At 39.5% G+C, this 288,358-nt stretch overlaps 1 protein-coding gene, 1 non-coding gene and 3 pseudogenes across 3 annotated transcripts; 1 reads left to right on the plus strand and 4 right to left on the minus strand.

The window, feature by feature from the left end:
* Vmn2r-ps10 (vomeronasal 2, receptor, pseudogene 10) lies at positions 13,115-13,853 on the plus strand (annotated as a pseudogene).
* On the minus strand, positions 22,724-234,604 carry Vmn2r-ps11 (vomeronasal 2, receptor, pseudogene 11; annotated as a pseudogene). The gene is made up of 9 exons (NR_003962.1): positions 234,363-234,604; positions 160,147-160,200; positions 114,653-114,706; positions 45,242-45,533; positions 41,595-42,464; positions 33,518-33,748; positions 24,095-24,218; positions 23,251-23,416; positions 22,724-22,951 (listed from the first exon to the last, which is right to left on the minus strand). The product of NR_003962.1 is annotated as a vomeronasal 2, receptor, pseudogene 11 (transcript).
* Vmn2r7 (vomeronasal 2, receptor 7) lies at positions 80,521-109,463 on the minus strand. The gene is made up of 5 exons (NM_175674.3): positions 109,188-109,463; positions 105,622-106,491; positions 96,885-97,115; positions 82,845-82,968; positions 80,521-81,503 (listed from the first exon to the last, which is right to left on the minus strand). The coding sequence occupies exons 1-5, from the start codon at positions 109,452-109,454 to the stop codon at positions 80,521-80,523; spliced, it is 2,475 nt and encodes an 824-aa protein (NP_783605.2). The 5' UTR covers positions 109,455-109,463.
* Vmn2r-ps12 (vomeronasal 2, receptor, pseudogene 12) lies at positions 134,694-135,478 on the minus strand (annotated as a pseudogene).
* Positions 234,605-284,331: 49,727 nt separating the features above from the next.
* On the minus strand, positions 284,332-284,457 carry Gm25222. Its single transcript, XR_003954821.1, has one exon. It is a non-coding gene; the product is annotated as a small nucleolar RNA SNORA17 (small nucleolar RNA).
* Positions 284,458-288,358: the final 3,901 nt, after the last annotated feature.

Genomic DNA, 288,358 nt, shown 5'->3' on the forward strand with positions numbered 1-288,358 from the left:
CACATAAAACCAGAGACACTGAAACTTATAGAGGAGAAAGTGGGGAAAAGCTTTGAAGATATGGGCACAGGGGAAAAATTCCTGAACAGAACAGCAATGGCTTGTGCTGTAAGATCGAGAATTGACAAATGGGACCTAATGAAACTCCAAAAGTTTCTGCAAGGCAAAAGACACTGTCAATAAGACAAAAAGACCACCAACAGATTGGGAAAGGATCTTTACCTATCCTAAATCAGATAGGGGACTAATATCCAACATATATAAAGAACTCAAAAAGGTGGACTTCAGAAAATCAAATAACCCCATTAAAAAATGGGACTCAGAACTGAACAAAGAATTCTCACCTGAGGAATACTGAATGGCAGAGAAGCACCTGAAAAAATGTTCAACATCCTTAATCATCAGGGAAATGCAAATCAAAACAACCCTGAGATTCCACCTCACACCAGTCAGAATGGCTAAGATCAAAAATTCAGGTGACAGCAGATGCTGGCGTGGATGTGGAGAAAGAGGAACACTCCTCCATTGTTGGTGGGATTGCAGGCTTGTACAACCACTCTGGAAATCACTCTGGCGGTTCCTCAGAAAACTGGATATAGTACTACCGGAGGATCCAGCAATACCTCTCCTGGGCATATATCCAGAAGATGTCCCAACAGGTAAGAAGGACACTTGCTCCACTATGTTCATAGCAGCCTCATTTATAATAGCCAGAAGCTAGAAAGAACCCAGATGCCCCGCAACAGAGGAATGGATACAGAAAATGTGGTACATCTACACAATGGAGTACTACTCAGCTATTAAAAAGAATGAATTTATGAAATTCCTAGCCAAATGGATGGACCTGGAGGGCATCATCCTGAGTGAGGTAACACATTCACAAAGGAACTCACACAATATGTACTCACTGATAAGTGGATATTAGCCCAAAACCTAGTATACCCAAGATATAAGATACAATTTCCTAAACACATGAAACTCAAGAAAAATGAAGACTGAAGTGTGGACACTATGCCCCTCCTTAGAAGTGGGAACAAAACACCCTTGGAAGGAGTTACAGAGACAAAGTTTGGAGCTGAGATGAAAGGATGGACCATGTAGAGACTGCCATATCCAGGGATCCATCCCATAATCAGCATCCAAACGCTGACACCATTGCATACACTAGCAAGATCTTATCGAAAGGACCCAGATGTAGCTGTCTCTTGTGAGACTATGCCGGGGCCTAGCAAACACAGAAGTGGATGCTCACAGTCAGCTAATGGATGGATCACAGGGCTCCCAATGGAGGAGCTAGAGAAAGTAGCCAAGGAGCTAAAGGGATCTGCAACCCTATAGGTGGAACAACATTATGAACTAACCAGTACCCCAGAACTCTTGACTCTAGCTGCATATGTATCAAAAGATGGCCTAGGCGGCCATCACTGGAAAGAGAGGCCCATTGGACACACAAATTTTATATGCCCCAGTAGAGGGGAACGCCAGGGCCAAAAAGGGGGAGTGGGTGGGTAGGGGAGTGGGGGTGGGTGGGTATGGGGGACTTTTGGTATAGCATTGGAAATGTAAATGAGCTAAATACCTAATAAAAAATTAAAAAAAAAAGAAATAAACAACTGGATTGTTGAAGTAAAAAAACAAACAAAAAAAAACAACAAAAAAAAAGCTATCATCCTTCCTGACCAAGTAGGTTTTATTCCAGGGATGCAGGGATCGTTTAATATATGGAAATCCATCAACATAATCCATTATATAAACAAACTCAAAGAAAAAAAACTACATGATCATCTAGTTAGATGCAGAAAAATCATTGGAAAAGATCCAACATTCATTTATGATAAAAGTCTTGGAAAGATCAGGAATTCAAGACCCGTTTCTAAACAGGAATAAAGCCATCTACAGAAAACCAGTCGCCAACATCAAAGTAAATGGTGAGAAGCTGGAAGAAATCCCACTAAAATCAGGGACTAGAGAAGGCTGCCCACTTTCTCCCTACCTATTCAACATAGTACTTGAAGTCCTAGCCAGAGCAATTCGACAACAAAAGGAGATCAAGGGGATACAAATTGGAAAGGAAGAAGTCAAAATATCACTTTTAGCAGATGATATGATAGTATATATAAGTGACCCTAAAAATTCCATCAGAGAACTCCTAAACCTGATCAATAGCTTTGGAGAAGTAGCTGGATATAAAATTAACTCAAACAAGTCAATGGCCTTTCTCTACACAAAGAATAAACAGGCTGAGAAAGAAATTAGGGAAACAACACCCTTCTCAACAGTCACAATTAATATAAAATATCTTGGCGTGACTCTAACTAAGAAAGTGAAAGATCTGTATGATAAGAACTACAAGTCTCTGAATAAAGAAATTAAAGAAGATCTCAGAAGATGGAAAGATCTCCCATGCTCATGGATTGGCATGATCAACATTGTAAAAATGGCTATCCTGCCAAAAGCAATCTACAGATTCAATGCAATCCCCATCAAAATTCCAACTCAGTTCTTTAATTGAGGAAAATACGTAATAAAAAAAAATCCATGGAATGAGTTTCAAAGACAAAGTTTGAAACTGAGACGAATGGAAGGACCATCCATAGTCTGCCCACTTAGGGATCCATCACATAAACAAACACCAAACTCAGTCACTATTGCATATGCCAGAAGGGTTTTGCTGACAGGACCTTGATATAGCTATCTCTTGCGTGGCTCTGCCAGTGCTTGACGAATACAAAAGTGGGTGCTCACAGTCATCTATTGGATGGAACACAGGGCCCCCAATGAAAGGGCCAGAGGACGTGCCCAAGGAGCTAAAGGGGTCTGAAACCATATAAGAGGAACAACAATATGAACTAACCAGTACCCCCCAGAGCTTGTGTCTTTAGCTGCATATGTAGCAGAAGATGGCCTACTCAGCCATCATTTGGGAGGAAAGACCCTTGGTCTTTTTGAAGATTATATGCCCCAGTACAAGGGAATGCCATGGTCAGGAAGCAGATGTGGGTTGGTTGGGGTGCAGGGCTGGGGGAGGGTTTAGTGGACTTTCGGGATAGCATTTGAAATGTAAATGAAGAAAGTATTTAGTAAAATACATTTTTTTTAAAAACCAGTCATTTTCTTATTACATTCATTATAGTAATTATAATTGGTCCTAAAACTCCACTTGTAAGGAGCCATATAATTTCTCCCAAGTAGATTATATTTATAAAGGGAAGATGATAGGGATCAATAATGTTCTTTGATATTTACTTTCAGCTCTATAGGAAACGTGGTCTGTGTTAAACTTCTAATGCCACCATGTGGCAAGAAACTGCCATAGATGTGTAAATGACTGGGTATGGCCATTCTCCAGTGAGAATTCTTTGGATTATCAGTTGTGGTGAAGAATTATTCTTTGGAGTGAGAAAGAATGATCATTTCTTTTAAACCCAGCAGTGGATTGGTTCTTCTAAGCCTGTGGCCATCAGGCCAAATACATTCAAAATTCCTATCAGAAATGTTAATAGTAAAGTGTGGCAAATATCATAATCACCAGGCTACACCCTTAAACAGAATACTGGACTCAATCTCTAGCATTGCAGAATCAGTAGGTGTAGGTAGAGGTCTGGATCTTTGCCTTTCTCACAGGTTCTAGGATGATAGAAAGCTACAACCTCAGGGCCACATTTTCAGGAACATTAATTATTTTTCTGTACATTGGTTATGAGGAGGGGCCTTGTGGTCCTAAGATCACAAAGCAGAGTTTGGGGAGGTAGTTCTGCTTGTTTCTCCAGTTGAATTCTTTCTGTGGTCATGGCAGCACAGTTAGAATAGAAAATTTGTTCATTATCTGAAGTTGGGGACATAGCAGTGCAAAATGAAGGACAATATATTCTATAAGGATGATTCAAGTGTTTTGATTTTTCTGGGGAATTTATCCACATGTTGAAGTTGTTTAATAGAGCTAAAGGCATTTGTGTCATTTGCATGGCAGGATAAGAATGAATTGTATTGTCTAATCTTGTTCTGGCATACTCCACTATGTTGGACAGGCCGGAAAAGAAAATGGTCTGGAGGGTCCTTTAGGATTTCCCTGACAACAGTTTGGAAAAGCTTTGGAAATGGAGCATTAGAACCTCTTGTGTCAGGATAAAAATCTCAATATTTGAATATCCTTGGACTTGTAACTATGGCGAACTCTTGCATTTTGGGGATGCTAGGAGTAACAGGATGTTTTCTGGGCTATGCAACCACCCCTCCATGGTTGTGTGAATTCCTGGTTTAAAGTCTATTAAGTCCAATGAGGTATGTAGTAAGGAACTGGTAGGGTGGGAATTTGAAGTAAGGCAGATTGAAGTAGAAGCTAAGCCTTTTGTTTTACCTGTTAATTAGTTTGGTTGTTACTCAGAGAAATGCTCCAGTGGTCTTTTTGGTGTTACTTGAAATGAATACTGGCCACCTGATTTGGAAGCCTGACTAGCCTGGTTCCACAAACATAGGGTTAATATAAGTACTACAAGCTGGACCTTTGTGTTAATAAATTTGGTCATTAGAAGGGGAAATGTTATATCCATGTGCCACTAAGTTTTGAAGAATTAGAATAATATTCTGAGATGGAGTACATTTGTCTGGGCCACAGAAAGATTAATAATGCATCAAGACACTGAAGTGGCCTACTCCCTTTGGGGAGTTTAAGAGAGGGTAGGTTTTTGAGTAAGACTTACCTAAAGAGGTAGTGGAACTCAAGTTCCTTGAGGTAACTTAGCAAGCTGTTGGATAACTTATGTGGAGAGATCTATCATTGATGCCGACCATTCTGACTGCAGTGAAACAGACTCTCATTCCTTGGAACTTTTATTTGGTGATGGCTAAGGATTTTGAACATTTTTAAAAATCAGTATGTACTAGATATTAATATATTTTCTTCTAAATGAATTTAAAATTATTATTTTACTACTTTTCTGTGTATGAATGTATATCCACTTGTGTGCAAGTGCCCACATAGCTATGCATGTTATGGCGTATATATGGAGATAGGAAGGACACTCTGTGGAATCAGTTTTCTTCTCCTTTGTGTGGGTTCTGAGGGTTGAACTCAGGTTGCACAGTTTGAGTGATTAGTACCTTTATCACCCAGCTGTCTCTCTGATCTACTGTGCCTTCCATTCTGCATATTCAGTTCATTGTCCTACTTAAGGATGGATGCTTGTGTAGTGTTTGTGTTTAATTGTGTGGCTCTTTGCACACCGTATACAGTGAGATATTCCTCCCTCTTTCTTTCTTTCTTCCTTCCTTCCTTTCTTACTTTCTTTCTTTCTTTCTTTCCCCTCCTTCTTTTCTTCCCTCCCTCCCTCCCTCCCTCCTTCCTTACTTCCTTCTTTCCTTCCTTCCTTACTTCCTTCCTTTCTTTTTCTCTGACTTTTTTGTATCTCTTTCTTTCATTCTGTCTGACTTTCATTTTTTAATTTTTTATTTTTGATAATGTTTCTCTGTGTATCCCTCACCTCTCTGAACTAGTCTGCGCTTGGACTCAGAGATTCACTTGTCTTTGCCTTAGTGACTAGGATAAAGGGGTGTTTTATCAATGCCCCGCAAACCCTATTTTATTTCTGTTAATTTAAATTACTGCATGACCATATTTTATTTCATTTAAGTTAAACAGATATATTTACTATTATAATATGTACATGTAATATGTTACATTTTGACATTTTTATGCATGTCCAATAATATTCACCTGGTTATCTTCTCTTGTCCCTCCTCCTTATTTTATATTTGATGTCTTTGCTGTGTGTTTGTGGGTGTGTTTGTGTGTGTGTGTTCGTGTGTAGATGTGTGTGTCTGTTCCACTGATAGATTACTGAAGACTATGCCTCTTTTCCCTACTCCCCTACCAACCACCAACAGTATATACCTCTCTGGGAGGGACTGGGGTTTCATGATCCATGATCCTCTTTCCTTTTCATTATAGGGGGTGACATTTTTATTGCATATATATATATATACATATATATATATATATATAGAGAGAGAGAGAGAGAGAGAGTGCAAATAATATGTGAATTAAAGGGTCTAATTAGCTACTTTGAGCCTGGAAATCAGCATTCCATACCACTCCCCAGAGAACCATCTCATAGGTTTTGTGTTGTGGTTTGAATATGTCTTCTGATTTTATTTCAGAAGCCTTTCATTGTCAGAGGTTTTGATGAAGCTTTGTCCTCAGTACCACTCAGTAAGGAGAATTTTTTCTGTTGTAACAACAATAAACTCATGAAAATTCTAGAAATAATGCATGACAGCGATTGCAACCGAGTTATCCATCATCGTTGGCCATTAAACTAAAAACAGAAAAGCTACTAAGAAGTATGCTATAAGTTAAAAACAATATTTAGCATAGGTGTAATAATTGTAAATGGATAGGGTATATGAATTTTGGCTGCTGGGAGGAGCCTCTCAGAAGACTGTTATGGTAGGCTCTGTCTGAAAGCATAACAGAGTATCATTAATAGGGTCAGGGATTTGTTCTTACCCATGGGATGAATCTCAATTTGGGGCAGTCATTGATTGCCCATTTCCACCAGCTCTGTTGCATCTTTGCCTTTGCATAACTTGTAGACAGGACACATTTTTAGTCGAAAGATTTGTGGGTGGGTTGCTGTCCTTATCTCTCCACTGGGAGTCCTGCCTGGTTAGAAAGTGGCCACTTCAGTATCCATAAGCCCCATTGCTAGGAGTCTCAGCTAGGGTCACACCCATAGACACCCTTGGCGTCCCCCATCTCATCCTGGGTTTCTGGCACATCCTAGAGATCCCCTTCTGTGAATTTCCATTCTCTTTCTCCTGCTCTCCCTACACCTGATTCCCCCACCTCGCTGCTCCCCTCCTTATCCCCTCTCCTACCCAGTTAGTTCCCTCTCTCTACTACCTCCAATAACTATTTTATTTTCTTTTTAAGAAAGGTTTCAACCATCCTTCCTTTGGCCCTCCTTGGTATTTGGCTTCTTTGGCTCTGAAGATTGTACCTTAGTTATCCTGTACTTTATGGCTAATATCCCCTTAGCCATATCAGTGAGTACATATCAGCATGGCCTTTTGGGTCTAGGTTTACTCACTCAGGATGATATTTTCTAGTTCTATCCACTTGCCTGCCAAGTTCATGATGTCCTTGTTTTAAAAAAATGACTAGTATTCCATTGTGTAAATGAACCACATTTCCTTTATCCATTCTTCTGTTAAGAAACGTCTAGGTTGTTTCCAGTTTCTAGCTATTATGAATAAAGCTGCAATGAACATAGTTAAACAAGTGTCTTTGTGGGATGGTGAAGAATCTTTTGGATATAAGCCCAGGATGGTCTAGCTAGGTCTTGAGGTTCAGAACTATTCTCAATTTTCCAAGAAACCACTAAACTGATTTCCAGAATTCTTGTACAAGCTTGCACTCCTAGCTGCAATGTGGGAGTGTTTCCCTTGCTCTACATCCTTGACACCATGTGCTATCATTGAGTTTTTGTTCTTAGCCTTTCTGATTGGTGTAAGGTAGAATCTAAGAGTTGTTTTGATTTGTTTCTCCCTGATGACTAAGGACATTCAGCATTTCTTTAAGTGTTTCTCCTCCATTAGAGATTCCTCTATTGAGAATTCTCTGTTTTGCTCTGTACCCCATTTAAAAAAATTTATTAGATATTTTCTTTATTTACATTTTAAGTGTTCCCCTTTACTAGTTTCTCCTCCGAAAATCCTCTATCCCCTCCCCCCTCCCTCTGCTCCCCAACACACCCACTTCCATTCCTAGACCTGGCCTTCCCCAATACTGGGGCATAGACCCTTCACAGGACCTAGGGTCTCTCCTCCCATTAATGACCAACTAGGTCATCCTCAGCTACATATACAGCTGGGGCAACATATCCCACCATTTCTTTTCTTTGATTGGTGGTTTTGTTCCAAGGAGCTCTGTGGGTAATGGTTAGTTCATTTTGATGATCCTCCTATGGGATTTCAGACTCCTTCAGCTCCTTGGGTACTTTCTCTGTCTCCTTCATTGGGTATCTTGTGCTCCATCCAATGGATGATTGTGAGCATCCACTTCTGTTTTTTGCCAGGCACTGGCAAAGGCCCTCAGAAGACAGTTATATCAGGCTCCTGTCAGCAGGCTCTTGTTGGCATCTGCCATATGTCTGGGTTTGCTTATTGTTTATGGGATGGATCCCCAAGAGGGACAGTCTATGAATGGTCATTCCTTCAGTCTCTGCTCTGAACTTTGTCTCTGTCCTTCCATGGTTATTTTGTTCCCCCTTATAAGAAGGATTCTAAGCTTCTGGGATAATATTCACTTGTCAGTCAGTGCATATCATGTGTGTTCTTTTGTGATTGAGTTCCCCCACTCAAGATCATATCCTCCAGATCAATCCATTTGTCTAAGAACTTCATAAACTCATTGTTGTTAATAGCTGCATAGTACCCCATTGTGTAAATGTACCACATTTTCTGAATCCATTCTTCTGTTGAGGGACATCAGCGTTATTTCCAGCTTCTACCTATTATAAATAAGACTGCTATGAACATAGTGGAGCATGTGTCCTTATTACATGTTGAAGCATCTTGTGGGTATATGCCCAGGAGAGATATTGCTGATTCTTCTGGTAGAACTATGTCCAATTTTCTGAGGAACCACCAGACTGATTTACAGACTGATTTCCACCAGGTTGTACAAGCTTACAATCCCACCAACAATGGAGGAGTGTCCCTCTTTCTCATCCTTGCCAGCAGCAGCTGTCACCTGAATTTTTGATCTTAGATATTCTGACTGCTGTGAGGTGGAATCTCAGGGTTGGTTTGATTTGCACTTCCCTAATGATTAAGGATGTTGAACATTTTTTTAAGTGCTTCTCAGCCATTTGGTATTCTGCAGTGGAGAATTCTTTGTTTAGCTCTGTACCCCATTTTTAATAGGGTTATTTGGTTTTCTGGAGTACAACTTCTTGAGTTCTTTATATATATTGCATATTAGCCCGCTTTCAGATTTAGGATTGTTTAAGCTCTTTTCCCAATCTGTAGTTTACCTTTTGGTCTTATTGACAGTGTCCTTTGCCTTTCATAAGCTTTGCAATTTTATGAGGTCCCATTTGTCGATTCTTGATCTTACAGCACAAGCCATTAGTGTTCTGTTCAAGAATCTTTAGCCTGTGCCCATACCTTTCAGGCTTTTCCCCACGTTCTCCTCTATAAGTTTCAGTGTCTCTGGTTTTATGTGGAGTTCTTTGACCAATTAGATTTGAGCTTTGTACAAGGAGATAAGGATGGATCAATTCACATTCTTGTACATGAAAACTTCCAGTTGACCCAGCACCGGTTGTTGAAGATGCTGTCTTCTTTCCCCTGGATGGTTTTAACACCTTTGTCAAAAATCAAGTGACCATAGGTGTGTGTGTTCATTTCTGGGTCTTCAATTCTATTCTATTGATCTACCTGTCTGTCGTTGTAGTAAAAATAGTAAAAATGTCTATCTTCCCAAAAGCAATCTACAGATTCAATGCAATCGCCATCAAAATTCCAACTCAATTCTTCAACGATTTAGAAAGGGCAATTGGCAAATTCATCTGGAATAACAAAAAACCTAGGAGAGTAAAAACTCTTCTCAAGGATAAAAGAACCTCTGGTGGAATCACCATGCCTGACCTAAAGCTGTACTACAAAGCAATTGTGATAAAAACTGCATGGTACTGGTATAGCGACAGACAAGTTGACCAATGAAAAAGAATTGAAGACCCAGAGATGAACCCACACACCTATGGTCACTTAATCTTTGACAAGGGAGCTAAAACCATCCAGTGGAAAAAAGACAGCATTTTCAACAAATGGTGCTGGCACAACTGTCCGTTATCATGTAAAAGAATGCAAATTGATCTATTCCTATCTCCTTGTACTGAGGTCAAATCTAAGTGGATTAAGGAATTCCACATAAAACCAGAGACACTGAAACTTATAGAGGAGAGTGTAGGAAAAAGCCTCAAAGATATGGGTACAGGGGAAACATTCCTGACTAGAACAGCAATGGCTTGTGCTGCAAGATCGAGAATCTGTAAATGGGACCTCATAAAGTTGCAAAGCTTCTGCAAGGCAAAAGACACCGTCAATAAGACAAAAAGACCACCAACAGATTGGGAAAGGATCTTTACCTATCCTAAATCATATAGGGGACTAATATCCAATACATATAAAGAACTCAAGAAGGTAGACTCCAAAAAATCAAAATACCCCATTAAAAAAAGGGGGCTCAGAGCTGAATAAAGAATTCTCACCTGAGGAATACCGAATGGCAGAGAAGCATCTCAAAAAATGTTCAACATCCTTAATCATCAGGGAAATGCAACTCAAAACAACCCTGAGATTCCACCTCACACCAGTCAGAATGGCTAAGATCAAAAATTAAGGAGACAGCAGATGCTGGCGAGGATGTGGAGAAAGAGGAACACTCCTTCGTTGTTGGTGAGATTGCAAGCTTGTACAACCACTCTGGAAATCAGTTTGGGGGTTCCTCAGAAAATTGGACATAATACTAACAGAGGATCCAGCAATACCTCTCCTGGGCATATATCCAGAAGATGTTCCAACCGGTAAGAAGGACACATGCTCCACTATGTTCATAGCAGCCTTATTTATAATAGCCAGAAGCTGGAAAGAACCCAGATGCCCCTCAACAGAGGAATGGATACAGAAAATGTGGTATATTTACACAATGGAGTACTACTCAGCTATTAAAAAGAATGAATTTAAAATTGCTAGGCAAATGGATCGACCAGGCTTGCATCATCCTGAGTGAGGTAACCCAATCACAAAGGAACTCACACAATATGTACTCACTGATAAGTGGATATTAGCCCAGAAACTTAGGATAGCTAAGATATAAGATACAATTTGCTAAATGCATGAAACTCAAGAAGAACGAAGACCAAAGTGTGGAAACTTTGCCCCTTCTTAGAATTGGGAACAAAACACCCATGGAAGGAGTGACAGAGGCAATGTTTGGAGCTGTGATGAAAGGATGGACGATCTAGAGACTGCCATATCCAGGGATTCATCCCATAATCAGCTTCCAAATGCTGACACCATTGCATACACTAACAAAATTTTGCTGAAAGGACCCAGATATGGCTGTCTCTTGTGAGACGATGCTGGGGCCTACCAAACACCGAAGTGGATGCTCACAGTCAGCTATTGGATGGATCACAGGGCCCCCAATGGAGGAGCTAGAGAAAGTACCCAAGGAGCTAAAGGGATCTGCAACCCTATAGGTGGAACAATATTATGAACAAACCAGTGACCTGGAGCTCTTGACTCTAGCTGCATATGTATCAAAATTGCCCTAGTAGGCCATCACTGGAAAGAGAGGCCCATTGTTCTTGCAAACTTTATATGCCTCAGTACAGGGGAACGTCAGGGCCAAAAATTGGGAATGGGTGTGTAGGGGAGAAGGGGGGGGGTAGGGTATAGGGGACTTTTGGGATAGCATTGGAAATGTAATTGAGGAAAATACCTAGTAAAATATCTTTAAAAAATCTACTACTTTTATATTTGCTAGCATCCTGATTAATGCTGAACACAGCTGTGTCCTCCAGGTACACAGAAAGGGGTTCACCAGGGACAATGAATATACTGCTTTGATTATATCCCATGTGTTGATGGATATATGTCAGAGAAACCAGGTAGAGATGGCCATTTTGCATTGGGAGTAATACAATTAAATTAAAATGGGTGTCAAGAGAATAACTTATGAATCTTTAGAAGCCAACTATAACAAAAATTCATGAAACTCATAAAATTTTCCTGAGTGCAGTATGACCAAAAGAAAATATGAGTTTTCACTTCTGATATAAGACAAGACCTACCACTATGAAGTTCATAAATAAACACCAAACAAAATAAATAAAATGTGAAATATAAATAAATTAATAAAATCTTCAAATTACTTGCTTTTTAATAGATTCAGCACTAGTTGGGAAAAGATCACCCAATTGTCTTAAGGTTCTAAGCACTAAAAGTTCAGCATTGCACAGTAGCTGTGGAATGAGCTGATATGATAACCTGTTCAGTTGCAAATCTCTGGAGGTGACTTAGGCAGCCTTGGTTTTGTGTAAGGTGTTGGATCAGCTTTATTTACATTTCTGTTTGATTTTTGGTTGAAGAACTGAAAATGTGCTTGTCCTTTGTTACATAGCCCCTCAAGAGTAATCATGTAAAAATGATAAAATGGTCTGTGATAGTATAAGCAGCCTGTAACCTGCACACCTCCCTGGCAACAGTTCCCCCAGGCCCCACACAGATATCTACTCAGAGGTGTTTAGACCACAGGTTAGAGTGGTTGAAAGCAAACACAACTATTGACCTTATTTTTAAAATTAACACTAAATGGAACCATTCCATCATCTACCATAACCTCAATTCAACTAGTTTTTCCTTATTCACCAATGCTTGCTTTTAGAGCCTTCCTCCAGTCTTAACCTTCTTAGTGCCAGGGACCATGACTGGTGGTTTTGTTTTCCTTCCCATCATCATCCTCATCACTCATTCAAATGGGCATTGAGAGGTGGGGCCATTTGGATGGGCATATGCTTTATTCTCCTCCATGAAGGGATATCTTATGAGAGACTGAATAAACAAAGAGTTTGCCCAGCTGTGTCCCAGTCATTTTGATTGTTTCATATCAGAAGCGGTGATTTTCTCATTCCTCTGCTGTGCTGGAGTTGATAAAGACACAGACATCTTTCTTCAATAAACAGTTGGAGGAGAATAATAGGAGCTTATCAATAGAAAAGACCAGTTCAAGGAACAGTGTGTTGAAAAGAAAATTTCAAGTCCTGAAGTTGAAAACAACCCTCAAACTCTCTCTACATATATAGACACCAAGAATATGTTCCCACTATTAAATATAAGGTATTATATCTATTGTATAACATATTTCCAGAAAATTTTGTTCACGTTTTTAAGTTCCCTAGACTGTAGACCGTTAAAGGTGATGACTCGGTACCCCGAAGTCAATTCTCTGTTTTGTTTTTTTTGTGTGTGTGTGGTTGTTGTTTTTTGTTTTTTGTTACTCTTTTCCTCAATAGGCCAAAGGGAATATGATACATGCAGTGAAGATATCACAGTACTGTCATCCATGCTGTTCATAGGCAAGCCATGCAACTGGTCCAGCATGGCCCTCTAGATCACTCTGGAACTGGGCTTTTGCTTTGTTTGTCTTCCATTCTTGGAAAGACTATTTTACTCATTTTGCCTATAGGATTTCTGTATCCAAAAACTGTCCTGTATCTATGCACCCCATTTTTCAAAAATTGATTGTACTGATCTGTGTTGTAGGGGAGATTTAATGTATGTGCAGTATACTTGGTGTTGGACTTTCCAAGGATGTTCAAGAACATTGAAATTCAAAATGCAAAGATCATCTTTGAATGCAGTAAAGGTTCTACACAGTTTCTGTGCTCCATATTTGGGTTTGATGTTCTCCTGGCTCTGCTGTGTTTTCTTACAACTTTTGTGGCTTGACAGCTGCCAGACCAGATAACTATTATGAAGGTAAATGTATCACTTTTGGAATGCTGGTCTTTTTCATTGTCTGGATCTCTTTTGTCCCTGCTTACTTGAGCACTAAAGGCAAATTCAAAGTGGCTGTGGAAATATTTGCCATTTTAGCATCCAGCTATGGCTTGTTAGGCTGTCTATTTCTTCCCAAGTGCTTAATTATCTTGCTGAGGCCAAAGAGGAACACTGATGAAAGAGTTGGTGAAAGAGTCCCCACTGTTGACAAGAACATCCAGCTGACTTCAGCTTCAGTGAACAGTGAGTGTGACAACATCAAAGAGTCCAATTTTCTGGATGAGTAGAGCTGTGAACTCCATGTGACAGGCAATGATGTCACCTTGGAGGACATTCAGGCTCAACCTTCCCTTTTATGTTTCATCTGAAGTAGCTGCTGATGTTGTAGGCTAATATTGGTTGTAAGTATGTTGATGTAACTTTAACCTGGTGAATGATACCTTGTTCTGTGTCATGCCATTCAGCATAGATTAGAATATCACTTTTTATTGAAATTGGACACCATTTTATTAGGATTTAAGACAGAGCATTTTTTAGGTGTGTCTCAGCCATTCAGTATTCATCAGTTGAGAATTATGTGTTTAGCTCTGTACCCCATTGTTTTGATAGGTATATTTGATTTTCTAGAGTCCATCTTCTTGAGTTCTTTATATATATTGGATATTAGTCCCCTATCTGATTTAGAATTGGTAAAAATCCTTTCCCAATCTGTTGGTGGCCTTTTTGTCTTATTGACACTGTTTTTTCCCTTACAGAAGCTTTGCAATTTTACAAGATCCCATTTGTTGATTCTCAATCTTACAGCACAAGCCATTGCTGTTCTGTTCAGAAATTTTTCCCCTGTGCCCATATCTTCGAGGCTTTTCCCCACTTTCTCCTCTGTAAGTTTCAGTGTCTCTGGCTTTATGTGGAGTTCCTTGATCCACTTGGACTTGAGCTTTGTACAAGGAAATAAGAACATATCAATTTGTGGAGTCCTTTCAGCCAACGCTTGCTAGTGTATGCAGTGGTGTCATCATTTGGAGGCTAATTATGGGATGTATCTCTGGATATGGCAGTCTCTAGATGGTAAATCCTTTTGTCTCACCTCCAAAATTTGTCTCTGTAACTCCTTGCATGGGTGATTGTTTCCAATTCTAAGAAGGGGCAAAGTGTCCACACTTTGGTCTTTGTTCTTCTTCAGTTTCATGTGTTTTGCAAATTGTATCTTATATCTCAGGTATACTAAGTTTCTGGGCTAATATCCACTTATAAGTGAGTACATATCATTTGCTTTATTTTGTGATTGTGTTACCTCACTCAGGCTTGTGAGACTAGGCCGGGGCCTAGCAAACACATAAGTAGATGCTCACTGTCAGCTATTGGATAGAGCACAGGGCCCACAATGGAAGAGCTAGAGAAAGTATCCAAGGAGCTAAAGGGATTTGCAACCCTGTAGGTGCAACATTATGAACTAACCAGTACCCTGGAGCTCTTGACTCTAGCTGCATATGTATCAAAAATGGCCTAGTCGGCCATCACTGGAAAGAGAGGCCCATTGGACACGCAAACTTTATATGCCCCAGTACAGGGGAATGCCAGGGCCAAAAAATGGGAATGGGTGGGTAGGGAATTGAGGGGAAGGGTATGGGGGACTTTTGGGATAGCATTCTAAATGTAATTGAGGAAAATACGTAATAATTTAAAAAATAATAAAATAATAAAATAGTAATATACACAAAAAATTATTATTTTTAAATACAGTCTTTGAAATACTAAGGCCACAGAGACCCTAAAGAGTGAGGCATCATGGTACTGAAGCACTATGAGGGATGAATCAAGAGGATTGTGCATTCCTTGCCAAACTGGGCTGTATAGAAAGACTCTGTATTGAAAAAATGATGAGAAATGATGAAGGGCCTAAGTGTCAATGGGATTAGAATACTATCAACAACAAAAAAAAAAAGCTAACGGCTGAAAATCATTGAGATGGGAAGTGTTCAGGGTGAAAGTAGAAGGTATCACAGACAAAGAATATGGGCAAAAATGTACAAACTATAATAAGCTTAAAAGTCAGATACTAGAGGAGAAGAGAGGGAAAAGTTAAGAGGAGCTGCTCAGACATGGTATCAAGGCAATAAAAGAAGCTACTATTTTTTTAAAGATTCATTCTACTTTTGTCTATGTGAATGTGTCTCTGTGAGTACAATCAGATGCCCTCAGAGGCCAGAAAAAAAAAGAATATATCAATTTGTATTCTTCTACATGATAACTACCAGTTGTGCCTGCACCATTTGTTGAAAATGCTGTCTTTTTCCCACTGGATTGTTTTAGCTCCCTTGTCAAAGATCAAGTGAATATAGTTGTGTGGGTTCATTTCTGAGTCTTCAATGCTACTCCATGGATTTATCTGTCTATCGCTGTACAAGTACCATACAGTTTTTATCACAATTGCTCTGTAGTACAGCTTGAGGTCAAGCATGGTGATTCCACCATAGGTTCTTTCATTGTTGAGAATAGTTTTTTGTTGTTCCAGATGAATTTGCAAATTTCCCTTTCTAAGTCGGTGAAGAACTGAGATGAAATTTTGATGGGGATTGCATTGAATCTGTAGATTGCTTTCCACAAGATAGCCATTTTGACTATGTTAATCCTGCCAATCCATGAGCATGGGAGATCTTTCCAGCAACATCATTCCTTAATCATCAGGGAAATGCAAATCAAAACAACCCTGAGATTCAACTTCACACCAGTCAGAATGGCTAAGATAAAGAATTCAGGTTACAGCAGATGCTGGCAAGGATGTGGAGGAAGAGGAATACTCCTCCATTGTTGGTGGGATTGCAAACTGGTACAACCACCCTGGAAATCAGTCTGGAGGTTCTTCAGAAAATTGGACATATTTCTACAGGAAGATCCAGCAATACCTCTCCTGGGTTATACCCAGAAGATGTTCCAACTTGTAATAAGGATGCATGCTCTACTATGTTCATAGCAGCCTTATTCATAATAGCCAGAAGCTGGAAAGAACCCAGATGCCCCTCAACAGAGGAATGGATACAGAAAATGTGGTACATTTACACAATGGAGTACTACTCAGCTATTTAAAAGAATGAATTTATAAAATTCCTAGGCAAATTAATGGATATGGAGGATATCATCCTGAGAGAAGTAATCCAATTACAAAAGAACACATATGAAATGTACTCACCAATAAGTGGATATTAACCCAGAAACTTAGACTATCCAAGATACAACTTGTAAAACACATAAAAATCAAGAAGAAGAAAGACTAAAATGTGGATACTTTGTTCCTTGTTAAAATGGGGAACAAACTACCTATGGAAGGAGTTATAGAGACAAAGTTCAGAGCTGAGACAGAAGAAAGGACCATCCAGAGACTTCCCCATCCAGGGATCTATGCCATATACAACCACCAAACCCAGACACTATTGCATATGCTAGCATGATTTTTGCTAACAGGACCCTGATATAGCTATCTCTTATGAGGCTATGCCATTGCCTGGCAAATACAGAAATGAATGCTCACAGTCATCTATTGGGTGGAACACAGGGCCCCCCAAAGAAGGAGCTAGAGAACGTACCCAAGGAGCTAAAGGGGTCATCAACCCTATAGGAGGATCAACAACGATTCTTCTTAAAGACATATATTTTATACACATGAGTATACTGTCACTGTCTTCAGACACACCAGAAGAGGGCATGGCATCTCATTACAGATGATTGTGAGCTCCCATGTGGTTGCTGAGAATTGAACTCAGAATCACTGGAAGAGCGGGCAGTGCTCATAACCTCCGAGCCATCTTTCCCACCCCAGTATGCAAGACTTCTTAAAAATAGTTTTTAATGTCATACAATGAGAGATAACTGCCTCTGACCATACCATTACTGTAACTTTACTTCCCATAAGTAAATGTTATAGATATGTATTCAGTCTCCTTGACATGAAACATAAAAATGACCTATATATTTCTATAAGTATGTGAGTCAAATATGTGGCAAATAGAACTTATAGAACTGTGGACAGTATAAACTGAAAGTGTACATTTGGCTATAGAAGTATAAGAAGATCAGAGTGTGATATGTTTTCAAAAGAGCTGAATATTTGGGATTTTTAGTTTTTTGTTCTTTGCAGAGATTCCTTCTGCAGGTGTGTCACAGCAGAAAGTGAAACCATGATGACTAGCTAAGCAGGGAAAGTCAGGAATTATTTACTGATTTAACAAGAAAGATTATTCTAGACCAGATATAGGTAATGACCTTCCCAAAATTTAAATGAGAACTTTATATAAAGCCTTAGTAAAATTCAAAGTGATCACATTTTATCAGAAGATGGCCTAGTCAGCCAGGGCCAAGAAGTGGGAGTGGGTGGGTGGGGGAGTGGGTGGGGGAGGGTGGGGGAGACTTTTGGGATAGCATTGGAAACGTAAATTAAATAAATACCTAATTTAAAAAAAGAAATAAATAGGTCAAAACTCTCAAAAAAAAGTGATCACATTTGCTTGAGGGACACTGCATACCACTATTTTCTATATGGGCATCTACTCAACTATTTATTGCACAATTCTTTCCTTGCTCATTAATATTGTTAATTAATGTGTGACTACTTAATTTGTGTTAATAATATCCTAATTATAAACCTTAATGTGCTTTTTGCTTAAGTGGAAGGGTGTCCTAGAACTCAGAAGCTCATGCAACCTCTGAAGGAAAAGTGGAAGGGCATCCTGAGACACAGGTGCCCAGGAACCACACATCTCTGGGGTGGGACAGTGTCCCAGTGGAAGAGCATCATGAGAAGGAGCACAGGAACCACACTGCTGAGAGGAAAACTCCTCAGCAGAGGCATTGTAACTCCCAAGGTAGTACATCCCCAGCCGAGCTCAGGAGCTCAGGAGCCTCAGCCATGCTCCTGCTTTGCTCCTTCTCTTTATGACTTCTTTTCTTCTTCAGATGAGAGAGTCACACCAGGCAGAAAATCTCATCAAAGAGATTTATTGGAGGGGCCAAAGTTTGGAGATACACATCCAGGGATGGATGTCTTCTACTCTCTGGAGTGTATGGCAGGGAATTAGACAAAGGGCTGCATTTACATAACACTTCTTAGCAGGCAGTCCTTTTCAGGGTAGAGATTTCCAGAGTGCAGATGGTTGTGATTCACGTCCTGTCCTGTGCTCCTTACCAACTTGATCACCAAATTGAGTCACTTGAAAGAGGGCACTTCACCAAAGGAATTGCTTCAATCAAATTGGGCATATCTGTGGGGGCATTTTCTTGATTAATATGGGAGAGCCTAGCCTACTGTGGGTGGTGGTACCATGGACATGAGGTCTTGGGTTGTATATGATAGCAAGCTGAGCAAGGTTTTGAAGGAAGCCATTAAGCAGATTTTTTTTTCATGGCTTCTGTATCACTTCTTGACTCTAGATTACTGTTGTGAGTTCCTGTTCCGATTTTTTCCATGATGGACTGTGACTTGGGAGTTGTTAGATGAAAAACAAAACAACAACAACAACAACAAAAACGAAACAAAAAACCCACCCTGTCCACCCAAAGTTAGTTTGGGCCACTGTTCTGTAACTGCAACAGAGAAGCAAACTAGGAAATAAGTAAATGTTAGGAGAGTCTGGAGTTGCAGAAGTGGGGCTGAGTTGTGCTACATGGTTGTGGGTTTGAAGGAGTTAACTGCTAAAACATGGAAGCAGTTTGGAGGGTGTTTAACTGTTCAGTTATGTCATCTGCATTCTGATATCTCTATTTATGTTGGAGACCCACTATGAGGTGAGAAGCAGAGAAGAGATGAGACTAGGGAAGTTTCAAGGAGGTTCATCTGAGATGAATCACCCCATCTTAGTATATTTGTTTCCTTTTGGGAATTTTCATGCAAGAAATAACTACCAAAAATTAGCCTAGAAAATTATTCAACATGAAATTAGCCTTGTCTGTGTTTAAGTAGCTCAAACACACACACACACAAAAACAAACAGTTAAACCCTATCCTGCATATATTTGGTCAGCTCTAATGAAGATGCTTTGTGCTTCATTTGTCATACAATTAATCTTCCTACTACTTCTCAGACAAGAACCACATAATTTTGATGCAACATGCTGAAATTAATACTAAAGTATTCCCCAATGCAATGACCAAGTGCTCACCCATAGCAAAAAAAAAAAAAAAAAAAAAAATTCATACCCAAATTCTGAGATACTTTTATGAGAAAATATTTAGATAGAATGCTTTGCCAAAGAGAAAATTATCTTTCAATGATTCAAGACATATTTAATATTTGATAAACCATTGACTCTAAAGGATAAAATTATATTATAAATTAGGCTATCATTTTTATAAGAAGATATGTTTAGTTGTAATAAGCTTCTTTTATAAAAATGCATATGAGCTTAATCAACAAAGGGTAGCTAAATATTTACATAAAATTGTATTTTAGAACTATAAAGTTGTGCTGGGTGTGGTGGTGCACACCTTTAATCCCAGCACTCGGGAGGCAGAGGCAGGCAGATTTCGAGGATTTTGAGTTTGAGGCCAGCCTGGTCTACAAAGTGAGTTCCAGGACAGCCAGAGCTATACAGAGAAACCCTGTCTTGAAAAACCAAAACAACAACAACAACCTAAAAAAAAAAAAAGCCAACAAAAAACAAAAGGAAAACAAAAACAAAGAAACACAAAAAACTATAATGTTGCACAAGAAAAAAATTTCATTATATGTTGGAGTATAATTGACATTTTGTTGTAGAGCCCATTGTTAATAAAAATAGAAGTGTGAAAAACTTGTGTCAGACAAGAGAGTTTTGCTGCATTGTGGTATGAAGTGGTAATGGAGTCTCTGATATAAAAATGATAGACTTATGGAATGCTTTGTTTATACATCATAAGTACAATTATCAACCTATCAGAAAAGAAATGAACACTGAAACATTCTGATGAATCATGAGTATTTATACCCTCTACTTACTTTATTTATTTATTTATTTATAATTTTTCATTTCAAATATTTTCTTTATTAACATTTCAAATGTTATCCCCTTTCCTAGTTTACACTACAGAGATCTCCCTTGCTCTCCCCCCAACCTTTCCTCACCAGCAACCCCACCCCCACTTCCTGGTCTTGGCATTCCTCTACCATGGGACATCAAGGCTTCACAGAACAAAGGGCCTCTCCTCCCATTGATGTCCAACTAGGCCACCCTCTGCTATATATGCAGCTGGAGCCATAGGTCCCTCCATGTGTAATCTTTGGTAGGTGGTTTAGTCCCTGGGAGCTTTGGGAGTACTGGTTGATTCATATTGTTGTTCCCCCTATGGGGATGTTAACCCCTTCATCTCCTTGGGTACTTTCTCTAGCTCCTCTTTTGGGGACCCTGTGCTCAGTCTAACGGTTGACTGAGAGCATCTACCTCCATATTTTTCAGTCACTGGGAGAGCCTCTAAGGAGACAGGTATATCCGGCTCCTGTCAGCAAGCACTTGTTGGCATCCACAATAGTGTCTGTGTTTGGTGACTTTATATGAGATTGAAGCCCAAGTAAAACAGTTTCAGGATGGCATTTCCTTCAGTCTCTGTTCCACACTTTGTCTCTTCATCTATTCCCATGGATATTTTTCCCTGTCTAAGAAGGACAGAAGTTTCCACAATTTGGTCTTCCTTCTTCTTGAGCTTCATGTGGCCTGTGAATTGTATCATGGGTATTACAAAATTCTGGGCTAATATCCACATATCAATGAGCACATACCACGGGTGTTCTTTCGTGGTTGGGTAACCTCACTGAGAATAATATTTTCTTGTTCCATTCATTTGCCTCAGGATTTCATAAATTCATTGTTTTTAATAGCTGAGTAGTACTCCATAATGTAAATGCACAATTTCTGTATCCATTTTTATGTTGATGGAATCTGGGTTTTTTACAAGCTTCTGGCTATTATATATAAGGCTGCTACTATCATAAAGGAGGATGTGTCCTTATTATATGTTGTATCATTTTCGGGGTATATGCAGAGGAGTGGTATTGGTGGGTCCTCAGGTAGTATATGGCCAAATTTCTGAGGAACTGTTAAACTGATTTCCAGAATGGTTGTACCAGCTTGCAATCTCACCAGCAATGGAGGAGTGTTCCTCTTTCTCCACATCCTCACCAGCATCTGCTGTCACTTGAGGTTTTTATCTTAGCCATTCTGACTGGTATGAGGTGGAATCTCAGAGTTATTTTGACTTGCATTTCTCTGATGACTAAGGATGTTGGACATTTCTTTAGGTGTGTCTCACCACTTGGTATTCCTCAGTTGAGAATTTTTTGTTTAGTTCTATAACCAATTTTAATAGGGTTATTTGGTTCTCCAGAGTCTAACTTGTTGAGTACTTTGTATGAATTGGATATTAGCCCGCTAACAGATGTGGAGTTGGTAAACATCTTTTCCCAATCTGTTGGTTGCAGTTTTGTCCTATTGACACTGTCCTTTGCCTTAAAATTGCTTTGCAATTTTACAAGGTCTCACTTGTCAATTCTTGATCTTAGAGCATAAGCTATTGGTGTTCTGTCAGGAAATTTCCCCCTGTGCCAATGTGCTTAAGTCTCTTCCCCACTTTCTTTTCTATTTTTTTTTTTAGTTATGCCCTCTACTTTAAAATCTCAATGATATGCTTTCTAATTTAAATCATAAGTGATACTCCATTCAATGCAGAGTGACATGTCACAGAACAAGATATCATTCACCATGTTAAACTTACATAAACACAACCACAACCAATATTACACTAAAACAACAGAAGCTACTTAAGATTAAACATAAAAGGGAAGGTTGAGCCAGGATATCATCTAAGGAGACATCCTTGCATGTCACATGGATCTCACTGCTCTACTCATCCAGAACAGTGGACACTGTAGTGCTGTTAAGCTCACTGCTCACAGAAGCTGAGGTGAGCTGGATGCTCCTGTCAACAGTGGGGACTCTTCCACTAACAGTTTCATCAGTGTTCCTCTTTGGCCTCAGCAAGATAATGAAGCACTTGGGAAGAAATAGACAGCCTAACAAGCCATAGCTGGATGCCAAAATGGCAAATATTTCCACAGCCACTTTGAATTTGCCTTTGGTGCTCAAGTAAGCAGGGACAAAGAGATCCAGACAATGAAAAAAACCAGAATTCCAAAAGTGATACATTTACCTTCATAATAGTTATCTGGCAGCTGGCGAGCCACAAAAGTTGTAAGAAAACACAGCAGAGCCAGGAGAACATCAAACCCAAATATGGAGCACAGAAACTCTATAGAACCTTCACTGCATTCAAAGATGATCTTTACATTTTGAATTTCAATGTTCTTGAACATCCTTGGAGGCTCCAACACCAAGTACACTGCACATACACAAATCTCCCCTAAAACACAGATCAGTACAATTAATTTTCGAAAAATGGGATGCATAGATATAAGGCGGGTTTTGGATATGGAAATTCTGTAGGCATAAAAGAGTGAAATAGTCTTTCCAAGAATGGAAGACAGACAAAGGCAAAAGCCCAGTGCCAGCGTGATCTGGCGGGCCATGCAGGACCAGTTGCATGGCTTGCCTATGAACAGCATGGATGACAGCACTGTGATTCCCAGAGACATCTGAATGAGGAAGCTTAGCTCTCGGTCATTGGCTTTCACCAATGGAGTGTGTCTGTGGACTACGTACACAGCAGTGACTGCCAAGACCACAAGTGCCCCAAAGATTGACAGGATGACAAGAGTGAACCCCAGTGCCTCTTCGTAAGCGAGGAATTCCACAAGCTTTGGCACACACTTGCTCTTCTCTGCATTGGACCAGTCATCTTCACCGCATGGATCACATTCTCTTTGTCCTATTGACAAAAAACAGAGACTCACTCTGACTCCTGGTCTTGACATCTCTGTGTACAATTCTGTGTGGAGTCTTGGGGAGCTGGTCCAAGGGAGTTGTGTAGTTTACACTGTGCTTGTTTTCCATCCCAGACCATTTTCTTATATTTTACACAATTACTATCTGTCAAATGAAAAGCTAATCTTTGGTTCTTCAACCAAAAGTCAAATGGAAATATAAATAAACCTGGTCCAACACTGGACACAAAACCAAGCCTGCTTAAGTCACCTCCAGAGATGAGCAACTGAGCAGGAGTTCTTTCTGCAGCAAGTGAGCAAAGCATGTGCTTTTAGTGCTTAGAACCTTAAGACAATTGGTGACTTTTCTCCAACTTCAATAGGTGCTGAATATGACCAAAAAAGCAAGTAATTTGAAGATTTTATGAATGTATTTGTATTTCACATTTTATTTATTTTCTTTGGTGTTTCTTTACAAACTTTAAAGTGGTAGATCTTGTCTTGTATCAGAAGTGAAAACTAATATTTTCCTTTGGTCAAACTGCACAGTGTTAAATTGTATTGGTTTCTTGAGTTTTGTTATAGGCTGCTTATATCTTTTTATAAAGACTTATAAGAAGCTCCCTGACCCCCCTTGGTTAATTTAACCATATTACTACCAATGCAAAAGTCCCTATCATTACCTGGTTTCTCTGACACATATCCATCAGCACATGGAATACAAGCAAAGCAGCATAGGGGTTGTCCAGGTCGAATCCCCTTTCGGGTCCCTGGAGCACACAGTTTTGTGCAGACTGAATCTGGAAGCTAACAAAGACAATATTAGAATTATACACTCTGGGCAGTGGTGGCACACATCTTTAATCCCAGCACTTGGGAGGCAGAGGCAGGCAGATTTCTGAGTTCACGGCCAGCCTGTTTACAGATAGAGTTTCAGGATAGGCAGGGCCACACAGAGAAACCCTATCTTGACCACCCCCCCACTCCAAAAAAAGCAAAAAACAAGAAAATAATTAAACAAAGCAAAAAGGAATTACATCCAGCTTTTCAGTGGTGACTCTAAATGGCAAAGGTGTCTGGATGTGTGTACTCAGCAAAACTTTCAATCACCATAAATATAGAAAACAAAATATTCCGTGACAAAGTAAATTGTATACAGGATATCTCTTTAAATTAAACCCTATAACAGGTACTAGGAGGAAATCTCCAACCTAAGGAGATTAAATATACCGATGAAAACACTGGAAATAAATACTATTGTATTGACAAAATCAAAATAAGGGAAACACACACACAAATACACACACACGTACACTCATTTTCACACAACCACCACCACAATCAAAATAACAGGAATTAACAACAATTTGCCATTAATGTCTCTCAATATCAATGGACTCAATTTTCCAATAAAAAAGATACTGGTTAAGAGAATTGATGTTAAAACAGGATCCATTCTTCTACTGCATACAAGAAACATACCCCATCATCAACAATAGACATTACTTCATAGTAAAGTGTTGGGAAAAGATTTTTCTACTCAAACGGATCCACAGAGAAATCTGATATAGTGATTTTAATAAAACCAGATACACTGACTGAATCTTATAGAAGAGAAAGTTGGGGAAAACCTTGAACACATGAGTACAGGGGAAATTTTCCTGAACAGAACATCAAAAGTTTATGCTATAAGATCAAGAATTGAGGGTTCCAGGACTCAGCAGAACTTAGGAAATTAGTCTGAACAGGTTAGAGGGTGCGCCAGAGAACCGGACAGCTTCTGGGACAGGCAGAAGCACAGAGCCGCTGAGGCAGCACCCTTGGCGGGCCGCAGACAGCCGGCCACCGTCCGTACCAGAGGACAGGTGTCCGCCTGGCTTGGGAGGTGGCCTCAGCCTCAGCAGCAGCGGTCTCCATCTTGGTTCCAGGACTCCCTGGAACTTAGGAATTTAGTCTGCACAGGTGAGAGTCTGCACCACAGAAGCTGACAGCTTCTGGGAACTGCCAAAGCAACACACCTTCTGAGAGAGGCCCTGTTTTGGGCCTTCTTCTTCGATCAGGAGGAGGTCCAAAAACAAGATATCTGCGCACCTTCCCTGTAAGAGAGCTTGCCAGCAGAGAGTGCTCTGAGCACTGAAACTCAGAGGACAGAATCTGTCTTCCAGGTCTGCTGATAGACAGTAACAGAATCACCAGAAGAACAATCTCTAAACAGAGTCAACTATAACTACTAACTCCAGAGATTACCAGATGGTGAAAGGTAAACGTAGGAATCCTACTAACAGGAACCAAGACCACTCACCATCATCAGAACCCAGCACTCCCACTTCGCCCAGTCCAGGGCACCCCAACACACCTGAAAACCTAGACCTAGATTTAAAAGCATATCTCATGATGATGGTAGAGGACATCAAGAAGGACTTTAATAAATCACTTAAAGAAATACAGGAGAACAATGCTAAAGAGTTACAAGTCCTTAAAGAAAAACAGGAAAACACAATCAAACAGGTAGAAGTCCTTACAGAAAAAGAGGAAAAAACATACAAACAGGTGATGGAAATGAACAAAACCATACTAGACCTAAAAAGGGAAGTAGACACAATAAAGAAAACTCAAAGTGAGGCAACACTGGAGATAGAAACCCTAGGAAAGAAATCTGGAACCATAGATTTGAGCATCAGCAACAGAATACAAGAGATGGAAGAGAGAATCTCAGGTGCAGAAGATTCCATAGAGAACATCGGCACAACAATCAAAGAAAATGGAAAATGCAAAAAGATCCTAACTCAAAATATCCAGGAAATCCAGGACACAATGAGAAGACCAAACCTACGGATAATAGGAGTGGATGAGAATGAAGATTTTCAACTCAAAGGACCAGCAAACATCTTCAACAAAATTATTAAAGAAAACTTCCCAAATATAAAGATAGAGATACCTATAAACATACAAGAAGCCTACAGAACTCCAAATAGACTGGACCAGAAAAGAAATTCCTCCCGACACATAATAATCAGAACAACAAATGCACTAAATAAAGATAGAATTCTAAAAGCAGTAAGGGAAAAAGGTCAAGTAACATACAAAGGCAAGCCTATCAGAATTACACCAGATTTTTCACCAGAGACTATGAAAGCCAGAAGAGCCTGGACAGATGTTATACAGACACTAAGAGAACACAAATTCCAGCCCAGGCTACTATACCCAGCCAAACTCTCAATTACCATAGATGGAGAAACCAAAGTATTCCACGACAAAACCAAATTCACACATTATCTCTCCAAGAATCCAGCCCTTCAAAGGTTAATAACAGAAAAAAACCAATACAAGGACGGGAACAATGCCCTAGAAAAAACAAGAAGGTAATCCCACAACAAACTTAAAAGAAGACAGCCACAAGAACAGAATGCCAAATTTAACAACAAAAATAACAGGAAGCAACAATTACTTTTCCTTAATATCTCTTAACATCAATGGTCTCAACTCCCCAATAAAAAGACATAGACTAACAAACTGGCTACACAAACAAGAACCAACATTTTGCTGTTTACAGGAGACACATCTCAGAGAAAAAGATAGACACTACCTCAGAATGAAAGGCTGGAAAACAATTTTCCAAGCAAATGGTATGAAGAAACAAGCAGGAGTAGCCATCCTAATATCTGATAAGATTGACTTCCAACCCAAAGTCATCAAAAAAGGCAAGGAGGGGCACTTCGTTCTCATCAAAGGTAAAATCCTCCAAGAGGAACTCTCAATTCTGAATATCTATGCTCCAAATACAAGGGCAGCCACATTCATTAGAGAAACTTTAGTAAAGCTCAAAGCACACATTGCACCTCACACAATAATAGTGGGAGACTTCAACACACCACTTTCACCAATGGACAGATCATGGAAACAGAAACTAAACAGGGACACACTGAAACTAACAGAAGTGATGAAACAAATGGATCTGACAGATATCTACAGAACATTTTATCCTAAAACAAAAGGATATACCTTCTTCTCAGCACCTCATGGTACCTTCTCCAAAATTGACCACATAATAGGTCACAAAACAGGCCTCAACAGATTCAAAAATATTGAAATTGTCCCATGTATCTTATCAGATCACCATGCACTAAGGCTGAACTTCAATAACAAAAAATTAACAGAAATCCAACACTCACGTGGAAACTGAACAACACTCTTCTCAATGATACCCTGGTCAAGGAAGGAATAAAGAAAGAAATTAAAGACTTTTGAGAGTTTAATGAAAATGAAGACACAACGTACCCAAACCTTTGGGACACAATGAAAGCATTTCTAAGAGGGAAACTCATAGCTCTGAGTACCTCCAAAAAGAAACGGGAGAGAGCACATACTAGCAGCTTGACAACACATCTAAAAGCTCTAGAAAAAAAGGAAGCAAATTCACCCAAGAGGAGTAGATGGCAGGAAATAATCAAACTCAGGGGTGAAATCAACCAAGTGGAAACAAGAAGAACTATTCAAAGAATTAACCAAAGGAGGAGTTGGTTCTTTCAGAAAATCAACAAGATAGATAAACCCTTAGCTAGACTCACTAGAGGGCACAGAGACAAAATCCTAATTAACAAAATCAGAACTGAAAAGGGAGACATAACAACAGATCCTGAAGAAATCCAAAACACCATCAGATCCTACTACAAAAGGCTATACTCAACAAAACTGGAAAACCTGGACGAAATGGACAAATTTCTGGACAGAAACCAGGTACCAAAATTGAATCAGGATCAAGTTGACCTTCTAAACAGTCCCATATCCCCTAAAGAAATAGAAGCAATTATAAATAGTCTCCCAGCCAAAAAAAGCCCAGGACCAGACAGGTTTAGTGCAGAGTTCTATCAGACCTTCAAAGAAGATCTAATTCCAGTTCTGCACAAACATTTTCACAAGATAGAAGGTACTCTACCCAACTCATTTTATGAAGCCACTATTACTCTGATACCTAAACCACAGAAAGATCCAACAAAGATAGAGAACTTCAGACCAATTTCTCTTATGAATATCAATGCAAAAATCCTCAATAAAATTCTCGATAACCGAATCCAAGAACACATTAAAGCAATCATCCATCCTGACCAAGTAGGTTTTATTCCAGGGATGCAGGGATGGTTTAATATACGAAAATCCATCAATGTAATCCACTATATAAACAAACTCAAAGACAAAAACCACATGATCATCTCGTTAGATGCAGAAAAAGCATTTGACAAGATCCAACACCCATTCATGATAAAAGTTCTGGAAAGATCAGGAATTCAAGGCCCATACCTAAACATGATAAAAGCAATCTACAGCAAACCAGTACCCAACATCAAAGTAAATGGAGAGAAGCTGGAAGCAATCCCACTAAAATCAGGGACTAGACAAGGCTGCCCACTTTCTCCCTACCTTTTCAACATAGTACTTGAAGTATTAGCCAGAGCAATTCGACAACAAAAGGAGATCAAGGGGATACAAATTGGAAAGGAGGAAGTCAAAATATCACTTTTTGCAGATGATATGATAGTATATATATAAGTGACCCTAAAAATTCCACCAGAGAACTCCTAAACCTGATAAACAGCTTCGGTGAAGTAGCTGGATATAAAATTAACTCAAACAAGTCAATGGCCTTTCTCTACACAAAGAATAAACAGGCTGAGAAAGAAATTAGGGAAACAACACCCTTCTCAATAGTCACAAATAATATAAAATATCTCGGTGTGACTCTAACTAAGGAAGTGAAAGATCTGTATGATAAAAACTTCAAGTCTCTGAAGAAAGAAATTAAAGAAGAACTCAGAAGATGGAAAGATCTCCCATGCTCATGGATTGGCAGGATCAACATTGTAAAAATGGCTATCCTGCCAAAAGCAATCTACAGATTCAATGCAATCCCCATCAAAATTCCAACTCAATTCTTCAACGAATTAGAAGGAGCAATTTGCAAATTCATCTGGATAACAAAAAACCTAGGATAGCAAAAACTCTTCTCAAGGATAAAAGAACCTCTGGTGGAATCACCATGCCTAACCTAAAGCTTTACTACAGAGCAATTGTGGTAAAAACTGCATGGTACTGGTATAGAGACAGACAAGTAGACTAATGGAATAGAATTGAAGACCCAGAAATGAACCCACACACCTATGGTCACTTAATCTTTGACAAGGGAGCTAAAACCATCCAGTGGAAGAAAGACAGCATTTTCAACAATTGGTGCTGGCACAACTGGTTGTTATCATGTAGAAGAATGCGAATTGATCCATACTTATCTCCTTGTACTAAGGTCAAATCTAAGTGGATCAAAGAACTTCACATAAAACCAGAGACACTGAAACTTATAGAGGAGAAAGTGGGGAAAAGCCTTGAAGATATGGGCACAGGGGAAAAATTCCTGAACAGAACAGCAATGGCTTGTGCTGTAAGATCGAGAATTGACAAATGGGACCTAATGAAACTCCAAAGTTTCTGCAAGGCAAAAGACACAGTCAATAAGACAAAGAGACCACCAACAGATTGGGAAAGGATCTTTACCTATCCTAAATCAGATAGGGGACCAATATCCAACATATATAAAGAACTCAAAAAGGTGGACTTCAGAAAATCAAATAACCCCATTAAAAAATGGGGCTCAGAACTGAACAAAGAATTCTCACCTGAGGAATACCGAATGGCAGAGAAGCACCTGAAAAAATGTTCAACATCCTTAATCATCAGGGAAATGCAAATCAAAACAACCCTGAGATTCCACCTCACACCAGTCAGAATGGCTAAGATCAGAAATTCAGGTGACAGCAGATGCTGGCGAGGATGTGGAGAAAGAGGAACACTCCTCCATTGTTGGTGGGATTGCAGGCTTGTACAACCACTCTGGAAATCAGTCTGGCAGTTCCTCAGAAAATTGTACATAGTACTATCGGAGGATCCAGCAATACCTCTCCTGGGCATATATCCAGAAGATGCCCCAACTGGTAAGAAGGACACATGCTCCACTATGTTCATAGCAGCCTTATTTATAATAGCCAGAAGCTGGAAAGAACCCAGATGCCCCTCAACAGAGGAATGGATACAGAAAATGTGGTACATCTACACAATGGAGTACTACTCAGCTATTAAAAAGAATGAATTTATGAAATTCCTAGCCAAATGGATGGACCTGGAGGGCATCATCCTGAGTGAGGTAACACATTCACAAAGGAACTCACACAATATGTACTCACTGATAAGTGGATTTTAGCCCAAAACCTAGGATACCCAAGATATAAGATACAATTTTCTAAACACATGAAACTCAAGAAAAATGAAGACAAGTGTGGACACTATGCCCCTCCTTAGAAGTGGGAACAAAACACCCTTGGAAGGAGTTACAGAGACAAAGTTTGGAGCTGAGATGAAAGGATGGACCATGTAGAGACTGCCATATCCAGGGATCCACCCCATAATCAGCATCCAAACGCTGACACCATTGCATACACTAGCAAGATCTTATTGAAAGGACCCAGATGTAGCTGTCTCTTGTGAGACTATGCCGGGGCCTAGCAAACACAGAAGTGGATGCTCACAGTCAGCTAATGGATGGATCACAGGGCTCCCAATGGAGGAGCTAGAGAAAGTACCCAAGGAGCTAAAGGGATCTGCAACCCTATAGGTGGAACAACATTATGAACTAACCAGTACCCCAGAACTCTTGACTCTAGCTGCATATGTATCAAAAGATGGCCTAGGCGGCCATCACTGGAAAGAGAGGCCCATTGGACATGCAAACTTTATATGCCCCAGAACAGGGGAACGCCAGGGCCAAAAAGGGGGAGTGGGCGGGTAGGGGAGTGGAGGTGGGTGGGTATCAGGGACTTTTGGTATAGCATTGGAAATGTAAATGAGCTAAATACCTAATAAAAAATGGGAAAAAAAAGAATTGACAAATGGGACCTCATAAAATTGCAAAGTTTCTGTAAGACAAAGGACACTGTCAATAGGACAAAACTACAACCAAAGGACTGGAAAAAGATCTTTACCAATCCTGCATCTGGTAGAGGGCTAATATCTAATATATACAAAGAATTCAACAAGTTAGACTCCAGAGAACCACATAACCCTATTAAAATGGGGTAGAGAGCTAAAGAGAGCATTCTCAACTGAGCAAACTTGAATGGTCAAGAAGCACCTAAAGAAATGTTCAACATCCTTAGTCATCAGAAAATGCAAATCAAAATGACACTAGGATTCCACCTTATACCTGTCAGAATGGCTAAGATCAAAAACTCAGGTGGCAGCAGGTGCTGGGAGAATGTGAAAAAAGAGGAACTCTCCTCCATTGCAGGAGAGATTGCAAGCTGGTACAACCATTCTGGAAATCAGTTTGGTGGTTCCTCAGAAAATTGAGCATTGTACTACCTGAGGAACAAGGTATACAACTCCTCGGCATATACCCAGAAGATCCTCCAACATGTAGTCAGGACACATGCTCCACTATTTTTCTATCTTTTTTTTCATTATTTTTTTAAATTAGGTATTTTCTTCATTTACATTTCCAATGCTACCCCAAAAATCCCCCAAGTCCCCCCCACTCCCCTCCCCCTTCTTGGCCCTGGCATTCCCCTGTACTGAGGCATATAAAGTTTGTAAGACCAATAGGCCTCTCTTTCCACTGATGGCTGACTAAGCCATCTTCTGATACATATGCAGCTAAAGACAGGAGCTCCGGGGTAATTGTTAGTTCATATTGTTGTTCCACCTATAGGGTTGCAGACCCCTTTAACTCCTTGGGTACTTTCTCTAGCTCCTCTATTGGGAGCCCTGTGAACCATCCAATAGCTGACTGTGAGCATCCACTTCTGTGTCAATTAAAACTTGAGTAGAGATCTAAACAGAGAGTTCTCAAAAGAGGAATCTCAAATGCCAATAACCACTTAAATGTTTGACTTCTTTAGCCATCATGAACTACAAATCAAAATGACTTTGAAATTTCATCTTACACTTTTATAATGGATAAGGTCACAACCACAAGTGACAGCTCATGTTGGCAATGATGTCGAGCAAAGGGAATGTTCCTCCATTGCTGGTAAGAGTGAAAATTTGAACAGCCACATTGAAAATCAATATGGCAGTTTCCAAGAAAGTTGGAAAACAACCTACCTGAAGACTCAGCTGTAACACTCCTGAGCATGTACCTAAAGGACACTTCATTATACCACAAGGACACTTGCTCAATTATGTTCATAGTAGCGTAATCATAATAGCTCGAAGCTAGAAACAACCTACAAGTCCCTCTACTATAAAATGTATAAAAATGTGGCACATTTACATAATGTATTACTCGGCTGTTAAAAACAAGTATATTATGAAAATTAGAGGCAAATAGATAGAACTAGAAAAAAATCGAGTGTTGTAACCCTGACCCAGAAATCAAACATCATGTGTACTTATGAGGGGGCATTAGCTGTACAGTAAATGATAACCCTATTACTATCCACATACCCAGAGAGACTAAGTAACAAGGAGAGCACAAGGGAGGGAGGATGCATGGATCTCTCTGGGAAGGAGAAATAAAATAGACATCCTGGGTGCAGGATGGTGTGAAAAATAGGAACAGGAGGAAACAAATGGGGGAGGATGGAGAGAGAGAATTCTGAAACAGCTAACTGGAATTGGAAATCATCTAGGGGACAAGCTAGTAACCCAGTGTAATGGAAACTCCCAGGAATATAAGAGAATGATTCTAGCTAAGGCTCCTAGCAGTGGAGGATGTAAAGCCTTAAATGGCTATTTCCTTTAACCAAGCAATTGAAGGGATTAGGTACCAACACAGCCACATAATATTTCAACTACAAAATTTGTCCTGCCTTCAAGATGCGCTGGGTTAAAAGTTACTCAGAAATTTTGGGAGTAGCCATATATATTAAAATTTTAGCAAAATATTTTAGTAAAGCATGGATTCTTTAAATTATAACTAGAACAAAGAACAACATGAAAAACATATGGTACACTAAGGAAATTCATTTGGAATATGAAAAAAATTTTAGTTTTGCATTTATTTAGTGCCCAAAAAAATAGAGTTTTCTGTCTACATATAAACAAAATATGTCAGACCAACTAACCCTTGAAGATTCAGTGTTCCAAAACAACGATGAGTTCTTTGGAAGAACAAGTTCATATTTTGTAGAATTAAATATGTATTCTCCAACCTTGACAAAGGTGATTTCTCCAGCATCACCCATGTGCCAATTGAGGATATCATAATACCCACTGTCTACATCTCCATTGCCATTAAGTTCTATTTCTGCTCCATCATGGGTAGTAATTTTCAGTTTCTTAAAGTAAGGCAATAGCTAATAAGGAAGAGGAAGAAAAAATTAAATGAAGATCTCATTAATAATATCACATTATTATTTTAATATCATGACAAAATACTAAATTATGGCAACATAATAAGTAGCATTATAGACATACTGGGTTAAATAATTTGTACAATCTAAGTTTACATATTTTCTGTAACTTTTGACAGTGGACAATCTCAATTTACATTTTCCCCTATTTATTTATTTATTTATTTATTCATTCATTCATTCATTCATTCACTTATACCACAATTTCACCCCCTGTCTATTTCCAGTTCCCTCTTAATACTGCTCCTTCCTGACTCACCCTCTCCTTTTTCTCTGAGAAGGGGGAGTCTCCAACTCTCTTGGAAATCATACCTGGCACATCAATTTACTGTGCAACCTCTCTCACTGAGGGCAAACAAGGGAGCCCAGTTAAGGGAATGTGATACATAGGCAGGCAACAGATTCAGAGACAGCCCTTATTCAAGTTGTTGGGGTACCAGCATGAAGACTAAGCTGTACATCTGATAAATATGTGCAGGTATTGGGACAGGCTAAATCCAGCCCATGCTTGCTCTTTGGTTGGTGGTTAAGTCCCTGGGAACATCCAAGGTTTTAGATTGGTTGACTCTTGGTCTTCCTGTGGAGACTCTATCTCTTTTCAGTCACTCAGTCTATCTTCCAACTTTTCTACAAGATTCTTGAACTCCATCTATTGTTTGTGTGTCTCTGGGTCTGTTTTTATTAGTTGTTGGGTGGAGTCTTTCTGAGGAAAGTTGACACAGTAACAGAGTATTAGTAGTGTCAGATATTGGTTCTTGTGTGTTGGATGGGTTTCAATTTGAGCAAGTCATTGGTCGATTATTCCCTCAGTCTCTGCTCCATCTTTTTCCTGCACTTCTTGTAGGCAGTACACATTTTAGGTGAAAAGTTTTGTGGGTAGCTTGTTGTGCTTATCCCTGTACTGTGAGTCCTGTCTGACTATAGGTGGTAGCCACTTTGGGTTCCATATTTCCTACACTTCTAGGAGTCTAAAGTCAATTCCATGGACTTCTTGGGGCCTCCTTCTTTAAATATAAAAAAATACAGAGAATACAATCAAACAAGGGAAAGAAATGAATAAAACTGTTCAAGACCTGAAAGTAGAAACAGAAACAACTAAGAAAACAAAATATGAAACAATTCTGGAAGTGGAAAACCTAGGAATGAAAACAGGAAGTAGACATGAGCATTGCCAACAGAATACAGAGATGGAATGGAGAATCTCAGGTGTAGAAGATACTATTAAAGAAATTGATTCATTGGTCAAAGAAAATGCTAACACTAAACTGTTTTTAAAATAAAACATCCAGGAAATTTGGGACATTAGTTTACTTTTGACATATACTCAAATTGTATGTTTTTCTTAGCATAGTATAAGTTTATACTAAGGATTATCAGTAGAATAACTCCTTATCAAGAAACAGGAGATGTTTATATTTTCATTTGTCTCACCCACTTTCCCTGTGTAAGGATAGAGATGTTGACAACTATTTCCTTCTTTTGAAGACCTCAGTATAGTAGAGAGACTGGACAATCAAATGCTAAAACATAAATTCAACAAGTTTATGTTGCTGCTCTGTCACAGTTTCCTCCCATATTCAAACAGTTCATCCTTTCTGGAAAGACCATCAAGTAGTAATGTAAGTATTTCAAGTTAGCTTTAGGAAGTCCCTGAAACTGAGCAGATTTACTAGATAACGCCCTGCCAGAGTAAGCAAGGAAAGTTGAGAGTGCTTCTCAGAATGTGTTAAAAGTGCAAAGAAGAATCAGACAAGACAAGGTGCAAAGAAGACTCTTGAGGCCAATCTGTCTGCTGGGGGGAAGGAGAAATTAGCTGAGTTTCCAGGAAGTTATTTACACCAACTTAGGAAGGATTCTCCTTAGAGCTACCTGAAGGTCATGTTCCAAGTTCCCAGTGTTTGGGAGATTTCACCCAGCTTAAGTATACTTGGTGTTGCATCTCCTGCTGGTGTTTCTGCTTCTGTAACTAACCCTCACCCATATTCCTTTATGTAACCACTATACAATTATTGATTTACTGAGTTCATTTTTCATGCTGTTTGAATGTGGTATGTTTAGGGATACCTATCTAGGGTGAAGGAGATGAGTCTGTTGCATCTACACAGGTAAATTTTTGTCACATCACAGTTGTTATTGTAGAAAGATGTTTAAAAAGGGCATAGTGGAGGCAATGGGTGACTTACTTAGGAAACTAGAAATTCTTCATTTCTCAGTATCTTATTTAGGATTTTACTGTGGTGAAGAGTCACCATTTTGAAGCAGCCTTATAAAGAACAATGTGTAGTTGGGGATGTTTACAGGTTTTGAAGTTTAGTCCATTAGAATCAAGACAGGAAGCATGGCAGTGTCTGCGCAGGCATGGTTCTGGGTGAGCTGAGAGTTCTACGTATTCTCCCAAAGGAAATCAGGAACAGGCCAGCTCCCACTTGGCTAGAAGGAGGTTCTCATATACCACCCCTACATTAAGACAATTTCTCCAACAATGTGACACCTGCTCCCAAAAGATCATACCACCTAATAATTCTACTTCATGGACCCAACCATAAACAACCCACCACACTCAGAGACAGTCCACTTTAGCTCAACTTTTAGCATTACCAGGAGATTTCCTTGAGAGTATGCCTCTGCATTCTAAGCTTCCACTGTGCAGAAATGGCCAAGCCCAGTGGTATAATTGTTCATGGAATTAACATTAAATTTCTAGGATCAGAGACATTGAGAAGAATCCTTTATTCTCAATGAGAAAACAAACTTTGTCTAACTCATTCCTCACCTAATTAACTTTAGGTAGGTAAGAGGATGTTTTCTTTAGCATAAAGGAAATATATTACACAGGGCATATCCTTGATCTTCATCTGCACTACATGCTGCACTTGGATATCTCAACCAAAGGACCTAGTGTGGTCACAATCACTCCATAGATCAGCAAGACTGTATTGTTCTTCCTAATATTTGTCATAGGGATTAAGGCTATGCTGTAAAAGAATTTACTCAGTGAATATATTAAGATAGTATTTTAGTCACCATTTATCCCTGGGGTTACTTTGTGTAACCCGGCCTCTTGTTTTTCTTCTAACGATTTTCCTGTCTATTCTTCTCTATTATAATGAAATGTATGTCAGAAATCATGAAAACTTAAATTTTATGCTAAGTCCATGAAATGTTCTCCCCACTCCTTATTAAGAGTCAAGCAAATAAATGGTCAAAACTTCTACAATTTGTCTGTTTCATAGATCGGCCTTCCTAAAGTTTCACTTGCTTGAAAGTTTTAGATGATAGCACACATTTTTCTAACATCTCAAGAATTTAGAAATGCCAGGTGAGTATTGGGCATGACCCTAATCCTATAGATTGATACAAGGTACACAGCATAAATTTGCCTCAGGAGGAGAAGAAGGGGAAGGAACAGGCAAAGTAATATAAAAAGAAGACAAAAAAGGAGGGTAATTTAGAAATGTTCAAGTAAGTAACAGAATTTGAAAAGATTTCTAGCCTATCGGTACGATAAGCTTGAAACATAAGTAAAGGCTGTGTATTTATTTTGAGTTCTGTTAAACAAATGCTTTACATTGATAAATTTACCAGGCTTATCTGTTTATATGTTATTCTTCAATGTAAGGAGTTAATTTTTTTATTGTGTTGACATAGGTGTTATATGAAGAACAACAACCATTGATGTGGACAGTGACTAACTTTAATCTTGATAATATGTAGTCCCTACCCCATCTTTGAAACCTTTACACCTGCAATAATTGCTTCTTTTTGAAAATTTAAATTTAATATTTTAGTGTTCATCTATAGGACCATTTTAGTGTTTAGCTATAGGATCATTGTTAAGTATTCAAAAGTGTTCTTTATCATGACAGAAACATTCAAAGGACTTCTAGGGAAAATTATATCTTTGACAACTAAAAAGTGTTTAATTTATCATTTCTAGGCAATAATGAGTTTCCATATCAGTCCTGGGTATCAAGTGTTGTCATCTAAAATATCAAAAAAGTGCTATAAATATCTGAGAGATTTCTCCAACCTTAATTGTGTCCTTTTTAAATATTTCATATCAGGGGTCAAATGATATAATTACCTTTCAGGTGTAGGTATTAGAACTTTCTTAGTACCCGTGAACATATCTGTCCTAGTTCTGTCCTGTTTCTATGATAAATACCTTGACCAAAAGCAATCTGGGGGAAGAAAGAGTTGTTTGGTTTACACTTCAAGGTCACAGACCACCGTTGATGGAAATCAGGCTAAGAATCGATAGGTGTAACCACAGAGAATTTCTGCTTACTAATCTATCACAATAAATCTCTCAAAATAAATATGATGAGCTATCTTTCTTATAAAGTCCAGTCACATCTGCCTAGAGAGAAGGTGGTACACGAAGATTAAGCCCTCTCACATCAATCATGATCAATGACAAGCTCTTACAGACATAAGGCAATGTGATCTAGGAAATGCTTCAATTGAGATTTCCTCTTTCCAGGTGATTCTAGGTTGGATAAAGTTTCTAATAAAACTCTAATTAGCATCCTTAGCATTCAGACCTTGCATCATTTCTAAGTTCCATGTTAGTGACTGGAAACAGCATATTTTACATAAATAGCTGACTTTAAATCTCGACCAGAGAAAGTACAGAATGAAGCTGCATTGTTGAGATGTTTCAAAATAGGTAGTCCTTAGAAACAACAGAGAGAAATTCAGTAAAAAGGACCTTGCCCCTACTCAAAATGCCTTATAATACTTAGGAAGTTTTGGGGAGGTAAATAAATAAATAAATAATGGATTAACACCCATAGAAGAAAAAAAAAATGTTCCTGGATTCTATCTTGATAGCCAGAATTAGTAGAGGAAAAGTAGAAGTTCAGATAACATGTGACTGGAATGAGAAAATGGCAAAAGAATCATTTTTCAAAAAGCAAAGGTATCATATGTATTTAGCACAAGATTAATTTTCAATGGTCACAAAAATTGGAGGGGCAAAGGATAATGAAAGCAAGATAGTTTAACAGCTGCACAATATTGTCTAGAAGGATAATTGCTGTTTACATTTTGATTTGAGTTTATAGAGAAGGCTTTACCCTGTATCTCTAGTGGGCCTGGAACTCACAATGTAGCTGAAGTTAGCTATGAATCCCTGGCAATAATGTCTCAGCTAGGAAGAAGTCATGAGTCACACGAGTGGTGGCAAAGAGTGGGTAGAGGCATGAGTGACTACCACAAGGTAATTATTAGTACTGTAGAGAAATATAATACTTTCTGATGACAAAAATGATGGCATTACTTAACAGTAATAATGAAAGGTAATTATATTATTTGACCCCTGATATGAAATATTTAAAAAGGACACAATTAAGGTTGGAGAAATTGCTCAGATATTTATAGCACTTTTTTTTGTAGATGACAAGACTTGATACCCAGGACTGATACGGAAACTCATTATTGCCTAGAACTACAGTTTCAGAGGATTTAATGCCCTTTTCTGATCTCCATTGGCATCAGGCATGCATGTGGCCCAAGTAAGTAATTGTAGACAAAACATTTACATGCATAAAAGAAATTACATCTAGAAAGAGACACAACATCATCGCCAAATAATGTATATGCATAGTTTAGTCATAGTAAATAATTAGATAAACCTAAATCAAAAATCAGTCTAAAAATACTATAGGAAGGGACCATTGATTAGGAACATTTGCTGCTCTTGCAGAGAATTCAGGTTTGATTCCAAATGCCCAAGGTGGTGCTTCCCAACCATCTACAAGTATCGTCCAGGGGATCTGAGCTCCCTCTTTAGATCACTGTTGGTATATTCATACTTACGGTGCACAAAAATGCACAAAAGGAATCATTAACGAATATTAAGTAAGATAAAATCAAAAGAAAATAAAACTTTAAAAGAAAGTATCAAGGATAAGAAGACACTAAAAAAATAGTAAATAAAACATGTTGTCAGAATATATGGTAAGGTGGCAGGCTAACAGAATGAGGAATGTTACCTGCATTACTAAGAAGAGCCAGCACTGAGTGTTGTGTGGGTCAATACCTTGGTCTTGCAAACTTTATATGCCCCAATACAGGGGAACACCAGGGCCAAGAAGTGGGAGTGAGTGGGTAGAGGAGAAGGGCAAGGGTAGGGTATAGGGGACTTTTGGGATAGCATTTAAAATGTACATGTAGAAAATAGCTAATTAATTTTTTTAAAAGAAAGAAAGAAAGAAAGAAAGAAAGAAAGAAAGAAAGAAAGAAAGAAAGAGAGAGAGGGGGGACAGAGGAAGGAAGGAAGGAAGAAAGGAAGAGAGAGAGAGAGAAAGAGAGAGAAAGAGAGAGGGGGACAGAGGAAGGAAGGAAGGAAGGAAGGAAGGAAGGAAGGAAGGAAGGAAGGAAGGAAGGAAGGGAGAGAGAAAGAGAGAGAAAGAGAGAGGGGGATAGAGGAAGGAAGGAAGGAAGGAAGGAAGGAAGGAAGGAAGAGAGAGAGAGAAAGAGAGAGAGAAAGAGAGAAAGAGAGAGGGGGACAGAGGAAGGAAGGAAGGAAGGAAGAGAGAGAGAGAGAGAGAGAGAGAGAGAGAGAGAGAGAGAGAGAGAAAGAGAGAGAAAGAGAGAGGGGGACAGAGGAAGGAAGGAAGGAAAGAAGAGAGAGAGAGAGAGAGAGAGAGAGAGAGAGAGAGAGAGAGAGAGAAAGGAAGGAAGGAAGGAAGGAAGGAAGGAAGGAAGGAAGGAAGGAAGGAAGGAAGGAAGAAAGAAAGGAAGGAAGGAAGAAAGAAAATTAAGTTGTAATGCAAGGTTCCCAGCCAATGTGGCCTCTGGTATGACAGGTTGTCATGTAAGTGTAAATAGATAATGATATACAGGGAAGAAGTGACACATTAGTGATGCTAAGTGAACGGGGCTGACAGGACCAAGGCAGGGATGCTTAAGTTTTATATTTCTTATAAGAGGGAGGTATGAACAGAAACAATCAGGAAATTGTGGATGAGAATATTCTTGGAAAGACCACTCAGGCTACAGAGCAACAACATGAATCCTTTGACTGCAGATCAACGACAGGCACAGTGGATGTGAATGTCCCAGAAAACCATTATAATCTTTACCCCCTGACATCCATACTTTTGTGTGACTCCTACTATATTGTATGAAGAAATCACCCTCTAGTCTTTCCTTCAAGATAAATATGAATAATTGTTAAGACAAAACTTAACTCTGACTTATGTTTGGATATTTATAATGCAATACAGTGCTTAAGTATGATTTCTAGTATGGGATATAAATGTGATAAATATGTAATGTATGTAATATCAAATGAAATTTAATAATTTTAAAAATTAAAAAACTTCTGGAGTTTAAGGGAAATTATATATAATATCCAGGACTTATCCTAAACTGGAGGGACATACAAATCTTTTCCTAACATGAACATGATGTATATGAAACACAAATAGTTACTTAGATAACAAGTTGCATATTGGATATGGGAAACAGACCCCGGGAAGTAACTAGAGTCACTACTCATGCTTAACTCTTAGATACTTTTAGGTTTCATATCTGTGAAGAAAAAAAAGCATATTTTGTAAAAGGCATTATTTTTTCTTTTGTGAGATTTCTTATTATTGACAACAAACCTAGTGATTTGGTAAAAAAAAAAAAATGGGAATGTAAAGTGAACAATCAAGTCATCCAGACAAATTTTGATGTTCTAAAATCATATGAAAGCAAATCAGCAATTTCAAAGGTATGTAATTGTCAGCAAACCTTGGTTTTACCCCATGCTGTATAATAGGGTCAAATAACGTACCTCTTTGGGCTCAAAGTCAGGTATATGTGAACATGCTGTATTATTCCTCTGTTCTTCCAATAAGTCACAAGTGCTTAAATGATCCAGGGCATGAGCCATAAGATACACAGCTTGTCTGACATTGTTTGTGATTCTTAGCTGAGATGTATCCAGATAGGTATTTTTCAGATCTTCCAGTTTCTTCTCTCCAGTGCAGAGCTGATCAGACATGTCATACAGTCTGTCTTCTTTACCAGTCATATTCACTCTGTGGTCCACATTGTAAGGCACACTGCTGTTGGGCCAGGTACAGTTAAAAGCAGTTTGCCAGAATTCAATGGTCAAGACATCATTTGGATCCTTGCTAGGGTGTACATCATAAAGAAATTCTTTTAATCCTGGTATAACACTTCTTGGGATTGCAAACCCAATAGTTCCACCAAAATAGGGAAAGTACTCAGGCTTTGCAATGAGAGCTGAGGTAATCCAGGCTTCGCTGGCTATCCATGTCCTGTGAGTTATGTTATGATGAATCACTTCCAGCACAAACGGGCTGAGGTCAATGTCAGAAGTATATAGAACAATGACTTTGGCACTGGAACTCTTTATTGCCTTAACAGCTTTTTGCATTCTCTCATTGGAGTAGACTTTTGGAATGGTTTCAGAGAAAGCAACACAGAGGTTGGCAGTCTCCATTTTTTCCCTAAAGGATTTTACTCCATATTTTCCATAATCATCCTCAGATGCAATAGCACCTACCCAGACCCAACCAAAGTGTATGATGAGAGTCACCATGGCCTCAATCTGGATCTTATCACTGGGTATTGAGCGATAAAATGATGGAAACTGGAATTTGTCACTAAGAATTGCGCTGGATGAAGTATAGCCTACCTAAAATCAAAAAATATTTTTAGTTACTAGGAAACAGGAACCAACTTTTAAAATATATCTTCAGAATATTGAAAGGACCTGACCAGTCCTTTCTGTAGACAATGACTTTCTTTCTTTCTTTTTTTAAAATATTTTTTATTAGGTATTTTCTTCAATTACATTTCCAATGCTATCCCAAAAGTCCCCCATACCCTCCCCCACACATCCCTACCCAACCACTTCCACTTCTTGGCCCTGGCGTTCCTCTGTACTGGGGCATATAAAGTTTGCATGTCCAATGGGCCTGTCTTTCCACTGATGGCTGACTAGGCCATCTTTTGATACATATGCAGCTAGAGTCAAGAGCTCCGGGGTACTGGTTAGTTCATAATGTTGTTGCACCTATAGGGTTGCAGAAACCTTTAGCTCCTTGGATACGTTCTCTATCTCCTCCATTGGGGGCCCTGTGATACATGCAATAGCTGACTGTGAGCAACCACTTCTGTGTTTGCTAGGTCCTGGTATAGTCTCACAAGAGACAGCTATATTCTACTGGTGTTTCTACTTGTTGGATCAGGGATGCCATCTGTTAAGATGACATTCAATATCACTAATTTTCATGGATAAGGCCATAACAGTGTCTGGAAAGTAACTGATATTTTCCTTCACCATCCTGGACATTTTTGACTCCCCTGAGTCAGGATATCCAGTCTCTTCATCAGCTTTAGCATCTCATGTGCACAGATGATGGACTTAGTCCAAGTCTCAATCTCCTCAGTAGCATGAATTTGCCTCTTATGTGCTCTACTGGTCTCACCTCTACTCCCTTATTCCTACTCTGCTCGCTCTTCTTTTAGTTTCCTGCTGTCAGGACTCCTGAGTATGTATGTCCTAAAACTTGACTTGAGAGAGAAGATAGACTGGATTACTGCAACCAGAAGCCTAAACATTATTCTCCTACAAGGTTACCAGAAAAGTACTTAGGCAGATAAATGAGAAGCAAGACTTCCTCTCCTGCTCAGTAGACATGTTTTATACTTAGCATTTAGGGAAACCTAGGCATGGAGATAAGGTGAGCATGTATTACTGACATTCTTTCTGTCTCTTTGCTGTAGTGTATCCTCTATTTACTAACTTGCCTCCCCATAAAACATGTTACTCTCTCTCCCATCCAATCTCATGTACTAAGACTTGACTTCCAGTGTCATGGTCCATAACTCTTTAGCTATTACCCCTCTATGAATACTGCATTATTTCTGGGTTATATTTTCTTCTCTCCCCTTTCCTGTTCTTATTCCACTGGCTAATATTTATATTCTCCTTTCTGATCACACAAACAGCAGAATCATGGAAGGAATTCCTTTAATAAGAAATGATATCAGATTTCTGAGATTTGGCCAATTATTTGTCATATAAAATCTTGTTATTTTTACTTCTTGAGTCTTTCATTACACCACAAGAAAATTAAAATAATGATGTTATATTTTTGGTTTTTAATATAAAGGCATTAAACAGAAGATTTAAGAAATTTTCCAGATTTATTAAAAACTATGGAAAAATGTATCTAGAAGTTCTAGGCTGTGCTTCAGTTCATTAGAGTTTACTGGAAGACAGAGCTCATAGCAGGTATCATTTGGATGAGGCACATGAAACCCATCACTAACATTTATGCCAACTCACCTAACTTTAAGTTAAATACTGTGTTGGGCTGGGGCTATGGGTCATTAATGCAGCATTTGTCTACAAAAAAACAAGTTCTTGAATTTTATCTCATGTATCACAAGGGAAAAGGAAAGAAAGCGAGAGAGTGAAAGAATGAATGAAAGAGGAAAGAAGAAAGAAAAGTTGAGAAGACAGAGTAGAAAACAGAAGGAGAGGTGAGTGAAATACTGCCATTAAGTCAATATCACCAGTAATCTTTTCATCATTCAAATCAATACATCCTGACCCTTTAATGACACGGCCTTTGAAGTAATTCTAGATTTCTTTATGTTCCTAATAATTCTTGCTTTGCAATTACTTTTTCTTGTATTGAAATATGCTACTTTCTTTAGGTTTAAAATAACCTATTAACTTAGCTAATGTGAAATCCCAATCTCATTTAAGCATGTCAGTGTGATGATTTTGCTCATGACTCACAAGCATCAACAGAGACCCAGAGAAAAACCTGTGCTTTATTCCAGCCACCAGTCAACCACCAAGTATTTATGGATGACTTTACATTGTTCTACACAGTGCATGAAGCACAGTGACTACTGAGATGTTAATATCCTCATTACTACACCACCAGTTAATCAATGCAAGCCGAATGCATGAATACTAGATCACAAGTCAGTGTAAATAGGCCACAGTGTGCACTGTTTGAGTTTGGTGGAGCAAAGTAACTGGGAGAACCTGGCCCTGTTTCATGTTATCTCTGTAGGTCAATTCATCCTCTCTGGACCACACTGCTATTTGCAATAATTTCTACATGCTGTTTGTATCTTCTCTCTACTTTTTTCTATTCCTTCTGTCCTTCCTTCCTTCCTTCCTTCCTTCCTTCCTTCCTTCCTTCCTCCCTCCCTCCCTCCCTTCCTTCCTTCCTTTTTATTTTCCTTTTTTTTCTGTTTGACACAGGATTTCTGTGTGTAATAGCTCTGACTGTCTTGGAACTAACATTGTATACCAGGCTTACCTAAAAAGCCACAGAGATTCACCTGCCTCTTCTTCCAAAGTTCTGTAACTAAAGGCCCGTGCCACCCCTCCTGGCACAGCATTTGTAAATTTTTCGAAATACATATCACAGTATTCCAAGTTACCTGAGGCATGTAATACAACCCGAAAATTCTTGCAGCAGTAACTGACAAGGATGAGCCTCCTGATCCAATGATTCCTACGAGATATTTTCCCGTGCTGTTTCTATAATTGGGTTTCTTTTCTTCCTGTCCTGTAAGAAGTGTCATAGCAGTCTCCATTGCTTTGGAGACAGAGAAACAGGTGTCGAAGATCTGGTAGCCCAGAGTGTGGTTGGGCAAAATGTCCTTCCTCTCATTAATCTCCTTGATGGTGTGGATCATGGTTTTCATCCAGCGGAAACCCCGGAAATTAAACCTGGAAAGGAAAAGCATCTGTGAGCCAGTGGCCACTAAGGGGGTTAGGAAAACTGGAAGCTTTTTAGGGAAGATGCTTCAGTTAAGGGAGTGATTAGAGCATTTGCTGAAGCAGCAGCCGGTACCTCAGTTTTCTGCATGTGTCAAATTTACAAATGACAGTACAAGATTCAAATAGTAGTCATATCCAGCCTTTATCTGTGTCTGGATTACATTTTCTTAACCTATATATCTCTTATATGCTACAATATTTTGAAATTTCTGGTTATTTCTTTTCAAAATTGATCTTCTAGTCATACTCCTCTTCACTAAATGCACCTGAGCATCCCTTAGAGCAGGCTTTCTCACTTAACTGTTTGTCCCTAGGGACATGATTGTTCTCTCATTCTTGGCTTATTTTCCACAGAATGTTTATTATGACAATAAAAGAACTTTAATATATTAAATACTTATGGCAGATGCTATTACAGTCAGCATGTAAATTTCTGTATCCTATGTTTCAACTACCCCAAGCATCTTACTTTTGAGAGAACTTTAACTGGTTTTCTTCTTGCTGTTCTCATGATAAAACATAAATATTAGCCTCTTATTTTTTCTGTATTCATTAAAAATGGGCATATTTCCTCTGTAGTCCATCACCATATTGTTTTCAAGACTTTCTAAAGAAACAACACCAAAACCTCTTCTTTGTGTCCTCTTTTCCTCCTGAATTCTAACCATACTTTAACAAAAATTGTGAAAAACAGTTTTTTAAATAACTGTTCTATTGATATCCTCTGTATCTAGCTATACTACTTAATTTTATACCATCAGTTTAACAAGTACTTTAAATTCTAGACCTAAATGTAACTATCTTCATTCACAGTTTGGAATTTCCCTTCTTGTCTGTGTGGGTGCACATTCTGTTATGTGTGGAGAAGAGATACTAATGACAAGTCCTCAGTCTCTCTCCACCTTATTGTCTGAGACAGGGTTCCTCATTGATCCTGGATCTTGACTTGGCTACTCCAGTCTGCCAGGAAGTCCTACTGGTCTTCCAGTCTCTGCTATTCTATACTATGTACACAGTCATAATTTTTTCCAAAATGACCCAAAATTGGATATAAAAAATAAAAATAAAATGCTTGATGATGGTAATGGAATTTGTGGGATATTGTTTTGTTTTCTTTTAATTTCTGGCATTCTATTCACATGTAAACTCCCCACACTTTTTTCTCTGTATATATAAGATACATATATTAACAGACATCTATTCTATCCCAATTTTGTTTTTCTCACAAAAAACTGCTGAATGTGAGTATTAGGTATTCCATTTTTTTTTCCGGTATGACATCTTGCAGGAAGCAGCAGTAGGGAAAGAAATTTCCCTGCAGGTCAGAATCCTGTTGTGAAAATTTTCTCAGAAACAAAGCAGAGCTCCCAGACTGCACACTTGAACTTGAGCTTGTAACAATTAAGAGTGAAGCTGCAGCACCTGTGCTTCTCAAACCTCAGTGTTCACACACACCAACAGAGGTCTTCTGAACATGTAGATTCTCTTCTGCAGATGTGGTATGCAAGCCCAGGTTCTATATTTCTAACAAGCTTTTAGATTCTGCTGCTGGTGGTCAGCAGAGAACACTTTTAGGAGTAACTTTCTGAGAACCAATCACAGAAAACCTCTCCCTCTATAAACTTTGACAAAGTCAGATAAAGCCAGATTTGAAGAACTTAAACTGGAATACAGGTCCCATGATAACCAGTCCTTTCAGGCCACCCAGATTAATGTGAAGGAAGAAAAATGATTTCTCAATGACTTACCCTTCACACATGGCTGATTCGAATTCCAGTTCCGTGTCAGAGTTATTTATTGGGATGGTTCTAGTATGAATAGGAAATAGTCCTCCTGTTGGGAGCCGCGCCCACATTCGCCGTTACAAGATGGCGCTGACAGCTGTGTTCTAAGTGGTAAACAAATAATCTGCGCATGTGCCAAGGGTATCTTATGACTACTTGTGCTCTGCCTTCCCCGTGACGTCAACTCGGCCGATGGGCTGCAGCCAATCAAGGAGTGACACGTCCGAGGCGAAGGAGAATGCTCCTTAAGAGGGACGGGGTTTCGTTTTCTCTCTCTCTTGCTTTTCTCTCTCTCTTGCTTCTTGCTCTCTTGCTTCTTACACTCTTGCTCCTGAAGATGTAAGAAATAAAGCTTTGCCGCAGAAGATTCTGGTCTGTGGTGTTCTTCCTGGCCGGTCGTGAGAACGCGTCTAATAACAATTGGTGCCGAATTCCGGGACGAGAAAAAAACTCGGGACCGGTGCAAGGAAGATCCCTCATTCCAGAACCAGAACTGCGGGTCGCGGTAATAAAGGTTCCCGTAAAGCAGACTGTTAAGAAGGATTCAACTGTATGAATTCAGAACTTTTCAGCTGGGGAACGAGAGTACCAGTGAGTACAGCTTTACGAGGTAAGTCTGATCTTGAACTTTCTAACGAAATTCAAGACAGTCTATCAGAAGTAAAGTGGAATATGTTTGGCCTTGAATTTTTTCTGGTGTTAGGAGCCCTTTTGTTCCTTTTCACATGTTATCAAGTGGTTAAGATAGGGAGGATTCTAGAGGAAATTCAGGACAAGCTATCAGAAGTAAAGCGGGGAGAGAGAGTAGGAGCAAAGAGAAAATATGGTACACAAAATAAGTATACAGGCCTTTCCAAGGGTCTTGAACCCGAGGAAAAGTTAAGGTTAGGTAGGAATACCTGGAGAGAGATTAGAAGAAAAAGAGGAAAAAGGGAAAAGAAGAAAGATCAATTAGCGGAGGTCTCTAGGAAAAGGAGCCTGTGCTCATCGCTGGATGGGCTCGGGAAGCCAGCTCTTAGTAGCTCTGAAGCAGGTGAAGAATCCTCCTCTGAGGAAACAGACTGGGAGGAAGAAGCAGCCCATTACCAGCCAGCTAATTGGTCAAGAAAAAAGCCAAAAGCGGCTGGCGAAGGCCAGTTTGCTGATTGGCCTCAGGGCAGTCGGCTTCAAGGTCCGCCCTATGCGGAGTCCCCGCCCTGCGTAGTGCGTCAGCAATGCGCAGAGAGGCAGTGCGCAGAGAGGCAGTGCGCAGACTCATTCATTCCCAGAGAGGAACAAAGGAAAATACAACAGGCATTTCCGGTCTTTGAAGGAGCCGAGGGTGGGCGTGTCCACGCTCCGGTAGAATTCTTACAAATTAAAGAAATTGCCGAGTCGGTTCGTAAATACGGAACCAATGCTAATTTTACCTTGGTGCAGTTAGACAGGCTCGCTGGCATGGCACTAACTCCTGCCGACTGGCAAACGGTTGTAAAAGCCGCTCTCCCTAGTATGGGCAAATATATGGAATGGAGAGCGCTTTGGCACGAAGCTGCGCAAGCGCAGGCCCGAGCAAACGCAGCTGCTTTGACTCCAGAGCAGAGAGATTGGACTTTTGACTTGTTAACGGGTCAGGGAGCTTATTCTGCTGATCAGACAAACTACCATTGGGGAGCTTATGCCCAAGTTTCTTCCACGGCTATTAGGGCCTGGAAGGCGCTCTCTCGAGCAGGTGAAACCACTGGTCAGTTAACAAAGATAATCCAGGGACCTCAGGAATCCTTCTCAGATTTTGTGGCCAGAATGACAGAGGCAGCAGAGCGTATTTTTGGAGAGTCAGAGCAAGCCGCGCCTCTGATAAAACAGCTAATCTATGAGCAAGCCACAAAGGAGTGCCGAGCGGCCATAGCCCCAAGAAAGAACAAAGGCTTACAAGACTGGCTCAGGGTCTGTCGAGAGCTTGGGGGACCTCTCAGCAATGCAGGCTTAGCGGCTGCCATCCTTCAATCCCAAAAATGCTCCATGGGCAGAAATGATCGGAGGACATGTTTTAACTGCAGGAAGCCTGGGCATTTTAAGAAAGATTGCAGAGCTCCAGATAAACAGGGAGGGACTCTCACTCTTTGCTCTAAGTGTGGCAAGGGTTATCATAGAGCTGACCAGTGTCGCTCTGTGAGGGATATAAAGGGCAGAATTCTTCCCCCACCTGATAGTCAATCAACTGATGTGCCAAAAAACGGGTCATCGGGCCCTCGGTCCCAGGGCCCTCAAAGATATGGGAACCGGTTTGTCAGGACCCAGGAAGCAGTCAGAGAGGCGACCCAGGAAGACCCACAAGGGTGGACCTGCGTGCCGCCTCCGACTTCCTATTAATGCCTCAAATGAGTATTCAGCCGGTGCCAGTGGAGCCTATACCATCCTTGCCCCCGGGAACCATGGGCCTTATTCTCGGCCGAGGTTCACTCACCTTGCAGGGCTTAGTAGTCCACCCTGGAGTTATGGATTGTCAACATTCCCCTGAAATACAGGTCCTGTGCTCAAGCCCTAAGGGCGTTTTTTCTATTAGTAAAGGAGATAGGATAGCTCAGCTGCTGCTCCTCCCTGATAATACCAGGGAGAAATCTGCAGGACCTGAGATAAAGAAAATGGGCTCCTCAGGAAATGATTCTGCCTATTTGGTTGTATCTTTAAATGATAGACCTAAGCTCCGCCTTAAGATCAATGGAAAAGAGTTTGAAGGCATCCTTGATACCGGAGCAGATAAAAGTATAATTTCTACACATTGGTGGCCCAAAGCATGGCCCACCACAGAGTCATCTCATTCATTACAGGGCCTAGGTTATCAATCATGTCCCACTATAAGCTCCGTTGCCTTGACGTGGGAATCCTCTGAAGGACAGCAAGGGAAATTCATACCTTATGTGCTCCCACTCCCGGTTAACCTCTGGGGAAGGGATATTATGCAGCATTTGGGCCTTATTTTGTCCAATGAAAACGCCCCATCGGGAGGGTATTCAGCTAAAGCAAAAAATATCATGGCAAAGATGGGTTATAAAGAAGGAAAAGGGTTAGGACATCAAGAACAGGGAAGGATAGAGCCCATCTCACCTAATGGAAACCAAGACAGACAGGGTCTGGGTTTTCCTTAGCGGCCATTGGGGCAGCACGACCCATACCATGGAAAACAGGGGACCCAGTGTGGGTTCCTCAATGGCACCTATCCTCTGAAAAACTAGAAGCTGTGATTCAACTGGTAGAGGAACAATTAAAATTAGGCCATATTGAACCCTCTACCTCACCTTGGAATACTCCAATTTTTGTAATTAAGAAAAAGTCAGGAAAGTGGAGACTGCTCCATGACCTCAGAGCCATTAATGAGCAAATGAACTTATTTGGCCCAGTACAGAGAGGTCTCATGCTGGTTAATCAACTCATAGATCTTGTCCAGATACAACTAGATGTATTATGACAAATAACTCAGCAGGGATGTGAACAAAAGTTTCCGGGATTGTGTGTTATTTCCATTCAGTATGTTAAATTTACTAGGGCAGCTAAATTGTCAAAAAGTCTTTTTCAGTATATGTTACAGAATTGGATGGCTGAATTTGAACAGATCCTTCGGGAATTGAGACTTCAGGTCAACTCCACGCGCTTGGACCTGTCCCTGACCAAAGGATTACCCAATTGGATCTCCTCAGCATTTTCTTTCTTTAAAAAATGGGTGGGATTAATATTATTTGGAGATACACTTTGCTGTGGATTAGTGTTGCTTCTTTGATTGGTCTGTAAGCTTAAGGCCCAAACTAGGAGAGACAAGGTGGTTATTGCCCAGGCGCTTGCAGGACTAGAACATGGAGCTTCCCCTGATATATCTATGCTTAGGCAATAGGTCGCTGGCCACTCAGCTCTTATATCCCATGAGGCTAGACTCATTGCACGGGATAGAGTGAGTGTGCTTCAGCAGCCCGAGAGAGTTGCAAGGCTAAGCACTGCAATGGAAAGGCTCTGCGGCATATATGAGCCTATTCTAGGGAGACATGTCATCTTTCATGAAGGTTCAGTGTCCTAGTTCCCTTCCCCCAGGCAAAACGACACGGGAGCAGGTCAGGGTTGCTCTGGGTAAAAGCCTGTGAGCCTAAGAGCTAATCCTGTACATGGCTCCTTTACCTACACACTGGGGATTTGACCTCTATCTCCACTCTCATTAATATGGGTGGCCTATTTGCTCTTATTAAAAGGATAGGGGGAGATGTTGGGAGCCGCGCCCACATTCGCCGTTACAAGATGGCGCTGACAGCTGTGTTCTAAGTGGTAAACAAATAATCTGCGCATGTGCCAAGGGTATCTTATGACTACTTGTGCTCTGCCTTCCCCGTGACGTCAACTCGGCCGATGGGCTGCAGCCAATCAAGGAGTGACACGTCCGAGGCGAAGGAGAATGCTCCTTAAGAGGGACGGGGTTTCGTTTTCTCTCTCTCTTGCTTTTCTCTCTCTCTTGCTTCTTGCTCTCTTGCTTCTTACACTCTTGCTCCTGAAGATGTAAGAAATAAAGCTTTGCCGCAGAAGATTCTGGTCTGTGGTGTTCTTCCTGGCCGGTCGTGAGAACGCGTCTAATAACATCCTCCAATAATCATAGAATGGTTTTCTGCTTCTACATATCCAGTCAAATTAAACTTGCGCAGCAACCTGCATGTATCAATGTAACTTTGAGCATGTACTCCAACCCATAAAAATACAGTTAATCCCAGAATCAAGCACTTGTTTCTGCTAGTCATGCTTATGTGGTGAGCTTGAGGGTAATGGAAGTGTTGAAGTGACACAGGTTTGAAGGAAGCACCTTGATGGAGTGTAGAAGTGTGTATGAGTCTAACCCAGTGATCCGTTTGCTACTCCTGACTAAATAATTTCATGTTGTAGACACAGATATCACAATCAGTTGCAATTTATGGATCTGGAATAGGAGCTGAACAGTCATCTGAGTAGAGACACCTGGATATTCTGTATACTTTGCATTGATGAATAATGACAGAAGCATGGGGTTCAGTTTGAAAGTTATTTTAAGTTGTAGAAACTGTCCTCTCTTGTTTGCCATTGTCAAGATTATCAAGTGTTACTTCAGCCAACTCTGCAGTCTTCTTTACTCCAGGAAGAGTAAAGGTATCACGGTTCTCCAAAATATCAAAAGAAGCAATGGCAGGCCAGGCTTTGTCTTCCAGGCACAGAAACTACTGAATGAGAAACTGTAAGAACTGGAACAGAAGACAACGCCTAAAATCCGTGTTCTGCCATTTTTAATAGAATATTGGTAAGATGGTCATACAGTATCTGTGCCACATTAACCTCTCAATGGCTAACTACCATAGAAAATTCTTGTATATTCCCAGGACTTTGTGCATGCCAGGCAGGCACTCCACTATGGAGCAATATCTCCAGCCATTTCTGCTCCCTTGCTTGCTAGGCCTCAGAGACAAATTTCTTGTTTCCAAATTAATTTATCATGATTCCAAGTCTCTCAGTCGTCCCCCATTGCTCATTCTCAAACATTGCCCTTCCCATCCTTAGAATAAAGTTCATAGAATGTAGTCAGAATAAAATTCAGCACAAGTTTCTGGATCATGGAAAATGTGTGCAGCAGTTGATAACATGGTTTTTGCTTCCATGAACATTTTAAGGAACCAGTAGATATCTAAAACAACATTGCTGTATAAGTTTTACTTATTACATTAAAATTCATAACAAAGTAGAAACACTGTTAAGGGTATTTGGAATCAGCAATAATCTTGTCACCCGTGTTTCTGTATTCATTTCCAGTTACAATCAATGTTCCCACAACACACTAGAGTGCTCTCTCTTGTGTAAGTTTTAACTTTTTCATATTTCTCTATATTGTCTAATTGAACATGAGAACATGGTTTCTATTCTCTAACAAATAAATATATACTACTGAAAGAAATCCCCTCTCAATTAAAAAAATTCTTTCATGAGTACTCTTCTAACTTAACTCCCAATGTGCATATTTTTTTTACATGATATGGTTAGAATCACCAGTCACCCCAGCTATACCTCACTATGATGCACATTGACAAACTTTACCTCAACCTCATTGTAAGATTCCTAAGCTGTTGGTTAACCACTGTCCATCTCCCACTGACTCCAAAGAAAAGATTTATTTTCTAACTCACTAGTGAACTAGGAGTCCAAGCTCACTTCCCCACAACTGGCTCTACATTTCTAAGTCACCCTGCAGTGACACTCCTGCCTTGAACAAGTGCTATTGGTATACCATGTCTCTACAGAGTCTTCATTTTCCAAAGTGTGTGTGCCTTATATAATATCTGTTATATTTTCAAAGTGTTGCTGACCAGTCTCAATGAACAATCTAGTTCTCGGGGGCTCTCTCCCCACATGCACTTCAGAGATTAGCTTCATCTAATAAAATGTCTCCCTGGTTAGAGACCACTCCTCAGTGCTAATAATAGGAAAATCCCTACTGAGCTTCTGAGTTTAGTCCACAACTATCCAGAGTACCTTGTAATCATGTTTCACTCAAACTTGTCCTCCCTTTCTTCCCAGATGGCAGCTGTTTTAGGATAATTACTATTTGGTTGCCAAGGATACCTCTTGGCAAATGTTTATCACCCACAGTGATTTGTCCTAATCCTCACAGGAAATGGTATTGTAGAGAATATAAAAATTTTAAGACATATTAATTTAAGTTATATTGTTATTTTAAAATCAGTTAATTATACTTTAAAATGGTATCTTCATGACTTAATCTTTGTCACAACATAAGTTATACTAAGTTTGAGAAGGCTTGTGATTTGTGTAGCATCATTTGGTATCCAGTTTGGGACCCTTCAGAATACTGGGCTATTGTTATCAGGGGGAAAGTGATTTCATCTTCTAAATGCCATAGAGGTCAACAAAGATGAAGCAAAGGTGACAAAAGTCTTCCACTGTACTCTCACTGGGAGGGATCTTGTGAAATGCACATCTATGGGAGCTCAATGCCTTATTTCCAAGCACACCACCTCAGGCGACTGATTTGGTTATCTTTTCATAAATGAGTAGACATCTGTTCTCAGGGAGAATGCAAGTGAGAATCGGGACACAAAAGCCTGTGTTCTTTTTTAATCCCATATAAAGAAAGGATATGAATGAAATCTGGGAGCTTACATTCTAGCACTAGTCTCTTCACTAGTTGGATTTTTCTTCCTTTCTTTGGGGCCCTGCTCTCCCTTTTTTTACTCTGAGTGCCTTAAATTCTCTGGTTGTGGGTGCATATATTCCAGAGTCAACTAAATGCCATACCCACACGAATGCTGCCAGAGTTAGCAGAGGGAAACTTGTGTGATTGCCTATCAAGGTGAAATTGTTTCTCTCAAAGTATTTTGAACTTAGGTTTAAGAATCCCTGTCTCAGGGAAATGATGCCATATGGGTGTTGATACAAGTAACCACAGTGTTTAATTGTAAGTGGACACAAACAGTCTCCTGGGTCTGAGATGTGACTGTAGGTTCCTCCATTGTCCCTTGCTGTGTTTCATCCTTGTAGATCTCTAAGGACCCTGGCAATAGTCAGGCTGTCCTCTAGGAATAGGGACAGATTCTGTCCAGACATGTATTTGCCTTTAAGCAAGGAGAACACCTGAGTTCACCATACTCTCCTTGTCCTAGTCAGGGTTTCTATTCCTGCACAAACATTATGACCAAGAAGCAAGTTGGGGAAGAAAGGGTTGATTCAGCTTACATTTCCACATTGCTGTTGATCACCAAAGGAAGTCAGGACTGGAACTCAAGCAGGTCAGGAAGCAGAAGCTGATGCAGAGGTCATGGAGGGATGTCACTTACTTGCTTCCTTCTCTTGGCTTGCTCAGCTTGATTTCATATAGAACCCAGGACTACCAGCCCAAGGATAGTACCACATACAATGAGCCCTCCAGTATTGATGGCTAACTGAGAAAAAGCCTTACAGCTGGATCTCATAGAGGCATTTTCTCAAATGAAGCTCCTTTCTCTGTGATAACTCCAACCTGTGTCAAGTTCACACACAAAACCAGCCAGTACACTCCTCAACACAGATAAAGAATATTCCAAGGTTGTTTCATTTTAGGGAAACTGCATGACACACAGGCATACTGCTTATATTCTCTGTTGGGTATTCTGAGAAGACAGAGATTCATATCCACTATTGGGAACACACAGGGGATCACAGGCTTTGGGTAGACACAGCTTATCAGATGTTACAAACCTATTACATTTTCCAACATCTTTATTTAGGCTTTTGAACAGTTTGAATCCCAGTTACTGTTTGCCATGACAGTATATGCATGGACACAGTAATCATCATCTTTTTCTACGCAGAGCTCTCTGAACCAGTGGTAAATCAACACTGTAATTAGTTTCATGTTTCCCAGGTGCTCTTTTTATTTATAAAGACGTTGAGATCAGGTTTCCTTATGCTCTAAGTCACTCCATATTCTGGAAAACAATTTTTTTCAGACCTTGTTTTGCCTCATGGTACTTCCTTTTAGTGGAAGCCTTTACTTTTATTTTACAGTGGAACATGACTGTGTGCTTGGGTCAATGTTGCAAGAAAAGAGGTTATGCCATTGGTTTGTTTGGAAATATAGGTAACATGAATTTACTCTTTAGAAATTCACTTCCTTGGGACAGTGCGTCTTGCAACACTGGGAGGCAAAACAGGCCTTGGGGGGAAAATAACAGTACACAGGGTGAATGTCATACTTTAGACATCATGTTTAGGACTTAAAGTGAAAGAGACTCTTCCTTTTAAAGCAAGGGAGGAGCTTCATTACAGGAAATACTTTCAGTAAAAGAATGATGGCCATCATAGACAGGTGTATGCTGGGGAATTTTTGCCACCTTGAAAAAAACTATTGACACCCGGGAGGGGGGAATAACAATCAAGAAATTGCCTCCATCAGATTGTCTTTGGCAATATCTTGATATTTATTTGATATAGGAGAACCCAGCCTACCATGAAAGAAGACAGTCATATACAAGTGGGTGTGGAACAATTGAATTGGTAGCTGAGTAATTCAGGGAGAACAAACCAGTAAGGGGCATTCCCCATGGTCTCTGATTTATTCTGTATCTTTTTTTTTAATTACATATTTTCTTCAATTACATTTCCAATGCTATCCCCAAAGTCCCCCACCCTTCCCCCCCACCACTCCCCTACCCACCCATTCCCATTTTTTGGCCCTGGCGTTCCTCTGTACTGGGGCATATAACCTTTGCCTGACCAATGGGCCTCTCTTTCCAGTGATGGCTGACTAGGTCATCTTTTGATACATATGCAGCTAGAGTCAAGAGCTCTGGGGTACTGGTTAGTTCATAATGTTGTTCCGATAGGGTTGCAGATCTCTTTAGCTCCTTGGATACTTTCTCTAGCTCCTCCATTGGGGGCCCTGTGATCCATCCAATAGTTGACTGTGAGCATCCACTTCTGTGTTTGCTAGTCTCACAAGGGACTAGCTATATCACCGTCCTTGCAACAAAGGCTTGCTAGTGTATGCTATGGTGTCATCGCTTGGAGGCTAATTATGGGATGGATCTCTGGATATGGCAGTCTCTAGATGGACCATCCTTTTGTCTCAGCTCCAAACTTTGTCTCTGTAACTCCTTCCATGGGTGATTGTTTCCAATTCTAAGAATGAAATATTGCTACATAGGCTTATCTCAGTGAAAACCTGTAACATGTAAGCCAAATAAACCTTTTTTTTTTCATTTGCCCTTTGTCATAGTGTTTACTACTACAATAAAAAAAATAAACTACAACAGGACAACAAGGGTATGGTGGAATGAATGTAGTCTTTGGATAAGTTTCAAGTGAATCCATCTTTCTTCCTTTTCAGCAGACACCCTCAACCTCTTCTCATAGCCCATTTCTGTTTCTTTGTTTTAAATGCCAATACCTAAATCATTCTTTTCCTGGAAATTCAGTACCCACTCCAAGTCTGAAAGTCAGATAAGTCATACATATATCATTGAGTATGAAAAAGTCAAGCTGGTGCCTCTCTAGAGCCTTTACTCCTACTGGTATTATAATGTACACTGCGTACTAAACAGGGGAAAGGGGGAAACACCAATCCAGTTTCAAAAACTTCTTTCTACATTGGTTACCTGCCTGCATGATATTCCAGTGCAACAGTGTCCCAAACATTTGGGAGTAACCATGCACTCCATGGTTGTTAGGGTCTATTCCATGAGGTAGAACCAATGCAGACACTGCTTGTGTGGTCAAGAACCTGAGAGTAGATAGGGGAAGACAAACTATTCTGTTAAAGGAAAGTTTGTAAACTGGTTTCTAGTTAGACTCTACTGTACGCATAGGTCAGTATCTGACTAAGAGAACCTTCCTCCTGAAAGTTCAAGGGAAATCAGACAATGATCCACAACTGGAAAATGTCTGGAAAGTGAGAGACTTGGGAACACTCAGTCCTAAGTGGGATGTTTCCATAAAATCTCTCCCCTTTGTGATATGGGAAGTATGTGAACTATAAGTCCAGAAAATTGTAGGAGCCAGTGGGGATGGAAGACACCAGGAAAAGAGTGCCTTGATCATTTTGGAAGGCACAGTTGTAACTTCACAAGTGTCTGTATAGAGAGTCACAGAGAGGGCTACTTCACAGCAGATAACCTAATTAAACAGGACTGGTTTGTGGTGGCTGATGCAGCCACTAAGTTAAACCAACTAATTGACTGCTCAAGCCTCTAACAAACAACTTATCTAGCACTTTGGCCTTAACTCTGTGAAGCCATTACACTAATGCTTTTCAGACCCAATTCAGAGTAAGTTGAAAGAAAGTAAATAGAAGGGTTTTTATAGTGGCAAACAGTAAGACAGTGATGAATGGCATAAGAACTAAAATTCTAGTATAGACCTAAAACCCCCCCAGAAATTCTAAAGTAGGGAATAAGTATAAATGTCTGAAGGAATTAATTGCTGATCATACTCTCTTCTAACATTTTCTTTCCTTTTTGTTTCTTTTCCTTTGGTTTGGTTTGATCTTTTGAGACAGGTTTTCTCTGTGTAGCCCAGGCTATCCAGGAACTCATTCTGCGGCTCAGGCTGACATTGAAAACTCTTCTCTCTCTCCTCTCTCTCTCTTCTCTCTCTCTCTCTCTCTCTCTCTCTCTCTCCTCTCTCTCTCCTTCTCTCTCTCTTCTCCCCTCTCTCTCTCCTCCCCTCTCTCTTCTCTCTCTCTCTCTCCTCTCTCTCCTCTCTCTCTCCTTCTCTCTCTCTCTCTCTCATGTGTGTGTGTGCGTGTGTCTGTCTGTCTCACTCTGTCTCTCTCTCTCCCTCTTTGTAATTTCGGGTTACAGTATACAAACTCACCAATATCCTCCCACTTCTGCTTTCTGAGTGTTGGAAATAAAGGTGACTTACCTTTTCCTTAAAAGATATTATGAAAATAATATGTAGCTTATTGCCACAACAGTAAAGTATATGTGGAAATACTTTAAGACTATTTTTAATAGAATGTCTAGTGACCCTAAGGATATATGATTTTTATAGCAATAAGTTAGAAATGGCAACAAAAGAAGTTAAGTAATGAAACATCTGCACACAGAAAGGCTTGGGTATTGTAAGAATTCAAGAGGAATGACTTCTTTCTAAATTCTCTGAACATAGCCCAAGATGGATGGATCCTTCAACAGCTTTTCAATGACTTTCTTGTGTTTTTACATGCCTGAAGATTGTATATATTCATTCCTTGTTCAAACTTTTGCAGGGCTTGAGCTACTGCACATATCATAATAGAATCTCTCACACAGTAATAGATTTGTGTGTCCTTAGATGCATTTCAAATGAAAACATGACCAGAAATTGCTGGCTGATAAGAATCTAAGGCTCAGAGGGAATTTCTAATGTGAAGGTGGAGATAGTGGTCAATATTCCCCATCCAAATTGTCTTTAGGGTTATGGATATTTGCTGTTCAGAGCACAATGTAGGAGAAACCGGTGTCTAGTCTTTGTCCCAGATGTGACTTCTAACATGTGCATCATGCTCAGCCAAAAGGCATTAAAAAATATTCCAGATTCCAGAAAGCTCAAATATCCATTCCCACAGATTTGCCATTGCTTCAGTTTGGCCGGCTCGAGGACTGTGGCTGGCCGGTGTGTCAGCATTGAATTTATGTTGAAGAGCACAGCTTCATTGTCCTTAAGAAGGTATTCCTATACTTTGAAGTCTATCTCAAAGTCATGATTCAGCATACCTCAATGGGTGTATTGAATGAAACAATGTTATGGGATGACTGCCTACAAAGAAGTATCCTCTTTGGAAAGGAAGTTTTGACATAGGAATAAAGTTGAGAAAGGCATAGTAATTCAACCTGCACTCTGTAATTATTTTTTTCAACTCTTTATACTAATGTAAACTGTGTGAGAAAGATCATCATGAAAAGCCAGTTTGAAATGGTTATGCCCAACAGAAGCACAAATTCTTTATCCTTCAAGATGTTTTCAGTTTACACAATAAATGTTAAGAAGATTGGAATATGATGCTTTTATATACATAAAATTCTACTTCCCTAGAAGTTGATAAACTTCCTTCTAATATTAATTTTCAACGTCTATAGAGAGAATTTGAAATACAAAATCTGGGACTACTGTGTGTGAGAAGAATGTTATGACTTAATGAGACATGTTATTTGGTGCTGGAGACACAGCTGGCCTGTGAATATCCACTGTTTCTTGAGTTAACATTGCCTGGTACTTTGCTTTTTTCTGTCTACATGTGATCAATATAGAGAACATACCATCAAATAAAAAAAGTTCTCTGAAATTTTGGGAAAATAATTTTTAAAGAAAAGGATGAATTTTGAAAAAAAGATTCTCTCTATAAATATTTTAGCTATTTTAGGTAACTACTGGTACATAAATGGATGGACTTTGTCCCTGTACAGTTAAGTAACTGACTACTTTATACATGTCCTTTCTGTATCATGGTATATTTTCTACAGTATCTCTGAGAAATTTTGTGGTTCCCTCTTAATTGAATATTAGTAATACAGTTGTTCAGTTGGGTTTTGTCTATGAAAAGTGTGGCTGTTGTGTGTTGTCCTTCATGATGTAATTCCTGGAACACTGGCTAGTGTTGGTGAGAGAAGGAAGAATAAGCCAGATACACAGAAGTGTGTATATAAAACGAAACTAGGGTCAAGTTGGGTTCTGCACTGCACAGAGAATCTATTATTGTCAGATGTCTTTTTTAGCGAGCAGTCTCAGGCTATAAACATGTGCAAGGTGGAAGCTGGAGGTGCTAGTCTTAGCACACACAGAACAATTGTTCATAAACACACATAATTGACCTCCCTAGAAATAGTTCGCATTTCCTTTGAGACTGGGTAATTGCTTTGGCTACTGTCCCATGGCTCTAAGATCTTGGCATCCTCTACTTGGCATTGGTCTTATTAAAATATCATTCATTGCTGTACTTACTCAGCCTCTCATGGTAAAAACCTATGTAAAAAGTAAATGTAACTTCTACCTCTTATTTCTCTTCAAATTTCATAATTTAAAAATAATGCTGTATAAAATTTCAAGATCAGTACAAACATTTTAACACTTTATATATGCCTGCCTTACAGGGATGAGAAAATTGGCAAATGAAGCCAGGGAATAAATATCCACTTACAGACATTCTCCTTTTCTCAATGATCAGATGAGTGTAAATGTTTGTCCCTTCTTGTCCCTCTTTATTAGTTTATTCCAGTTTACCTTTTGTGATACACTTAGGTTTGAGTTTCAAGCTCTCTCTCTCTCTCTCTCTCTCTCTCTCTCTCTCTCTCTCTCTCTCTCTCTCGCTGTGTGTGTGTGTGTGTGTGTTTGTGTGCATGTGTATTTATGCACATATATCTCTGTGAGCACCAACTGAGTATTCACACATTCCAGGAAGTCTCTCTGAGTGTATGGAAACAAAACCTATAATCCAGCCCGATGGATCTTGAATTGGGGGCCTCTATTTTGGGAGACGAGTACCTCATTTCTTGATCTCCTTTACATGTCCTCCAATTTTGAATAATTCGAGTAAATTTATATGTTTTCTTTTTAAAAATAATTTTAGCACATTTTAAACATAATTGTTGAGGGTTTTCCTGTAGTCAATATTATGTGATGCAATTTACAGGCAACTTCTTATTTCAACTGTGTCAAGAGCTGGAAAATATTACTATCACCATGTCACTTCAGCCTGTAAGGCTGAACAGCTTGTCACAAATAGTCAGAAACCTGGCTCCCTTTAGGTGGCTACTCTCCTCACTAGCTTGCCACGTTACGCCATTTGCTCACTTCTCCCCCTTCTTTGTCTTTGATGCTAAACTTCTACTCTTCCCTGTGAGCCAAGACAGGGAAGACAATCTATTAACCATGCTCCTAGATAGGATTAATGATATCAGTTTCTGTATCTATAATCTAGCTTCACTTCTCATGGAAGTTGTTTTGTTTTTTAGATTTTCTGCCTATAATTCTGTCAGAAGTAGATTGTGAATAATTCTGTGATCATTCTTTATACCATGTACAAAGCCATGTACAATAGACACTTAAGGATACTCTTTCAGCTTATTGGAATAAGAGGTCCAACTTGCTGCTTGACCAAAGGTATTGCCAATGAGAAGTGAGACAGTTTTCAGCACAAGTAGTATGGTTCGAGGTAGAATGTGGACCACTCAAATGTATTCTTTGAAAGGATATACTTGGGTTAAAGGAATCAAGATTTTTTCTTAATTTGAAAACAAAGAAATTAATAATGAAATCACTGTTTGGCGATAGTGGTTTAACTTCAGACATGGTTCCCAACGTTGTAGAAACTGGGGAAGATCAACCTGATCTTGATGACCTCAGAACTGTTCATTTTGTGTAGACTCACTGAACCAAAGTCTTAAAGAAGCTGGAACTCAGGGTATTGATCATGGGATTAGGGTTTGCTTTGTTTTATGGTGGGGAGGAGTGTGGTTCTACGGATTCTTAAGAGGGTCAACGTCTTGATGGCAAGCTTGACATCCTAGGCTAAGGATATGATATCTGATAACTGGATTGAAATGTGTGTGTGTGTGTGTGTGTGTGTGTGTGTGTGTGTGTGTGTGTGTAGGGGTGTCTATATAAACTTCCTCTTATGTGTTGGAAGTCTGAACAGCTAAATAATAGAAGCAAGCCAAATTGGATGTATGCTGTTCCCTGAAAAAGCTGCTGGAATTGTGCAATCATGTCAAATAAGGTGTGATTATTTATTCACTTCAGGGAGAAAGATAGGGCAACTCTTGGCCTAACAAATTCAGCAGTGAATTCTACAAAGTACCAGAGGCAATGTTGACACCAGAAAATAGAGAACATTCTTGGATAATATTACAAGGTCCATTGACCTTGAGAGTAGAAAGGACAAGCACAATGTAAGAGGAGGATGGCTGGCCAGTGTCATATTGATGACAAATTATACTCAACAAAATATGAAAAGTATATTATTTCGTGACCAAATCATATTTAAGTATAGTCAAGATGATTTAACACTTAATGCAAGAAAATATTATAGAGTCCTTTTCACAGTTATACAAATTTATTCACTAATTTAGATAGGCATACATGCTAAAAACTGTTATTGATTTTGAAAGAGATAAGATATTTCCTGATTGTTGATATCATCTCAAAATTCATACAGTAAATATTTTTCTATGTGACCTGTTGAAAACTTTTCTTTTGAGACTAAGAAAAAGAAATGATTCCCTTTCAGTGTTAGATTTCCTGAATCCTTACAATAAAAAGGTATATTTCTTAGAAGAAGAAAAGAAATGATATCTCTAGGACTCTGGAAAAATTTCCTTAAGTAAGACACTACCAAATTAGTTTGGTTTGAAATCATAATACAGTGGGACACATATCCTAAGCAGGACATTAAAAAATATTATGAAGAGGCTTGACTCACTTCCTCATCAAAGTTGTCTCTCTATCAGACACTGCTGTGGAACTCCCCAGCTCTTGAAAATGCAGGAATAGACATGCCAAAGGCATCAGCAAGTACACATAAGATGTACCTGATGTAGTTTATGCAAGCAGATTCTGTGATTTTTCTACAATGGCTGAATCACCTAAGAGTACATTTCTTAGAATATATCTGTGTCATCACATGGTAATTTCAAATGATGGCTATAATTTTAAATCATGACAGGTGTGTGAAATAAGGGAGTAGCTACAGAGAACAATGACATGTTTGTGCATGAGGAATCTCCATGGTGAATATGGTAGCCTGAAAGAGAATTCCTGATACTTAAGGCATGATTCAAATGCCCTTTCCCTTTAAGAATATGAAATGTAAATGAAGAAAATATCTAATAAAAATAAATAAAAATGCAAAAATGAATATGAACTAATAAAATTTGGGAATAATATTAAAAAATTAATTTAGGGGTAGTTAAAAGTGTGTACTGCTCTTACAGAAAATCCAATTTTGATTCTTAGTATATGTTTTTGCAGTTCATAGTCACATGTAGCTCCACCTTTCATGTGAATTCAATGCCTCTGTTCTCTTAGACACCTACATTCCTGTGTATGTACACCACATATGCACATAAATTTAAAAAAATTTATTGGTGCCATGCAAACCTGGAAGAATCTTAGCATCTTGACATAAAAGGTAATCTGTCAAATTCTTTCTATTTCATTTCCAAATGAACAAATTGCTAGAAACTACCATAGCATACTCCCATTGACATCCTAGGATGTTGGTCTATCTATTCCTATGCACCTGCAAATTTCACTAAGTTTTTAGGTCTCAGACCAGAACTGGCCAGGGACATACTGCTTCTACACCTTAAACTATACTTCTGTTTCCAATTAGGGCTGTATTCATATGATTAGGGTACTAAATATTTCAAGATATTTCTGTTAGGAAAAGATAATTCCAAAGGCACTTTCATTTATTTAAAAAAAATCAAGTTCCACATTACATTTATTATAATAATTATCATTTGTTCTAAAACTCCATTTATAAGGAGTCATATAGTTTGTCACAAGTAGGTTATATTTATAGAGAAAAGAAGACAGGATCAATAGCCTTGTTTGATATTTCCTTTCAGCTTTCTAGGACATGTGGTCTGTGTTAAACATCTAATGCCACCATGTGGCAAGAAATTGCCATAGATGTGGAAATTAGTAAAAATGTCCATATTTCAATGAAAATACTTGAAAGAACAAACTTTGGGACATTTATGACTACTGGCTGTAATATTCTACTGAGTGATAAAGAGTAATCATTTCTTTTTTTTTTTTACTTTTTTAATTTTTTAGGTATTTTGTTCATTTACATTTCCAATGCTATCCCAAAGTCCACCATACCCTCCCCCCCCCCAACTCCTCTACACACCCACTCCCATTTCTTGGCCCTGGTGTTCCCCTGTACTGAAGCATATAAAGTTTGCAAGACCAGTGGGCCTCTCTTTCCAATGATGGCCGAATAGGCCATCTTCTGCTACATATGCAGCTAGAGACACGAGCTCTGGGGGGTACTGGTTAGTTCATGTTGTTGTTCCACCTATACAGTTGCAGACCCCTTTAAGTCCTAAGCTGGAAAGAACCCAGATGTCCCTAACAGAGGGATGGATACAGAAAATATGGTACATTTACATAATGGAGTACTACTCAACTATTAAAAAGAACGAATTTATGAAATTCCTAGGCAAGTAGATGAACCTGGAGGGCATCATCCTGAGTGACATAACCCAATCACAAAAGAACTCACATGATATGTACTCACTACATATTAGCCCAGAAACTTAGAATACCAAAGATACAAAATACAATTTGCAAAACACATGAAACTCAAGAACAAAGACCAAAGTGTGGACACTTTGCCCCTTCTTAGAATTGGGAGCAAAACACCCATGGAAGGAGTTACAGAGACAAAGATTGAAGCTGAGACGAAAGCATGGACCATCTAGAGACTGCCATACCCGGGGATCCATCCCATAATCAGCCTCCAAATGCTGACACCATTGCATACACCAGCAAGATTTTGCTGAAAGGACCCAGATATAGCTGTCTCTTGTGAGGCTATGCCGGGGCCTAGTAAACACAGAAGTGGATGCTCACAGTCAGCTATTGGATGGATCCCAGGACCCCCAATGGAGGAGCTAGAGAAAGTACCCAAGGAGTAATCCTTTCTTATGAACATAGCAATGGATTGGCATTTCTGAGCATTTTGACATCAGGTCAAATGCATTCAGAATGCCTATCAGAAATGTTAATAGTCAAAATGTGGCAAATATCAGAATCACCAGGCTATTCCCTTAAACAGAATACTGGACTCCATCTCTAGTATTTCAGAATCAATAGCTCTAAGTAGAGGCCTGTTACTTTGCCTTTCTCACAGGTTCTAGAATGACAGAAAGGTACAGCCTAAGAGTCATGTCTTCAGGACCATTAGTGAACAACGTTCTTTTTGTACATTGGCTCTGAGGTCTTGTGGTCCTAAGAACATAAAACAGAGTTTCAGGAGGAAGTCCTGCATGTTTCTGCAGTTGAATAATTTCTGTGATCATGGCAGCACATTGAGAAATGAAAACTGGGTTATTATCTGACTTTAGACATAGCAGTTCAAAATGAAGGACAATGTATTCTATAAGGACTATTCAAGAGTTTCGATTTTTAAAAGAACTAAATGCATTGGATTCACTTGCATAGTGGTATGTGAATGAACTGTATTGTATGATCTTCTTAGGCTATACTCTACTGTGTTGGACTGGTTGTAAAAAGAAAGTGGTTTGAAGGGTCCTTTAGGATTGCTCTGACAACAGGTTGGAAGAGCTTTACAAATAGAGCATAAGAACCTCTTGTGCCAGGATAAAAATCTCAACTAATATTTGAATGGCCTTGGACTTTGAAGTATGGCAAACTCTTCCATTGGGAGGATTCTGGGAGTAACAGGATATTTGGTGAGCTGTGTAACCATCCCTCTGTTGTGCTGTGAATTCCTGGATTAAAGTCTATTAAGTCCACTGAGGGATGTAGTGACGATTTTATAGGGTTGGAATTTGAAGTAAGGCAGACTGAAGTAGAAGCTAAGCATATTGTTTTACCTGTTAATTAGTTTTGTTTTTACTCAGAGAAATTCTCCAGTGGTCTTTTTGGTGGTTCTTGAAATGTGTACTGGCCACTGAGTTGGAAGCCTGACAAAGCCAATTCCAGATACATGGGGTCAAAACAAGTTCTACAAGCTGGAACTTTGAGTTGAGAAATTTGGGCCCTTGAAGGAGAAATTTTATGTCCATGTGCCGCTAACTTTGAAGAATTAGAATAGTATTCTGATATGGAGTACATTTGTCTGGGACACAGAAAGATTAATAAATCTACACTCAAGTGGCCTACTCCTTTTGGGGAGTTTAAGAGAGGGTAGGTTTTTGGGTAGGACTTGGCCAAAGAGGTATTAGATCTCAAGTTCCTTAAAGTAACTTAGTAAGCTGTTGAATAACTTTTGTGTAGAGATCTATGATTGGTGATAACCATTCTGACTGCAGTGAAATAGACTCTCATTTCTTGTAACTCCTGTATTTGCCTTATGGCTAAGGATTTTGTTTTGTTGTTGTTGTTGTTTTGTTTTGTTTTGTTTTGTTTTTTAATGTTAATTTTTTATTACGTATCTTCTTCATTTACATATCAAATGCTATCCCCTTTCTTAGTTTCCTCTCCCAAAGTCCCTTATACCCTCTCCCTGAGCTGCTCTCCAACCCACCCACTCCTGCTTCCTGGACCTGGCATTCCCCTGTACTGGAGCGTATAGTCTTCACAAGACCAAAGGCCTCTCTTCCCATTGATGGCTGACTAGGCTATCCCTTGATACATATGCAATTAGACACACAAGCTCTGGGGGATACTGGTTAGTTCATATTGTTGTTCCTCCTATAGGGTTGCAGACCCCTTTAGGTCCTTGGGTATTTTCTCTAGCTCCTTCATCAGAGGTCCTGTGTTCCATCCAATAAATGACTCTGAGCATCCACTTCTGTATTTGACAGGCACTGAAATAGCATCATAAGAGATAGGTAAAATGCTGTATTTTCTGGACACTAATTTTTTTTCTTTTAAATGAATTTTAAATTATTCTTTTATTAGTTTTTGTGCGTGAGTGTAGGCATCCTCTTGTGTGTAAGTGCCCACATAAGCATGCGTGCTATGGTGTACATGTGAAGATAGGAGGAAACTCTGTGGAATCAGTTCTCTTCTCCTTGAGTGGGTTCTGAAGGTTGAACTCAGGTTGCAGGGTTTGAGTGATTATTACCTTTGTCACCAAGCTGTCTTTCTGCACTACTCTGATTTCCATTATTCATATTCAGTTCATTGTCCTCTTTAAGGATGGATGCTTTCCTGATGGACAATTTTCTATATAGATACCAGGTACCAAAGATAAGTCAGGATCAGACTAACCCTCTAAATAATCCCATATCCCCTAAAGAAATAGAAAGAGTCATTAGTAGTCTCCCAATCAAAAAAAAATAATCCTAGAACCTGATGGGTTTAATGTAGAGCTCTATCAGACCTTCAAAGAAGACCTATCAGCAATACTCCTCAAATTATTCCACAAAATAAAAACAGAAGGTACTCTAACCAATTCATTCAATGAAGCCACAATTACTCTCATACCTAATCCACACACAGACCCAACAAAGGAAGAGAAGTTCAGACCAATTTCCCTTATGAATATCAATGCAAAATTACTCAATAAAATCCTCACAAACAGAATCCAAGAACATATCTACATGATCATCCATCATGATCAAGTAGGCTTCATCTCAGGGATGTAGGGATGGTTTAATATATAGAAATCCATCAATGTAATCCACTACATGAACAAGTTAAAGAAAAATAAAAAAACACATGATCATCTATTAACTGGTAAAAAAGCATTTAACAAAATCCAACAACCATTCATGATAAAATTCTTGGAAAGGTCAGGAATTCAAGGCCAATAACTAAACCTAATAATAGCACCATACAGTAAACCAGTAGGCAACATCAAACTAAATGGAGAGAAGCGTGAAGCAATCCCACTAAAATCAGGACTAGACAAGGCTGCCTACTCTCTCCCTACCTATTCAATATAGTACTTGAAATCGTACCCAGATGTAGCTATCTCTTGTGAGACTATGCCGGGGCCTAGCAAACACAGAAGTGGATGCTCACAGTCAGCTAATGGATGGATCACAGGGCTCCCAATGGAGGAGCTAGAGAAAGTACCCAAGGAGCTAAAGGGATCTGCAACCCTATAGGTGGGTCAACATTATGAACTAACCAGTACCCCGGAGCTCTTGACTCTAGCTGCATATATATCAAAAGATGGCCTAGTCGGCCATCACTGGAAAGAGAGGCCCATTGGACACGCAAACTTTATATGCCCCAGAACAGGGGAACGCCAGGGCCAAAAAGGGGGAGTGGGCGGGTAGGGGAGTGGGGGTGGGTGGGTATGGGGGACTTTTGGTATAGCATTGGAAATGTAAATGAGCTAAATACCTAATAAAAATGGAAAGAAAAAAAAAAAGAAAGAAAAACAAAAGAAAAAAAAGAATAACAACAGAATAGAGTAGACATAAAATTTCAAATAAAACCATAAATTTATATACAAAAAAAAAAGAAATCATACCCAGAGCAATTAGAAAACAAAAGGAAATCAAAGGAATACAAATTGGAAAGGAAGAAGTCAAAATATCACTATTTGCAGATGATATGATAGTATCCATAAGTGACCCCAAGAATTCCACCAGAGAACTTCTAAACCTGATAAACAACTTCAGTGAAGTAGCTAGATATAAAATTACCTCAAACAAATCATTAGTCTTTGTTTACACAAAGGATAAACAGGATGAGAAAGAAATTACAAAAGCAACACCCATTACAATAGTCACAAATAATATAAAATACCTTGGTATGACTCTATCCAAGCAAGTGAAAGATCTGTATGACAAGAACTTCAAGTCTCTGGAGAAAAAAATTGAAGAAACTCTCATAAAATGGAAAGATTTCCTTTGTGCATAGATTGGCAGGACTAATATAGTAAAAATGGCTAACTTGACAAAAGCAATCTCCAGATTCAATTCAATCCCCACAAAATTCCAACTCGATTCTCCACAGAGTTAGAAAGGAAAATTTACAAATTTATCTGGAAAAAAAAACTAGGATAGCAAAAACTATTCTCAACAATAAAAGAACCTCTAGTGGGATCACCATCTCTGACCTCAAGTTGTACTACAGAGCAATTGTGATTTAAAAAAAAAACTGCATGTTACTGGTACAACAACAGACAGGTAGATCAATGGAAAACAATTGAAGACCTAGAAATGAACCCATACACCTATGGTCACTTGATCTTTGACAAAGGAGCTAACACCATCCAGTGGGAAAAAAGTCAGCATTTTCAACAAATGGTTCTGGATCAACTGGCTGTTAATATGTGGAAAAATGAGAATTGATCATTCTTACCTCCTTATACAAAGCTCAAGTCTAAGTGGATCAAGGAACTCCACATAAAACCAGAGACACTGAAACTTATAGAGGAGAAAGTGGGGAAGAGTCTTGAACATATGGGCACAGGGAAAAATTGCTGAACAGAATATCAATGGCTTGTACTGTAAGATCAAGAATTTAAAAATGGGAGGTAATAAAATTTCAAAGCTTCTGTAAGGCAAAGGACACTGTCAATAAGACAAAAAGGCAAACAACAGAAGGAAAAGATCTTTATCAATCCTAAATCCCATAGAGGATTTATACCCAATATATACAAAAAACTCAAGTAGTTAGACTCCAGAGAGCCAAATAACCCTATTAAAAATGGGATACAGAGCTAAACAGAGAATTCTCAACTAAGGAATACTAAATTGCTGAGAAGCTCCTAAAGACACATTCAACCTCCTTAGTCATCAGGGAAGGCAATTCAAAACAACCCTGATATTCCATCTCATACCAGTCAGAATGGCTAAGATAAGTTATCAACAGATGCTGGCAAAGATGTGGAGAAAGAGAAACACTCCTCCATTGCTGGTGGGATTGTAAGGTGTTACAGCCACTCTGGAAATCAGTTTGGCAGTTCCTCAGAAAATTGGACATAGTATTACAGGAGATCCCAACACTACCACTCCTAGTCATATACCCAGAAAATGCTCCAACATGTAATAAGAACACATGCTCTACTATGTTCATAGCAGCCTTATTTATAATATCCAGAAGCTGGAAAGAACCCAGATGTTCCTCAACAGAGGAATGGATACATAAAATGTGGTACATTTATACAATGGAGTACTATGCAGCTATTAAAAACAATGAATTTATGAAATTCTTAGACAAATGGTTGGATCTGGGGGATATCATCCTGATTGAGATACCCTAATCATGAAAAGAACACACACAGGATATGCACTCATTAATAAGTGGATATTAGTCCAGAAGCTCAGAATACCCAATATACAATTCACAAAACATATGAAACTCAAGAAGAAGGAAGATCCGAGTGTGGATCCTTTTTCCTTCTTCAAATGAGCAACAAAATACACTTGGAAGGAGTTACAGAGACAAATTGTGAAGCAGATACTGAACGAATGACCATCCAGAGACTGCCCCACCTGGTGATTCATCCCATAATCAACCACCAATACTAGACACTATTGTGGATGCCATTATGAGCTTGATGACAGGAGCCCTATATAGCTGTCCTGAGGGGCTCTGCCATTGCCTGACAAATACAGAAGTGGATGCTTACAGCCATCGATTGGACATAGCAGAGGGTCCCCAATAAATGAGCTAATGAAAGTTCCCAAGGAGCTGAAGGGGTCTGCAGCCCCATAGGAAGAACACCAATATGATCTAACCAGTACCCCCAGAGCTTCCTGGGACTAAACCACCAACCAAAACAAACACATTGTGGGACTCATGGCTCTAGCTGCATATGTAGTAGAGGATGGCCTAGTCTGTCATCAATGGGAAGAGATGCCCTTTTTCCTGTGGTGAGCTAATACCTAGTTATTGTCATATATGTTTAATAATAATAGGAAATATATATTAATAGGAAGAATCTTTTCTTAAAATGTATTCCTAGGCCTTGCCTGTTGGAGCTTTGTTGGAGATATTACCTAACGTGATGTTATTTCAGGAAGATCACCTGCTAATTATTAGCTTGTAGTATGATGGCTCCTGACACATTAAATTGTGTAATTACACAAACAATTGTATCCAATTTTTGTATGTGGGAAGCCGCCCTCACATTCGCCGTTGCAAGATGGCGCTGACATCCTGTGTTCTAAGTAGTAAACAAATAATCTGCGCATGTGCCAAGGGTAGTTCTCCACCCCATGTGCTCTGCCTTCCCCATGACGACAACTCGGCCGATGGGCTGCAGCCAATCAGGTAGTGACACGTCCTAGGCGGAGGATAATTCTCCTTAAAAGGGACGGGGTTTCACCATTCTCTCTCTTGCTCTCTTGCTCTCTTGCTCTCTTGCTCTCTTGCTCTCTTGCTCTCTTGCTCTCTTGCTCTCTTGCTCTCTTGCTCTCTTGCTCTCTTGCTCTCTTGCTCTCTGGCTCCTGAAGATGTAAGCAATAAAGCTTTGCCGCAGAAGATTCCGGTTTGTTGCGTCTTTCCTGGCCGGTCGCGAAAGCGTGTAAGATTTGTATTTTTGCAATGCTCTCCATTTGATGAGAGTAACACTTATCTGTGAGCATAAAGATAGGATCAAGGATTTGGAAAGGTTTTATGCAGGTCTAGCAAAGAGGCAATAGTATATTATTTCCTAGGTCCATGATCTCACTAACCCTGAAACGTTGGCTAGATTTCTAGTGCCAGCAATCCTTTCACCCCATTGAGTGAGACTTAAGTCCAAATAGATAGCTCTTAGTTACCACCAACATGTGACTGACACTATTATACCATTAGGTATATATAGATGTGTAGTTTCTAAGTCTTTTTTTTTTTTTTTTGATTTGTATAGAAGGCTTCTGACTGCATATATACAATGATATTTTTTTCATGGTATTTCTTTAATGTGAAGATGGAGGGGAAGGTGTAGGCTTGTACATGAGTATTCCTGATGGCTTGATGTATTTTTTTCTGCTAGACACTTAAATGTTTTTATAGATATTTTTCTCCCTCCTTCATAAACAGGAATAATTTAAAATCTGCTGGAGTTGTATTTCATTTTCTTTTATATATTTTTATTAGAAAAGTGTCTAGTGTGTTAATCTGCAGAAATCAAATAGAAACACTGATTCCCCAGAGTTACATATTTAAAATATGATACAGATGATCTACAGTTTTTCACAGCAAGAAAATTAACTGGAAATAACAAATTACCCTAGTGCTGGGCAGCTATGTCTAAACCCAAGATATTAGTGAAGCTCAAAATCGTGTGCAGCCTTATTTTTATTATTATTTTATTATTGGTTACTTTATTTATTTATGTTTCTAATGTTATCCCCCTTCCAAGTTTCCCCTCTTCAACTCCCCTATCCCATCTCTCCTCCCCCTGCTTCTTTAAGGTTGTACCCCAACCATACAACCACTCCTGGTTGGCTGCCCTAGCATTCCCCTACACTGGTGCAATGAGTCTCCACAGGACCAAGGGCCTCCCCTCCCATTGATGCCAGATAAGGCAATGCTCTGCTATATATGCAGTTGGAGCCATGTGTCCCTCCATGTGTACTATTTGAACCTGGGAGGGATAGCAGAGGGGGAAGAAAAAGGGGGCAGAATCAAGTGTGGGAGGAGACAGGGGAGAAGTACAGAGAGTTAGGAAAAAGAACAGAGGTAGCAGTGAGAGATGGGAAACTGGGGTAACTAGCAGAAAGTCCCAGATCCCAGGAAAGCAAGAGAATACCAGGATTTAACAGGGATGAGTTTAGCTGAAATTCACAACAAAGAGGAGAGAGAGCCTGTAGAGACCATATCCGGAGCTTTGGCACAGCCCCTTGATGAGGGATGGGGCCACCTGCCCATCTCAGAAATATTAATCCAGAATTGCTCCTGACTAAAGAAAATGCACATATATGTAAAAATAAAGAAAAGGGGCATGAATTTGAAACAAGGACACAGTGCAGCGGTATATGAGATGTTTTTGATTGATAAAAGTGAATGTTAGAATATATTATATTCTCAACAAGTATTAAAACACTATCTTCAGGATTCTGGCACAGAGTGGCATTTTGGGGGAATTTGCTTGGTAGTTACATAAAAACAGGGTCCAATGCATTAGCATTGAGCAACCAGCAATGTATATGGAAGGCAGACAGTAAAATCAGAATCTATAAGGTGATGTTTTGTTTTGTTTTTTCCCAATAAATGTACTTACTCTTCCCATTACATACAGTTGAGATCCCCAGCAGGGAATTCTACCTTCCATGGTGGACAGAACTTCCTATCTCAGTTAATGCAGAGAGAACAATCTCTCTGTCTTTTTAAAAGTTTGTTTGTTTATTTATTTATTTATTTATTTATTTATTTATTTATTTAAAACTCCAACTTCCTATCTCAGTTAATGCAGAGAGAACAATCTCTCTCTCTTTTTAAAAGTTTATTTATTTATTTATTTATTTATTTATTTTAAACTCCAGATTTTCTTCCCCTCTTGATCCACCCTCTGAATGTTCCATATCCCATACCTCCCTTCTAGCCTTCTATCTCCATGTTGATGTCCCCACCCACATACCCCCCACACACCTCCTACTCCAACAGACCTCTAAACTCCCTAGGGCTTTAGGGTTAGGTGCATCTTTTCTGAAGACACCAAGATCTGGCATTCCTTTGCTTATGCTGAGGGCCTCATATTAGCTTGTGTATGCCACCTGGTTGGTATTCCAGTATCTGATTTATTTTTTCGTTTCTTTTATTGGATATATATATATCCAATACATATAATATATATGTATATATATATTATATTAAAGGTCGATAAATTTTCAATGTTAATTACAAAGCTTTGGTTCATAAATTAACAAATAATATGTAAATAAACATTGTGTAGTCATCTCTTAAAGGTATGCTCAGAGTTTGTTCTAGATTCTGTCACGTTGAGAACATAAACCATCATTGTGGGGGGCCAGCCCCCAGCATGTGTTTCTTTTTTCTTTTTGGTTCTTCTTATTGAGGCAACGGAGGGGAAAGAGTGTCAGCAGAGGGTAAGACTTTGTCTTATGAAATATTTATGGTTGCTGTATAATAAAAAGTTTATTTATCTAAGTCTAAGTTACTATGCTTATGTAGGTGACATGCCTTCTCTGTTCTTCTGAGTCCAGAGACTGCAGTCTCAGGCACTTAGCACCTCATCCTAAAACAGCAGCAGATTAAGTAAAGGATTAATTCTTAGAGCTTTTCCCTTTTGTTCAGATGTCTCTTGCTTGTTGGGCTAGGGGAGAGTTTGGAGCAGTAAACTTTTATTGAACCAGGAGAAGAGAATAACATTGACAGACAAAACACTTTTACATAAGCAAACATGCATGATCTCACATAAAATCATATACGGACTCATGCATGCTCATTTCCATTCAAACCAGTTAGACCCAGATTGCCTGCATTCTCACAATTACATACTTACACATACATGTGCATGCATGCTCACAAATACATACTTACACACACATTCATACTTACATATGACATGGAGCAAAAGACCAAGCACTGGTGCAGAAAGAATTCACTCATTCTAGATGAAAAATGAGTTCCAATCTTTATTGCATAGAGAAATAAAAAAGCTTCTACCCTTTTAATACTAAATGAATTAAACCCATGTTTGTAAGAAAAACATAGCTTTTTTCCATTTAATAAGACTAAGCCTGCTGTGTTATTTAAAAAGGACCTGTTCTGTCCCATGGTCAGAACTCTGCCTGCTCCTTCTGCTCTCTGTGGCTGCTTCTTTTTTCCACTCTTCCTCTATATTCTCCACATTTTTCTGTTAGCTTTTTATATTAACTATAGTTTTTAAGTTATTCCATTCTACATTCCCCTTCTAATCTTTTTCTCTCCCCCTGCTCTGAAGTCACGACAATGTTCTTACTCTCAATGCCTTTTCTCTGAAAGCTATACTTATACTTCTAAGTTCTTCTTGAGTTCAGTTCTGTCTAAAAAGTGTTCTGTCTAAAAACTTATCCTCATCTCAGTTCCCTTCCACAGCTCAGTTCTTTTCACCTTAGTCCCTCACTCTTCTCTTTGTCCTCAGTACTTAAACATCTTTCAGAATATGTGATCACAAGTTTACACAAAAAGTCAAGTCATAAATTGAAACAGAAGTTTACAACAGAGAATGTTTAAAGGATAACCGTTAGTAGTTAACATCCATCGCCTGTCTCCACTCCACAGATTCACTGGTTATTTAAAACCATAACTAAGTTATTAGTGAAATTTTGTATAGATAAACCCAGACAATATATGTATATATATTGGTTTTTTTTTTGGTTTTGGTTTGGTTTTTGTTTTGTTTTGTTTTGTTTTGTTTTGTTTTGTTTTGTTTTGTTTTGTTTTGTTTTTCGAGACAGGATTTTTCTGTATAGTCTTGGATGTCCTGGAACTCACTCTGTAGACCAGGCTGGCCTCAGACTCAGAAATCTGCCAGCCTCTGCCTCCCAAGTGCTGGGATTAAAGGCATGTGCCACCACCACCCAGCTGTAATAAGACATGTGTTTAATCAACAAAGATGAGATTGACTCTATTTTAGATAAAAAATTTTACTCTAAGACTCCAAAGTTACACATGAAAACAGTACTATCACTTATGCGATATAATAGACAGATTATTAAACACATTATCAATGTTGGTCAGTATTTACAGAAATTGTATTTTAACCACTTCTTTCTATCATCTATCAGTCCATCTACCTATCTATCTATAATTTATAAAGTATCTATATCTATATGCCATTTATCTAGAAGATTAGGAAACCGAATACATTTTATAACATTGCACAGTGCAATTAAATTCTACTTTACTCTACAAAATTTCATGTCAAATATCCCTGAATTTTTTCCTCCAAACTAGCATCATTTTTTTTGAAGAGATTAGATTTATTTCTCATTTTCAAAGTTTAGGAATATCCAATAACAAAAATTGAAATTAATTTCCTGTCATAATTTATATGAGAATTGAACAAATGTGATCAATTAAATACTTCTAGAGATTCACAATTAATCATACAGCCGTCTCAGATGATTTGGCAAGTTCCTAAGGACATGTGGCTCTCAGAGTCAATAGTCTTTGGAACATTCTAGGAGGTAAGCATATCACATCCCTCCTCCCTACCCTTCTTCTACCTGTCTTCCTGTCCCTGTACCCCTCAACTATCCATTCTTCCATTCTGCTTGTGCAAAGTCTACAAATAGTAGGTTTAATTGTGACAATTCCATGTATACAAATAACGAATTTATTTACCGTTTCTTTTTTAAATTTTTTAATTAATTAATTAATTATTTTCATTAGGTATTTTGTTCATTTACATTTCCCATGCTATCCCAAAAGTCGCCCATACCCTCCCCCCTACTCCCCTTCCCACCCACTCCCAATTCTTAGCCCAGGTGTTCCGCTGTACTGAGGCATATAAAGTTTGCAAGACCAATGGGCCTCTCTTTCCACTGATGGCCAACTAGGCCATCTTCTGATACATATGCAGCTAGAGTCAAGAGCTCCAGGGGCTACTGGTTAGTTCATATAGTTGTTCCACCTATAGGGTTGAAGATCCCTTTAGCTCTTTGGGTACTTTCTCTAGCTCCTCCATTGGGGGCCCTGTGATCCATCCAATAGCTGACTGCGAGTATCCACTTCTGTGTTTGGTAGGCCCCGGCATAGTCTCACAAGAGACAGTTTGAACAGGGTCCATACAGCAAAATCTTGCTGGTGTATGCAATGGTGTCGGCGTTTGGAGGCTGATTATGGGATGGATCCCTGGGTATGGCAGTCTCTAGATAGTTCATCCTTTTGTCTCAGCTCCAAACTTTGTCTCTGTAACTCCTTCTATGGGTGTTTTGTTCCCAATTCTAAGAAGGGGCAAAGTATCAACACGTTGGTCTTTGTTCTTCTTGAGTTTCATGTGTTTTGCAAATTGTACCTCATATCTTGGGTATTCTAAGTTTCTGGGCCTAATATCCACTTATCAGTGAGTACATATCATGTGAGTTCTTTTGTGATTGGGTTACCTCACTCAGGATGATGCCCTCCAGGTCCAAATCTCTCCTTTTGTCTCTTATAGTTCTGCTTTCCTGACATTAACCCTGGCCAAACATCACACTCATCAAACTAACATCCCCTTACTTGTTCTGGGAAAATAACTGTAAGCTTTCTTTGAAATAAAGACCTTTTCTATAGAAGAAACAACTGCTATGTTGTAATCTTATTTCCCCTTGTTTTTGTTTCTTACAAGAATGTTTTCAAACTGACACTTTTTAACATGGAAAAAAAATGGAAAACACAGGATTTCCTATAAAATTCCAGATCAGGGAGCATCCCTTTGAGAAATTTTCTATCAAGTTACCTGTTAAAGAAGGATATAAGTGTGTAAAATATCTTCCTGAAGTCCCATTTATCAATTCTTGATCTTAGAGTATGCACCATTGGCTTCTTTAAGGAAAAAGACATAGTCAATAAGACAGATCAGCAAACTACAGATTGGAAAAAAACTTCACTGACCCCACATTTAATAGAGAACTAATATCCAAAATATATAAAGAACTCAAGAAACTAACCACCAACCCCCCCCAAAAAAAAACCAATCAAAGAATGGGGTATAGAACTAAATTGAGAATTCACAATAGAGGAATCTTGAATGGCTGAGAAACACCTAAAGAAATGTTCAAAGTCCTTTGTGATCAGAGAAATGCAAATCAAAACAACCTTGAGACTCCCTCTTACACCAATCTGAACAACAAAGATAAAAATCTCAGGTGACAGCAAGGATGTGTGCAAAGAGAAACTCTACACAGTTGCTGGTGGGATGGCAAACTGGTACAATTACTCTGGAAATCAATCTGGAGTTTGTTCAGAAAATTAGAAATAGAACTACCTGAAGACCCAGGTGTTGCAGTAAATGCCCCAGTAATGAAAACAGGACTCAGTTAATATGATTACATGCTGTGCACCTAGAATGGACAAATCTACTTCTAAACTAGTATCTTCCACATCTATGAGACCCCTTAGAACTGCAGTTTCTCCAGGCCATGCGCTTCTGCTCTGCTTTTCTTCTTCCTCCTCCTCTTCCTCTGTGTCCTCTCCCTGGTCCATTTTCTCCTTCTTCCTTCTCCACACTTTCTACTTCACCTTCCTTTTTATCTGCCCAATCGTCAGCTTTCCTTTGTTTGAGAAATTAAGGTAGGAAGCAGGTTTACAGGAAGTGACCTGAGTGCTGACTCATTCCTTGTTCAAAGCCTCTCACAGGAGAACAGTATTAATATCAAATATATTTAGTCCCAGGGCTATCCCAACACCCAGAAATACCACTCTTGGGAATATACCCAAAAGATGCCTCACCATGCCACAAGGGCACATGTTCCACTATGTTCATAGTAGCCTTGTTTGATATAGCCAGGAACTCGAAATAGCCCAGATGCCCCACAACAGAAACATGGATACAGAAAATGTGGTTCATTTACACAGTGGAATACTACTCAGCTATTAAGAATGATGACATCCTGAGTTTTGAAGGCAAATGGATGGAATTAGAAAATATCATCCTGAATGAGGGTAACTCAGACCCAAAAGGAAAGTCATGGAATGTACTCACTATTAGTCGATACCCCCCCCCCAAAAAAGTACAAAATAACCAAGATAGAGTCCACAGAATTCTAAAAGTTCAACAAGCTGAAGTGTCCAAGTAAGGACACCTCAGTTCTACTTGGGAGGGAGAAGAACGCAACCAAGAGGGAGAGAGGGAAGGAGGGAGGGAACTCGGAGGCAAAGGGGATGGAGGGGAGAGGGAAGCATGATCTGGTATTTGTTGGGGGAAAAGGACTAAAGCCCTGAGGGCCAGCAGAAAGAATAGAAACAGGAAATCTAAGAAGGTGGGAGGATGGGGGACTCTCAATAATGTACCAGAGACCTGGGAGGTGAGAGACTCTCAGGACCCAAAGGGAGGGAGCTAGATAAAATGCCCAACAGTAGGCAGAGGGAACTTATAGATGCCCACCTCCAACAGGAAGACAGGGCATCAAAAGAGGGAGGGGGTTACCATCCCTGAGTCACAAATGACTCATAATTGTTCCTGTCTTAAAGAACTTCAGGGATGAAAATAGAGAGAAGACTGAAGAAAAGAAGGTTCAGCAACATGCCCAAAGTGGGATCCAGCTCAAGGGGAGGCCCCAAGACCTGACACTATTACTGAGGCTATGGGGCACTCACAAAAAGGGACTTAGCATGGCTGCACTCTGAAAGACCCAACAAGCAGCTGAAAAAGTCTGATGCAGATATTTGCACCCATCCAATGGACAAAGGTTGCTAACCCCTGTGATTGAATTAGGGGAAAGTTGGAAGGAGCTGAGGAGGAGAGAAACCCTGTAGGAAGATCAGCAGTCTCAATTAACCTGGACCCCAGGCCTATAAGACCACCAACAGGGCAGCATATATCAACTGATATGAAGCTCCCAACATATATACAGCAGGATTTCCAGGTCTGGATTTAGTCAGAGAAAATGTACCTAAACCTCAAGAGACAGGAAGCCCTAGGGAGTTTAGAGGTCTGGTGGGGTTGGGGATGGAGGGCAGGGACACCCTCGTGGAGACAGTGGTACAGGGAGGAGTTATGGGATATGGAATAGGAGGAGCATGGATAGGGAAGGGAATACAATCAGGAGTTTAAAACAAACAAACAAACAAACAAACAAAGTTTTTTTTTTAAAAAAACTAAAATAAATATCTTCTTGAATTTTATTTCTCATTTCAAGTAAGTAATATCTGTCATGTCCTCTACTATAAACTTATCATAAAATGTTCTATTGAAATGGTTTCCAATTTCATTGATGTCATATTATAATCCATGTCAAATGGCATTTAACAGAATAAGATTTTATTTACTATGCTAAGATTATATTATAAAAGTCCAAACCCCCAATATTACCCATGAGCATCCGCAGCTGCTTGAAAAACAATGTTCAGAGGAAGATTGAGCTATGCCATTATCCAGCTTTGCATGTCACATGGATCTCACTGTTCTACTCATCCAGAACAGTGGACACCGTGGTGCTGTTAAGCTCACTGCTCACAGAAGCTGAGGTCAGCTGGATGCTCCTGTCAACAGTGGGGACTCTTCCACCAACAGTTTCATCAGTGTTCCTCTTTGGCCTCAGCAAGATAATGAAACACTTGGGAAGAAATACACAGCCTAACAAGCCATAGCTGGATGCCAAAATGGCAAATATTTCCACAGCCACATTGAATTTGCCTTTGGTGCCCAAGTAAGCAGGGACAAAAGAGATCCAGACAATGAAAAAGACCAGCATTCCAAAAGTGATACATTTACCTTCATAATAATTATCTGGCAGCTGGCGAGCCACAAAGGTGGTAACAAAACACAGCAGAGCCAAAAGAACATCAAACCCAAAAATGGAGCACAGAAACTCTATAGAACCTTCATTGCATTCAAAGATGATCTTTACATTTTGAGGTTCAATGTTCTTGAACAGGCTTGGAGGCTCCAACACCAAGTAAGCTGTGCATACACCAATCTCCCCTACAACACAGATCAGCACAATGAGTTTACGAAAAATGGGGTGCATGGATATTAGCCGAGTTTTAGATATGGACATCCTGTAGGCAAAAAAGAGTGAAACAGTCTTTCCAAGAATGGAAGACAAACAAAGGCAAAAGCCCAGTGCCAGAGTGACCTGACGGGTCTTGCAGGACCAGTTGCATGGCTTGCCTATGAACAACATGGATGATAGCACTGTGATTCCCAGAGACACCTGAATGAGGAAGCTCAGCTCTCGGTCATTGGCTTTCACCAATGGAGTGTGCCTGTGGATCACATACACAACAGTGACTGCCAAGACCACAAGAGCTCCAAAGATGGAAAGGATGACAAGGGTGAACCCCAGGGCCTCCTCATAAGCAAGGAATTCCACATGCTTTGGCACACACTTGTTCTTCTCCGCATTGGACCAGTCATTTTCCCCACATGGATCACAAAGCCTTTGACCTATTGTGAAAAAATAAAACCTGCATAATTGACTATTGACTTCAAAAATTTGTCACATTTAACTGTGAACAGTCTGGTTCAGTTAAAGATCTCAACAGGATTTACTGGAAATCTATTATAAAATCTATATAATATCTTAAAATTACAATTATAAAAGGGGCCTTGGTGCAGATGATGTGACAGATTCAGAGTTGTTTTAAATATCAGAAAATGATCACACCTCAACTTGAGCTGTTCTTGAATTTTTTTTTCTATTGGTGATGTCCTTTCTTTCTTCTCTATCTGTGGAATAGTGGACTGTGTCTTTATCAAATCGAGATCAGCCCAGGAATGAGAAAGTCACAGCTTTTGATATGAAGCAATCAAAAGGACTGACACACATCGCTTTAAAACCCTAGCATTTTCATTCTCTCAGGTAATATCCCTTCATAGAGGAGACTCGTGAATTTGCCTACTCAAATGTGCCCAACTCTAGACGCTCATTCATTGAGTGATGAGGATGATGATAGAAAGGGAAACAACATCAATCCTGGCCCCTGAGTGAAGAAGGCTACATCTGGAGGGAGGCTCTAAAAGCAAGCATTGGTGAAGAAGGAAAAGCTAGTTGAGATGAAGTTATGGCAGATGATGGAATGGTTTGACTCAGTGTTAATTAAAGATTCAGGTCAAACCACATTTACTTTCAAATCCTCTGTCTCCTGGTCTGGACTGTTCTGGATAGAATTCTTTGTAGAGACTGTGGGACCTTTAGCAAGGGAGTTGTGTAGCTTATAGTGTGCTTCATTCCATCCCAGACCATCTTATCATTTTACATGATTACTCTTGTGGGTTATGTGACAAAAGACAAGTGATTTTTTAGTTTCTTCAACAAAACTGAATAGAAATGTAAACAAACCTACTCTAACATATTTCTAGAAACCAAACCTGTCTATGTCACCTCTACTGAGCAGGCTGTCACAGCAGTCCAAGTTTTAGTCACTGTGCAATGCATGTGCCTTCAGTGCTTGGAACCTTAGGACAATTTGAGGACTATCTCCTAGTTAGTTTTCAGTATAGTTCAAAAACATGTACTTAGAAGATTTTATGATTTTATTCATATTTCCCATTTTATGTGTTTTCATTGGTATTTCCTTATGCACATTGTTGTAAGTCTTTTCCAACTGCAGTAGGAAAAACTATTATTCTTCATTCAAACTGCAAATAACATTTAATAACTTGATAGATGTTAATTACTTTGCCGTGCATTGCTTATATCATTAATAAAAAAGGATTTCAAGGATGTCATTGTCAGAAAATAAATAATCTACCTGCATTACTATTTATAAATTTTACCGTCTCTACCTGGTTTCTCTGACACATATCCATCAGTACATGGGATGCAATCAAAGCAGCATATGGGCTGTCCCTGGTGAATCCCCTTCCGAGTCCCTGGAGGACACACTTTTGTGCAGACTGAATCTGGAAGCTAGAGAAGAAACAGAAGGTGGACATAACAAGGCCTTGAAACATTTCCAGTTTTGAAATGGAGAAAGTTTTGATTTGTATATCCATGGAGACATGTTTCCCATTACAAAGGATACTAAGTGCAGGATATAAGCAAAGATAGCAGACAAATCATGATAATATGGAGAGCCTGGAAAGAACTTCATCTAAAGACAGTCTTGTGATTGACTCTGGAAATGCCAAACTATCTCTAATGAGAGTTGTTCATCACCTTGGTGATCAAGACCAAACTACTATCACATGAGATGCTTTAGATAGGACAGTTTCATAAGACTGTTCCTGATTTGATGAGACCTATGACACTAATAAATGTCTTCAGTTCCTGAAGGATATTTTCTTCAGCAATTGCATCCCAAAATATTTTTATTCGTAGTTAGACATCTATCCTCAGTGGCTAGCAGAAAATGAAAAACATGAAATACCTTTTCTGTGTGAACTATTAATGAAGACAAATAATGTAAGGAAAGTTTAGCTTGGCATGTTTTGTTGCTCACTACTTTTAGAAATCTCCGAAGCAAGTATAGGCCTCTTTGTACTTTTATAGTCTACATTAATGTGCACGTGTAATTCAGAATAAACCAGGAATTTACTTATCAATCTGGGGTGATAAATATTTACAAACATATAAAATATGTTTTGTGATACATGCTTAGTGACAGCTTTAACAACTTAGTAAAACCTCAGCTCAGAAAACAAAAGCAAAACCAAAGAAACAGGAACCAAAATCAAAATCAAAACCTAGAACAGTGAAGCCTACATCACTGTAAACCATTTAAGACATAACACACATTTTTGTGCTTTTTATAAATTTTAAACTTGTTTGAATTACATATAAATCAGCTTCATTATATGAATATAGTCTCAATTGAGTCCTCTCTTGAACTCCATAGCCTGAAGACAATGGTAGAAAACGACTCCTCCTATAGAGGAGCACAAAATGCCTTGATGAAAGTAGAAAGATGCCATGCTAGTAAATTAACAGCATACATGAAAAATTCTAGCACAAAAAAAAGTAAATGAACCCAAGAGGATTAGAAGGCAGAAATAATCAATCTGAGGGCTAAAATTAATAAAACAGAAACAAAGAGATGAATACAATGAATCAACAAAATAAAGAGTTAGCTCTTTGAGAAAATACACAAGACAGACAAACCTTTATCCAAACTACCAGGCAGAGAGAAAAAAAATTTCTAAATAAACAAAATCAGAAATGAAAAGGGGAACATAATAACAGACACTGAGAAAATTCACTGATCCCTGTCATACTTTGAAAATCTGTATTCCATAGAATTGTAATATGCAAAAGAAATGCACAAATTTCTTGATAGATACCACTTATCAAAATTAAATCAAGACCAGATAAACAATGTAAATAGACCCATAGACCCTAAGGAAATATACATGCTCATTAATGTTTTCCATCTGGAGAAAAAGGAAAGGAAAGAAGGAAGGAAGGAAGGAAGGAAGGAAGGAAGGAAGGAAGGAAGAAGGAAGGGAGGGAAGGAGGGATGGAGGAAGTAAAGGAGAGAGAGTGAGAGAGAGAATGAGAGAGATAGAGATGGAAGGAAGGAAGGAAGGAAGAAAGGAAAAAAAGAAAGAAAGGAAGGAAGGAAGGAAGGAAGGAAGGAAGGAAGGAAGAAAGAAAGAAAGAAAGAAAGAAAGAAAGAAAGAAAGAAAGAAAGAAAGAAAGAAAGAAAGAAAGAAAGAAAAAAAAAAAGAAAGATTAGGTCCAAAAGATTTCAGCACAGAATCCTACTTAAGTTTCAAAGAAGAGCTAATGTTTACTCCTGAAATTATTCCACAAAATAGAAAATGGAAACCTTGATACCAAAACAAAGAAAGAAATACACACAAATATTCTTCATAGACATATGCAAAAATACATATTACATTATTTGCAAACCAAATTATTTGCCAGTCAAATACATCATTTACCATGAACAAGTAGACTTCATCCCAGGGATGAAGGAAGGTATGTTTTAACATGTGAAAATCTGTCAATATAATCTACCATGTAAACAAATTGAAAGAAAAAAAACAACATGTTCATCTAATTAGATGCTGAAATGGCCTTTGAAAGAGTCCAACACACCTTCATGATAAAAGTGTTGGAGATATTTGGGATACAGGGACATACCTAAACTACAAAAGTCAATATAGAGCCAACTAACACCTTGCATCAAATTAAATGGAGAGAAACTCAAAGCAATTCTTCTAAAATGAGGAGCAAGACAAGGCTCTCTCTACTCTCCCCATATGTATTTAATATAGAACATGAAGTTCTAACCAGAGCAATAATACAACTAAAAGAGATCAAGAGAATAAAAATTAGAAAGAAAGAAGTCAAAGTATTGTTATTTGGAGATAATATGACAGTATAAATAATTGACCCCAAAAATTCTACCAGAGAACTCCTACAGCTGATAAACACCTTATGCAAAATGTCTGAATAGAAGGCAACTTAAAAATAAAATCAGTAGCTTTCCTATATAAAAAAGACAAATGGCTGAGGAAGAAATCAGGAAATAATACACTTTATAATAGCCACAAATAATATAAAATATTTTCAGGGAACTCTAACTTGCTTTCTCTCTCTCCCTCCCTCCATCCTTCCCTTCCTCCATTCCTTTCTTTTTTTCCTACAGATGGAAAACATTAATGACTGTGCTTATTTCCTTACAGTTTATGGGTCTATTTAAATTGTTTATCTGGTCCTGATTTAACTTTGATAAGTGGTTTCTATCAAGAAATTTATGCACTTTATAGATAGATAGATCGATAGATAGATAGATAGATAGATAGATAGATAGATATCAAGAATTTGTGCACTTTCCACCATAAATCTATTGTCATTTAAAAAAATTTGAAGTCTGTGTAAAAAGAAACACAAGAAGATATCAGAAGATGGAAATTACTGCAATGTTCATCAATCAGTAGGATCAATACAGGAAAAATGGCCTTCCAAAAGGCATTCTCCATAATACTAGTACATTGCTCAATTATATTTATAGTACCTTTATTTGAAACAGCCAGAAACTGAAAACAGCATAAATGTTCCTAAACCAAAAAATGGATTACAAAAATGTGATAAGTCTAAACAATGTGATTATTGATGAACCATGGCACATTTGTAGAAGAGGACTGACTTGTCGGGATTGAATGAGAGAGTATACACTTAATCCTGTAGAAACATTATGCCCCAGGAAAGAAGGATACTGGCATGTGTGGGGTGGGTGTGTGTGGTAGGATGGGGAGCTCTCTTTCAGAAGCAAAAGTTATAGGAGATTGTGTGAAGAACTCAGGGAGAAGAACCATGGAAAGGAGCAACACTAGAATGTAAATATATAAAATAATTTAATAAAAAAACAATGACTATAAAATTTGCAAATGGATTGAACTTGAAAAAATCATCCTGTGTGTGGTAAATCTAGACAAAATGGCCCTCATGATATATATTCCCTTATTAGTGAATATTAGCTGTAAAGTAAATGATGACCATGCTATAGTCCAAAGACATAGAGAGGCTACAGAAGAAGGAGAGCTCAAAGGAGTTCCTATGAATATCCTTGGGAAGGAGAAATAAAGAACATCCCTGATGTGTGGAGGAAGGTGGGAAATGGGAACAGTAGAGTTTATGTTCAGTGAGTATGGAAGGAGAAAATACAGGGACAGAAAAATGGAAATGTGGACCATTTGGGGAACAAGCTAGAAACCCAGTGCAATAGAAATTCCTAATAATCTAAGATACTGATCCTAGCAGTTGGGATTATGAAGCCTTAACTGACAATATCCTTTAACCAGGAGAGACTTGTAGCAGAGGAATTAGGACACCAAACTAGATACATAAGCTTCAACCTACAATTTGGCCTACCTATACGATGGTCTGGGTTAAAGGGTGCACAGGAATTTGTGGGAGTGACCAAACAATTCCTAGTCCTGATTGAAACCCATGCCACAAGAGGAATCCCACACCTGATACTGCCTGAAATGCCAGGATCCAGAGGGTGGTGAGCTCAGAGACCTGGGATAAAACCAGACAAGATTGGCACCACTCCCCCTCTGAAAAAAAGTCTTGACATTTTCCTTTCCAATTTGTATGTCTTCAACTTCCTTTTGTTGTCTAATTATTCTGGCTAGAACTTCAATTATTATACTGAATAGATTGGGAGAGAGTAGGCAGCCTTGTCTAGTCCCTGATTTTAGTGAGATTGCTTCAATTTTCTCTCCATTTAGTTAGATGTTGGCTTTTGGTTTGCTGTATATTGCTTTTATTATTTTTAGGTATGAGCCTTGTATTTCTGATCTTTCCAAGACTTTTAACATGAAAGGGTGTTGTGTTTTGTCAAATGCTTATACTACTTGAAGTTCTAGCCAGAGCAGTTAGACAACAAAGTGAGGTCAAAAGGATACAAATTGGAAAGGAAGAAGTCAAGATATCACAATTTGCAGATGAAATGATAGTATACTTATGTGACCCCAAAAATTCCACTGGAGAACTCATACATATGACAAACAACTTCAGCAAAGTGGCTGCATATAAAATTAACACAAAGAAATCAATAGTCGGCTTCCTGGCCAGCGGAGTTGCCTGACACCCGCAAGGGCCCACACAGGATTCTCCACGGGATCCTAAGACCTCTAGTGAGTGGAACACAGCGCCGGCCCCAATCCAATCGCGGGGAACCGGAGACTTTGGTACATAGGGAAGCAGACTACCCGGGCCTGACCCGGGGCAAAAGCCCCTTCCGCTCCACTCGAGTCCCGGGCTTCCTTGCCAGCAGAGTCGCCTGACACCCGCAAGGGCCCACACGGGATTCCCCACGGGATCCTAAGACCTCTAGTGAGTGGAACACAACTTCTGCCAGGAGTCCGGTTCGAACACCAGATATCTGGGTACCTGCCCTGCAAGAAGAGAGCTTTCCTGCAGAGAATACTCTACCCACTGAAACCAAGGAGAGTGCTACCCTCCCAGGTCTGCTTATAGAGGCTAACAGAGTCACCTGAAGTACAAGCTCTTAACAGAGACAACTATAACAGCTAGCTTCAGAGATTACCAGATGGCGAAAGGAAAACGTAAGAATCCTACTAACAGAAATCAAGACCACTCACCATCATCAGAACGCAGCACTCCCACCCCACCTAGTCCTGGGCACCCCAACACAACCGAAAATCTAGACCCGGGTTTAAAAACATTTTTCATGATGATGATAGAGGACATCAAGAAGGACTTTCATAAGTCACTTAAAGAATTACAGGAGAGCACTGCTAAAGAGTTACAGGCCCTTAAAGAAAAGCAGGAAAACACAGCCAAACAGGTAGAAGTCCTTAAAGAAAAACAGGAAAACACATCCAAACAGGTAATGGAAATGAACAAAACCATACTAGAACTAAAAAGGGAAGTAGACACAGTAAAGAAAACCCAAAGCGAGGCAACGCTGGAGGTAGAAACCCTAGGAAAGAGATCTGGAACCATAGATGTGAGCATCAGCAACAGAATACAAGAAATGGAAGAGAGAATCTCAGGTGCAGAAGATTCCATAGAGAACATCGACACAACAGTCAAAGAAAATATAAAATGCAAAAGGATCCTAACTCAAAACATCCAGGAAATCCAGGACACAATGAGAAGACCAAACCTACGGATAATAGGAATTGATGAGAATGAAGATTTTCAACTTAAAGGGCCAGCTAATATCTTCAACAAAATAATTGAAGAAAACTTCCCTAACATAAAGAAAGAGATGCCCATGATCATACAAGAAACCTACAGAACTCCAAATAGACTGGACCAGAAAAGAAATTCCTCCCGACACATAATAATCAGAACAACAAATGCACTAAATAAAGATAGAATATTAAAAGCAGTAAGGGAGAAAGGTCAAGTAACATATAAAGGAAGGCCTATCAGAATTACACCAGACTTTTCACCAGAGACTATGAAAGCCAGAAGAGCCTGGACAGATGTTATACAGACACTAAGAGAACACAAATGCCAGCCCAGGCTACTATATCCGGCCAAACTCTCAATTACCATAGATGGGGAAACCAAAGTATTCCACGACAAAACCAAATTCACACAATATCTTTCCATGAATCCAGCCCTTCAAAGGATAATAACAGAAAAGAAGCAATACAAGGACGGAAATCACGCCCTAGAACAAACAAGAAAGTAATCCCTCAACAAACCAAAAAGAAGACAGCCACAAGAACAGAATGCCAATTCTAACAACAAAAATAAAAGGAAGCAACAATTACTTTTCCTTAATATCTCTTAATTTTAATGGACTCAATTCCCCAATAAAAAGACATAGACTAACAGACTGGCTACACAAACAGGACCCAACATTCTGCTGCTTACAGGAAACCCATCTCAGGGAAAAAGACAGACACTACCTCAGAGTGAAAGGCTGGAAAACAATTTTCCAAGCAAATGGACTGAAGAAACAAGCTGGAGTAGCCATTCTAATATTGGATAAAATCGTCTTCCAACCCAAAGTTATCAAAAAAGACACGGAGGGACACTTCTTACTCATCAAAGGTAAAATCCTCCAAGAGGAACTCTCAATTCTGAATATCTACGCTCCAAATGCAAGGGCAGCCACATTCATTAAAGACATTTTAGTAAAGCTCAAAGCAACATTGCACCTCACACAATAATAGTGGGAGACTTCAACACACCACTTTCATCAAGGGACAGGTCCTGGAAATGGAAACTAAACAGGGACACAGTGAAACTAACAGAAGTTATGAAACAAATGGACCTAACAGATATCTACAGAACATTTTATCCTAAAACAAAAGGATATACCTTCTTCTCAGCACCTCACGGGACCTTCTCCAAAATTGACCATATAATTGGTCACAAAACAGGCCTCAACAGATACAAAAATATTGAAATTGTCCCATGTATCCTATCAGACCACCATGGCCTAAGACTGATCTTCAATAACAACATAAATAATGGAAAGCCAACATTCACGTGGAAACTGAACAACACTCTTCTCAATGATACCTTGGTCAAGGAAGGAATAAAGAAAGAAATTAAAGACTTTTTAGAGTTTAATGAAAATGAAGACACAACGTACCCAAACCTTTGGGACACAATGAAAGCATTTCTAAGAGGGAAACTCATAGCTCTGAGTGCCTCCAAGAAGAAACGGGAGACAGCACATACTAGCAGCTTGACAACACATCTAAAAGCTCTAGAAAAAAAGGAAGCAAATTCACCCAAGAGGAGTAGATGGCAGGAAATAATCAAACTCAGGGGTGAAATCAACCAAGTGGAAACAAGAAGAACTATTCAAAGAATTAACCAAACGAGGAGTTGGTTCTTTGAGAAAATCAACAAGATAGATAAACCCTTAGCTAGACTTACTAAAGGGCACAGGGACAAAATCCTAATTAACAAAATCAGAAATGAAAAGGGAGACATAACAACAGATCCTGAAGAAATCCAAAACACCATCAGATCCTTCTACTGAAAGACCCCCGCAGGGAGACCCTCACTCAAGCCTCGGAACACTACAAAAGGATATACTCAACAAAACTGGAAAACCTGGACGAAATGGACAAATTTCTGGACAGATACCAGGTACCAAAGTTGAGTCAGGATCAAGTTGACCATCTAAACAGTCCCATATCACCTAAAGAAGTAGAAGCAGTTATTAATAGTCTCCCAGCCAAAAAAAGCCCAGAACCAGACGGGTTTAGTGCAGAGTTCTATCAGACCTTCAAAGAAGATCTAATTCCAGTTCTGCACAAACTATTTCACAAAATAGAAGTAGAATCTACTCTACCCAACTCATTTTATGAAGCCACTATTACTCTGATACCTAAACCAAAGAAAGATTCAACAAAGATAGAGATCTTCAGACCAATTTCTCTTATGAATATCGATGCAAAAATCCTCAATAAAATTCTTGCTAACCGAATCCAAGAACATATTAAAGCAATCATCCATCCTGACCAAGTAGGTTTTATTCCAGGAGTGCAGGGATGGTTTAATATACGAAAATCCATCAATGTAATCCATTATATAAACAAACTCAAAGACAAAAACCACATGATCATCTCGCTAGATGCAGAAAAAGCATTTGTCAAGATTCAACACCCATTCATGATAAAAGTTTTGGAAAGATGAGGAATTCAAGGCCCATACCTAAACATGATAAAAGCAATCTACAGCAAACCAGTAGCCAACTTCAAAGTAAATGGAGAGAAGCTGGAAGCAATCCCACTAAAATCAGGGACTAGACAAGGCTGCCCACTTTCTCCCTACCTTTTCAACATAGTACTTAAAGTATTAGCCAGAGCAATTCGACAACAAAAGGAGATCAAGGGGATACAAATTGGAAAAGAGGAAGTCAAAATATCACTTTTTGCAGATGATATGATAGTATATATAAGTGACCCTAAAAATTCTACCAGAGAACTCCTAAACCTGATAAGCAGCTTCGGTGAAGTAGCTGGATATAAAATAAACTCAAACAAGTCAATGGCCTTTCTCTATACAAAGAATAAACAGGCTGAGAAAGAAATTAGGGAAACAACACCCTTCTCAATAGTCACAAATAGTATAAAATATCTTGGTGTAACTCTAACTAAGGAGGTGAAAGATCTGTATGATAAAAACTTCAAATCTCTGAAGAAAGAAATTAAAGAAGATCTCAGAAGATGGAAAGATCTCCCATGCTCATGGATTGGCAGGATCAACATTGTAAAAATGGCTATCTTGCCAAAAGCAATTTACAGATTCAATGCAATCCCCATCAAAATTCCAACTCAATTCTTTAACGAATTAGAAGGAGCAATTTGCAAATTCATCTGGAATAACAAAAAACCTAGGATAGCAAAAACTCTTCTCAAGGATAAAAGAACCTCTGGTGGAATCACCATGCCTGACCTAAAGCTTGACTACAGAGCAATTGTGATAAAAACTGCATGGTACTGGTATAGAAACAGACAAGTAGACCAATGGAATAGAATTGAAGACCCAGAAATGAACCCACACACCTATGGTCACTTGATCTTCGACAAGGGAGCTAAAACCATCCAGTGGAAGAAAGACAGCATTTTCAACAATTGGTGCTGGCACAACTGGTTGTTATCATGTAGAAGAATGCGAATCGATCCATACTTATTTCCTTGTACTAAGGTCAAATCTAAGTGGATCAAAGAACTTCACATAAAACCAGAGACACTGAAACTTATAGAGGAGAAAGTGGGGAAAAGCCTTGAAGATATGGGCACAGGGGAAAAATTCCTGAACAGAACAGCAATGGCATGTGCTGTAAGATCGAGAATTGACAAATGGGACCTAATGAAACTCCAAAGTTTCTGCAAGGCAAAAGACACCGTCAATAAGACAAAAAGACCACCAACAGATTGGGAAAGGATTTTTACCTATCCTAAATCAGATAGGGGGCTAACATCCAACATATATAAAGAACTCAAGAAGGTAGAGTTCAGGAAATCGAACAACCCCATTAAAAAATGGGGCTCAGAACTAAACAAAGAATTCTCACCTGAGGAATACCGAATGGCAGAGAAGCACCTGAAAAAATGTTCAACATCCTTAATCATCAGGGAAATGCAAATCAAAACAACCCTGAGATTCCACCTCACACCAGGCAGAATGGCTAAGATCAAAAATTCAGGTGACAGCAGATGCTGGCGTGGATGTGGAGAAAGAGGAACACTCCTCCATTGTTGGTGGAATTGCAGACTTGTACAACCACTCTGGAAATCAGTCTGGTGGTTCCTCAGAAAATTGGACATAGTACTACCGGAGGATCCAGCAATACCTCTCCTGGGCATTTATCCAGAAGATGCCCCAATTGGTAAGAAGGACACATGCTCCACTATGTTCATAGCAGCCTTATTTATAATAGCCAGATGCTGGAAAGAACCCAGATGCCCCTCAACAGAGGAATGGATACAGAAAATGTGGTACATCTACACAATGGAGTACTACTCAGCTATTAAAAAGAATGAATTTATGAAATTCCTAGCCAAATGGATGGACCTGGAGAGCATCATCCTGAGTGAGGTAACACATTCACAAAGGAAATCACACAATATGTACTCACTGATAAGTGGATATTAGCCCCAAATCTAGGATTCCCAAGATATAAGGTACAATTTGCTAAACACATGAAACTCAAGAAGAAGGAAGACTGAAGTGTGGACACTATGCCCCTCCTTAGAATTGGGAACAAAACACCCATGGAAGGAGTTACAGAGACAAAGTTTGGAGCTGAGACGAAAGGATGGACCATGTAGAGACTGCCATATCCAGGGATCCACCCCATAATCAGCATCCAAACGCTGACACCATTGCATACCCTAGCAAGATTTTATTGAAAGGACCCAGATGTAGCTATCTCTTTTTTTTTTCCATTTTTTATTAGGTATTTCGCTCATTTACATTTGCAATGCTATACCAAAAGTCCCCCATAGCCACCCACCCCCTCTCCCCTACCTACCCACTCCCCTTTTATGGCCCTGGCGTTCCCCTGTACTGGGGCATATAAAGTTTGCGTGTCCAATGGGCCTCTCTTTCCAGTGATGGCCGACTAGGCCATCTTTTGATGCATATGCAGCTAGAGTCAAGAGCTCCGGGGTACTGGTTAGTTCATAATGTTGTTCCACCTATAGGGTTGCAGATCCCTTTAGCTTCTTTGGTACTTTCTCTAGCTCCTTCATTGGGGGCCATGTGATCCATCCAATAGCCGACTGTGAGCATCCACTTCTATGTTTGCTAGGCCCAGGCATACTCTGACAAGAGACAGCTATATCAGGGTCCTTTCAGCATAATCTTGCTAGTGTATGCAATGGTGTCAGCATTTGGAAGCTGATTATGGGATGGATCCCCGGATATGGTAGTGTCTACATGGTCCATCCTTTTATCTCGATGTAGCTATCTCTTGTGAGACTATGCCGGGGCCTAGCAAACACAGAAGTGGATGCTCACAGTCAGCTAATGGATGGATCACAGGGCTCCCAATAGAGGAGCTAGAGAAAGAACCCAAGGAGCTAAAGGGATCTGCAACCCTATAGGTGGAACAACATTATGAACTAACCAGTACCCCGGAGCTCTTGACTCTAGCTGCATATGTATCAAAAGATGGCCTAATCAGCCATCACTGGAAAGAGAGGCCCATTGGACACGCAAACTTTGTATGCCCCAGTACAGGGGAACGCCAGGGCCAAAAAGGGGGAGTGGGTGGGTAGGGGAGTGGGGGTGGGTGGGTATGGGGGACTTTTGGTATAGCATTGGAAATGTAAATGAGCTAAATACCTAATAAAAAATGGAAAAAAAGAGAAATCAATAGTCTTCCTCTATTCAAAGGATAAATAAGCTGAGGAAAAAATTGGGGTTACGATATGCTTCACACTAGTAACAAATAATGTAAAGTATCTTGGAGTTACTCTAACCAAGGAAGTGAAAGGTCTGTATGACAAAAACTTCAAGTTTCTGAAGAAGGGAATAGAAGACCTCAGAAGATGGAAAGACCTCCCATGCTCATGGAGTGGCAGGATTAACATAGTGAAAATGGCCATTTTACCAAAAGCAATCTACAGGTTCAATGTAATCCCTATCGAAATTCCAAATCAATTCTTCACAGAGACTGAAAAAGCAATTCTCAAATTCATCTGAAATAAAAACAACAACAACAACAACAACAAACCAACAACACTAGGGTAGCAAAAAAATATCTTCAACAATAAGAGAACTAGTGGGAAATCACTGTCCCTGACCTCAAGCTGAACTACAGAGCAATAGTGGTAAAAAAAACTGCATCATATTGGTACAGAGACAGGCAGATAGATCAAGGGAATAGAACTGAAGATCCAGAATTAAGCTCACACACTTATGGTCACCAGATCTTTAACAAAGAAGCCAAAAGCATCTAGTGAAAAAAGACAACAACATATTGAACAAATAGTGCAGACTGAAGTGGAGGTTGGCATGTAGAAGAATAACTTGATCTATTCTTATCTCCTTATACAAAGCTCAAGTCCAAGTGGATCAAGGACCTCCAGATAAAACCAGACACTCTTAATCTAATATGAGAGTATGGGGAAGTGCTTTGAATATATAGGCACAGGGAAATTTTTCCTGAACAGAAGACCAATGCCTTAAGCTCTAGGATAGACAAATGGGATTTAATAAAACTGCAAAGCTTCAGTAAAGCAAAGGACACTGTCAATTGGAGAAAACATGAACCTACAGAGTAGGAAAGATCTTTACCAACCACACATCTGAGAGAGGGCTAAATATCCAATATGTACAAAGATCTCATTCCAGAGAACCAAACAACCCTGTTAAAATGTGGAGTATAGAGTTTAAAAGGGAATTCTCAACTGAAGAGATTGGAATGGCCGAGAAGCACCTAAAGAAATGTTCAACATTCTTAGTTATCAGGGAAAGGCAATTCAAAACAACTATGACAGTCCACCTCACACCAATCAGAATGGCTTAGATCAAAAACTCAGGTGACAGTATATACTGGTTAGGATGTAGAAAAAGAGGAAAACTCTTCTATTGCTAGTGGTACTGAAAACTGGATCAACCATTCTGGAAATCAGTTTGGTGGTTTCTTAGAAAATTGGACGTAGTACAGCCTGAGGACCCAACTATATAACTCCTGGACATATACCCAAAGATGTTTCAAAATATAACAAGGACACATGCTCCAGTATGTTCATAGCAGTCTTATTTATAATAGCCAGAATCTGGAAACAACCCAGATGTCCCTCAACAGAGGAATAGATACAGAAAATGTGGTACATTTACACAATGGAGTACTACTCAGCTATTAAAAAATGAATTCATGAAATTTGCAAGCAAATGGATTGAACTACAAAATACCACAAATGAGGTAACCCAGTCAAAAAATGTACACACATAATATGTACTCAGTTATAGTTGGATATTAGACAAAAAGCTTGGAATACCCATGATACAACTCACAGACCATATGAAACTCAAGAAGATGGCAAAAGTCTGGATGCTTCAGTCCTTCTTAGAAGGAGAAACAAAATAATCATGAGAGGTAGAATGAGGGATGAATGTGGGACAGAGAGAGGAGGAGGGAAGAGTGGTACATGATCAAGTGTGGGAGGAGACAGGGGAGAGAAGTACAGAGGGTTAGGAAATTGAAAGGGGTGTAGCAGTGGGAATGATGAACTGAGGGTATCCACTAGAAAGTCCCAGATGCCAGAAAAGTAAGAGGCTACACGATGCAACAGGGATGACATTATGTGAAATACCCACCGAAGAGGAGATATAATCTGTGGAGACCTTATTCAGATGTAAGGCACAGTCCCTGATTACAGGATGTGGCCACCCACCCATCTCAAAAATATTAACCCAGAATTGCTTCTGTCTAGAGGAAATGCAGGGACAATTAGTGAAGTAGAGACTGAAGGAAAGGCCATCCAGAGACTTCCTCTCCTAGGGATCCATCTCATCTGTGGACACCAAACCCAGACACTATTGCTGATGCCAAGAAGGATTTGCTTCTTATTATTGATATATCACAAATCAATTTAAATATAAAAAGTAAAAATTAGGAAACACTATAACCAATTCTTCTTTCAAAAGATAATAAAATTACTGTGTTCCAATGAAACATTCTCAATATATCATAATAGTACTAAATTATATAAAAGTTTTCATGTATTTTAATAAAATATGGACTCTTAACATTCTAAATAAATAAACAACAATACAAAAAGACCATATGCTACATTCAGTAAAATGATTTGGAATATGGTGAAAGCATTAGGTGTTTTGCATTTATTTAGTGCCTAAAATATATATATATATTTTCTCTCTGTATGTATAAACAAAAGTATGTCAGGTCAACCAACCCTTGAAGATTCAGTGTTCCAAAATAATGTTGAGTTCTTTGGAAGAACAAATTCATATTTTGAACTTGTGAATTTGTATTCTCCAACTTTGACAAAGGTTATTTCTCCAGTATTATCCATGTGCCAATTGAGGATATCATAAGATCCATTTAATACATCTCCATTCCTGCCAAGTTCTATTTTCCTTCCATCATGGGTAATGAATTTTATTTTTGTCAAGTACAACCATAGCTAATAATGAAGAGTAAGAAAATAGTTAAAAAAGGGAAAAAAGTATTTGGTAAACATTTAAATACTTAGAAAATAAATATTTGTAAAGAAAATAGATTTCATATGTAATTTATAGTATTCTCATTTTTCTAATGCTGTTTTTGTTGCCAATTCTGATATCCTCTAGCCACAGGTGGTAGTTAAAACAAAGAATGTTTTGGTAAATTGAGATATGCTGTGCATGTAACATGTATATTGGGTTACAAAGTTTTAAAAAGAATGAAACCTATCTCATAAACAATTTAACATTTTATTTTATTATCATGACAGTATATTAAATTGTTACAACATTATAAATAGTATTTTAGACATACTGGATTAAATGCTTTGTGAAATTTAACTTTATCTTTTTCCCTTATTTTTAACCTCTGGACAATTTTAATATGACACTAATGTATACTACAATTGTATGTATTTGCTAGTGTAAATTAAGTTTATACTATGGCTTAACAGTATAATATCTCTGTATCAAGAGCCTGGAAAATGTTTAGAATAATTTCATTCCCCTTACTCCATATTCCCTATGTAAAGATACAAAAGTTCACAAGTCTTTCTTTCTTTTGAAAATCTCAGCCTAGTAGAGAGACTGGATGGTCAGGCTCTAAAAGTTAAAAATTAAAAGTTTATGTTGTGACCTTGGGCACAGAGTCATCGGACAACTCCCCCCCCCCTCCCTAGAGGACTCTCCATGCCATCTTAAGACCACCGGTAAGTGGAACACAACTTCTGTTCCATTCCAATCGTGCGGGACCAGCATTAGGGAAGCAGAAAACCTGGCCTGAGCAGGGTCACAAGTCCCTTACAGTTGGCACCAGCTCTGGGTCATCTGGGTGAGGAGTCGGAGGACACCCCCAAGGTGCCTAGAGGACAGCTTCTGAGGCATACCCTGTTTCGGCTCCAGACATCCGGGCACCTTCCCTGCAAGAGGACAGTCCAGGAGGGATTTGCCAGAGCAACTGGGGAAGCCATCTTGGTTCCCAGAACCCTCTGAGACTAGTCTGGGTAGGTGAGAGTGTGGACTACAGAAACTAACAGCTTCTGGGACAGTCCCTGTTTCAGGCCTTCATCTTCTGCCAGGAGGCAGGTCTGAATGCAAGATATCTGAGCACCTTCCCTGCAAGAGGAGAGTTGCCTGCAGAAAGTACTCAGACAACTGAAACTCAGGAGAGAGATAGAATGCAAGGTCTGCTGATAGAGGTTAATAGAATCATGAGAGGAACAAGCTCTAACCAGAGACAACTATAATAACTAACACCAGAGATTATCAGATGGCAAAAGGCAAACATAAAAATCTTACTAACAGAAACCAAGAACACTAACCATCATCAGAACACAGCACTCCCACCTCAACCAGTTCTGGGCACACAAACATACCCAAAAACCTAGACCCGGATTTAAAAGTATATCTCATGACATCAAGAGGACATCAAGAAGGACTTTAATAACTCACTTAAAGAAATACAGGAGAACACTGCTAAAGAGTTACAAGTCCTTAAAGAAAATCAGGAAAACACAACCAAACAGGTAGAAGACCTTAAAGAAAAATAGGAAAGCAAATCCAAACAGGTAATGGAAATGAACAAAACCATACTAGACCTAAAAAGGGAAATAGACACAATAAAGAAAACCCCAAGTGAGGCAACACTGGACATGGAAAACCTAGGAAAGAAATATGAAACCATAGATGCCAGCATTAGCAACAGAATACAAGACATGGAAGAGAGAATCTCAGGTGCAGAAGATTCCAGAGAACATCTGTACAACAGTCAAAGAAAATGCAAAAAGATTCTAACTCAAAACATCCAGTAAATCCAGGACACAATGAGAAGACCAAACCTACAGATAATAGGAGTAGATGAGAATGAGGGTTTTCAACTTAAAGGGCCAGCAAATATCTTCAACAAAATTTAGAAGAAAACTTCCCAAGCCTAAAGAAAGAGATGCCCATGAACATACAAGAAGCCTACAGAACTCCAAATAGACAGGAACAGAAAAGAAATTCCTCCTGACACATAATAATCAGAACAACACATGCACTAAATAAAGATAGAATATTAAAAGCCGAAAAAGAAAAAGGAAAAGGAAAATATAAAGAGAGGCCTATCAGAATACACCAGACTTTTCACCAGAGACTATGAAAGCCAGAAGATCATGGACAAATGTTATACAGACATTAAGAGAACACAAATGCCAGCCCAGGCTACTATACCCAGTCAAACTTTCAATTACTATAGATGGAGAAGCCAAAGTATTTCATGACAGAACCAAATTCACACATTATCTTTCAATGAATCCAGCCCTTCAAAGGATAATAAAAGAAAAAAACCAATACAAGGATGGAAAACACGCCCTAGAAAATGCAAGAAAGTAATCCTTCAACAAAACTAAAAGGAGACAGCCACAAGAACAGAATACCAACTCTAACAACAAATTTTATAGGAATCAACAATTACTTTTCCTTAATATCTCTTAATATCACTGGACTGAATTCCCCAATAAAAAGACATAGACTAACAGACTGGCTACACAAACAGAACCCAACATTTTGCTGCTTACAGGAAACCCATCTCAGGGAAAAAGACAGACACTACCTCAGAATGAAAGGCTGGACAACAATTTTCCAAGCAAATGGTGTGAAAAAACAAGCTGGAGTAGTCATTTTAGTATCTAATAAACTCGACTTCCAACACAAAGTTATCAAAAAAAGACAATGAGTGACACCATACTCATCAAAGGTAAAATCCTCCAAGAGGAACTCTCAATTCTGAATATCTATTCTCCAAATAGAAGGGCAGCCACATTCATCAAAGAAACATTAGTAAAGCCCAAAGCACACATTGCACCTCACACAATAATAGTGGGAGGCTTCAACACACCACTATCATCAATGGACAGATTGTGGAAACAGAAACTAAACAGGGACACAGTGAAACTAACAGAAGTTATGAAACAAATGGACTTAACAGATATCTACGGAACATTTTTATCCTAAAACAAAAGGATATACCTTCTTCTCAGCACCTCATGGTACCTTCTCCATATTGAACATATACTTAGTCGCAAAACAGGCCTCAATAGATACAAAAATAATGAAATTGTCCCATGCATCCTATCAGATCACAGTAGACTAAGGCTGATCTTCAATAACAACATAAGTAATATAAATCCAACATTCACGTGGAAACTGAACAACACTCTTCTCAATGATACCTTGGTCAAGGAAGGAATAAAGAAAGAAATTAAAGACTTTTTAGAGTTTAAGGAAAATGAAGCCACAGCATACACAAACTTATGGGACACAATGAAAGCATTTATAAGGGGAAAACTCACACCTCTGAGTGCCTCCAAAAAGAAACTAGAGAGAGCACACACTAGCAGCTTGACAACACACCTAAAAGCTCTAGAACAAATGGAAGCAAATTCACCCAAGAGAAGTAGACAGGAGGAAATAATCAAACTCAGGGGCAAAATCAACGAAATGGAAACAAGAAGAACTATTCAAAGAATCAATCAAAGGTTGCTGGTTCTTTGAGAAAATCAACAAGATAGATAAATCCTTAGCCAGACTCACTAGGGAGCACATAGACAGCATCCCAATTAACAAAATCAGAATTGAAAAGGGAGACATAACAACAGATCCTGAAGAAATCCAAAACACTATCAGATCCTTCTACAAAAGGCTATACTCAACAAAACTAGAAAACGTGGACGAAATGGACAAATTTCTAGACAGATACCAGGTAACAAAGTTAATCAGGATTAGGTTTATGATCTAAACAGTCCTATATCCCCTAAAGAAATAGAAGCAGTCATTAATAGTCTTCCAATCCAAAAAAAGCCCAGGACCAGATGGGTTTAGTGCAAAGTTCTATCAGACCTTCAAAGAAGATCTAATCCCAGTTCTTCACAAACTATTCCACAAAATGGAAACAAAAGGTATGCTACCCAACTCATTTTATGAAGACACAATTACTCTGATACCAAAATCACAAAAAGACCCAACAAAGGTAGAGAACTTTAGACCAATTTCCCTTATGAACATCTATGCAAAAATCCTCAATAAAGTTCTCACTAACTGAATCCAAGAACACATCAAAAAAAAAATCATCCATTCTGACAAAGTAGGTTTCATCCCAGGGATGCAGGGATGGTTCAATATATGGAAATCCATCAACGTAATCCAGTATATAAACAAACTCAAAGACAAAAACCACATGTTCATCTAATTAGATACAGAAAAAGCATCCGACAAGATCTAATACCCATTCATGATAAAAGTCTTGGAAAGATCAGGAATTCAAGTCCCATACCTAACCATGATAAAAGCAATCTACAGCAAACCAGTAGCCAACATCAAAGTAAATGGTGAGAAGCTGGAAACAATCCCACTAAAATCAGGGACTAGACAAGGCTGACTACTCTTTCCCTACCTATTCAACATTGTACTTGAAGTCCTAGCCAGAGCAATTCGACAACAAAAGGAGATCAAGGGGATGCAAATTGGAAAGGAAGAAGTCAAAATATCACTTTTAGCAGATGATATGATAGTATATATAAGTGACCCTAAAAATTCCACCAGAGAACACCTAAGCCTGATAAATAGCTTCAGTGAAGTAGCTGGATATAAAATTAACTCAAACAAGTCAATGGCCTTTCTGTACACAAAGGATAAACAGGCTGAGAAAGAAATTAGGGAAACATCACCCTTCTCAATAGTCACAAATAATATAAAATACCTTGGCATGACTCTAACTAAGAAAGTGAAAGATCTGTATGATAAGAACTTCAAGTCTCTGAAGAAAGAAATTAAAGATCTCAGAAGATGGAAAGATCTCCCATGCTCATGGATTGGCAGGATCAACATTGTAAAAATGGCTATCATGCCAAAAGCAATCCACAGATTCAATGCAATCCCCATCAAAATTCCAACTCAATTCTTCAACGAATTAGAAAGAGCAATCTGCAAATTCATCTGGAATAACAAAAAGCCTAGGATAGCAAAAACTCTTCTCAAGGATAAAAGAACCTCTGGTGGAAACTCCATGCCTGACCTAAAGCTGTACTACAGAGCAATTGTGATAAAAACTGCATGGTACTGGTATATCGACAGACAAGTAGACAAATGGAACCGAATTGAAGGCCTAGAAATGGACCCGCACACCTATGGTCATTTGATCTTTGACAAGGGAGCTAAAACCATCCAGTGAAAAAAGACAGCATTTTCAATAAATGGTGCTGGCACAACTGGCGGTTATCATGTAGAAGAATGCAAATTGATCCATTCCTATCTCCTTGTACTAAGGTCAAATCTAAGTGGATTAAGGAATTCCACTTAAAACCAGAGACACTGAAACTTATAGAAGAGAGTGTAGGGAAAAGCCTCAAAGATATGGGTACAGGGGGAAAGTTCCTGAATATAAAACAATGGCTTATGCAGTAAGATAGAGAATAAATAAATGGAACCTCATAAAGCTGCAAAGCTGCAAGGCAAAAGTCACCGTCAACAAGACAAAAAGACCACCAACAGATTGGAAAAGATTTTTACCTATCCTAAATCAGATAGGGGACTAATATCCAATATATATAAAGAACTCAAGATTGTGGGCTCCAGAAAATCAAGTAACCCCACTAAAAAATGGGGCTCAGAGCTGAACAAAGAATTCTCACCTGAGGAATAACGAATGGCAGAGAAGCATCTGAAAAAATGTTCAACATCCTTATTCATCAGGGAAATGCAACTCAAAACAACCCTGAGATTCCACCTCAAACCAGTCAGAATGACTAAGATCAAAAATTCAAGTGAAAGTAGAGGTTGGCAAGGATGTGGAGAAAGAGGAACACTCTTTCATTGTTGGTGGGATTGCAAGCTTGTACAACCACTCTGGAAATCAGTCTGGCGGTTCCTCAGAAAATTGGACATAGTATTACCGGAGGATCCAGCAATACCTCTCCTGGGCATTTATTCAGAAGATGCCCCAACTGGTAAGAAGGACACATGTTCCACTATGTTCATGGCAGCCTTATTTATAATAGCCAGAAACTGGAAAGAACCCAGAAGCCCCTCAACAGAGGAATGGATACAGAAAATGTGGTACATCTACACAATGGAGTACTACTCAGCTATTAAAAAGAATGAATTTATGAAATTCCTAGCCAAATGGATGGACCTGGAGGGCATCATCCTGAGTGACGTAACCCAATCACAAAGGAACTCACACAATATGTACTCACTGATAAGTGGATATTAGCCCAGAAACTTAGGATACCCAAGATATGAGATACAATTTGCTAAACACATGAAACTCAAGAAGAACAAAGACCAAAGTGTGGAAACTTTGCCCCTTCTTAGAATTGGGAACAAAACACCCATGGAAGGAGTTACAGAGACAAAGTTTGGAGCTGAGACGAAAGGATGGACCATCTAATCTAGAGACTGCCATATCTGGGGATCGATCCCATAATCAGCTTCCAAACGCTAACACCATTGCACACACTAGCAAGATTTTGCTGAAAGTGCCCAGATAGAGCTGTCTCTTGTGAGACTATGCCAGGGCCTAGCAAACACAGAAGTGGATGCTCACAGTCAGCTATTGGATTGATCACAGTGCCCCCAATGGAGGAGCTAGAGAAAGTACCAAAGAAGCTAAAGGGATCTGCAACCCTATAGGTGGAACAACATTATGAACTAACCAGTACCCCTGAGCTCTTGACTCTAGCTGCATATGTATCAAAAGATGGCCTAGTCGGCCATCAATGGAAAGAGAGGCCCATTGGACTTGCAAACTTTATATGCCCCAGTACAGGGGAATGCCAGGGTCAAAAATTGGGAGTGGGTTGGTAGGGGAGAGGGGGAGGGTTTGGGTTACTTTTGGGATAGCATTTGAAATGTAAATGAGGAAAATACCTAATAAAAATTAAAAAAAGAAAGTGTTTTCCTTGCCATTTAATACTTTATGTTACCTGGCCTCTTGTTTTCTTCTGACTCTTTTCCAGTCTATTCTCAATTCCCATGAAATATGTCAAAAATCATGAAGTTTTAACACATGCTGAGTCCATTAAATGTTCTCCCTACTCCTTATCAATAGTCAAGCAAATAAATGGTCAAAGACTTCTACAGTTTGACCCTTCACTTGATCAGCCTTCCTACCGTTTTACTTGATTGAAAGTATTGGATGGTACTACACATTTTTCCAACATCATATAATTCTCAAGAATTTTGAAATGCCATGTGGGTATTGGGCATGTTCCTAATCTCATAGACTGATGTATGGTTTACAGTGTAGACTTGTCTCAGGAGAAGTATGAAGACGAGAATGAACAGGAAAAGTAAAATAAAGAGAAGACAAAAAAGGCAGTGTAATTTAGAAATGATCAAGTAAATAACAGAATTTCTAAGCTTTTCTAGTCTTGTCTATTGGTAGGATAATCTCGAAACATAAGTAAATATGGGGTATTGCTTTGGTTTCCTTAAAAAATAATACTCTATATTGATACATTCAGTAGCTATTTAGAATCACATAATGAAGTGTGTTACTTGGGGGACTAAGAACAGCCAAAGCTGAGTGAAATGTGGGCCTACCTGAAAATGAAAGTTAATTGGAAATGCAATGGTCCCACCCAATGTGGCCTCTGGTAAATTGACAGGGTATTATATAAAAATAAAGGGATATTGATCAGGCAATGAAGAAGTAACAAATTAGTGATGTTAAGTGGACCTCCTGTGGGTCTGACAAGACCAGAGTATTGATGATCAAATTCTTTATCTTTTGTACATTGGAAGGATGGACAAAAACAAGCAGAAATTGAATGGATGAGCATGTTTCAAGACTTCTCACCTTTTGCCAACTTGAATCATTTGACAGATGATGAAGGACAGGCACAGTAGACATGACTGTCCTAGATACCAGCTATAATCTTTATTCCCTGACATCCAGCCTTTTGTGTGGCTCTTGCTATATTATATGAAGACCTCATTTTCTATTCTTTCATTTAAATAGATAAGACAAAAGACATGGAGTGTAAGGAAAATTGTATATAATATTCAGGAATCATCATTACATGAAGGGCCATAAATATCCTAGCCTAACATGAACCTGGTGTTTTGGAATCCAATTAGTGATCTTAGATTTGGAGTTGTATATTGTATATGGGGAATAGACCAAAGGAGGAAACCAGAGGCAATACCTCATGTTTTACTCCTAGACACATTATATTTCATTGCTGTGAAGAATAACAGTATATTTTGTAAAGTGTGTTAATAATTTTTATGGGAGACAGGTTTGTTATCACTGACAACAAACCTAGCAACCTAGTAAGAAATGACGATTGAAAATGAATAATCAAGTCACCCAGACATGTTTTGATGATATACAATCACAAGGAAGCAAATTAGCAGTTTCAGAGGTATGAACATGGGTGTAAACACTTGATTTTATATTATACTAAATCATATGGTCAAATAACATACCTTTACAGACTCAAAGTTAGGTTTATTTTCAAGTACTGCATTTTCCCTATATTCTTCTCTTATGTCAGCTTGGCTAAAAAGATCTATCGCATGAGCCAAAAGATACACAGCTTGTCTGACATTGTTTGTGATTCTTAGCTGAGATGTATCCAGATAGGTACTTTTCAGATCTTCCAGCTTCTCCTCTCCAGTGCAGAGCTGATCAGACATGTCATACAGTCTGTCTTCTTTACCAGTCATATTCACTCTGTGGTCCACATTGTAAGGCACAGTGCTGTTGGGCCAGGTACAGTTAAAAGCAGTTTGCCAGAATTCAATGGTCAAGACATCATTTGGATCCTTGCTAGGGTGTACATCATAAAGGAATTCTTTTAGTCCTGGTATAACACTTCTTGGTACTGCAAATCCAATAGTTCCACCAAAATAGGGGAAATACTCAGGCTTTGCAATGAGAGCTGAGGTAATCCAGGCTTCGGTGGCTATCCATGTCCTGTCAGTTATGTTATGATGAATCACTTCCAGCACAAAGGGGCTGAGGTCAATGTCAGTTGCATAAAGCACAATGACTTTGGCAGTGGAACTCTTTACTGCATCAACAGCTATTTTCATTTTCTCATTGGAGTAGACTTTTGGAATGGTTTCAGAGAAAGCAACACAAAGGTTGGCACTCTCCATTTCTTCCCTAAAGAATTTTACTCCATATTTTCCATAATCATCATCAGATGCAATAGCACCTACCCAGACCCAACCAAAGTGTCTAATTAGATTCACGATGGCCTCAGACTGGAATTTATCACTGGGTATTGTGCGTAGAATGTATGGAAATTGAATATCATTACTAAAAATTGAGGAGGAAGAAGCATATCCCACCTGGAATTTAAAATATTTATAGTTACTAGAAAGCTGTAGCCAAAATTTAAAATGAAAATGACAGCTTGTGAATATTTGAGAAGGAGGTGAACAGGGATCCCTTTGCCCTCACATCCTACTGTAGACAGTGACTTCCTGTTTAATCTACTTTCTGGGTGTAGAGGGGGACAATTTTGACAACTCTTTGGTTGCTCTATCACTAGTTTTATGGGTGGAACCACAGCAGTTTCAGGAATGTCCCTTGCACTTTCTTTCAGCATCCTTGACATTTTTCACTCCCCTGTGTCAGAACATTCAGTCTCTTCCTCAGGTGTAGCATCTGCTGTACAGAGATGATTCGCTGAGACTAAGTCTCAATCTGCTGTCACACGACTTTATCTCCTGCGTGTTCTCTCAGTCTAACCTCTGATACCTTAATTGTGTTATGCTCTTGCTTCTCTCTTATCATGTCCTGCTGTCAGGAGTCCTGAGTATGTAGGTCCCAAATCTTTTCTTGAGCGACATGAAAGAATGGAGTCCTCTAATCAGAAGAGTAAACACTCTTGTCCTACAAAGTTACCAGAAACTCTCTCTTTTTAAGGTACATGGTTATATAAATGAAAAAGATGCCTTCTTTACTTCATCAGTCGACCTCATTTGCTCTTAGCATTTAGGGAGACCTAAGCATGAAGAGCAGGTGAGCACATACCCCTGACACTCCTTCATGTATCTTTGATGTAACATACCCTGTAAGTGCTAACATCTACCCTAAATAGTTTACCTTCTCTTCAATTCAGTCTCATGCCCTTAAGATATCACTTCCAGTGTGATGTTCTATAACTCCAAATATCCAATTGATTCCTTCGTTTATTATTCCTGTCTTCTGTTTTTCCATGTCATTTTTATTCTCTTATTGCACCTTCTAATATTTATTTTCCTGTCTAACCATACAGACAGCAGATTCACTGAAGCTATTTTGTTGGAATGAACCTCTTAAGAAGGAGTGATATCAAATTTCTGAAGTCTAGTGAATTATTTATCATATAAAATTTTGTTACTTGGACCTCCTCCATCTTTGTTTCTTCCACAAGAAAATTAACATCATGAGACCTATACTTTTTAATTTCTAAATATCAGTATGTTAAACTGAAATTTTAGTTTATTCTTTTTTCTAGAGTGACTAAAAGGCTTATGAAGAAGTATATCTGAAGGTTTCTAGTCTATTTTTGAGTTCATTAGAGTTTAAGAAAAACAGAGCTCATAGCATCTGCAGTTTGGATAAACCACATGAAGCCCATATATACCTAAGATATATGCAAAGTCACTCACCTTTCCTTTCATTCTTTTCCACCTTATTTCCCTATTCTTCCAACTCACATTTTGAGCTCTCTAAATTAAATACTGTATTTGATTGGCATTGTGGGTAATTAATGGAGAATTTGTCTACCACAAACTAGTACCTGGATTTTATCTGGAGTAGCAACAAAGAAAAGGAAAGAAAGGAATTTAGGATGATAGGGAGGAAGGACTGGAAGGATGAGAAAACAAAGAGAAAGAAGGAAAGTAAGAAGGAAAGAGAGAAAGAAAGAAAGAAAGAAAGAAAGAAAGAGAGAAAGGAAGAAAGAAAGAGAGAGGGAGGGAGGAAGGGAGGGAGGGAGAGAGAGAAAGAGAGAGAGAGAGAGAAAGAAAGAAAGAAAGAAAGAAAGAAAGAAAGAAAGAAAGAAAGAAAGAAAGAAAGAAAGGAAGGAAGGAAGAAAGGAAGGAAGGAAGGAAGAGAAAGGAAGAAAGAGAAAGGAAGGAAGGAAGGAAGGAAGGAAGGAAGGAAGGAAGGAAGGAAGGAAGGAAGGAAGGGAGGGAGGGAGAGAGAGAGAGAAGAAACAGGAAAGAAAAGATAAGAGGAGGAAATACAGGATATAGGATGGATGGAGGAAAGGTGAATGAAAAACTGCCATTATTTCAGAATCACCAATAATCTTGCTCTCATTCACATCAATACATCCTGACACTTTACTGACACAGGCTTTGAAATAATTCTAGAACTTTTTATTTTCCTAATAATTAATGTTTTGTGATTACATATTTTTATATTTACATATGTCAATCTCTCTGGGTTTAAAATAACTTATTAAGTTAGCTAATGGGAAATCTCAATCTCATTTTAGAATGTCAGTATGATGATTGTGCTTATGATTCTCAAGGATCAACAAGACTCAAAGCAAAACCTGTGCCTTATTATAGCCACCAATCAACTACCGAGTATTTATAGATAAACTCCATCCTGCCCCACACAGTGCTCGGGGCCCATTGACCATATTAGTCAATGCAAAGATGATGCTCCAGCAGTTTGAGCATTATCAAGTGCCTTTTTATTAAGCACTAATTCACATTGCCAGGGCTGGGTTGAACTGAGTAACTTTAAGAACTGGAACCCATTCTATCATCTCTCTGTAGCTTAGTGCAGGATCTCTAGACCTCATAGATAATGTCTACATGTTCCTCATATTTCTCTCTTTTCTTTCTGGTCTTTTTGAGAAAGAATTTTCTTTTGCAACAGCCCTGACTGTCTTGGCACTCACTTTGTTGAATAGGCTGGCTTTGAGTGCATAGAGATTCACCTGCCTATGCCTCCCAAGTTCTGGAATTAAAGGCGTGTGCTACCCATCATGGCACAGTGTTTGTATTTCTTTCTTAGCAAGTAGTACACTTTTCCAAGATACCTGAGGTACATGATGAATCCCTACAATTCTTGAAACAGCAGCTGACATAGTTGATCCTCCTGCTCCAATAATTCCAATTAGAAATTTTCCAGTGCTGTTTCTCCAGTTAGGTTTGTATTCCTCCTGCCCTGTTAGAAACACTGAAGATGACTCCATTGCTTTGGTGATGGAGAAACAGTTGTCAAAGATCTGGTAGCCCAGAGTGTGGTTGGGCAAAATATCCTTCCTCTCATTAATCTCCTTGATGGTGTGGATCATGGTTTTCATCCAGCGGAAACCCCGGAAATTAAACCTTGGGTTGAAAACAGATGGATGAGCAAAGAAATTCCAAGACCATGTATCCTAGACTGCAACTGCTACACAAATGCTTGAAGAATGATAGAGAGCTGGGGAGAGCACAGCAGACAGACAGGTAGTGTGGGAAGTTATTACAACTAGAGAAAGACACTAGAAGTAGAAAATCATTCAAGTATAGAAAAGATCAGTAATTTAAAGAAAGAGCCAGTGAGGAAACACAATTAAGGAAAAGCAGAAAACAGAAGAAACTACACCTGAACATTGCTTATCATCTTGTTAGTTAATTTCCAAGTTCATACTGATGACAATATATATCTTCTAAATAAATACTGCAGTATTTTTTAAAAGTAAGATAGGATGGCTTACTCCAGCTTGTTTCTTGTCTCTGATTATCTGTCAGACCTTTTCAGCCCATTTATTCTGATGTAATATCTATCTTTGTTGTTGAGGTGTGTAGAGATATTAATGACTAATGATGGGAAATTTCTGCTATTTTGATGTTGGTGTTGACATAGTATCTCTCTCTCTCTCTCTCTCTCTCTCTCTCTCTCTCTCTCTCTCTCTCTCTCTCTGTGTGTGTGTGTGTGTGTGTGTGTTTCTTCTTTTGGTTTTACTGGTATGAAATTATTTCTTGGATGTAGTTAGCCTCATTGAAGTGTGGTTTTATTTCTTGTGCTTATTAAGGGGTTAATTTGGGGATAGATATTGTTTAAATTTGATTTTGTTATGGAATATATTGTTTTCTCCATCTCAGGTGATGTAAATATCTGCTGGGTATAGTAGTCTGTGCTGGCACATGTGGTCTTTTACAGTCTCTAAACATTCGATCAGACCCTTCTTCCTACTGGCCTCAGTGTGCGAGGATGTACATAGTCCTGCAGTGACTTAAGGTTCCTGGTTTCATTTGGAAATTAAAATAATACCAGATGTTCCTTAAATATTTGCCAAACCAAAACAGATGTAGAATCCCACTGTCAACTTTAGTCTGAGTAGTTGAAAAAGTGTGGTGGGGGAATGGTTGATGAACCTGGAAGGAATGTGGATTCCACAAGAAGACCAACACAATTAACTAATCTTGAAACCTGGGTAGTCCTATAGACTGAACCACCAACCAAAGCCCATTTAATGTCTGGATCTGGATCCTACACATATAGAGTTTTGACTTCACGATGGTCCCCCAAGACCTGGACCAGGGGCTGACCCTGACTGTTGCCTGCCTGTGCCTCCAGTTTCCTTAACTGGGATGCCTTGTCTGACCTCAAGGCAAGAGAATGTTTCTAGGTATGCAGTGACTTGTTGTGCCAGGGAGGGTTATTATCTGGGATTGGGGAGTTCTACATTATCAGAGGTGAGAAGATAAGTAGTGGGGGAGAAGCCTTATGAGGGGAATTCTGGGAGAAGAAGATGCATAGTGATCAGCATGTAAAGTCCATAGACAGGTAGATAGATAGGTAGATAGGTAGATAGATAGATAGATAGATAGATAGATAGATAGATAGATAGATAGATAGATAGATAGATAATGCACATACAATATTAAGATAGATTTCTTTTTGAGATCTATAAAATATCCACATGCTTTGAGCCTATAGCTAAAATTTTTAATTAGTCAAAAATTAATTAGTTCTTCCCAAAGGAATAAAAGCTATCTGCTTGAAACTGGGTATTTAGAATATTTAAAAAGCTGGAATAATCTTCAGTATCCAGTGGTAGTTTCTAAACTGTGTGGGAACATTTTCTATTTTCAAAAATCATTGAATAGAAAGATCATATAGTAGTGTAAATAGAACTGGCCTTAAAATGAACAGCAGGCCTCTTACTATGATTAAAACTGCATAGAAGGGATGGAACTACCCCCCCCCCAACGACTAACAAAGAAAATATCTCAATGTAATTAGGTGAGGTTTGGGTAGAGTTTCCTTCATTCATTACTTTCTATTATGATCCCCACAGTACTATTACACACTGTATATCCTTTTTTCCTTCAAAAAACCCCATGTTATGAATTTAACTTGTGTGTGCCTTAAACAAAGCAAGATATAAAACGCTCTCTTCTTTGTATTATTTCATTGTAATATTTTCAGAATAATCTAAATCTTCCTTATTTATTTAGTTTAACCCATGGCCACCTGAAACTAGTATCCTGCAAAAGTTGTTCATTTCCAAATGAAATTTCTCCAAACCCCATCTTGAATTCATGAAGCAGTTACTGTTTTAGTAAATGATGACAAAATGAAAGTAACATTAGATTAAATCCACTCTAGCTTCTGAATTCTATATAAAGTAGTCTTGTAAGGGGTTCTCAAACTAGGAGAATTTGCATTTCATGAAGAAAGTGTAAACTGCTTGGAGAACATTGGAACTGCATGTGACTAAGGGGACTGTGGAATGTTAATGGTGGAAATGAATCATATAGAACTAATTTTAAAGAAATATGTTAAATATATAAAACTAAAATTTATATATATGTATATATATGTGTATATATATATATATCACTTCTTATACCCTTCACTGTGAAAATGGAAACAATTGAGAGAAATGAGGAAAGTGTTAATTAGGGACTCATCATAAATCTCATTGGTCAGCAACCATACCGAAGGTTGCTCCTTCCAGTAATAACTTGGAGCATGTATAAAAGGAAAGGATTCATGACTGATATTGATATCATGTAAGAAACAGTCAAACAGCTATAAAGACCAAACAGCATAATGGAAAAGTCTGCTGTATTAGTTACTGTGTCTAAAACAATTAATACCTGTCCTACCCTCATACTATAACAATCTTAAGTTTATTTTCAAAACACTCAAAAATAGACATTAAAAAATAAAAATGCAGTTTTTATGGCTATGGAATTGGAGACTAATGTTTTGTTTTCTTTTAATTTCTGGCATTATTTTTATGTCTAATCTCTGTATGTTTGTACTTGTATAAGATACACATATTAAGAGACATTAGTCCTTTCCCAACTTTCATTTTCTGACAATAATTGTTATATTTGAGAATTGAGAATTCCATTTTTGATAGGATAACTTTCAGGAGTCAGCAGTAGCAATAGAAGTTTTCCTGCAAGTCAGAATCCTATCATGAACATTTCCTCAGACATAAGGCAGAGTACCCAGAATGCACTTAATGAGCTTGTATCAGTTAACAGTGAAGTTGCAGCACATTGTGCAGCATTTGAGCTTCTCAAACCTCAGTGTTCACACACACCAACAGATGTCTTTTGAACATGTAGATTCTCTTCTGCAGGTGTGGTATGCAACCCCTGATTCTATATCCCTAACAAGCTTTTAGATACTGCTGCTTCTGTTCCAAGAGAATTGTCTGAGGAGTGACTTTCTGAGAACCTTCCATAGAAAATTACTCCCACTGTAAAAAGAGATTGTCAGGGCCCAGCCTTGACACAGAATAGGAGTTCTCAACTGGAAGCAGGTATATATAGAAGGTACATAATAAATATACACAAACTACCTTTTGGGTACAAACTGACAGGGAATTTTTCAAGGCTTAAAGGTTCTCTCTCTTCAATCTCACTCTCTGCTCTCTTTCTCTCTTTCTTGTTCACTCACAGCTTGAGGCTGCACACACTCTGCATTCTCCTGTGCTCTCTGCTTTTCTCCTGTGTGCTTTTCTTTACTCAAACTCCCACACTCACACACACCTCTGTGCATTCACCATTAACTCTCACACACACTCTTAACACACGTCTCACACACACACACATGCCACATGCACTCTCCTTTCACTCACACACAAACACACCATATACACCTCACATTCACTCCTGACTCACTCTTCACATTCTTTCTTTACTCACTTTTCTCATGCTCTTCTCATGCTCTCTTGGCCTTTTTTTTTTTTGCCCCGGTCTTTCATTGATACTCCAAAAGGAGGTAGAAAAAATATATTGTATAATCATTGCCAAATCAAATTCAAAATAATAACCACATCCCACAAAGAATAAAGAATTACAATTGTTCCCCAAAGTTTCAAGCTTCCCTACTCCCAAGCCTTTAGCCAAAATAATAATTATGAACTTATCATTATTTAAACTTTAATTCTTAACTTGTTATACTTCAGAGCTCAGAGCTCTGAGGCCAGCTACTTGAATTTTCTAATGCTACCTGAAGCTCTAATGATAAGTGACATGGGCAGAGCTGCCAAGCAGTGGCCAGAAAGAATCAACTTAGCCATTAAGTCAGTAGTTCTACTAGCTTTCTGCTTCTGCACATTGCACACACTGACTCTCCTAAGAGTCCCAGTGTTTTGACTTTGTTTTACTAATATATGATTTTATGTGTTCTATTCTTTATTATCCAAAAACCACTATCAAATGTTGTACAAACTTCTCATAATTTCATTTCTTTTCCTTTCTTGGGATCTCTGTATTCATTTTCTAATAATTTCTTCACACTTTCTTTGCAAGTCAAACATTAATCTGGAACTACCATTGTGCAGTTCCTACATTGTTTCCAAGATGAGAACGCACAGCATGCACCTGGGCCATTAATATTGTGCTGTACTGTGCTGTGCTGTGCTGTGCTGTGCTGTGCTGTGCTGTGCTGTGCTGTGCTGTGCTGTGCTGTGCTGTGCTGTGCTGTGCCCCTATGCCTCAATTTTTTATTGTTTAAGAATCAATACATCAAGAAAAATCTAGTTTCACAGAATTCACCAGAGCAGATGGAGAAAGAACTAAGAAAGTTCAGATAAAATAGAATAATTATGCACACCAAGGCCAACTGAAAAGCAGTCATGCACAAATGATATCTATATAGCCATTGTCCAGGCTAAGTTTAGGAGAAATGGAAACAACTGTTTTTTACAAAGAGCTGCTGCAGGCTACTGAGATGTCTCCATCCTGGCTTACTGAGGGCAGTCCCTTATTTCAGATGGCAGACACACCTCTGGAGGGATGTGTCTCCTGCTTTTCAGGCTCCCAGATACCCCCATTCTTTTTCACAAGGAGCTGTCACGGGCTTCTGAGATGTCTCCATCCAGCATACTGCAGGCAGTCCCTGTCCTTGTATGCTGTCCCCATCATGAGATAAAGGCAGATAGTGCAAGAGTGAGAACTTCAATGGAAATCCAGTCTGCAAGCTACCCATTCTTTTCTAGCCACCCAAATTAATGTGAAAAAAAAAGAATAAGATTTAACAATAACTTACCCCTCACACATGGGTGATTCTATTTCCTCATCAGAGTCACTTGTTGGCATGGTCCTATAATGAACAGGAAATAGTCCTCCGATAACAACAGAATGGTTTTCAGCTTCTACATATCCAGTCAAATTAAATTTGCGCAACAACCTGCATGTAACATTCTGGTCAATATGAGGATACTGAGTGTATAATTCAACCCACAAAAACACAGTAAATCCCAGAATCAAGCACTTATTTCTGCTAGCCATTTTCATGTGGTGAGCTTGAGGGTGATGGAAGAATTGAAGTGACAGAGCTTTTAAGCAAACACCTTGAAGGAATGTTGGAGTGTGTATATGCTTAACCGGCTTGCTGCTCTTGACTAATTAATTTCATGTTGTAGACACAGATGTCACAGTCACTTGCAATTTATGGATATGGAATAGGAGCTGAGCAACACTCTTAGAGGAGGAACGTGGTTATACTGTATGTTTTGCAATGATAAATAATGACAGAATCATGGGATTCAGTTTGAAAGTTATTTTAGATTGTAGAAACTCTTCCCTCTTGTTTGGCACTGGCAGCTTCATCAAACCACATGGCATCCAACTCCTTGGATTTTGTGCAAATCAGGAAGGCACTCCACTGTGGAGCCACATCTGTAGAAATTTCTGCTCCCTTGCTTGCTAGCCCTCACTCAGTGACAAATTTCTTGTTTCCAGGTCAATGTATCGTGATTCCAAGTCTCCCAGTCTTCCTGTCTACTCGTTTCCAAACATCCCTCTTAACACCCTAAGAATAAAGTTCAGAGAATATTGTCAGAATAAAATTCAGTACACATTTTGGATCATGGAAAACATGTGGACCATTTGATCACATGGTTTTTCTCCCAACTACATTTTAAGGAACAAATAGAAACCAATAAATAAATAAAGAAATAAATAAATAAATAAATAAATAAATAAATAGACCTTGATCAATAAGTTTTACTTATAATGCTGAAATTTATAACAAACTAAAATCACTGTATCAGATGTAGCTCAGGGTGTCTTGTGGAATATTTGTGGGCAGTAGTGTGAGCTCCCAGAGACTAAATCACCAACCAAAGAGAGAGCATGGCCTGGACCTAGGTTGCCTCCTTAGCAGCAGTGCAGCTTGGTTTTCAAGTGGGTCTGCCAACATCTGAAGTGGGGGCGGACCCTGAATCTGTCACCAGCCTCTTCTCCCTGTTTCCCTAACTGAGCAACCTTGTGTGGTTTCAGTGGGAAAGGATATGCCTAATCCTGCTATGACTTGATGTGCAGTTGTGGAAATGGGGTAGGGCAAAGGGACTGGGAGGGACCTGATAAAAAGATGACTGCTGGCATTCTTCCCCTTCTCTAAGAAGGGAGCAGGGAATGGGGAGAAGATCAGTGTGAGAGGCACTGGGAAGAAAAGCCGACCATGATGTTGGGATGTAAAGTGAAGGAATAAAAGCATTTTAAAAATCCTTGCTGTACAAGTTTTATTTATAATATTAAGATTAATAACAAACTAAACGTGCTACATAGTAAACTTAGAACCAGCTATAATATAGACACATGCTGGGCTACAAGGGTCTTGTAGATCATATTCCTGAATGCATTCAATGATCCTGGCAAAATCCAAAACATTGCAAGCAAAAAAAGAAAGAAAGAAAAAGAAAGAAAACAGACATCAAAGCAACACTTAAAATTACATTCCCAATTTCTATAATTTACCTATATTTTTTACTTCTTCACCTCTCTAGTATCTTTAATAGGCAAAAAAAAAAAATTAGTTACTGGGAGAAAGAAATCAAATGAGGTGAGCTGTCCTCTTTCTCATGGTTTTACAGCCAGTCAGCTTTGTGTTTCCATATTCATGTCCAATTAAAAACAGTGCTTACATAAAACACTAAAGGGCTATATTTTGTGCAAGTTTTTAATTTTCATATTCCTCTACATTATCTCATTGAATATGAGAACATGGCTTCTAAATCTACAATGTATAAAAATATTGTAGTGAAAGAAAGTCCTTCCCATTTTAAAAACAGTTCTTTCACAAGTACTCTTCTTACTGTAACACTAACATGTGTTTGTTTTTCACATGACGTCGTTAGAATCATTAGTCACCCTGGCTACACTGCACTATGAAGTACATTAACTATCTCTACTGGATCCTCATTGAAAGATGTCTTAGCTGTTGGTAAGCATAGTCTATCTCTCATTGACTCAAGAGTTTCCCAAAGAAACTGTTTATTTCTAACTAACTGGAGAACTAGGAGTCTGCCCTCATTTCCCCATCACTGGCTCAACCTTCATAAGTTACCCTGAACTGACACTCTTGCCTTGACCAAGTGCTATCAGTGTGCCATTTGTCTCCAGAGTCTTCAACTTCCAATGCTCTGGGTCTTTTATAATCTTCCTTATAATTTCAAGGTATTGCTGACCAGTCTTAGTGAATAGCCTGAATCTTGGGGGCTCTCTCCCAACATGCTTTTCAGAGTTTGGATTCATCTAATAAAATGTCTCATTGGTTAGGGACCACTCCTCAGTGATAATAACATGAGAATCCCTACTGAGCTTCTGGGTTCAGTCCAGAACCTTTCCAGAATGCCTCAGAATGATGCCTGGCCTCCCTTTCTTCCCAGAGGGCAGCTGTTTTGAGATAATTACTATTTCGTTGCCAAGGATACCTCTTGGCAAATTATATTTACCACCCACAGTGACTTGTCCTAATTCTCAAAGGACATTGTATTCTAGAGACAATACAATTACTAAGACATAATATTCTAAGTTATATTGTTATTTTAAAATGGGTACTTTATACTTTAAAATGGTATCGTTATGACTTAATCTTTCTTGCATCATGAATTAGATTCAGATTGAGAAGGCTTCTGATTTGTGTAGTAGCATTTGGTATCCAGTTTGGGACCCTTCATAAAAACGGTCTATTTCTATCAAGGGAACAGGGATTTCATCCTTTAAATGCCATAGAAGTCAACAAAGGTCAAGAAAAGGTGACAAAAGTCCTCCTCTGTACTCTCACAGGGAGGGGTCTTGTGAAATGCACAACTGTGGGAGCTCAATGCCTCATTTCCAAGCACACAACCTCAGGTGACTCTTTTGTTTTACCTTTTATAAATGAGCAGACATGCACTACCATGGCAAATGCAAGCTTAGATAGGGATCCAAAAGCCCATATACTCTTTTAGTCCCATAAAAAGAAAGGACATGAGTGAAGTCTGTAAGGTCAGAATCTAGGTCTAGTCACTTCACTAGTTGAATCTTTCTTCCTCTCTTATGATCCTGGCACTCCACCATTTTTTACTATGAGTGCTATAAATTCTCTGGCTGAGGTGTACATCTTCCAGAGTCAAAATAAATGCAATACTACCAAGAATGCTGCCAGAGTTAGCAGTGAGAAACTTGTGTTGTGTTTTGTTTTGTTTTGTTTTGTTTTGTTTTGTTTTGTTTTGTTTTTTTGCCTACCAAGCTGAGATTGTTTCTTTCAAAGAATTTTGAACTTAGGTTTAAGAATCTCTGATTCAGACAAATGATGGTGTTGTACCCCTGGGGCCCAGGTGTAGAGAACATGACCCCCAGAAACACAGCTTGACTATAGATCACTGCAAAAACAAGAGGTTTTTATTCCTTTTTTTAAAAAAATTTTTATTAGGTATTTAGCTCATTTACATTTCCAATGCTATACCAAAAGTCCCCCATACCCACCCACCCCCAATCCCCTACCCACCCACTCCCCCTTTTTGGCCCTGGCGTTCCCCTGTACTGGGGCATATAAAATTTGCGTGTCCAATGGGCCTCTCTTTCCAGTGATGGCCGACTAGGCCATCTTTTGATACATATGCAGCTAGAGTCAAGAGCTCCGGGGTACTGGTTAGTTCATAATGTTGTTCCACCTATAGGGTTGCAGATCCCTTTAGCTCCTTGGGTACTTTCTCTAGCTCCTCCATTGGGAGCCCTGTGATCCATCCATTAGCTGACTGTGAGCATCCACTTCTGTGTTTGCTAGACCCCGGCATAGTCTCACAAGAGACAGCTACATCTGGGTCCTTTCGATAAAATCTTGCTAGTGTATGCAATGGTGTCAGCGTTTGGATGCTGATTATGGGGTGGATCCCTGGATATGGCAGTCTCTACATGGTCCATCCTTTCATCTCAGCTCCAAACTTTGTCTCTGTAACTCCTTCCATGGGTGTTTTGTTCCCACTTCTAAGGAGGGGCATAGTGTCCACATTTCAGTCTTCATTTTTCTTGAGTTTCATGTGTTTAGGAAATTGTATCTTATATCTTGGGTATACTAGGTTTTGGGCTAATATCCACTTATCAGTGAGTACATAATGTGTGAGTTCCTTTGTGAATGTGTTACCTCACTCAGGATGATGCCCTCCAGGTCCATCCATTTGGCTAGGAATTTCATAAATTCGTTCTTTTTAATAGCTGAGTAATACTCCATTGTGTAGATGTACCACATTTTCTGTATCCATTCCTCTGTTGAGGGTCATCTGGGTTCTTTCCAGCTTTTGGCTATTATAAATAGGGCTGCTATGAACATAGTGGAGCATGTGTCCTTCTTACCAGTTGGGGCATCTTCTGGATATATGCCCAGGAGAGGTATTGCTGGATCCTCTGGTAGTACTATGTCCAATTTTCTGAGGAACCGCCAGACTGATTTCCAGAGTGGTTGTACAAGCTTGCAATCCCACCAACAATGGAGGAGTGTTCCTCTTTCTCCACATCCATGCCAGCATCTGCTGTCACCTGAATTTTTGATCTTTGCCATTCTGACTGGTGTGAGGTGGAATCTCAGGGTTGTTTTGATTTGCATTTCCCTGATGATTAAGGATGTTGAACATTTTTTCAGGTGCTTCTCTGCCATTTGGTATTCCTCGGGTGAGAATTCTTTGTTCAGTTCTGAGCCCCATTTTTTAATGGGGTTATTTAATTTTCTGGAGTCCACCTTCTTGAGTTCTTTATATATATATTGGATATTAGTCCCCTATCTGATTTAGGATAGGTAAAGATCCTTTCCCAATCTGTTAGTGGTCTTTTTGTCTTATTGACGGTGTCTTTTGCCTTACAGAAGCTTTGCAGTTTCATGAGGTCCCATTTGTCAATTCTCGATCTTACAGCACAAGCCATTGCTGTTCTGTTCAGGAATTTTTCCCCTGTGCCCATATCTTCAAAGCTTTTCCCCACTTTCTCCTCTATAAGTTTCAGTGTCTCTGGTTTTATGTGAAGTTCCTTGATCCACTTAGATTTGACCTTAGTACAAGGAGATAAGTATGGAACGATTCACATTCTTCTACATGATAACAACCAGTTGTGCCAGCACCAATTGTTGAAAATGCTGTCTTTCTTCCACTGGATGGTTTTAGCTCCCTTGTCGAAGATCAAGTGACCATAGGTGTGTGGGTTCATTTCTGGGTCTTCAATTCTATTCCATTGGTCTACTTGTCTGTCTCTATACCAGTACCATGCAGTTTTTATCACAATTGCTCTGGAGTAAAGCTTTAGGTCAGGCATGGTGATTCCACCAGAGGTTCTTTTACCCTTGAGAAGAGTTTTTGCTATCCTAGGTTTTTTGTTATTTCAGATAATTTGCAAATTGCTCCTTCTAATTCATTGAAGAATTGAGTTGGAATTTTGATGGGGATTGCATTGAATCTGTAGATTGCTTTTGGCAAGATAGCCATTGGCAGCTAGGAGGAGGAAATAACAATCAAAGAATTGCCTTCATCAGATTGTCTTTGGCCATATCTTGATGGTTAATTGATATACGAGAACTCACCCCACCATAGAAGATGCCATCCTTATGCAAGTGGGTGTGAGATGGTTAACATAGGTAGCTGAGCAATTCAGTGAGAGCAAGCCAGTAAGGGGCATTCCTGCCTGATCTGTGATTTATTCTGTATCTTCATATTGATACATTGGCTTATCTCAGTGACAACTTCTTTTTTTTTATTAGATAATTTCTTCATTTGCATTTCAAATGCTATCCACCAAGCCCCCTATACCCTACCCCCACCCTGCTCCCCAACCCACCCACTCCCACTTCCTGGCCCTGGCATTCTCCTGTGCTGGGGCACATGATATTCTCAATACCAAGGGCCTCTCCTCCCATTGATGGCGACTAGGCCATCCTCTGGTACATATGCAACTAGACACACAGCTCTGAGGGGTACTAGTTAGTTCATATCGTTGTTCCTCCTATAGGGTTGTCAGTGACAACTTCTAACATGTAAGACAAATAAACCCTTTTCCTTCATTTGCCCTTTGTCATTGTGGTTACTACTACAATAAAAAAAAAGCAAAGTAGAACAGCACAACAGTATATGATGGACTAAATGAAGCCTTTGGGTAATCTTGCAGTGGCTCCATCTTTCCTCCTTCCTGCAGACATCCTTACCTCATCCTATAGCCCATTACTGTTTCTTTGTTTCAAATGCCAATACCAAAGTCATTCTTTGCCTGAAAATTCAGCACCTACTCCAAGGCTCAAAGTCCAGTAGGTCATGCATATAGCATTGAATATTAAATATCAAGATGGTGCCTAACTAGAAACTTTACTCTTACTGGTACTAGGAGGTACTCTGCACACTAAGCAGGGGAAAGGTATAGACAGCAATCCAGTTACAAACACTTCTATCTACAATGATGACCTGCATTCATGATATTGTAGTGTAACAGTGGCACAAACATTTTGAAAGTAAACAAGCACTCTATGGTGTTATTTAGGGTCAATTCTATGAGGGTAAAACCAATCCTGACACTGCTTGGGTAGTCAAGAACCTGAGAGTAGATAAGGGAAGATCAACCATTCTGCTAAAGTAAAGTAGGTGTAAAATGATTTCTAATGAGACTCTGCTGTACCCATAGATCAATGTCTGACTCAGAAGCTCCCTCCTGAAAGCTCATGTGAAGTCAGATAGTGACCCACAACTGGAAAATGTGCAGAGTGTAAGAGACTTTGGAACACACAGTCCTACATGAAAGGTTTTCATAAAATTCCTCCCCTTAGTGATATGGAAAGTATGTGGAAAATGAAGCCCCCAATTTGTAAGAGTCAGTGGGGATGGAAGACACCAGAGAAACAATGTGTTGGTCATTTTGGAGTGCACATTGATAACTTCACAGATGTCTTTACAGAGAGTAACAGAGAGGGCTGCTTCACAGGATATAACCTAAATGAGCAGGACTGGGTTGGGGTGGTCACTCCAGCCACTAAGTTAAGCCAAAGAAGTGACTCCTCAAGCTTCTAGTAAGCAGCTCAGCTAGCCCTCTGGCTGTAATTCTGTGGAGCCGAGTTACACTTATGGTTTTCAGACCAATAACAGAGTAAGTAGATAGAAAGTAAATAGAAAGGTTTTCATAGTGGTAAACAGTGATGAATGGCAAACAAAATAAAATGTGTGTATAGGTCTGAAATAACCTGGAAATTCTAAAGTAGAGATAAATGTCTCCAAGAAATTATTTCTGATCAAACTCTTTTCTTGCTATTTCTATGGTTTGGTTGGGTTGGTTTGGGTTGGGTTGGGTTTGGTTGGGTTGGGTTTGGTTTGGTTTGGTTTGGTTTGGTTTGGTTTGGTTTGGTTTGGTTTGGTTTGGTTTAGTCTTTTGACACAGGGTTTCTCTGTGTAGCCATGACTGTCCTGGAACTCATTCTGCAGTCAGGCTGGACTTAAAAATACTCCCCCTCCATAGCTTCACAAGAGACAGCTATATCAGGGTCCTTTCAGAAAAATCTTGCTAGTGTATGTGAGGCTATGCCTGGGCCTAGCAAACGCAGAAGTGGATGCTCACAGTCAGCTACTGAATGGATCATGTGGTCCCCAATGGAGGAGCTAGAGAAAGTACCCAAGGAGCTAAAGGAATCTGCAACCCTATGGGTGGAACAACATTATGAACTAACCAGTACCCCCATGAGCTTGTGTCTCTAGCTACATATGTATCAGAAGATGGCCTAGTCGGCCATCATTGGAAAGAGAGGCCCATTGGTCTTGCAAACTTTATATGCCTCAGTACAGGGGAATGCCAGGGCCAAGAAGTGGGAATGAGTGGGAAGGGGAGTGGGGGTGGAGGGTATGGAGGACTTTTGGGATAGCATTGGAAATGTAAATGAAGAAAATACCTAATTAAAAAAATAATCTTCTTTCAAAAAAAACACTCCCCCTCTCTCATTTGCTCTCTTTGTCTGTCTGTCTCGCTCTGTCTCTGTCTGTCTGTGTCTGTCTCTATCTCTCTCTTTTTGTCTTTCGTATTTAAAGACAGCATCTCAATGTATACTCTGACTATCCTGGAACTCATTAGTTAAATAAAAGCCACAAGGTCCTCCCACTTCTGCTTTCTGGGTGCTAGAAATAAAAGTGAATGATCTTTCCATAAAATGTACAGAAGTGATCTGTAAGCTATGTCAAGTCAGTAAAGCACAAATGGAAATATTTTTAAATTTTTTTTTCAACTTTTACTGATCATTATTCTTACAGCAATAAGTGAGAAATGGAAATGAAAGAAGTTAAATAATGAAATATTTGCAAATGGAAAGGCTTGGGTGTTCTAAGAATTTGAGGAGAATGACTTCTTTCTCCATTCTCTAAACACAGAACAAGGTGAACTGATATGTAAACATCTTTTCAAGGACTTTCTTATATTTTTGTATGTCTGAAGATGGTATGTATACACCTCTTCTTCACATTCTTGTTGTGCTTGAGCTACTGCATATATCATATTACAATCTCTGGTATAGTAATCATTCTGTGTGTCCTCAGATGCAGTTTATATCCCAAACTAAACACTTAGATGGTAAGAGTTTAAAATATTCTATAAATAAAATCACTGGTAAAGATGTGATATGCGATCAAATGTTCTGTTAAATAGCATGAATTTAAAAAGAATGATAGGTAGTAAGTTTGAGCACCACACACAAAAATTTGTATGGAGTTAAAATATATACATCAGTGTTATCCTGTGAGTTTAATGTATCTTAATTGATATTTATATGTAGTAATTGCATTCCTTATCTTCATTAAAGGAGAAAAGAAGACCAGAAATTACTGTCTGTTAAGAACTCAAGGCTCAGAAGGAAATTCTAATATGAAAGTGGACATTCTGGTACTGACCAATTTTCTGTCCAATTTAGCTTTAGTGGTTGTGTATATTTTCTGTTCGCAGCAGGATTTAGGGAAAACAGGTGTCTAATTTGTGTTCCGGATGTGACTTCTAATATATGTATAATACATGGCCATTATGCATTGAATAATATTCCTGATTCCAAAAGGCTCAGATGCTCACTCCCACACTTGTTCCATTGCTTCATCTTCACAGGCACTGGTTCTGTGGTGGACCAGTGTGCAAGCATTGAATTTATTTTGAAGAGCACAGCTCATTCACCTTAAAAAGCTATTCCTGTACTTTGAAGTCTATCTCAAAATCATGCTTATGTTCTCTAAATGGGTTGTATGAACCAATGTTATGGCATGACTTCCTTCAACCAAATGCTCCTCTTTGGAAATAATTCCAATGTAGGGGAGTTTTGGCACAGGAATAAAGTTGGTACGATAGCCACAATAATTCAAATTGCACTCCATTATTATTTTCTTCACTGTTTCACTCAATTGAAATCTATGTGAGAAAGATCATGATGAAACAAGTTGATGTCCAACAGATGCACCTCATTTATCCCTTCAAGGAGTTTTCAGTTTAAATAATAAATATGAAGATTAGACTATGGTTGCATTTATATACATAAATTACTAATTCCCTAGAGATTGATAATCGTCCTTGTAGTATTAATTTTCAACATGTATAGGGAGGATTTGAAGTACAAAATCTGAGACTACTCTGTGTGAGACAAGAAAGTTGATAGTTGATGATTTAATGAGACTTTATGGTATTGGATGCCGGAGACACAGCTGGCCCATGCATGGCCATTGTCTCTTGAGTTAGCATAGATTTTGAAAGAATCTCTCTCTCTCCTCTCTCCTCTCTCTCCTCTCCCCCACCCCCCCCTCTCTCTCTCTCCATATCATATTTTAGGTAACTACTTATACATAAATGGATGGACTTTGTCCATTTCCAGTTAAGTAACTGACTACCTCACACATGTTCTTTATGTATGATGGTACATTTTCTACTGTGCTTATGTAATCAGGAGAACATTTGTGGTTCTTCCCTTGATTGAATATTAGTAACATATTTTTCAGTTGGGTTTTGTCTTTGATAAGAGTGCCGGGTGTGTGTTATCTTTCATGACTTGGATCCTAGAGCACTGATTAGTGTTGGAAAGAGAGGGAAGAAGAGACAAACACACAGACATATTTATATACAGTGAATATAAGGTCAGGTTGAGTCCTGCACCAATACCTCTGCAACCCAGAGTGTCAGTATGATTACAAGCTATAGCATGGGCTCAGAGAATCTAGCATTGTAAGAAGTCTCTTTTAGTGAGCACTCTCAGGCTATAGTGCAAGATCGAAGCTACAGGTGCTAGTCTGTGCACACAGAGATCAATTATTGTCCATAAACATGCATACTTGGCCTCCTTTAAAATAATTCTCTATGCCGGGGCCTAGCAAACACAGAAGTGGATGCTCACAGTCAGCTATTGGATGGATCACAGGGCCCCCAATGGAGGAGCTAGAGAAAGTACCCAAGGAGCTAAAGGGATCTGCAATCCTATAGGTGGAACAACAATATGAACTAACCAGTACCCCCCGCCCCCGGGAGCACGTGTCTCTAGCTGCATATGAATCAGAAGATGGCCTAGTTGGCCATCAGTGGAAAGAGAGGCCCACTGGTCATGCAAACTTTATATGCCTCAGTACAGGGGAACGCCAGGGCCAAGAAGTGGGAGTGAGTGGGTGGCATAGTGGTTGGGGAATGTGGGGGTGGGACTCTTGGGATAGCATTGTAAATGTAAATGAAATAAATACCCAATAAGAAAAGAACATAAAAAGTCACACAAAAACATAATAATTCTCATTCCTTTTGAGCCTGGGTAATTGCTTTGCCTATTTATTGTACCATGGATCCAAGGACTTCACATCCTCAACATGGCCTGGCTTATATTAAAATATTCATTCATCTCAGGACTTACTCAGGACCTCTCATATAAAACCTATAAAAATAAATATCAGTTCTACATTGTTTCTCTTCAAATTTCATACTTTAAAAATAATATTTAAAAAATATGCTCTATAAAATTTTAGAATCAATACAAACATTGTAGCACCTTAATATGCCTACCTTACCAGTGATGTGAAAATTAGCAAATGAAGCCAGGAAGGGGATAAAAGTGAAGGTACAGACACTACCTTTTCTCAATAATCAGCTGAATATACGTGTTTGTCCCTTCTGGCAATATACTTATGTTTCAGTTTTCATAGCTCTCTCCCCCATCCCTCCCTCTCTCTCTCCCTCCCTCTCTCTCTTTCTCTGTCTCCCCCCTCTCCCTCCCCCTTCTCTTTCTGTGTGTGTGTGTGTGTGTGTGTGTGTGTGTGAGTGTGTGTGAGTGTGTGTGTGTGTGCATGTGTGTGTGTGTATGTTTGTGCACATATATCTCTCTGTGCACCAGCTGAGTATTCACTTATTCCAAGACATCTCCCTGAGTGTATGGATACAAACCTTATAATCTTGCTTAGTAGAGCCTGAATTGGACCCCTTTTGGGGGATAACCTAGTGGGTTACTTATTGCTCTTCTTTTCATGTCCCACAATTTTGAATAGCTTTAATTTTTATTTTTAAAAAATAAATTTTAATGTATTTTAAAGATACTTATTGAGGGTTTTCTTGTAGACAATATCACTTGATGCAAATTACAGGCAATATCTCATTTCAGCTGTGGCAAGAGCTAGAAAATATTGCTATTGCTATGTCAGAAAGGAGGCTACTTAAGCATGCAAGGATGAGCAGCTTGCCAAAAAAAACAAATAGAGTCAGGAGCTGGCTCCCTTTAGGTGGCTGCGCTCCTCACCAGCTTGCCAAGTTGCCCCATTTAATCTTTCATTTGCTGAAGTGACATCATGTCTTCCTCTTCTTTGTGTTTGATGCTAAACTTTTACTTTTCCCTGAGAGTCAAGACTAAAAGACAATCTATTAACCATGCTTCTAGATAGGATAAATTCTGTCAATTTCTGTATCTATAATCTAGATTCACCTTTCATGTGAACTGTTTTGCAGATTTTCTGCCTAGATTTCTCTCAGAAGTAGTTTGTGAATAACTCCGTGATCCTTCTTGATACTATGTGTAGAGATTTGGGTACTAGAGACTTAAGAGTATTCTTTGACTTTATTTGAATAAGAGGTCCAAGTTGCTCCTGGACCAAAGTTAGTGCCAATCAGAAGTGAGAAAGTTTTCAGCACAAGTAGTATTGTTTAAGGGAAAATATGGACCAATCAAATGTATCTTTTGAAAGGTTATACCTGGGTTTAGGGACTCAAGTTTTCATTTTTTTTTATTTGAAAAGCAGACAAATGAATAATGAAATCACTGTTCCGTAATACTGATTTATGTTCAAACAGGTGTCCCAACAGTGTAGAAACTGGGGAAGATTAATGTGAGGATGTTTGAAGACCTAAGAAGTGTTAATTATGTTTAGAATAATTGAACCAAATTCTGAAAGAACCTGGAACCGAGAGTAATTGATTTTGGGCTTAAGGTTTACTTTGTTGAATACTGTGGAATAGCCTGTTTCCCTAACAAATATAGAGGTGGAGGCTTATAGTCAACCATTGGACTGAGACGTGGTCCCCAATGGAGGACTTAAGGACTGAAGGAGCTGAAGGGGGTTGCAACCCATAGGAAGAAAATCAATATAACCAACCAGTCCTCCCAGTGCTCCTGGCAGGAGGGGGAACACCAACCAAAGAGTACACATGGAGGGACCCATGACTCCAGCAGCATATGTAGCAGAGAATGGTCTTTTCAAACATCAGTAAGGAAAGAGACCCTTGGTCCTAGGAATGCTTGATGCCCCAGTGGAGGGGAATGACAGGTGCAGGTGTGTGGGTGGGAGAGCACCCTCATAGAAGCAGGAAGATGGGGAATGGGATAGGAGGTTTCCAGTGGGGAAACTTGGAAAGGAAATTATATTTGAAATATAAATAAATAAAATGTCCCATAAAAAGATTAGTATTTTCATTGCACATTTGACATGCTTCCTAGGTTAATGGCATAAAATCTGATAACCAAATCCGTGTGTGTGTGTGTGTGTGTTTATGTGTGTCTCTGTTTGTATTTGTATACGTGTTTGTGTGTGTGTGATCTGAATAAATAAGCAACTATGGAGTAGTAATCTGAATAGCTAAATTACAGAAGCAAAGACGTATTGGATGTATGTTGTACCTTGAAAAGGCTGCTGGAATTGCTCAAACAAATCAAAGAAGATCTGATGATTTCCTCACCACAGGCAGAAGGACAGGGAATCTCTAGGACTAAGAAATTCAGCAAGGAATTTACCAAGTACAGCAGGTACTGCTGACACCAGAAAATAGAGAATATTCTTATCTCTTATTTTTTTAACAAATTTTCATTAGATATTTTCTTCATTTACAATTCAGATGCTATCTCAAAAGTCCCTTATACCTTCTGCCCGCCCTGCTCTCCAACCCACACACTCCAGGTTCCTGGCACTTGCATTCTCTTGTATTGGAGCATATAATCTTTGGAAGACCAAGGGCCTCTCCTCCCAATGATGGCCAATTAGGCCATCTTCTGCTACATATGCAGCTAGAGAAATGAGCTCAGAGGATACTGGTTAGTTCATATTGATGTTCCTCCTATAGGGTTACAAAGCCCTCCAACTCCTTGGGTACTTTCTCTAGCTCCTCCATTGGGGGTCCTGTATTCCATCCACTTCTGTATCTGCCAGGCACTGGCATAGCCTCACAAGAGACAGCTATATCAGGGTCATGTCAGCAAAATCTTGTTGGCATATGCAATAGTGTCTGCATTTGGTGGTTGATTATGGTATGGATCCCTGGGCGGGGCAGTCTCTATCTAGTCTTTCCTTCCATCTCAGCTCCGAACTTTGTCTCTATAACTCCTTCCATGGGTATTTTGTTCCCCATTCTAAGAACGAATGAAGAAGGAAGGAAGACACTTTGGTCTTCCTTCTTCTTGAGTTTCATGGCATCTCCTGTGGGGGCATGCTTGGTAGTGACATTTGTACAGACTCAAAGGCATTAGCAATGAGGAGCCAGAAATGCAGTTGAAATCAGATTGTAATGTAGGAGTCTATAACATGATGCTGGTTTTTATCATACTTGTCCGAGATTCCCCATCAAGGAATGCTACCATCTCTGATGGATAGAACTTCTTATCTCAATAAAAGCAGTAAAAAATATCTCTTACATGTATGCCCAGAGTTGATTTTAGATTCTGTCAAGGTCAGAACATTAACCATCATAAAGGCTCTGAGGTCATAAGGCAGATTGAGGAAACAGAATAGGCAGATAGAAAACAGCTACATCCTCAGTAGCTGCCTAAAAGGACACATCCAGGAGAGGACCTTGGCCAGAGGCATACACAGAGCATGAGAGGCTCATCTGTGAAGACCTGAGACCTACAGCATATTTGTTCCAGCAGTTACTCTATGGAAATATATGTGGCTTATACCAACTTTTATATTGTGACTTTTGTATCTGAATTTGTTTTCCAAAAGTGTCAGAGGATAATAACAATCTTCTGAAAATATTCAAAGCTGTATCTCACAAAGACTTTTACAGACATGGCTAGTGATTTTTATCTTAATGGTAATGTATCTGCTTTTGGATACTCCAAACACACTTTGTTCTCAATGGTTGTCTGTGAGGAGGAGAACGAAAGTTGAGAAGGGAACAGAAATTATTCCCACTTCTTCAAAGAAAAACCTGGTGGGAAAATACTTGAATGATATGAAAAACCTTTTCAAAATTCCCTCCATTTTGACTTAACCTCTGATTTTTTTCCAGTTTCTGTCTCTATCTACCTTCCCTATCTGATGTATATACTGTGCTTGCTGACCCCACTCTCTTGGAAAGGCAGTGTTTCCCCCAAAGACTCCTCCCACCCTCATCCACCCTAGCTGCTCTGTCAATACCAAAACTTTCATCCACATTTTCCTTAGAAATATTGCATCTGTGCCTTGCAAAGAGAGTGGTTGGCCCTATTGTAACTTTTCTTGATCTTTTAAAATACGGAGCATCAATACCTTTTGTGCAAGACATGTTTAAGTGATAAGGTCATAAAGATAGACTGATAGATGAATAGATAAAGTTAAGTGAGTTTCACAAAATATTTCCAAATTACAGTGATAGTATCAGCAAATGAGAGAAGACTGCTACAGTATAATGCAGAAAATGTCCAGACATATAGAAAAAAGCAGAATCCTATAAGAGCATTAAAAAATAATTGTGGGAAGCCACATGTGCTGTTGCAGGGTTGCGCTGGCTACTGCTGGCTACCACGCATACATAGGCAGTAAAGTTTTTTCTGCCAAGATGAGGTTTTGAAAATTAACCAAAATTAACCATTCAGATGAGAGAGAAGTTAACCAATCAGATGTAGGCATGCAAATGAGGTGGTAAGCATAACCCATGCACAACCAATCCGGATGTGAGACACGCCTCTCCTACGACTATATAAGCAGCACCAGTTCTGGGCTTGGGGTCACTTCGCCTCTGCAATCAAGCTCTCCCAATAAACGTGTGCGGAAGGATCCTGTTGCAGCATTGTTATTGCTGGTGAGCCAGGGCGCGGGCATGAAGTGTTGCTGAAACCAGGGAAAAGAAACATCTTCAGGCCCGAGCGAAGACCCCCTGCTATAGGGAGGATTCAGAACTGCATTGGGGGGAAGGAGCAGTTAGTAAAGTGTTCCCATAAATCAGACTGCTGAGATGGATTTGGCATGGATTCAGAACTCTTCAGCTGGGGAACGGTGGTAATGAAGTGTTCCTGCAAAACAGACTGCTGAGAAGAATCCAACTGCATGGATTCAGAACTCTTCAGCTGAGGAACGGACCAGTAAGTCTCCCAAATTGATTCCCGGGTTAAAGGGGGATAAAAAGGAAAAGAAAAGGGAGGAAAAATAAAAGGAATCAGTGATAAAGAAGAGGAAATAGTGAAGAAAAGGAAAGAGGAAAGGAAAGGAAAGGAAAGGAAAAAGGAAAGGAAAGAAAAAAGGAAAGGAAAGAAAGAAAGGATTGGGACAATAAGGTTCCCAGCTTTGGGAAAAGTTAAGGTTCATGAGTTATGCTTTTTTCTCCCATTAACCCTTTGTGGGTAGGTCTGATAGTTTTTGTCTTGTTTGTTCTGATATATGGACTCTGTTACTGTTTGAAACTGTGTGTAGAGGCAGTCAAGACAGGTCAGAAAATCCTTACAGAGCAACAAGAAAGTATGTTGGAAGAGGAGAAGGGCTTAAAAAGAAAAAAGAAAAAGAAAGGAGACACAGTGTTATCAGGTGGACAGAAAGGACAAAATAAAAGAGCCGAGGTGGAGGAGGAAGGCGAATTAGCTTCTATACCCACTCCCTATGCCTCCTCGGCAGCCACCTATAGGTGGACCTTCTGTCCGGAGGTTTGGAGGGAGGTTAGATTCTCCTTGCTGGGATGTCCTATTTTCACCAACCAAGCAGGGCAGAGATATCATGAGCCTCTAGATTTCAAAGTAATCAGAAATTTGGCTGAGTTTGTGCAGACTTACAGCTTAACTGCCTCCTATACTATGGCTCAAGTAGAGGCCTTGAATAGACACTGCATGACGCCGTCTGATTGGGCAGTCTTGGTGAAGGCATGCCTTTCACCTGGGCAGTATTTAGATTGTAAATCCTTCCTTATTGAATTTGCAAATGAACAGGCAGCAGCTAACTCTGCTGCAGGAAATCCAGCATGGGATAGGGATATGCTGCTTGGTCAAGGTCTCTTTGCACAACAACAGACAGGATATCCAGTGCAGGTGTTTGAGCAGGTGAATCAGATTGCCATAAGGGCATGGAAATCATTGCCCACCTGTGTTAACAGTGTTGATGTGGGTGAGAGTTTCTGTTTGTGTGTTTCCCCAGGATCACTGACAACAGCTGTGGGTCCCAGAACGGCTGACCAGAGCAATTCAAAACAAGCAGAGCTATGAGGATGTGGATGTTCCTGTGGCTGGGGGTGCCCCGCTAGTGAGAACTGAACAGCTCTGTGTTCCTGAAACCATGCCTTTGACGCATTCGGGTGTTTCCTCAATTCTTTACATCTAATGCCAGATTTTAAGCCTTAATGGAACTCGAATAGAACCCATCACTGTTGGCAATTTTACCTCTTGGCTTACTTCTGCTTTTTCTTACTTTAAGGAATGGGTGGGAGTGATTTTGTTTGGTGTTGCCATATGCTGTAGACTGGTGTTCATGCTCTGGTTGGTATACAAATTCAGAAACCAACAAAAACGTGACAAGGTGATTATAACTCAGGTACTTTTAGCTATTGAAAACAGCGCCTCCCCTGAAGTTTGGTTATCTATGCTCAAGTCAGCATCTGAGTTCTCTGCTCTTGCACCCCACGGATTTATGGATCTGTTGCACTGGGATGAGAGAGACTCGACAATCATTGATCAGCCCTTGCACATCACTGAGGTTTCCTCATTGCACACGATAGGCTGATCATGATTTCCCCATTAATTCATTTTTAAAAATTGACTGGCCTCTTTTGTAGAGTTCGCCCTAGGTCATTTAGCAGTTACTGTCACACGGCACTGTGGTATCCAGAGACGGGCAACTTTCCTCATGCACAGACCAACCTAAGACATGGGGCCCAGTGGCGATAGGGTTACCCTATGAGAGGTAAGGCTGTGACATTAGAGGAACAACCTAAAACAGGAACCAAGGCAGATGGACATAATTGCACAGGCCTAGACCAGCCTCATTTTATTAAAACAAAAAGGGAGAGATGTGGGAAGCCACATGTGCCATTGCAGGGTGGTGCTTGATACCACTGGCCACCATGCATACATAGTAAAGTTTTTTCTGACAAAATGAGGTTTTGAGAGTTAACCAAAATTAACCAATCAGATGAGAGAGAAGTTAACCAACCAGATGAGAGAGAAGTTAACCAATCAGATGAGAGAGAAGTTAACCAATCAGATATAGGCATGCAAATGAGGTGGTAAGCATAACCCATGCACAACCAATCCGGATGTGAGACACGTCTCTCCTAGGACTATATAAGCAGCACCAGTTCTGGGCTTAGGGTCACTTCGTCTCTGCAATCAAGCTCTCCCAATAAACGTGTGCGGAAGGATCCTGTTGCAGCGTTGTTCTTGCTGGTGAGCCAGGGCGCACGCAAGAAATAATAACAAAAGGTTGCCACTGCTGTCATTTATGATGCTAGAAGCTCTAAGCAAGTAGAACACTGTATCATCTCTACCTTCTCTCATGTGTATAATCCTTCCTGTCCCTTAGGAATATGTTCATCATATCACCCGCAAAGCCTTCTTTGGCACTGGATCATTTTGTCTCTTGTATACATTACTATTTTCATAGCCATATCACACCTAGAGGAATTTTCAGTTTATTGTTTATTACGCTAAAATATTATAAGAGACAAGAGGTGGAAGGACAGTGCCTTTTCTTTGAACATTTCCTGTGCATGATACCAAATCTGGTACACACTAAGCTTTCAAGGATTCATATGTGCATGGTTGCATATTACTAGACTATTAAAGTGTGAGCAATGTAGAACTGAGTTTAATGGTTAGTTTTTACCAAATGTGACACAAAATAAAGTCACTTAACAGAAAATAAAATCACTTGTAAGAGAGAACTTTGAAGAATTGCTTTAAGCAAATTGGCATGTGAGCATAGCTATGGGGCATTTTCTTGATGTAAGATGGTCCAGCCTACTATGGGTGGTGGCATGCTGGGCATGTGGTCCTGGGTTCTATAAAAAAGCAAGCTGAGAAAGGTATTGGAAGCAAGCAGGCCAGTAAGCAGAGTTCCTTTGTAGCCACTATAACACTTCCTTCTGTGAGTTCCTGCCATGATTTTCCTCAGTGATGGAGTGTGACCAGTGAACTGTCAGGTGATATAAATCCTGTCAAGCCAAAGTTGCTTTTGGTCACTGTTTTCTAACAATAGAGAAGCAAACTAGGAAATAAGTAAATGACAAGAGTGTAGAAGTGCAGCTGGGTTGTGTGAAATGGTTTTGGGTATAAAGAGGGAAGCTGATGAAAGCAGGAAGCAGTATGGAGGGTTTTTAATATCTGGCTATGACAGCTCATGATTCCATTGATGATAGAGAGCCATCTGGAGGTGAGAAGCAGAGAAGAAATGAAACTAGTGCTGTTTCAAGCAGTGTCATCTGAGATGTACACCTTCTGTTAGGCTATTTGATTTTTTTTTTTTTTTTGGCAATTTTCTTTCAAGAATTTACTACCATAGAATTAGACAAAAAGATTAGGTAACACAAATTTAGTCTTCTTAGTGTTTAATTAACTCAAACAAAACAAAGCAACGTAAAACAAAAAGTTTATCCTGCTTATATTTGGTCAGCCCTAAGAAAGATGTTTTCTAAATTTGTTTGTCATGTGACTAATCTTCACACTACTTCTCAAAACAACAACCACATAATTTTGATGCAATGCACTGAAATTAATTCTAATCTTCTCCCCAATGCCCAGTACAATGTCCAAGCAAGTTCTTTCTTAGAGCAAGAAATTTCACACACACACCCTCCAATTCTGTGGTTCTTTTATAAAAAAAACATGTTTACATAGTATGTTTTGCCAAAGAGAAAATATCTTTTAATGCTGCAAAACATATTTTAGAATTTGATAAATCATTAATTACACATAATAAAATAACATTATGAATTAGGCTTTCATTTTTACAAAAATATATATTCAAGTATAATTAGCCTCTTTTATAACAATATACACATACTTAATCACCAAGTGGTAGCTTGACTCTATTTTAGATAAAAATCACACTCTAAGACTATAAAGTTGTACCAATCTCCTCTACAGCACAGATCAACACAATGAGTTTTCAAAAAATGGTATGCATAGATATAAGACAGGTTTTGTATATGGAAATTCTGTAGGCAAAATAGAGTGAAATAATCTTTCTAAGATTGGAAGACAGACAAAGACAAAAGTCCAGTACCAGAGTGATCTGGAGGGCCATGCACGACCAGTTGCATGGCTTGCTTATGAACAGTATAGTTGACAGCACTGTGATAACCAGAGATATCTGAATGAGGAAGTTCAGCTCCTGATCACTGGATTTCACCAATGGAATGTGCCTATGTATTACATATACAAAAGTTACTGTCAAAACGGCAAGCACCCGAAAGATGGACAGGATAACAAGGAAGAACCCCAGGGCCTTCTCATAAGCAAGGAATTCCAGGCTTTGTCACACACTTGTTCTTCTCTTTATTGGACCAGTCATCTTTATTGCATTGACCACAGTCCCTTTAGCCTATTGAAAAATAAAATACAGAATCCACTTCAAAGGAACCAGGTGTCACTTTCAACTATGAGCAATCTGAGGGCAGTTAAAGACCTGAACAATGTTTAGTGGAATCTGCTTTTAAATAGATATAATATCTTATATTTAATAGTGAAAATGGCTTTGATGCCTACAGATGCTCTTATAGATTGAGAGTTGCTTTTAGTTTGAGAGTTGTTTTTTGTTTCACAGTAAATGTTTAATCTAATTGAATTACTAATAATGAAAAAGTGACCATCTCTACCTGGTTTCCCTGACACATACCCATCAGCACATGGGATGCAATCAAAGCAGCACCTGGGCTTTCCTGAGCGAATCCCCTTCGGGGTCCCTGGAGGACATAATTTGGTACAGAATGAATCTGGAAGGTAGGAAAGACAAAGATATTGCAAATAACAAATCCTTGAGACTTTACCACTTGTGAAATGGAGAAAGTTCTAGTTTGTATTTGCATGGAGATGTATATTATATTTATAAAGGCAATGATCCCAGGACACTAAGCAAAGAAAGCAAACAAGGTATGGTAATATAGAGGATGTAGAAAGTACTTTTGCCAAAGAACAGTCTTGTGATTGACGCTAGAAATGCTGAACTAACTCTAATGACAATTCTTTTGTCATCTTGGTGATCAAGATCTAACTAATATGACATGAGATGCTATGGATGAGATAGTGTTGCTCAGTCTGTTTCTGGTTTGATGAGACCTATGACCACAATAATCACCTTCAGATCCTGAAAGATATTTCTTTTAAACAAAGACATCTGAAAGTAGTTTTATTATACTTAGACATCTATATAAAATGGCTGGCAGAGAGGAAGAAAAATAGTCTGTTATATAAAAAGTATAAAGGTAAAATATAATATAGAGAAGGCATAACTTGGAATGATTTCTTGCTAGCCACATTTAGAATTTCAACAGTAACCACAGGCCTTCTTGTATTTTTAACTCTACATGCATGTGTACTTTGAACTCCTGAATCAACTAGTCATGTAAATATTAATCTGTAGAGATAATTATTTATAAGACCTTTAAAACTATGTTTTATGAGCCAGGCATAGTGAAAACTTGAGCTCCATAGTGAGACCTCATCTCAAAAAAACAACAAAAATTTTTGTTTAGCACTGAGCCCCATCTTTTAATGAGATTATTTGATTTTCTGGAGTCCACCTTCTTGAGTTCTTTATATATATTGGATATTAGTCCCCTATCTGATTTAGGATAGGATCCTTTCCCAATCTGTTGGTGGCCTTTTTGTCTTATTGACGGTGTCTTTTGCCTTGCAGAAACTTTACCGTTTTATGAGGTCCCATTTGTCCATTCTCGATCTTACAGCACAAGTCATTGCTGTTCTATTAAGGAATTTTCTCCCTGTACCCATATCTTTGAGGCATTTTCCTACTTTCTCCTCTATAAGTTTCAGTGTCTCTGGTTTTATGTGGAGTTCCTTAATCCACTTAGATTTGACTTTAGTACAAGGAGATAGGAATGGATCAATTTGCATTCTTCTACATGATAACTGCCAGTTGTGCCAGCACCATTTGTTGAAAATGCTGTCTTTTTTCCACTGGATGGTTTTAGCTCCCTTGTCGAAGATCAAGTGACCATAGGTGTGTGGGTTCATTTCTGGTTCTTCAATTCTATTCCATTGGTCTACTTGTCTGTCGCTATACCAGTACCATGCAGTTTTTATCACAACTGCTCTGGAGTACAGCTTTAGGTCAGGCATGGTGATTCCACCAGAGGTTCTTTTATCCTTGAGAAGAGATTTTGCTATCCTAGGTTCTTTGTTATTCCAGATGAATTTGCAGATTGCCCTTTCTAATTCGTTGAAGAATTGAAAAAATGTTCAATATCCTTAATCATCAGGGAAATGCAAATCAAAAAACCTGAGATTCCACCTTACACCAGTCAGAATGGCTAAGATCAAAAATTCAGGTGACAGCAGATGCTGGCGAGGATGTGGAGAAAGAGGAACACTCCTCTATCGTTGGTGAGATTGCAGGCTTGTACAACCACTCTGGAAATCAGTCTGGCGGTTCCTCAGAAAATTGGACATAGTACTACCGGAGGATCCCGCAATACCTCTCCTGGGCATATATCCAGAAGATGTTCCAACTGATAAGAAGGACACATGCTCCACTATGTTCATAGCATCTTTATTTATAATAGCCAGAAGCTGGAAAGAACCCAGATGCCCCTCAACAGAGGAATGGATACAGAAAAAATGGTACATTTACACAATGGAGTACTACTCAGTTATTAAAAAGAATGAATTTATGAAATTCCTAGGCAAATGGATCCTGAGTGAGGTAACCCAATCACTGAAGAAGTCACACAATATGTAGTCACTGATAAGTGGATATTAGCCCAGAAACTTAGAATACCCAAGATATAAGATACAATTTGTTAAATGCATGAAACTCAAGAAGAACAAAGACCAAAGTGTGGACACTTTGCCCCTTCTGGGAATTGAGAACAAAACACCCATGGAAGGAGTTACAGAGACAAAGTTTGGATCTGAGACAAAAGGATGGCCATCTAGAGACTGCCATATCCGGGGATCCATCCCATAATCAGCTTCAAACACTGACACCATTGTCTACACTAGCATGATTTTGCTGAAAGGACCCAGATATGGCTGTCTCTTGTGAGACTCTACCGGGGCCTGGCAAACACAGAAATGGATGCTCACAGTCAGCTATTGGATGAATCAAAGGGCCCCCAGTGGAGGAGTTAGAGAAATACCCAAGGAGCTGAAGGGATCTGCAATCCTACAGGTTGAACAACAATATGATCTAACTAATACCTCCGGAGGTCATGTCTCTTGCTTAATATGAATCAGAAGATGGTCTAGTCGGCCATCAGTGGAAAGAGAGGCCCATTGGTCGTGCAAACTTCATATGCCTCACTAAAGGAGAATGCCAGGGCCAAGAAGTGGGAGTGGGTGGGTGGGGGAGTGGGTGGGGGAGTGTCTGGGGGACTTTTGGGATAGGATTGGAAACGTAAATGAAATAAATATCCTACTTAAAAAAAAACAACAAAACAAAAAATTTTTAAAAACCCAAAGCAAAGAAATAATAAACCAAATGAACCAAAAACATAGAAAAGTTAAGCCTACAAAACCATAAATCACTAAAGACAAAACACATCTTTTCGCTATTGGTAAATTTTAAGTTTGTTTGAATTATATATAAAATAACATCATTATATACATAGAATCCCAATTTTGCCTGCCCCCAAACTGCACATACTGACCATAAATCCTGGTAGAAAATTCTTACTCTACCAGAGTCATGGTAGTATTGGGAACCTCAGGAACTAAGGTACTTGGAACCCCAGAGGCCACACCAGTATCCAGAATCCCAGAGGTCATTCCACTTACCAGAACTCCAGAAGCAACAGGAATCCAAAACCCAAAACCCCAGAGGTCACATGGGCCACCAAAATCTTGGTGGAGACAAACCCATTATTGTATATAGACTCTCTGCCCACCAGATCCACAGGCCGTTCAAGCCAAATGGTCAGAAAAGAAACAGAATGCAAAGGAAAAGCATCCATTCAACACAGGTCAGAAAATTGCACCTAAGCTCATTCTATACCAAAACACAAATGACTCGAGACCAGTGTTAGAAAACAATCAAAAACTCCCAGGACAATATGATACCACCGCATCTCACCTACTCTATTACCCCAAACCTGGATACTGCAACACAGTTGAAGCACAAGGAAAAATACATTGAGTGAAATCTTATGTTCCATACAGACCTTTAACAAGAAAATTAACACATCCCTTAAAGAAATCCAGAAAAATACAAACAATATGGTGAAAGAAATGAAAAAAAAAAATCTGTTCAAGACCTGAAAATGGAAATAGAAGCAATAAGATGGGTAATCTAAGTAACTGAATAGAAACTATAGACACAAGCATATCCAACAGAATAAAAGAGAGGAAAAAGAGAATTAGGGCACAGAAGATACAATAGAAGAAATTGATACAGCAGTAAAAGGAAATGTTAAATTTAAAATGTTCTTGACAGAAAACTTCCAGGAAAACTGGGATACTATGTAAACACCAAATCTAAGAATAATAGTACTAGAAGAAGATTTTCAATTCAAAGACCAGAAAAAATTTTTCAACAATATCATAGAAGAAAAATTTCTTCCTGCCTTCATCAGAACTTCAAATGCTAAACCATACAGATAAGATTTTCTTCCTACACCCATCTTTCCCATTCCCTGAGTCCTTAGACCAAGGCAAGCTTCCATGAGAACCCTGCTATCAGCCTTATTTACAATAGCCAGAAGCTGGAAAGAACCCAGATGTCCCTCAACAGAGGAATGGATAAAGAAAATGTGGTACATTTATACAATGGAGTACTACTCGGCTATTAAAAAGAAAGAATATATGAAATTCCTAGGCAAATAGATCGACCTAGAGGGCATCATCCTGAGTGAGGTAATACAATCATAAAAGTATTCACATGATATGTACTCACTGATAAGTGGATATTAGCCCAGAAACTTAGAATACCCAAGATACAAAATACAATCTGCAAAACACATGAAACTCAAGAAGAACAAAGACCAAAGTGTGGATATTTTGCCCCTTCTTAGAATTGGGAATAAAACAACCATGGAAGGAGTTACAGAGACAAAGTTTGGAGCTGAGACGAAAGGATGGACCATCTAGAGGCTGCCATACCTGGGGATCCATCCTATAATCAGCCTCCAAATGCTGACACCATTGCATACACTAGCAAGATTTTGCTGAAAGGACCCAGATATAGGTGTCTCTTGTGAGGCTATGCCGGGGCCTAGCAAGCACAGAAGTGGATGCTCACAATCATCTATTGGATGGATCACAGGGCCCCCAATGGAGGAGCTAGAGAAAGTACCCAAGGAGCTGAAGGGATCTGCAACCCTATAGGGAGAACAATATGAACTAACCAGTACCCCCCAGAGCTAATGTTTCTAGCTGCATATGTATCAGAAGATGGCCTAGTCAGCCATCATAGGAAAGAGAGGCCCATTGGTTTGCAAACTTTATATGCCTCAGTACAGGGGAACGCCAGGGCCAAGAAGTCGGAGTGGGTGGGTAGGGGAGTTGGGGAGGGGAGGGTATGGGGGACTTTTGGGATAGCATTGGAAATGTAAATGAAGAAAATACCTAATTTTTAAAAAAGCCTGCTATCTCAGGAGGAATACCATTCTCCCCACCACACACACACACACCTCTGCCCACCTTCCATCAGACATGTGGATCGCGAACCATATATGTAGCTATCTTCCCTGCTCAGTGAGTCCTCTGGGGAGCCCTAAGCTGTTCTGAGCAGACTGCTATCTTAAGTAGACCTCCATTCTCCCACCACCTCCTTGCCCACCATCATCACACATGTGACTCCAGAATCATACAGACCTGTAGATATGGAAATATTGAGCCCAAGGATACATATCAGAGGTAAGCCACGCCAGGATAAACAAGGTTAAATACCCTCTTCATATCGTCTACAATAGGAACATATAAAAACCAAAGCAATCCAGAAGGCTAAAGGACCTGGAAAGAACTCAATCTACAAGAGCAATACAATACCTTCAGAGCACAGCTACCCTACTACATGTTCTGGATATTCTAATGCTACCAAGCACAATAAAATGTCCTTAAATCCAATCTTATAAAGATGATAGAAGCTTTTAAAGATGAAATGAATAGATCCCTTAATGAAGTATAGGAAAACACAATCAAACAGGTAAAGGTCTTTAAAGAGGAAACAAATAAATCCCATAAAGATATACAGGAAAATACAACTAAAAAGATGAAGGAAATAAATAAAACTGTACAAGACCTGAAAGTGGAAAGAGAAGCTATAATTAAAACACAAACTGAAGGAATCCTGAAGATGGAAACTTAGTGAAAAGAACAGTAACAACAGATGCAAGCATCGCCAACAGAATACAGGACATGGGAGAAAGAAACTGAGACACAGAATATACAATAGAAGAAATTGATATATCACTCAAAGAAAATGTTAAAGCTAAAAATTCCTGACACAAAACATCCAGGAAATCTGGGATACCATGAAAAGGCCTAAACCAAGACTAATAGGAATAGAAGAAGGTGAAGAGTCACTGCTCCAATGCCCAGAAAATAGTTTCAACAAAATCATAGAAGAAAACTTTACCCACCTTAAAAAAAAGTGAGAGAGATGCCTATAAATATAAAAGAACCTTATAGAACACCAACTAGACTGGACCAGAAAAGAAGTCCTCTGAGAACATAATAATCAAAACACAAAGTATATAGAAGAAAAAAGATATTAAAAGTGTTAAGGGGAAAATGCCAGGTAATATACAAAAGCAGACCTATCAGTATTGTACGTGACTTCTCAACAGACACTTTTAAAATCTATATGGGCCTGGTCAAATGTCTTGCAATCTCCAAAAAACTAAGAGGCCGACTTACACTACTATGCCCAGCAAAAATATCTATCATTATTGAGGGAGCAAATGAGATATTTCAAGAAAAACCCAAATTCAAATAATAAGTACCCACCAATCCAGTCCTACAGGAAAAAACTAGAAGAAAAACCACATACAAGATAACAGGAATAAATAATTCCATACTAGCAAAAACAAAAGTAGCACACACACACACACACACACACACACACACGCACAGACCACCAACACCAACATAACGGTAAATACCAATCACAGATCACTAATACCTGTCAACATCAATGGATTCAATTCCCCAGTAAAACTACAAAAAGACACAGGCTAACAAAATGAATGCAAAAACAGGATTCATCATTCTGCTGGAAAAAAAAAAAAAAGAAAACACTTCAGCAATAGCGATAACCATTATCTCAGAGTAAAGGGCTAGAAAAAAGATTTCAAAGAAAAGAAAACCTAAAAAGCATGCTCCATCGAATGTCTAACAAACTAGACTTTGCACCAAAATTAATCAAAAAAGAAGGGAAAGGGTATGTCATACTAATCAAACGAAAAATCTACCACGGTGATATCTCAATTCTGAACATCTGTGCCACAAACACAAGGACACCCATAATTTTAAAGAAACATTGAGAAAGCTTAAATCACACATCAAACCACATACATTAATAGTGGGAGACCTCAACACCACACTCTCACCAATTGTCAGGTCATCCAGACAAGAGCTAAACAGAGAAATAATTAAACTAACAGACATTATGAATCAAATGAACCTAAAAGACATTTATTGAATATTTCACACAAACACAAAAGAATATACATTCATCTCAGCACCTCATGAATACTTCTTCAAAATTGACCATATAGTCAGTTACAGAACAAACATTAACAAATAGAAGAAAATTGAAATAACTCCTTGTATCTTATAAGATTACCATGAATTAAAGCTGGGTTTCAACAACAACAGAAACACCAGAAAGCCTACACACTCATGGAAATGGAACAACTCTCTACTCAATGATCTCTGGGTCAGAAAAGAAATAGAGGAAGAAGTTAAAGACTTTTTAGAATTCAAGGAAAACAAAGGCACAACATACCCAAATTTATGGGACATAATCAAAGTAGCGCTAAGAGGAAAGTTCATAGCTCTAAGTGGCTCCATAAAGAAATTAGAAAATTTTCCTATCAGCAACTTAAAAGTACACCTCGAAAGTCTAGAAAATAAAAGAAAGCACACCAAACATGAGTAGAAGATAGGAGATTATCAATATCATGGCTGAAATCATCCAGTTAGAAACAAAGAAATAAATACAAAGAATCAGTGAAACCAAGAGCTGATTCTTTAAGAAAATCAACAAGATTTACCAAACTAGCCAAAACACAGAGAGACGGTATCCAGATAAACAAAATCATAAATTAAAAGGGAGACATAACAACAGACAGTGAGGAAATTCAACAAATAATTAGGTCTTACTCCAAAAGGTTATATTGTACAAAATTGGAAAATCTACTTTTTTTTGTTTCCCTATAGCTTTTTTAAAAATTAGGCATTTTCTTCATTTACATTTCCAATGCTATCCCAAAAGTCTTCCCATACCCAACACCCCACCCCACCCCCACTCCCACTTCTTGGCCCTGGTGTTCTCCTGTACAGAGGCATATAAAGTTTGCAAGACTTATGGGCCTCTCTTTCCAATGATGGCCGACTAGGCCATCTTCTGATACATATGCAGCTAGAAACACGAGCTGGGGGCGGGGTGCGGGGAACTGGTTAGTTCATATTGTTGTTTAACAAAATGGATGATTTTCTAGACTGATACTATTTACCAAACTAAAGTCAAGATTGGGTAAACTACTTAAAAAGCCATAGAACTCCTAAAGAAGTAGAAGCATACATTAAAAGTCTTCCAAAAATAACAACAAAATAACTCCAGGGCCAGATACTTTAAGTGCAGAATTCTACCAGACTTTAAAAGAAGAGTTAATGCCAACACACTTCAAATTATTCCACAAAATAGAGGATGAAGGCACACTGCCAAGCTCATTCTACAAAGCCAAAGTTAGCCTGATACCTAAGCCACACAGATACTCTGCAAAGAAAATGAGCTTCACACCAATTTCTCTTATGAACATTGATATAAAAATAATAAAGTACTTGCACACTAAATCCAGGAACCCATCAGTAACATCATCCATCATGATAAAGTAGACTTCATTCCAGGGAAGTAGATGTGGTACAATATATGAAAAACATTCTGAATATTCTGAATACTCCAAACTCAAGGGCACCCACCTAAGGGGAGTAGATGGTAGAAAATAATCAAACTCAGGGCTGAAATCAATAAAATAGAAACAAAATGAATAATACAAAAATCAATAAAACAAAGACATATTTCAATGAAAAAAATCAACAAGGGAGACAAACTTTTATCTAAGATCACTATAGGGCAGAGAGAGAATATCCAAATTAATAAAATTAGAAATGAAAAGGGGGACATAGTAATATATACCAAGGAAATTTTAAAATTAAGTTGGTTTTTCTTCAAAAATCTGTATTCCACAAAGTTGGAAAAACCTAAAAGTATTGGAGGAAAAGCAAATTTTTTGATAATTACCACTTATCAAAGTTAAATAAAAGTCAACTAAGAAATGTAAAAAGACCCCAAAACTCTTAGTATATAGATGCAGTGATTAAAATCTTCTAAACAGCCAAAAGAAAAACAAAAACAACGATAAAAACACTTCAGGGCTAGAAGGTTTTAGTACAGAATTCTACCAGACTTTCAATGAAGAGCTAATGTCAATACTCCTCAAATTATTCCACAATACAAAAACAAAGGGAACATTGCTAAATTCATTTTATGAGACCACATTCACCCTGATAACAAAACCACAGCAAGACTCAACAAAGAAAGAGAGACACAGACCACTGTGCCTCATGAATACTGATGAAAAAATACTCAATAAAACCCATGTTTGAATAAAACAAAGATTATCCACCATGATCAACCAGGCTTCAGCCTGGAGATGCAGGGTTGAAAATATGAACATATGAAAATCTGTTAATGTAATCAACTATGAAAATAAAGTGAAAGAAAAAAATCCACATTATCACCTCATTAGATGCTGAAAAAGTCTATGGCAAAACTCAATACCCCATCATAGTAAAAGTCTTGGAGAGATCAGTGATAAAAGAACATACCTAAACATAATAAATACAATATGAAGCAAGCTGACAGCCAACATCAAACTTAATGGAGAGAATATCAAAAAAATTCTCACTAAAATAAGGAATGAAACAAGGCTGTTCAATCTCTTTGTCTATTCATATAGTACTTGAAGTTCTAGCTAGAGCAACACATGTAAAGGAGATTAAAGGAATACAAATTGGAAAGAAGGAAGTCAAAGTATCACAATTTTGAGATAATATGATAGTATACATAAGTGACCACAGATATTCTACCAGAGAACTCCTTTAGCTGATAAACATTCTCTGTAACATTGCTGGCTATAAGATTAACTCAAAAATTACAGGTATTGGGTAGGGGAACCAGGACTGAAGTCCCGAGGGCTAGCAGAAAGAATGAAAACAGGCAACCTTAGGAAATAGGAGGTAGGGGGAACCTCTAGAATGTACCAGAGACTTGGGAGGTGAGAGATTCTCAGAACTCAAATGGAGGGAACTTAGATGAAATGCCCTTCAGTGGAGAGAGGAAACATGTAGAGCCCACTTCCAGCAGAAAGTCAGGGCATCAAGTGAGGGATGGTGTTGTCATTCCACAGTCAAAATCTCTGATGCATAATTGTTCCTGCCTGAAAGAACTGCAGAGATGGAAATGGAGAGGAGCCTGAGGAAAAGAAGGTCCAGGGACAGGCCAAAATTGGTATCCAGCTCAATGGGAGGTCCCAAGGCTTTACACTACTACTGAGGCTATGGTGTGCTCACAAAAGGGGACCTATCATGACTGCCCTCTAAAAGATCCAACAAGCAGCTGAAAGAGTCAGATGCAGATATTTACACCAACCAATAGACAGAAATTGCTGATCCCTGTAGTTAAATTAAGGAAAGGATGGAAGAAGCTGAGGAGGTGTACGATCCTGTAGGAAGACCAGCAGTCTCAACTAACATGGGCTCCCAAGATCTCTCAGACACTGACCCACCAACAAGGCAGCATACACTAGATGATGAGGCCCCCAACACATATACAACAGACAACTGCTGGGTCTGGACTCAGAGAAGAAGCACCTAACCCTCAAGAGACTGGAGGCCCCAGTGAGTGGGGAAGTCTTGTAGGGTGGGCACTAGGAAGGAGTAGGGACATCCTCAAGGAGATACAAGTAGTTTGTATGGGATGTGAAACAGTCAAAGGGTGAACTGGGAGAGGGATAAAATCTGGATTGTAAAAAGATTAAATTTAAAAAAAAAACAGAAAAAAAAGAAAGAAAAATACTCTGTTGTAACCCCCGGAATTACTGATGCTCTATGTGGATATTTACCCCATTTCTTAAAAGTCTCACCAAAGAGAATTCAGTGTTGTGTACAGGCAGTTTGCTTCTGTGTTTTCCACCATAGAATCCCCCATTCTCCCTCTAGCACTTGGCAAGCAAGATATGCAGACAGCTGGTTTCTGTGCTGCATCCTTCTGCAGCAAACTCAGGGCTCCCTCCCACTCCCTGGCTGTTCCCAGGGAACCCAGACTAGAGATAGAATGGCACTACCCATAAAACTCCCCCTTAATGTAGACATCCAACGGACCCAAACCCTAGCTGGAGATATCCTCCCTACCTCTGCATCACCAAAAACTAGCACTCTTCTTGATAAATGGCCAAAGTCTCCAGGTATCTGTCCTTGAGACCTTAAAGAAATAGCAAACTCAAAGGAGATTAGGGACCCACATTTAAATCATAGAAAAAGGTAATCAGAGGGCACAGACATTTACAGCCGGCCATAAAATTAGTCCCTGATAACCCCAAAAGAGACACCCATTAATTCCCCTCCCAACTTAGTTCTGTCCCACCATATGATTACAGCCCTCCACTCCCCTTTTCTGTGAATTCAGGGAACTCCTAACTATACTGTATATAAACTCTGTACTTTGAGGACTCAGACATCGAATTCATCCTGTGAGTGTGGGGCATGTGATCCGAGTTTGAACTTGAAACAATAAATGTTCCTTTGCAAGTTGCAGAGGACTTCACAATTCTTGGGCTCATCTGGGTTTTCCATACACTCATGGCATAACACAACATAAAAAAAAACATAGGATAACTATACTATAACTTTAACTAGGCTACAATGCACAGACCCAACAATGCTAACTCTCAAGGAAAAACCAAGGGAGATGCTTAAATCTTACTCAGAAGGGGAAATAAAAGAGAAAAACCGAAATAATTGGAGAGAGGGAACTGAGTTGGGAAGGGTAAGAATGGGAACAGGGGTCATGATTAGGAGTGGGGAGAGGAGAAGGTTGAGAGAAAATGGAAATCAGTTGGGGGCATCTCTGGGAAAGGGCAGGCTTCCAGGAGTCTATGGGGGTGACCCAAGCTGAGACCCCTACCAGCCTGAAGAAACTACCTCTAGTATCCAGATAGAGCTTCCAGTGGAGGAAGGGTGCTACGAACCCACCCACAAAACTTTCCTCCCAAAATTTGTCCTGCCTACAAGAAGTACAAGAATACAGATGGAGCAGAGGTACAAGAAATGGGCAACCAATGACTGGCCCAATTTGAGACTTACACTATAAGAGAGAGCTAATCCCTGACCCAAAAAAAAAAAAAAAAAAAAAAAAAAAAGGGAAAATGAAAATAAGCTATTTCAGAGCTCTCCTAGGGACAGAAGGAAAACGGATTCCTCTCTGGTTCCTATGGAGATATTCTTAGTTCTGGTTAGGATATATGGGTCCCTTTGAGACACTAAGTTCTATTCCCTCTCTGTCTATTGTCTGCCCTTGATGCACCATTTGTCCATATGCCTGTCTATTTATGTTTGTTTTTGTTTTGTTGTTTGAATGATTGTTTCATGTGGAAAAAAAAATGGTTAAAACTTTGTCTGCTGGCTGTACATCCTTTGACTTAGTTTAAATTGTTTAAAAAGCAGTCTCAATTTGCACAGCAGAAACTGATAAGTTACACTCCACTGTGGCTAGGAGTCAAGTACAGCTGGAAAAGCCCTGCTGGGAGCTGATTGCAAACGGAGCTCTTAAAGGAGCAGGCAGCCTTTTGCTTGTAACAGAAAGTTAGCTTAAAATTGGGAATTCAGGGTTGGAGTCATTCTAAACAACATGAAGGAACCCAGGAAAACAAAGGCTTGCGTGGCACTTCTTTTGTTTCACACACTGTGACTAGGGAAATTCCTGGGACTTCAGCTCTCCCTCCATTCCTTTTAGCTAAAAGAGCCTTGTTGCACACCTAGCCGGATGATGTTCTAAATAAAGTTTAAATTCAAAGTTTATAAAAGGTCAATCAGGCTGTGGAATTTATCACGACATTGCTATTTGATTTGCCTACTTTATATAAATCTATAGTGTACAGAGTTTGCTTATATGTATATGTATATTGTTTCCTAAGTGAAAAGTATTTTAGTTACTAATACTTTTAATAAAGTTAACTTTAAATCCTTGCTCTCACACAATGAGCTTTTAAGTTCTAGGGAGTAGCTGTAACTCCAGATAAGATTCAGAGGCAATATCTTTTAATACTTAAGGTTTTTAGTTATATATTAGAAAATCATGGTACAGAAAAGCTAAGAAAGAAAAATTGATTTGCTTCAAAATTTTATTTTCAAAATTTCCAGGAGATGTTACTTGGCTAAGACCTCACCTTGAGGCCTTAAAGCGACTTAAACTTTGTTAGGTGTTATCTAGTGAGATTCAAAATTACTGGTGAGAAACAAAAGGGTTTCACAAAAAGCAGAGGAAACTTCTGTGATCAATTGTTATCAATTATAATCAATGGTAATTAAATATTACCTGCTCATTTCATTTATGTGCCCACAACAAATCTTTGGCAAGAGAAAACATTGTTGTAAAATCATCCTTCTTCACCTCAAAGTAAAGTTTTAACACCCTATAAAGCCACAGTGGTGCTAAAAAAGAATTGTAAGATAAATTCATATATTTTAGAAAAAATATAACAAAAATTGTGTCTTAAGAACCTGACTAAATGTCTGTTGCTTGTTCCAAACAGCCATTAATTTGGTTATTGCAGAATATTGATGTTTTATCTATTGCATACCATCATTTTAAATAAAATTGATAATCCTTATCCTAAAATAGTTAAAATTTGTTTTTATGCATGCTTCTATATCTTCTATAAATTCATGCATGCATGCATCCCATTTACTGTGTTTAAAAACAACCTTCAATGGGAGAAAAGTATATGTGAATTGGATCACACACATATTCTTTTGAGTTTCCTCCTGTTTCAGCACAGATAATTAAATTGTGTGCTGTAGATGGTGTTTTAAAATGTTGAACAATCAAACTTTAAGTTGTATATTAATAGTCAATACTATATCTCAGAGCTTATAATGCTTAAAGTTGTTCATCCCTTAGATGCTATTAATTCTCAAGCTTGCAGTTGCTTATGAAACTTATAAGAAAAAAATACTGTTCCTTTAAGAAGACTGGTTTTGGTCAGTTAAGGAATTGTCCTGGGTTGCCTGGAAAAGACCCCAGGATTTGCTTTTGTGTTATAGAAATTTACATAAAGCTTTAACTGATAAAGATTACAGATATCTCCTGAAAGGATACAAACTCGGGATCCTTATAATTATTTGGGTTTTAGACTTACTAATCAAGGTGTTTTTCCAAAGAAGATAGTTTTTCGCAGAGACAATTAAGGACTTTGAATGATTTTCAAAAATTGTTAGGTGATATTAATTGGTTTTGCCCCTATTTAAAGTGTACTACAAGGGAGTTAAAACCTTTGTTTGATAGTCTTAAAGGGAGTTCTGATCCAACCTCCCCTAGTCCTTTAACCTCAGTAGGATTGCTGGCCTTACAACAAGTGCAAAAAACTATTGAAGAGCAATTTGTCACTTATATAAATTACTCTTTGCCTTTACATTTGTTAATTTTTAATATGATTCATATGCCTACAAAATTGTTATGGAAAAAGTCTCCTCTAATGTGGATACATTCGAGGATTTCTCCTAAATGTAATATCTTGCCATGTTATGAAGCAGTAGCTCAGGTGGTTATCCTTGGAAAGAAGCAGCCACTAACTTATTTTGGCAAAGAGCCAGATATTGTAAACCAATGTCCTAAATGTATTACATTATCTCCAGTGCCACATTTAGGAGTTAATCCACCAGGTCTCATGCCTAATCATCTTTGGCAAATGGATGTAACTCATTATGCAGAATCTGGAAAATTAAAATATATACATGTTTGTGTTGACACTTGTTCAGGATTTCCTTTTGCTTCTCTGCATACAGGAGAGGCCTCTAAAAATGTAATTGATTATTGCCTACAAGACTTTAATGCCATGGGATTGCCTAAACTTATTAAGACAGATAATGGGGCATCCTATTCTAGCAAGAATTTTACTTCATTTTGTAAAGAATTTGACATCAAACATAAAACTGGAATTCCTTATACCCCCATGGGACAAGGAATAGTTGAACGTGCTCATCGTACTTTCACAGTCAACTATTGGATGGATCACAGAGCCCCCAGTGGAGGAGGTAGAGAAAGTATCCAAGGAGCTAAAGAGATCTGCAACCCTGTAGGTGCAACATTATGAACTAACCAGTACCCCGGAGCTCTTGACTCTAGCTGCATATGTATCAAAAGATGGCCTAGTCGGCCATCACTGGAAAGAGAGGCCCATTGGACAGGCAAACTTTATATGCCCCAGTATAGGGGAATGCCAGGGCCAAAAACTGGGAATGAGTGGGTAAGGGAGGGAGTGGGGAGGGTGTGGGGGACTTTTGGGAGAGCATTGGAAATGTAATTGAGGAAAATACTTAATAAAAAAAAAAGAAAAAAAATTGGCTAGAGGCAGGCGGGTTTCTGAGTTCGAAGCCAGCCTGGTCTACAAAGTGAGTTCCAGGACAGCCAAGGCTACAGAGAAACCCTGCCTCAAAAAGCAAAAAAAAAAAAAAAAAAACCAAAAAAACAAAAACACAAAAAAAACAAAAAAAACAAAAAAAGAAAAGAAAGAAAAAGAAAAAATGGCTATATAATCTCATTCTTTATATATTCAAAGTAATAATGGTTTAAGATAATATTTTGGTATTTTTAGAGAATGTGCATGTCAAATTGTAAAAAAATTTGCTCTGGTGTCCTCAGTTCCTACCTGTTTCCACGTAATGGTATTAATTCTTGAGGACCTATACTTAATCAATTGCTGCAAATGAATGCTCTTATGTCTGATTAATAAATAAATAAATTATACACATGTGACTATAATAACTCTTCAAACATTCTAGTTACAACCGCTCTTCAAGAGAAATAATTGAAAGTGTAATTAGTCACTGCCCATGTTATATTAAAGCTAACTATAACAGTCAAATATTTAAGTGGTTTTGTCAACAATTTAATAATTGTCAAAGACAAGGTATTGTATAACTTTAAAAACTCTATCTTCTTAGAAACAAAGAAGGGGAGAAATTATACCCCCATGCACATTATTTAAATCATACTCTTATTTTTAAAGAATTTTGAAATTTGGATGTCAAAGAACGTAATAAATGCCTTATAGTATCTTAAAACTAGACATAATCATGTCTAGGTGAGATGATAAGGATCCACTTATTGACACATGGCATGATCCTGAACAGAAAGTTAATATGGGGAAAAGGGGGCGGTGTTTCTGTTTTTTTCCACAGAATGTTACAGAAGCATGCTAGCTTTCCAGAATGATTCATGTGACAGACTGACCTGTGACTTCATGAGTGCCCTGGCAGTGATGACAAGAAAACTGTGTTGAATGCACAGAGAAAGAGGAATCAGGGAGAGCAACCACTTGCAAACAAGATGAAGAAACTTCTTATCTCCGCCATGGGCTACAACAAGGAGATCTGACCTGGTGTCAATTTGAGGACAACTATAAATGATAACCCATGAGGCGGAGAGACTGCTACAATGTATTTAACAAGATTTAATCAGAGACACTGTTTTTGGCCATTTAGGCCAACTCTCCTATAGCTGTGAAAGCTTGTGTACCTTACCTATATACTATCTTGTTAGATAATTTTAAGAGTTAAGATCACCAATATTGACAAGTCTTTTCATATTCATTGTAATTATTGTCAATTAACTAATTGTGTAGATCCTAATTTAGGTAAGGATCTGCTGTTATGATTTTGTTAAAGAGACCTGCTTATGTTTTGCTGCCTGTTAGAGTTAGGAAATGATCCTTGGTTTAAAAATCCGGGATTGCAAACTTGGAAAAGGTCAAATGAGCAATTTTAAGATTTACTGCTTTAATTTTAATTTTAACTTCAATATCTACCACAGCTTTAGATCAACAGCTACATACTGCTCATTTTGTTAATGATATGCATAAGAATACTAGCAACTTTTTGTAGATAAAAAATTGGAGGCAAAGGTTAATGTCTTAGAAGTAGTGGTCTCAATAATAAGGCAGTGTATAACAAATATTAAGGATACAAAGACAGAAATTTCAATACTAGAAGAATGTTGTTTTTATTCTGATAAGACTGGCTTAGTTCAAGATAGCATAGACAAATTTAGAATTAATTTAGAAGAGAGAAAACGTAACAGAGAGAAACAAGAATATTGGTATCAAAATTGATTTTATACTTCTCCTTGGCTCACTACCTTAGTTCCTAGTCTTTTGGGACCTTTCATGGGTATATTACTACTTTTGTCTTTTGACCCTTGGGCCTTTAATAGATTAACCAGTTTTGTTAAGTCACAGATTGAAGCTGCTTTAAGCAAGCCAGTTGTAGTTCACTACCATCAACTGGATATCCAAGACTCAGATGAAGATGCCCCACCCACCAATGCAGAAAGAGCAACTGCTGGTCTCCAGTTTTCCACCCTTGCTGCAAGGTCCCCTTGGTTCCTCGGGCCATGGAGACAATAGAGACAAGGAAGGGTGACCTCCAGCTCCTAATATAATCTAGAGCCACAAATTGTGATGTTACAATTGGTATAATTTTTGTAGAGGCCTTGCTGAATCTGAGGACGACAATTCTCCTTTAGGAGCTGCACAGGACTCAGAACTGTGCATTCTGGTTCATGATAATACGAATCCAGTATGGGCACCAGTGTGGGTACGAGGCTAAGCAATGCAGGGGAAGGTCCAACTTGACTGTTTCTGAGTTCCCTGAGAGACACACCCGGTTTGCACGGAGGTTGGTATCTAGTTCCAGTTACAACCAAAGAATCTTTCTAAGGCTCTGCCTCCCCGCCCCAAAAGATACCAAGAGCCATAAGTGTGGGTCGTGACAGCACCCATGGGAGGAATCGGGTCAATGATCCCCCAGCCATAGTTAATGCCCACTCATCCAAGGATGAGAAGATCATTTGATCACCTCAGTTAAATGTGGCTTTATTAAATTTAATTCAAAAGGGGGACATGTTGGAGACCATACCTTGAGAAAGCAAGCCTTTCACAGTCTCCCACCCTAACAAGCCAAATGGCCTTGTGCTAAGAAGTCGGTCATCACCCCCTCCTCCCTATTCCCTTCCTGGCACCCGAGGTTGTAAAAAGCTGAATTATAGTCCCCCCTTCCTTATCTCTTCCTGACTCCCAAGACTTCCAAGGACATGATTTACATGCTGAGCCCAGCCTGACACCCAAGGCTGTTAAAGGAGTATCCACATTCCAGAGATAAGACACAGAGTGCCCGCCGCCTGGAGCCTGAATTTGGCCTTCATGTCCCCCAGATGCCCACTTCTTTGTTCTTTGTTAATTCCCCCTCAACCCCTCCCTTTCCCCCTTGCTGTATGCTTAAAAGCCTGGCATTTCAGCCTAATAAACTGAGACCTTGATAGGAACCCCTTCTTGGTCTCTGGTTCTCCTTTCTCTCCCACCCATTTTCTCCCAGGTTTGCTGTCCTCCTCATACCCACGAATAACTAGGTCCTGCTGAGTGGGACAATTAATGATGCTCTGCTGTGCTTGCAGACAGGAACCTAGCAGAACTGTGTTCTGAGAAGCTTCATCCAGTAGATTCACAGCCAAACAATAAACAGAGCTTCAGGAATCTGGAAGAGTTGGAGAAAGGACTGAAAGAGCCAAAGGGATCAAAGACACTACAGAAAGACTTAAAAAGTCAAATAACCTTGGGCCATGGGGCTTCACAGGGACTGAATCACCAACCAAAAAGCATTCAGGGGCTAGACCTAGCCCCCCTACACATAAGTATCAGATGTTCTTCATGAGGGTCCCCTAACAATTCAAGTGTGTGCTATTTCTGATTCGTTTGCCTGCCGTGGAATCTCTTTCTTAAATTAGGCTGCTGTGTCTGATGTCAGTGAAAGAAGATGCACTTATTCCTGCTTTGACATGATGTAATAGGTGGGTTGGTATGCAAGGCTGGGTTCCTGTTTTCTAAGGAAAAGGAGATAGAGAAATGTGGAAGGAGTGTGAGGTGGGACTAAGAGGAGCAGAAGAGGGCTGTGATCAAGCTATAAAGTGAATAAGTGAATTAATGAGGAAAATATATAAAATTAACAATAGACATTGAGAAGAATGCTATCGGTAAACAACCTTTGTCTAACTCGCACTTTACCTTATTAACTTTAACTTTTAACTTTTAAAAAGGACACTTTCTTTAGCATAAACATAATCCACCACACAGCACATGTCCTTCATCTTCATATACACTACATGCTGCACTTGGATTTCTCAACCAAAGGACCTATTGTGGTCACAAGTTCTCCACAAAAAAAGCAAGAATGCAGAATCTGGTAAAAGGAGCTTATATGGTTGAGTCTAAAGATCTGGAGTCTCTTGATTATGTTAAAAATTGTGACAACAAGCAAGGCACACAGTTAACAAGGATCATTTGCCTGGTTTGAAAAAACCAAGACAATTATTCTTCCAATCGTTGTCATGGGGATTAAGGATATATACCTGAAAGAACATGCTAATTGAATATATTGAGAAAATGTTTCGACATGGTACTACCGGAGGATCCCGCAATATCTCTCCTGGGCATATATCCAGAAGATGTTCCAACTAGTAAGAAAGAAACATGCTCCGCTATGTTCATAGCAGGCTTATTTATAATAGCCAGAAGCTGGAAAGAACCCAGATGCCCCTCAACAGAGGAATGGATACAAAAAATGTGGTACATTTACACAATGGAGTACTACTCAGCTATTAAAAAGAATGAATTTATGAAATTCCTAGGCAAATGGTTGGACCTGGAGGGCATTATCCTGAGTGAGGGAACCCAATCACAAAAGAACTCAAATAATATGTACTCACTGATAAGTGGATATTAGCTCAGAAACTTAGAATACCCAAGATATAAGTTACAATTTGCAAAACACATGAAACTCAAGAAGAACGAAGACCAAAGTGTGGACACTTTGCCCCTTCTTAGAATTGGGAACAAAAAGCCCATGAAAGGAGTTACAGAGACAAAGTTTGGAGCTGAGACAAAAGGATGAACCATCTAGAGACTGCCATATCCAGGGATCCATCCCATATTCAGCCTCCAAACGCTGACACCATTGCACACACTAGCAAGATTGTGCTGATAGGACCCTGATATACCTGTCTCTTGTGAGACTATGCCGGGGCCTACCAAACACAGAAGTGGATACTCGCAGTCAGCTATTGGATGGATCACAGGGCCCCCAATGGAGGAGCTAGAGAAAGTACCCAAGGAGCTAAAGGGATCTGCAACCCTATAGGTGGAACAACATTATGAACTAACCAGTACCCCTGAGCTCTTGACTCTAGCTGCATATGTATCAAAAGATGGCCTAGTCGGCCATCACTGGAAAGAGAGGCCCATTGGACTTGCAAACTTTATATGCCCAAGTACAGGGGAACACCAGGGCCAAAAAGTGGGAGTGGGTGGGTAGGGGGATGGGGAGAGGGTATGGGGGATTTTTGGGATAGCATTGGAAATGTAAGTGAGGAAAATACCTAATAAAAAACAATAAAGAAAAAAAAGAAAATGTTTCAATCACCATTCATTCTTGGGCTATTTTTTTTTCACCTGATATCTCAATTTTTCTTCAGCCTCTTTTCCTGTCTATTCTTCTCTATTATACTGAAAATCTGTGCCAAAAATCATGAAAATGTAAATTTTTTGAAGTGTTATTATTTTTTCGTCCTTTTTAAATTTTTTATTAGATATTTTCTTCATTGTACTCACTGATAAGAGAATATTAGCCCAGGAACTTAGAATACCCAAGATATAAGATACAATTTGCTAAACGCATGAAACTCAAGAAGAACCAAGACCAAAGTGTGGACACTTTGCCCCTTCTTAGAATTGGGAACAAAACACCCATGGAAGGAGTTACAGAGACAAAGTTTGGAGCTGACAGGAAAGGATGGACCATCTAGAGACTGCCATATCTGGGGATCCATCCTATAATCAGCCTCCAAATGCTGACACCAATGCACACACTAGCAAGATTCTGTTGAAAGGACCCAGATATACCTGTCTCTTGTGAGACTATGCCGGGGCCTACCAAACACAGAAGTGGATACTCGCAGTCAGCTATTGGATGGATCACAGGGCCCCCAATGGAGGAGCTAGAGAAAGTACCCAAGGAGCTAAAGGGATCTGCAACCCTATAGGTGGAACAACATTATGAACTAACCAGTACCCCTGAGCTCTTGACTCTAGCTGCATATGTATCAAAAGATGGCCTAGTCGGCCATCACTGGAAAGAGAGGCCCATTGGACTTGCAAACTTTATATGCCCCAGTATAGGGGAATGCCAGGGCCAAAAAGTGGGAGTGGGTGGGTAGGGGAGTGGGGGGAAGGGTATGGGGGACTTTTGGGATAGCATTGGAAATGTAAATGAGGAAAATACCTAAGAAAAATATGTTTTTAAAAAAGAAAGAAATGTATTTGAAATGCATTTGAAATGTAAATGAAGAAAATATCTAATTGAAAATTTTAAAAATTTAAAAAATTTTTAAAAAAGGAAACAATTTGTATTTTCCTTCCTGTCTTTGTGAATGTACATTCTGTTATGTGTGGAGAAGAGCTGTCAATAATGAGTGTCTTCCCTAGTGTCTCTCCACCTTATTGTCTGAGATGGGGTTCCTCATTGATCCTGAATCCTGATGTTGCTAGCCCAACCTGCCAAGAATCCCTGGTGATCTTCCTATCACTGCCTACTGAGCACATGGTCTGTAAAATGCCAACACACCAAATTTTGTGTGCATCTTAAGAAATTAAAACAGGTCCTACCAAATGAGACACCTCAGGCCAGTCTCTTTTATTTGTGCTTTGGTTTAGATTTGCTTTTCATTTAGTATGCAGCTGTTGAGTTCCACTGATGTAATATACTATAAAAGCAGTAAAGAATATCCTGTTTTCAAATTTTTAATCTAGAGAATGTTGATCTATGTAAGGAAAAAGAACAATAATCAAACATGAGATTTTAAAGAGGACAGTGATGGGAATAGATGAATGAGCAATGAAATTTAAAGAACAGGCAGCCTAGACTATAATAGCTACACCAAGGCTTACAGGAAAACACAAAGATGGGGACAGGGCTGCAGACAGGCAGCTGGTGAGAAGTTACAACAACTGGAGAAAGTCCCTCCAACTAGAAAAACATTCAAGGATTGAAAAGATAGGTATTTATGACAACAGACTGTGAAGAGTAACACAATTAAGGAGCAGAAGAAAACAGAAGAGAGTAGAATGCGAAAAGCTTTACCATACTGTTACTTAGTTTCCAAACTCACACTGATGGCATTATACCTCAAAATAAGTACAGCAGTATTCTTTAAAGTAAGGTAGGATTTCAATACAAGAGCAAGAAAAACATCCACCTGCTTTGAGCCTATAATGCTACCTTTAAATTAGCTAAATAATTAGTTCTTCCCAAAGGAAAAAGGCTATCTGCTCCAAACTTAGTTAATTGGAATATTAGAAAAACTAGAATAACCCTGGATATTCAGCCATGGCTTATCAGCTGTGTGGGAATATTTTCTATCATTAAAAATCCTTGATTAGAGAAATGATATAGTAGTGTGAATAGACCAGGCAGTGAAATGGCAGATGGCATCTTACCATGAGGAAAACTGCACAAAAGGGATGGGGAGCCCTTAAAGATTAACAATGAAAACATCTCAGTGTAAATAGCTGAGATTTGGAGAGAGTTTTCTTCATTTGGTTTCTATTATGATTCTCACAGTAGTATTCCATTCTGTGTATCATTTTTTCTTCAAACACTTTATAAATTTAACTTGTGTGTACTTTAACCAACGAAAGATAGAAAACACTCTCTTCTTTGTATCATTTCATTGTAATATTTTCAGAATAATATAAATCTTCCTCTTTTATATAATTTAACCAATGGTCACCTGAACCTAGTATCTTGCAAAAATTGTTGATTTCAGAGTGAAATTTCTCCAAATCGCATCTTGAATTCCTGAAGCAGTCACTGTTACAGTAAATGATGACATACTGAAATTAACATTATATTAGATCCACCCTAGCTTCTGAATGCTACATTGAGTGAATCTTGTTCAGGGGCTCTCACACTAGAAAAATTTGTGTTACATGGAGAAAGTGTAAACTACTTGGAGAGCAATGCGACTGGGTACAAATAGAGGTACTGTGGAATGTTACTGGGGAAAATGAATTATATGGAATAATTGCAAAGAATTTACAAAATATAAAACTAAGGAGTATCCACTCAAATCATTACTATTAAAACTGAGGCAGATCTCTAAATAACAGTAGTGATAAAAATTAGATTTTTTTAAAGCATAGTTTTACTCCTCACATCATTTCTGTCATGGCATAAAAATTAGTTCTGTTTCATAATTTATTATATGTGCATTGGTGTTTTCCTGCATGAGAAAACAGGTTATGTGAGAGTGTTACAGACAGTTGTGAGTTTCTATGTGACTACAGGAAAATTGAACCCCTGTCCTCTGAAAGAGAGGCTAGTGCTCTTAACTCCTGGGTCATCTCTCCAGCCCCATAAAAGTATTCCTATGAGGCAAAGAATTATTTTGAAAAATTTAAAAACCTAGGATATGGTGGCACATACTTGTAACCGCAGCATAGGGCAGAATGTGGACACATCTTACAATTTCAAAGATAGCCTAGTCTACATTGTAATTCTCTGACAAGCTAGGACTAATGTTGAGGCCTATCTCTGTAATCCAAAAAGTATAACAATATTACTTAAATGTATTTACTGCCTTTTCTATCTGTCCTTTTGTAGAAAATAAACTTCCAAAGTTCCAGTAAAATTGGAGACTAAGTCAAGTATTTCAAATCATGGAAATTTAGTGTGGGGCATTATGATAGGGAGGTGACAGCTGTGACTAAGTGATGATCTGCTGCTGTGTTATCACAGGCATCACTCACTTCTCTTGCCCTTCAATGAAAAAGATGGAAATCTTTTAAAGAGAAAGTATTAATCCGGGATTCATCACAAACCTCACTTTGTCAGCAACCATACTGAAGAGTGCTCCTTCCAATAATGACTAGAATATGGAGCATGGAAATGTATAAAATGAAAAGAGTTGGTATTGGAATAGATTCAATGATGTAAGAAACTGCAGAAATACTTAAATATGCATCTATAGCTATAATGACCTCTCAGCATCATGGAAAGCCTAATGTATTAGGTACAATGTCCAATATAAATAGTGCCTGTGCTAACCTCATCCTATTTAAAATCACGAGTTTATTTTTTAAAACATGCAAAAATGGATATAAAAAAATAAAAATGCTGGGCTTTGATGGCAATGGATTTGTAGGCAATTTTTTTCTTAAACCTCTTGGCTTTCTTTTCATACCTAAACATACCTTTCTCCCTCTGTGTAGTATATCTATATTTATATCTATCAATATTTCTATTTGCATCTCTATATCTCTATTTTCCCAGATATTTTTTCTATCCCAACTATTTTTCTCACAATAATTGCTATATTTGAGTATTAGGAATCCATTTTATAGGTGATAATTTGGAGAAGACAGCAGTAGGGAAAGAAGTTTTCCTGCAAGTCGGAATCCTATCATGAACATTTCCTCAAACACAAAGCACAGTTCCCAGACTGCTCACTTGAACTTGAGCTTGTAACAATCAACAGTGAATCTGCAGCACCTGTGCTACTCAAACCTCAGTGTCCACACACTCACCAATAGAGGCCTTCTGAATGTGTGGATTCTCTTCTGCTGATGTGGTATGCATCCTCTGGTTCTATATTCCTAACAAGCTTTTAGATACTGCTGCTTCTGTTTCAACAGAATCCTCTAAGGAACAACTTTCTGAGGTACAACTATACAAAATTTCTCCCCTTATAATCTGAGATGAAGTATGATAAAAGCAGAAGCAGAATCAAAGAACTTTAACTGGAACCCAGGCTCCATGCTAACCACTCTTCTCTGGCCACCCAAATTAATGGGGAAAAAAAGAGAGATTTAACAATGGCTCACCTCTCACTTGTGGCTGATTCTGGCTCCTCATCAGAGTCACTTGTTGGGATGGTCCTATAACGAACAGGAAATAGTCCTCCAATAACCATGGAATGGTTTTCACTCTCTATGTAGTCAAATTAAACTTGCGAAGCAACCAGCATGTCACAACCTGGCTTTTATTTTGAGCATCTGATTCAACCCATAAAAATACAGTTAATTGGAGAATCGAAGCACTTCTTTCTGCTAGCCATTTTAATATAAATAATTTTGAGGATATTGAAAATTTGAGTCTGTAGATAATCAAAGTTTTGAAATTACACAGTATTTAAGAAAGCACCTTGATGAAGTGTTTAGAGTATGTATGTGTCTAATCCAGTGACCGGCTTGCTACTCCTTGCTACATAATTTCAAGTTGTAAACACAGAAGTCACAATCACTTACAATTTATGGATCTGGAATAGGAGCTGAACAATCCTCTGAGAGGAGACACCTGGTTATGCTTTATGCTTTGCAATGGCAAATAATGACACAATCATGGGTTTAAATTTGAAAGTTATTTTTAATTTATGAAACTGTCCTCTTTTATTTGCCACTGTCACCTTCAGTTAACTCATTGTCTCACTGCAGTTAACTCCATGGTCTTCTTTACCCCCACCCAAAAAAAGGAAACATATTATCCTTCATCATAAAGTATCAAAATAAGCAAGAGTAGGTTGAGCTTTGTCTTCCAGGTACAGAAACAACTGTGTGGAAAACTGTAAGAAAATTGTATTTCTATATATTATCTCATTGAGTATGAGAACATCATTTCTATTTCTTTTTTACTGGATATTTTATTTCTTTACATTTCAAGTGTTATCCCCTTTCCCAGTTTCCCTTCCAGAAATCCCCTATCTCATCCTCCCACCCCCTGCTTCAATAAGGTTGCTCCTCCACTCACCCACCCACTCCTGCCCCCCCCCACGCTGACATTCACCTACACTGGAGCATTGAGCCTTCACAGGCTCAAGGACCTTTTCTCCCATTGATGCTCAACAAAGCTATCCTCTGGTACATATGCGGCTGAAACCATAGATCCATCCATGTGTACTCCATGCTTCGCAGTTTTGTCCCTGGGAGCTCTGGGACATACTGGTTGGTTGATAATGTTGTTCTTCCTATGGGGTTGCAAACCCATTCAGCTCCTTCAGTCCCTTCTCTAACTCTTCCATTGGGGACCCATCTCGGCCCAATGGTTAACTGTGTACATCCACCTCTGTATTTGTCAGGCTCTGGCAGAGCCTCTCAGGAGACAGCTATATCAGGCTCCTGTCAGTGAGCACTTCTTGGCATCTGCAATAGTGTCTGGGTTTGGTGTCTGTATATAGGATGGATCCCCAGGTAAGGCAGTCTCTGGTTGGCCTTTATCTATATTGGCCAGTCTCTATTTCTATAATGATTAAAAATATACTAGTGAACAAAATCCCTTCTCATTTTATAAAAAACTCTTCCACACACACTCTTCTAACTGTAACCCTAACGTGCATATGTTTTTCACATGATATCGTTACAATCATGAGTTACCCTGGCTATACCTCACTATGATGCACACTGACAATCTCCACTTCATCCTCATTGTAAGATTCCTTAGTTGTTAGTTAAGTATTGTCCATATCCCACTGACTCCAAAGTTTCCCAAAGAAAGGATCTTATTTATAAGATCACTGGTGAACTAGAAGCCCAAGCTCATTTCCCCACAGCTGATTCTACCTTCATAAGTCACCCTGCAGTGACACTCCTGTCTTGATCATGTGCTATTGTTGCACAAAGTGTCTACTGAGTCTTCGTCTTCCAAATTGTGGGTGGCTCACATAATCCCACTTACATTTTCAAGATGTTGCTGACCAGGTTTAATAGTCTGATTCTCAGAGGGCATTTCCCCTAGGTGTTCTTCAGAGTTTGGCTTCATCTAATAAAATGGCTCACTGGGTTAGTGACCACTCCCCAGTGCTAACATCATGAGAATCCCTCCAGAGCTCCCAGGCTTACTCCACAGCCTTTCTGGAATGCCACAGAATGCTGCCTCATTCATGCTTGGCCTCTCTTTCTTACTAGAAGGCAGCTGTTTCTGAGCAATAACCCTTGGTTACCAAGGATACGTGTTGGCAATGATGTGTTTATTACCCACAGTGACTTGCCCTAATCCTCTTAGGAAATGTTTTTCTCCAGCTGGAAAAAAAATTATCAACATATTTTAAGTTACACTGTTATGTTAAAACTAGTGCTTTAAACAGTCTCTATTCCTTGGTCTTGCTCTAGGTCAGATTCAGGTTGAGGAGGCTTCTGATTTGTGCAACAGCATCTGGGATTCAGTTTAGGAGCCTTCAGAATATTGGTGTATTTCTATCAAGGATATAGTGATTGCATCTTCCAAATCCATAGAAGTCAACAAATTAAGCAAAAGTGACAAAAGACCACTTCTGTATTGTCACAGGGAGGGGTCTTGTGAAATGCACATCTGTGGGAGCTCAATGCCTCATTTCCTAGTACACCACCTCAGGTGACTGTTTTGCTATTTTTCATTTCATAAATGAGCAGACATGAGCTCACATGGTAAATGCGTGCTGAGATAGAGGCACCAAGGCTCATGTCCCTTTTAGACCCAAGAAAAGAAAGGACATGGCAAAGTATAAGAGCTTAGATTCCAGATCTAGTCTCTTCACCAGCTGGCTATATCTTCCTCCATTGGAATTCCAGGCTCCTTGGGATCAATCACATGGCAGAGCTCTTTATGCTAAATACCACTTCTATATGGGGTAGTTGCTTTTGTGCTTGGATTCTGAGGGTCCTTATAAATCAGGAATTCGATGGTTGTGGACAAATCTTTTAAAAACTCAAACTCAGTGGCACACTACCAACAAAATAGACATAGATACCAGTGGGAGAGTTGCTTTATTGCCTATTAAGGTGAGTTTTTTTTTTTCTCTCAAGGTGTTTTTAACTAAGGTTTAAGAATCCATGACTCAGGCAAGTGGTGTTATTTGTATACTGATACAAATACCCATGCTGTTTAATTGCATGTGAACACACACAGTGTCCTGGTTCTGAGATGTGACTGTATGTTCCTCTTTTGTCACTCGCTGTTTCATCCTTGCAGATCTCTAAGGGCACTGGCAATAGTGAGGCTCCCCTTAGGAATAGCAACAGATTCTGTCCAGATGTATGTTCTTATATTTGCTTGTAAACAAACAAACAAAAAAACACCTAAACCCACCACACCCTCATCAACACAGACAAAGAGGTAGGAATTTAGAGAAAGCTCATGCCCCAAGTTTACTATAGACAGCTCTGTTGGTTTTTTTGAGATGATAGAGCTTCATATCCGTCATGGTAAACTCATACTGTGGGCCAGGCACAGATTATCAAACATTGCATGCCTTTACATTTTCCAACATCATTTCTTCAGCCTTTTGACCAGTTTGAATTCCAGTAAATGTTTGTGACAGTATATGCATGGACACAGTAATCTTCATCTTGTGTCCTATGCAGAAGTCTCTGAATCAGTAGGGAAGTCAACACTGCTCTAAGCTACTCCCTATTGGATAAAACAATGTTTCTTCAGAATTCACTTTGTCCCAAGAGACATTATTTTACAAGTGGCTTTTGATTCCATTTGAGAATGGAAGATGTCAATGTGCCCAAGTAGACAACTGTATAAAAGAGATTTGGGGAATGGTTTGTTTGAGGAGTAGCTAACTCCTCAATTACACTTTAAAAATGAGCTTCATTAGGAGAGGGAATCTTGCAACTTTGGAAGCAATAATCCAGCCTCAAAGTGTAAGAATGTCATACTTGAGACACCATGATGAGGCATACAAAGGAAGAGAGCCCGCCCTTTTAAAGCAAGGGAGGAGCTTCATTAAGAGGAATACCTTACAGTGAAAGAATGATGGCCACCACAGACAGTTTGTATCCTGGTTACTTTTTGTCAGCTTGATACAAACTAGAATCACCTGAGAATTTCAATCAAGTTCTTGCCTCCATCAGATTGTCTTATGGCCATATCTTGATGGATAATTGATATCGTAGAGTCCATCCCACTATGGAGGATATCATCCTTATACCAGGGCATCTGGTTTAAATAAGATATGTAGTTGAGAAATTCAGGGAGAGCAACCTGGTAATCGGCATTCCCCTATGGTCTCTGCCTCATTCCTTACCTTCAGATTCCTACTTTTGTTTATCAGTAATATAAGTACTACAGTGATGACTTGCAATCTGTAAGCCAAATCAACCCTTTCATTCTATGTTGGTTTTATCTTGATGTTTACCACCATAATAGATAACCAAACTAGAGAAGGTCTACAGGGTGGGGTGGACTGAAGACTCTGCTTAACCTTGAGATAGATCTAGTTTTCCTCCTTCCTGTGGATCCTCTCAGCCTCCTCTTGTAGACCATTTCCACTTCTTTGCTCCAAATGCCAATATCTAAATCACTGTCTACCTGGCAACCCAGTGGTCACACCAAGGCCAGTAGTCAGGTAGGTGATACATAACTCATTGTGCTGGTATCTAATTAGAGCCTTCACCCATATTGGTACTAGAAGGCATTCAGTATACTATCAGATGAGAAACATAAACACCAATGTAGCTACAAACTCCTCTATTATACTGGTGGCCTGCCTACATGATAGTGTGGTGCTGCAGTGGTGAAAACATTGTAAGAGCAACCAATCACTCCTATGGTATAATTTAAAGTCTACTCTCTGTGATGGAACCCGTGTCTGACACTACTCAGGTGGTCAAGAACCTGAGAGTAGATAGGCCAGGGACCTAGGGGAAAATAAATTGCTCTTTGAAAGGAATGTAGCTCTAAATTGATTTCTAATAATTCCCTGCTACACTCATAGATCAGTGTCTCACTCAGAGAAGTTTCCTCCTCAGAGTACTAAAGAACACATACAATGACCCACAACTGGACAATGTGCAAAGATAAGTGACTTTGGAACATTTAGTCCTAAGTGGGAAGTTTCCATCAAATCCCTTCCCTTGGGGCTCATGGACTTATGAAGACAAGGAGGCAGAAATTTGTAAGATGCAGTGGGAATGGAAGACACCAAGGAAACCTTGCCTTGATCTTTTTGGAAGGCCCAGTGATATCTTCACAGGTGCCTTTATAGAGAGTAGAAAGAAGTCTACTCTATAAGAGATCACCCAAATAAGCAGGACTGGTGGACTTGAGTCACCTAGTGATGCCAATAAAGTGACTTCTCAGAGATTCTAGGAAGCAGCACAGCCAGCACTTTGGCCTTAACTCAGCCAACCTGAGTAATACTTCTGGTTTTTAGAAATATAACACAGTAAGTGGGTGCTTTTTTAAGTCACTAAATAGAAAGGTGTTTGACATGGCAAACAGACAGTTGTTAGCTGGAAACAACCTAAAACCCGACTAATAGGGGCTGAAATAACCTGAAAACTCAAAAGAAGGCGTTAATAAAAATGTCTCCAGGACAAAACTGCTGATAAAACTCTACTCTAATTTTGCTTTTCTTTCCATTTCCTTTCTCTCTTCTCTTTTCTTTGCTTTTCTTTTCTGCCTTTTTTTTCTGATTTTTTTCCCTGAGACAAGGCTGCACTGTATAGTCATGACTAGCCTGGAACTCTGCAAAGGAAACTGGCTTCAAACTCACAGAGATTGTCCCACTTCTGCTTCCTCAGTACTGGGACTAAAGGGGTATGGCACCACCACCTGGCTGATCTTTTCTTTAAAATTGTGTGCATAAAAATGATATGGATCCATCCCATAATCAGCCTCCAAATGCTTACACCATTGCATACACTAGCAAGATTTTGCTGAAAGGACCCAGATATAGCTGTCTCCTGTGAGGCTATGCCAGGATCTAGCAAACACAGAAGTGGATGCTCACAGTCAGCTATTGGATGTATCACAGGCCCCCCAATGAAGGAGCTAGAGAAAGTACCTGAGGAGCTAAAGGGATCTGCAACCCTATAGGTGGAACAACAATATGAACTAACCAGTACCCCCTGGAGCTCATGTCTCTAGCTGCATATGTATCAGAAGATGGCCTAGTCGGCCATCAGTGGAGAGAGAGGTCCATTGGTCTTGCAAACTTTATATGCCTCAGTACAGGGGGATGCCAGGGTCAAGAAGTGGGAGTGGGGGGGAGGGGAGTGAGGGGGAAGGGCACGGGGGACTTTTGAAATAGCATTGGAAATGTAAATGAAGAAAATACCTAATTTAAAAAATTATATGTCCAAGTTAATACAGTACATAATGGAAATACTTTAAAACTATTTTTATCCAATGTTTAGTGATCCTAAGGATGTATTATTTTGTAGCAGTAAGTGAGAAATGGCAGTGAAAGAAGCTAAATAATGAAACATCTGTACATAGAAAGGCTCAGGAATGTTTAGAACTCAAAAGGAGTGACTTCTTTCTAAATTTTCTAAACACAGTACAAGATGGACTGTTACTTCAACAACTTTTCAAGAAATTTCCTGTGTTATAGTATGTCTGAAGATGGTGTCTATATGCCCCTGGTTCACATTTTCCCAGTGCTCCACATATTATATTACAGCCTTTGCTATGGAAATTGTTTTTGTGTGTCCTGAAACATAATTTAAAGCCCAAACTGATTGCTTAGGTGTTAGCAATAAAAATTTAAATAAAAATCACTAGGGAGGAAGTGATATACAATCAAATGTTCTGTTGAGTACTGCATGAACTTAAAAAGAATAATAGGTAGTATGTCACAACATCACCTGCAACAGTTGGTATAGAGTTAAACTACACATATCAGTGTTTACCTGTGACTTTAAAGTATATGAATTGATAGATCTAGTAATGACATTCCTTATCTTTCTCACAGGAGAAATCATAACCAGAAATTGTTGACTGACACAAAACCAAAGCTCAAAAAGAATTTCTAATGTCAGAGTAGGCATTCTGATCTTTGTTTCTCAGCTAAGTTAGCTTTGAGGGTTGCATCTATTTGCTATTCAGAGCACAAGGTAGGAGAAACAGGTGTCCAGTCTGGGTTCCAGATGTGACTTCTAACATGTGTGTTATGCATGGCCACAGAACATTCAACAATATTCCTGATTGCAGAATTCTCAGATGTCCTTTGCAACATCTGCTCCATTGTTTCAGCTTTGCAGGCTCCAGGTCTGTTGCTGGCCTGTGTGTCAGCATTGAATTTATGTTATAAATTCATTTATAATGAAGAGCACAGCTTCATTAACCTTAAAAAGTTATTTCTATACTTTGACGTTTATCTAAAAGCCATGCTTATGTTCCCTCAGTAGGTGTGTTGAATAAAACAATGTTATGGCATGACAACCTTCAACATGAAAGGCCAGCTTGTAGCAAGTTGATGTACAGTAAATGAATAATTAATTTATCCTTTCAATGAGTTTTAAGTTTAAATAATAAATGTTAAGTTTATTGGGCTACAGTTATTTTTATGTACATAAATTCCTACTTCTCTAGAAGTTGATAGTCTTCTTTGTAGGATTAATTTTCAACATTAAAAGAAATAATTTGAAGTTTAAAACTTGAGACTACTCTGTGTGTGGGATGAAAGATAATGATTTAATGAGACTTTATAGTATTTAGTGCTAGAGACACAGCTGGCTCATGAGTGGCCACTGTCTCTTGAGTTAGCATTGCCTGGTCCTCTGCTTTCTTGAGTCTACACTTGATGAGTGTAGGCAAGATACCATTAAATAAAAAAGTTCTAATTTCTGGAGAAAGGTTTTTTTTTTTTTAATAAGGGGGGAAATTTCATTTAAAAAACTGTCTATATATTTCACAGTATTTTCAATAACTACTAGTACATAAATGGATGGACTTTGTTCCTCTACAGTTAAGTAACTGACTACCTCATAAATGTCCTTTCTGTATCATTTTAGTATGTATAGTACATTTTCTACTATACTTACATAATCAGGAGAAATTTTGTGATTCCTCTGTTAATTGAATATTAGTAACATGTTTGTTCATTTGGGTTTTGTGTATGAAAAGAGTGGCTGGTGTGTGTTGTCCTTCATGACTTGGGTCCTGGAACCCTGACTAGTGTTGGTGAGAGAAGGAAGAGGAGACACACACAGACACATGTACTTATATTGAAGCTGAGGTCAGGTTGAGTCCTGTACCACTACCTCTTCAACAGGGCAGTTAGTACGATTACTAGCTATAGCATGGACTGGGGGAATCTAGTCTTGGTAACAGATCTCTGTAAGTGAGCAGACTCAGGTTATAAATATGTAAAATGTGAAGCTGCAGTTGCTAGTCTCTGCACACATCAATTGCTCATAAACACTCATATTTGGCCTCCTGAGAAAAGGTTATCATTTCTTTTGAGCATGGGTAATTGCTTTGGCTATTGTCCCATGGGCTCAAGGCTTTGGCATCCACAACATGGCCTTGCTCATTTTAAAATATTCATTCATTTAAGGACTTATCCAGGTTTCCTCTGTTCCCTACATAATACTTCTTATGTTAAAACTTAAATGTTTGGTGAATCCTGTTCTTCTTGTCCCTCTTCAAGTCTATCCCAGCTTATCTCTTGTGATACAATTAGGTTTGAGTCTTAAGTTATGCCCCTCTCCACCCTCGTGTTTATGCACATGTCTTTGTATATACCAGCTGAGAATTAACACATTCCCAGAATTCTCCCTGAGAGTGTGGATACAAACCCTATAATCCTGCCTTGGGGAACTTGACTTTTGGGGAGGGGAGATGAGCTTTTTGTATATCTCCTTTTCATATCCTTTAAATGTTGAATTGTTCCAAATAATGATATATCTTTTTTTTTTTAAATTACTTATTGTTTTCTTGTAGTAAATATTATGTGATGCAATTTACAGGCAACATAGTATTTCAGCTGTGTCAAGAGGTATAAAATATGATTATCACTGTGTTACAGAGGAGGCTATTAACGCATGAAAGGCTGATCAGCTTAACAAAATGAGTCAGCAAGTTGGCTCCCTTTAGGTGCCTGCCCTCCTTACTATCTTGTCAAGTTGTCCTATTTACTCTTTCCTTTCCTAGGGTGACCTTATGTTCTCCTGTACTTTGTCTTTGATGCTAAACTTCTACTCCTCCCTGAGAGCCAAGACTAAAACACAATCTACTAACCACGCTTTTGGACAGGATTCATGCTGTTGGATTCTGTATCTATAATATTGCTCTCACCTTTTAAGGGACCTATTGTATTCTGTAGTTTTTTGTGCCTAGATGTTTCTCTGGCGTAGATTTTTAACAATTCTGTGATTTTTTTGTATACCTTGTATGATGAAGTCATATTAATACACTGTGAGTTTATTTGAATAGGAGGTCCAAGTTGTTCCTGAACCAAAGACTGCCATTGAAAAGTGGGGCACTTTTCAGCACAAGTAGGATTGCTGAAGGGAAAACATGGACCACTCAAATATATTCTTTGAAAAGCTATACCTGGATGTAGGAACTGAAGTCTTTTTAAATTTGAAAACAAACAAACAAACAAACAAAAATACAAAGAAATCATTGTTTAAGTTTAATCACTGTTTAAGTAGTTTAAGTGCTGACAGGTGACCCAACAGTGTAGAAACTTGGCAAGATCAAAGATCATAAGGTTGAAGACACCAAAAGGGCCACAGTTTTGTGTACACTCTTGAACCAAGATCTCAAAGAAGAGAGAACTGAGCTTAGACCAGGGTTTCATTTGTTCTGAGGCTGGGAAACATATGGCTGGTTAATTGGAGACCACAAACTTTCTGGCCCTAAATTAGAGTAGTCAGTTGTTGTTTTTAACATCTTTGTTTGCACTATCTTTTGGAAAAGTGAATATTTTCTTTTGAAGGTTTCATAAACTTTAGGAGGTTTTATTTAGTAGGAAGTAGGTAACCAGGAACATATCCATTTTCTTTTCCTATCTACCATGATCTAAACTGCTAAAATCTGCTACATTCTGTCCTCTATGATAGAGTGCCATGTGAAACATTAAGTGAAAACAAGTATGTCCTCTGCTAATGTTGCTCTGTTTAAGAATTTTTGTCACAGTGATGGCAAAAAATATAGATCATTTCCTCAATCTCACAGTAGAGATTGAGGCTTTTGACAATTTTCATGTATATCTTCATGGACACACAAAAGAGGAGCAATAGCTATTTCTTATGTTTTCCAATAAGGTTAAAGGATAACAGAATTTTTAGGACAAATTTTAAAAACAAAGAGAAGCTAAGTATAACTTTAGTATTATTTTAAAAGTATAATACGGTTTACATGATATTATGAAGAAAGAAAATCCAGGTCACTCAACACGGAGTTAACCCAGAAGACATAAGTACTTATCTAACTTGGCTGCTTTGAAAATCCAAGGTCTTGGGACTCTGCCCTTGGAGCTAAATGGGGGATGCTGTTTAAGGTCAACCTCCTAGGCTAGAACCCTGTGCAGACTCTGAAGATGCCTCTGTCTCAGTTGAATGGTTTGATGAGAACCTGAGACCCAGCCAGAGAATAGAAGGACCAAGCATGTGCAATTTCATATCATAAGATACTACTTCACCAGTATCATCATGCAGGACACAAGGATAGAGCTGTCATAGAATTGCATTGTCTCCGTGAGAAGATAAATCAGAACTTTATTTAATGAGTCTAGAAATTTCCACCTCTCACATTATTTCACAAATTCCTAAGACAACCAACTGGGAAATTTCTTAGTAGTGTTTTTCTTTCAGGCATGCATCTAGCTTCTAAATGTTATAATATTCCACTTTTTTTTTTTTTTTTTTTGGTACTCACATATCTTTACATAGTTTAAACTCACCTCCATTTTGGGCTAGAGTTCCAGCCGAGACTGTTAATATGCATGCAGTGTGGATCTGACTGGAAGAGTCAGTAAAATGAGAACCCAGGGATGGGGGTTATGAATCCTATCTTTTATGTTTCTTTTTCTCTTTTAAACTCAACAGCTATTTCAGAATCATATAACAAAAGTCAGACAATGTTCCACGCACTGTGGAGGTAAAAAGTACAAGGATATACAGAACCTCTTTGTCCTACGTACACACTGACAAAAACAAACACATTAATAAAAGAAATGAATGAGGTTATAATAGCTCTTAAGAGGAAACGACCAAATGTGATTGAAATAGAAAGATCCATGCACACATGCCAACTTGCCCCTCCACCCTACCCCCAATTCTCAAGGTAAAAGAGTGCTCTTTGGAGATAGTAACCTGTGGATATCAGAGCATGCAAATGATAGAACAGACCCTGAAGTAGCAGGGGACAGAGGTGGATTGTCAGGCAGCCTGATTCTGTAGTTTGGTAGAGGAAAAAAGAGACCAACCCCACAAGGGGCTTTTACAGTCATCCAGACAAGATTTGCTGGTTGTCAGATTAAAGTAGTGGCATTAGAACAGAGCAACAATTGAAGTGGATGCATGTTGGGGATAGGTCTGGCTTACCTTAGAATAAAATTTGGTACAAGACATTGAGAAATTGGCTCTGCTCAAGTTTCTAGCCTATGTATTTGGAGGGTAGTTATGCCACTTTCTGAGCCAAGGGATAGGTGTTGAAAGACAAAAATATGAGTATTCCTGTGTGAGGCTCGGAATACCTGCATGTGGAGTACCTGGGTCTGAAGCTAACAGGGGCAAGGGGAGGCAAGGTTGTCATTTAGTCTGATGAGACCACTGGTCATAATTCTAAACTCACTGTTGTCCTGATTGCAGAGCATTTAGTAGACACAGTCTCGGTCTGAAATGGAAACATTGGCCAGCTGCCAATTCTTTGATTTTTTTTTTTACCTTATGCCATTCTCCTTAGCCAATTTAAGCTCCCCTGATCCCATCCCTGGTAAAAGGATATTCTCATTCTTTTATTTGTTTTGTGTGTGTGTGTGTGTGTGTGTGTGTGTGTGTGTGTGTGTGTGTGGACTTTAATGTGATATTTTACTTAGTCAATATTCAGAGCAGCACTCATACATGCAAATTAGTTTCTCTGAACCTTCTATATGTTCAAAATTGTTAAAATTTAGGACATCATAATAGATTTAAAATGTAATAGAATTAGTGAAACTCGGGACTTTTAAATAGATTTGCCATTTTTATTTAAGTGTCACTTGTCAGACAATGTACTTAAGCACAGGAAGCTGGAGAGATGGCCCACCACTGTGGTGTTGTTGAATCCTGTAGAAAAACACATGCCAATCCTCCTCCCCATGTCATTAAGGGGGCCAGAGGTAAGGGTGACTGCCACTGTGGTGTTAGGGGATCACTCCACTGTACCAATGGAAGAGAGGTATTCCTGGGTAGGTAAGCCAAATGCTACATTTAGGTGAAACAAGGCCTCTGCCAGGGCCAGATGAGGGTCACATTTGGACTCATGGGAGGTAACCCAAGTCAGCAACCCCTTTAATGTCAAAGTGGACCTTTTTACTCTCTCTTGAGTTTTATGGATATAGGGAATCCCAAAAGTATGGCTAATCCTCCGTGAGGCAGCAAACTCATTGAATTGTTAAGAGGCATAGGCAGGGCCATTATCCATCTTCAAAACACAAGAAACGCCCATAACCTACACAGCAGATTTCATAGCCTTAATGACAAGGGAGGCTTTTTCTGTCAAGAGCACAGCATATACAAAAGAGGAGCAAGTATCTACAATAATACGTACATATGTAAGATTACCAAAAGAGGGATAGTGAGTCACTTCCATCTGCCAAATAGCATTGGGGAATAACACTCCTGGGTTGACACCTCCCCTATTTAGGAGCTCCAATGGCTCAAATGGGGTGCAGGTGGTGTTAGTTCTTGCAAGATTTTTGCATTGTGTCATGGATAATTCCAGCAAGAGCTTGTGTAAGTTTTGTGGGGAAAGGTGAAATTGTTGATGCAATGTTCTCATTTGTTCCAAGAGGCCCTGGTCAACAGTCATTATCATTAAGTCAGTCATCTCATTGCCCTTAGGCAAGACTCATGGGATCTGATGTGAGAAATGAACCATGGCTGTGCCCTATTCTCAAGGACTCCTTGAAAGGACTTCATAAGGACATGTATGGGACTAGTCTGATCTTCTATGTGGGGAATGATTATGTTCAAACAGCCTGAACTGCATACTGACTGTCTGAAAATATATTGACAAACTCTTTTTAAGAGGTTATGGTAGTTTTGTGGAGTGAACCCTGACTGATAGCAATAGGTCACTCAGGGTGGGCTTTTCAGTGTTATTGTTTGGTGATAGAGTTGAGATCTGGGGCTAAGGCTAGAGAATCAACAGGAACATAGAAATTAAGATGTGTGGAGCCCCAGACAGGTGTGGCATAATTTATTCACTCTAAGCAAAGGTGAGGGGGGTCCCTACAGGAGTCACACCAGGCAGGAAAATAATCTGTGAAGACTTGAGAATGAAAACTTAGCTCAAACTGGGTTAAATTTAATGAGTCTGGTACCAAGCTGGCTTATTGCCAGCATATTTCAAAATAATACAATTTGGAAATAAAAAGTTTCCTGGTGTAATACAATCCCTGGTATACAAGGCATAATTATGTCAAAACTCAACACAAAGTACAAGTGATTTCTTCCAAGGAGACAGGCTTTAGACATAGGCTACCTGGATTAGTTTAAGAGCTTAAGGAAGGAGCTGATGTGGTCTTGGTCATTCAGATAGCATAGTGATCATTTGGGTTATTATCCATCTCTGGTACTGATTGTGATACTTGGAGGATTCCCTGGCTACACAGATAACACAAGGGTCAATAAGGTTATTAACCACCTGAGGTCTTAGTTGTAAACATTGAATATTGCCTACCAGGCTACTAATCAATTCCAATTTCCAGATTTCTGGATGAAAAATATGTTATACCCCCTTCCTTTTGTAAGGACAGTACTGTGTGCTGAGCATTCCTAGTTTCTCTGGTGGGAGCAAGGGCCTTTGTGAACCCAAACGTGATACATTATCTGGCTCTTACAGCCTGGATTACCTTCATTCCACCCTGTTTAGATAGAAGGCACTTAAGTGGAAAGGGCCCATACAGATGTTTCTTGGATCCAGAGTCCAGAGCAACAGTACAGAGAATAGCAACATGTGACTAACAAACATACTATATCTACTAAGATTGTGATGATAACTTTAGGCTAGTGGAGGTATAGGCTCACCATTGCTCTAAGAGTTCTCAGACTCCTGCACCTCATCATTTGCTTCCTGTAAAGTAGCTGTTTTATTCTTTTGGTAGTCTGTCATGTATTCAAAACACTTAATGTGTAACATGGCATAAGATCCACCATGGGCCACAGTCAGCAAATTTAGCTCCATTCTGTCTTGTAATATTATTTTTTGTCTCCGTGTTTTCACAGTATGATAGAGGTAGATGAGTGCACATACTGTTTTACTAGGGCATTTACCTCTACTTATACATTAATGGATCCTACTTCAGGCAAAACACACTGATAAAGGACAAAACTGCCATGGAATGCTCTTCTCTTGATGCCACTGTATGTATGAAGCATTCCAGTTGTGGGATGACTGGTGTAGTATGGTGAGATGCACAGATGCAATATCCTATCAATCCACCTGGCATGTGTGCCAGGCATATAACCCACAAATCTACATCCACAATGTACATGGGATATTATTTTCATAGTACTATAGCACAAAATTCAGTGGTTGTTTTTCCCACTACACTGTATCTTCAATGCTATTCTAACAGTGACATACTATAGTAAACATTCTCTCCACTTCATTTAGTGTCTGCCCACATCTGTTTGGAGTAGCATATCCTCAGGTTGTGCAGTGTGTTCACTGCTGGTCCCATAGTAGGTGGTCCTTGGTAGCTCATCTGAACTTGTCCCTTCACTTTTGGTCCCAGATCGCCAGGTATGTCAAGTTTGCAAGTGTTGCAGAATGAATCTGTTTCACAAGCCATTAGCCAAGTCTTCAAGTTATGTCATTACATACCTGGGAATGGAATAAATTCATGGCTTGGACAGTTGTTTGTACACAGGAACTGATGCTATTCCCTATAGTCATTCAGGATGAAAATATAGGAGGACATGGAGAACACCATAGGCAAGCCCCTGCCCATATTCATGGCTGTATAAAAGCGTGTATTCTGCTATATAACAGACTACCACAGACTTCTATATTCTTACATACCAGAGATCTTCACATATGAGACAGTCTACAAAGCATTCTCAACAGAGGAATCTCAAATGGCCAAGAAGCACTTAAAGAAATGTTTAATATACTTAGTCCTCAGAAAATATTAATCAAAACAACTGTGTGAATCCATGTTACTACCGTCAGAAAGGCTAATATCAAAAACTCAAGAAATAGCACATGCTGGTGAGGATGAGGAACAAGGAGTTTACTCCTCCATTGCTGATGAATGAGCATGCTGAGTTATACAACCACTTTGGAACAACTTGGCAGTTTCTCAGAAAATTTGGAATAGTTCTACCTTGAGACCCAGCTAAACCAGTCCTGGGAATAGACACAAAATATGTCCCAGTATATCACAAGGACACTCATCCAAGTATGTTCATAACAGCTTTATTTATAATAGCCAGAAACTGGACAACCTAGATGTTCCCCAACTGAACAATAGATAAAGAAAATGTCATACTTCTATACAAAGCAATATTATTCTATTAAAAATAAAGATATGATGGAATTTACAGGCAAATGGATGGAATTTAAGAATATCACCCTGAAATCCAGAGCCAGAAAGATACATATGGTATGTGTTCACTTATAACTAAACATTAGACATAAAGTGCAGGATAACCATGCTACAGTCTATACATTTGTCCTATCTACAAGACGTGAGGGGTTAAAGATGGATCAGAGCCTGAGGGAATAGCCAATCAATGACTGGCCCAATGTCATAGACCCATCTCATGGGAGAGAGCCAAACCCTTTTACTATTGTTATTGTTGTTATTACTATAATTATTATTATTTTACTTTTTCACTTCATATCCTGCTCACTGCCTACCTCCCAGTCACCCTCTCCCGCAATTCTTCCCATACCCTTCCTCCCCTTCTCTGAGAGGATGGGAACCCCCTGGATATCTCCCTACCTACTTCAAATCTCTGTGAGGCTAGGCACTTCTTCCACTGAGGTCAAATAAGGCAGCCCATCAAGAAGAATATATTCTATCATCAGGTAATAGCTTTTGCAATTTCCCTTTGCTCCAGTTGTTAGGGATACACATGAAGACTAAGCTGCACATCTACTACATATATGAGTATATGAGAGGAGGCCTAGGTCTAGCCCATATATGTTCTTTGGTTGGTGATTCAGTTTCTGAGAGCCCCAAGGGTCCAAGTAAGTTGACTCTGTTGCTCTCCCTGTGGGATCCTTGTCCCCTTCAAGACCCTCTATTGTTTTCCCAACTTTTCTATAAGAGCCCTCAAACATCATCGACTTCTTGGCTGTAGGCTTCTGAATCTGAGTCAGCTGCTGGGTGGAGCCTCTCAGAAGACAGCCATGCTAGGACTCCTGTTTGCAAGCATAAGCATACAGAATATCAATAATAGTGTCAGGGATTGGTGCTTGCCCATGGGATTGTTCTCAAGTTGGGCCAGTTACTGGTTGGCCATTCCCTTGGTCTCTGCTCCATCCCCTGTTCCTTCATTTCTTGTAGACAGAATATATGTTGGAGCAAAAGTTTTGTGAGTGAGTTGGTCTCCATAATGCTACTGATAGGGGGTGGGGAGGTAGTTATCTCTAGGAAGATGCAGAGGCCTTAGATAAGGGAGGTTCCCAAGAATCAGTGGAGGTGTCCTTAGATGTGACTCAGCATTGGGAATATGTAATCTGAAGAGGCCATGGAAAAAACCCCAGGCAAAAACCCCAGTGGATCAATAGGGACACCAACCCACCCCTTACACTGTTAAATGATACTCTGCTGTACTTGCAGATAGGTACTTAACATAACTGTCTCCTGAGAGGCTTCATCTAGCAGCAGATGAAACAGAGGCAGAGACTTGAGAAATCTTGTGGAAAAGTGCAGGATAGAATTGAATGAGCTGTAGGAAGTCAGTCTGGCAGTTCCTCAGAAAATTGGATGTAAAATTACCTGAGGACCTAGCTATACCACTCCTGGCATCTATCCAAAAGATGCTCTAACATAAAAGAACGCATGTTCCACTAAATTCATAGCAGCCATATTTATAATAGCCAGAACCTGGAAACAACCCAGAAGTCCCTCAACAGAAGAATAGATACAGAAAATGTGGTACATTTCCAGAATGGAGTACTACTCTGCCATTAAAAAACAATGACTTTATGAAATTCGCAGGCAAATGGATTGAACTAGAAAATATCATCCTGAAGAACACACATGGTTTGTACTCACTGATAAGTGAATATTAGGGGGAAAAAAGCTCAGAATAACCATGATAAAACTTACAGACCATATGAAGGTCAAGAAGAAGGAAAACCAAAGTATGAATGACTCAGTCCTATTTTGAAGGGGAAACAACCCAGATGTCCCTCAACAGAGGAATGGATACAGAAAATGTGGTACATTTACAAAATGGAATACTACTCAGCTATTAAAAACAATAACTTCATGAAATTTGCAGGCAAATGGATGGAACTTGAAAATATTATCCTGAGTGAGGTAACTCAGTTACAAAAGAACAACACGGTATGCACTCACTGATAAGTGGATATTAGCCATCCCATATACAATCACCAAACCTGGGACACTATTGTGGATGCCAAGAAGTGCTTGCTGACAGGAGCCTGATATGGCTGTCTCCAGAGAAGGGGTTTGCAGCCCCAAGGAGCAAGAAACAATGTCAACAGACCAGACACCCCGGAGCTTCTGGGAAATGGACCACCAACTAAAGAGTACAGATGGAGGGACCCAAGGCTCCAGCCACTTATGTAGCAGAGGACAGCCCTGTTGGACATCAGTGGGAGGAGAGGCCCTTGGGCCTGAGGGTATTTGATGCCCCAATGTAAGGAAATTCCGGAGGGTGAGGTAGAAGCTGGTGGGAGGGTGGGGGAGCACCCTCATAGAGGCAGGGGGAGGGAAGATGGGATAAGGGGTTTCTGAAGGGGAGACCTGGAAAGGGGAAAACATTTGAAATGTAAATAGAGAAAATATCCAATTAAAAATAATATATGAAAAATAGGAAGGGGGGACAAAATAATCACAGGAAGTAGAGGGTAGGCCGGACTTGGAAGGATGAAAGGAGGGGGAGAGGAAAAGAAGAGGGAAGGATCAGGTGTGGGAGAGATGTACAGAGAGGTGTCAGAAAATTAAGCAGAAGTGTGGGGTGGGGAACTGGGGGTAGCCAACAGAATGTCCCAGGTGCCAGGAAAGCAAGAGGCTTCAGGCCCAATGGGGATGAGATTCGCTGAAAATGCCCACCAAAGGGGAAAGAAAACCTACACAGATCAGATCCAGAGATTAGGCACGGCCCCCGTTTGAGGGCTGTGGCCACCTACTCTTCTCAAAATTTTAACCCAGAATTGCTCCTGTCTAAAGAAAATACAGGGGCAAAGAGTGGAACAGAGACTGAAGGAAAGGCCATCCAGAGACTGCACCCACTGGGGATCCATCCCACATGCAGCCACCAAACCCAGACACTATTGCTGATGCCAAGAAGTGCTTGCTGAAAGGAGCCTGATATGGCTGTCTCCAGAGAGGCTCTGCCAGTGCCTGACAAATACAGATGTGGATGTTTGAAGCCAACAATAGGACTGAGCAGGGGGACCCCAATGGAGGAGTTAGTGGAAGGACTGAAGGAGCTGAAGGGGTTCACAACCCCATAGGAAAAACAACATCAACCAACCAGAACCCCCAGAGCTCCCATGGACTAAACCATCACCCAAAGAATACACATGGAGGGACCCATGGCTCCAGCTCCATATGTAGCAGAGGATGGCCTTGTCTGGCTTAATAGGAAGGGGAGGCCCTTGGTCCTGTGAAGGCTTGATACAACAGTATAGGAGAATGCTAGGGCAGTGGGGCAGGAGTGGGTGGGTGGGTGGAGGAGCACCTTCATGGAGGCAGGAGGAGGGGGGTTGATTCATCTCTTTCAAGCTCATCTGTTTCAGTTCATTACAATCAGCTGGACGTTGGCAATAACAAGCAGGTTACTGGAGAAGAGTCAGACGTGGATACCACTTCATCACCCTCTTCTCGGGGAGAGAGACTCAATTTCCATAAAATGCTTAAGTAAGATCATTCCCCTCCCCCTAAATTCGGCAATCAGTTCATACCACGAATCATTTATAGATTGCTGTAGACTGTGCTTCCGACATGGTAATATACATTCTCACCACATTGGAAACTAAACAGTCATCCCAGGCTAGACACATCGAAAAATTGGAACTTGAAGCCATCGCCCGTGAGAGTTGTAAGACTAAGCACTGCACAGAGATTAGTCTGGAAGCTGTTAGACAGTCTCTAAGAGGCATGTCTGACTGCATGAAGGTTGAGTGCCCTAGGGTCCTTCCCCCAAGAAAAACGGCACAGGAGCAGGTCAGGGTTACTCTGGGTAAAAATCTGTGGGCTTGAGAGTCAATCCTGTACATGGCCCCTAACATTGCACACTGGGGATCAGACCTCTACCTCTACCCACGGAGCTTGCTTCATTCCTAAATCCCTTGGCTAGCCCAGGTTATACCCAACAGACTGGAACCGTTAATTCAAGCCTCATAGATGACTGGTCATTGTGTCCTTCGTGGTTTTAGAGAATCACCCAGTGAGCAAACAGACATTTAGGCAGCCATTAAAAACGTGGCTACAAATTTATTATCCAATATGCCTTTATAAAAATATTAAAACGGGGGCGATGTTGGGAGCTATTAAGACAACTCTATTGTCTTGATCTCCGAATTGGGCCTCTACCCCTGAGAAGAAAAGGGGGTCAAAAGTGGGCCACCAACGCACCGTTCCAAGAACAACCACAGAATGTTCCAGCCCTAAGTCAGCACCAGATGCCCTGGCCACACCCTGATACCACCAAGTTCCTGCTTCCCCTTGTAGCTGCCAAAAGAAAAATTTCCACTGCCCCACCCCTCCTGCTGAGTACTTCCTCCTTTGCTTGTGCATTTCTACTGCGCCATTCCTCCTGCTGAGAAGTACTTCCCCTTTTGCTTGTGCATTTAAGCCTTGAGCCTTGCTGAATACAGTGAGACCTTGATGCTACTCAGACTGCTTCCCTGTCGTTCCTGCACTTGGTTTCTGTCTCTTCCTCCCCCCATTTGGTTCTTAGAAGAAGGTGCCCTCGAGACCCTCGAATAACTGGACCTACTGGACGGGTCAGTCTACAGCCTAGAGCTGGGCAGAGGAAAATAGGGAAGGTTTTGGTTCCAGGGCTTGGGGTCAGAGGTAGTCCCACAAGGGAAGAGAGAATGTGTAGAAGATGCCATGAGGAAAGCGATGGTGAGAACTGACCATGAGGGCTGCTCAGTCGGAGTAAGAACCACCCAGGAGGAACAGGGCAGGTCATATTTTGGATTTATTGATAGGGAAGTAGATAGTACTACCTTAGAGGGTAGATATCTGCCCAGCTCTAGCACATTAAAGGCTTAATATAAATATATAAAGAAAAGTTTTGTGCCTTTTATCTGGGACTGCATGATCAAAGGCAAGGAACCAAGGCTAGGCCATGACTGCCAGATCGGAAAGGTTAGGGAGAAGTGTGTGTGAAAGAACAAGTGTGGGCCCATTTCATCATTTATTTGTTTTTTGCTGTTTATGAATAAATAAAAAGTATTAGAACCTTTTCCATTGAGTTTCAAGGAATTTGCTTTCTGCCCTGTTTTACAGCAGTTCTCAACATTGGGCGTTGACAGGAGAATGCCAGCTGGAGTTTAGCAGCCACTTAGCACCATCTAGAGGCCACAGTTTAAATTGCAGGCCATTTGCCGGGCGGTAAAAATCAGAGCTGCTTTAACACCACACAGTCTTGCCTTAAATCAAACGCAATAGGTAAATATACCACGCAATAAATATTCAGATATGCTTCTAGTCTAAGAACCGCTGGCCTTGATGTCAAAATTGATGCCTCAAAGCCACTTGTGATCCTAAAGGGAATGAAAAAGAGCAGGTAGAACCACAGAGTACATTGAAAGGCCAAGAGGGGATCCCTAAACTTAGCAGGCACTTGCCTTCCTTACCATGCCTCAAAGCCAACTCTGACTCGAAAAGTGAATGAGGAAGAGTGGGTAGAGTGCAGAAAAGGATTCAGGGCGGGGCCGAAACTCACACCCCAAAAGCCAAAGAGCCAAGGGTGAGGGTAGAGATCTCCGAGCCTAATGAGAGAGTGACTGGCAAAAGACTAATGAGACGGGTACATAAATTATTTAATAAATTATTGAAAAACCCACCAGAAAGTAATGTCGCCTGGTACTTTAAAATGAAAACAGTGAAGGCACTGTACCATGTAGCCTATCCGTTAACACCAGGAGCAGACTAGAAAAACTCATCAAAGCTATGAAAAAGATAAAATTGGAGGACGAGGAGGCCTCTGCCTCAGTGGAAAGAACTTGGCAGGATACTAATTGCATAGTTAAGACTAAGACTAAATTCAAGGAAGTTAAAATTGACATCCCATTAGCAGCACCTCAGCAGGTGGAGCCTACCATAGAGAGAGCATCACAAAAAGAAATACCTAGCGTTCTCATGAAGACTATAGTCGATCTGGATGAGGATCAACTTATGGGCAAAAGGCTAACCATGAATGTCACAAAACGACTAAAGGACTCTAACCCTCTCAAAAATGCCCTAGAAACAGGACTGGTCCCATCACTACCAGTGACAGTCCCCAGGCTTCAAACACCAGGAAGGGGTTCTGGAGATTCCAGTCCCAAGGAGGTGATGATGGAAACCATAGCATATACCCCACAAGAACTTATTGAACTAAGAAAAGACTGCCCAGAATGGCATGAAGGATGCATGCTAAATTGTGAAACTGTGGGAGAAGGGAGCAGATACAATGTTATCAGACCAAAAGATGTGCAAAATTAGGAACATGGTGAAAAACCTCACAGTGTTCGATGCTTTAGAGCAAGTGTTAGGTACCTCCTGGGGAGATATGCACTCAATGCTTGATTGGATAACTGCAGCTCGGAGACATGTGGTCCCCTCCTTAGATTTAACTCAGTTTGAGGCCTCAGCAAAATGGAATAGTTTACAGGAAACAATTCAGTTAGCAAGAAAATTAGGAGTGCTCTACTTCACCTACAACCAGGTACCTACCCCATAGGCAGCACCAACGTTGGCCCAGTTCTTGAAAACCCCGTTAAAAGGAGCTCCACAACATCTCAGGATGACCCTAGCCGGACCACTGCAAGGATGTCAAACTGTGGCAGATGTCATAGACTTCTAACAATCATACAGAGAGTTAGACTCAGAGAAGGTAGTATCCCTACCCACTAAAAGTAAGAAATATAATGGAGTACAGAGACAGTTCAAAAACATAAGACCGCTTGGAAGACAGAATACCAACCTCAAAATTAGATCAGGACCAAGCCACTCATGGAATCCCACCAGACACTTGTTGGAGCAAGCTCTTCACAGACCTATTTTAGGGCAGGGGGGACCCAACGGCCGAGGATTCCCTCACCCAGGATTCAACAACCAAAGACCAAGCATAGGGGCAAGACCTATGAACAGGATGCCACCCAAGAAAAACCTAAGAGAACAACGACATCCCTTTCAACCTGAGGGACACAATATTTAAAACCCAGGGTAGCCAGTAAAGAAACCCAATAACAAATGGAGATTCAGTAGACTACAGGAACATAAATACCTATCAGAGCAGATGCCAGGACAATTGCCAGATGTAGAAGATATATTTCTGCAAATCAGGCAGGTGGCACTCACATGGTTAGCCAGAGTAGACCTAACAGACATGTTCTTCAGCATTCCCCTACATCCCAACTCTAGATAAATCACTACATTCCCATGGGAAGGAAAACAATAAAAATTTACTAGAGTTCCACAAGGATACAAAAATAGCCCAATTATAGCACACAATGCATGGAGATGAGCTTTAGAGTCATTCCACACACCAGAAGAAGTAATAATTTTTTCATATGGAGATGACCTTTTATTAATATCAAATGATAACCAAATATTAAATAAAACAGTAGCAGGCTTAATTGCACACCTAACAAATGAAGGATTGACCATTAATAAAGACAAAGTAAAGGGACCAGCAGAGGAAGTGAAGTACACTGGTCAACTAGAGGACCATCCATTCCCCCAGAAATAATTAACAAATTAAAAAAACTTACCAAGACCCCAGAATAAGACAGAATCCCAGAATTTAATAGGTTTATTTGGGTATTGGAGGCAACATATACCATACCTCTAATTGTTGGTCCAACCATTATACAGCATAGTTTAAAAAAAAAAGCATCTGATTTCACCTGGGGATCACCCCAGGAAGAAGCATTAAAAATTATATTAGAATATATAAAGCACTTTAGTAATTTAATTTATATCAATGTAGATAGCACCATGATAATAGATATCCTCTATATAAAGGGATATGGCAATTAGAATATATTAATGGTTTACTGATGACTCAGCCACCACTAAAAAAACATGGTGTGCTAGAGAGCAACAGCTTTCAGGCAGGAAGATGGAATGGTACTAATAGAGGTAGGAAAGAGCAAATCAGCACAACATGCAGAAGTAATAGCAGCCCTGTTGACAGGAAGACAGTCACATAAGGATGAAAAGGACTTACACCTTTTTACAGACTCTTGGTGCATGACCAGTTGAATAGCAATTTGGCCAGAAATAATAGAGATTAACAAAGTGGAAAATCAATGGAAAAGACTTATGTTCTAAAGAAGCTTGGATGGAGACAGCTCAATTCAGCAAATACATTAGAATTAAGGTATATCATGTAGATGCCCACCAAAACAAAGATGAGCTATGAACTAAACATAGTAACGAAGCAGACAGACTGGCAAGTATGGCAGTAAAACTTGAGGCACATTACTAAAGTGAACAGACAGGGCCTACAAAACTTAAACTTAAGAGGAAATGGACCGGAGTGACTCCCCACACACAGGCAAAGGTTACAAGAGAAGAAATAGAACAAATACACAAATTCCTCAGACATGCAGGAAGCCATGCAGCATACCAATGGTTCACTCAAAGGAACATAGCCATAACATATAATAAAATTAAGAATTCCATATAGAATTGTGAAGGATGCCCTGCAACCAAAATCAGATTTAAGCATAATTACGATGGAATAGGCACTCAGAGACTACATTTTAATAACACACTTCAAATCGATTGCATAAGACCATTAAATGAGTATAAGAAACAATACACATGCACAAGAGTAGATGTCTACACAGGATTAGGTATGGCCAGACGGGGCCCAAACCAGACCAAAAATTAACAATATTTACATTGTAGTCATGGATTTCAGCTTATGGTATACTGAGAATAATACAAAGTGATCAAGGAACCCACTTTACTGGTAAAATTACACATAGACTATCACTATCAAGTAGTATTGAAACATTCAATGGGAGACATCTTCGTTCCAGGACTCCGATGAAAGTAGTCTGCATAGGTGAGAGTGTGGACTACAGAAACTAACAGCTTCTGGGACAGGCGGGAGCCACAGAGCTTCTGAGGCAGCCCCCTTTTCAGGCTCCAGACATCTGGGCACCTTCCCAGCCAGGGATAGGTATCCGCCCTGCCCAGGAGGGCTTTGCAGGAGCACCTGGAGGAGCCATCTTGGTTCCCGGATCCCTCCGAACTAGTCTGTGCAGGTGAGAGTGTGAACAACAGAGGCTAACAGCTTCTGTGACAGGCCGAAGCAACACAGCTTCTGGGACAGGTCCTATTTCCGGCCTTCATCTTCGGCCAGGAGGGAGGTCCGAACAGCAGATATCTGTGAACTTTCCCTGTAAGAGGAGAGGTTACCTGCAGAGAGTGCTCTGACCACTGAAACTCAGAGGAGAGATATAGTCTCCCAGGTCTGCTGATAGAGGCTAACAGAATCACAAGAGGAACAATCTCTAACCAGAGACAACTATAACAACTAACTCCAGAGATTACCAGATGGCGAAAGGTAAACATAAGAATCTTACTAACAGAAACCAAGACCACTCACCATCATCAGAACCCAGCACTCCCACCTTGCCCATTCCAGGGCACCCCAACACACCTGAAAACCTAGACCAGGATTTAAAAGCATATCTCATGATGATGGTAGAGGACATCAAGAAGGACTTTCATAACTCACTTAAAGAAATACAGGAGAACACTGCTAAACAGGTAGAAGACCTTAAAGAGGAATCACAAAAATCCCTTAAAGAATTGCAGGAAAACACGACCAAACAGGTGGTGGAATTGAATAAAACCATCCAAGACCTAAAAAGGCGTGTAGAAACAATACAGAAAACGCAAAGGGAGGCAACGCTGGAGATAAAAAACCCTAGGAAAGAAATCTGGAACCATAGATGCGAGCATCAGCAACAGAATACAAGAGATGGAAGAGAGAATCTCAGGTGCAGAAGATTCCATAGAGAACATCTGCAAAACAATCAAAGAAAATGGAAAATGCAAAAAGATCCTAACTCAAAACATGGAGGAAATCCAGGACACAATGAGAAGACCAAACCAACGGATAATAGGAGTAGATGAGAATGAAGATTTTTAACTCAAAGGGCCAGCAAATATCTTCAACAAAATAATAGAAGAAAACTTCCGAAGCCTAAAGAAAAAGATGCCCATGTACATACAAGAAGCCTACAGAACTCCAAATAGAATGGACCAGAAAAGAAATTCCTCCCGACATGTAATAATCAGAACAACTAATGCACTAAATAGAGATAGAATATTAAAAGCAGTAAGGGAAAAAGGTCAAGTAACATATAAAAACAAGCCTATCAGAATTACACCAGATTTTTCACCAGAGACTATGAAAGTCAGAAAAGCCTGGACAGATGTTATACAGACATTAAGAAAACACAAATGCCATCCCAGGCTACTATAAACAGCCAAACTTTCAATTACCTTAGATGGAGAAAGGAAAGTATTCCACTACAGAACCAAATTCACACATTATCTTTCAATGAATCCCACCCTTCAAAGTATAACAACAGAAAAAAAAAAAAAAAAAACAAAACAATATAAGGACAGAAACCATGTCCTAGAAAAAGCAAGAAGGTAATCCCTCAACAAACCTAAAAGAAGACAGCCACAAGAACAGAATGCCAACTTTAGCAACAAAAATAATAGGAGGCAACAATTAATTTTCCTTAATATATCTTAATATCAATGGACTCAAATCCCCAATAAAAAGACATAGACTAACAGACTGGCTACACAAATAGGACCCAACATTTTGCTGCTTACAGGAAACTCATCTGAGGGAAAAAGATAGACACTACCTCAGAATGAAAGGCTAGAAAACAATTTTGCAAGCAAATGGTGTAATATCTAATAAAATCCACTTCCAACCCAAAGTCATCAAAAAAGACAAGGAGGGGCACTTCATACTCATCATAGGTAAAATCTTCCAAGAGGAACTCTCAACACTGAATATCTATGCTTCAAATACAAGGGCAGCCACATTCATTAAAGAAACTTTAGTAAACCTCAAAGTACACATTGCACCTCACACAATAATAGTGGGAAATTTCAACACACCACTTTCACCAATGGACAGATCATAGAAACAGAAACTAAAGAAGGACAGAGTGAAACTAACAGAAGTTATGAAACAAATGGATCTAACAGATATCTACAGAACATTTTATAATAAAACAAAAGGATATACCTTCTTCTCAGCACCTCATGGTACCTTCTCCAAAATTTACCACATAATTGGTCACAAAACAAGCATCAAAATATACAAACATATTGAAATTGTCCCATGCATCCTATCAGATCACCATGGACTAAGGCTGATCTTCAATAACAACATAAATAATAGAAAGCCAACATTCACATGGAAACTGAACAACACTCTTCTCAATGATACCTTGGTCAAGGAAGGAATAAAGAAAGAAATTAAGGACTTTTTAGAGTTTAATGAAAATGAAGCCACAACATACCCAAACTTATGGGACACAATGAAAGCATTTCTAAGAGGAAAACTCATAGCTCTGAGTGCCTCCAAAAAGAAACTGGAGAGAGAACACATAGGCATCTTGACAACACACCTAAAAGCTCTAGAACAAAAGGAAGCCAATTCACCCAAAAGGAGTAGACAGCAGGAAATAATCAAACTCAGGGGCGAAATCAACCATGTGGAAACAAGAACTATTCAAAGAATCAACCAAATGAGGAGCTGGTTCTTTGAGAAAACCAACAAGATAGATAAACCCTTAGCCAGACTCACTAGAGGGCACAGGGAAAGCATCCTAATTAACAAAATCATAAATGAAAAGGGAGACATAACAACAGATCCTGAAGAAATCCAAAGCACCATCAGATCCTTCTACAAAAGGCTACACTCAACAAAGCTGGAAAACCTGGGTGAAATGGACAAGTTTCTAGACAGATGTCAGGCGCCAAAGTTAAATCAAGTTCAGGTTAATGATATAAACACTCCTATATCCCCTAAAGAAATAGAAGCAGTCATTAATAGTCTCCCAACCAAAACAAGCACAGAACCAGATGGGTTTAGTGCAGAGTTCTATCAGACCTTCAAAGAATATCTCATCACAGTTCTTCACAAACTATTCCACAAAATAGAAACAGAAGGTTTCTACCCAAGTCATTCTATGAAGCCACAATTACTCTGATACCTAAACCACACAAAGACCCAACAAAGATAGAGAACTTCAGACCAATTTCCCTTATGAATATCGATGCAAAAATACTCAATAAAGTTCTCGCTAACTGAATCCAAGAACACATTAATAAAATCATCCATTCTGACCAAGTAGGTTTCATCCCAGGGATGCAGGGATGGTTCGATATACAGAAATCCATCAACGTAATCCATTATATAAACTAACTCAAAGACAAAAAAACACATGATCATCTCATTAGATGTGGAGAAAGTGTTTAACAAAATCCAACACCCATTCATGATAAAATGTCTTGGAAAGATCAGGAATTCAATACCCATACCTAAACATGATAAAAAGCAATCTACAGCAAACCAGTAGCCAACATCAAAGTAAATGGTGAGGAGCTGGAAGCAATCCCACTAAAATCAGGGACTAGACAAGGCTGCCCACTTTCTCCCTATCTATTCAACATTGTACTTGTAGTCCTAGCCAGAGCATTTCGACAACAAAAGATGATCAAGGGGATACAAATTGGAAAGGAAGAAGTCAAAATATCACTTTTTGCAGATGATATGATAGTATATATAAGTGGCCCTAAAAATTCTACCAGAGAACTCCTAAGCCTGATAAATAGCTTCAATTAAGTAGCTGGATATAAAATTAACTCAAACAAGTCAATGGCCTTTCTCTACACAAAGGATAAACAGGCTGAGAAAGAAATTAGGGAAACAACACCCTTCTCAATAGTCACAAATAATATAAAATATCTCGGTGTGACTCTTAACTAAGGAAGTGAAAGATCTGTATGATAAGAACTTCAAGTCTCTAAAAAAAGAAATTAAAGATCTCAGAAGATGGAAAGATCTCCCATACTCGTAGATTGGCAGGATCAATATAGTAAAAATGGCTATCTTGCCAAAAGCAATCTACAGATTCAATGCAATCCCCATCAAAATTCCAACTCAATTCTTCAATGAATTAGAAAGAGCAATCTGCAAATTCATCTGGAATAACAAAAAACCTAGGATAGCAAAAACTCTTCTTAAGGATAAAAGAACCTCTGGTAGAATCACCATGCCTGACCTAAAGCTGTACTACAGAGCAATTGTGGGGGAAAATAACCTGCATGGTACTGGTATAGCAACAGACAAGCAGACAAGTAGACCAATAGAATAGAATTGAAGACCCAGAAATGAACCCACACACCAATGGTTACTTGATCTTTGACAAGGGAGCAAAAACCATCCAGTAGAAAAAAAGAGCACTTTCAACAAATGGTGCTAGCACAACTGGAGGTTATCATGTAGAAGAATGCGAATTGATCCATTCCTATCTCCTTGTACTAAGGTCAAATCTAAGCAGAATAAGGAGCTTCACATAAAACCAGAGACACTGAAACTTATAGAGGAGAAAGAAGGGAAAAGCCTTGAAGATATGGGTACAGGGGAAAAATTCCTGAATAGAACAGCAATGGCTTTTGCTGTAAGATTGAGAATCGACAAATGGGACCTCATAAAATTGCAAAGTTTCTGCAAGTCAAAAGACACTGCCAATAAGTAAAAAGTCCACCAACAGATTGGGAAAGGATCTTTACCTATCCTAAATCAGACAGGGGACTAATATCCAATATATATAAAGAACTCAAAAAGGTGGACTCCAGAAAATCAAATAGCCCCATTAAAATATGGGGCTCAGAGCTAAAAAAAGAATTCTCACCTGAGGAATACCGAATGGCTGAGAAGCACCTGAAAAAAATGTTCAACATCCTTAATCATCAGAGAAATGCAAATCAAAACAACCCTGAGATTCCACCTCACACCAGTCAGAATGGCTAAGATGAAAAATACAGGTGACAGCAGATGCTGGCGAGGATGTGGAGAAAGAGGAACACTCCTCCATTGTTGGTGGGATTGCAAGCTTGTACAACCACTCTGGAAATCAGTCTGGTGGTTCCTCAGAAAATTGGTCATAGTACTACCGGAGGAACCTGCAGTACCTCTCCTGGGCATATATCCAGAAGAATTTCCAACAGGTAATAAGGACACATGCTCCAATATGTTCATAGCAGCCTTATTTATAATAGCCAGAAGCTGCAAAGAACCTAGATGCCCCTCAACAGAGGAAAGGATACAGAAAATGTGGTACATTTACACAACTACTCAGCTATTAAAAAGAATGAACTTATGAAATTCCTAGGCAAATGGATGAACCTGGAGGGCATCACCCTGAGTGAGGTAACCCAGTCACGAAAGAACTCACACACTATGTACTCTCTGATAAGTGGATATTAGCAAGAAACTTAGAATACCCAAGATATAAGATACAATTTGTTAAACACATGAAACTCAAGAAGAACCAAGACCAAATTGTGAACACTTTGCCCCTTCTTAGAATTGGTAACAAAACACCCATGGAAGGAGTTACAGAGACAAAGTTTGGAGCTGAGACGAAAGGATGGACCATCTAGAGACTACCATATCTGGGGATCCATCCCATAAAATTCTGACACTATTGCATACACTATCAAGATTTTGCTGAAAGGACCTAGATATGGCTGTCTCTTTTGAGACTATGCTGGGGCCTAGCAAACACCGAAGTGGATGCTCACAGTCAGCTATTGGATGGATCACAGGGCCCTCAATGGAGGAGCTAGAGAAAGTACCCAGGGAGTTAAGATGATCTTCAATCCTATAGGTGGAACAGCAATATGAACTAACCAGTACCCCCCACCCCGGATCTTGTGTCTCTAGCTACATATGAATCAAGAAGATGGCCTAATGGGCCATCAGTGGAAAGAGAGGCCCATTGTTTGTGCAAACTTTATATGCCTCAGTACAGGGGAACACCAGGGCCAATAAGTGGGAGTGGGTGCGTGGGGGAGTGGGTGGAGGAGCATGTGGGGGACTTTTGGGATAGAATTGGAAATGTAAATGAAATAAATACCCAATAAAAAAAGAATAAAAAAGAAAGATGCAATGGATTACTTGAAGTAAAATTAATGATACATAAAAATATTCCACTCTCAGAAGCTCTGGCAAAAGCTACACTCAAACTAAATAGCAGATCTAGAATCAATAGATGATCTCCAATTGAGGAAGTCCTCAGCACACTGACAAATATAGATTATCCAGATGAAAAATCTAGAAATATAATCAATCCCTATGCTACAATTCACAGACAAAAGATAAATTAACCCAGACAGAAATCATAGCACCTGCTAGGGGAAATACCATATGGACCACAGATAGCAAGGAAGGATGGCAACTAACCAAACTGGAAGGCTTGACATCATACTATCAGGCAATTTGTGTATGTGTGTGTGTGTGTGAATGTAAGGAACACTGATATGTACAGTGATCCTTATCATTATTGTCTTTCTGGGAATCGTTTCAGTAGTGGACCTCAGTGTATACTTCTGTGACCAAATACACATTCATATTACTACTAGCCTGATAGCAAGTATACCATTTGCTGGCCAAATACTGTGGCAGGAAGAAATTGGGGAAAAAAAGCATTATTGCTAACCCTATGCTCACTTACTAGTGGATTATTTGCTATTTATTTGCTTTTTGGAGCAGTTGGTATAATAGTGCAATGCAAGTTCCTAACCATGGGGCATCCACTAACTATGCTTATCATGTTCTGTGTCATATTATCATTTAATGTTAAATATCCTGGAATTGGTATACGTGGCATCATTGGCAACAGCACTGGGAGTATTATTATGCCTATTTTCACCCCCAAACTACAAATACTATGGCCCACCTATAAACCTAAAGTTCTAGACTCACTCTACAAAATACCTAGATGGTGGACAGATGATAGGATATGGGTAACATACCAACTACGAATAAACAGCTTCTGTACCAAGTATGCTTACTGCTTAAATTATCACTGGTACTAGGGCTGTGAACATTTCAGACATCAGGTAGGACCATACCACCCTAACAAAAATTACATGCTAGATCAAAAAGATAGTACAAATACAAATAGATATGAACAAAATCCCACGAAATGTCCCTATACCAAAGTGTGATCCAATGCCTCTAGTGTTTGAGCTCTTTTTTAATAATTATTGGTACAGAACATCCAATGTTAGACAGAATACATTTAATGTTAAAAGAGTCTACAAAACAATCACTACAGAAATGAAGATAGAGTCTGCATTTGATTGTGATTTAGCTATAAATTCAACCTTCCCTAAATTATATACAAATACTTTGATACACACAGGGTTAGAAGATGAAGTAGAAGGCAGATGGTTCAACCTTACAAAATTAACATGGGAAGAACTAGTATATGACTATGAATATGATTGAATATGAGCCTGGAGAGGAAGAGGGAAAAGAGACTTTCTAATCTACAACACCACCAAATACATGTAAACCCAGTCAAAATATGAACTGGAGCCAATGTACAGAATTTGCTGTACCTTACCCACATAAGAATAGTATACCCCTGCTACCTAAACCATGGGGAAATAGGTGCCCCAGGGAATTATGTGACCACCTGTATCCAGAACTCCAGAGGACATGGAACCAGACAAATTGGCTTCCCAAACCTACACTGGTTTGACAAGCTAAGCTCTTGCCCCGACTTAAGATGAGACACCAGAATAAAAGCACAACAATGGCCCACCTGGGAGGATTAAGTATCAGCCATGGCCCAGGGGATGGAACATTATAGACAACTACTAGTACTAACCAGCTTTCTACCACAACCATGGTAGACTACATTACATGAAAAAACACCAATACCCTTATGTACAATGCCAAAGGCAACAATAAATGCTTTTTGGTAGCTCAGGGATATTCATGGATGTCAGGATAAAATGTAGAATATGATATCAACAGAATGCCAGGCATTGCCTCGAGCTGCTTCGGCAGAAACTCTTGGTCTACAAGACCAGAGGAAGAAAAGCATAAAGTACTAACTGAGCATGGGGAATCAGAAGAAGGAGGACTCCACTTCAGGAAGTGAGTGTGGCTGCAGGCCCCATGAAACTCACTTGTTTACTGCCTTGCCCAAGCATGCACAGTGAGGCTGCATGCATGGGCTGCCTGCCAGGCTGGACTGTTCCTCGTGATCCAGACCTGTCAGCCTATCTGTGAACGACCTGAGCATATGCCTGGAGTGTGTGTGTGTGTGTGTGTGTGTGTGTGTGTGTGTGTGTGTGTGAATTCTGAGGTGGGGTGGAGCTAGAAGGAGGTGAGTCACTGTGAGTAGTAAGGAGTTTTGTTTTAGCCCTTGCTGTGAGTAGAAGTAGTAGAAGAGAAGCTGTTGTAATAGGAGTTGTTTTAGCCCTTGCCCTAAGTAGAAGTGAGTAGTAGTAGAAGAAGCTGTTTCAGGAGAAGGAGAAGGAGTAGAAGAGGAGGCTGCTGGGGAAGAGAGTTGTAGGGGGGAAAGCCTGAAGTAAAGAAGCTGTGGCATGAACCCACCTTGGTGTCCGTGTGTTGTTCATGTTGCAGCGGGCCAGAGACTTCGGAGAATGGAGACCGGGACAAATGGTGGCCTGTACGGGAATGGGGAACTCATTGCAACAGTAAGTAAGAAAATTTTAGTAAGCAGAGGTAAGGAAATTTTGGTAAGAGCAGCGGTAGAGAAATTTTCGTAAACAGTGGTAGGGAAATTTTGGTAAAACAGCGGTAGGAAAAAATTGGTAAACAGCGGTAGGGAAACTTTAGTAAACAGCGGTAGGAAAACTTTGGTAAACAGTGGTAGGAAATTTTTGGTAAACAGTGGTAGGAAAATTTTGGTAAACAGCATTAGGAAAGCTTTGGGAAACAGCGGTAAGAAAATTTTAGTAAGCAGTGGTAAGCAAAGTTTAGGTAAGTGGCCAATTTACAACCTCTTTAGTTAGACTGTAAGAGTCTGTGGAACTTTAGATACTTGCAAATGAGAGGTCAGAGTGATGCCATCTTATAAAGAGCGAAGGAAAATGCAGTTTCCAAATGGAGGGCATTCAGATTTAATAGACAAGTCAAATAGATAGGATGGGTGTATCCAGGCCAGATAGGAGAGGCAGAGCAGAGCAGAGGCAAATGTCCAAAGGCAGCTTTACATTTTAAAAATGGGACCTGCATAGATAGTACGGACAGGTAACCTCAGAGACTTGAGAAAAAGTATCTGCAAGGAGGGAGCTACAGTGCCTCGCAGATAATTAAATCACCAGAAGGTGGTTGAAAAAGTAAACTTATTCTGCTAGAAAGAGAAACACCTTGGTGGAAGGTTGGTGTATCTAAGCACAGTTTCTTTTTGGAGAGGTTTGAAGTGAAGGACATATTGTGTGAGTTCCTTTGTGAATGTGTTACCTCACTCAGGATGATGCCCTCCAGGTCCATCCATTTGGCTAGGAATTTCATAAATTCATTCTTTTTAATAGCTGAGTAGTACTCCATTGTGTAGATGTACCACATTTTCTGTATCCATTCCTCTGTTGAGGGGCATCTAGGTTCTTTCCAGCTTCTGGCTATTATAAATAAGGCTGCTATGAACATAGTGGAGCATGTGTCCTTCTTACCAGTTGGGGCATCTTCTGGATATATGCCCAGGAGAGGTATTGCTGGATCCTCCGGTAATTGGGGCAATGCTGCTTAGGAAATTGGAGTCATGATCTCGACACAAAGATGAAGGAATTGCGAGCATCAATTGTTGCTGTGAACAACACCCATGTGGAGATTGCAACTGCAAAGCAATGGCTAGAGATCATCCAGGGAACTGTAGGATTCTTAAAAAATGGGGAGGGATGGCCTTTTGGGCGCTCCTGCTGACTGTTGTGCGTGGAGGAATGCTTTGGTGGATGGCACATATGCGAAGGTGGGACAGGGCTGATAAACGAGCCTTAGTACAGGCTATGGCAGGCTTGGAAGCAGGAACATCCCCCCAATGTTGGCTCAACATGCTGGATCAGTAATCAATGATGGGTAAGATCCTCACATGTACATACCAACGTAAGACAGGATGGCGAAAGTGAGTTCATCACTCCCATGATGGGTAAGGATGTGGCATGGATGGAGGCAACCTAAGACAAATACTGATCCCAGAGCTACTAATAAAACTAAAAGGGGGAGATGCGGGAAGCAGGTGCAGCCACAGGCCCCGTGAAACCCACTTGTTTACTGCCTTGCCCGAGCATGAGCAGTGATGCTGCATGCGTGGGCTGCCTGCCAGGCTGGACTGTTCTTCATGATCCAGACCTGTCAGCCTATTGGTGACTGACTTAAGCTCGTGCCTGGAGCGTGTGTGAATTCTGATTGAATGAGGTAGGGTGGAGCTAGAAGGAGGTGAGTCGGTGCGAGTAGTGAGGAGTTTTTTTTTAGCCCTTGCTATGAGTAGAAGTAGTAGAAGAGAAGCTGTTGTAATAGGAGTTGTTTTAGTCCTTGCCCTAAGTAGAAGTGAGAAGTAGTAGTAGAAGCTGTTTTAGGAGAAGGAGTAGAAGAATAGGCTGCTGGGGGAAAGAGCTGTAGGAGGAAAAGCCTGAAGTAAAGAATCTGTTGCGACAAGTCCCTTCCGGTCCACTCCAGCACCGGGGTGCCTTGCCTGCGGAGTCTCCGGACACCCGCAAGGACCCACACAGGATCACCCATGGGATATCAAGACCTCTGGTGAGTGGAACACACCATCTGCTCCAATCCAATCGTGCAGGGGATCTGAGACTGCATTAACTAGGGAAGCAGATAACCCGGTCTGAACAGGGGCACAAGTCCCTTCCAGTCCACTCCAACACTGGGGTGCCTTGCCGTGGAGTCTCTGGACACCGGCAAGGACCCACACAGGAACCCCATGGGATCCTAAGACCTCTGGTGAGTGGAACACAAACTCTGCCAGGAGGCAGGTTTGAACACCAGATATCTGGGCAACTTCCATGCAAGAAAAGAGCTTGCCCTCAGAGAATACTCTGACCACTGAAGCTAAAGAGAGAGCTAGCCTCCCAGGTCTGCTGATAGAGGCTAACAGAGTCACCTGAGGAACAAGCTCTAACCAGAGACAACTGTAACAACTAGCTTCAGAGATTACCAGATGGCGAAAAGCAAACATAGAGAATAATACTAACAGAAATCAAGACCACTCACCATCATCAGACCACAGCACTCCCACCCCATCTAGTCCTGGGCACCCCAACACACCTGAAAAGCAAGACCCAGATTAAAAAGCATATCTCATGATGATGGTAGAGGACATCAAGAAGGACTTTCATAACTCACTTAAAGAAATACAAGAGAACACAGCTAAACAGGTAGAAGACCTTAAAGAGGAAACACAAAAATTCCTTAAAGAATTGCAGGAAACCATGACCAAACAGGTGATGGAATTGAATAAAACCATCCAAGATATAAAAAGGGAAGAAGACACAATAAAGAAAACCCAAAGTGAGGCAACGCTGGAGATAGAAACCCTAGGAAAGAAATCTGGAACCATATATGCGAGCATCAGCAACAGAATACAACAGATGGAAGAGATAATCTCAGATGCAGAAGATTCCATAGAGAACATCGGCACAACAATCAAAGAGAATACAAAATGCAAAAAGATCCTAACTCAAAACATGGAGGAAATCCAGGACACAATGAGAAGACCAAACCAATGGATAATAGGAGTAGATGAGAATGAAGATTTTCAACTCAAAGGGCCAGCAAATATCTTCAACAAAATAATAGAAGAAAACTTCCGAAGCCTAAAGAAAAAGATGTCCATGAACATACAAGAAGCCAACAGAACTCGAAATAGACTGGACCAGAAAAGAAATTCCTCCTGAAATGTAATAATCAGAACAACTAATGCACTAAATAGAGATAGAATATTAAAAGCAGTAAGGGAAAAAGGTCAAGTAACATATAAAGGAAGACCTATCAGAATTACACCAGACTTTTCACCAGAGACTAAGAAAGCCAGAAGAGCCTGGGAAGATGTTATACAGACACTAAGAGAACACAAATGCCAGCCCAGGCTACTATACCCAGCCAAACTCTCAATTACCATAGATGGAGAAACCAAAGTATTCCATGACAAAACCAAATTCACACATTATCTTTCCACGAATCCAGCCCTTCAAAGGATAATAACAGAAAAAAACAAATACAAGGACAGAAATCACCCCCTAGAAAAAGCAAGAAAGTAATCCCTCAACAAACCAAAAAGAAGACAGCCAGAATAACAGAATGCCAACTCTAACAACAAAAATAAAAGGAAACAACAATTACTTTTCCTTAATATCTCTTAATATCAATGGACTCAATTCCCCAATAAAAAGACATAGACTAACAGACTGGCTACACAAACAGGACCCAACATTCTGCTACTTGCAGGAAACCCATCTCAGGGAAAAGGACAGACACTACCTCAGAGTGAAAGGCTGGAAAACAAATTTCCAAGCAAATGGTCTGAAGAAACAAGCTGGAGTAGCCATTCTAATATTGAATAAAATCAACTTCCAACGCAAAGTTATCAAAAAAGACAAGGAGGGACACTTCATACTCATCAAAGATAAAATCCTGCAAGAGGAACTCTGAATTCTGAATATCTATGCTCCAAATGCAAGGGCAGCCACATTCATTAAAGACACTTTGGTAAAGCTCAAAGCACACATTGCATCTCACACAATAATAGTGGGAGACTTCAACATGCCACTTTCATCAATGGACAGATCGTGGAAACAGAAACTAAACAGGGACACAGTGAAACTAACAGAAGTTGTGAAACAAATGGACTTAACAGATATCTACAGAACATTTTATCCTAAAACAAAAGGTTATACCTTCTTCTCAGCACCTCACGGGACCTTCTCCAAAATTGACCATATAATTGGTCACAAAACAGGCCTCAACAGATACAAAAATATTGAAATTGTCTCATGCATCCTATCATATCACCATGGACTAAGGCTGACCTTCAATAACAACATAAATAATAGAAAGCCAACATTCATGTGGAAACTGAACAACACTCTTCTCAATGATACCTTGGTCAAGGAAGGAATAAAGAAAGAAATTAAAGACTTTTTAGAGTTTCATGAAAATGAAGCCACAACATGTCCAAAACTATGGGACACAATGAAAGCATTTCTAAGAGGGAAACTCATAGCTCTGAGCACCTCCAAAAAGAAGCTAGAGAGAGCACACACTAGCAGCTTAACAACACATCTAAAAAGCTCTAGAAAAAAAGCAAATTCACACAAGAGGAGTAGACAGCAGGAAATAATAAAACTCAGAGGCAATATCAACCAAATGGAAACAAGAAGATTCAAAGAATTAACCAAATGAGGAGTTGGTTCTTTGAGAAAATCAACAAGCTAGATAGACCATTAGCAAGACTCACTAGAGGGCACAGGGACAGCATCCTAATTAACAAACTCAGAAATGAAAAGGGAGACATAACAACAGATCCTGAAGAAATCCAAAACACCATCAGATCCTTCTACAAAAGGCTATACTCAACAAAACTGGAAAACCTGGACGAAATGGACAAATTTCTAGACAGATACCAGGTACCAAAGTTAAATCAGGATCAAGTTAACGATCTAAACAGTCCCATATCCCTAAAGAAATAGAAACAGTCATTAATAGTCTCCCAGCCAAAAAAAGCCCAGGACCAGATGGGTTTAGTGCAGAGTTCTATCAGACCTTCAAAGAAGATCTAATCCCAGTTCTGCACAAACTATTCCACAAAATAGAAGTAGATGGTACTCTACCAAACTCATTCTATGAAGCCACAATTACTCTGATACCTAAACCACAGAAAGATCCAACAAAGATAGAGAACTTCAGACCAATTCCCCTTATGAATATCGATGCAAATATACTCAATAAAATTCTCGCTAACAGAATCCAAGAACACATTAAAGCAATCATCCATGCTGACCAAGTAGTTTTTATTCCAGGGATGCAGGGATAGTTTAATATACGGAAATCCATCAACATAATCCATTACATAAACAAACTCAAAGACAAAAACCACATGATCATCTTCTTAGATGCAGAAAAATCATTTGACAAGATCCAACACCCATTTATGATAAAAGTCTTGGAAAGATCAGGAATTCAAGGCCCATACATAAACATGATAAAAGCAATCTACAGCAAACCAATAGCCAACATCAAAGTAAATGGTGAGAAGCTGGAAGCAATTCCACTAACATCAGGGACTAGACAAGGCTGCCCACTTTCTCCCTACCTCTTCAACATAGTACTTGAAGTCCTAGCCAGAGCATTTCGACAACAAAAGATGATCAAGGGGATACAAATTGGAAAAGAGGAAGTCAAAATATCACTTTTTGCAGATGATATGATAGTATATATAAGTGATCCTAAAAACTCCACCAGAGAACTCCTAAACCTGATAAACAGCTTTGGTGAAGTAGCTGGATATAAAATTAACTCAAACAAGTAAATAGCCTTTCTCTACACAAGAATAAACAGGCTGAGAAAGAAATTAGGGAAACAACACCCTTCTCAATAGTCACAAATAATATAAAATATCTTGGTGTGACTCTAACTAAGGAAGTGAAGATCTGTATGATAAGAACTTCAAGTCTCTGAAGAAAGAAATTAAAGAAGATCTCAGAAGATGGAAAGATCTCCCATGCTCATGGATTGGCAGGATCAACATTGTAAAAATGGCTATCTTGCCAAAAGCAATCTACAGATTCAATGCAATGCCCATCAAAATTCCAACTCAATTCTTCAATGAATTAGAAAGAGCAATTTGCAAATTCATCTGGAATAACAAAAAACCTAGGATAACAAAAACTCTTCTCAAGGATAAAAGAACATTTGGTGGAATCACCATTCCTGACCTAAAGCTTTACTACAGAGCAATTGTGATAAAAAAAAAAAAACCAAAAAAATTAAAACAAAAACTGCATGGTACTGGTATAGTGATAGACAAGTAGACCAATGGAATAGAATTGAAGACCCAGAAATGAACCCACACACCTATGGTCACTTGATCTTCGACAAGGGAGCTAAAACCATTCAGTGGAAGAAAGACAGCATTTTCAACAAATGATGCTGGCACAACTGGTGGTCATCATGTAGAAGAATGACAATTGATCCATTCCTATCTCCTTGTATTAAGGTCAAATCTTAGTGGATCAAGGAACTCCACATAAAACCAGAGACAGTGAAACTATAGAGGAGAAAGTGGGGAAAAGCCTTGAAGATATGGGCACAGGGGGAAAATTCCTGAATAGAACAACAATTGCTTGTACTGTAAGATCGAGAATTGACAAATGGGACCTCATGAAACTGCAAAGCTTCTGCAAGGCAAAAGACACTGTCAATAAGACAAAAAGGCCACCAACAGATTGGGAAAGGATCTTTACCTATCTTAAATCAGATAGGGGACTAATATCCAATATATATAAAGAACTCAAGAAGGTGGACTCCAGAAAATCAAATAACCCCATTAAAAAATGGGGCTCAGAGCTAAACAAAGAATTCTCACCTGAGGAATACAGAATGGCTGAAAAGCACCTGAAAAAATGCTCAGCATCCTTAATCATCAGAGAAATGCAAATCAAAACAACCCTGAGATTCCATCTCACACCAGTCAGAATGGCTAAGATCAAAACTTCAGGTGACAGCAGATGCTGGCGAGGATGTGGAGAAAGAGGTATACTCTTTCTTTGTTGGTGGGTTTGCAAGCTTGTACAACCACTCTGGAAATCAATCTGGCGGTTCCTCAGAAAATTGGACATAGTACTACCAGAGGATCCAGTTATACCTCTCCTGGGCATATATCCAGAAGATGTCCCAACTGGTAAGAAGGACACATGCTCTACTATGTTCATAGCAGCCGTATTTATAATAGCCAGAAGCTGGAATAAAACCAGATGCCCCTCAACAGAGGAATGGATACGAAAAATGTGGTATATTTACACAATGGAGTACTACTCAGCTATTAAAAAATGAATTTATGAAATTCCTAGGCAAATGGTTGGACCTGGAAGGCATCATCCTGGGTGAGGTAACACAATCACAAAAGAACTCAAATGTTATGTACTCACTGATAAGTAGATATTAGCCCAGAAACTTAGTATACCCGAGATATGAGAGACAATTTGTAAAACACATGAAACTGAAGAAGAACGAAGACCAAAGTGTGGACACTTTGCCCCTTCTTAGAATTGGAAACAATCACCCATGGAAGGACTTACAGAGACAAAGTTTGGAGCTGAGACAAAAGGATGTACCATCTAGAGCCTGCAATACCCAGGGATCCATCCCATAATTAGCCTCCAAACGATGACACCATGCATACACTAGCAAGCGTTTGCTGAAAGGACCCTGATATAACTGTCTCTTGTGAGACTAGGCCGGGGCCTAGCAAACACATAAGTGGATGCTCACAGTCAGCTATTGGATGGATCACAGGGCCCCCAATGGAGGAGCTAGAGAAAGTAACCAAGGATCTAAAGAGATCTGTGACCCTGTTGGTGCAACAACATAATCAACTAACCAGTTTTATTTACTATAGTCAAACTGCACATAACTTATAGACCCTTTAGCTCAGGTTCAGCCTTTGTACTTATATTCTGAGAAACCTTCAAACATGTTCCAGGAATATTACAATAGAGTATTTAAATTGTGCTACACTCATATAAGTTTGTATACCTTACCTGTAAGTTTGTATACCTTACCTATATGCTTATAAACTCATATATAAGTTTGTATACCTTACCTATATGCTTATTGTTAGATAATTTTAAGAGTTAAGATTGCCAATCTTGGCAAGTCTTTTCATATTCATTGTAATTCTTGTCAATTAACTAATTGTGTAGATCCTAATTTAGATAAGGAATCTACTGTTATGTTTTTGTAAGAGACCTGCTTATGCTTTGCTGCCTATTAGAGTTAGAAAAATGATCCTTGGTTTTAAAATCTGAAAATGCAAACTTTAAAAAGGTATCTACCACAGCTTTAGATCAGCAGCTACATACTGCCCATTTTGCTAATGATAAGCATAGGAATATTTCCATAGCTTTGTCAGAGCAACATATTATATAGATAAAAATTTAGAGACAAAAGATGTCTTAGAAGTAGTAGTCTTAGTAAGAAGACAGGATATAACATACATTAAGGCTAGAAAGGTGGAAATTTTAGACATAGCCAAGCATTGACCGGTGTTCCACTGTCCTAGAAAGTCCTTGAGCAGACCATGGGCTTAGAATTCAGGAAGAGTGTTGCCTATTCATTGACATTCAGAATTGCCTCTGGCATTACACTATCACTTTAAATAAAAGCTAGGTCACTGCCTTACACAGGAATTTAGCATCAAATAGGAAAAAGGAAGTTTAAGACCTAAAGAGGAACCAGAGTAGATACTTAGAACTGTAGATAGCTGAGTTACACCCATACACAAGTATTTACAATGGCCTAGAGGGAAGGTAGACTAGCAAAACTGGTTTTTCAACCTCCCCCTGGCTTTCGACCTTGTTGTCCTCCCTTTTGGGGCCCCTATTGGGACTCCTATTATTGATTTCCTTCGGTCCTTGGGCATTTCAGAAATTGACCTGATTTGTTAAATCTCAAATTGATTCAGCTCTTTCAAGTGCATTTGTTTCAGTTCATTACCATTGGCTGGACGTTGGTGATAACAAGCAGGTTACTGGAGAAGAGGCAGACGCGGATGCCGCTTCATCACCCTCTTCTCGGGGAGAGAGACTCAATTTCCATAAAATGCTTAAGTAAGACCATTCCCCTCCCCCTAAATTCGGCCATCAGTCTCATGCCACAAATCATTTATAGATTGCCGTAGTCTGTGCTTCCGACATGGTAATATACGTTTTCGCCACATTGGAAACTAAACAGTCATCCCAGGCTAGACACATCGAAAAATTAGAACTTGAAGCCTTCGTCCGTGAGAGTTGTAAGACTAAGTACTGCACAGAGATTAGTCTAGAAGCTGTTGGACAGTCTCTGAGAGGCATGTCTGATTGCATGAAGGTTGAGTGCCCTAGGGTCCTTTCCCCAGAAAAAACGGCATGGGAGCAGGTCGGGGTTACTCTGGGTAAAGATCTGTGGGCCTGAGAGTCAATCCTGTACATGGCCCTAACATTACACACTGGGGATCAGACCTCTACCTCTACCCATGGAGCTTGCTTCGTTCCTAAATCCCTTGGCTAGCCCAAGTTATATCCAAAAGACTGGAACCATTAATTTAAGCCTCATAGATGACTTGTCCTTGTGTCCTTCGTGGTTTTAGAGAATCACCCAGTGAGCAAACAGACGCTTAGGCGATCGTTAAAAACGCGGCTATAAAAATATTAAAATGGGGGAGATGTTGGGAGCTATTAAGACAACACTATTGTCCTGATCTCTGAATTGGGCCTCTCCCCACGAGAAGAAAAGGAGGTCAAAAGTGGGCCACCGGACACACCGCTCCAAGAAAGTCAGCGCCGGATGTCCTGACCTCAAGATGTACCCTGATACCACCAAGTTCCTGCTTCCCCTTGTAGTCGCCAAAAGAAAAATTTCCGCTGCCCCATCCCTCCTGTTGAGAAGTACTTCCTCTCTTTCTGCTGCCCCATCCCTCCTGCTGAGGTGCATTTCCTCTGCCCCATTCCTCCTGCTGAAAGGCACTTCCCCTTTTGCTTGTGTATTTAAACCTTGGGCCTGGCTAATACATTTTGGGGTCTTGATAAAACTTCAGAACGGTTTCCGTGTCGTTACTCGTACAAGACCCTCATCTCTCTCTACCCCCCATTTGGTTATTAGGAGGTGGTCCCCTCGAGATCCTCGAATAACTGGACCTGCTGGATGGGTCATTTTAGAAGTAACTATAGAAAATATGCCAAAGCCCTTCCGCTCGACTCGAGACTCGAGCCCCGGGCTACCTTGCCAGCAGAGTCTTGCCCAACACCCGCAAGGGTCCACATGGGACTCCCCACGGGACCCTAAGACCTCTGGTGAGTGGATCACAGTGCCTGCCCCAATCCAATCGCGCGGAACTTGAGACTGCGGTACATAGGGAAGCAGGCTACCCGGGCCTGATCTGGGGCACAAGTCCCTTCCGCTCGACTCGTGACTCGAGCCCCGGGCTACCTTGCCAGCAGAGTCTTGCCCAACACCCGCAAGGGTCCACACGGGACTCCCCACGGGACCCTAAGACCTCTGGTGAGTGGACCACAGTGCCTGCCCCAATCCAATCGCGCGGAACTTGAGACTGCGGTACATAGGGAAGCAGGCTACCCGGGCCTGATCTGGGGCACAAGTCCCTTCCGCTCGACTCGAGACTCGAGCCCTGGGCTACCTTGCCAGCAGAGTCTTGCCCAACACCCGCAAGGGTCCACACGGGACTCCCCACGGGACCCTAAGACCTCTGGTGAGTGGATCACAGTGCCTGCCCCAATCCAATCGCGCGGAACTTGAGACTGCAGTACATAGGGAAGCAGGCTACCCGGGCCTGATCTGGGGCACAAGTCCCTTCCGCTCGACTCGTGACTCGAGCCCCGGGCTACCTTGCCAGCAGAGTCTTGCCCAACACCCGCAAGGGTCCACACGGGACTCCCCACGGGACCCTAAGACCTCTGGTGAGTGGATCACAGTGCCTGCCCCAATCCAATCACGCGGAACTCGAGACTGCGGTACATAGGGAAGCAGGCTACCTGGGCCTGATCTGGGGCACAAGTCCCTTCCGCTCGACTCGAGACTCGAGCCCCGGGCTACCTTGCCAGCAGAGTCTTGCCCAACACCCGCAAGGGCCCACACGGGACTCCCCACGGGACCCTAAGACCTCTGGTGAGTGGAACACAGCGCCTACCCCAATCCAATCGCGTGGAACTTGAGACTGCGGTACATAGGGAAGCAGGCTACCCGGGCTTGATCTGGGGCACAAACCCCTTCCACTCCACTCGAGCCCCGGCTACCTTGCCAGCTGAGTCGCCTGACACCCGCAAGGGCCCACACAGGATTCCACACGTGATCCTAAGACCTCTAGTGAGTGGAACACAACTTCTGCCAGGAGTCTGGTTCGAACACCAGATATCTGGGTACCTGCCTTGCAAGAAGAGAGCTTGCCTGCAGAGAATACTCTGCCCACTGAAACTAAGGAGAGTGCTACCCTCCAGGTCTGCTCATAGAGGCTAACAGAGTCACCTGAAGAACAAGCTCTTAACAGTGACAACTAAAACAGCTAGCTTCAGAGATTACCAGATGGCGAAAGGCAAACGTAAGAATCCTACTAACAGAAATCAAGACCACTCACCATCATCAGAACGCAGCACTCCCACCCCACCTAGTCCTGGGCACCCCAACACAACCGAAAATCTAGACCCAGATTTAAAAACATTTCTCATGATGATGATAGAGGACATCAAGAAGGACTTTCATAAGTCACTTAAAGATTTACAGGAGAGCACTGCTAAAGAGTTACAGGCTCTTAAAGAAAAGCAGGAAAACACAGCCAAACAGGTGATGGAAATGAACAAAACCATACTAGAACTAAAAGGGGAAGTAGACACAATAAAGAAAACCCAAAGCGAGGCAACGCTGGAGATAGAAACCCTAGGAAAGAGATCTGGAACCATAGATGCGAGCATCAGCAACAGAATACAAGAAATGGAAGAGAGAATCTCAGGTGCAGAAGATTCCATAGAGAACATCGACACAACAGTCAAAGAAAATACAAAATGCAAAAGGATCCTAACTCAAAACATCCAGGTAATCCAGGACACAATGAGAAGACCAAACCTACGGATAATAGGAATTGATGAGAATGAAGATTTTCAACTTAAAGGGCCAGCTAATATCTTCAACAAAATAATAGAAGAAAACTTCCCAAACATAAAAAAAGAGATGCCCATGATCATACAAGAAGCATACAGAACTCCAAATAGACTGGACCAGAAAAGAAATTCCTCCCGACACATAATAATCAGAACAACAAATGCACTAAATAAAGATAGAATATTAAAAGCAGTAAGGGAGAAAGGTCAAGTAACATATAAAGGAAGGCCTATCAGAATTACACCAGACTTTTCACCAGAGACTATGAAAGCCAGAAGAGCCTGGACAGATGTTATACAGACACTAAGAGAACACAAATGCCAGCCCAGGCTACTATACCCGGCCAAACTCTCAATTACCATAGATGGAGAAACCAAAGTATTCCACGACAAAACCAAGTTCACACAATATCTTTCCACGAATCCAGCCCTTCAAAGGATAATAACAGAAAAGAAGCAATACAAGGACGGAAATCACGCCCTAGAACAACCAAGAAAGTAATCATTCAACAAACCAAAAAGAAGACAGCCACAAGAACAGAATGCCAACTCTAACAACAAAAATAAAAGGGAGCAACAATTACTTTTCCTTAATATCTCTTAATATCAATGGACTCAATTCCCCAATAAAAAGACATAGACTAACAGACTGGCTACACAAACAGGACCCAACATTCTGCTGCTTACAGGAAACCCATCTCAGGGAAAAAGACAGACACTACCTCAGAGTGAAAGGCTGGAAAACAATTTTCCAAGCAAATGGACTGAAGAAACAAGCTGGAGTAGCCATTTTAATATCGGATAAAATCGACTTCCAACCCAAAGTTATCAAAAAAGACAAGGAGGGACACTTCATACTAATCAAAGGTAAAATCCTCCAAGAGGAACTCTCAATTCTGAATATCTACGCACCAAATGCAAGGGCAGCCACATTCATTAGAGACACTTTAGTAAAGCTCAAAGCATACATTGCACCTCACACAATAATAGTGGGAGACTTCAACACACCACTTTCTTCAAAGGACAGATCGTGGAAACAGAAACTAAACAGGGACACAGTGAAACTAACAGAAGTTATGAAACAAATGGACCTGACAGATATCTACAGAACATTTTATCCTAAAACAAAAGGATATACCTTCTTCTCAGCACCTCACGGGACCTTCTCCAAAATTGACCATATAATTGGTCACAAAACAGGCCTCAATAGATACAAAAATATTGAAATTGTCCCATGTATCCTATCAGACCACCATGGCCTAAGACTGATCTTCAATAACAACATAAATAATGGAAAGCCAACATTCACGTGGAAACTGAACAACACTCTTCTCAATGATACCTTGGTCAAGGAAGGAATAAAGAAAGAAATTAAAGACTTTTTAGAGTTTAATGAAAATGAAGCCACAACGTACCCAAACCTATGGGACACAATGAAAGCATTTCTAAGAGGGAAACTCATAGCGCTGAGTGCCTCAAAGAAGAAACGGGAGACAGCACATACTAGCAGCTTGACAACACATCTAAAAGCCCTAGAAAAAAAGGAAGCAAATTCACCCAAGAGGAGTAGACGGCAGGAAATAATCAAACTCAGGGGTGAAATCAACCAAGTGGAAACAAGAAGAACTATTCAAAGAATTAACCAAATGAGGAGTTGGTTCTTTGAGAAAATCAACAAGATAGATAAACCCTTAGCTAGACTCACTAAAGGGCACAGGGACAAAATCCTAATTAACAAAATCAGAACTGAAAAGGGAGACATAACAACAGATCCTGAAGAAATCCAAAACACCATCAGATCCTTCTACAAAAGGCTATACTCAACAAAACTGGAAAACCTGGACGAAATGGACAAATTTCTGGACAGATACCAGGTACCAAAGTTGAATCAGGATCAAGTTGACCATCTAAACAGTCCCATATCACCTAAAGAAATAGAAGCAGTTATTAATAGTCTCCCAACCAAAAAAAGCCCAGGACCAGATGGGTTTAGTGCAGAGTTCTATCAGACCTTCAAAGAAGATCTAATTCCAATTCTGCACAAACTATTTCACAAAATAGAAGTAGAAGGTACTCTACCCAACTCATTTTATGAAGCCACTATTACTCTGATACCTAAACCACAGAAAGATCCAACAAAGATAGAGAACTTCAGACCAATTTCTCTTATGAATATCGATGCAAAAATCCTTAATAAAATTCTCGCTAACCGAATCCAAGAACACATTAAAGCAATCATCTATCCTGACCAAGTAGGTTTTATTCCAGGGATGCAGGGATGGTTTAATATACGAAAATCCATCAATGTAATCCATTATATAAACAAACTCAAAGACAAAAACCACATGATCATCTCGTTAGATGCAGAAAAAGCATTTGACAAGATCCAACACCCATTCATGATAAAAGTTTTGGAAAGATCAGGAATTCAAGGCCCATACCTAAACATGATAAAAGCAATCTACAGCAAACCAGTAGCCAACATCAAAGTAAATGGAGAGAAGCTGGAAGCAATCCCACTAAAATCAGGGACTAGACAAGGCTGCCCACTTTCTCCCTACCTTTTCAACATAGTACTTGAAGTATTAGCCAGAGCAATTCGACAACAAAAGGAGATCAAGGGGATACAAATTGGAAAAGAGGAAGTCAAAATATCACTTTTTGCAGATGATATGATAGTATATATAAGTGACCCTAAAAATTCTACCAGAGAACTCCTAAACCTGATAAGCAGCTTCGGTGAAGTAGCTGGATATAAAATAAACTCAAACAAGTCAATGGCCTTTCTCTATACAAAGAATAAACAGGCTGAGAAAGAAATTAGGGAAACAACACCCTTCTCAATAGTCACAAATAATATAAAATATCTTGGCATGACTCTAACTAAGGAGGTGAAAGATCTGTATGATAAAAACTTCAAATCTCTGAAGAAAGAAATTAAAGAAGATCTCAGAAGATGGAAAGATCTCCCATGCTCATGGATTGGCAGGATCAACATTGCAAAAATGGCTATCTTGCCAAAAGCAATCTACAGATTCAATGCAATCCCCATCAAAATTCCAACTCAATTCTTCAACGAATTGGAAGGAGCAATTTGCAAATTTGTCTGGAATAACAAAAAACCTAGGATAGCAAAAAGTCTTCTCAAGGATAAAAGAACTTCTGGTGGAATCACCATGCCAGACCTAAAGCTTTACTACAGAGCAATTGTGATAAAAACTGCATGGTACTGGTATAGAGACAGACAAGTAGACCAATGGAATAGAATTGAAGATCCAGAAATGAACCCACACACCTATGGTCACTTGATCTTCGACAAGGGAGCTAAAACCATCCAGTGGAAGAAAGACAGCATTTTCAACAATTGGTGCTGGCACAACTGGTTGTTATCGTGTAGAAGAATGCGAATCGATCCATACTTATCTCCTTGTACTAAGGTCAAATCTAAGTGGATCAAGGAACTTCACATAAAACCAGAGACACTGAAACTTATAGAGGAGAAAGTGGGGAAAAGCCTTGAAGATATGGGCACAGGGGAAAAATTCCTGAACAGAACAGCAATGGCTTGTGCTGTAAGATCGAGAATCGACAAATGGGACCTAATGAAACTCCAAAGTTTCTGCAAGGCAAAAGACACCGTCAATAAGACAAAAAGACCACCAACAGATTGGGAAAGGATCTTTACCTATCCTAAATCAGATAGGGGACTAATATCCAACATATATAAAGAACTCAAGAAGGTGGACTTCAGAAAATCAAATAACCCCATTAAAAATTGGGGCTCAGAACTGAACAAAGAATTCTCACCTGAGGAATACCGAATGGCAGAGAAGCACTTGAAAAAATGTTCAACATCCTTAATCATCAGGGAAATGCAAACCAAAACAACCCTGAGATTCCACCTCACACCAGTTAGAATGGCTAAGATCAAAAATTCAGGTGACAGCAGATGCTGGCGAGGATGTGGAGAAAGAGGAACACTCCTCCATTGTTGGTGGGAGTGCAGGCTTGTACAACCACTCTGGAAATCAGTCTGGCGGTTCCTCAGAAAACTGGACATAGTACTACCGGAGGATCCAGCAATACCTCTCCTGGGCATATATCCAGAAGATGCCCCAACAGGTAAGAAGGACACATGCTCCACTATGTTCATAGCAGCCTTATTTATAATAGCCAGAAGCTGGAAAGAACCTAGATGCCCCTCAACAGAGGAATGGATACAGAAAATGTGGTACATCTACACAATGGAGTACTACTCAGCTATTAAAAAGAATGAATTTATGAAATTCCTAGCCAAATGGATGGACCTGGAGGGCATCATCCTGAGTGAGGTAACACATTCACAAAGAAACTCACACAATATGTATTCACTGATAAGTGGATATTAGCCCCAAACCTAGGATACCCAAGATATAAGATATAATTTGCTAAACACATGAAACTCAGGGAGAATGAAGACTGAAGTGTGGACACTATGCCCCTCCTTAGATTTGGGAACAAAACACCCATGGAAGGAGTTACAGAGACGGAGTTTGGAGCTGAGATGAAAGGATGGACCATGTAGAGACTGCCATAGCCAGGTATCCACTCCATAATCAGCATCCAAACGCTGACACCATTGCATACACTAGCAAGATTTTATTGAAAGGACGCAGATGTAGCTGTCTCTTGTGAGACTATGCCGGGGCCCAGCAAACACAGAAGTGGATGCTCACAGTCAGCTAATGGATGGATCATAGGGCTCCCAATGGAGGAGCTAGAGAAAGTAGCCAAGGAGCTAAAGGGATCTGCAACCCTATAGGTGGAACAAGATTATGAGCTAACCAGTACCCCGGAGCTCTTGACTCTAGCTGCATATATATCAAAAGATGGCCTAGTCGGCCATCACTGGAAAGAGAGGCCCATTGGACTTGCAAACTTTATATGCCCCAGTACAGGGGAATACCAGGGCCAAAAAGGGGGAGTGGGTGGGCAGGGGAGTGGGGGTGGGTGGATATGGGGGACTTTTGGTATAGCATTGGAAATGTAAATGAGTTAAATACCTAATAAAAAATGGAAAAAAAAAAAAAAAAAAGATGGCCTAGTCGGACATCACTGGAAAGAGAGGCCCATTGGTCGGGCAAACGTTATATGCCCCAGTACAGGGGAACGCCAGGGACAAAAAATGGGAATGGGTGGGTAGGGGAGTGGGGGGGGGGCTTTTGGGATAGCATTGGAAATGTAATTGAAGAAAATTCGTAATAAAAAAAAAAAGAAAAAAAAAAAAAAGAAAATATGCCAAAAAGAAGACCCTCGCTCAAGAGGTCAAGAAACGACTCCTGCTTGCCAGCGGAGTCGCCCGACACCCGCAAGAGCCCACACAGGATTCCTCACAGGATCCTAAGACCTCTGGTGAGTGGAACACAGCGCCTGCCCCAATCCAATAGCGCGGAACCTCAGACTGCGGTACATAGGGAAGCAGGCTACCCGGGCCTGATCTGGGGCACAAGCCCCTTCCGCTCCACTCAAGCCCCGTGCTACCTTGCCAGCGGAGTCGCCTGACACAGGTGCATAAGATTCCATACAGAACATCGACACAACAGTCAAAGAAAATACAAAATGCAAAAGGATCCTAACTCAAAACATCCAGGTAATCCAGGACACAATGAGAAGACCAACCCTACGGATATTAGGAATTGATGAGAATGAAGATTTTCAACTTAAAGGGCCAGCTAATATCTTCAACAAAATAATAGAAGAAAACTTCCCAAACATAAAGAAAGAGATGCCCATGATCATACAAGAAGCCTACAGAACTCCAAATAGACTGGACCAGAAAAGAAACTCCTCCCGACACATAATAATCAGAACAACAAATGCACTAAATAAAGATAGAATATTAAAAGCAGTAAGGGAGAAAGGTCAAGTAACATATAAAGGAAGACCTATCAGAATTACACCAGACTTTTCACCAGAGACTATGAAAGCCAGAAGAGCCTGGACAGATGTTATACAGACACTAAGAGAACACAAATGCCAGCCCAGGCTAATATACCCAGCCAAACTCTCAATTACCATAGATGGAGAAACCAAAGTATTCCACGACAAAACCAAATTCACACATTATCTTTCCACGAATCCAGCCCTTCAAAGGATAATAACAGAAAAGAAGCAATACAAGGACGGAAATCACACCCTAGAACAAGCAAGAAAGTAATCACTCAACAAACCAAAAGGAGACAGCCACAAGAACAGAATGCCAACTCTAACAACAAAAATAAAAGGAAGCAACAATTACTTTTCCTTAATATCTCTTAATATCAATGGACTCAATTCCCCAATAAAAAGACATAGACTAACAGACTGGCTACACAAACAGGACCCAACATTCTGCTGCTTACAGGAAACCCATCTCAGGGGAAAAGACAGACACTACCTCAGAGTGAAAGGCTGGAAAACAATTTTCCAAGCAAATGGTCTGAAGAAACAAGCTGGAGTAGCCATTTTAATTTCGGATAAAATCGACTTCCAACCCAAAGTTATCAAAAAAGACAAGGAGGGACACTTCATACTCAAAAAAGGTAAATTCCTCCAAGAGGAACTCTCAATTCTGAATATCTATGCACCAAATACAAGGGCAGCCACATTCATTAAAGACACTTTAGTAAAGCTCAAAGCACACATTGCACCTCACACAATAATAGTGGGAGACTTCAACACACCACTTTCATCAATGGACAGATCGTGGAAACAAAAACTAAACAGGGACACAGTGAAACTAACAGAAGTTATGAAACAAATGGACCTGACAGATATCTACAGAACATTTTATCCTAAAACAAAAGGATATACCTTCTTCTCAGAACCTCACGGGACCCTCTCCAAAATTGACCATATAATTGGTCACAAAACAGGCTTCAACAGAAACAAAAATATTGAAATTGTCCCATGTATCCTATCAGACCACCATGGCCTAAGACTGATCTTCAATAACAACATAAATAATGGAAAGCCAACATTCACGTGGAAACTGAACAACACTCTTCTCAATGATACCTTGGTCAAGGAAGGAATAAAGAAAGAAATTAAAGCCTTTTTAGAGTTTAATGAAAATGAAGCCACAACGTACCCAAACCTATGGGACACAATGAAAGCATTTCTAAGAGGGAAACTCATAGCTCTGAGTGCCTCCAAGAAGAAATGGGAGAGAGCACATACTAGCAGCTTGACAACACATCTAAAAGCTCTAGAAAAAAAAGGAATCAAATTCACCCAAGAGGAGTAGACGGCAGGAAATAATCAAACTCAGGGGTGAAATCAACCAAGTGGAAACAAGAAGAACTATTCAAAGAATTAACCAAATGAGGAGTTGGTTCTTTGAGAAAATCAACAAGATAGATAAACCCTTAGCTAGACTCACTAGAGGGCACAGGGACAAAATCCTAATTAACAAAATCAGAACTGAAAAGGGAGACATAACAACAGATCCTGAAGAAATCCAAAACACCATCAGATCCTTCTACAAAAGGCTATACTCAACAAAACTGGAAAACCTGGACGAAATGGACAAATTTCTGGACAGATACCAGGTACCAAAGTTGAATCAGGATCAAGTTGACCATCTAAACAGTCCCATATCACCTAAAGAAATAGAAGCAGTTATTAATAGTCTCCCAGCCAAAAAAAGCCCAGGACCAGACGGGTTTAGTGCAGAGTTCTACCAGACCTTCAAAGAAGATCTAATTCCAGTTCTGCACAAACAATTTCACAAAATAGAAGTAGAAGGTACTCTACCCAACTCATTTCATGAAGCCACTATTACTCTGATACCTAAACCACAGAAAGATCCAACAAAGATAGAGAACTTCAGACCAATTTATCTTATGAATATCGATGCAAAAATCCTCAATAAAATTCTCGCTAACCCTAGTCAGCCATCACTAGAAAGAGAGGCCCATTGGACACGCAAACTTTATATGCCCCAGTACAGGGGAATGCCAGGGCCATAAAGGGGGAGTGGGTGGGTAGGGGAGTGGGGGTGGGTGGGTATGGGGGACTTTTGGTATAGCATTGGAAATGTAAATGAGCTAAATACCTAATAAAAATGGAAAAAACAAATTCTCGCTAACCGAATCCAAGAACACATTAAAGCAATCATCCATCCTGACCAAGTAGGTTTTATTCCAGGGATGCAGGGATGGTTTAATATACGAAAATCCATCAATGTAATCCATTATATAAACAAACTCAAAGACAAAAACCACATGATCATCTCGTTAGATGCAGAAAAAGCATTTGACAAGATCCAACACCCATTCATGATAAAAGTTTTGGAAAGATCAGGAATTCAAGGCCCATACATAAACATGATAAAAGCAATCTATGGTAAACCAGTAGCCAACATCAAAGTAAATGGAGAGAAGCTGGAAGCAATCCCACTAAAATCAGGGACTAGACAAGTACTTTCAACATAGTACTTGAAGTATTAGCCAGAGCAATTCGACAACAAAAGGAGATCAAGGGGATACAAATTGGAAAAGAGGAAGTCAAAATATCACTTTTTGCCGATGATATGATAGTATATATAAGTGACCCTAAGAATTCTACCAGAGAACTCCTAAACCTGATAAACAGCTTCGGTGAAGCAGCTGGATATAAAATAAACTCAAACAAGTCAATGGCCTTTCTCTATACAAAGAATAAACAGGCTGAGAAAGAAATTAGGGAAACAACACCCTTCTCAATAGTCACAAATAATATAAAATATCTTGGCGTGACTCTAACTAAGGAAGTGAAAGACACATGCTCCACTATGTTCATAGCAGCCTTATTTATAATAGCCAGAATCTGGAAAGAACCCAAACGCCCCTCAACAGAGGAATGGATACAGAAAATGTGGTACATCTACACAATGGAGTACTACTACTCAGCTATTAAAAAGAATGAATTTATGAAATTCCTAGCCAAATGGCTCGACCTGGAGGGCATCATCCTGAGTGAGGTAACACATTCACAAAGGAACTCACACAATATGTACTCACTGATAAGTGGATATTAGCCCCAAACCTAGGATACCCAAGATATAAGATACAATTTGCTAAACACATGAAACTCAAGAAAAATGAAGACTGAAGTGTGGACACTATGCCCCTCCTTAGAATTGGGAACAAAATACCCATGGAAGGAGTTACAGAGACAAAGTTTGGAGCTGAGATGAAAGGATGGACCATGTAGAGACTGCCATATCCAGGGATCCACCCCATAATCAGCATCCAAACGCTGACACCATGGCATATACTAACAAGATTTTATCGAAAGGACCCAGATGTAGCTGTCTCTTGTGAGACTATGCCGGGGCCTAGCAAACACAGAAGTGGATGCTCACAGTCAGCTAATGGATGGATCACAGGGCTCCCAATGGAGGAGCTAGAGAAAGTACCCAAGGAGCTAAAGGGATCTGCAACCCTATAGGCGGAACAACATTATGAACTAACCAGTACCCGGGAGCTCTTGACTCTAGCTGCATATGTATCAAAAGATGGCCTAGTCGGCCATCACTGGAAAGAGAGGCCCATTGGACACGCAAACTTTATATGCCCCACTACAGGGGAACGCCAGGGCCAAAAAGGGGGAGTGGGTGGGTAGGGGAGTGGGGGTGGGTGGGTATGGGGGACTTTTGGTATAGCATTGGAAATGTAAATGAGCTAAATACCTAATAAAAAATGGAAAAAAAAAAAGAAACGACTCCGGACGAAAATATTACCTCAGCAGCATGGTGAGAACTAATACATTTTTCAGAAAAATATTCTCTGATAAAGCATCATCATTTGGAATTTTGTATGATAGATTAACTAGAAATAAAAGCTATTTGAACCAGAAAATTGCATGTTTTTTTTAAGATCCTATGGTATATGCTATTTGTGGCCCAATATGAATCATAAATTACCAAATTTGTAGCATCATTGCTGTTATCATAACCATGCATCCTAGAACATGTTCTCAGACCCCATCAGGGCAACCCAAAGCTTATTGAGCAGCCTCATGGCATGCTGTGTTAGCAAAGGGCACCACTTCTGGTACCACAAAATGTTGGCAATTGGTATGGGAGTGACCCCACATAATCACAAGACACAGAACTCCTACAGGCTTACTGCCTGAGGACAATATTAAAACCAATATTAAAAGAGTGCATTTTCCAGTGGAGTGCATGGAAAAGTTTCCACAAAAATAGGCTCTGCAATATATATAATCCCTGCTTTGAAAGCTTTGTGGAGCCTTCAGAAATACCCAGATCTATAGCTCTGGTTTCCCCGAGGCTCCAGGGGATGGAATGACCATGCCTGCCAAACCAGAATGGTTAGTGAGGAGTATGTGTGTGAAAGAACAAGTGCATTGTGTGTGAAAGAATGAGTGCAGGCCAATTTCACCATTTGTTTGCTTTTTGCTGTTTATGAATAAATAAAAAGTGTTAGAACCTTTTCCACCGAGTTTTGAGGAATTTGCTTTCTGTCCGGTTTTATGGCTGTTCACTTCACTCTTGACTGAGATTAAATATTTACAACAGATGACAAGTTTCTATGCCTGGAATTCATGATTGTGTCTGTCTACAGTTGCTCTTAATTATAATCTGCATTTCTCAAAGTTCTTGAGTAGTTCAGAATTCTTCTGGTCTACCCATACTAATGTGGTTAAGATCAGCCAAAAGTCACCCTTTATTACAGAGTCAAAACTGACATGTCCCTTAAACTCTTAACTGACTGGAAGACAGAAAATAACAAATTAGAGCTCTTTTAGGAAGAAAAGGAGTGGGTATGGCTGGTAAATTACAACTACTCTGGTTTAATTTCTGTTGGTTTTACAAATAGCATGACCAAAAACAACTTTGGGTGAGAAAGAGTTTGTCTTATAAGTCCAGGTCATGATCCATCATTGAAAGAATTCAAGGAAGAAACTCAAGGCAAGAACTTGAAGGCAGTCCTGTTTGACATTTCACATGGCATTACCTCTGACAAAGGAACCCATTTCACAGTCAAGGAAGTGTGACAAGAACCACTGAATATGCTGCTTTCTCAATTAACTTTCTTATACAGTTTGAGACCCTCTGCCTAGGAAATGGAAATGCCCATAGTGATCTGGATCCTCCTACGTCAAGACAATGTCCTACAGATGAGTCCAAAAACAAATATGATCTAGTTAAAGCTGTTTCTTTTCATAGACAGCTAAGAAAACTGTACGAATTCTGGCTCCTCCCTCACTGGGTAATAGCACTCAATCTCTTGCTGACTCTAACACCCAGTACTAGAACTGGAGTAGAATAGATGCTGGAGGTGAACAAAACTCGGTAACCATGAAATGAAATTCAAAACACTAGGAAGTGTGTATGAAGTGTGGCGCATAGCAAATATCATCTGGGAAAGCATTTGTGGTCTGGTATTCATGCCACTCCAGTTTAGTCTTTTAGAAAAATCACTCCCCCACATTTTTAGATATAGCATGGGGAAAAACAAAGTTAAAAAATGGTAGGTGCTGAGGCAGGAGAATGAGTTTGTAGTTAGCCTGAAAGAAAATCTTTGTCTCAAAACAATAACTAAGATGAACTGCTGATCTTGAATTGCTTCTTTACAGTGAAATAAAGGTAGACCTGGTGGTTTGTCCTTTATGCATCTTAGAACTATGGAATGTACAAGTCCAACTGTTATTGCTCCACAGGAATGCGAAACCATGAAATAGTCTATTAACTTGGCCTTTGCTTGACTACTTTTCACAAATAAGAACTGTTTCAGCACAGTTTTGATGTTCATAGTTGGGACTGTAATTGCCAGCTGCATTATGAAGGCATGCAAAAGATCATTTTAGTGAAGGAGAGATAAAATCTATGATGATATCTTTATCATTCAGATTATCCAGTAGGACCAACATGGAGACTTATCTAACAAATTAATGTATATCGAGAACTATAGATTTTTCTCCTACAAGAACCTCCCCTTACCAGATCCTGTACTCAGGTCTGAGTCTTCCCTGGCACTTGGAGGATTAAACAGAGGAGCCTTAAAATTGATGTATCATTGACTCTCAACTTCCCTCATCTACCTTATCACCTGAGCCCTGGTGATCCAACCTCTTGCATATTTGAAATAAGCTAAGTCATTTCCAGTCTGTGTTCCAGTTCTAGGGAGAAGTTACTTTGTGGCAATTCATAATTTCATATATTGATGCAAGAAAAAAATTACTTCATAGCATCTTAATGCTGCCTTTCAGCAAAAGGGTGTGAGCCACTTAACACTGAAGGTTAGCAAAGAAAAATCCATTAGCTGTGTCCATCTCCTGCTGTCTTAGGCAGAATTTAAAATTCCAAAAGAATAACAAAATAATATAGGTTATTGTTTTGTCAGGTCATTGTGTCATTAAATTGTATATGCACCAAACAGTACAAGGGAGGAAAAAAGCACAGGCAAGTAAAAGAGAAGACATGACTATCCACAGAGTGACTTAGCTCTAATATGAATGATGCTTAGGCCCTGTGTCAAACAACAGAACCACATGTGTGCAACACTCAGTGCACATGTTATATTTTTTTCATAGAAGAAGCTGAGGTCATATCCCAGGCTCTGAGTCTCAGACAATACAGCCCACTGTATGTAGACAAATGGACTCTAGCTCTCTTGAAACCAGCAGAGCGGCACTGTCTACTGTCAAAAGCATTTTCATGCCAGCATTATCAAACATAGCTGAACATGCCATAGGTCTCTTTCTGTACTCTCATAATCTTGTCTTTGCCTGTCTCTGAGCTAACTTTAGCCATGATGTATTTAACTAGCTAAACATCAGTTTATCTTTTGAACCCATCTGCTCCATCATAGGTTTTTCTTCTAGTTATTTTATGATTCAGTAATGGTAACAATTGGGCAATTAAGAACACTTTCTTTTAAGTGATTTTAGCCCGTGATGTTGGTTTAAGTCCTTTATTTAGACTAGAACATTTTTTTTTCATCAGAGAAAATAATTGCAACCTTCATCCCACACAAACTTATGTGAGCGGATACTCATAAGCATGATTGGGTGTTGTATTCACTGGCCACATTTTCTAGTACCAGGTTTTACCTGGTATATACTAAACTCTTAACTAACCAGCTAAACTCTTCAAGAATTGGCAATGCAACTTATGTCTCTATTTTTCATAAAAATCCTCATCTGAATATCTTCTAGCTTATAAATTATGTACCAAACATCAGTTGTGAAATAAATCATGCTCAAGATAAATCTGTGCTGAATAAAAGAAAATATTCACAATAAGCAGAACTCTTTTCTAAGTAATTTCTAGCGAGATAGCTAGTTATGTAAGCATTAGCTAGGATATAGCGTGCATATGTTGACAGAGGTATCACTGACATTTTTACTCACTCATTATCATCTAGACTGGTGGGCAGCAATTTTCCTTCCTACAACAGCATCTTCTGATCCACCCATTCTTAGACAAGAATACCTCTCCCAAATGCCAACCCATGAATGTTGCTAGATAACCAAAGCTGTCAGCTCTCCAGTTGCATTAAAGAGCAAACAGCAGAGTTGTTTTTCACCAATTGTTCCTCGCCCAGATGCTATATCACATATTTTCATACAAGATATTTTTACAAAATGGGTGCATAAAAAGGACCTTGGTGAAGTAGTACTTGCTGGAGTTATGGCTCAGGAAGCAAAAGACCACATGGTCCACAAGAGGAGGAAAAGGAAGAGGAAGAAGAAAGAAAAACAGAAGGGAAGTAAAATAACAAAATTCCTTTATTTCTCTTGAACAGAAGTTGGTTTCAGGAAAAAGTGAAGAAGATATAAACATTTATGTATTTCTTGAACTTGATTCACATTTGTTGAAAACAAACACTCCCAATCTCCACGAACTCTTCTTTCTCAAAATGTCGGCTTATCTCCCTCCAACATTGTAATGAAAGTGTGCTATAGAGCTCCCAGTTAAAACAAAACAAAACAAAACAAAACAAAACAAAACAAAACAAAACAAAACAAATGCCTCCCAGACCCATATCCTGGTAGCCAATGGCCAAGTACTCATAGACATTGGGAGTCCCACTAGGAGAAGGCTGCTGTGCATTCACTGTCCACTGACTGAATGTATAAAGATTTGCTACCCTGAACCCCACTCCCCCATCACAATCATCCAGGACCAGTAGTCAGTTTTCAGCCCATCTTAACAAGACCAAGGTAAAACTTATTCTCCTTTCCCACTCCCACCCCCCACCCCAAGGCATCTGTGGCAAGGGGAAATCAGAATAAATTTCAAGTGTTTGCCAAGCATGGGCTTTAGAGTTTCAAGGAGGAAAAAGATCTTGCTGAAGGCTATCTAATTGCCTGTTAGCCTCAGAACAACATTGCAGTTCCTTACCATAGTCTGTTCCCTAACTACTGACGCAAATAGTCACATGAGCACAGATAGGAATGCAGCTTGTAAGAGTCTCCAGTTTAGTAGCCATCTACCTGATCATGTGTTCACTGGGGAAATAAGAAGCACAGCTTTGGGGAGGGAGTGGGGGGTCACATCAACAAATATTCTCTTGCTATTCAAGCTGAACTTCAATGGTCCTAATAAATAGGATAAACTACTGTCTTGTCAGTTATGGTGGCCAATAACTCTCTTATGCTATGATTTTCCTCATCTAGATTTCTACTTCTCTGGCTCAGCCCACATTTGTATAATAAGCTCTAATTATTTGCTTTCCTGACTGAGTCCTAAGGTAGATATTACTAATGTCAATGACTCCATGTAGTTCATCTTGGACTAGTTAGACTTTCCCAACATTCTTCTAGTTTTCAAACCTTGAGAGTAATAACTTAACTTCTTAGTGTCTTAACTTGAGAGTAGTGACTTAACTTACTAACTCCATGTAGTTCATCTTGGACTAGTTAGACTTTCCCAACATTCTTCTAGTTTTCAACCTTGAGAGTAATGACTTAACTTCTTAGTGTCCAGGATATCCTGAGGTGAAAAGCTATTCGTGGTTTGTATCAACCAACTCACTGACTTAGCTTTGCAACTTCCTGTTTGTCCCTCTCTCAGAGGTTTGCCTCAGTTAGGAGCCCCTACACAGATATTTTTTTCCTCTGTAGTCTACAGATGGCATCACATATACAACAGTATATGGAGGGAGGAAGAGTGTCAAGAACAAGGGAGACTCTGAATGCCCACCTGCCCCTAAGAAACAGTCTCATGAGACTGTGGGAGATAACTAGTGAAGGGACTCTGGAAGGCCTGAGCATGGCAATATGCCTTGCCCTTCCCCCATTCCTTCTTCTTTATTAAAATTCTTAAATTATGTTCTGAAAACCAGTCACCAAGGTCTGTTCCCTTATTTGGCCACTTCTTCCCCCTGAGGCTGGCTACTAAGTTCCAGCTATTAAAGTATTGAAGTCCAATAACCAAAAGCTCCCTTTTGGGTACTCTAATTAACATATCCAATAAAACCAATTCATCCTAATATGGGCTTCCCCTTTTACCTTTAATAACCTGCATTTTCCCATGGGCCACATCTGCCTCCTCTCTTTCTTGAGACAATCCTTTGTCCCTCTGGGATAAATATACCCCTCCTCTCCTGCCTCCTTTCCCTCCTCCCTTTCCCTATCCTCTGTCTCCTGCCATTGTCTCTTATTCCCTACCCTTTGTCCCTATGGGACAAATAAATCTCCCTGTGCTTGAGAACTAGGTCTTGGGTGTCTTGTGCTGAATACTGGTCCTTTCAAATAAAACCAAGCAGTACTTAAATTTAAAGAATAGCCAGTAGAAGAAAGAGGCCAATTACTCATTTGTGTGCATAAACCGTGAATTCTTATAGGGTGTGTTTAAGTGAATGGAAGGAAAATTGTTTTTATAAAACATGTATTCTTTTTTAATTTTTCCAGAATTCTGCTAGACCAACAATTATGGTTTGAATGTAATGTGCTCTATAAGCTTGCGTGTTTTAACGCTTGGTCTCCAGATGATAATACTGTTTTTGAAAGTTGTGGACTCTTTAAGAGGTACAGTCTTTCTGAAAGAATGAGTATTGAGTGCAGGCTTTGAGATTTGGTAGCATAGCAACACTTCCTGTCTCACTTGTTATATCTGATCAGAAAGAGATAGAGGAGTTGATAAACATTTATAAACAATACAATGACATTTTTTATGCTGCTGCCTTTTATTTCAGCTCATTTACAAACCTTACTTAGAACATAAGGCTGTACTGTTATAAACTATAAGAACTTCAGTTATTTACCGATGCATCAGAATTCAATGCAAACTTTAATGGCTTAAAATAGCAGTCAGTTATGATTGCTTATGAGTGTCTGGCTGACTAGGGGAAATATCTGTTATCATGACTGAACCAGAAATCTGTGACCATACTTGAATCACCCAATTAAATGCCTTCTAAGACCTAGTGAATTCTCTTGGATCAGGGACTGAAATATCACTTTTTCTTTTAAGAAACTGATTCTGATAAACACTGATGCCTAACAATAAGGAAATAAATGTTAAGGAAAATAAGTGACTGTGAAAAGTACCGGGACTATTTTTCAGATAGATTTGTTAGTGGAGACTTCCTAAGCCAGAGACATGGAAAGACCATAACTGACAAGACAGTAGTTATCCTATTTATTAGGACCATTGAAGTTCAGCTTGAATAGCAAGAAAATATTTGTTGATGTGATTCTGTTGAAGCTCTTCATGTGGAAGGAATTATCTTGAAATACATATGTAGGCTGACACAACAACAGCTTTATAAAGCATTCATGCATAATTTCCTAGTTCAACATATTGCTCATTTATCACAATTGAGTTCACAGACAAGGATGAACCATAAGCTGAATCAATGACACAGAAAACATGATCATTTGGAAAATTCATTCATGTTTTCCTCTGTCAACTACTGCAAACTGATGAGCAACCATAAATTTTGAGTCTAAGCAATAGAACAGAAGGAGGCAGACTGTAACAAAAACAATATATTATGAGCCTAAAAATGCCTAAGGTAATTGTCGAATCATTTTATTTCACCAAGGCCTTATTCAGGGACTGATTTATTTTTCTAGTTGATTTTTTTCTACTTGCCATTTTTAGGACTAATGATTGCCTTTCAATGTTCTTTCTCCCCAATCTAGTCTGTTTCTACAGCTATCAGTCTTTAGCTTACCTCATTACTGTCACTTCTACTTTCCCAGATACCTTGGAAACCTACCTACAACACCCTACATCATGCCATGAAAGGTGGATACATCTCTCTGTTCCATTGCCCACTGGCAGATGTGAGATGAGCAGATAACTCAGCGTGATCTCTTTAATCATAGACACAGAAACATTGGGGCAAGTTAGCCATGAATTGAACCCTCAGAAAGTGTGAGTCCTAAACTCTCCTCCTCTTAAGATATTCATCTCAAGGTTTTTTTTTGCTTGTTTGTTCGTTTGCTTGGTTTTGTTTTTGTTTTTTTTTTAACAGAGTGAGAGCAGTGATTAGTACAGCATTAGAGCACTAAATAGCAGTAGTAGAGGACAGACAGTGGCATGGTAGACAATCAGAAGGTTTGGGGAACTGAGGAAAGAAGGGAGGATTTGAAGAACAGGCTCTTAGAAAGGTTTGGGATAAGGACAGAATGACGGCTCAGGCTTGATGCCACCCAGTTATAATACACCCACATTTTCTTTTTGTCAGCTTAATAGTTTTGTAGTACCACCATAGGTCATAGAATTCTGCTGTTAAACCTGCTAAATCCTTATAGTCATCTAAGCTATTTCTGAACAAAGGTTTCTGGGCAATGCTCCCAGGGACAATAAACTCACAGGTTTGTATTGGAGCTTCAGAAGTTGTGATTTTTGCAGACCCCCAGGTAATGCAGTCAACTTTGGAGAAGGCAAGAGGAGCAGGACAAGCATGTCTACATTGTCATGGTGCATTCCAGAGGTATCACCAAGTTGCTGTCAGCTTCAAGAGTTTCCAGTGGCTCTCTTACCAAGAGTCACAGGTTTTTCAGTACAAGGAGATTTTATCAAAGCATCCAAAAAGACCTGGTGTAAGAGGCACTTTCCATTTCCATTTCAACTGATCATGAGAATCATACTCTGGACGATTTCTATCGTTATTACTTATTTTTGCATATGTGTGTGATGTGAATTTATGCATACACATGATTCTATGTGTGTGGATACATGGGCACATATGTGAAAATGCATGTGTAAACCCAGGGTTGGCACTGGCAGCCATTCTTGGTCACTTCCTACCTTACTCATTAAGTGAACGTAGGACATGGGCTAGTTAAGCTAAGCAGCATGTTCTGAAATTATAAAACATGGAGTTATATCGCACTCACTTGGAATTTAATAGGTTCTAAAGATCCAAACTCTGGTTCTCCTGCTTGATCCACTCAGCTATCACCCTGTTTTAATAGAGTCAAAGCCCTGCACAACTGACTCATGATTCAGTGTTCGCAAGAAAAGGGTGTTTCAGAGACATGAGTATGTATTCTGTACCCCAAGCTACATCAGAGTGAAGCAGTTGGTCACTGAATGAGCCAGTTCTTATACTCAGTTATATGGAAATGCAAGCATGCTCTTCTTATTCATGTCCTTGTGGTGCTAAGTAACAATTGCTATTAGTGGGTAAAATCCTTCCCTAGGCTCCAACAGACAAGGCTGAAATAAAGTTCAGTCAGTCATGTTAGAGTTCCATAAATCAAGTTGAAATTGGCTGGGTTATCTGACCTCAGGAGTTAGAATTAGAGAGATAACAGCTACATTTCCCAAACAAGTTAGTTTCAATTGGCACAGCAATAGAGCTCCATCTGCACCCACCTTTCTCTGTCCCCTCTCTCATGCACACACAACAACCTAATGGTAACTAATTTCTTTCTCAGTGTCTCTCTACCTTACAGGAAAAGTAACTTAGAAGCTGGGTGTGATGGCTTACAGTTAGTCAATGGCTAAGTGGGCAATATAGGAAGATTGCAAGTTTTAGACCACTGAGTTTTAGGGCAATTGTGGCCACACAGCAAAAACTCATCTAGCAACAACAAAAACCAAAGGGACTTAAAGAAAATATAATCTACCTTTTGTTCTGCTTCTGTTTGTTCCCTCCCTTTATAAGACTCACCTCTCCTGCTTAGTACAGTGGAACACTTCACACTATGGGGGAATGAACCTGTCTTAGAGTTGAAATACAGCTATACGGATACTTAAGTTAAATTATTATAAATTCTGCTTTGGTAAGAATAAGTATTAACAGAAAGAACTTACTAAAAAGTCATGGTGGTGACATATCGAGAAAAGGATTAAGTTTGGGTTAAGTATTAAGGATATGAGAGAATTAGCTCTGCCTCACAGTCTAACTCAGCCTGCTTATGAAATAGCTGAACACAAACAACCAGTGTGTATAATCTTACTTTAAAGTTATGACGCAGCACTGTGTAGAACTCATACACTGCTTTTACCCATCCATTTGCATCCATTTCCAATCTTCAGACCTCAAAATCCATTCTCATCCCCATTCTCAACAGTGACATGACTTATGATTTCACAGGAGAAATTATACAGGGAAAGCTGCTTTTCTCTCTGCATGAGAATGGGACACATCCACAGTCCCCAGAGGAGTGGAGTCTCCACTCCAGGGCACGCAGGATCTTAGGAGCACCAGTGAGAGGATCACAACATCTGCTCCAACACCACTGGGAGTATCTGGGATCAGCAGGTTTCAGGGAAGCAGAAACCCAGCCCGAACAGTGGCTCAGGATCCTTCCAGTCAGTGCAGCTCTACCTTGGGCACAATCTCGGCAGATAGTCCCAAGGTGCCCAGAGGAGAGGAGTCTCCACTCCCTGGCTCCCTAACATGCCTAGGATCTTAGGATTCCAGGATCCCAGGAGCTTGGTCACACCAGGATCTCAGGGTCTCAGAGGCAGCTTAATTCCCAGGAACTCTGGCATACCCAGAATCTCAGGATCACAGGATCACAGAATCACAGGATCATAGAGGAAGGTGGACTCTGAGGACTCCAACCAGGATTAAAGGAAGGACAGGCTCCAATCAGATATAGCAAGGGAAGGGAACACTTGAGATAATCAGATGGCAGGAGGCAAGCATAAGAAAAGAAGCAACAGAAACTAAGGTTACTTGGCATCATCAGAATCCAATTCGCCCTCAATAGCAAATCCTGGTTAGAAGCCTACAGAACTCCAAATAGACTGGACCAAAAAAGAAATTCCCCCGGTCACATAATAATCAAAACACCAAATGCACAAAACAAAGAAAGAATATTAAAAGCAATAAGGGAAAAAAGTCGAGTAAGATATAAAGGCAGACCTGTCAGAATTACACCAGACTTCTTTAGAGGCAGATGAAATCTGGAAGATCCTGGACTGATGTTATACAGACCCTAAGAGAACACAAATGCCAACCCAGGCTACTATACTCAGCAAAACTCTCAATTGCCATAAATGGAGAAATCAAGGTATATCTCCACACCAGAAAAGCAAGATATGGATGTAAAGTCACTTCTCATGATAATGATGGAGGACATTTAAAAGGACATAAATAACTCCCTTAAAGGCATACAGGAGAACACAGGTAAACAAGTAGAAACCCTTAAAGAGGAAACACAAAATCCAGTAAAGAATTACAGGAAAACACAACCAAACAGGCAGAAGGAATTGAAAAAAACCATCTGGGATCTAAAAATGGAAGTAGAAACACTAAAGAAATCACAAAGGGAGACAACTCTGGAGATAGAAATCCTAAGAAAGAAATCAGGAACCATAGATGTGAGCGTCAGCAACAGAGTACAAGAGATGAAAGAGAGAATCTCAGGCACAGAAGATTCCAGAGAGAACATGGACACAACAATCAAAGAAAATGCAAAAAGATCCTAACCCAAAACAGCCAGAAAATCCAGGACACAATGAGAAGACCAAACCTAAGGATAATAGGTATAGAAGAGAGTGAAGATTTCCAAATTAAAGGGCCAGTAAATATCTTCAACAAAATTATAGAAGAAAACTTCACTAATCTAAAGAAAGTGATGCCCATGAACATAAAAGAAGCCTACAGAACTACAAATAGACCAGAAAAGAAATTTTCCCATTTTCCCGGTCACATAATAATCAAAACACCAAATGCACCAAACAAAGAAAGAATATTAAAAGCAGTAAGGGAAAAAGGTCAAGTAACATATAAAGGCAGACCTATTATAATTACACCAGACTTCTTGCTAAAGACAGATGAAATTCAGAAGATCCTGGACAGATGTTATATAGACCCTAAGAGAACACAAATGCCAAGCCAAGCTACTATACCCAGCAAAACTCTCAATTGCCATAAATGGAGAAATCAAAGTATTCCATGACAAAACCAAATTTACACAGTATCTTTCCACAAATCCAGCCCTTCAAAGGATAATAACGAGAAAACTCCAACATGAGGAGAGAAACTATGCCCTTGAAAAAGCAAGAAAGTAATCTTTCAACAAACCTAAAAGAAGATAGCCATATGAAGAGAATTCCAACTCTAACAACAAAAATAACAGGAAACAACAATTATTTTTCTTTAGTATCTCTTAATATCAATTGACTAAATTCCCCAATAAAAAGACATAGACTAACAGACTGGTTATGTAAACAGGACCCAACATTTTGCTGCATACAGGAAACCCACCTCAGTGACAAAGACTACCTGAGTGAAAAAGGCTGGAAAACAATTTTCCAAGAAATGGTCTCAAGAAACAATCTGGTGTAGACACTCTAATATTGAATAAAATTGACATTCAAACTAAAGTTATCAAGAAAGATAAGAAGAGACACTTCATACTCAACAAAGATAAAATCCACAAAGATGAACTCTCAATTCTGAACATCTATGCTCCAAATGCAAGGACATCCACATTCATAAAAGAAACCTTACTAAAGCTCAAAGTACACATTGCACAGCACACAATAATTATGGGAGACTTCAAAACCACACTCTCATTGATGGACTGATCATGGAAACAGAAACTAAACAGAGACTTGGTGAAACTAACAGAAGTTATGAAACAAATGGATTTGGCAGATATCTACAGAACATTTTATCCTAAAACAAAAGGATATACCTTCTTCTTAACAACTCATTGTACCTTCTCCAAAACTGACCATATAATCATTCACAAAATAGGCCTCAATAGATATAAGAAGAGTGAAATAATCCAATGTATCCTATCAAATCACCATGGACTAAGACTGATCTTCAATAACAACAAAAATAATAGAAAGCCCACATACACCTGGAAGCTGAACAGCACTCTATGCATTGATAACTAGGTCAAAGAAAAGAAATAAAGAAATAAATTGCAAACTTTTTAGAGTTTAATGAAAATGAAGCCACAACATGCCCAAACTTATGGGAAACAATGAAAGCAGTCATAAGAGGAAAACATATAGCTCTGTGTGCCTCAAAAGAAGATACTGGGAAGAGCATACACTAGCATCCTGAAAACACACCTGACAGCTCTAGAACAAAAGGAAGCAAATTCAGCAAAGATGAGTAGACTGCAGGAAATAAACTCAGGGGTAAAATCTATCAAGTAGAAACAAAAAGAACTATACAAAGAATGAGCCAAACCAGGAGCTGGTTCTTTGAGAAAATCAACAAAATAGATAAACCTTTAGCCACCCTAACTAGCAGGCACAGTGACCTTATCCTAATTAACAAAATCATAAATGAAAAGGGGGACTTAAGAACAGAAACTGAGGAAATCCAAAATATCATCAAATCCTACTCAACAAAGCTGGAAAACCTGGATGAAATGGACAATTTTCTAGACAGATACCAGGTACCAAAGTTAAACCAGGATCAGATGAACAATATAAACAGTCCCATATCCCCTAAAGAAATAGAAACAGTCATTAATAATCTCTCAACCAAAAAGAATCCCAGGACCAGATGGGTTTTGTGCAGAGTTCTATCAGACCTTCAAAGAATTCCTAATTCCAATACTCCTCAAACTATTCCACAAAATGGAAACAGAAGGTACTCTACCTAACTTGTTCTATGAATCCACAATTCTAGGAAGACCTATAAAGATCTCCCATGTTCAAGGATTGGCAGGATTCATATAGTAAAAATGACCATGTTACTAAAAGTAACATACAGATTCAATGCAATCCCCATCAAAATCCCAACTCAATTCTTTACAGAGTTAGAAAGAGCAATTTGCGAATTAATCTGGAATAACGGAAAACCTTGGATCGCAAAAACTATTCTCAACAATAAAATAACTTCTGGTGTAAACACCATCCCTGACCTCAAGCTGTACTACAGAGTAATTGTGAAGAAAAAAAAAAGGCATTGGTACAGTGACAGGCAGGTAGATTAATGGAATAGAATTGAAGACCCAGAAATGAACCCACACACCTATGGTCATTTGTTCTTTGACAAAGGAGCTAAAACAATGCAGTGGGGAAAAAAAAACACATTTTAAACAAATGGCGCTGACTCAACTTGCGGTTAGCATATAGGAGAATGCAAATCAATCCATTTTTGTCTCCTTGTACAAAGCTCAAGTCAAGTGGATCATGGACCTCCACATAAAACCAGACACTCTTCAACTTATAGAAGAGAAAGTGGGGAAAAGCCCCTAACATGTGGGCACAGGGGGAAAATTCCTGAACAAAACACCAATGGCTTGTGCTATAAGATCAAGTATTGATAAATAGGACCTCATAAAATTGCAAAGCTTCTGTAAGGCAAAGGACACTGTCAATAAGACCAAAAAAAAAAAAAAAAAAAAAAAAGCAACCAACAGATTGGGAAATGATCTTTACCAGTCCTAAATCCAAAAGAGGACTAATATCCAATATATACAAAAACTCAAGAAGTTAAACTCCAGAGAAACAAATAACCCTATTAAAAAATGGGATACAGAGCTAAACAAAGAACTCTTAACTGAAGAATAACAAATGGCTGAGAAACACCTAAAAAAAAATATTCAACATCCTTAATTATCAGGGAAATGGAAATCAAAACAACCCTGAGATTCCATCTCACACCAGTCAGAATGGTTAAAACCAAAACCTCAGGTGACAGCAGATGCTGGCAAGGATGTGGAGAAACAGGAACACTCCTCAATTGCTGGTGGGAATGCAAGCTTGTATAACCACTCTGGAAATCAGTTTGTTGGCTCCTCGGAAGATTGGACATAGTACTCACCAAGGACCCAGCAATACCCATCCAGGGCATATACCAAGAAGATGTTCCAACTGGTAGTAAGGACAAGTGCTACACTATGTTCATAGAAGCCTTCTTTATAATAGCCAGAAGCTGGAAAGAACCCAGATGTCCCTCAACAGAGGAATGGACACAGAAAATGTGGTACATTTACACAATGGAGTATTACTCAGCTATTAATGAATATATGAAATTCTTATGCAAATGGATGTATCGAGAGGATATCATCCTGAGTGAGGTAACCCAATCACAAAAGAACACACATGATATGCACTCACTTATAAGTGGATATTAGCCCAGAAGCTCCCAATACAATTCACAAACAACATGAACCCATTAAACTGAAACACTATTTTTAATGACAAGTTCTTGCTGGAAGGAGCTTGATATAGCTGTCCCCTGAGAAGCTCTGCCTGTGCCTGACAAAACAGAAGGAAATGCTCACAGCCATCCATTGAACTGAGCACAGGGTCCCCAATGAAGGAGCTAGAGAAAGGACCCAAGGAATTGAAGGGGTTACAGTTCTATAGGAGGAACAACAATATGACCTAACCAGTGTCCCCCCAGAGCTGACTAAACCACCAACCAAAGAGTACACATGGTGGGACTCATGGCTCCAGATGCATAGGCAACCGAGGATGCCCTAGTAAGTAATCAATAGGAGGAGAGGCCCTTGGTCCTGTGAAGGTCCTATGCCCCAGTGTAGGGGAATGCCAGGGCCAGAAAGAGTGAGTGGGTGGGTTATTTAGCAGGTGAAGGTGAGAGGGGAGAAGGAGAGGGGGATTTGGAGGAAGATCAGGAAGTAGGATAACATTTGAAATGTAAATAAAGAAAATATCTAATAAAATAAAGAAAGAATGAGACACATTTCTTCTTCCTTTTCATCCATTACTCTGGACAAACTATTTTACTCAAGTTTGGTCCCTCTGTTTAAGACCAGGCCCCATCCACCCTAGGGTGCTTATGGAAATTACCCTAACATTCTCTTTACCTCTCTAGGGTCAGTTTTCTCCATCTATGGAGTCTTTCCTACAGGCAACATACATGTCTGAGCCCCCTTTTCATGTCTAGTCCACATCTGTTCTCTCGCATGCCTGGCCCTTCCCTTTGTCCCTGTCTCCCTGGCTATTCATTTTAACTCCTGTTTACTTGCTTTTAATGCTCTCCCAGCACCAAGCAAAGCTTGTCTCTTCTTCCACCCATATTTACAGTGTGCCATAGTCAGTAACATAAGTACTGACATCCCTCCAATGACTATCTGTAATTCAGCTCTCTCCAGCAACTCTGGGATCACATACCCAGTAGCGTGGCTGTCATCTCTACTGGATGGCTACTCATCATTTCTGATTCAGCAAGCCTCTGTGATCATGCTAGCCAGCTTCCACTTTTCCACAATCTTCCTGAAATCAAACATCTGGCAATGTGCGGAAGCTCATTCCTTTCCTTTCCCACACTTCAGCAAGTAAAAACATTCACATTTATATTCCACTCCAGGACCACTTTTTTCATCAGGCATTAGGTGTGAAAACACTTAAGTAACACACATATTGGATTGTGCTCACCAATTTGATACTTTAGGGATTTCCACTTAATGTCTTCAGTGCAGAATTTTAATATGTAAGTGATTTGCAAATACATAAATCTATAAAGTACTCAGTGACAACTTTACTGCATTTATCTAGTTCATGAAGTAAATTGTTAATCCGGACTTTTAATTTAAAAAACTTCATTAGTATTGTCACCAGAAGGAAACAAGTGAGGAAAGTAGTTTTTGGTGACAAAATGTGTTACTGCTACTGTCTTAACACATTGTTGAGTATAATTAGCTACATATCACAAGTTATGGTCATAAAAGTAACTCAGCTCATATAATATAGAATTATGGCCAAGTCGCCTACTTTAAATACCAAGTGAATAAAGCAAATTCAATTACTGTTTTCACAAAGCAATTATTTGTTTGGTTAAATCATTATTGTTCCCTTCAGTAAACAAAAGAAACACAACGTTAAAGTCTACTGTAATGATGAGAAAAGCATTTTCAGACTTTATAATTCATTCATAGAGGTGCTTTCTACACCCAGGAAGAGTGCGCTTAGTTTCTGTGGCTTCTTGGAACAGTTACTGTGAAACCTTCCCCTTATTGTAGTCTGTTGCATTAACTTGGGAAAGGCATAATCAAGGAAATTATTCAGACATTGGCAGTATCCCAACACCACACTGGGGCCTTTCTTTGGTCATTTAAGTCCTTGAAATATCATAAAAAGAAAGAGGTTGCTAACAACAACAAAAAAAAAATCTTAAAACTGCTTTTAACTGTTCAATAGTCTTTGAAGCCCAGACCTATAAAAGGTCCCTGAGCATCTATTCAATTCAATAATTGAAATGGTTAAGTTTTTCCAGGTTTTTTTGTTTCGTTTTGTTTTGTTTTGTTTTGTTTTGTTTTGTTTTGTTTTGTTTTGTTTTGTTTTGTTTTGTTTTGTTTTCTGTTAGTTTTCTGTGTCATGGGAAATTAGTGCCTTCTTGTATTGTGGTAAATAGCACCACCACGTGGTCATGGTCAGTAGTACCACCATGCATTCCTTTGAGCAACAATTGCAGGCCTCACTCCACGTGTCCTTCTCCCTAACTCCTTGCATTCAGCATATCAGCAGTCCTATGTTTGTACCTATAGAAGTTTCTCGACCCTCTCTTCTGTACCTGACATCTCCTATTATCTGGCACAAATAGACCAAAAAGCCCTATCTCAATCTTATTCCTCCCCAACCTAACCTAACCAACTCTTCATAAGGTAGAACACAGTCGTTTTAAATCACTTAATGGCCACATCCATATTTTGCTAGTAACATGCAGGTAGAGCTTGGAGATAAGATACACATCACTGAATTTCACTCCCTCTGCAGTCTCACTGAATATCAGCAAAGAGGCTTTTCAAAATGAGAGAAAGCCACAGAATGTGGAAAGATACAAAACAGAACAATCACTAAATCCTGAAAGCTGGGAAACAGTGAAGATACAACAGGAGAGTCCTGAGCTAACCACTAGAGAGCCAAGAAGCAATCTGATTCATGCTACGTATCCTAAAAACTAATACAATGCTGTTACTGTAGTACCTGAGTGGCGCACCACAAAAGCCACAGGCCCACAAAAGCAGTCAAAGCAGCAGCCAGCCCTTCCTTCCTGCCCCAGTCTATGGCCCACAGGCTCCTGTCCAAATGGTGGCACCACAATATCTCCTCAATCTCTAGCCAGCCACAGGAGAGGCAGAAGCTGTCCAAAGGGCACACTACCTTCCCTGTCTCAGCAGGAGCTGCCCCTCAGGAGATGTCCTCAGTGGCAACACCTTTCCTACCTCAGTCTACTGCTTTCTTGAAACACTAGTACAGTACCTGTCCTACAGGAGCTGTCCACAGTGGCAGCACCTCCTCTCCAGCATCCCCCTCATCCCCAGCAGCCCCACAGAGATAGTGCCTCAGCAAAAGCCAGGAAGGACTTCCCACCTTTAACCCATGAGCACAACGCAGAGGAAAGGGAGTGAAAAAAAGCTACCAATTCCTCAATCCCTGAGCAAGAAAACCCACCAATCCCTGAGCCCAGGACTTGAAGCTTGGGACTTGAAATCCCACCAATCCTCACTCTGGAAATCTCTGCTCTGAGAAGCTCCTCTCCCTTAGAAATCCTATATAAGCACTGCCCCTTAGTCCGGTACCTTGCTGTTCATTCTCAGGAACAAAGGGCATCTTATTCCTGGATTTGCCCCTCCATAACCTGGACCCTCCAATACATCTTTCCTGAGATTTCTGGCATGGTATGACTCACTTGTCAGAAGAAGCCAAGGAACAGAGGCAGAGCAGAGCAAGCAGAGCAGAGCAGAGCAAGCAGAGCAGAGCAAGCAGAGCAAAAAGAGAAAGGGAAGAGAAGGATCAGGGATGAGGCCCCTGAGTTCCTCAGCTCAGCTGTGGATACCTTCTCCTGGGAGCTGCAACACCTCTGCTGAGGAGCCTCCCTCTCAGAGCTATGTTGTTCCTGGGTGCCTGTATCTCAGGATGCCCTTCCAATGAGACCTTGTTGGGCTTCAGAGCTAGAAGTGTCCTGAGCTCCCGTGTCTCAGGATGCCCTTTCACTGGGAAAACTTCTCCCCTCAGAGCCATATGGCTCCCGGGCTTCCAAGTCCCAGGATACCCTTCCTTCCAAGCAGAAACACTTATAGTCACCATTCACCAAGGAAGAGAATAAACGTGACAAGACACAGTCCAGATTGTTAAAGAGGTTCTTCCTCCTGTATCCCGACTGAACAACTGCTGTCATAGTGATGGTTGCACCAAATACCCACAAGAGACCACTACTTATTCTGTAGAAATCCTGCTTTGAGGTGGGGAAGTATATAGTCAATGCAGTGAAAGGAGAGGATATGAAGCCTGTGCAGTGGATGCTTAGACTTCCCGGAATATTTTACTACAGTTTCATCCTCCAGAGAGAGGAAGAAATTCACTGAGGAATCTAGCTTTTTAAGAAGAAGGATCTCCATTAAAATTTCCAACAAGATCACCTTATTACAAGCTCATAAATAACAAGGTCTACTCACATTCTCCATGTTCCCAAAGCTTTTGATGGCCATGTTCACCCATTTTGTGGTGGTGTTACACCATACTGACTGCTGACCACTGGGTTATTTGTAGACCAGAAATTCAACCTTCCTGCTCTGGAGGTTAAGGAGCCTGAGATCTAAGATATTCATCTTGCTAGAGCCTTCTTAATTCTTTATACGTAGGTAGAAAGTGGGACCACAGAGAGCATGCTCAATAGTGAGAAGGGGAAGGCCACACTTACGGTTCCCATGAGCCTACTCCTGTGACCACTAATGCACTCCCATGGTAATGATCCATTCATGAGGTCAGAGCCATTGTGGCCTAATCACCTCTTAAAGGCCCCTCTTCTCAACATTTTTGCCTTATAGACTGCACAATATATGACTTCTGGGTTCACATTCAAACTATAGCAGTCACCTACTCCTTAATACATAAAACAAGAGAAAATTAACAAATATTTACGTAGAATTCTAATTTTTACAAAAGACATACAAAGAAGGTGGGAGAGTACTTTGTTTCCCATTCTGAGTGAGAGTCACACTTTCTCCCTTGGGCTCCCTTCTTCCTTAGTTTCTTTGGGTTTGTGGATTTTAGCATGATTTTCCTGCACATTATGGTGGATGTCTACTTATAAGTGAATACATACCATGCATGTCTTTCTGGATCTATGCTACTTCACTCAGGATGATATTCCCAAGTTTTTTTTCCATTTGCCTTCAAATTTCATGATATCTTTATTTTTAACAGCTGGATAGTCTTCCAGTGTGTAGATGTACCACATTTTCTTTATCCATTCTTCAGGTGAGGGACATATACATTGTTTCCAGTTTCTGCTTATTACAAATGCTGTTATAAATATAGTTGAGCAAGTGTCTCTGAAGTATAGTGGAACTGAGTGGGAGAGAGGATGAGAACGTGCATAAGGATGGTGATTGGGTGTGTGAGGAAGGAGGTAGAAGAAGGTTGGGAGTGAGAATAGAAATTGGTGCAGAGTATTTCTGGAACTAGCTGGAGACTTGGGATGGGGTAAGCTATGGGCAGTCTATGGGGTTGACCTTAAGTGAGATTCCTAACATCAGGGGATACAGAGACTGAGATGCTTAATCCAGCAACACAGGGAAGCATGCAGAGACCCACAGTCAAGCATCAGGTGAAGCTCCAGAAGTCTTGTTTCCACAATGGTAGTGAGGGATAGAATTGATCAAACTGGAGGCATCAAGAATACCACAAGAGGACCTACACAGCCAACTAACCTGTGCCTAAGGAAGCTCATAGAGACAGAGAAACCAATGAAAGTGCATGCCAAGAGCTAAACCTAGGCCCCACAAACATTTAAAGTAGATGTGCAGGTTAGTGTTTTTTTGGTCCCCAAACAATTGAAGCAGAGGTTGTCTCTGACTCTGTTGCCCATCATTGAATCCACTTTCCCTACCTGGACTTCCTGTTTGGGCCTTGGTGGGAGATGATGTACTTATCTGAGCTGGGATTAGATGTTAGCAGGTTAGGGTGGAAACATCAGGGCTTCTCCTTCTCTGAGGAGAAGGAGAGGAGGTGATGGGTTAAAGAATGTGTAAGGGTGGGAATGGAAAAAAAAGAAGAGGGAGGGATTGTGGTTAGGATGTAAAATGAATCAAATATAAATCATGGGAAATTTTTAAAAAGAGGGTGGAAGAAATAGGGATATAGATAGAAGAAATCTCTAAAATACTTCTGCAATAGATATGAGAAAAAAGAAAGGAATCAAATGTACTTTTTTAAGAGAACCCATAGTGAACAACAATAAGAACTATGGGAATTAAAGTGATAAATAAAAAACCTCAATGGAAAAATTGAAGCTAACATTCAGATGAAATAAAGATTAAAAGGAAACCGGTTATAACATGTTAGACAAATAAGATAATACTACATTCATCTTACAGAATTCCTTTAGAAAGGAAGAAAACAGCAATTTGGAGGGAGCAAAGTGTGTGGTAGAATAACTTCAGTTTGCTAGAGGCTTAGAGTAAACATAAAGAACTTCCAGAGGAGATATTAAAGTTTCAAGTACAGGATAATGAATCAAAACATCTTTGGTCAAAAGCAAAGAAGAAAGATGAAAGACAATAGGATGCAATGAAGGGAGCATCACAGAATTTGGGTGATATGAAGGAGAAAGCAAATATCAGGGTGTGGTGGATGGGAAGAGCAATGGAAGCATCAAGCAAGGGGTTTGGGGAGAGATAACCAACACTAAGAATGTTTGTAAATGATATGTGGACACTTTCTAGTTGATAAGTCCATCTGTGTGTGTGTGTGTGTGTGTGTGTGTGTGTGTGTGTGTGTGTGTGTGTGTATGTGTGTGTGTGTGTTTAACTGGAATTATCCCACACAGGGAATTACATTCTTACCAGAAGCCGTAGTTTACTGATAAAAAAGCTCAGTGGCAGATGTGGGATGTGGGATACTCACTGAGTTTTTATGCAGGAGTGTATATTTTCCCAAAGCAAGACAGGCTCTTGTCATTGCTGTTGGTGACACACCAAAACTTAATGGTAAGACCCAATTGCTGAAGACATCATGCAATTTTGTCATAGAATATGGAGAAATCAAGTTGTTACTGAGCAGGAAGATTCCTCCCTGCTGGCAAACTTTCATAGTACTGGAAGATGCTATGTAGATTGCTGAGGAAGAAAGGCCATCATCAGTCTTATGCAGCTGGGAATCCTATGAATTATAGCATCACCAGGATGACAAGATATGCTTAGAGATACAATGGTGATATGGAGGTTATGTGGGAATTAAGCAACAATTTTCTGGAGTCAAAACTCCCTCCTTGTACATGAAGAAATTCAAGTTAGTACTATTAATATAACCAAGAACCCATGTCTGGAGAGCTCTGAGTCCCCAGGTGTAAACCTTGCTCTGTTATCTTGCTAACTGAACATAGTATCAAACTGCTTCTAAATTTACATCTCTGAATCTGTAAATTAGTTCAGCTTGGAGACCTCATAAGAGAGGCTTCTTTATGAAGTGAGTGACAGTTAACACAGAAATTGACAACTGGTCATAGTTCACAGAACAAGTGTCTAGGGATGGTATGCCCATGAATGCCTCAGAGACTACTGGGGATAAAGTGCTCCAATAACTCTAAGAACCAGAGACCAGGTAGGAGTAAATAAGTGTCTTCTAGACATGACAGGACCACTGAATCCATCAACTTAAACAGTTGTGGTTGCCTACACAAAGATCAAACCAGTCAACTTGCCAGTGTGAAGTTGGGACCACAGAGAGCATGCTCAATAGTGAGAAGGGGAAAGCCACACTTCCCCTTCCCCAGGAGCCTACTCCTCTGACCACTAATGCACTGCCATGGTAACAATCCATTCATAATGTCAGAGCCCTTGTGACCTAATTACCTCTTAAAGGCCCCTCTTCTCAACACTGTTGCCTAATAAACTGCACAATATATGACTTCTGGGTTCACATTCAAACTATAGCAGTCACCTACTCCTTAATACATAAAACAAGAGAAAATTAACAAATATTTACGTAGAATTCTAATTTTTACAAAAGACATACAAAGAAGGTGGGAGAGTACTTTGTTTCCCATTCTGAGTGAGAGTCACACTTTCTCCCTTGGGCTCCCTTCTTCCTTAGTTTCTTTGGGTTTGTGGATTTTAGCATGATTTTCCTGCACATTATGGTGGATGTCTACTTATAAGTGAATACATACCATGCATGTCTTTCTGGATCTATGCTACTTCACTCAGGATGATATTCCCAAGTTTTTTTCCATTTGCCTTCAAATTTCATGATATCTTTATTTTTAACAGCTGGATAGTCTTCCAGTGTGTAGATGTACCACATTTTGTTTATCTATTCTTCAGTTGAGGGACATATACATTGTTTCTAGTTTCTGCCTATTACAAATAAAGCTTTTATAAATATAGTTGAGCAAGTTTCCCTGTAGTATAGTGGAACTGAGTGGGAGAGAGGATGAGGAGGTGTATAGGGAAGGCTGGGAGTGAGAATAGTAATTGGTGTGGAGTATTTCTGGAACTAGCTGGAAACTTGGGATGGGGTTGGCTATGCGGAGTCTATGGGGTTGACCTTAAGTGAGATTTGTAACATCAGGAGATATAGAAACTGAAGTGGCGACCTACTGTACTCAGGCAGGACTTCCAGAGGAAGGAGAGAGACATCAATCCACACACAAAACCTTCAACCCAAAATTTGTCCTTTGTACAAGATGTGCAGGGATAAAAATGGAGCCAAGACTGAAATAATAGCCAACAAATAACTGACCCAAAATGAGACCTATCCAATGACAGAGAACAAACCCCTGACACTATTATAGTGTTCTATTATGCTTCCTGATAGGAACCTAGCATAACTGTCATCTGAGATGCTTTATCTAACAACACATGGAAACATGCAGAGACCCACAGCCAAACATCAGGTGAAGCTCCAGAAGTCTTGTTTCCACAAGTATAGTGAGGGATAGAATTGATCAAACTGGAGGCATCAAGAATACCACAGGAAAACCTACACAGGCAAATAACCTAGGCCCAAGGGGGCTCATAGAGACAGAGGCACCAATGAAAGTGCACGGGAGAGCTAAACATAGACCACACACACATTTAAAACAGATGTGCAGGTTAGTGTTTATTTGGTCCCCAACAAATTGAAGCAGAGGTTGTCTCTGACTCTGTTGCCCATCATTGAATCCACTTTCCCTACCTGGACTGCCTGTCTGGGCCTTGGTGGGAGATGATGTACTTATCCGCGCTGGGATTAGATGTTAGCAGGTTAGGGTGGAACCAACAGGGCTTCTCCTGTGGGGTGGGAAGAGCAATGGAAACATAAAACAAGGAGTTTTCGGAGAGATTACCAACACTAGAATGTTTTTAAATGATATGTGGACACTTTCTAGTTGATAAGATCGTGTGTGTGTGTGTGTGTGTGTGTGTGTGTGTGTGTGTGTGTGTGTGTTTAACTGGAATTATCTCACACAGGAGATTATATTCATACTAGAAGCCATAGATTACTGATAAAAAAAAAAAGCTCCCCAGATATAGCTGTCTCTTGTGAGACTATGCCAGGGCCTAGCAAACACAGAAGTGGATGCTCACAGTCAGCTATTGAATGGATCACAGGGCCCCCAATGAAGGAGCTAGAGAAAGTACCCAAGGAGCTAAAGGGATCTGCAACCCTATAGGTGGAACAACATTATGAACTAACCAGTACCCCAGAGCTCTTGTCTCTAGCTGCATATGTATCAAAAGATGGCCTAGTAGGCCATCACTGGAAAGAGAGGCCCATTGGGCTTGCAAACTTTATATGCCCCAGTACAGGGGAACACCAGGGCCAAAAAGGGGGAGTGGGGGGTAGGGAGTTGTGGGGGTGGGTATGGGGGGCTTTTGGGATAGCATTGAAAATGTAAATGAGGAAAATACCTAATAAAAAATGAAAAAAAAAAGCTCAGTGGGATGTGAGATACCCACTCGTTTGTTATCGAGGATTGTATATCTTCCCAAAGCACCACAGGCTATTGCCATTGCTCTTGGTCACACACCAGAATTAATGGTAATTCCAAATTGCTGAAGACATCATGTACTTTCATCTTAGAATATGGAGAAATCAAGTTGCTTTTGAGCAGGAAGATTCCTTCCTGCTGCCTAACTTTCATAGTACTGGAAGATGCTATGTAGGCTGCTGAGGAAGAAAAGCCATCATCAGTCTTATGCAGCTGGGAATCCTATGAATTATAGCATCACCAAGATGACAAGATATGCTTAGAGATACAATGGTGATATGGAGGTTATGTGGGAATTAAGCAACAATTTTCTGATTTGGAGTCAAGACTCCCTCCTTGTACATGAAGAAATTCAAGTTAGTAATATTAATATAACCAAGAACCCATGGCTGGAGAGCTCTGAGTCCCCAGGTGTAAACCTTGCTCTGTTATCTTGCTAACTGAACATAGTATCAAACTGCTTCTAAATTTACATCTCTGAATCTGTAAATTAGTTCAGCTTGGAGACCTCATAAGAGAGGTTTCTTTATGAAGTGAGTGTCAGTTAACACAGAATTTCACAACTGGTCATAGTTCACAGAACAAGTGTCTAGGGATGGTATGCCCATGAATGCCTCAGCGACTATTGGGGATCAAGGGCTCCAATAACTCTAAGAACCTGAGGTGAGGTAGCAGCAAATCAGTGTCTTCTAGACATGACAGGATCACTGAATCCATTAACTTAAACAGTTGTGGTTGCCTACACAAAGATCAAACCAGTCAACATGCCAGTGTGAAGTTGGGGAGGCACTCATGAGTGTTCATGCTCTCTGAGGAGTTACTGATAGCTGCTCATCAATTCTTGGTAGAGAAACTGTGTTTGGTTGGTTGGTTGGTTGTTTTTTTTTTTTTTTTTTTCATTAAAAGTTTGGCCCTCAGCATGCTGACCATGGGACAGTGTATATTCACACACCCCTAAATATATATGGCACAAAATGGCCTCTATGAGTTATGGAAGGAAAATAGGAAGTAGAAGAATGCATAAGGTTGTGTTGGGAACAGGAAGATCCTTGCATCCACAGACATCCAGGGAATCCAAGAATTTTATTCAAGTAGAGACGTCTCCTCAAAGGAGGAAATACCTGTCCTTTCATCCTGAAGGCTGGGAACTGGAGATAACGACACAGCCTGGAGATCTGTGTTATCTGTCGGGTGAGGCTGTATCAAGCTCCTATAATCAGAACTGGAGGTGATTAGTAATGTAAAGGACCAGAGACAGATCATAGAACAAATTACCCCTATGCTATCGTGATGACCAACACCAGGCCAGGTCCTTCCCTAGTCCCTTACTTTAGTACAGATAGCCTATCTCTAGAACCCATCTTTGTGGAAGAAATGACATGTACCTTGAGTTGAATTTTTATTTAAGGATGCTTTCTTGTGCACTGGGAATTATATGACACAAGAGTTATACTGCGCTTAAATACACTGAGAATAACTCCCCTGGCATCAGCCTCAAGTCTGATTCAGGTTGATGAAGTCAATCTGAAGGGAGTTTTGATTCTCAGCTCTTCTGGGTTTGCTTCCCTCCCTCAAAGTTGAGAGGGGTTGGAGGTGAGGAGAAGATCTGGGAGGACTTAGAAATAAGGGGTGATTATGGTCAAAATATACTGTAAAGTACATATAATAAATATAAAATACATATAAAATGATTTAAATACATATAAAATATTTTAAAGAATTAATAAAAATTGTGTTTGAAAAAGACAATGGGACACACTCTTAAATTCCAGATGGCAAATTATCTACAGCTTAAATATCCACATAGGAAAAATATATAATTCAAGTGTGGAGGCAAGGTAGACATTTAAACAGATAAAAATTGGAAAGTTTAATTATTAATTCTAGCAAAAAACATACAATAAAAGAAAATCTCATATAATTACAAGTAATCTCACTCAGACAGATTATGAAATATGAGAAAGATACACCCAAGTAACAAGGTAGAAGTAAATAGAGATATGCTACCCTGAGCCATAGGCATAAGGCACCTGCAGCTCCTAAGAGTAAAGGCCATTTTCTCCAGGGAAAAGCTTTTCCTTAGGAAAGACTGAAGACTATTTCCTTCAACAGCATCTTAGAGCTTGAACTTAGTGATTCTAAATTATATGCCCAAATTGTTTGCATTTTGAATTTAAAAAAATGTTTTTGAGATATGGTTATTGAGATATGAAGCCTAGAGTAGTCTTGGGCTCATGATCTTTCTGCCTCTGCTTCCCAAGTACTGAGATTATAGGCATCTACTATCATATATGGAAACGGTTAGGTATTTAATTTTAATCTCATTTTGTTTACTGTGACAACCCCTTTAATCACTGTATACTGTATGTATGGAAGACTGCACAGTCCTTTTTGATTTTTCCAAATATAGTCTGTGTCTACCAGGCAGATCAAAAGCCTGACTTTCCTTTCTCAAGACCTTTCTCCACAGTCATATTCTTTATTTCATTTTCTCTCTTACTTGCTTGAGAATTTAAAGAGTATTTGTATCTTTATTTGGCTATTCATGTGTTGATTGTTTACCTCTTCCTCTTCCTCTCAGACTATTGTCTCTATGAGTTACTATACAAATAATGATGTTTTGGCATCTCTAAATCAATAGTGTTAATGAACTAATGGAAGTTAGGTAAACCCTAGTCCCTACTGGGGTACACACAACAGAATTCATAGTAATTTCCGGTAAGACTTGACATGGACAGATGACAAACTTGTAAAGTGGAATGAGGACATAAACAGACACTGGTACTAGTGGAAAGTATTTAGTGGCCAGAAGAGGGCAACATAGTGGCAGCCAGTGAGTCTTTGTGATCCATTTACTAGTGACCCCATCCCAGGTCAGGGAACACAGCCTGGAACACACCCTTAACAAAGAGGTTCACTAAAGACCCTATGCCTGCAACTAGGGCAACATGAAGAAAACAAGTTGCTTTCCTTCTTTCTCCATCCATCTTTTGTATATTAGATGTGGTTTCTGGTGCAACAGCAGATTGCTATGTGAAGGGTCACTTGGCTTGCTTATAATTACAGAGAACATAGGCTAGAAACTGTCTGAAATTCCACTGAGGCTGTACCAAAAATAGGCAGGTGGAAGCCAACAAATGCCAGTTATGTTCAAAGTATAAGTTAAGGCTAGAGACAAGAGAAAGAGATATGCAGTTCTCTGTAAATCACAACATTCAAGATACAGCCCTCCTAACCAAAACTCATTTCTTTATTTCCCTTGCTTTTACTTCATAATTTATACTTTTATTCACAATATATCCTAATCACAACTCCCTTCCAACATTCCTCCCAAACCCCCCCCCATTACCATCTCCCCTTCTCAGAAAAAGGGAAGCCCCATTGGGTACCACCTCACCTCATCTAGTCCCAACAGGCACCTCCTCTCCCACTGAGGCCCACCTAGAAAATCCAGCTAGGGGAAAGGAATCCAGTGGCAGACAAAAAAGTCAGAGAGAGACTCTGTTCCAATTGTTAGAGGACACACACAAAGATCAAGCTGAACTTTTGCTACAAATATGTGTGGGCCTTGGTCCAGCCCTCACATGCTTTTTGTTTGGTGGCTCTTTGTTTCCCATGGGCCCAGGTTAGTTGATTCTGTACATCTTCTTGTGGTGTCCTTGACCCCTCCTGCTTGATCAAGTCTATTCCTCACTACTTAACAAGACTCCTCGAGCTCTACCTGATGTTTGGTTGTAAGTCTCTGCATCTGTTTCTATGGCTTCTGGATGAAGCATCTCAGGTGATAGTTATGCTAGGTTTCTGTCTAATAGCATAGCAGACTATCATTTATAGTGAACCCTACATCTATCAGAGGACTAATTTCCAAATATATATAAAGAACTTAAGAAATTAGACATCAACAAATCAAATAATCCAATTAAAACTGGGGTACAGAGTCTTGCTTTTCTGGTGTGTTGGGGTATCCAGGGCTCTCTGTGGTGGGAGAACTAGATTCTGATTATGGCAAGTAGCCTTGGTTTCTGCTGCTTATGTTCTTGCCCTTGCCTCTCTCCATCTGGTTATCTCTGTTGTTAGCTGGTCTTGCTGTCTCTGACTGTGGCTTGTCCCTCCTGCAAGCCTGTGTGTCAGTACTCCTGGGAGACCAATTCTCTCTGGGAGGAATTTGGGTATGGAGAGCTATGACACAGGTTCAGCTCTGAGTACAGACAAAAACCGGGATGATCCTGTCCTAGGCTGCTCCTCTTTTCCTGTGTCCTGAGGGCAGGTCCCTCAGAGTATCAGTGGTGGTCTTACCTGTGCTCAAGGGTGTGTTAGCATTCCTGGGAGACCAGATCTCTCCCAATGGTATTTGGGTATGAAGAACTGTAGCACAAGATCACCTCCAGCTGCAGATGGAAACTTCTAGATTTACTTTTTATTTGTAAGCCATTCTGTCACCACCAAAGCCATGCCAACCAGACTCTCAAGTGACAGAACTTATTTATTTCCACCTATATTTGGAAATGAGTACTGCCTAAGGCAATGACATTGTCTGACTCCCAGTTTGCATAGCAACTGGCAAAGGCAGCTGATCAATAAAGATGTGTGCAGTTAATCAGTGAATAAACAGAGAAATGAAATTTAAGAAAAAACAGTTTTGTGAAAGCTCAACTCTAAAGGGATCAAGCATGTTAACATAATATCTAACATCTTGTCTCTGTTACAGGAATTAGGGAATTTTCTTCAACATATAGTCAACATTCAGTCACAGGGAAGGAATTTCTGATTAAGACCCTGGTAGCATAGGATCTAAGAGCAAAAACCCCAACAGTGGGATCTCATGAAATGAAAACATTGCTTTACAGCAAAGGAAACTGTGGAGCGTGTAAATAGGCAACCCATAGAACGAGAAAGAAAAAAAATTCAAAGAAAAACAATAAAAATGGGGAAAGGAGTAATGATTGTGCTAAGTCTTGTCAGGAGCTATCTAGGAGAAGCTAAGACTAGCAGATAACTTTCATGGAGATGGCCCACCATTTTTGGATGGTCGGCAATGAGTAAAATTCTGAATTGAAGGGCCTTAAGAAATTTCATCAGGGTTAATTCTTATTGCTGATATGCCTTTCCTGCCATTATTAAATTTGTCTGGTAATTCCTGGGCATTAGCTGACTTTATTTGGCAGATTTTCTACAGATCAACAAAGATGTACTCTCTTGTAGCAATGCAATGTAGATGAAGTGATGGTTTCATAATTCCTAATAATGATTCTATAGAACTCCTAAATTTACACAGGTAATGTTGAGCCCTGTATACTACTAAAGCCACAATTAGGAGTCTGTAAACCTTCGTGTGTCATAGGCTAATTGCACTAGGTTAGAAAGAAGTCTTGAAGCAAATTTACCGTCAGGGAAATCCCTCCATCTATGAGAGCTCCAAAACCATCATCTGATAATTAAAGTCACAAACTGGGAATGACAAATTATTGCAAGTGTGGAGACAAAAGATAAAATACTGACTAGATTTTTCTATACAAAACTTCAAAACTAATGAGACACTAGGCAGATGATTTGCCTCTTGAGAAAACCATACTAACTTATGAGATAAGAAATATTATTGGTTTAGACTTTTAATGAATTTGTGGAGCTAGTGACAAACAATGAATGCTTAATTTGATAATTAGCCTTAATGAAAACCCAGGTAAACATTTCTGCTGAAACTTCTTATTTAATTTATAACGAACCTTTGGAATGTAAAGATACTTAGAAACCATGTGATCCACTCTCTTGAGAAAGTATAAGTACTAAGAACAAAATAAGGGAGTGGCTTTATCTTAAGCAGGCATTTTTTTAACAAGGCTTCTTATTATCAGCTGTTAAAAGGTAGAAGCTTTCTTTCTCTGAGTAATAATAGTTGGAGCTTCTTTTCATCCAGAACAAGTGAGTTTCTTTCTGCATTGATGCTTGCTCAATAGAATCTGCTCATAGGGGCTTCTGCTCCATCCACAAAATATATATGCATTTGCAATGTGTGTGTGTGTGTGTGTGTGTGTGTGTGTGTGTGTGTGTGTGCGTGCGTGTTGATGAGACAGATGGCTGGGCCTGACCAGAACATGTGTATGTGCGTATGTATGTATGTGTGTCTATGCATATATGCTTGTGTAAAAGGTTTTCTTTCTGTGAGCATGACTTCCTTCTTTTTCATAGTGTATCTTCAAAATTCCTTTCTATGGTTATTTTATATATTTACGTTTCAAATGTTGTCACCCTTCCCAGCTTCCCCTCCACAACCCCTCCCCCCGTCCCACCCCTCTCCCCTTTGCCTCTATGAGGGTGCTTCCCTCCACCACCCAACCACTCTGGCATCACCACTCTAGCATCCACTTAAGCTGGGGCATCAAGTCTCCACAAGACCAAGGACCTTCCCTCCCACTGATGCTAGATAAAGCAATCTTCTGCTACATATGTAGCTGAAGCCAAGGGTCCCTCCATGTGTGCTCTTTGGTTGGTGGTTTAGTCCCTGGGAGCTCTGAGGGGTCCAGTTAGTTGATATTGTTGTTCTTTCTATGAGGTTGCAATCCCCTTCAACTGAGTCTTTCTTTTCACAAAAGAGTTAAAGTTCAAAGCCTCCCTCTAGCCTGGCCAGGGAAGGGGGGCAAGGTTGTGGAGCAAGAGAGAATGGAACTCTAAGAATTAATCTTTTACTTAATTCCCTGTTGCTCCCAGCAGGAATTAATTACCAAAGTATATCTATTGTCTGTCTATACATATGTACACTTTAGAGTGAGAAGAATTCAGAGTTTCTGGATGGGAATTTTTGCCAGCCTCTGATAATTAAGTTTTGTTCCCTCAGTAGTATTGACCCCATAAATCACAGGTCACTGCCACCAGCCCTGTCTGCTATCAGCATGATCCCAATCACTAATTTTTTCCTTATCTACTGCATTTCCAGAAAGAAAAAAATAAATGCAGTGCAAGGCTCCAAAAAGACTATATAAGACATTTCAGATGTTTAATTTCAGGTTCTGCGGTAGAAAGTGAGGTGGACCTGTGTTCTGCCTGCCAGGGTTGTGCTGCCTTCTGGCTCCCAAGAACTCCACCACTGAATGTCCAGATGCTTTCTGTGTCAGCTACTGAACTAGTGACTCTGCCAGACCTGGTACCCTGGAAGTGAAGGCAGGAACCCAAGTGCAAAAGCCAATTATAGCAAACAAACTGGGTTCAAGAGGGCCCCTTCTTAAACCTGACTTTCACTGGAAGGATGCTGCTGAGAACAACTGAGAGTGCTAATGAGGACCTGGTGTCTGTACCACAAAGAGAAGACTCACTGGGGGTCACAGTAGCAAAGTCCATACTGGACCATAGCCTGGAAGCAACCCTAATAAATCCACTTTTGATGGGATATATACCAATTCTGTTTCTATAGAAAAGCTTGACTCTATTAAATTATGAAAACAAAAACAAAACAAAACAAAACCCCAAAACAACCAATTTGCACTAAAATCAGAGATAAAATCTTTCTGGTCTCTTGGAATTGTCACAGACTTTACTTTATTCAGTGTATTTACATATTCCAAATATTGAGTTTTCTTTTCTTCTAGATAAAATTTCAGATCTCTGAAAATAATATCCCATCATTTTTCCTAAAGCTAGATTTATTCTCACAAATGGCCAGCCATTTAGCACTAAGTGAAAATATGCTCTTGTAAATACTTTTCAAAAATGCTTCTTGTAGCAAATTTTATGTCATAAGTCTAAAAAAAAAGACTTCTCTATTGTCTTAATTACAGATCTATAGAGTAATAGGATGATGACATATGTTTGTTCCCACAAAAAAAATATCGGGTAATTTAATGAAGACATAATGCTACAAGACAGTACTCAGTGTATAGGAACCACTACAGATTATCAAATTAAAACAATCTCGACACACTTGTCAACTCAAAGCTCTACATTTGTTTGGAAATTGTCTTAATTGAGGTTACTATTGCTATGATGAAAGGCCTTTGGCATCAAGTTGATGAGGAAAGGGTTTATTTGACTGACGTTTCCACATCCATATTCCCTAACTGAAAAAAATCAGAACAGGAACTCTAACAGGAAGCTAGAGCTGATGCAGAGACTATGAAGGGATGCTGGTTACTGGCTTGCTTTCCATGGCTTGATCGGTCTGCTTTCTTATAGAATACAAGACCATGAGCCTATGGTGGCCCTACCCACATCAATAATCATGAATTTAAAAAATGTCCTAAGGTCTTTTTCACAGCCCAGTCTTATGAGGCATTTCTCTACTAGGGCCTTTCCTCTCAGATGATTCTAGTCTCTGCCAAGCTGTCATAAAATCAGCCAGCACAGAAATCATTCTTTACATGCTTTTATTTCTATGCAGTTTCCCCCAATTTCCAAACTTTATAATTTGGTCTTTAATGCTTATTCCTGTCTCTACTGCTTAGTGGCCATTATTTTATTTGCTTCAAAGTCAAAATTCCTGGGACCATTGTGCCCACAACTAATTATGATTAACAGCTATAATGGGGTTTACATAGCCTGAGGAAGAGTTCTATACCATCAGGGCTTGGTTGTTGGAAATTTTCTGAATATAAGAAAGGATCATCTTCAACATGGACTTTGTTCACGAGCTGTAATTCCAAGTAACTGCAGTTTCTCAATCCCAGGTCAAATGTGATTTTTATGGAATATTATGACCAGACTGTTCAAGCAACACTAATCATTTCATCAAATTAATGACACAATGAGTGGGAGAAAATGTACACTATATTTGTAGACTCTGTGTACTGTCATCTTTCCCTTAGCATCCCCCTAGCATCTGTTGGACTTGAAGAAATGCTGCAGCATTGTTACCTTGGATTTTAACACTGCTTTCATGCCACCCTCAGCAAATGTCAGTTCCCTATCTTTGACACTAAATCTATCTCTATAGCTTGTGTCATTGTCAACAAATGGTTATGATTATCCTGTTTTGTTTTCATCTGAGTTGAAAGGAAAATAAGCCCCTGGACAAACAAGCATTTGAGTCACATGCTTTTTATGAAAAACAGAAAAATTTCTGTGTCAGGGAGGAGCTCAGGTGTGGAGTCTAGCCTCACATTGTGCTACCATCCTCCTTCTGGATAATAGCAGCAATTTTCTTAGTGTCTGTGTCATTCAAGTGTCTCTTTTATTTGGCAATGATTACATTGCTAAACTTACATGAAAGTGGGAATCCTGAAGAAATGAAGAAATGAGGAGAGTCTCAAGCTACCCAAGGATTCTGAGAATCCTCATGGTGTGTCTGTATTCTATAGTCAAGAAGCAGAGTGAGATGCAGATGTGAGGTCTTCCTATCAAATATCAAGGCCTGTTCTCAGGGATTTATTTCCTTGGAAAAGTCTCTGCTTTATAAATGGTCTACAACCCACAAAGCTGTACCACCATCTGGGAGCCAAGTGTTCAGATGTATGGGATTATGGGAAATAGTTTCCATTTGCACTGTGACCAGCATTCTGCCCTTGGCCCCATAGGCTCATAGCAATTTCATAGTGTAAAAACATCTATTCCAGTTTCAGAAGTCCCAATAGTGTTTAACAGTCCTAACACTGCTCAAAAATCTCATGATATACAAGCTAATCTCTCCCCAACAAGACCCTGTAAGATCAAAAATAAGTTATAGACTTCCACTAAAAATGAGCACAAAGTAAATATTCTGATTCCAAAAGGGAGGGGTAAGGAGATTGCACAAATATAGCCAGGGAATATCAAAACACAGCAAAGCAAACAGTAAATTTTGCACCTATGTGCCCTGCATCTGACATGCATAATGGCATCATCACAGAGCCAAATATCCTTGGGCAACTTCCCATTCTCCTCTACCTGTAGCAGATGCAGCTTCTTACTTGCAGCTTTACTTTATGCCCCCAGCTTTCCTCAGCAGATGCCCCATGATTTTGGCATTTCAAACATGTTCTGGTCTTTATTTCCATTCAAGGTTGTCCTTGAGAACTTTACACATTAGTCTTCCATGGGTCTCTTGTAGGCAATCTATCTCTGCAATACATTACCTGACCTCCATGATGCTCCAGAGGTTAGTGCTATTGCCCACTTGCTTTTATATCTTGCATAAGTGCAAAAATACTATCATATAGAAGATACTAGCAAGTTATACTGCCAACTAGAGATATATTTTCATCTCTAGTTGCAGTATCCTCTATGTGTCCACCTTAGGAAATATACTCTTGATCTTCTAGATCCATGGTTGGCAATCTTCCTAATGCTATGACCCCTTAGTGCAGATCTTCATGTTGTGGTGACCCCACCATAAAATTATCTTCATTACTACTTCATAACTTAATTTTTGCTACTGTTATGAATTGTAAGTGTAAATGTCTGTGTTTCCAATGGTCTTGGGCATCAGAAATGACCCTGTGAAAGTTCCATTAACCTGAAAGGAGTCAAGACCTGTGTGTTGAAAACCACTGCTCTAGATAATTATTTAAATGCTGAAAACATCTTCATCAGCATCCTCACTTGTGGTTCTTTGCTTTCAAGTGAGCTCTCATTTTAAATAGATGGAGCCTCCCATAGGTGTGCTCTTGCCCTTCTTATTATCCCATTGGAAAAAGTTACCATGAGGATTAGGAGCTAAAAACATACTTGATTCTTGAATTAACATGGCTGGAGATCATAAAGTACCTGTACAAGATTTCTTCCTGTCCCAACAGAAGGCCCCACCAGCATTGCTGGATGCCTGACTCCTGGCTGGCAAAGCTAAGAAAGATTTGGTGGGCAAATGATACTCTTTGGCCTGTTCTCTCACCATTCTCAGTATTGATCTGAGAACCCAACCTTGTCCACTGAATCTAACACCACTCCTTGTCAGCGCATCTTCCTGTGACATCTATTACATCAGAGCTGAGACTCAGATCTCTGTACATGTCACAGGTTCACGCTGTAAATGTGAGCACTTCATGGGGGCATAATAAATTAGCAAGGGCCAAACTCCCATTTGAAAGCCTTTGGCACATGGTGTACAGACACAGTTCCTATGCTTACGTAGGTGAGGGAATTTTAGAACTGTGTCAATTACTTCAGAAGTATAAGGTAACTTGTATATGCAACATCTAGGAGTCAACAGCCATTTTTCCATTGTATTGACCATGTGTCTGGAAATACTGTAGGCTTGCATATTACGAATACTAGGCAATGCAGATAATTAATTTGGAAAAAAAGATTTGCTGGAAGGTATCAGGCACAAGGAAAACCTTGAAGATAACTTCAGATTAATAACTCATTTTCTCACTCTTATGCATGTCCTCCACCTTTATTTAATTCATGGTCCTCAGAATTGTATGTTTAAATGGAGTTGGTAAGGTGGCTCAGCAGGTAAAAACATTTGTTAATTAAGCAAGCCTAATGACCTGAGTTTGATCTGGTATCCAGATCCCAACCACAGAAAGAATCACAGCAACTTATTCTCTGGCCTCCATAAGTATGCTGTAGTATCCATATGCTCCATTCCACATCATACATATAAGCACACACAAATGCAGTAGTAACAATGCTTTTAATAAAGTCAAATGCAATTGCTGTAATTCCGTTCCTGTTTCTAACTAGTCTATGCCATTCTGTTAATACAGATGGAAAGTGCATCCTCATGCCCCAACCTTTTTCACCACCTAGGCTTGTATGAAAGGCAATATCAGATTGCACCTTATTTTACTTCAAATGCAACCAAACACTTAAGAGACCATTATCAATCATAAAAGAATTTTCTCTTTTTTCCCCCTTGCCCTGGAAATTGCCACCTTACATGTGACCAGCACTGCAGTGGATAATCATATGTTGAAGTATCCATCCACTTATTTTTCACTCCATATATTGTTTGCCTGGGCAAAGGAAAAAAAGAGAAGTGAAAATATGAAAGTAGCATGCATTGGAAAAGCCTGAAGAGCAGGTTACAGGCACCGGTGCTGGCCATAGCTGACTCGCAGGGATGCTGAGAATCACTGAAAGTGTACAAGGTCAGGGACCTATAGACAAGGCTCCCAGGGTTAGTGCTGCCACTGACTCCCATGGTTTGTGATGTTAGTGTTTGGGCTAAGGTGGTAATGGGTAGGGTTCCAGCTTAGAGAAGATGTTCTCAGAATAACCAGTCTTTCCAATTGTATTTTTGAGATGCTGCAGCTCAAACCCAGGCCCTTGGCCATCTTAGGCAAGCACAGTGCTTCTATGTTGAGAACCACTGCCCTACATAAATGCTGAAAGCATCTCCAGCAGCATCTTTACTTGTGGTTCGTCCCTTTCAAGTGAGCTCTCATTTTCAATAGATGGAGCCTCCCTTGGGTGGAGTCTTGCCCTTCCTATTATCCCATTGGGAAAAGTTACCATGAGGACTTGGAACAAATAAGATACTCGATATCTTCAACTAATAATTCTTTTAAAATGTTTTGACTTGCTCTTTAAATTAGTAAGACACTGGACTTCATGATTGCATTTTCACAAATATTTGGTTCTTATTGGTCTTGCTCTACTGCTCCACTCCCTTGGCCTTCCTGGGAACCCCTTCTTACTCTGTCAGCCTGTCTTCTGCTTCCACATCATGTTTTCTATTACCTTCTCTCTTTCCACCCCTCTTATGAAGTTTTCCCTCCTTAGTTTTATGACCTGCTCCCCAGGGCATCTATATCACATATATACTATTACAATCTAGGATCGTCATATAATAAATATGGTCTTTGTCTTTCTGAGTCTAGATTATTTTGCATAGCATAATAATTTTGAGGTCCCATTTATGTTCCTGAAAATTCTGTGGTTTTATTTTTCTTTCCAACTGCACAAAATTCCACTGTATATTATACCACATTTTTCATCCACATATTTGATGATAAACATAAAGGGGTGTTCCATTTTGGGCTATTATGAATACTACAGTAATAACATGGATGGGTAACTATCTCTGTGACAGGACTTAAAGTCCTTTAGGTAGAGACCCACGAGTGATATATGTAAGCCATGCTATTTCTTGCCATCTATTGCATTTGTCTTTGACTTTTCCTTGTGATTCTGAAACATTCATGTGTATGGGTAAGTTATTTATTCTATACTTCTTAGCTCTTTTAACTAAGAACTTATAACAATGAAAATTTCTCTTATCAGTTTAACTGTTCCCTAACGTTTTTGGTAAGTTGTGGCTTCATTTTCATTTAGTGTTCAAGTTCATCCTTGATTTTCTCAGTGACTCACTGCTTGTCCAACAGTCCTTTAATTGCCAAGCATTTGTGTATGTTGGTGATTTCTCATTGTGATGTCTAGAGTCATTTTGCAGCATTTTCATAAGATACAGGCAATTATGTCTACTATTTTCTAGTTGTTAATACTTGCTTTGTGGCTATAATGTGATTTTTAAAAGGCACAGTAAGCCACTAAAGAAGGTATAGTTAGCCACTAAGAAGAATGTGGCTTCTGTATTTGTTGGATGGAATTTTATATTGTTTCCAATTTATCTATGGTACAATTTAGTTACATCTGTTGCTGAGTTTTAGGTGAATGACATGTCCAGAGATGAGAATGGAATTCTGAAGAGAGGCATCAGGACTCTTTTCACCTTCATGGTTTTTCTTTATTTTTAAATAAAGTTGGAAGCTCTGATTCTTAGTACATAAGCAAATACAATAGTTATATCTTTTATTTCTTGTTAGTATTAATAAATACTAATTAATAATAATAATAATAAGTCATAGTAACATGTAGTGTGATTTATCTTATGCACCTAGCCCTTTTAAGTATCCCCAATTGATAGTCAACTGGCCCTTTAAGAATTCTTAGCTGTTAGAACTGCTTGGCACTATGACCTTCAGTGTTTGGTTGCCTCTTGGATTTCTGGGAACAGTATATGGGATAAAAAGCCAGCTGAGGCTGGGGGTAGGTTAGGGGTGGGGGTAGGGGCTAGCAGAGTGAGAAAAGACGGCAGTTGGTGGAGAAGATATTGTTAAGAGATAACAGTTGAGCCAGGAGAAGCTGAGCTGAACAGATGGGCTAGAACAGTTATTATAGTTTGGAGCTGCAAGTATTGGGAAAACTGGGAGAAGGGACTGTTGAAGGAGACTGCTGTGGAGCTGAGGGAGGAAAGGTTGGGAAAAACATTTGAAAGGGTTAGACTGGAAACTGAGAGGAGTGCTGGCAGGGACTTAAGAGAATTAGTCACTCTTTGTAAAAACAAGCACGTTTTACAACAGCACAAATTAGTGATAGTAATACTTGTTGGTATCAAGAATCGGTTTGGCAGATTGCCTCTGAACCCAATGATGTCACCCATAGGTGACAGGGACCCTCGCATCTGTTGCCATGCAATAGCATATATTCCCAGAGTCCACTTCCCTCCCTTACCTGCGAGCAGTTACATCACAGCCTAAAAAAAAAGCAGACCCTTCCTGACCTTCACCCCCTTTCCCCCTTTCTCTATTTACCCTTTGTGTCTGTGTCTGTTCCCCACTCTACCACCACCACTCCCATCCCCCAATTCCTCATTCCCCTCCACCCCCCAACCCCCACCCCCACCCCAACAACAAACCTCTGTTACGTGGAACTGCATTGGCCTGATGTGGTCTGTCCTGAAGCAAGCTATGATTCCAACACAACAATACTAATTAGTAACAATTGTAACTTTTCTGTGTTGGACACTATGGATCTCTTGCCAGGTCTCTTCTTGTCTTAGTTTCTTTCCTATGCTGTAATAATATACAATTTAAGGTAGAAAGAGTGTGTTCTTGACTCACAATTATAGTCTATCATAGGGACATCAAGATGGCAGGTGGTAACATTACATGCACAGTTAAAAGCAGAGAGCAATGAATTAACACAAACATTCTCAGAGCATGCTCATCTTTTCATTTAGTCCAGGGCGCAGCCTATCAAATGCTCCTACCCACATGGCGTGAGTCTTTATATCTCAACTGACTCAATTAAAAAATTCTCTCACAGAAATGCCCATGGGCCAATCTAGACAATCGCTGATTGATACTCTCTTCCTAGCTGGTTTTACATCACATTTACAGCACTCATGGCTGCAAGTTATTTGCTTTCAGAGCTTGAAATACATCATCCAATGAGTTCTGGCCTTTAGAGATGCTTTTGAAGATTGACGATGCTCTGACTTGTTTGCCTTTATGGGTGAGGTGGAGTTTTTCCCTTAAAACATTCAGTTATTTGTTTTAAAGTTTTTATACTTATTTATTATTTACTTATTTGTTTATTATGTGTGAGCATACATGTATGTATGTCTATTTATGCACTTACAAGTATATGTATGTATGTGTATGCACTTGCCACGGGACATATGTGACTTGTGAATGCCAGAGAAAACTTTTATTAGAGTTTTTCTTTCTGGGTTGTGAGTTCTAGAGCTCCAAGTAAAACTGCCAGGCTTAATGGCAAACACCCTGAACCACTGAGTCATCTCACTGGAATAGTTTCTTTGCTTTATATATTTTTTAAATCTTGACTATGACATATCACTGAAAAAGTCTTCTCTATTCATGTGTATTTAGTAAAATATAATAAGTGCCTCCTTATTTGACTGTTCCTTTTTCTGATTGTGAAACTCTATGCTATACCTATTTGATACATATTGAACAAATTGCCTCTGACTGTCTGCCGACCTCAGTTCTTTCTTCTACCCCATAGAGTCTTAATATTGATCTCTAAGATGCGTCCCAGTGTTCTTAGAATGCTTATTAATATCTTTGTTTTATAGTACAGCACTATGGTAAAGTATATGCAACTGGCAGAAATATTGAAATATAGTAATTGGAAAATGACATATACTGAAGGAAAGGCTCAGCTTTTGCCCTGAATACCCATGACCCTCGAATCATTACCATCTCCCCTTTTGAATCTGAGTCCTGGTTATTGTCCAGGTCTGTTGCCATTTACCCTCTTGACTTATCTATACTTTAGCTCTGTGTCCACTCCTGAGAGTGTAACTTATTCACTCTAGTAAGCTTTCTTGCCTTGGCCTTGGGTAGTTCCTAGAACATCAATGCTTCCCTCTCCTGTGTTTTCTGGCCTTAGGCTGCCAGTGCCTATCCACCTCTCTCCTTCCTTTATAGCTTTGGGAGGGACCTCAACCATACATCAGTCACTATTGGTCACATCTGAGCTGTATCATCCAGCTCCCAACATTCCATAGAGTCTTTCGGTTTAGGAAGGAGAGTTGATATTTTCATGGAGCTCATTGTATAGCATGCTGGCCTCTCATCTATACTCTCTCTTTTCCCAGTCCACCCAATAGTCTCTTCTCCCAGCCTTCTTCACTACAGAATCATAAGTACTCTTAATTCTAGAAAATCAAACCTTCATTTCCCAGTCATGATCTTAGTATGACTGTCTCTTATACAATAAGTTATAACTCAGCCTTCTTGTTGTCTTGGTAAGAGTAGTCCTTGGGTTAGCAAGAGATATCTGCTTGGGTTGGGGGCTGGGACAGAGCAACAAGTCAGGAGAGTAAGGTTAGAAAGGAAAGGTCTGTGGGAACCACAGGAGATATAGGCAGGAAGGAAGGAAGACTGCAGCTGATGTTCTGTCGCAGCACTGTGGATAAGACTGGGCGGTTAGATTTGAAGGGGAGGAGGGCATGGTGAAGGTATTAGTAATCAGGCACCTCCACAGACAGCCCTAGAGGGTCAGATACAATAGGACACATAACCACTAGCTGTTAAGAGGCAACACATTAGCCAATAAGTTTGAACTGTAACCTTGCTAATGTAACCTGTGCCCCTAAAAAATTGTATAAAAATTGCGTGTAATTTCCATTTAGAGTAGCCTTCTAGTCTCTTACATTGAGAGACTAGCTGAAGGTCGACCCCCACCCCCTGGGAAATAAATCTCTTGCTTTTGCATCTGGAGAGAGAGAGAGAGAGAGAGAGAGAGAGAGAGAGAGAGAGAGAGAGAGAGAGAGAGAGAACATTCCCACTATCGCCTCCTGTGACATATGCTTCTCTTGAGCATGCACTATGTCCCCCGATAATAAGTCCCATTCTTCTTCCTTACTCCCTCCTCTCCTCCACCCAGAGATGGCCTCTGTATCCCTTCACCCCTCCCTTAAGAAACCTTCCACACGAGACCTGTTGCTTGGTGTGACTTTATGGATTCTGCACATAGAACAGAAGGTCTTTACTTGGCTTAACTGTCTCACCTGTTTCCCTGACCTACTCAGCTGTGTGTTCACAGAGACTGCCTGCTGGTGTTCAAAACTGAGATATGGGGGTGGGGAAGAAATCACCACCAAGACCTATAATCATCCCAATTTCAGTTCCCTAGGCACTAGCATAAAAACATAGTAACAGGCAATATATATCCATTAGAGCCTAACTACCACAGCAGGCTATCCATCTTGTGGATTGGGGATGGAGTCAGATAGTAAAAGGAGACCATAGCAGGTTTTTGCTACATAACTGGGGCACACTCAGGTGTTAAATTTGGGGGAGCTATAAAATGTGTGTGTCCTCCTTCAGCCTACTTGTTGCCTTGGCTGCCATGTTTAGGGGCTGGGAAAAAGCAAGAGCTGTGTTGGGAGGGGGTGTTAGAAGGGAAAGATCAGTGGGATCTAGAGGAGATGGGAGGAGGGGCAGCCTAGAATACTGCCACGGGTTCATCTGCAGACCTGGGGATAAGACTGGAGGACTGAATCTGGGGGAACAAAGGTAGAACTCCCATTTCGTAATGAATAAAGAATGGGATCACTGCTGATAACAGCTGAGAAGGGCTGTGGTCCAGCCTCTGGCATTTGAGTACTAGATGGAAAATTACCTCTGTCCTTCTCTTTGGAAGAGCCCCGTGTGTGTTCCTAAGCCTCGACTTCTCAGAGCTGGTTTCTTCCTCTGTAAAATATGGACAATGTATCTAGGTCAGACAGTAACCATGATTTCATTTGGTAAATTCACATTCTCAGATTCCCCAACCCTGAAAATTTAGTGGAACTCAAAAGAAAAATAGAGAGTTTTAGGAGCAAATTGAGCTACTTTAAAATGCTTAAAAGAATTCCCTTCACTTAAAAAGGGGGGAGGGAGGCTGGAGAGATGGCTCAGTGGTTAAGAGCACTGACTGCTCTTTCAGAGGTCCTAAGCTCAATTCCCAGCAACCACATGGTGGCTCACAACTATCTGTAACTGTAACTGATGCCCTATTCTGGTATGTCTGAAGACAGCTACAGTGTACTCATATACATAAAATAAATAAATAATTCTTTTAAAAAAAACTAAAAAAAAAAAGCTTTACTATTCATCTTTGCCGAGTATCTCCCCCTGGGCATAGTGTTATAAAATGTGAAAAGAGAAACCAGCCAAAGCAGAAGGATTTTATGCATTTCCTAGCACAACGAAGGAAGGAAAAAGGCCTATCTGGGATCTGGGACGATTATTCCAACATAATAGGAGACACCTGCCTCAGACTGGACAGCGGTTTCTTTTGAGAAAAGTAGCCTCAACAGCATTTACCTTTTCCAAAAAGTCACATGACTTTTTGTTGTGATGATCAAGGAGACCAAGGGCAGTTAGCAATTACTGACACACAAATTAAGCTCTCAGTTGCTATTATTTTCAGATGTCCAGGAACATCTGGATCATATTTGTAGTCTCTAAAAAAATAAATACCCTGTGACTAAGCAAGCATTCTGTTCTTAAGGACTAAGTTTACTCTTCTTATAATAAGCAAATCAATTAGCTTAGAAGAAAATGATGTGAACACTTCTTGGTCATTCCAGCCACCATCCATATCCACCTCTTCAGAGGGGATTTTTCATTCACCCTTCACTGCAACGCTCTACTACCCCACTCACCTTATCATTTGAAATTGTAGACAGGAGCCGGTTAATAACCAGATTAATTTCTAATAAATGTGCCACTTGGTGTTTTTTTGCCACCTAATATTGCATATGGCTACCTTGGCATGGGATAACCTAGTCTTATAGGACCACCATGGCATGCAATCCATGATTTGCCAAAAGGACACTATACAGTACATGCCTATAAGAACTGTCTTTATCTGGTTGGTTGGTTATTGCCAGTTTCTTCAACCAGGATTAAAATGCCTTTGCTATAATCATTGCTGTCTCTTTAGGAAGATTCAACAGCTACTCTAGGCAGACAAGTGTATGGTGAAGAAACGAATAAATCCTTAAGAAAATGTTCTTTTCAAAACCACGCTCTGTTTGCATCCCATTGTACAATGGGGATTTCAAACACAATTGATTCAGTCTGTTCTTATCTAAGAGAGACTATGGACTCACAGTTGTCATTCGTTTGCTCATTTGCCATCCAAAGACCTTTTATTTTGTTATACAGGTTAAGCAATACCAAAAGCCATCCTTTTTTCCTTTTCCTTTTCCTTTTCCTTTTCCTTTCCCTTTCCCTTTCCCTTTCCCTTTCCCTTTCCCTTCCCCTTCCCCTTCCCCTTCCCCTTCCCCTTTTCCTTTTCCTTTTCCTTTTCCTTTTCCTTTTCCTGTTCCTTTTCCTTTTCCTAAGTCCAAAATGGACTCTTTCAACAGGTCTACTCTTGGATTTCCTACTCAATATCAGATTAGAGCAGTTCCCTTCTATTTCTCATTTGGTAAGAGTTTGCCAGCATGTGTGAATGTAACTGTAAACAAATACTTTTGCTACACTGGACTGATCATGGGTGAATTCTGTTGGTCTGTATTATCAAATATTACACCATCTCTACACACCTGATGCAATTTGACTAAGCTATGATATTACATATCTTACATTATAAGATATTACATTTTTCATGGCTTATTGGACTTACCTGCTAATATAATGCTTTGTATTTGACATCTGCATTCTTGGGTAAAAGTGCCCAGCAACATCCTCTTCTCATGGTGTTCTTAGTATCTCTTGGTGCATTATAATCAAGCGTATGTTATCTCATAAATTAAAATGGAGTGATATTTTTTGTCTTGAAGGTTTTCACAGAATGAGTGTTGATTTTTCCCATACTGTTTGGTAAAATGCACTACTGAAGCCATTCAGACCCAGAATGTTTCTGAGCTTAGTGGGGAGGCAATCAGTAGATGATGATAATTGACTTCAGGGCTTCAGACAATTTGATGCTTGGCTATAATTCTTTAAAGGCTCAGTAATTGTAAACATCCATGCTTACTTACCAGACCCAGCATGCCTGATATAGCTGGCAAGAAATTAAAACAGGCTTGGGTTGAAGGGGCCACAGCAAGGCTGAGGCTGTGACAATTTTATTAAAAGCAATCAGAGTTTTTATACCCTTAGCAGAAACAGAATATGGTGGTAAATGCCAGGATCAATACAGTTGCAGTTGCCAGGATACTATAAGGTTTGCAAACTTTACAAGATTTATGTCTAAGACCAATTGTCCTGTCAAAATTCCCTGAGTCCTTGACTTCTAAGGGAAACACAAAATGGCCAAAATATTTCACTACCCGAAGAAGTTCCTCAGTTTCTTTGGAAGGCACAGGGTACTCTAGAAGTTAAGCCACGGACTCTGACTTGAAAGACCTACAACACATACCTCTCAAGGCAGCTATACCAGGCTTCACTCCATGATTCACTGCACGGTATATTTCCAGTTCACTTTTACCATTGGACTTTAGCTATTTGGAGTTCCAGTACAGAGCCTAAGAGTTTCTCCAACACCCACCATCAACTATAATTCAAACTTTCTACCTTTAACCTAGGAATAATGTCAAAAGTGCTATTGAATGTATCACCATCATCTTTCTCCTTTAAGAACCTGCAGAACCTGCACAGGGTCCCACAAATAGTAATTCACAGTCTAAGCTTACTGACCTGAGTTCTGGCTTCTCAACGGTCTTGACTTGGTGATTCGATACTGCAGGTTCCTTCAAACACATATTCTTTTATCCTGTCCAAACAGAATTACCTATCTGAACGTAGACTACCATTCCCGCACAGTAACTGGTTTTCTCATTTCCAAAGTAAATTGGGTGTTGCCTTTCAGAGTCCTCATTTCTGGTGGTCCACATTCTCATTGCAACAATTCTGCTTTGTGTTAAAACTTCTATTTCTCATTGGCATCATTTTCAGTGCCAGAAGGGGCCTACATCCTCTATGCAAATAAGTTTGGAAGGTATTGTTAACCACCTACTAGACAAAAACCCTATGCAAGCTGTGAAGAGTAGAAAGAACATAATAAGACTGCTCAAGTTCTACTCCAGAGATAACATTTATACAGGGAAATCCTACCAGAATGTAGTTTGGAAATCTGGAGCTGGAGTTTCTACATGCACAGTTAATTGCTTATTGTTAAGTCTAGGCTCTCATGGAGGACCAGAAATTAGCCCTCAAAGATGGGAAACATAATCTCAGCACAGAGAATACCACTTGCAAAAAGGAATTAAGAACAAGGCAAGAAGAAATAAAGGAGGTTGGTGACCTCGGAGAGGACAAGCTCTGAGCATTAAACTTCAATCACTTCTTCTGCAAATTAGTAATAATATTTTCTACCTCTTGAGATAGCTTAGTTAAAGATGTTGCCTGTAATGTGAATAAAATATTTGTACATGAAACTCCTGATAGGTAAGAAAAAGCTTATGATATAGGTGAAAGGGTGGCAAGAGTACTGGTTTTGTTCTCCTTTGTTTTAGGTGCTTATTTAAAATCACAGCACTATTGGGTATACTCATAACATGGAAAGTAGATGGCGAGACACAGCTTCCTCCAAAGGGCTACAGATCAGACTCTCAGTCTCCATGGAGGGTGATGGCATTAACCTGAGGCACACACTGACATGTACTGATACACAGAGACACACTCACACATCCACATATATGCAGTTCCCTAGTGGAAGAAAGCTTATGATTTGTATCTAGTTTCTCAGGAAGAAAAACTAGGGAATGGGATGTAGGACTCTTGATAAATGACAAAAAGGGAGAGACTTATAAAACAATGATGTTCAATTCAGGAAATCCCAGAAGCCTGGTAGCGCTCACTTGCTTCCCTTCATTGCTATTTATGTGCTTTTTTTTTTTCACTGCAAGGTAGGCACATTGGTTGGCCTAATGTTTCATTTATTCTAAAAATTAATGGATAATTAATTAAGTTAATTGAAATGGAAAATTATACATTGGGAGATGGGATGAGGAAAACAAGGAAGTAGAGGAGCCAACCCTAATTTTTAGAAACTGGAAAAAGTTACACTCATTTACTATTTGTGTAGTGGGAAGGAGGTGTTCATGTGCCATGGTGTGTATGCAGAGGTCAGAGCCGTGCTTCTGGATCTAGTTCTCTCTCCAGCATGTGGGTTCTGAGACTTGAACTCGGGTTGTCAGGATTGGTGGCAAGCACCTGTTTGTTTTTGCTATATCATTCCATATATTCTAGGAAGAGAAGCACTAACTATTCCATACCAAATGAAACCAAGTAAAGGTGTTAGCAAGAGCTGTCTGGGAAAGGACTTCAATATATCTTCTGATACCAGAAATGCACCACGAAGTAGAAAGTGCTGTTTGAGACATTATCCTGTGTTTATTTGCTGTACTGGGACAGTGCCTGTATATCCTGGTAGTGGGGGAAGGCACTGTGACTTCTGGAGAAAAAAGTGGTTTTGTTTGTTTATTTCAGATTTCTTCCTCTATTTTTGAAAGGCATAATCCCCAAATTCCAGAGATATTTGCTTATTCCATAGGTTCTTTGCCATACTTCTCAACTGCAGACTCTGCTGAAGCCGAAGAGTACACAGGGCTGGTCCAGAGGACAGAGACCTTCGAAAACCAGCTCAGCCTCTAGCTCTAAATGCTATAAAGTCTGATTAATTTAGGTTTCACACATTTTTTGTTATTTTGAGATATGGTTTCTCCATGTAGCCCTTGTAGCCCTGGCTGTTCTGGAACTTGCTCTGTAGACCAGGTTGACCTGGAACAGATAGAGATCCACCTGCCTCTGCCTTCTGAGCACTCAAGTTACATACATGAGCCACTAACACCACCTGGCATTTATTTTAAGATACATTTATTCATGTATATGAGCATTTTTGTTTGTGTGTACATCTGTACACCAGAAGACAGCATTAGACAGTTTTGAACTGCCATGTGGGTGCAGGGAATTGAACTCGGGACCTTCAGAAGAGCAATGAGTGTTCTTAACTATTGAGCTATCTCTCCAGCTCCCTGGCTCACCTTCTACACAGATGGAGATATTTGCACTGTAGATCTTTTCCCCACAGACAGTGGACATGCACATTATCAATAAGTAACATCTCACAGGGCAATCATTTTTACTTATAAAATCAAATATATTCCAGAAATGCCACTTAGATATTTAGCTACTTTAAATACAGTTGTTAAAACTGTCAGCTTATGAGAGGGAAAAAGAAAAGCTGTGCAAACTTGAATTGCAAACTGGCCTTTTCTGAAGACTTCTTTTGTCCACAGTTTGGATGTATGGACCAACAAAGAGAAAAGTATTGAAATGCAGTTTGAAATATGATAGCATAGTGATTTGCATAAGAATGGACTCAATGCTCTGGCCCAGTTAGTGGAACTGTTCAGGAAGGATTAGGAAATGTGGCCTAGGTTGAGGAAGTGCCTCATTGGGGTTGGACTTTGTGCTTTCAACATTCCACACCAAGCATTCTCTCTCTGTGTGTCTCTCTCTGTCTCTCTATGTCTGTCTGTCTGTCTGTCTGTCTCTCTCTCTGTTTCTCTCTCTCTCTCTGTTTCTCTCTCTCTCTCTCTCTCTCTCTCTCTCTCTCTCTCTCTCTCTCTCTCTCTCTCTCTCTCCCTCTCTCTCTGCCTGAAACTTGCAGATCAGATATAAGCTTTCAACTACTGCTCTTACCTCATGCTTGCCTCCTGTCATACCTGTACCATGGTATCCCTGACTTACATTTTGAAACTGTAAGCAAGTCCCCAATGAAATGTTTTCTTTTATGAGTTGCCATGGTCAGTGTGTCATCTCACAATGATAGAACAGTTACTAAGACAGATAGGATCTCTCTAAATTTAAATTTTTTTATCAAGAAAATATCTCCCATAGATAGAGTTTCGAAAAAAAATCTGTATTTGGTATGAAATGATTCCATGAAAACATTTTTTTGTTTATTTAATGAGGTTTTATTGAGGTAACAGGATCCTGAATGAGATAAATATCTTAGTTTCTCTGACTGGCATGTGTTTGAACAGTTGTGTATACTAATTTAGCCATATTTTCAAATGCAGCCATTACTTTAAGGATCAGAATCAAATTTCCCTCCTCAACATCATTTCAACTAGGATAGCCAGCTGCAGAACTAGAGCCCGTGCAAGCTAAAGCAATACAACATTTTTGACATTGACCTCCATGTTCACTAGACTTATGATATTATTCAGTGCATCATAGCCATACATGAGACAAATCCTAAAAGTCAGATCTGGAACACAAAGCAGACACCTATTTCTTCTGAAAAGAAGCTGTCCAACCTCATCCTGTGACTATAAATAAACATAAACCCAAAAGCAAAACCAGAAAACCAAATTGACCAATAAAGCCCTTGAACAGTAGATATTACTTCTGATTTTAGTGTCAGATAGCAATAACTGACTATGTTTTCCTTCTTCCTGGAAATTCCCAGTGGAAGAAAGGGACCTAATAATAACATCTCTTATCTTTTGTTGGAAACAAAGAGGGCAACAGGGATGGATATTGGCTCATTCACAGACTTTACAGAAAAGCTGTCAAAGCTAGGAAAGAATTTGTGACCTGAGAATTAATTCTACAGTAGTAAGAATGCCTTTACAACCTTTGAAAGGGTTGATTGGTTATGAGCCAAGCAAGTTGTGGAATATAAGCAAATGTCATTACAGTTAGTCCTATCATCATAGCTCTTATTGCTATGTTTTGAACACAGAGTTGGGTATCCTAATGTGTATAAACAGGACAAGCTAGGCAAAGACTTTTGGTTTTATGAAGTGCTACCCATCATTTTCTTATGAGGCAAGCTGACCAGCTTAGCATGTGGCCTTATTTTATATTTAGTTCACTTTTTTGTTAATATCATATAACTAAAAATCATTTCTTGGTATTTCAGGGCACACAAACACACACTTTTATAGCACAGGTTCTAACATGATGTATAATGTCTATAGGGGCTGTGTAAATGTAAGCCAGAAAATGTGAATGATCATTTTCAGCCATATCATAAGAGAGAAAATTTTTGAAAGAATTTTTGTAGAAATTGCATAAGGGAACATCCATGCATAGAAATTAGAAATTAAGAAACCACTAGTTTACTCAAGCTCTTAAAAATTTAAAAACTTTTCCTATATTTTCTTCTTAGCTTACCAGAGTAACCTTCTTTTATTGGCTTTTCATCTTTATTGCCACCAAAATAAGACAGCCTTAGACTAACTGCATAAAAAAAATCAAAATGAATTAAAAGAAAAATATGAAGCACTCTCATTATATGGCTCAATAACTTGGTGGGTAGCATGTTGTATTGGTTTTATGCATATTATATTAAAAGAATAAAAGATAAAAATCTGTGTGTGTGTGTGTCTGTGTGTCTGTCTCTCTCTGTGTGTGTGTGTGTGTGTGTGTGTGTGTGTGTGTGTGTACATGTTCCACATTTTCTGTATCCATTCCTCTGTTGTGGTACATCTGGGTTCTTTCCAGCTTCTGACTATTATAAATAGGGCTTCTATGAACATAGTGGAGCATGTGATACATTTACACAATGGAGTACTACTCAGCTATTAAAAACAATGAATTTATGAAATTCTTAGGCAAATGGATGTATCTGGAGGATATCATGCTGAGTGAGGTAACCCAATCACAAAAGAAGTCACTTGATATGCACTCACTGATAAGTGGATATTAGCCCAGAAACCTAGAATACCCAAGATACAATTTGCAAAACACAAGAAAATCAAGAAGAAGGAAGACCAATACATGGATACTTCATTCCTCCTTAGAATAGGGAACAAAATACCCATGGAAGGAGTTACAGAGACAAAGTTTGGGAGCTAAGACAAAAGGATGTACCATCCAGAGACTGCCCCATCTGGGTTTCCATCCCATAATCAGCCATCAAACGCAGACACTATTGCATATGCCAGCAAGATTTTGCTGACAGGACCCTGATATAGCTGTCTCTTGTGAGGCTATGCCAGTGTCTGGCAAATACAGAAGTGGATGCTCACAGTCATCTATAAGATGGAACACAGGTTCCCCAATGGAGGAACTAGAGAAAGTACCCAAGGAGCTGAAGGGGTCTGCAACCCTATAGGTGGAACAACAATATGAACTAATCAGTACCCCCAGAGCTCATGTCTCTAGCTGCATATGTAGCAGAAGATGGCCTAGTTGGCCATCATTGGGAAGAGAGGCCTCTTGGTCTTGCAAACTTTATACGCCTCAGTACAGGGGAATGCCAGGGCCAAGAAGTGGGAGTGAGTGGATAGGGGAGCAGGGCGGGGGGAGGGTATAGGGGACTTTTGGGATAGCATTTGAAATGTAAATGAAGAAAATATCTAATAAATTTTTTTAAAAAGAAATTTAGGTTGAAACCAGTTAATCTCTGTTTCTGAATAGTCAGGTTATTTTCAACTACATATTTGCTGTTGTTGTTGTTGTTGTTGTTGTTGTTGGATGCTTGGTTATTTCTAAATGAATACACAGGCCAGTGATAAGGTTCAATAGGCAAAGGTGCCTGTCACCCCAATCCTGACCACCAGAGATGAATCCCCAAACCCATGTATATGTATACAATGGTGTGTGCCCCTGCATACAAAGGTTGAATGGATAAAATTTTTACAAATAATACACTTGCTCTCTCACAGTACTGAAGATTCTATGTGTAAAATCAATTTTCTAAAGCCAGCATCTCAGCAGAGGTGCAGAAGTGCCTCCTTGTGGAAACGCTGAGAAGAGCATCAATTTCCTGCTTTTGTAGGTCTGGGCAGCTGCAGCATCTTGCCTGTTTACTTGTCTTTGCTACAGTGCCTCTCTCTGATTCTCTCTAATAAGAACTCCATTTATCACATCCCTGGACCAACCTAGAAGATAAAGAAGATAAAGTCCTGTGCTAAAATCTTCAAACATAACTATCTATATGTTATGAGTCTCTTGTCATATAATTAATATTTTCCTAGGTTCTGAGGGTTGTTTTTACAGATAAAACAATGGTAGATTCGTTTTTAATAATAAAACAAAATAAAATAGAGCAAAAACTAACACATAAAAATTGGACAAAACAAACAAACAAAAGGAAAGAGTCAAGAAAAGGCACACACACAAACCAACCAACCAAACAAACAAACAAATAAACAAATAAACAAACTAAAAACCCAGAAACCCACTAGCATGCACACACAGGAATCCTGTAAGAACAATAAACTGGACACCATAACATATATGGAAAGGACCTATAGGTTAAAAGAAGGAAGAAAAATGTGTATAAATAAAATTTTTAAAAGACGATAAAAATTTTTAAAAGGAAAAGGAAAAGTCCTGACATGACATGAGACAAGGAATTCCCAAAGATGCCACTGATTTTACTTTCTGTTGGCCATCTACTGCTGGGCATGCAAGGATATGAATATGTTAAACAGCCAATATTCACCCTATACACAACAATACATACATACAAAAACAGTTTTTGTAAACACTATGGAAAATGCAGTATTTGTGGGAGATAGTAGGGGAAAAAAGAAGGAAAATATTCTCTTTACACCCTCCAAATTTTATATACATCCATTAACATGTGTGATGAAATGCAAAAAAAAATAGTTGTAACACAATGTATTTATTTCAGATACAATGACATTTCAATGAGTTTTGAATCCAATGCATACAGTTTTCTATCAAATAACATCAAGTCCATTCTAGCAGCAGGATAAGAGACAAGTTCATTGTCGATTGTGGGAGTTTTATCAGGGGAATGAAAAGCCAGCTTAGACCTAAAGAAATGAGAAGCATCAGAGGAAACACACGAAGAGAAAGCCCCTCCTTCAAGGAAGTTTGAGTGCAGGTGTAGGAGTGAAGGGAGGGCATGTATGGCTACTGATGTGTTCTATGGTGTCAAGGGAAGGGCTGCTGTAGAAAGAACCTGCTCAGTTGCTTCGGCATAGATAAAGACAGACCTTGTAAGGCCTGGTGTGAATGGATTTGCTCCCAAGATGGATCTTCTGAAGATGACCCAGGTCATCTGAGACATGAACTTAATATTATTAAGGTATCAGTTACTCTCCAAATTGATCTATGCGTTCAACAAAATAAAACCTACAAAAATCCCAGGTGACTTTTTTTCAGATCCCAAGGTCACATGGACCCAAGAGCATGGGCAGAGAGCATCAGGAGGAGAATAGCAGAGGGGATTCTTCACTTTGTCTGGACAAGAGCCCAAGCACTGACAAGGGTCCTACAGAGCAGGGTATATGTCAGTGGGAACCAGGTTATGCCCTTCATGATCTACTTCCTCCACCTAGACCCCACTTCATAAGATTTACAGAACCTTCCACAACAGCATCACCAGAAGTGCCAGCACATGACCCTGTGGGAACCAAATATTCAAACCATAACCCATAAAACTATCATAGTTTCTATATAGCCACAGCACACTGCAGCTATGTAATGTGCTGCACTATAGGCTAAACAAGGGCATTTCTTCAAGCCAGCTAATTTCACAGTAGGAGATTAATTAGGATGTCAAATTGTTTCCCTGAAAATAGATGCAGTAAAAGGGTTGGCAACCCGTGGCTTTCTCAATTCAGCAAAGCAAGTGCTTAAAAATATTTATGCCTGCAGCTACTGAGTTCCTTTCATCTCGGATACAACTGAGAGCTGCCTCTATTTAGACACAGGATGGGGGGGCACTCTTCTGTGATGAGAAGTGTGTACTGGAATATATCCAGTATCCAGAAGTCTATTCAAGGCTTTCATGGCCTCCCATCAATAACTTGAATTTCACAACATGCTTATGAAAACAGTGTATTTTTCCATTCATCTATAAACCAACATACAAATAAGATAATACTATGTAACAAAGTTCAAACTGCAGGCAGTAATTTGTTTTAACTGTTTTAGAGGAACTAGTGTGCACATCTTATGCAATTAGAGGATGCAATCACTGGCCCAGGTGGACTATAGTGTATGTTGCCAGTTACAAAAGCTGAGTACACTATGCTGCCTTAGGGAGCATTTTCAACACTTCTTAAAGGCTTAGTGGAAGTTTAAGGCAAGAACCAAGATGTAAAGTCCTACTTTGAAATTATTAATACAACTTAAAATAATAGAAGCAGTTTCAATACAAGTAATTAGGTGTTTCACTTCCTACTGATTTGGAAAGACTGCACATGAACTATAAAGATTAAAGAGATTAATGTATCCATGTGCCTTTCATGGAATGGGTATGAATTAGGATTACAAACTATCATAACACTGAAGGAATGGCCAAGAGCCATTTGACAAGCTGTGGTCCAGAGTGTGTTTAGTGAATTAGCCATGGTGGCCTGGCTTCTCTGCAGCACCCACAGGAGTTCATCAGTGGACTTTAAATCCTTTAAATCCTGTTCCTCTGTGTCGGTGAGACTAACACCTCTGTGGACTCTGGTGTTTTCTTTGCTTAGAGGCAAAAGAGAGAAAGGAAGAAAAAGAGAAAGAAAGAAAGAAAGAAAGAAAGAAAGAAAGAAAGAAAGAAAGAAAGAAAGAAAGAAAGAAAGAAAGAAAGAAAGAAAGAAAGGAGGAGGAAGGAAGGGAGGGAGGAAAGAAGGAAAGGAAAGGAAAAGAAAGGAAAGGAAAGGAAAGGAAAGGAAAGGAAAGGAAAGGAAAGGAAAGGAAAGGAAAGGAAAGGAAAGGAAAGGAAAGGAAAGGAAAGAGAAAAAAGTCAACAGAGTCTTGCCACTGTTTTTGAAAGGGTCCTAGGGAACTGAAGGGTAAACCTTGGTAGTATATGCTAGAACATGGGCCTGCCCTTCAAGACAGAATCAGGCCGTACCTCCGTGCAGCCTCTTCTAGGAGAGAGAATTAAGAAGTAGTCAGTGATATGACTTGACAATTCTCAATTTATGGTTATTGGCTCCTCCATGCTCCCTGTCATGTCTGTTACACCAAAGTAAATTCCACGATGTAGAATCTTCCATCATCCCCTTAAAGGTTATTACGAGTCAAATTGCTCTTTGCCCTGGAGATTGGTCTGCAGATTTCTGTGGGCAGTGGAGTGGGGGCATTTGTTCAGGGCGGTGTTCTGAAATCTGCAGTCTGAGCAGGCTCCTCTGGCTTTCCCTGCCATCCTTCTCACAGCAGCCATCTTTCTCTTTTTCTCTATATATCTCTTATTCACACTCTTTGAAAAATATTTTTTATTTTTAATTTTTTTATACTCCATATTCCATTCCCCACCCCCACTTCTGACTGTTCCACATTCCATACCTCCTCCACGCCCCGTCACCACATGGATGCCCCCATACCCTACCCCCACCTGACCTCTAAACTCCCTGGGGCCTCCAGTCTCTTGAGGATTAGGTACATCACGTATGAATGAACACAGACCTGGAAGTCCTCTACTGTATGTGTGTTGGGGTCCTCATATCAGCTGGTGTATGCTATCTGTTTGGTGGTCCAGTGTTAGAGAGATCTTGGGGGTCCAGATTAATTGAGACTACTGGTCCTCCTACAGGATCGCCCTCCTCCTCAGCTTCTTTCAGCCATCCCTAATTCAACAACAGGGGTCAGCTGCTTCTTTCCATTGGTTGGGTGCAAATATCTGCATCTGATTCTTTCAGCTGCATGTTGGGTCTTTCAAAGGGCAATCATGATAGGTCTCGTTTTGTGAATGCTCCATGGCCTCAGTAATAGTGTCAGGCCTTGGGACTTCTCCTTGAGCTGGATCCCACTGTGGGCTGTTGCTGGCCCTTCTTTTCCTCAGGCTTCTCTCCATTTCTATCCCTGTAATTCTTTCAAACAGGAATGATTATGAGTCAGAGAAGCTACTGTGGGATGGCAACCCCATCCCTCACTTGATGGCAACCCCATCCCTCACTTGATCCTGTCTTCCTGCTGGAGGTGGGCTCTATAAGTTCCCTCTTCCTACTGTTGGTGTTTCATCTATGGTCCTTTACTTTGAGTCCAGTGACCTGGGAGGTGAGAAACCTCAGGACACAAAGGGAAGGATCTTATTCACCCTCTTAATGAATCTCTCCACAGCTTTCAAAGTGAGACCTCTTTGTCCTTTTAAGACTCCCTCCCACCTCAAGGACCAGTTTTGACCTTGAGGCTCTTTGAGTCTAACAGACCTTATACCAGAAGGAGATTGTAATTGTCTAATTTCATGCCAGTGTGATATAAGCTAGAATCATCAGAGAGGAGAGTTCTTCAATTGAGAAAATGTCTGCATAAGATCAGACTGTAAGGCATTTTCTTAATCAGTGATTGATGGCAGAGGATAGCTCACTGTAGGTGGGACCTCTTCCAACTTGAAGGGAAGCTAGTGAGCCTTCCTTCCATAAGAAAGCAGGCTGAGCAAGCCATGTGAAGCAAGCCAGTAAGTCGCACTCCTCTATGGCCTCTACAGCAAGTCCTGCCTCTGTGTTTCTTCCCTGCTTGGGTTCCTGCCTCAGACCCTCTGGGCCCCTTTGTCTGCTTGGAATGGGTCTCTAGTCGCGGGTGGGCAAAGCGTCGGATGAATGACAGACAGATGCACAAAGGAGAGGTTGTGTAGAATCTGAATGTATTTTGCCAAATCGAGCATCAAACTTTTTATACAGAAGACAATAAGGAAGTTGGGTGACATACTCGCAAGATACAAAGAGGTTACTGGATTCTTACATAAAACAGAGGAATGCAAACACAGAAGGTCTAACGGGAACCACCTGGGATAGAATTCATTGTTAACAACTGGGATCAACAAGGTCTCCACCTAAGATTCACTTAATCTTAGAAGCCAGGGTCAAGGGCTTCGTGCCCTTGCCATAGTTCATATTTTAGTCTATTGTATAGTCCACCTTCCCCTTAGGCCATTGTAAATACATGTGTATGGGTGTAACTCCGCTATAGTTCTAAGTATCTATTCTGGTTTCTCCTTCTGGTCTGAAACGTCCTTCTTCCTTAGTGATGGTAAATTCCTCTGTAAGGGAGTGACTTAGCTTTTATTCAAAGTGATAGTGTAGTACCAAAGGCTATTCTAAATGTCAGTGAATAGCAACATTCTTACTGAATTTCAAGCCCATGGTCTTGCTCAAGAACATTCTAGGACTGTTGGAACACTGGCAAAAGGCTTTAGCTATGTCAGAATTCAATCTTAAAAGGCACTTATAATAGGATAATACTAAAAGAGAGCATGTGGATCCATACACTAGACTAACACAGGAATGGAAAATTAATGTATGGGTTAGAGAGAACGCCAGACTTCAGGAGCAAGTTTCTGTGAAACTCTTTTGCCTCGTGAGTAGCTTTCAAGCCTCAGCCTGTCAAGCTGACTTGACCGGAGAGCATGACAGGTTCCTGTCCTCAGTGCTTTTGATGATGAATTATGTTATGAAAGTCTGAGCGAAATAAACCGTTTTCTCCTCAAGTTGATTTTGGTCATAGAGTTTCATCATAGCAATGATAACCCTAAGACAAGATTGTGTTCAGTTTCCTTTCTGGACCAATGGCTACTGTTATTATATTTAACAGTGTAGAGTAGAAAACATATTCAGTCATCACATCTGATCCAAGAAGCTTTGTGGAGAAGCATGTTGATTAAACATCTATAGCCATTTTAAATATTTGTCTGGTTGCTTTTTCCTTCAACATTAGAGCTCCATGGAAATGGCACTTGGATGTCTCGGTCAGAGAAATAAAACTTAACCTTTACAAACAAAACAACTTGTCACTGCCTCCTCTGATAGTACTATTATTTAATAGATGTACTATTCAATACTCGGGCAATGCATCAATAGATATACTATTGAATCTGACACTTGGAAAAACTCCCTCACAACCAGAGAACTTTTGACTCATTAGGGCCCGTGGAGTTCTCACAGAGTTTCCCCTCATACTTTCAAGATGTTGCCAAATAGCACTACTGTGTGATCAGAGGTCTGGAGTCTCAGGAAAGGAAAAGAAAGCTAAGTAGTGAAGACTTGAGCAGTAATCTACCTGGACCTGACTTGTTTCCTTTCCACAAGGTCTAAAATGAATCACTGGCTTTGGATCTGCACCTCAGCCTGCCTTAGCCAAATGAGTTCATGTTATTAATTTTTAAAGAGAACTAAATGAAAACACTTGCTTGAGGTGTATTGGAAAATGTGGTGCTTAAAATTTATCCATCAATGTGCATTCAGAAGACCCTCCCTGTGAGAGCACAGAGATGGGATTTTTTACAGTTTTTGCTTTATCTTTGATAAATTCCGTGTTACTCAGAGGATGCAATCCCTGTGAACCTGATACAACACCAGTAGTCTGAAGGTTCCTAAACTGAACACCAGATGCTGCTGCACAAATCAGAAGCCTCCTCAACATGAGTCTAATTCATGACCTAGAGGAAAAATGAGAAATGAGGAGCAATTTCTAAGTGTAAAATGCTAGCTTTAAAATATGCATATAGCTTAAAATAATGTATGCTCATGATTTTATGGTCTCAAACACTAAATTTCCTCAGAGGATTAGATCAAAAATCTCTGTGGATGATAAACATATCATTGCCAAGGGGTATCCTTGACAACTAATGAGTAATTTCTCAGAAACAGCTGCCTTCTGGTAAGAGAGGAAGGCCAAGCCTGCTCATGCATCCTTCTGAGGCATTCTGGGGAGGCTGTGGACTAAGCCCAGAGATCAGAAAGGACTCTCATGCAGTTCTCTTAGCATGGAGGACTGGGCACTAACACTGTGAGACATTTTACTAGGTGAAGCCAGACTCTGAAGAGCACCTAGGGGGAGAGAACTCTGAGAATTGAACTATTCACTATGTCTTGTTGGTAAAACCATAAAAATATAAAGAGAGACAGTGTGAGCCACCCACAGTTTAGAAAATGAAGACAAATAAGACATTTGGAAGAAGTAGATGGCATTTAGTCAGATTTAGGCATGTTGCCTACAGGGTCATTTGTGAAAGAGTATCATCTACAGCATCACTTCTGAAGGCAAAGACAGCTATGAGTAAGTGGGTATAGGCCCCACAACTCACCAATAAGCTTGACTTGGGGATTATGACCCAAATCATTACACTAACTAAATGAGCCTAGGATGGATACAGTTTGGAACTACTAATTTTTCTAACATTATAATTATTTTTTAATTTAGATGAGATGATACATTTATACATAAAAATAACTCATATCATAAAGAATGAATTATAGAAAAACATTAATTTTTCTATAAGTATTTTTAAAGACAAGTCATTAGAATGGCTATAAAATTTGTCAATTTACAACTTTGTATCACATTGAACATATACTTTCCATTGTCCTCTCTTATCTTCCTCTACCTCTTCTCCAACTCTTCCTTTTTCACAAGTCTGCAAGTCTGCTGTGTGTGTGTATGTGTGTGTGTGTGTGTGTGTGTGTGAGAGAGAGAGAGAGAGAGAGAGAGAGAGAGAGAGAGAGAGAGAGAGAGAGAGATTGCGATTATTTACTTAAGCAAGAGTAATTTACCAGTAGATACACCAGTGAGGAATAATCCTCTTCTTCCTCCTGGAACCAGTAAGTGCTTATAGCTTCTCAGAGAGTGATGGGACCTTATAATCCCACCCCTATCCATGATGCAATGTTTATAGATCAGTCTTGCACAGGTATCTTTTACTTCTGTGAGTGCTTGGGCACTGAATCTAAATTGTATGCAGACGGCAGTATTTTACAGCACTCTTTCCTATCTTCCTGTACTTATAATTTTTTACTCCCTCTCCCTCAATGTTCCCTGAACCTTAGAGTAGTAGAAAGGATGTTCCATATGGGCTCAAAATTTAAAGTCTTTTATTTTCAGCATTTTAACCAGGTAAGAGTCTATGAGTCTCTAAATTAACCGTCACCTATGGCAAACAGAAACTTATCTGATCAAGGCTTAGAATAATACTCATCTATAAGAATAAACATAAAATTTTAGAAGACAAATCACTAGTGATGGATTTCCCCTGGAGTCTATAATCTTCCCTTCCATAGTTTTTTTTTACTTAATTTACAGTAGCAGGCATGAATTTCCTCTTGAGGAGGGGTCTCAAGTCTATTCAGAAGGCCAACGACTTCCTCCAACAGCAGTCATGATACCATTGCCCTCGTGGCCAACCTTGCCTAGAAATTTGGTATTGTAGCTCACAAGAATCACTATATAAAACTGTAAAATTTTCCTCAAGGAGGATATATAGCATCTTCTGGTACTATGGAAGCTAGTCATCAGGGAGGAAGCTTCTAGCTTAATTTCAGGTTGATTTGTCTATGTTCTGCAACCAAAGAATGTGGTTTTCAGCAATAGGGACTTAACAAGTTCTGCTGGCAACCAAGAGTGATGGCAATGATCTGAGTTATTTTGGTGGCCTCTGAGTTATGCTTAACAACTTATATGAAGTGGTTATCCCATGCAGGGCATTGGCATTTTCAAGTAATAGACTACTAATTCGTGTCAAGGCATATTCATGTGAATGGTGATCAAAGTTTATAGTGGCAGTAAAGTAGTGGAAAGGGAATATAACTTGCAATTTATTTGTTCACCTGTAGTACTGAGGATAAAGTCTAGGGCTTTGCTCACACTAGGCAAATGTTGCACCATCAAACAACATCCTCAGCCCTGCATGATGTCTCTTGTGGAACGGAACATGTAAATGTAGAAAGAATAGAAAATAGAGAGAAACAGAAATAAAGGAAAAGGTAGGTGACTCAGCTTGTACCTGAGGTGTGGATTTGGTGTAGTTTACCCAAACTGCTTTTCCATAAGGACTATCTCTTATCAAATAATAATTAGAGGTCACATATAGGTTAGGAACCCTTAGACACATATACTCATTCAGGTATTTCAATAAATCTAAAAAGAAGGCAAAATAATGTTCTAGATGACACTTTTGTATTTGTTATCTCATTAATAAATTGCACAACCATATATTATCTTGATTAGCAACTCCAGAAGCCAATCGGATCAAAAATCAAGATAATTTTTGGTTACCGTGGTTTTATTTGTTTGTTTGTTTTACATCAACATTAAATTTTTCTGAAAAGATTTATTTAGTTTACTTTAGATGTATGAATGTTTGCCTAGACACATATAGGGGCACCATATGTGTGCCTGGTGGATCCCTTGTAACTTGGTTTATGAATGGTGGTTGTAAACTACTATATAGGTGCTAGGAGTCAAACCCAGATCTTCTACAAGTGCCCTAAACTACTGAACTATCTCTCTAGCCACAAATAACAAGATCGTGCATGATTAAATGTTTTAAAAATACTTTTATCCATTCAGAATTTTATACAACATATTTTAATCATATTTAATGCTTCTCCTCCTAACTCGTTCTCGATCTACTTCCACCTCTCTACCTTCCTCCAAAATCATGTACTTTGTTGTTATTGCTGCTGCTGCTGCTGCTGCTGCTGCTGCTGCTGCTGCTGCTGCTGCTGCTGCTGCTGCTGCTGTTTATTTGTTTTATTAACCATGGAGCCCAAAGTATTCTGTCCATGTACTCCTGTGTATGGAGTCAACCTACAAGGAGCCACACTTGTAAAAGAAGCTAATTCTCCCTTCCCCACAGCCACATCTCCATTAGGAATGGGAACTCGTGAACACCTTCCCCTTCCATGCTAGGATGTTCACTTGCTTGGTAATGTGCAGACCTTGTGCAGGTAATTGTGGTCTCTGTGAGGACATGAGTGCACCAGTCCTGTCATGTCCAGAAGACTTAGGTTTGTTCCAGCTCTTTATGACCTCTGGTTCTTGCTGACCCTTCTCTGTAATGGCACCTACAAGCGTTGCAAGGTGGTTATGATATAGATGTCTCATTTGTGGCTGTTGAAAGACATTTCTCTGATGACATCTCAGAGCTCTATTTATCCATGGGTAGAAATAGGAATTGAGAGGAAAGTTGGATATTATGTTTATTTTGTAGAATACTACTAGTAGGTTTACCCTTGGGACCTATAAAATCCCCAGCCATGGATTTTTGGTCAGATTTACAGTACCAAACATTTTTCTTCCTGCAGAGCAAGGTTTAAATCCTAATCAGAGTTATACTCCTAGAAAACTCATACCATTGTTCCACCCATGAGTGTATCTTGCCATGCCAGACATTATTGCAGTTCACAGGGTTCATGGTTGAGTAAGAATGTTGATTACTTGTTTACTACAGCAACCTGTATAGCACCTTATAGTACCATGAAAGTTAGCCAGCATCAAAGAAGCTCTGTGGTCAGTAGCAACTTGAATTATCAACATTCTGTGGCCAGTGTGTGTGTGTGTGTGTGTGTGTGTGTGTGTGTGTGTGTGTTATCTTCAGCTATAGGGGCTTAAAATCAAGTTCTTGTGGGCAACAAAGAGCAGTGGTAATAGCCTATGTTGTTTTGAGAGTTTCTGGAACACCTCTAACCCACAATTTCAGTAGAGGTATCCCATCACTGTCACTGTGCTTCTTATTTAGCAACCTAAATAAGCATTCTTCTGGGATGGGCATACTCCCCTGAGTAGGGTAACACCAACTAAATATGTTTATACAATATAGACTATATGAACATGTATTATGTAAATGCGTTTATGAGGCTTATAAAATATTAGGTTTCCATATGTCCTTTTCAAACTTTAGTCATTCCTCCCACAAATGGATGAATTCTTTAACAAGCTATTGAAATCAGTTTTCCTTGCTTCAGGAACACAATTCTTTTTAAAGACCTTGTTAATCTGTCCTTTGTGAATTTCGCATCATGAATGCCAATCGCACCTATCTAGCCCTTCCCCGCTACCCATCTCTACCCTTGCAACCACCCCCAACAAAGAAAACAATTCACTTTAGAAGTTATAATGTATCACAGTGTGTCCCACTGTATACCCTTTTGTCTACACTTCTTTGCTTACAAATGTTTGTTGCAGTGATTTATTGATGTGGTATGAGGCCTCTGGCTTCTGCTACACTATCAATATTGACACCTCTCTGGGACTCCTCTTAGATATCCTGTTGTTGCCCTGGGTGGTGAATATCTTGTAGTTTTGGGTCTGTAGGACTGGCCCCTTCATGCACTCCCACAGTTCATCTTCAACAATGGCACAGATGTTGGGGTAGGCCAATTCAAAGCTTTGGATCTGAGCCTGGGAGGTATCTGAACTGGTGAGCCTGCCAAATCTCCTGCACACATACTACCAGGGCAACCTCTCCTACCCTGCTCCGGCTGGCCCATCCAATGCTGCAACCAGCAAAGGACAGAACCAGCTCTCCCATTCTCATGCCTTCATTGCTGGCTTATGTTTGCCTATGCCATCAGGGTCAGCTATACTGTGTTGCCCAGGTGAGGTGTGATGACTTCTCTCTGGAGTCCTGCAGCAAGTGAGAGGCTAGGATGGTTCTCAGGCTCTCACAGCTTTGGAGCTGGCTCACCCACAATACCTCCCACCAGCCAGGGCAAGCTCTACTTCCTCCTCCTCCTCCTGCTCCTCCTCCTCCTTCTTTTTCTTAGAATTTCTGATTGACCATTGGAGCCACTTCTCTTGGCATTTATCTATGTGGAGTACTAATCTACATTCATATTGTCTATGTGAATTACTAATACATATTCACACTATTCACATGAAGTGTTCTGACTTCTCCACATCCTCATCAGCACTTTCTGATAATAGCCCTGCTTACTGGTGAAGGTTGGTTTAAGTTTCTCAGCGGAAACCTATCTTCAAAAACTGTTCTTAAAGCCATGGTCAAAAATCTTCTGGTTGGTAATGCACAGGTTTACATCTGGGGCTTTTTTTTAAAAAAAATATTTAATAACAGCAACAAAAATTGTTGATTTGATTGTCAAATAAAATTGTTTATTTGATTAAATCTCAGTAAGCTATATGTGCTCAGGAGTCTGTCAGTTTCTCTTATGTCACCAGATACTGGTCTATATAGCAGGTTCATACAAAAAAGGCATTGCTGGCTTTTGACTCCAGCCAGGCTCAACAAGTTCAAGGTCTGCTCAGGGCATGTTATATATACAACAGTGTGGACAACCAACCAGCCTGGCTCTCTTGAGACTGAGCAACTCTAAATAAGGAAAGAAGACACTTGAGATGCTTTTTAAAAATAAACAAACAAAACAAACAAAAACAAAAAACCAAAAAATAACACTTTGATTGATTGATTGGCTTTCCAATCACCCTTCTGCTTTTCAGCAGGTTTTCTTCCCTGTGTGGCTGGCACATGTACCCTCCACCCCTTCTTCATGTTTCTTCATCTGCTGGTTATGTCTGGGGTGTGTGAGATTTCCCTGATGCCACCTGTGTCTCTGCCTTTTAATCTTTGAACTGACAGAGAAAACGAATGCAATGGAGACCACAGCCCATATCAACTAAGTAGTTATATCTTTGGTCTCTTATTTATTTTTGTTGAGATTTTTATTATGTCCTCCCTTACACTAATTTTTTGATTTGTTTGTTATTGCTTTCATAATTTTTTGAGATTCAACAGCAGATTGTCTGTTTTCTATCTTTTTGCTTTTTTCAATGTACACACCAGTGGATATAAATTTCCTTCTTAGCACTTTTTTTTGCTATATCCCATAATTTTAAATTTTCTTTTCATTTCTGCCCTTCTTAGTTAGCTGTAAATGCTAGGCAAGGGCCCTATCACTGAACTATAGCTAGAGCCCTCAAATTTCAAATTGAGGAGAATTTCATTTGCTAGAATGTTTTGATTTTTGAGTCTTTGTTTTCTTCTTATAGTAGACTTCTATAGCAGCATCAGTTTAATTGTGATAATTTTTACTTACAAGGACAAATGTTTTTTGGCTTCTAATGTCTCTATCCTAAGACTGCCCTCTTCTGGTATAAAGCAGAATAGTTTTAGGAGTTTTTTGTTTTTGTTGTTTTTGTTTTGTTTGGGGGGCTTTTGTTTGTTTTTATTTGTTTTTGGTTTTTCCCATGGAATGGCGTAGTAAGGGAGATTTTAATATTCTTTTGAAGGATTCTTCATCCTTCTCCCACTTTTTACTATTTTATCAGTACCAAAAAGGATGCAGGTCAGGCTCCCCTCCTTCCTTATGTACCTGCAGTTCCCACTGAAGTGACATTATTCTCAGTGTTACTGTGAGACTTACTCTTCTGTCCCTATAGTAAGCGCTGTGTTCTTGAATCTCTTTTTAATTTTAATTTTTGTACATTTTTATTAAAATATAATAAATCACTTTTTGCCTTTCTTTCTCTCCTTTAGCACCTCCCTCCAATTCATTCCGCCCCCTACTCCACTCTCAAAATGATAGCTTCTTCTTATTGCCCCATACATATTGCTTCTGCTTTAGTGTGGGGAGAAACACCCTTTTATTTCAGAATGGTTTGATCTGTTCTGAATGAACCTCCAGTTCTCTGCTCTCTCTCTTTTTATTTTCTACTTAATTCTTTTCAGATTCAAAGGAATCTCCTGCACATCTAGGTTTGAGGAAGGAGCTCCTGAGGCAGCCTTTCTGGGATTTAATGCTTGTTTTCTCGGCTCACAAATACTTGAAGTTTCTGACGTATGCAGGCTCTTTGTGATGTTGAAGTCATGGAACATATGTGGAGTATTTCTGTTTTGTTGTGTGTTTTAAACTCACTTTCTTTCCACAGGGTATGTGGTAATTTCTCAGAGCAGTAAGTACAGTTACCTAGAGGACACCTAGAGTTTTCCCTTCCCTCTGACTGTAGTTCTAAGATCTTATTTCTTTCCCCCCTGTTTTCTTCTCATTTATATCAGGAAGATGAATAGGAGGAGAATTCATAGGTTCATAGTTGAGGTAGGAAATCTAATTCCTGGAGAACTGTATGTATGTGTACATATGCATTTTTAAAAGTTTGAAGATATAATTTAAAAGTTCCATGCTGGAATGTTACATAAACAACAGTTAAGACTTATAACCTAAAGTTTCATTTTTAAAGTTATCCAAGGAGTTCATTGAAGTCCGGATTACAAGTAGGTATACAGCATTTTTATGCAAAGTGCTTATTCTAAACATGGCTACTGTCATTTTAACTTATTTATCATTATTACAATATTCCTCTCCTCCTGAGTTCAATTCCTAGCAACAACACAGGGCTCATAGCCATCTATACTGGGATTTGATGCCCTCTTCTGGCATGCAGGTGTATATACAGATAGAGCATCTGTATACATATAATACATTAAATAAATAAATAAATAAATAAATAAATAAATAAATAAATCTGCTCTTTCCAATCTTCATGAGTTCCCTTTGTTCTCATCTGGAGCCATCCTGTTTTCAGACCACATCCATCACATCCGGTAGCCTTGACTACAGATGACACTGAGATATAAACGAAATCAGGGTTGGGGATAGAGCTCAGTGGGAGAGTGATTGCCCAGAAGGATTGAAACCCAAGTTGAGCTCAGCTCCAAAACACACACAAATAATGTGAATAAATAACATGAAATGAAGCATTATTTTTGATTCTGGCCAGGGAAGCAGGTAGATTAATTGTGGATCTTCACCTCTTCCTCCTCTTCTCCAAATCTAATTCCCATAATCTCACTACCAGCTTTGTAGTAGACTACATTTTGTGGCCTCTCCTAACTGCCCCTTCCCATTCCTAGAGGACTAAGCAGATTCTGGTGGAATATCTTGCTTTCTTCCCTCCTATAGACCTCTCTTTGCTTCCCAGCCCATCTCCACTCTCTAGATCTCAGCTATCAATATGAAAAAACATATTTACAAAAAATGCTAAGTGGCTACACCTAGAGGGATCCCACAAGAATATCCTACCAGGCAACACACAGCTACTACACACTCCCTGAAGAACCAGAGAGAGCAACAAAAAACAAGGAACAAAACACCCACCCAACCAAGACAAGACCAGATATCAGTGCCTAGAATTTCAAACCAAAACTAATCAGAAGAGCTAGGGAAAGGTCCTATAGACTCAAAGAACAGAATTACACCAACGAACATTGTAATTCTAATTTTTAAAGTTTTGATTGTGTGTGTGTGTGTGTGTGTGTGTGTGTGTGTGAATTTCACAACATGCACCACAATTGCATTCATCTCCCTATTAATTCATGTCCTTTGTCCTCTCCTTTTGCAACTTCCTGTTCAAAACAATCAAAATAAACAAAACCCATATCACCATGAAACCAGCAGTGTCTCACAGTGTGTCATAGAGTAGACCTTTTTGAGCAAACAGCTTTACTTGTAAATGTTCATTGCAGTGACTCATGGGTCTGATTTGAGGCCTTTGGCTTCTGCTACACTATCAATACTACAACTTCAATGGGAGTCCTCTCAGATATACTGTTGTTGCTTTGGATCTGCAGGACTGGCCCCATTTATTAGTTCCAACAGTTCATAGATACGATAGATGTTGCAGTGTGTCAGCTCAAAATCCTGGATTGGGGAGAAAATATCTAATAAAAATAAAAAAAAACCTAATGGCCAATAAGCTGAGCAGGATTAGAAAGTAGGACATCTGGCATATAGAAAGGATCTCTGAAAAATAGTCAAAAGTGAAAAAAATCAGCATTGTGATTCAGCGGAAATCAGACATATGAAACTGAGTAGTGGTAACCAACCAGGTGATAAACATATAATAGTATAAATTGGCTAAGTTAATTGAGCTAGTTTGAGAACAAACATAGCTGGAATACAGGAGTGGGTGTCTGGGAGAGCACCCTCATAGAGGCAGGAGAAGAGGGGAAGGGATAGGGGGTTCCCAAAGGGGAGACCTAGAAAGGGGACACAACATTTGAAATGTAAATAAAGAAAATATCCAAAAAAGGAGAGAAAAAATCTCAGCATGTAAGATGCCCTGTATGACATACTAACTGATGACTGTATGCTAGAGTTGAAATTTAAATAAATTAAAACTATATAAAAGGAAAAAAACAACCAGAAGCCAAGTCAAATAATCAATAGACCCAATAATGGAACAAAATCACAGACCAATTTCAATGTATGAACATAGATGCAAAATTGTGAATAAAAATGGTTGCAAACTGAATACAAGAACATGTCAAAAATGCATCCACCCTGACCAAATAGGCTTTATCCCAGAGACACATGAATGGTTCAACATAAGTGAATATAAAGTAACACACCATACGAACAAAGTGAAAGACAAATACCATAATATCATCTCCTTCATTCAATGAAGAAAAAGCCTTTGACAAAATCCAACACCTCTTCATAATAAAAGTCCTGGAAATATTAAAGAGACAAAGGATATATGTCAACATAATAAAGCTAGTTTACAATAAGCCTACAGTCAACATCAAAGTAAATAAAGAGAAATTCAAGCATTCCCACTAAAATCAGGAAGAAGACAAAATGTCCGCTATCCCCATACCTATTCTATATAGTACTGGAAGTCTTAACTAGAGCAAAAATGCAACTGGAGGATATCAAGGGATGCAAAGTTGAAAGGAAGAAGTCAAAGTATTGTTATTTGCAGATAATATAATGATATACAGAAGTATTCCAAACTTTTTCACTGAGTAACTCCTACAGCTAATAAACACTTTTAACAAAGTAGCTGGCTACAAAATTAACTCACAAAAATCAGTAGCTTTCCTATATACAAATGACAAACTGAGAAAGAAATCAGGGAGGCCATTTCTTTAGCAATAGTTTCAAAAATATAAAGTATCTTGGGAGTAACCCCAATGAAGGAAATGAAGAATTTATATAACACAAACTTGAAAGTCATTGAAGAAAGAAATCAAAGAAGATATCAGAAGATGGAAAGATCTCCCAAACTCATATAGTAGTAGGATTAATACAGTAAAAATGGCTATCCTACCAAAAGTAATCAACACATTCAATATAATCCCCATCAAAATTGTGACAGAATTCTTTATAGACCTTGAAAGGACAATTTTTAGCTTCATATGGATACACACAATAACAATAACAACAACAACAACAGGGTAGCTAAAGCAATCCTGAATAATAAAAGCTGTTGGAAGTATCACCATCACTGACCTCAAATTGTCCTACAGACCTATGGTAATTAAAGCAGCATTATTGGTACAAAAACTGACATGTTGTTCTAGGGAACTGAACTGAAGACCCAGACATAAATCCACCCAATGGACACCTAATTTTTGGTTTTAAAAAAAAAGCCAGAAATACACACTGAAAAAGACAGCATCTTCAACAAATGGTGCTAGTCAAACTTGATGGCTGCATGTAGTAGAAAGCAAATAGATCCATACTGATGACCCTGCACAAAATGGAAACAGACCCTGAAGGAAAGGGCATCTTAAGTTCAGTTTGGGGGGAGGGGAAGGGGAGATGAGGACAGAGAATGGGACAGATAGAGAGTTAGAACCTACAGTCACTTCTCTGAGGATCTGAGTGGCCTCCTCCACCACATTCAGGTTTTAACTTCTTTTAAAAGCTGTTTGTTTCTCATAACCAAGTCAGAACAATGAGCATAGACATAGCGTCTCTTTTCAGCCACCTACTGACACACATGTGACACACCAGCCACACCTTCAGTGCTTCTAGGGTCAGTTAAAACTTTTATTTTCAACAAAAGAAAAAAACAAAATAATTAAAAGTTTTTTTAAAACCCTAAGTTCAGTCCCTGCATTATATTAGCTATATGAAGAGCTCAGCAGTTTCATGTAGCCAGAGGTCACCATATAGGACAATACAGATCTGTGACTTTTCTATCACAGCAAAAAGGTCGGAACTGCTTAACCTGAAGTATGTAAGATCTTCTGTGACTTTGAACCTACTCCCTGCATGGTGAACTACTGCATACAAAAATCTTAACATTTTTTCCTTTGTATCCATAAGCTAAGTTTAGCATAGGTGCTCATGTTTTACATGGAAAAAAAGGAATAATAAAAGTATTATTATCTGCCAAATGATTTGGGGATTTTTTTCCAATTAAAATAATAGAAAAATAGTTAAAACTTCACAATTTTCTATTTTAATATTATTTCAATACAGTATCACCACGCTTTTTCTTAACTTCGCTACTAAAATTAATGTTACACTTGTATATTGGAGTTGCTTCAAATGTAGCTGCTCAGACTAAGTCTCCAGTGATAGAAGGAAATGTTAAAGATCTGAGTTAGATGATCCGGGGACCCGAGACTTTTGGGCTCAAGAGCAATGCTAGAGAAGAGCACTTCTGATTTTTATTGCATAAGCAAACAATACATTAGGCGACTTTAGAGTTAGCTTAAGCAAATGCAAGTGCAGAAGAGGAATATACCTGGTGTTATTTCTTGTTATTTTTGCTCATGTGAAAAAGCCATGAGCTCCTAGGTCTTGTGCTTTCCGACAGGGCTAATGTGAATATGCCAGGCATTCTCTTCATGTTCTTGTTGCAAGTACATTCTCTTATCATTGTTTACGAAATCTTTCTAGAAGGAAACTTTGTGGGAAGAACATTCTGGACTCTGCCCCGTCCATCAGAGGAAGTTTATAGTTTTCTCACACAGGCCACCACAGTATTTGAATGCAAACCTTATAAGCATTTACTACTACATCATTAGTACATGTTTATTAATGGTGGAAGATTGTATAGGCTTATATTTTGGTTTGACTGCTTTTCTGTTTGTTTTTGAGATATAATCACACACACACACACACACACACACACACACACATTTCTCCCAAGCTAGTTTCAAATTTACAGTCATTCTCTTTAGCCTTCCACATTCTGGGAATGCAGGTATGTGTCACCAAGCCTGACCCAGGGAAGACATCCTACCCCTCCTTGATATAAGAACACACCCCCCAGAACTTGTAGATTCCACCTTCAGTACAAAGCCAGGGCATCAAGTAGAGGAATATGGTTGCACTCCCACAGTCAAAAACTCTGATCCAGAATTGTCCACGTCTAAAAGAACTGCATGGGCAAAAATGGAGAAGAGACTGAGAGAAAGGAGGTTCAGTGACTGGTCCAAATTGGGAGCCAAGTCAAGGGGAAGCTCCAAGGCTAGACACTATCACTGATGCTATGGTGTACTTACAGGCAGGATCCTAACATGGCTGCCCTCCGAGAGGCCCAACAAGCAGATGAAAGAGTCAGATGCAGATACTTACATTCAACCAGTTGACAGAAGCTGGGACCCCTATGGTTGAATTAGAGAAAGTCTGGAAGAAGCTAAGGAGGAGGGTGACTCTGTAGGAAGACTCACTAACCTGGAGCCCAGAGATCTCTCAGACACTGAGCCACCATCCAGGCAGCATACACCAGCAGATATGAGGTCCTGACACATATACAGCAAAGGACTGCCCTGCCTGGTCTGGACTCAGTGAGAGATGATGCATGTAACCCTTGAGAAACTTGAGGCCCTAGGGAGTGGGAAGTCTGGTGGGGTAGGAGAGCTGGGGACATCCCCTTGGTGATGGGAGAGGAGGAATGGGATGAAGAACTGTCAGAGGGCAGAACTGGAGGAAGATAACAACTGGAGTGTAAAAAAAAATTAAAGAATAATAAAACAAATAAATAAGATGCAAACAATATGCAAATGCTACACTTCCAATTTTTAAATCATACCTCTACATATAATATAAATATATAGATGTCTGAGAATATATCTTTGTGGATAAAAAGTACTTATCTTGAAAATATGAGACCCGAGGTACTATTCTGTGATGATGTGGTATGAAGATAGATAGATAGATAGATAGATAGATAGATAGATAGATAGATAGATAGATAGATAGATAGATATACCTGTAACCACAACACTGATGAGGAGAGAAATTTACATACTGAGAGTTTGCTGGGCAGCCAACTTGGCCTAAACAATGAGTCTCAGGTCTAGTGAGAAACCTGACATCAAGACAACAAAGTGACATCATTAGAAGAAAACACGTGAAGTCTTGCCCTGACCTCTGCATACACAGATATAAATGAACATTCACATGAATACACCACACACAATACAACTCCTATACACACAGAGACAAAAAATAAATGGATAAATTCCAAATATAAATTAATACCAAATATAAATTTACTACTGTCATTTTGAAACTCATTTAACAAGAAAAAAAATCCATGTGCTACACCTCTCTACTTTTCCTACATTTCCCCAATTTTTCCTAAGGTCTTTTGCTCTTTTAATTCATTTCTATTAGCCATTTGTGGTATGTGTTTGACTTTAATACAATGATGGGAGTAAATCATTGTTTAAAGATCTCTACTTTGCTGAGAAGAAATATCTTTCAGGTTTTCAAGATGATTCTAGGGAGATATAGGTTTCCTCAAATAAGGTAAAGACTTATCAAATGGTCATATCTCCAGAGTGTCATTCACAAGGAGCTAGGTGTAGTAAAAGTTCTTTCTAGACTCTTCTAAGAAGTGCCCCTGTATATTCCCTTATCCTAGGTACACTGGGTATATCTACTACAGAAACGTGTCCATGGAAATTCAAATCAAAACTTTCTTAGTTTCAGAAGATTGAAGAAACTTTAGAATTTTGTCTCATCCACTGAATTTGTTATTGCTAGCTTCATTGTTTAGTGTGTGCAGATGTTGTCCTCTAGGCACCAGTAAGTAGATTCATCCCAGGGAATCAGATGTCTGTCATGTGCAAATGGAAGAGTCAGAAAATCAATGTGGCGGTGAACATTTCTTGGTGATATGAAGTCAAGATTAATACATGTTGGCCAATAGATCATTGAAAACCCTTCTGATAAATTGTGTAAACAGTGTATGAAAAATCATGAAAACTTACCAAATTACTGAACATTCTGTGTGATGTGAAAAAAAGATACAGTACAGAGTCTCATTTCCAAAGCAGCTAAAGTTGGGAAAGACCCAACATGAAACTTAAAAGGATGGTAGCAGGTAACATTTGTGAAATATGAAATATGAATAAACTCAGTCTTTAAATTATCTGTTTATGAATTAAATACTAACTGTACCTGGAGGAAAGTTACCTGGATGTCTCAATAATCTAAACACTGAGAGCACATGCATTATGCAGCTGCTGCTGTGTGAACTTCTATGACAGCCTGCTCAGGGGCTCGGTTGCAGGCTTGGGTTACGTGTTTTATTGGCACAGGTTTATTTTTATTTCTACTTTCTATAAAAAAAAAAGTTGCACGTGTCTTTTGACAAGTGGCCCTCAAAAGCAATTAATTCTTTTAAAAGACTGGGGCAGGGGGCGCATTGTAATCAAAGCAACTTCCTAGTGTCAGATCTGCATAGAATTCCAATCACAGAAGACAGTACAGCATGGTAAGAGGAGACTCCAGTCTTTCCTTGAACCCCTGAATGACTATTAACATAAATTCATTTCATTGACTAACATAAACTCAGCCCAAGTAGTGTTTTCACGTTCACCAATACTTTCCCTTAGACTCTAAGGTTGAGTCTCCATCCAGACGGACTTCTCTTCTTAGCCTCAGAAAATATGGCTGCTAGTTGTATTTCCCTTCTTATC

This window comes from Mus musculus, chromosome 3, assembly GCF_000001635.26.
Source record: "Mus musculus strain C57BL/6J chromosome 3, GRCm38.p6 C57BL/6J".
Taxonomy (NCBI): domain Eukaryota; kingdom Metazoa; phylum Chordata; class Mammalia; order Rodentia; family Muridae; genus Mus; species Mus musculus.

Excerpts from the sequence above, each read along its gene's own strand:
- Vmn2r7 (NM_175674.3), bottom strand. The coding sequence starts at position 109,454 with ATGAAAACCATGATCCACACCATCAAGGAGATTAATGAGAGGAAGGAT. Across the intron at positions 106,492-109,187 it reads GGATTCATCATGTACCTCAG|GTGGGATATGCTTCTTCCTC; the intron begins GTATCTTGGAAA and ends TTTAAATTCCAG. Across the intron at positions 81,504-82,844 it reads ATATGTGTCAGAGAAACCAG|GTCAAAGGCTTTGTGATCCA; the intron begins GTAGAGACGGTA and ends TTTTCACAATAG.